Consider the following 280,000-nt stretch of genomic DNA (forward strand, 5'->3'; position numbering starts at 1 on the left):
GTGTGCATGGGTTGAATTGTGTGTGTCTCACGCCAAATGCGTGAGACTTGAGAGCCCTGGGTCACTGTCTTTAGTAGCACTGTCAGACCAGAGATGACCCTTTCTCGAAAGGAGAGAGGGGAAAGAGCTGTGAGGGCGGGGGGCGGGGGATTGTGGTAGAGAGAGGAGAGGGGGGGAGAGAGGAAAGCTGGGGAGTGAGAGAAGGAGGTCTGTAGAGCGTGGTGAGTGAGTTACGGGATGGTGAGGGTGTTCCTGCTCTCCTCAGCCGTGTGAATCTGCACTTTAGAGCCCCTTCACCCCCCACTGAAACACTCCCCCACCCCTGGGTGTCGGGGCGTGTACGCAGAGGACTTTATTGCGTTGGCCACCGCCCACGGGATCTAGGAGACGAGAAACAGCATAGCAGACAGAGGTCAGCCGGGGTCGCTGGCTGTGCCCTTAGACGGTGATGATGATGATGATGATGAAGTGTTGGAGGAACAGATTTAGAGGTCAGTACAGCCTGGAGGCTCCAGAGATTTTATGAGGTCCATCCCTAATGTCCTCAACCATGCTTGAACACAATCCATTTACCCCTGACTTTAGAGCCCTGTCTCTGTATTCACTGCCCAGCTTCCACCTGCTCCTGAATGACCTGTCTCTGTATTCGCCGTCTTACCCCTACCTGCTCCTTAATGACCTGTGTTAAGGACTCAGGAAAAGACCACCACGTTGTTCAGAGATTCGGACTGCACTTCTGCACTAGGTTCTGTAATTATGTGACAGTGGATGTTGTCATGTTGATTGTTTTTTTTCGCGAGTGGCTGAATGGTGCGTCACTTTAAATGTTGCTGCTACAAGGAACAGTGTGATAGCATTGTTCCCTTTCCTTTTAAAGAAGGATGGACCAGTGTACACTATGCTAAAGGTGATAGGAAGGAAAGCCTCGAAGCAGCTTTTCATCCCTTATCATGGCTGCCACTTAGAAACTTCTGGGTCATTTCAATGTCATTAAGAAACCCTCCAAGGCAAAAAGACTATTCGACCGGAGCCCTGGGCTGGGCTGCGTTCCATTGGTCGTAACGGGACAGCAAATCAGCAAGGCATGGTTTCACTCGGCACGCCCAAAAGGGGCAATGGGAAAAGGCCACATAGTAGCTGTGTTCGAAATCGTTCCCTATTCACTCACTCACTATTCCCTATATAGTGTTTATGAAATAGTGAACTATATAGGGAACGAACAAATGAGAATTCGGACACCACGCTGAACATTTCTAAATGTAATTTGCGTCAGTAAATACGCCCGCATCGCATTGTGGTATACGGGAGTAACATGTAGGGAACATCGTATGTTCACTCGAATTTTGGGTATTTTATTGTCCACTATATAGTGAATATAGTGAATGAAATTAACCACTGAGAATTCAAACACCACTACGAAATGGCAAGCACCCTATATAGTGCACAATATCGGTGATAGGGAACGATTTCGAACACAGTGTGGGGGAACAGTGGGCGTGGTTAGCGTAATCTGTAAGGGGGCTGAGAGGTGTGGCCCGTCTCACGATCAGACTCAGCTGCATGATCACAGTTTTTTTTTTTTTTTTTTTTTACTTACTACTTTTTTTAACTTATTACTACATGCTGTCTAATCAGGTGTGCTCTCTCATGCGGTACGGCTGGGTCCGAACACAAGTCTCCCAGCTCGCTTCCTGAGTTTTAGACTCAGCAAAGCGTTGTTTCTGTGTTCCTTTTGAATCCTGAGACAGCTGTTGTTTAATGTTTTGTTTGTTTGGTATTCAACAGCAAAATACAATATCATTTTAAAACCGGTGACTGGATTCTTCCTCGATGCCCAGTAGTAGCATTAAGATTGCTACATAAAGGGTATTAACTGTATCCACGTATTTAATTTAGACTACGACTTGATGGTGAGTGAAGGTTTAAAATATGTTAATAATTCAGTACTAATGCAGTGTATAACCCAGCTCTTGGGACCTGAGTGGACAGGTTCTCTTCCCCCCCCCCCCCCCCCCCAACCCATTTCCTAACCCTCTGCTGTCTAACAGCGTAATTAACCTGTCAGCACCCTCTGCTGCGACTGTTGGTGCGTACTTGTGCGCCTGTGTAACAATAAAGGTTTCTCCTTTATCGAGTTGGGCTTTGTCCTTGGTTGTTATGCGCTGTTGGATTTTGAAGTTGAAGAATTTTAAGCCTGTGTGTGTGTGTGTGTGTGTGTGTGTGTGTGTGTGTGTGTGTGTGTGTGTGTGTGTTGTGTGTCAGCTTGCATTTGTGTGTGTTTGTGTGTGTGAAGGGGGGTAGCCTAGTTCGTGAATAAAATAAATAAAAATAAATAAAAGAGAACTTTTTATTGGGATTCAGTAAATAGCTTCAGTCTAGCTTAATCGGAGGAGGAAGACTTTACAACGGCAGGATATTTCACTGCCGACCTACTAGCAGAAATCAGTATTGCCTCATGTCCTTGTTCTCTTGCCAGTTACATGTATAAGAGCGTTCTCCTCTGTGGTTTGGAAGTGTTGTATCGGCAGTGGAAGGTATAGAGCTATTGATTGGAGCAGAAACAGCAACAAAACACAACACAATAGTAATCAGGAGGACTGTGTGTCTGATGATAATGGCAGAGTGTAAACTTTGACAATGAAAATTACATTGATCCCAATAACAGAACGCAGGGCATTTAGCGATTTTTAGAAGGGTCTCCTGTATTTCACTTTTACATGGTGGTTGAAGCTATACCTTATAGCGATTGCAGGTTCGATTCCCACCTGCAGTCCTATACTAGGCCTACATGTTATTCTTCTCTCTTCAGTGTTGTGGCTGTAAAGGCATAGCGCCCGTTTATTTATTCATCAACAAAATGCTGCAGCACCACAACTCTTTCTGTAGCTGCTCCAATTCTTGTACGTTTCGATTGTCCTCATGCTCACTTGTGAGTAACCATGCTGAGTCCCTCTTTCTCTCTATACTCCCTCTTTTCTCTCTGTTTCTCAAGAGTCAAAATTAGACAAGCTTTATTGCCATGGAAATCGTACATTTACAATGAAATTCAAAACATACAAAACAATGGAAACTTAATGGGTAGGTTGACAGATATACAGTGAAAAAGAACTGTACTCAGACAGTAATTCATCAGCAAAGTGATAGCATTGTAATTACAGTTGTCAAAACTCTCTGTCTCTCTCTCTCTCTCTCTCTCTCTCCGGTGCAGGTGGGCGATCAGATCCTGGAGGTGAACGGGCGGGGCTTCGTGGCCATCTCCCACGACGAGGCGGTCCACATCCTGAAGACGTGCGTGCGTCTGCGCGTGCGGGTGCGTGCCGTCGGCCGCCTGCCGCACGCACGCACCGCTGTCGACCACACCCGCTGGATCAGCAACCCCGCCGCCGCCGCCGAGGGCACCGACGCCGTCGCCCTGACGACCGCCGCCATGGCAGCAGCAGCAGCAGCAGCAGCAGCAGCAGCCAATGCCGGCGGACGGAGCCCCGACGTCATCGCCGGCGCAGGCGGTCCCGGCGCCGCCCTGGTGGTCCGGTGAGAACTCATCAACTTTATTAGTATAGCCCCCAGCATACCTCAGTGACACAGTCTGTAACTTACCCCCCTGAAGCTGAGAACGCAGCGTCTCAATGTCACCGGGTTCATTCATGTTAATCTCCAGTCGTAAACAAAACAAAGCACCACAAGCCCGTCCCTGCTGCTCCACCAATCAGGGGTCAGTACACACCAACCTCTGAGAGAGGGAGGGTGCGTGTCGTCGCACATGTGTAGGTCCACGTCTGGCCAAGGAGGGAGTGCATATGTCTCTGCCACAGCGACATGGCTCTTACGTGCAGACGCAGTAGTGTCATTTGGCTTAACATTAGGCCTTCTAAAGAACCAGGACACCTCCTTGGAGGGAAGCAACCTTAAGAAGGAACGATGAATCCCTGACGGATCCCTGCTTCCAGGGATGGTGAGGAGTCTATAATGTTCATTAGGGTTGCGATAAAGTGACCATAATAATCCAACGGGGGGTTGTTTTGTATTTTTATGGTTTGATGCTTGTTCTGCCAAATTGTCAGTCCCGGAGAGGTATTTCACCCACAACCTTGCTTGATTCATTTGAGCATTAACTTGCACACGGACACCATCTGAGTGCATTAATCCTTAGCCAGTGTTGATACGCTAGGAAGATCTGGATTAGAGGCTGGAGTTATTCTTAACTGGATCATAAAGGTCCAGCGTTGCAGTAACAGATGGATCATAACACCCCGCTTTATCATGCTGATGAGGAGATAGAGACCTCTCTCTCTCTCTCTTTCTCTGTCTTTTCCTCTAAATCTCTCTTTCTCTCTCTCTTGCTTTCTCAATCCCTCTATCTATCTCTACCTCTCTATCTTGCCTTCTCTATCCCTTTCTCTCTCTCGCTACCTTTCTCGCTACCTCTCTCTCTCTCTCTCTCTCTCTCTCTCTCTTCCTACCTCTCTCTAACTCTCTGCCTCTCTTGCTTTCTCTATCCTTCTCTCTTTCCTTCTCTACTGCTCTTTCTATCTATACCTCTCTCTCTCTCTCCTTTTCTCTCCCTCTTTCCCCCTCTATCTTTCTCTCACCCTATCACCCATTCTCCTTACCTCTCTCATTCTCTCTCCCTCTTTCACTAGCTCACCCCCTCCCTCTATCTCTCTTTCTTGCCCCTCTCTCTCCTTCGATAAACCCTTCCCTGCCCAACCTCTCCGTTTGCCAGCTCTCGGTCTAAAGATATAATGAAGGAGGACCTCATTGAGGACAGTGCCAGGTATTCATTTCCTCTGCAGTGTCTTGGAAAGGATAGAATAAGGCCACTCAGCATAACAGTCCCGTCACCTCTCTTCTGCCCGAGGGATTCTAGAACTGCTTTGAACTTGCAACTCAGCATTCATGGTTAATGAATTTGGGGAACGTATGTAGCATATTGATTGTCAAGTTTGATTTTATCATTAATCGGTATCCCATTGTGATTGTACTTGCCCTTCACAGTTCCTGCATTATGAATACAATTCCAGCCGTAAGCCTTCATTTTGCTTTATGATTCTAAAACCGATGACTTTACACATGAATTAGTCACAGTACCCTGCGGATTATAGTGGGGGAAGCGATAGGAAAAGGAACCCAAGCCTGTGAATTTCTATTGGCATCTATGCCAGACCTGTCACTATGGGACCGGTTGCATGATGTCGCCAGACATAAATTTCCACCATTCAAAACCATTGCTATAGGTAGAATAGGTTAACTACATCCTGCAGACACAACACAAATTTCAGTCAATCAGAAATATACAAATATATTAGTAACATAATACTGATGGTAGCATGTTTCTTTTTTTCCCCCAGACCCACCTCGGCCCAAAGCACCACAGCACTAGCCAAGGTGAGACAGCACCCTGCACTCCTACATACTAAGACTGCGTTCCACCCCACTCCATCTTTTTGATGTTCATTTCCTCCTTTCGTCAGCCATTCATCTTCAAGAATTGACGGGGAGTTATATGGCCTGCCAGACGCTCCTCTTTCGAATGCATTTCTCTGAGCGATGAGCCGTACCTTGGTCCAAGTCAAACACACAAGATGTTTAACTTGAGCGAGGCATCGCTTGCCGTAATGTGATGGACATTTATCACACCAGAGAGATCGGAATAATAATAATAACAGAATAAACAACCTTGAAACAACCATGAAATACAAAATGAAGAGTCAGTTTGAAAAGAAGGACAGTAAGCAGTAAGCAGACAGGTCACGAACGTAACAAACAGACAAAAGAAGGAAGGGAAAATTCTGTAGATAGAATCCAAAGCAACATCCAGTGAATTCAGAAATAATCTATTAAGGAATGTAGCAGAGAGCAGTTCGACCGCTCTCGGGTCTCGAACCTGCCACCTCTCGAACTACGACACTACAGGCATGGGAGTCGAACACTCTCACCACTGAGCTAAAAGCCCAGGCTCCTAACTCAGCGGCTAGAAGCGTTCTTAAGGCTAGGGGTGTGAGGATTTACAAATGTATTAACGGCAGCTAGCCCAGCCCCAGGCTAGTTGGCATCCGTTACAGGAGCAGGTATGGGTTAGGGCATCATTCCTAGGGATACAGATACTATCGACTATTGGCGTTTGAACCCGAAAACCTTTTGGCTGGAAGTAGAACACCCTATAACAGGGCACTATCTGCCCAAAACAAGACTAAAACCTGAGGGGTATTCCATCAACCAGGCTAAGCGCAAAGCCGGGCTTATTTCGCTTAACCGGGCTTCTTTCAGCTAGAGTTGCGTTCCATGAACGTCACTTAAGGGAATCTCCGCTAAGTAACCATGGCAATTTATCCGACCAAACTAACCTGGATGGGAGCAGGTTAACTGTCAGGCTAACTTGAGTGGTGTTTCAGAGAAATCCATCTGTCAGCAACAATTGTACCATCAGAAGGTTCCGCCAAGCCTAGTCCACAATTTTGTCATAAATGTACATATATGAAGTAGGCCTACAAACAGCGTATATTATAGCGTATACAGCGTATATATTCAATGAATTGCTATCTATTGTTACTGTGGCTATTTTTTCAACACATTTTTACACAAATCTATGTATTATCGCGTAATCAGGAATCAGCGGCTGGGTGAATGGTTTAGCACTTGCCCTGTGATACGCGTGACCCGAGTTCACGAGTATTTCATAGTATTCTTGGCTTTGGTGTTGGCTTCATTTTGTAATTCCCTTTATTAATTTTTGTTAATTCCCTAATTAAGAATATTCAAAGAAATGGAAAATAAATGGCATGAAAAGTTCTTTGATTTCTCTAGTAATCCTTCCTATATTACTAATTGCGTGGGGATTGAACCCCGGACGACCGGGTGCAAGTCCGACACGTTAACTCGAGACTATTGCCCTGCTTGCAAATCCATGGTCAATATTTAATTAAAATATGTTACGCTTAATACTACTTATGCATTCAACAGATCACCAATTTTGCCAGGCAGCCTCCCTGTTTTTATTAATGGTTACGGTGTTCCCTTTTTGAGTTATTATATGCTTGTACTCCTAGACCTCCACAAGCAGCTTCTGTTCACCGCTGGAAAAGATCCCGCTCGGTCCTTTTCGGACATTTGATCCATGATTCGACATTCACGGTTATGGGCTGGTTACATATCTTGTGAACGCGCGCAATCCAGGATAGCGTTAGCCTGGCTTGAACTAAACTGAGCAAGGTGCGGCTGAACTGCGTTGATGTAACGGCTTAAGCCTCAAGTGGAAGTTGGCGCTAGTTCTAACCAGGCTTAATCAACTAAGCGCCGCTTTCGTTAGTGACTTTGATGGAATACCCCTCTGGACTAAGGTCCAAACATGTAACTAAACATCAGGAGTAAAGAGCTGATACTGTGAGCGCCCCCTTGAATCACCACAGAATGGTGATGTTCATGTGCTACTTCACATCAACAACAGAGATGTATTGGTGAAATGTGCCTTAGTACTTACAATCCAAACTTTCTATTCAGGGACCTGGATGCCAAGCATGCAGGTTTTCCATCTGTAAACAAACCATATTATCAGTGAACCTCGCAGCTAGCCTTGAAGCGGCTCTTTAGTCTCCGCAGGCGGTCTTTTTGTTAGCGTCTAGTACTCCTCCACTCCCAGCTGGCTGGCTGAGACTTCAGTGGGAGGAGAAGGCAGCTGTTTTAAACCTCTGCCTCCCTGTCTTATCGGATGCTCTGCACACCCTCCTCCCAGCCTTCTACCCACTCTGTTATAAGCACAGCGGCTCGAATGGGATGAATATTTTAATATCTAATAATGTTTACGTTTGCAACCTATAACACCCACTCTCTCTCTTATCCGGAGACTCCATTAACAACAGAGGAAGACTTAATTTGTCAATGCTAAGCAGCGCCGACCCACCTCAAAGTTTGGTGGCAAAGGGAGAGCTTTGAGTCTATGTGGGGTTAATTTCATTCCTGGTTGGGGGAAAATCGAGGGTTAACTATGGAGAAAGTGAAGGTTGTTGTTCTCTTTAACTCTTTCTTGGTGTATCAGCAGAGGAGCTGAAACAAACACAGGGGCTGAAACACAGTAGTGTAAAAACAGGGTTTCTGCTCCGGGTGACTGATGACCACCGAAATGCAAGAGGCCCAGAAGAAGTGTGTGTTCTTGGAAGTCAGCCTTAGAGGTTTTATGTGTTAGTGTGTGAAGTGTTGGTGTGTGTGTGTGTGTGTGTGTGTGTGTGTGTGTGTGTTTGTAGTGTTCGTCGATGCATGAGTATATAAGTGTGTGTGTGTGTACGTACACATGCGTTTGTGTGCAAGAGCGTGTACGTGAGTGAGCTGGGTACTCTGGAGTGGATCTCGGAGCTGACCGATTTCTGACAGGTTGGATTCACCCCAACCTACCCCTTCCAGTATGTGCAACATACTACAGACACACACACACACACACACACACACACACACACACACTAGCACACACACACACACACACACACACACACACACACACACACACTAGAGCACACACACACATTTGCTTTGGAAATAAGTGTTTGTTGAATTCCTATGTAATGGCGACCGATTTTAATTCAAAGAGATTTATGGAACATGCTTATTTTTCTATAGTAAAAGAACACCATGTTAAAGCAGCAATAAGTCACTTCAGACAAGCGCCTCCAATTAACATTTACCAGCAGATCTATAAGAACACAGCAGAGAATTACCTTGTTGTTCATCGATTTAGATTTATCAACGTTTCACGTTTCAAAATAAAATCACTAGCAAGAAAGAAAGAAAGGAAGGAATGGAGGGGTTGTGGATGAAGGGAGTGTCAAGTATTCTTGTCTTAATTTTCATTTGGCATTTGAAGAAATCATTTACAACGCCCCTATACGCCGCAGAATCTCCCTTTAAGGCTGGGAGCCAGCGGGAAAGACTCGGAAAACCTTTGAAGGAGCCTGAGTGGATCTTAAAATGTGTGTGAAGAGCACTCACTGTGTCACCCTCTGCTGATATGAAGTGGGGCTGGTGGGGACACAAACGTATTTTGCTGCCGGAACTTACAACAACGTGCGATTAATGAGATGTGATGAGATGACATGTTACTGCTCAAGTGTTTTTTAAGTTACTGTGAGGAATCATATGTGTAAACATATGCACAATAGAATACAGTGTATGCTGTATTTGCTGCTGTGGCACCCTGCTTACCTGCATGGAATCATAAAGTATTACCTTATCTTATTAATACAAAATAAATCTGTGCTCTGAAATAAAATACAAACTCAGAAACACATGCAATGCGCAAATAGGAAAAATGCATTCAAGAATTCCTGGTCAAAAATGAAAGGTCAAGTAAAGGTCAAATAAAGGTTGCGTCATGAGGAGGTTCACTGGAGTGTGGGTGGTGTTGATGGCCGGTTTAAGCAATGCACTCAATGCACAACAGGTGCGCAGCCTTGTGCTAGGCTGCACACCTTTTCCGCATTGAGTAATATGTGCGCACGTATTAAACCAGCCACACAGATCTCGGGAGATCTCCTACATTGCAGCATGGAACACCTGCTGTATGCATCGTTGTACTGTAAGCTCTGCAATGAACCCGTTTCCACATCTATACCCTGTGTCCTGGCTTCAGAGGAGCCAAGCAAGAGCCACCAAGGTGGCGTGTAGCAGATGACATTGCTACACTGGCCCCCAACCTGGGGCCTCTCTCAGCCAGGACACAGGGTCAAAACAGGGTGCAGAATTCCAATAAAACTGCAATACATTATTGCAATTCATGTGGGTCGCAGTGGATCTTATTTACCTCGCGGTCATCTTGGTTCCAACTTGGTTTGAAATTCAAGCTGGGTGTTGGGGGGAACTCAATGCGGAATTCCCCCCAGCTAACACTGAGGAGCAAGATGGTGAATAACAAAACAAGGAACGGACTGCATTTTAAAGAGAGCTTATGTGTGACTTTTACCCCGGGCGATGGCAACCAGAACTCCACCATCTCGTTAGGAAAACAGTTCGGGGGGAGAGGCGGGGTCCGGTTCAAGCCGAAACCCCCCGAGAGTCTCCTCAGCGTTACCGCAGCGAGTCCAATGTCGCAGTCTTCTGCCAGAAGCTCCGGAGCCGAAGGAGAAGGTCACTGCAGAGATTGGGGGGGGGTAAAGGGGGGTCGGGCAGGGGGAAGGCCAACCCACCGGACCGGGGAGGCTGCCTCTGCCTCCCGTTTGGCACGTGCGTCGAAGCCCAGATTGCTATTGGCCCCCCCCCCCCTTTCTCCTCTCCCACTTATGTCCTTAGAAGAATGCGCCTGGGTGGCTCCAAAAGTGCCCTGTCAGATTATATCACAGAGGAAATGGTTCTACTCTGGGAAGCAGAGTGCGTCTAAGCTCTGCGCGCAGAGAACCCCTGGTAAGTTGTAACGAGGGGTGACACTGCAGTTGGTCCAAAAGGGATGTGGTTTTTTTTTAGAAAGGAATTGCATTTTAACCTCATCCAATACCATTCATTCTATTGACTTTGAGGTTAATCAGCCCTTACATGGGATAAAGTTGTTGCTGTTGCTGTAGAAAATGGAATTTTCTAAAATAACTTGGCTTACGAAGGAACAAAACACTGGGACTGAATCATGAGAACAGCACTAAGCACAATATATATATTGTGTTTGATGCTGTTCTCGTGATTTTTCACAAATGGACAGGTGCATCTCAGCATATATATATATATAGATCAGCCTATCGGCCTCCCCGGTGGACTGTACCAACTGGTTGGTCCATGTATCCATCATACATCTGGGTGGATACACCCACATATGATATGGTTACATTTAAACATGACTTGTAACGATGAAGCAACATCACATCTGGTGGTTTCAAACCCTGCATCTTGGGCAGGTGTTCTCATCTCACAGAGAGAGGGCTGGACTTCCAATAGTGGCTTATCGATTGTTCTTTATTTCTTTCTTCTCATCTCCACATTCTACTCGCTCCTCGGACTGACGCATACAGCTCAGAGGAAGATATCAGGAATTGTATTTCAGTAGTAGGAGGGACCACAGATGAGCTGACCGGCTGTTATCCGGTAACACTCAGCAATCTCTGCCAGCCTAATGTCACATTGGAAAGGGTGAATTCAGCTCTGTCAACCCCCACGGACCAGCTTCTGGTCTCCATCTACAGCATTATGAAGTATTGATTTCTCAATGCGCCCAAATGGGGTCATGGGATTTGTAATTATTAAACCTCCATCTCCGTGTCCTCTTCTCTTGCTGATCTTCTGCCTGAGGATTCTTAACCTTTATTTCTGCACCTCTTGTGCTGCCTGGAGGAATGCTTATTTATGTATTTGTAGTCCCATTCATCACCAGTGTTTTATTCCATCATTACCGACTCCACCAATAGAGAGCATCATGCATTTACTGTATGTGTTGACATTTTCTCTCCAGCAGATGAGTTGTTTATTTGATTCCCACAATTCGCACAGCACTCCAATTGTTTGCACTTTTAGTTTTATATTTGGGCATTATGCTGGGAGCAGCTGAAAACCGGTTGAGCCAAAGGTAACAGAGTGTGAAATCCCAAGGGTTTGAAGTGGTGCCGTTCTTTTAGGACTTAAAACTTTTTCCTGTCAGACTATTGGAGAAATGGAAAGGCTTCCAAGCCATTTATTGTGAAAATATCGAGCAAGTGCGTGGAAGTAACTTGTGGCTTCACTTTTTTCCTTACCCAACTCTTCCTCTCCATTTTCCATTTTTTTCCCATCCTCCACCCATCCATCCTACCATCCATTCTTTGATCCATCCACCAATCCATCCTCAATCAATCCCTAAACCCATATTTACATCCACCCATCCATTCATCCATCCTCCTCCCACTCATCCATCCATCAATCAACCCATCCATTCCTTCACTCAACCCCCCCCACCCCCTGGTCCTCCCAGCCCTCAGCCGGTAGGGCTCTGGGTCCCCCGGGTCCCCAGGTGAGTCTGGAGCAGCAGGCCTACCTCCTCCTGACCGATCTGGAGAGACAGACCATGGCCTACTACCTCCAGGAGTACCACAATGGACACATAGGGGTGGAACCGCTCACCATGGCCCTGTTTGAGCTCTTCAACACTCACGCCAAGGTACGCTTACCCTAACGAAACAACCTCGAACCTAATACCTATATTTAACCATCTTTAACCTCATACCTACGGCTACACTTAACCATCTTTATCCTAATACCTACACTTATCCATCTAAATCCTAATACCTACCCTTAACCATCTCAATCCTAATACCTACACTTAACCATCTCATTCCTTATGCCTACACTTATCCATCTCTCTCATAATACCTACCATCTCTGACATCATACCTACACTTAACCATCTCTACACTAATACCTACACCTAACCATCTCTAACATTAACCATCTCCAACATAATACCTAAACTAACCACCTCTAATCTAATGCCTAAACAAACCATCCTCATTTATTGGAGTTGTCGGGGTGGTTGTACCTCTGCATGAATAGGATTGGACTTGGAAGTGAAAACTTCCCAGAAATTCTCAAAAACAATCCTGGACATTGGCTGGTCGGTCTTTGTGGGTTAATTGTTTCGATGGGCAGATTTTTATAAGGAAGCTGTTTGTTCCAGTTGTCCATGCTGTCGGAGGTGCGGTCGCTGGTGTCTCCCCAGGATCAGGAGGTCTACGACGGGCATGTATTGCGCCGCGAGCGGGAGGCTCACAGGGCCTGGCATGGAGGCCTTGGTTCTTTCCGTCCACAGGCCCACTATGGCCTTGCGACCAGTGACGGACATGTCCACTTCTCCAAGGTATGGGCCTTATTCCCTTGTTCCCCAAGCGGCCACATTTAGTTCACCCATCAAGCTAGCTTTTAGAACCCGGATGGCCACCACATGAATAGGAGAACAGTATTGATCGTTAACATAGTGTGTTCTGATTTATTCAAATTTACACTTCGTCATTTAGCAGCAGACTTGTTTATTCAAAGCGACTAACAAGGGAGGACCATCAAAGCATACAATCGTTACAGTGCTGCACAACCAAGTTTGAAAACAACTGGAGAGAGAGTGCAGAGTAGCTAAAGGAATTTTAATGAATTTCCGAAGTAACATTATCTTATCGTTTGGGGTTGGTCACATAAATAAATGAAGAAGTGATTTTAGTTTGTTTGCTGTTAAATGTTTCTTTCCTGAACTGGGTCTATATATGTTATATATAGCTGGTTTTGGATATTGTTTTTTGTCGTCTTTGAGCATAACAACATTAGAAGTAGTACATGAATAATCATGATTATTAATCTTTATGCCACTGTTTCATAACAATTGTAAGTGTAAATGTCAAGGGCTTAATTTGTTGATTATGCCTCACCAATGTTCCAAACACACACACAATCTCAGTGTGTGCGTCTCCTCACTGAAAGACAATCTCACATGATGTCCTAGGGAGGTTTGTCATGGCTTCTCTCAGAGCTCTTTATGATGTCTGACAGGGATCAAGTGACAAAAGAAGTTTCTAGCTGGCCAATTCTGTGTTTATTGTATCTTTTTTCTTCTGTGTGTGTGTGTTCCTCAAGTGTCTGCCTGTGCGTGTGTGTGCTGCTTTGGTTGGATTCTGCTGGCAGTACAGCTTGCCACAGTGCTTGTGTAATCGTCTGTAAGGACATCTTAATCATCGTGGTTGAAAAATAACCACTTTGGGTGAATAGCTAGTTGCAGTTAATTGGTAGTCACTTAGCGCCTCATTAGGAACCAATTGGAAGGGGTTAGCCCATGTTCCTCTTTTGTCTGGTTGATAGCTGGATTACAGACTGTGTACCCTGGATCTACTTAAAGGTCCCATGGCATGAAAATTTAACTTTATGAGTTTTCTAACATTAAGTTGAGTTCCCCTAGCCTCCCTATGGTCCCCCAGTAGCTAAAAATTGCGTTAGGTGTAAACCGAGAAGTAGGTATCTTGCTCTGCGTTTGAAAAAAGGATTGCTGAAACGCATCGATTTGGGAGCTGGCCCCATATGACATATGGGGCCATGTTACCTCCCCTTTCTCTGCTTGGCCCGCCCAGAGAATTTGGCCCGCCAATGAGACAATGAGCTAGGACTGGGCGAGCGCCACATGTGTGTGTGTGAATACACACACTGTAACGCAAGTGTTCTTTGTTATTTTGATAACCGTTCTGCTGTTGGTGTTATGGCGCATAACACACAACACAATTACGCAAACTTGCATAAAGCTCCCATTTGGTGAAAAGACTAGACTGCGTCGGGTTGGTTGAGAAGGAATTGGGAACCGCGACATGGAGGAGAAAAGGATTGTTGCCCAGGATTGTCCGTCGGAGCCCCGCTATAGCGGGCAGCGGGGCTGGGCGGGCAGCCCCGGGGGCGGGCAGCGGGGCTCAGACAAAGTCGTTTGAGACTCATAATATCATCCGGAGGTGCAAACAGCATTTGACCATGATAATATATATTATATTATATAGATATCTAAATATAATATGTCTCTAAAAACGGCATGTTTGTGGAGAGCTCATTGTGGGACTGGCTCGTAGTGGCTGTAACTCTGCATTAAGTCAGAATTTCTTGAACGTCTTCAAGTACTGTATTAGGGGCCCACTAACACCTATATTAAAGCATCCATAAAATAGCATGCCATGGGATCTTTAAAGCGGTCAAAACAAGTTATTTTAATTTTACGTATATGTAGCATTCAAAGCCTAACTAATCCCCAAGGGAAATTATGTTTGTACAAGGGATAATTTTCCCTGTTAAAACGTCAGTATAGCCTCTTCATCATAGCAATACTGTTTTATGTTCTTGGTCTGCTTCTCTTCCAGAGCGATCGCTCTGAGGGGGTCAAGATGGAACACAGTGAGGCAGCGTGTTTGATGGCCCTACAAGATGTGGTGCTGGTAGGGGCTTTGATTTGATCATTGATTTGATCAAATGTTTTTGAACGTATTTATTTTAAATGTATTTGAGCTTGTTTAAATGTGTTTGAAAGTATGGAGAAAAATAGATTGAAACTTGGTATTTGAAAGTATGTATGAAAAAGGTATTTGAAAGTATGTATTTCAAATGTATTTGAACGTATTTATTTCAAATGTGTTTGAAAGTATGTATTTTAAATGTGTTTGAACATGTTTGTTGCAGGAAGAGGTTCGGCCCTCGTCTGCCTCTCCTCCATGCCAGCACCAGTCCTCCATGGGCCACGCCCCCCAGCAGCGGGGCCACGCCCCCCAGGAGCGGGGCCACACCCCCCAGGAGCGGGGCCTCACCAGACGACCCTCTTCGCGTCCGACCCGGCCCGGCTCCGCCTCCAGCCTGCTGTTCAAGGGCCCCACGCGACTCCTCCACGACTGCCTCCAACGGTCCCTCAAGGCCCTTCCCTCCCACACCCCGGCCCCCGCCCCCGCCCCAGCCCCGGCCCCTGCCCCGGCCCCCGCGCCCCAGCAGTCTCCGTCAGTGACGGTGGAGGAGCCGTCCCACTGCGTCTGCCCTGGTCCTGGCCTGACCAGGCTCCAACCGGACCCCGCTCCCCAGGGGCCCCTCACGGCCCACACCCGACACAGCAACCCCCAGCTCCACCTCGCCTCAGAGCTGGACCAGCACCAGCTTCAGCACCTCTACCTCTATCACCACCACCCCCACGCCCACCACCACTTCCCCTACCCCTCGGCTCCCTACCAGGCAGGGCCCAACGCGGGGGTCCACACCTGCCCTGGGTTCCTGTACCGCCGGGACCCCTCCGGCTCTCCCACCATGGAGGCCACAGCCGCCACACCGAGATCCGCGTCCTACGAGCCGCTGTCCAACTCCTCTTCCTCCTGTGTCCTCCAGACCAGGTCGGCCTCCTCGTCCAAAACGGTGTCTCCGATGCCGTCCCCCCGCCCCTCGCCCCACCTCTCCCCCTGCCCGTCCCCTTGCCCCTCGGTGGTCATGGCCACGCCGCCGCCTTGCAGCCCGGTCCGGTCCTGCTCCCCGGCTCGCCTACAGCGGGGGGCCGCCGTCGACGCAAACCTGCTGTCAGCCGACTGCAGGCCCCAGCAGAGAGGTAGGTAACGGCTGGACCTTGTTCCCAGGCGTTCTCATCTTGCGATGAAGCTCCAGGACAAAGGGGGGTTTCATGTGTGCGTCATCGGCGATAGAGAGGACGGACTTCCGAGCATGCTTTCGGAGGGAGTGTTATCTGTTTCATTTTAGGCAAGGCAAGGCAACTTTATTTATATAGGATATAAAAAAATATTATATTATTAAAATATTATAATATAAATATTTCATACACGAGGCAGACTCAAAGTGCTTCACATAGAAACATTGTCATAACAAAAGAAAATAATAAAATAAAATAGATAAGTAAAAGAAAAAAAAGGAAAAGTTAAAACTTTTAACCTCGAGAGGGGTACTTCCGAGAGAGGGATATATGTTTCTGTTACAAGTTTCAGATACTGCTTGGAGGGTGGTTCTCTTTGTGGTTGAGACCACACAAATTTGTGCATATACTTTCACAGCCTGTAATGTCAATGTCCCAGTGGATGGATTCACATGAAGCCACACACAGTCTGTTCGTATTCAATGGACCTTACGGGCATTACTATGTAATTCTTTGAAAATGAACTATGAAATATCCACGGCTTCTAAGCCAGCAAATCTTCGGAGACCACATTTGCAACCAACTCCAAGATTGAGAAACACAACAGTTTAGTCCATAGACTTTAGGGTTTATTTGTGTTGATGCATCTGGTTTTGTATCGGTGTACTCTGTAGGCAATATCTGCTCTGTGCGTACGAACATTATACTTGTGTCGATACTTTTTTAATTGACTGTGAGTAACCTGACAGGACATCAACATGGTTGTCTGTTGATGGATCGCAGCTGATGTTATAGTTTGCTATAGAAAGTTATTGTACTGTTTGGGCAGTCCCTTGACAGTGAGCTGTTCTGGGCTCCAAGTCCTGTCCTGTTATTGCTTTGCGTGGTTGTATTGTAGTGTAGAATGGCAGTGAGCTGTCAAGGGATGACTGCATTGTCCCTCACAAGAATGTCGACGCAAGGCCATCCATGCGAGTCAATGGGGTCTGAGACGTTTCTGTTGCATGTAAAAGCAAGATTTATTGCGAATTAGTTTTATGCATAAATGTAGCATACTATCATTTAGGATTATGTCAGATAATACACTATACTTCAACAAGTATTACCAAACATTATGGTCGCCAGAGCATTTGTAATTGCAAGGATTCCAGATGGTTTGTTTTAGGATCCAACCCTGTTCAAACCTCCCCCCAGGCGCCACTCTGTCTCAGCTGTGGGACAGCGGGCAGACGCTGAGCGAGGACAGTGGCGTGGACATCGCGGAGGCCGGGGGGGTTAGTAAGGACGGGAGCCCCCGACCCTGTAAGAGCCAGCCGGGACCAGCGCCAGGGGAGAGAAACCAGGGAAACCAGGGACCCCCGGTCCACGGCCCCAGCTCCCTGAATGCCCCCACACAGGTGAGGCTGGAGGGGAGGGGAAACCTGACACTGACACACCCCATGGTGACGGCACAGGGGTCTTTAGAAAATAAATTGTTAAAATGAACCAAATGTTAGTGACGAAACCATCGCCTGGTTGGCAAGGCTTTTGTTCTGCAAGGTCTGATGGTGAATGAAGTCAAAAACCTTTGCTGTACTGCTGTACACAAGAAGGAAAGAGTGCGAAGCACACTTAAAATACGACTTTTAATATCTCTCAACGGGCAGATAAAGATACGTGTGGTTATGGAGCAGGTAGGAGTCATAGATTCAGCAACACAAACAAATGAACAAAAATAAATGAAGCGGCACCCTTCATTATAACAACAACAATTGATTTGAGGGCAACAAATTGTCACATGCGCCAGAGTCACATTGTGGGTAATTGCAGCATTCAGCCCAGCAGACCGCCGAGGGCTGACACACAACAGACATTTAGTCCCAATTAATATTTTCACTTCGTATTGTGTGAATTCAAAAGGGCATCTAATTACATCAGAGATGGGCCATGGGAGTTTTCACATAAGGTCGCTGTCTACACAATTTGCCTGCATTGTTGATGTTTTAAACCGTACAGCTGATATTCTGAGCACTGGTTCAGGTAAATATGAAAAGGGAATATGGAATATTATGATAGTGCCTAAAATATTGCATATATAAGGTTGAACATGTCTGGATTTTATATAGCTTTTTAGAGCAAATACATTTTTTGTGAATGACTGACTGTATGACCCAGAAACAATCAGACTAACTGACTGAATTACTAATTCTAACCGACGCTCTCTCTCTCTCTCTCTCTCTCTCTCTCTCTCTCTCTCTCTCTCTCTCTCTCTCTGCCCTTCCGGCTGCGGTCTGCAGAGTGGGTCGGTGGTCTCTCTGCTGGCCCCCTCCACCCTGGTGCGCGTGATGAAGAACACCAGCACCCTCGGAATCGCCATTGAGGGCGGAGCCAACACACGGCAACCGCTGCCACGCATCGTCACCATACAGGTGAGGGTCCGAGGAAACACTCTGAAGAATCTCTCTTAGCAGATGCTTGGGTACCACTCGGCTGGGAGCCAAACAACCCAACTACGCAAACACAAACATCCCCAAATAACACGACAAAAAAAGATTTATGCAGATATTTAGTAGATGCCTTTATAATGAGCAGGTACAGTTATGAGCATGCTCCTGAATCCTTTCATAATCCTTTCAGATTGAAATAATTGTTTGGTCCCTGCTTTAGCCATTAGGCTATGTCCCCAAAAATATATAAATACTCCCAGATATGTATTTTTTAAAATCTTCATTTCTAAACACCGAAACATTGCTACATTCACATTAAGAGTTATTATCATTATTATGTTCTGCGGGCCACTTAGCGGCTGATGGAGGTGGAGGCTGTTAACCGGGTGAGGAGAGGTGAGCTGCATGTGGGCAGCTGGAGGGAGGAGAGAGGTCAGACAGGCTGTCTCCGGGATGTTTTCCTCGGCCACCGCGGAAGGGAAGGGGGCGTAAGCGGAGGGCAGACACGGTCGGCTCGGAGGAGACGCGTCAGGCCGGGTCTGTTGACCAGCTGTCCACCTCCAGGAGGGCGGACGGCCGGGTCTGTTGACCAGCTGTCCACCTCCAGGAGGGTGGACGGCCGGAGCTGCAGGGCCTTTTGTTTTCCACCTCCTCCCTCCCCTCCTCCGTCTCTGGCTCTGCCTCTCTCCATCTATCTCTCTCAGGACACACACACACACACACACACGGATACACACACACACCGCTAAACACAGGGACACACATTCAGACTGGTGCACGGGCACTTATCAAACACTCTCGCACGCACACCCTCTCATCAACCTTAGTTCTGTTATTCTGTCTCTGTTATCTTCACTAGGCTTTTAACTCTTATCTCTTGTGTGTTCTCCTTCCTTCTGCTTCTTAAATATCTCAACATCTGTCCTTTCCACCATCTCACCCCCCCCCCCCCCCCCCCCACCTGATTCTCACCCTATACATCACCCCTTTCACTCCATCTTCCCTTTACCCCCTCCAGAAGGGAGGCTCCGCCCACAGCGGCGGCCAGCTGCGGGTGGGTCACGTGATCCTGGAGGTGAACGGCGTATCGATGCGTGGCCGCGAGCACCGGGACGCCGCGCGCGCCATCGCCGAGGCCTTCAAGACCAAAGACTCGGACCACCTGGACTTCCTGGTGGCAGAACCTGACGCCTAGCTGTCCATGCTCAAAGAAGAAAAGAAAAAAAAAACTAAAAACTAAAAAAATTACAAACATGAATCAATACCAATATTCGAGGGGGAAAAGGGTAACGGAGAGTTCAGTTTGCAGGTTGAAATTCACTGGATGAGTTTTTCTTCTGAGTTACGAGACTTGGATTGGTTGCACTTTCAACGTTTTTTTTTGCACAACCGTTTTAAAAAAGCGTTCACTACAGCAGGTTATCTGAGGAGGACAAGAGGGGAAACCGTCGATTCATGAGGCGGAAAAAGAATCAGTGCAGTGCGTCAACACGAATACCGGACCCTCATAGGTTTAGACAATACCAAGTTAAGGCATTTTACTTTCTAATGATTTCATTAGAACAAAAAACAAACTGTGTTGTCCTCAGCTTGCTCCACCCTTCTGGTCAGACTTTGAGTATAAAATGAACACTCCCAAGATCCAACAGAACTATGTTCAGAAATGATGTTAAGCATCTTAAACTGTAATCTAAAAGGAATATAATTATTGCCAAAACTTAAGCATGCTCATTGCTCCGCCTTAAACACCAAATGTATAATATGTATCCACCTTTTGGCAGAGAATTGCCAATTCTCAAAGAAAGAAAGAATACGATCATCAACCATTGGGTATCTGTTGGATTGCACCTTTCTTGCAATCATTGTAGAAACAAACTGTGAAGAAAATATTATTTTAAAACTACCTGTGATTAGTTGACTTGGGTTTTATCAATTATACATTTTGAAGAGCTGATTTGGAAATGGCCTTCAACAGAACCAACATAAGTTGACCCCACTCTGTCGATTCATTGTTTGTGGGCCTTCCGGGTAGTACACAGACGGACAGTCATCCTACCCACCAGGAAGGGACGGGAAGGAAATCAGGAAGGGTTTACATTTTATAACCTAACCAGTTCTGACGGAACAAGCTGTGCTTCTGCACAGAAAAACACTGAGTCATCAGTGCCCATGAGGTTTGACAAATCGGAGGACTCAAGCCATTGCTAAGAGCAACCACGCATGAACTCCTTGAGCGTGTCTGGGATTTGTAGTTCAGCAAACAGAACTGTTGACGTGCCAAAGTCATCCTATGCAGCTTCAACAATAAGGGGAAAGGAGATTCACAACACATACCCGTGACCGAAGAAACATATATTTAAAAATATTTATTTGCACTGGAAACATGTGATACGATAGAAGTCTATATTTTTGTCGCTATATTATCAACAGAGTATATTCAATCGATGGCTGAAGTGTTTGGTCGATCAGATTGGTGAATTGATCCACATGGTTTTGGAAGTATTGATGGACGTTGGATGCATGGACTGCAGAACAACAACAGAAACTAAACTAATACATGGAATAATGTAATCAATCAATATCCAATCACTATTGTAAAATGTGTAGATAGTTGAAAACCCGATCTAAATGCCATCTTTTGTAATGCTGGAATGGTATAGTATGATAAGAGTTCTCATATATATCCCTCTATATGATATAGTATCCTACAGAACCTTATGTGAATTCCATTGTATAGATTAGTTTCTCTCTCAAACAGTTTTTGCCGGTTTTAGAGAGTTGCTTGTATGCCATATGTACAAAAATATATAACAATAAAAAGCTGTCCTCCAACTCCATCCAGTCGCCCACACGGTCCAGATCAAAGCGGCAGGTAGAATACGCAGGTGAGCCTAGCGCCATGCTAATGTGCAGTGAGACTGATGAATCCGTGGGCAGGGAGGAGTGCACTGTTCCAGGGAAATACAGTCCGGTATTTTAGCTTCCACGTGGGTAGTGCTCTGCCACAGGGTGACAGGGAGAGAGAAGTGTGGGTGAAAATTCATCAGGAAATCCAAAAATAAAATGAGACTTGCTGAAACTTCCCCCCCTGTTCATGAATGTCATTTATCAATTTTACATATATTAAATCAATTAGTTTGTTTACATTTTGTGTTTTGGGAAGGTGTTTGGGAAGGCTATTTAGTTTCTTTATTTTACTTTATTGGTTGATTTAGTTTAACCCTATTGTATAAGGGGAAAGCACAGATGTCTCTAAGTTTTACTCTGAATGTGTTTTAATTGTGCTAGGATGGACTGGGACTGTACTAAAACAGTAATTAATTCATTCTTAATTCACATCTCTTCCAAGCTGAAATTAGACGATTACAATTAAGGTAGAGAATTTGGGATTAAATGTATAAATTGTTTAACGATAAACATATTTTATATTGTACATTCACTTTAATTTTAGGTCACTGTTACACAATGAAATAAATTGTTCTCCTTCAGCTACACTTATACAGTATACACACTACAACCCTACACTATAGACAGTGTTCTCAACCCTTTACGTTGTGTGTAGCAGTGGCTCTCCCTGTGGTTTCACAAGGGTATTACATCATTTTTACTTTCATGTATTCTCTCAGTGCCTTTTATTCCCCATTGATATTCTCAAAAAAATATCTATATCTAAATCCTTTGAATTCAGTAACCCACATGCAGAATCAGGACCACATTAGACAAAACAAGTGCTAGGGGACAAATAGTTAAAGACGCAATGTGCAAGATTGAGCCCCAACCAGGAGGGAGACTTTTAAAAATAAGAAAAAAAAAATAATAATAATAATACTAAGTGTTCTCGGGGTCCCCTAGCAGGAACATTAGTTCCAACTATAGCATTTATCTAAATGTGCTGATTTCTGAAACATGCTTTACGCCGCAAAGAGGGCAGACTTTCTCTGATTCCGCAGAAGGTTTCATTCATTCATTCGGTGATTGGCGCGCCGTGCACTCTCTAGTCTAGAAACGTTGGTGTCAACATTAAAAATGCAATGTTCCATTCATTCATTATCATTCAAACGCAGAGGCATTGACACGGCTATTGCTGTTGCTGGTCTAGATCGATTCCTGCCCATATTGTTGGGCAGGGGTATGATGGTGCGGGCAATGTAAGCGGGAAAGGCACGCATCGTTTCCCGCAGCAGTCTACATTCACTGCAGAAACCACGCTCTCAACTTGGTGATTGTGCACTCCACTAAGGTCAGGGATGTTCGTAACTGTAGACACGCCAATAAATAGTGAACTTCATCACAGCCTCACCGACTCGCCTACAGTGCTTTATGGCAAACAATCGCAACAAAAAACGCTTGCAGAAATTCTCTTGACACCCACTGGTCTCAGCATGATTCACCTACAGTATGTCTTCTGTCATTGATCAATACGAGGACATTTTAACCACGATGGTTGAATTAAAATCAGAGGGTGCAGCTCGAAAGCGACCTCCCACACAACAGCAATGGAATTTGATTTAAGCAATCTTACACGAGATGGCGTTCTTGTCATTATTGGTACGCGAAGCACAGCCGTAGGAACGAGGTGCTTGCGCCGAGTTCCGAAGTCCTGTGCTTCAAGTACCAATAATGACATAGCGCTCTACGAGTGCCCCTGGAGCCCTCGTTAGCTACGAGGGTTTTAACGACGTTCGTTACGCAACAATGCTTTCGGGAAACGGTGTGAAAACTCTACGATGCTCGTACGATGAACTTTACAAACCACGTAGGCTAACGATGCTTTCGGGAAACGGGGCCCAGGAGGGGGCGTGATGAGAGTATTGGGGGTGAATGGGAAACGGGGGAAAGAGTGAGAGGTCAGGAGAACGCGCGGGAGTTCGGGAATGGAGAGAAAGGAAAGACGCTAGATTGAGTAGCACATGTTTCTATAAAGGAGTCTTTCAGCTTAAGTTTGATGACATATCAGCTGTTGTGGTGTTGTGGTGCATGCATGTAAAGTTCAACTCGGACTTCACCAGTCGAACCAGATGAGTGAGCAGCAGCTAGTTAGCGCAACTAGCTAAAGAGTAGCCGGGTGGTTAACGCAGCCAGCGACGCTGCTACGTTACGACTGGATCTTCCTGGGGACAGCTAACCAGATAGTTTCTCCGACTACGAGGGTTTAGTTCGCCTTCCTCTGACCAAGAGGAAGCAGGCAGCAAGCCAAGGAGGAGTGTCGTTGTCTTTCCACGGATTTCGCGGACTTTCCATGAACTTTCGGGGTTTTCCCCCGGACATTACGGACGTCCCTTGCCATTCACCTGGTCGTGAGTAGGATCTTCTTTCGCTCGTAGGAGCGAAGAGGATTAAGCTTAATCGCCAGCCCTGCAACGGGGTGTTTGTTTTGGTTTCTTGTGTTTTCTTTTATTTAGATTATGCCGGCTTAGGTCAGTGCTGTTAGCACTTGTGTATAGCCTTTGTTGTGTGATCTAACTTATTCTAAAATAAGTAAACATTTAAATACGTACCTTTTTGTTTGTTTGCTTACGTGTAGTGTTGATATTATTGTGTATGTTTAATAGTGTTTATTCGTAATTAAGGGTGCTGTTTACATATTAATCAATTAATATAGGGAATCCAGACTATTATTATTAGTATACATGTTAGGCCTGAGCTGAAAGACATATCACAATATAACTTGATCATATTGATTGATATCGATAACTATTGATCATTTGATTGACCTAAAAAGACTAGGAATTACCATGCTGGATTCTGTTTAACACTTGATATGACCGTCCACTGTTCTTCATTGATAAATACTCCAATGTCGATACAACAATGAAAAACACTCAAATATTGTAAATAAGTATGGAACCGTGTTTGTGTAACAAACCCAGCTGCTAGATTCAGTGGTCCAGTCTCTTATCGATATAGATTGAACATGTTTTATATTGACATTGATCAAAAGTCTATCACGATATGATAATTTATTGTTTTATTGCCCAGGCCTAATACATGTTGGGTTAAATAACCTAGGGCCCTGCCCTCGCATGGCATCTTTAAACATATTTTTTTTAAATGATAAATGAAATCACTCCAGACACCTAAGAGCCAAGGGGATCCTATATTAATATGCTGCCTAATGTGTTGATGTTTTGAAACCATCTGAGATCACTTTAAGCTGAGTCGAAGAAAAGTTTTCTCCAAGAAAACTCATCCATCAGTTTAAACCCCTCAGACAACTTCAGAGAGCAACAAGGGAGCCATCAATGTAAGTAGTAACGGAAGCCACTTTAATAACTCAGAAGCCACTTTAATAACTCAACGTGTACATAATACAGGGAAGAACTTGTCCTCGGTTGGTCTCTCAGCATGGGTTTTATGTTGCATGTCATAGTCAATATACTTTAGTAATGACTTAGGCCTGATATAATCACACACACACACACACACACACACACACACACACACACACACACACACACACACACACACTGGTTTGTTTTTCTTGGACACAAAAAAAATCTTTCAAGGGAAAATTTAAGACATCTAAACAAGTTATATAAATAATTGTACGATGCACATGTACAAAGACAAAAAAATAACAAATACTCTGAGTAAAATACTACTACTATTAAGGTAAATTACACTATGGCATAATTTCCTTTATATTTCCATTTCCATTTGTATTTAGGGTTGCTTAATATTGGCATTTCGGACGTTGGATGTCACCTTATAGCATACATTTACACAATACGTCAAAGATGTCAAACACAAATCGACCATTAAATCGGCATTCTGTTAGAAAAGGAGAAAATGTATTGTCCAAGAATATTTGAGAAATACTTTGTAAAGAAGTCGCAGATCATAAATAAAAGTAATTTCATTTTTTATTTGAAAGCACTGTTTTATATTATTAAAATATCCTTAGCATTCATTCGCATTAGCTAAGATAAATTTCCCTGCCTGTTTTTTGTGTCACTTTGCAGTCTTACCCATTTATTCTAAAATGCATTCATTCTTTAAAAAAACGATGTAGGCCTTAATTAAATAATAATAAATACATCATCCATGCTACTGCAATGCAATATGCTCAATATTTAACACAAATTCAAACATTTCCAGTAAATTTAAAGTTAAAAAGTAAACAGCAGAGGAGAGGTCTACACAAACAAACACAAACTGAAAGTATCTCATTTGGTTTATATACTATAACTAGGTGACATATGAATGAAACGGGTTGTTTATGGATTTTCTTACAGTATTATGATGCTTTGAGCAACGTATGTCTGCAACATGTAAGGTTTATTTTGTTAGGGTTAGCGTTACAATGGGAGTCTTAGCTTTTCTTCTCTTCCTCTGTTTTGTCCAGGGTTTTCAGGGCGTTCAGAAAGCGGGGCGGGTTGATGATTCCAGTTGATCCTGAAGGTAAAAAAACGACAGGTGTAATGTGAGCTAAAGTTGCAGAGACAACGTCGACCTTATTTCACTGAGGCTTAGCGGTGAGCTGGGTGGGGAAACATTGAAGGATCTTTGGAAACCATGAAAACAACACGTATTATTTCTAGTGAGCATTCCGTTTGACATTTAGGATGCATTTTCATTGAGTTGTCAAGGTTAGGTCTTCAAAATGACTTAAAACTGAATCATGGTAAAGTCCAAATATGGCATCTGTTGTGTTGATGTGGACAATACCAGTCTTAGCTACAATAACAATGTACAATGTGATACATCAGATTCATGTCCCAACAAACACTATAACCACACAGATAAACAGAGGGAAAGTTGGATTGTTATACACAACAGATACACACACAGGGATTAAATATGCAAAAGATACACACAGGGATGCAACACATTTATACAAACGATATTCTCACAATGTTATACACAACAGACACAGGGATTAAATATGCAAAAGATACACACAGGGTTGTATGGAAGCCCATTCCCGCCAGTAAAAATATAAAAAAATAAACTCTTCCTTGATAAAAAATAAAATCCCCACTGTAAGTCATAATTATGAGATAAAAAGTCGAAATTATGAGTTACAAAGTTGAAATTATGAGAGTCACAATAATGAGATAAAAAGTCATTATGAGATACAAAATGCGTCATCATCACCGCTGGCATCCCGAACCATGAAAAAGACAAGCTATCCTGAATAAGGTAAGAATTACAGCTATGGTTACTTTTGTTAAAGTCTTTCAATAAGTACACTGTTATAACTAAACAAATTAGATCTCTGTTCATGTAGTCAAAGCTACACGAACAGAGATCTAATTTGTTTAGTTAATTTAAGCATGGTTGGAGATGCCAGCGATGATGGTGACGATGAAGGGACCTTTGAAAACAGCGCTACTGGAGCACATGCACACTTTATTTTCTATCTCATAATTATGACTTTTTATCTCATAATTTCACCTTTTTATCTCATAATTATGACTTAAAATGGGTATTTTATTTTTTTTATCAAGGAAGAGTTTTTTTTTTTTTTTACTGGCGGGAATGGGCTTCCATAGGGATGAAACACAAACATTTATAAAACGAGTGGCTTAAATCGAGCAATCTCATTGGTTCCCAACTGTTGCATAATGAGCGTATACACAGAGCTTATTTATATATAAAAGCAATAGCATAGTTCACTGAAGCCTAAAAATATGTTGATTGCTGGAGACGGTGGAAATGTTGTAAAGCAATAGGCACACGGTGAGTGAACTGCTCGATAGTAGGCTAAATTGCCGGCGAACAAAGCTACCGTCTCTAGCCTTCTCTGAAGGACGCTACAGTGTATTGCATAGCAACTGCCGCACACTTTGCAGGCAGCCAGGAGGGAACCGTTTTATAAAAGCAATAGATCACGACAGGCTGTGGAATGTTCTCATTATACCACAACTAAAATATACACACATTGTTATACACAACAGATACACACACAGGGATAAAATAAATATATACAACAGATATAAACACAGGGCTCGTGTGAAATATAGGGGAGCAGACAAAGATGATTAAATATAAAAAAGTATAAAAAAGTTAATTTTATTTTAAGTTTAGTTTAATTCATGGGGGGTTGCGGTAGGGAAAGGTGGATGTACAGTACGGGGGGTGGAGGAGGAAGAGGAGGAGGTGGTGGTGAATGAATCACAAACGGCGGTCTCCGTATTTACTTCCGTGACCTCATTCTGCAGGCGACTCAGCAGTGCCTTCTGCGCCCTCAGGAGGCGCGTTGGGGTCCATGAAGTCTGGGTGTTGTAGTTCTTTAAGGTACTTGGTGGGGGTGAGGATGTGGGTGGCGCCTAAAGTATCAGAGATAGTCGTCTTGTGTTGAACTCTCTCTCGTTCTCTTTCTCTCTCTCTCTCCCAGACGTTACACACAGCACAAAGCAAATGTCTCTGGACCGGGAGGTCTGCCAGAAGTAGTTTCTGGTGTTGGGGTGTGTATTAAGCTTTTTTTTAGTATGTGAGGCAAAGATATTGTATGTATGTATGTATGAATATATAGAGAGATACATTAAGTTGAAGGATACATATATACATAGGTAGATGGATGGGTAGATGGGGCTTGACATTTTAACATAAAATACATAATTTAATTTCCTGCCTGTGTACTGAGGATATACTGACTCATTTTCTCTCTCGCTGTCTCTCTCCAGTTACATACTTTTTCTCTGCTGAGGGACCACAGGGGGTTAATATGATTCAGAAGGGACATATATTAAGTTTAACAATGGATGAATCATCAGAAGAGAAAACAAGGTCCTCCTTTCTATACAAATACAAATAACTCACTTCAGTGCCAAACAATCTCTGGTACCTGATGCTATTGATATTAACTCTCTTGGTGTGGCAATGGTGAACCTTTTTTTTTCAGTGAAATATTATAAATGCAAAGATAGCTTGGGAAAGATATGAAAATAACAAGAAAACAAGTTATTCAAGCTGGAGACAGGAGACCGTAGTGACATGGTTGTTAGACTCCAAGCCAACATGTTCTTGATTCAACCCCCAATGTCTGCAGCCTTCCTGTAGGAATCCTTAAGCAAGAAGCCCCCTAACCCCTACCTGCTACTTCATTTCATGTATCTGTATTCACTGTCTAGCCCCTACCAGCTCCCTAATGATGTGTCTCTGTCAAACCCCTATCTGCTCTTTAATGACCCGTCTGTGTAATCACTGTCTAACCCCTACCTGCTCCTTAATGACCTGTCTCTGTATTCACTGTCTAACCCCTACCTGCTCCTTAATGACCAGTCTTCACTGTCTAACCCCTACCTGCTCCTTAATAACCCATCTGTATATTCTCTGTCTAACCCCTACCTGTTCCTTAATGACCTGTCTCTGTATTCTCTGTCTAACCCCTACCTGCTCCTTAATGACCCATCTGTGAATATGACCCACCTAATGACCCGTCTTCACTGTCTAACCCTTACGATATGGGGGGGGGGTCGGACTCACCGATGACGGCCTCCCACTTGCCGTTGGCCTGGGTGACCTCGTAGACGCAGCGCATCTCGCTGTAGGTCACGCCCCCGATGATGAACACCAGCACCCGGGGGCCTGTCTTGATCTCCGTGGGGCCCTTGTTCTTGTGCCAGTTGCCATAGCGAGCGCTGCTGTTGGTGGGTGAAGGGGGAAGACGTAATGAATGTGAAGGGCTCAACTGGTAGAGCATGGCACTAAACATTGCCAGGGTGAGGGGTTCCATTCCCACTGGGGCCGCCCATGTTCATAAGGTATGACCTCACTGTATTGTTAGGGGGCTTTCAGGCCAACAATTCAGTAGACTTGGACCGATTCAGGGGTGAAGTTGATGTTTTATATTTGTGTTTACGTTTTGTCTGGTGAGCGCACACACTGGACATTGTTAGGCGAACCAAACGTTGCAAACAAGAGCCTCGCGGTCGAGCTGGTTTCTTGTCTGCCTGACAGAAAATCCCACGGACACATTCTTATTGAATGTTGAATGATGTGTGTGTGTGTGAGTGTCTGTCTGTGTATCTATGTCAGTCTGTCAGTCTGTATATGTGTGTGTGTGTGTGTGTGTGTGTGTGTGTGTGTGTGTGTGTGTGTGTGTGTGTGTGTGTGTGTGTGTGTGTGTGTGTGTGTGTGTGTGTGTGCGAGTGTGTGTAAATCTATTTGGTGTGTATCCAAGTGTAGTCGACTTATGTAATATTTGTGGGAGAGAAGGAGGAGGTGGTGGTGGTGGTGATGAATCACAAACAGCGGTCTCCGTATTTACGTCCGTGACCTCATTCTGCGGGCGGCTCAGGAGGCGCGTTGGGGTCCATGAAGTCTGGGTGTTGTAGTTCTTTAAGGTACTTGGTGGGGGTGAGGATGTGGGTGGCGCCTAAAGTATCAGAGATAGTCGTCTGTGTTGATAGTCGTCTGTGTCTCTCTCTCTCGCTCTCTCTCTCCCAGACGTTACACACAGCACAAAGCGAATGTCTCTGGGCCGCAAGGTCTGCCAGAAGTAGTTTCTGGTGTTGGGGTGTGTATTAAGCTTTTTTTTAGTATGTGAGGCAAAGCATTGAGAAGATGTTGGATGTATGTATGAATATAGAGAGATACATTAAGTTGAAGGATAGATATATACATAGATAGATGGATGGGTAGATGGGGCTTGACATTTTAACATAAAATACATTATTTAATTTCCTGCCTGTGTACTGAGGATATACTGACTCATTCTCTCTCTCTCTCTCTCTCTCTCTCCAGTTACATACTGTTTCTCTGCTGAGGGACCACAGGGGGTTAATATGATTCAGAAGGGACATATATTAAGTTTAACAATGGATGAATCATCGGAAGAGAAAACAAGGTCCTCCTTTCTATACAAATAACTCACTTCAGTGCCCAAACAACCTCTCTGGTCCCTGGTGCTATTGATATTAACCCTCTTTGTGTGGCAATGGTGAACCTTTTTTTTTTTTCAGTGAAATATTATAAATGCAAAGATAGCTTGGGAAATATATTGAAAATAACAAGAAAACAAGTTATTCAAGCTGGAGACAGGAGACCGTAGTGACATGGTTGTTAGACTCCAAGCCAACATGTTCTCGGTTTAACCCCCAATGTCTGCAGCCTTCCTGTAGGAATCCTTAAGCAAGAAGCCACCTCACCCCTACCTGCTACTTAATTTCATGTATCTGTATTCACTGTCTAGCCCCTACCAGCTCCTAATGATGTGACTGCCAACTCTGCCTGAAGAGTCATGTGGAAGTTCCTCCACAGTCATGTGGAAGTTATGTTAAAGAACTAAGGGGCCTCTGAAGGTCTTAGTACCTGGAGGGAGCACTGGACTTGGAGGAGACCTGGCGCTGGGAGATGTATGGGAACAGCTTTGGGTCCAGTTTATCCTCTATGGCATCCTGCAGAGACACAGTGGAACTCAACAGGTGGTCCCAGGTTCTGGAGTTCAACCTCTGCATGTATAGACTACTACCGGTAATGCTACAGCGACTAGTTTTTACCTCAGGATTTACAGACTAATACTACAGTGACTAGTTTTACCTCAGTATTTACAGACTAATGCTACAGTGACTAGTTTTACCTCAGTATCTACAGATTAGCATGATGATTTATGATAGAGAATTAGGGACAGAGAGTTAGTGATAGAAAGTAGGGATAGAGTGTAATGGATAGATAGTTGAGAAAGAGTGATTGATATGTCGATAGGGATAAAGAGTTGGAACAGAGTTATGGATAGATCATTTAGACAGTGATGGATAAGCAGTTAGGGATAAAGAGTTTGGACAGAGAGTTAGAATAGATAGTTAAGATAGAGTTGGAACAGAGATTTATGGATAGATAATTGAGAAAGAGATTGAACATAGAGTTATGGATAGATACTTTTTATGCAGTAAGGGATAAAGAGTTTGGCCAGAGAGTTAGAATAGACAATTGAGACAGAGTGATCGATATGCAGTTAGGGCCAGAGAGTTGGCACAGTGAGTGATGAAAAGATAGTGGGGGTGCGACAGTTGGGACAGATATTTGTACCTCCATGATGTCCTTGATGAGCGGGGTCCAGCGGGACAGCTGGTACGTCTGCTCGCTGACCCTCTCCTTGCGGTCAGGTTTCTTGGTCTTCTTGGGGACTCCCTGAGAACAACAGCGTTCTACCTTATTCCACTGTGAGCTCCAGAGCATGCCGGTAAAATCGACTCCATGAAAGAGTTAAGTGTGTTAATTATGGCAGAGTGATGAATCTATATCATAACGTATCTTCCTTCAGTGGCTTTATATCGAAACACAGGATGAATGAATGGTCATGTGTGTTGTCATGAACGATATTGTGGAACACATTCTTGGGGGCGGGGCCTCACCTCAGCGATGATGGGCATGCCCAGGTGGGCCATGTTAGAGATGATGTCACTGTCTTCTGGGGGGATGTTGGCATGCTGGAGGAGCTTACACAGGTTCTCCTCACTGACACCTGATCACACACACACACACACACACACACACACACACACACACACACACACACACACACACACACACACACACACACACACACACACACACACACACACACACCCATGCTCAGTGCTGGAATGCGTTGAGATGCGTTGAGATTACAACTCTTTGTACTATTACTCTATGTAAAAAATTCATAAAGATAACATAAAAATAACACAGAAGAATTCCACAGAGAATGTCCTCATTAAACCTCGTGAGACAAAACGTGTGAACTGTATCCCAACTCTGTCACGATGGCACAGGAGTGCAGGTTCCTGGCTGCATGCGTCCACTGCTCACCGTTCTTGAGGAAGATGTAGAGCAGGATGATGCGGATCTTGTCCGAGACGGAGACGTTGGCGTCCAGCAGCACCGGCACAATGGCCCGCATGGGGTCTTTGATCTTCTCCCCCTCTGCGTCCGTCCCCATCGCCAGGTCCTGGGGAGACGGAATAATACACAGCCTCATCAACAACTTCATCATCATCGTCATTGTCGTCGTCATCATCATCGACACCACCACCACCATCATGATGATGATGGTGATAAATGCTTTATTGATCCCCAAGGAGAAATTCTAAATGATGGAATAATACTCATCACTACCAAGGTGGAAAAATACTCATCGTCATCTCCATCATCATCATCATTACCATCATCCTCACCTTCCCCATCAAGATGGAAAAAATACTCATCATCCCACCATCTTCATCATCATCATCATCATCATCATCATAGAGCCCTGAGATGTAAGCGTTTTATATTTCTGTGTCAGAGAGCTGCTTTGTTATGCTTTTTGACCCTCAGAAAGTCCATATGGCGTACAATAATCCCTTCCCTTCATCTGGCCCACATATTGTGCCATATTGAAACAGATTTTGTTACATAATGTTAATGTTTGTTAGAAGCTAAAGCTCTTTTCTTACTCTGAGAAATAGTATCCTTTTTAGGATTCTTTTGAGATTTAAGTTTTGATGACTTGATGACTTTAATGCTACATTTCTGTTCCATCTTTTTCAACAAATCAATTTCTTCAGAGATTCCTGCAGATATATTCACCCATGTCCAGACTATTGCAGTTCATGTCTTTAGAAGAAGAAACGAAAGACAGCAGCAGTCATAAATTAAATCCCAGACATTTTATCTTGCCAAGATTTTCCCTTTTTACATTTTTGTCTGTGTCTCACCGTAGCCCACCCCGCTGGCGGCAGTAATTCCTTACCTCAGCGACACAACGTCAAGCAGTGACTAATGATGACCATGGTGGCTCAGGTTTCAAAGCCCCCTAGCTGTCCTAAAATCGCTGTGTATCATGGCCTCAAGTGGCTTTTTTTTATTTTTAGAACAAAAAGGCTTTTTTTTATAAAAAGATGTATAAAAAAAAAGACTAAAATACTATGCCTAGTATGATTTCACATAATAAACACACAGCAACATAAAATGCCATCACTTATTGAAAACCAATCATAATTCTCCCACTAAGCAATACAGTTACTCAAAACAGCAAAATGGTTGCCAAGCAACATCACAGGCTAGCATACTTTGAGATCGGTGGCACATTCATTCTAAAAATGAATTGTTATGAGGTCACAGGAATGTGTTGAGATTGTATTTTACAATTGTCTCCAGCCAGTGACAATCAAGGACCAGAGTAGTCGAATAAATAATGCCTAGAGATACATATTCGACTACAGAGTAGTCGAATAAATAATCAAAATAATCACGATTCTACACAGCTTGTCCACTCCCCACATGTTCCTCACAGCTGGTCCACTCCCTACCTGTTCTACGCGACACAGCTTGTCCACGGTTCCTTGGTAGCGGTTCATGCAGTCTTCAGCCAGGTGCAGGTGAGTAGAGTACTGCAGTTCAGAGTACACACACACACACACACACACACACACACACACACACACACACACACACACACACACACACACACACACACACACACACACACACACACACACACACACACACACGCAGTGAGTACCAACAACACTGTATGTACCACGTGTGCCTATACATGTGCAAATATATATTGTCTATGGACGTATACACTCGCTATATTCTGAGGGAAAAAGGTTTATCTGGATGGTATATAAAATGAATAAAGCAAATAGAGCAGAGTGCAATATATATTTTTGTAAAGTAAAATAGAATAGAAAATATAAGAAATAGATAAGAATGAGTGGGTAGAACATTAAAGCGTAATATACCAGAATAGGGTTGAATAATAAGTGTAAAAAAAAAGAGTAAAGTGGGATAGATTAGAGTACAGTACAGTAGAGTGGGGCCCAACAGTAAAGTTGAAGAGATTAAAGTAGAGTAGGGTAGAATGGAACCAGACTCATAAAGTGCTTTATTGCCAAATACGATTTTCCATAAAAGGACTCTGTTGTGATGTATTGAGAATAGAATGGAATAGAATAGAATAGTAAAGTAGAGTAAAAGTATAAGAAATGGAATAAGAACCACGTTAAACAGGGTGTCACCTCCTCCTCCTTCTCCTCCTTACCTTGCTCAGCTCCTTCTGATACTGGGGCATCTTCTTCAGCATCTGGGACAGCTCCTTCATGGTGGTCTGGAGGAGAGGAGGAGGAGGAGACATGGTAAGCTGACCAGAAGACCAAACCAGGCCTAACGCCGGAAAAAGGCCTCATTGGATCACCCACAACCCATGGATTATTACGGCAGCGTTTCCCAGCTCAAAGCAGAACGCTCATTAAATGCGATGGTTGGCAGCTCTGATCGAGCTGAGGGGCAAGGCACGACCTCCACACCCCCCACCCGCCCGCCCACCACCACCCCCATTGTTCTCCCACCTTCTCTCCTGTGTTCAGCTTCTTGCTGGCCGAGAACTCCTTGAGAGAGCGAGTCACAGCCCTGTGGAGGGAGGGACAGGTAGATAATGAGCAAAGGATAATGAGGGAGGGATATGGGCGGACACGAGGTAGATAAATGAAGGAGACAGGAGGAGAGGGTGCGAGAGGAGAATAAATGAGAGAGACGAGAAGAGACTGGAGAATAAGGCAAGGAAGCTAGAGAATACAAATCAGTGAGCGGCAAGCGGATAAGGGTGTGTGTGTGTGTGTGTGTGTGTTACTCACGTGGAGACCTCTGCGATGTGTTTGTGTCTCAGACTCTGCCACAGGTCATCGTCCTCATCGAGCAGAACCTCCTTGGTTCTCACCTCCCCCATCCCACTGGTCTCATACCTGGGGAGAGAGAGGTTCACTTAGAGGGGAAAGAGAGAGACCGTCTCATTCCTAGGGAGAGAGAGCTACACTTAGAGGAGAGAGAGAGAGAGAGAGAGAGAGAGAGAGAGAGAGAGAGAGAGAGAGAGAGAGAGAGAGAGAGAGAGAGAGAGAGAGAGAGACCGAGAGAGAGACCGAGAGAGAGACCGAGAGAGAGACCATCTCATACCTGGGTATAGAGAGGTGATCTAACTATCGTAATCATCCATCCTGGCCTCACTAGAACTTCCTTTACCAATCACATTAGTCAGAATCCCTTCGTGGTGCCGGTTCTGCCTCAGAACATTCCCAGTGAACACGCTTGCCTCGAATGTAAACAATAGCAATACAGCCCTTTCTTTGCGATGAGACATTTCAAGTACTTGTATGACGATTCACTGTTATGTTGTCCAAAAATGTTGGTACTGACCAACACACATCTGAAAGTGTCTGTGTGAGGGTTAGTGTTTATCGTGTTCACTGTGTGTGTGTGTGTGTGTGTGTGTGTGTGTGTTTACGAGTAGACGTCGTTTTCAATGCCCAGCAGGTCGTAGCCCATGGCCTGCAGGGTGAGCTCGTGGAGGACGGGGGAGACGGGGTCAAACCCCCTGTCCAGGATCAACAGCTGGCTACGAGACTTGTCCGGACCCTGGACACACACACGCGCAGGCACACACACACACACACACATGCATGCACACACAGACAGACAGACACACACACACACACACAGGCACACAGACAGACAGACAGACACACACACACACGCAGGCCCACAGACAGACAGACACTGCTAGGTTATTCATTTATTTGTTGTCCCTTTGGTAAACATATTTCAAATGTCACAAAAGGCCATTTTTATCATGTGTATCTTTTTATAATTCAAACTGTGTGTTCAAGCTGTTACAGCTATAGAGTGTCCAGTGTACAAGGTCATCACACTAAGATGCAAACTCTATTTGTGGGGGGGGGGGGGGTGATGCATGGAAGTTAACGTGCGGTCTCTGTGTACCTCGCCCAGGGTGGGGTCATCTGCTTTGTATCCGTCCAGTTTATCCTGAAGCATCTGGGCTAGTGTAGCGCAGTCTTTATACTCCCTGTTAAGCACACAGTCTTTAAATATTTGTACGATATTTATATTTGACAGCTCTTATTGTGTAATAGCAACACCGGATTCAATGTACTATAAAAGCTTTTCTGACCGTAGCTGCTACATTACATTCTTCTGCCCAGGCAGTATTTAATCACCATAGTAACACATTTAGAAATGTCAAATGGTTGAAATAGGAGATGACCGAAAAGACAACCAAAACGTGTTATTTAGCAGTACTGATGGGAAAGTGAGAAGGAACACAACATTCAACACACAGCGCACTCACCACATGCAACACAACATGCAAACAAACAACACAGATACACACCCACATGCGCACACACACACACACACACACACACACCACATACAGTACAGATAACACACCCACACTTACACACATACATATAAAACCACACATACCACAAACACAAAACTCAACCCAATAACAGCACACAAAATAACAACAAACCACATACTACCAAAAAACGCACAGCATGCACACAACACGGAGCACAACACATGGATCCAGGTGGCTGTGTACCGGGACCTACCCTCGATAACGTATGCCCGGGTACTCCTTCAGCGTAGCGCACAGCGTCGCGATCTGCTCCGCACATCTCTCCAGCATGTTGTTCTTCACATCCGCCTTGTAGGGGCTGTAGAAGTCTTGGAACGCATCCACCCTGTCCAGAGAGTACACCTGCACACACATGCACATACAAGCGCACACATGCACATGCACGAGGACGCATGCACGAGCACACCCACCCACACATGGATGCACACCCACACCCAAAGTTAGTTTTTATTTGCATGCTTTCTGCACATACAGAATATGATTGACACATTTCTGCACACACACACACACACACACACAGAAGAGGGCATCTGTTGCGAAAGCCATCAAAACAAAACAATCCCCTTCATTATGACACCGTGAACCTGATTGGTAAAGCGAGTAAGAGCTACGCTTCAATTGCCCAATGAGGATTAGCGGATGGAGGCAGATCCGGAAGGCTACATCCCCCAACACCCCTCACTCGTTAGGGATTAAACAGACAGGGAAGTAGTTGAGGATTGGAGATGAGAAGATGATCAGGAATACTCAAGGCCCCTCCCTGCCTTAGCTCTGCTAAATTTAGTTTATTATGGTCTGTCACCATAATAAAACAATCACTGAGAAATAAGGATTTAGTACACACATGCACACATACAAAGAGTCAGACACACAGGAATTATATTCAATAACATTGAAACAAAGAATATAACTCCTGTTTCTTTGTACCGGCGGAGAGGGTGGTACGGTAGTCTAATGGGTTAAGTTAAGGTTGAAGGTGAGAGGGTTTGGGTGGTTGTGAGGGAGAAGGTTAGGGTGAAAGGGGTAAGGCTTAGGGTGAGGAAAGAGGGTGAGGATTAGGGAGAGGGTTAAGAGTTAGGGTCCGACTTGAGACTTGTAGGGTGAAGGGTTAACCAAACAGGAAGAAAAACATAACTCTGCCCCTTGAAGTTTTTGGTTCAGGCTTTGAGCCTTCTCCCACCGGGTGTTCTGCTATAGCATAATAGGACTGCTGGAGCCGAGATAAGTGTGATAAGGGTGACCTACCTGAGACTCGTAGGGAAGGAAGGAGACGTGGATCTCTGTCAAGGCCTTCATGGCCTTGGAGGCGCGGGATTTGGTCAGCAGGCCGAACAGCGTGTCTGGGATAGCTGTGGGGAGCCATGTGCCAGAGTTACTCAGAGATCAGAAGCACTGTTGATAACTTACAGCCTGGCATGTATGGGATGTTGAATGTAACATTTCTACTCAAAGTGTAAAGCTTTGGTGGATGAGTCACAGTTTGAACAAGCATTAAAATATATACTATTATACTTGACAAATGTTTAAATACGATTAAGCATGTTTCCCAAATTGTACTTAAGGTGGAGACCCTTAACAAATATTTTGGAGCAATCCTCCGATATCTCTACAAACTGTTCTCCTCTGTAAATGAAAAGTACGTTCCTGGAATATAAAAACAGTGAACTACATTTATACATGTTAAAGTACCAGCATTAATGCAACAATACATTTATAAAAGAGTCAAATATGAAACAATTTTATATAAAAAACCATTTCCCACTTGAAATCAACCTTTATGTATGTGTCTTAAGGTGGTGATGATGGCGTTAGGACGCCTGGTGACCTACTGTCGGTGAAGAAGACGTGGGCCGCTCTGTACTGCGGGTTCCTGGGGTCTCTGAAGTCTTCGATCAGAACATCTACTGACTGGGAGACACACAACACAGAGAGGTGAGTTCAGAACAGGAGTGATATCAACCGCCTGACCCCTGAGACTGTAATATACGCTCCATCTGAAACCTGAGACTGTAATATACGCTCCATCTGAAACCTGTCCTATGGAAGCATATATGTAGCCAAATTCAAATGAAAATGCAATTTGCAATTCAATAAGTCATTGCATTATGCAATTGACAATTCATTATGCAATTTAATAAAGTAATTTCAAAATACGTTATTCAAAGTGTATTTTAATATGTACAGTGACAATGAAATCCTCAATTCAATTTGAAAAAGTTATAAATAAAAATATAATTAACATTTTGTTTTTTGAGTGCCTTTATTCAAATGGAAAAGCTTTAGTGCCCCCGTGACTGCAATGCACTTCGCCACGCTCCGTGTGTTGCAAAATTCAAATGACATTTCAATCCGCAAAAAGCTCTGCAAAACGCTTGGTTTCGTCTATCAGCGAATCGCGTGTGGGTGGGACCTACGTCACTTGCTCGTAATTTCCTTGTTTTTGTTCGTATGTGTCAGAAACGGAGGAGATTGTCGCCACGCTCCGAAGTTTGGCAGATGATGTGCCAGACATCTTTTCACATCTCATTCTCACCTCATCTGTGGGAGTGATGAGGTAGATAGCCTCCATGCTGGGAAGAGGCTCGCGCTTTTTGGTGATGTCTTCTACGACTAGGGAGCACAAAAAGAGAGATAAACACTTTGTGATGTCTCCTACCACTAGGAAGGACAACAGATCAACACTATGTGATGTCTCCTACAACTAGGGAACACAACAAGAGAGATAAACACTTGCTGATGTCTCCTACGACTAGGAAGCCTCACAGATACACACTCTGTGATATATTCTATGAATAGGAAGCATAAGAGAGATTTCATCACCCTAAACCACGGGTGGATGGATTTTGAGATTAAATAAATTTAATTTAGTTGAATTGTTTTGTTTTTTGAATTTAATTTAACTTGATTGGAATAAAATAAGTGAACTGACCAGAACTGAATTGGAATGTGATCTGAACTGAATTTAACTGGGTAAGATGGGAAAATACTGGGTCAGTGGGGTACTTACTGGTGATGCCCTCGGACATGATGTCTGTCATCTTGCAGCAGGACGAGATCATCCTCATACTCAGCTTGTCCACCACCAACACCTACATCGTTAGCATGGAAACACCCCCACACACACCCCCATTGAATTAGGTTTGACCAATGCCACATGCATGCCTTTCGATCTATTAAGGACTGAGTATGAAGAGAGAGAGAATGGTGTGTACCTTCCATTTCCCCTTCTCTCTGGCCTTCCTGATCACCTCATTCATGATCTCTGCAGAGAAAAGGATAGACATGTAGTATTTTTTATTTTATTTTTAGTTACTGTATATTTTAACCATCCAAAGATTGATTTAGACAACACCTACAAACAGCATCGCAGTATGGCATCTGGTGGGGGATTTTATGATGACTAGTGGGAATTGAACCCCTAACCCTTGTGGTGATAATGCCTTGCTCTAGCAATTAAGCTACACAGGGAATATAACACCTAACCCTGGCACTGTGGATGCCTTGTGCTACCATTTTAGCTATACAGGGAATATAACCCTTATGCCTGGCAGTGTTTACTCCCTGATGTGTGTGTGCGTTTTTGCCTGTTTGTTAGGAGAGAGAGAGAGAGAGAGAGAGAGAGAGAGAGAGAGATGAGAGAGAGAGAGAGAGAGAGAGAGAGAGAGAGAGAGAGAGAGAGAGAGAGACGAGAGAGAGAGAGAGAGAGAGAGAGAGAGAGAGAGAGAGAGAGAGAGAGAGAGAGACCATAGCAATCACTGGCTATAATCTCTTCCCAATCCTCTTATCCATCTAGACGCTCCGTTATTCCAGATCTTTCTATGTAAGTCTATGGGACGTCCCACACACACACAGACCATCATACACACATATCCGATCACATACTAACACACATATACACCATCAAAAACAAATATCTGTAGTTGTGTGTGTTAATACAAACACACACAACTACATCACACACATATCTGATCACATACTAACATACATAGAACTACATACACACACGCACACACACACACACACACACACACACACACACACACACACACACACACACACACACACACACACACACTAGCACCCACATACATCTGATAACACACAGCAGGACATACACGTGGCCAGCATAAGCTCAGACTTTAGTGGTTACTAGCATAAAAAACATTGTGTCTTGTTGCACACTGAAGCCACACGAGATAGAAATAAGATAGAATAAGATATAAGATAGAAACTGAATACAGCAAGAAAAGCATATGGAGGCGGGATAACGGGGTGGATAGAGTTTGACTCCCAGCCGAAGGTACAATGTCCACATACCAGTAGCATCTACTTTGAATAAGATGCCCTGGCCCTGACGACATGTTTCTGAAATCAGTGTATTCAATAGATAATAAATGATAATAAAACGACAATCCATGGGCTTCCATCATGGAATAAGTGAATGGTTCTGTGGATCTCATTACTAGAGGATTAGGTGAGAGCTGGACAAAGACAGGACAGGACAGAGACAACGCCCCCGCCGGACATATTAGCTACATCCAGCCAGGCTTCAGGAGACAGACAATATCCATCAAGCACGTGCGCCACACAAGCTAGAATAATTTCGAATGCGTAGATATGCATATTATGGCTTAATTGCGAAATGTAACAATCTTCACAGTGACTGCCTTTAAATTATGAAATATACACACGTTGTTACTTTTTTGTGATTCACCACCACTGACAGCATCAACACCATCATTTACACCACCAGAACTAGCACCACCGTGACTTTGGAGGAGTAGGCCTATTGTAAAATGGCACAAACCAAATTGTGATCCATTTGTTCGATCTATACATGAACAGATTAATTTTTACCCTTGAACAAATATAGGGCACTCGAGTTGAAACGATATCTAGCAAGTTATCACTTGTTCCATCTGGCCGCCATATATAGGACATTGTGTGGGCTGGGGGTTTAGCCTGGTGGTCATCCACGGAATGTTTACAGTGTGCGTGACAATAGACTTAACAAGCGCCTGGTGCTAAGAACCGTTCTGATGCACAATAACGGTTCGTGCCAAATGAATGTTGAATAACATGAGTATCCTCAGAAATATAACAAGTAGCCTGTCAGTCAGTCCTTGTTGTTTAGTAGTCCGGTCGACTCCATAGAGTAGGCTAACACAGCGCTGTCGCACAAGAGGAACTGGAGTACTTTAATCCTCACAGACACAGATTAGCGCGTAAGGATTTACGCAGAACCAGGACTCCGCTCTCTGACACAAAACTACCTGTACTATGAAGAGAATAAAAGCTCAAAGGTGAATTGATCGAAACTATTCAAAGATCATATCCAAAAAAATCTGGAATTCTGGAGTGAAGCGATTTGGTAGGAGCGACCGTTAAGTGGAGGGTTGATGCGCGCCTTTTGCGCAATCTTTTGGGAAGAAACTACAGTCATTGAACAGCATTTCAAAGAGTAACGTAGGCCTTAGTGGTCAGATTTATTAGGTAGGATCAAATCAACCTAGAGTAAATGAAACATTTTCGCACTTACTGTCACAAACAAGTGCTTTAAGTCCGAGGGGTGCCATGGTGAAGCGTCTCTGCGCTCCGTGCTCTCCTAAATCCAACTCCGGCTTTGAACTGGTAGGGGGCGGGACCTACCTGAGGCCTGGCGGGAAATGCGTAAAGCGCGCAGATTTACGGACTCCTGTAAACCGCTTAGAAGCAAAAGCCTTCATGAAAGCGTTCAGTGACAGTCACTGTGGTTTTGATATAGTGACCAGATACTTGATCAAGTAAATTAGGCCATGTATCTGGTCACGTGGTCACTTTATGGAGATTAACAGGAAACTATGTTTCAGGTTAGTTTTCCCTTTTCAGTCGATAGCATGGTCGATAGTCATCTCTGACTGACACCCCCGTTATTTCCGAGGGGGTATTTAGGAATATTAAGGAATATAATATAATAGAAAGAAAGAGATACAAAAAATAAAAATAAAGTGACTGATTGGCTGCATTTATGCCTTTTGTCCACAGGAGGGCAGTAAAAACTGCATTATCCTATTATGATCATGATTGTATGAATAACGATCATTAGTGATACTTGTCATGAATAATTGTTCGATTTTTTTTTACCTGTTTGCTATCTCTTTACAGAATTTCCTGCGCATTCAAGGTGAAAACAAGAATCTTTAATATTCACTCAGTGTTTAAAGTAAACAACATTGTTTACAGAATGAAAAGGTAAGTGAAATGAGCACAATCATGTATAATGTGGGGTTCAATTGCAGTCTATTTTACAAGTGAACTTTGCAGGCAATTTTTAATAACAAAGGTAACGGTAATGACATTGTCTTGGAAATATCAAGCATAACTAAAATATACAATTGTATACAAATTATATAAACCCTGTTTAAATACGTAAATAGTAGTCAATTGAAAGGAATTTCTATACATTCTCCTTGGACCTAGAGATCCCTCCCGCCCTCTCTAATTTAAAAGGTGTTAAAGGTGCCATGACATTCCACCAGGTGTGGTGTGATTAGCCGTTACAAGCCGTTATGGAATTCTGCCCCATATGACATATGGGGCAGGAAGTGGGCGTGTCCACCTAGATGTGTGCTGGATAGATCAGTCTATCAGCCTACGCAGTGGACTATACCAAACATTGCTCATCTATCCGTCACACATCTAGGTGGACACGCATACCTGTGATGTGTTAAGGGGCTGATTTCCAAAACAGCTTGCAATGGCTAATCACACCACACCTGGTGGCATGTCATGGCACATTTAAGATAACTTGCATTTGCATTGCAACTGTAGCCACGAAGTCTGATACTGAGGCCAATCGACTGACTTCTTTGTTGTGTAGATTCCTTTTACTGTCTTGCAGCCATGTCCACTTCACCCATAGGGTATTGCAATTTAACTTGCTCTCTCCTCTGGCCAATCCTAAACTCTCCATGATGATCACATCCCCTCACCTTTGTACTAACCCATGATGTGAAAGTTTCCGATAAGAATCATGTACACCCATCGTCTCATTGAATGTATGCTTGGTAACTTTGATGCCTGTATCTTCCCATGATCAAGCTCTAAAATGAAATGAAATATTTGTCTGTCAGAAGTGTCTTAAAAATAAGTTATTCTTCATCACACAGACATCAATTAACAATAAAAACAAAGCGAATCAAAAGTTGGAAAACATCTTTAATGATGATGAAAAAAAACCTAAAAGCAGTCATTTCAATGAATACAGGATAGGTGTCAATCAAAGCTTCCCGTTGCCCCGTGTCAAAGCACACCATTGCCCATGTGCTTGAGCATGTGTATACGGAAATTGATTGGGTCGCTGTAGCTGGCGTTGCACTGCAGACACATGCAGGGCTTCTGTGTGAGTCCTCATGTGGGTCTTCAGGTTGGCGCTCTGTCCGAAGCTACCTGTAGGGCATCTCGCCGGTGTGAGTCCTCACATGGCGCTTCAGGTTGACACTATGTCCAAAGCGCTTCATGCATTGGTCGCACCTTCAGGGCTTCTTGCCAGTGTGAGTCCTCAACATGTGGTTCTTCAGGTTGCATTGATGTCTGTAGCGCTTCGTGCATTGGTCGCACCTGTAGGGCTTCTGGCCGTCGTGGGTGTGAGTCGTCATGTGGATCTTCAGAGAAGAGTTTCGAGTGAAGCGCTTTCCGCATTGGTCACACTTGTAGGGCTTCTCCCCGGAGTGAGTCCTCATGTGGATCGTCAGGTTGCATTGGTGTCTGAAGCGCTTCATGCATTGGTCACACCTGTAGGGCTTCTCCCCGGAGTGAGTCCTCATATGGATCTTCAGCTTGGAGCGCTGTCTGAAGCGCTTCGTGCATTGGTCACACTTGTAGGGCTTCTCCCCGGAGTGAGTCATCATGTGGCGCTTCAGGTTGAAGCTGTGTCCGAAGCTTGTCTTGCATTGGTCACACCTGTAGGGCTTCTCCCCGGTGTGAGTCCTCATGTGGCTCTTCAGCCAGGAGCTCCGAATGAAGCGTTTTCCGCATTGGTCACACTTGTAGAGCGTCTTCCCGGAGTGAGTCCTCATGTGGATCATCAGGTCGCGTGTCTGTCCGAAGCTATTCGTGCATTGGTCACACCTGTAGGGCTTCTCCTCGGTGTGAGTCATCATGTGGCACTTCAGGTCGGCGCTGCGTCTGAAGCACATCATGCATTGGTCGCACCCGTACGGCGTCTCATCGGTGTGGGTACGCATGTGGATGACCATCTTGGATTTGTTGGGAAAAATCTTGCCACACAAGACACAGGGCTGGCACCCAGTCAGCTCCTCACAGTGGACGAGACGCACGCTACAGTTAAGGATTTTGGCCCCGCTTTGGTCCACGGACAGTGAGTTCAAGGCCTCCGGTTCTGACGCGGTGAAGAGGGTGTCTTGGCCGTCCACCGCCAGTGGGCCCTCCCCTTTTCCGTAGACGCTCAGGATCCTCAGCTCCCCGTTGTGACTGGACATGTGGGCGGAGCCAGGGACGTCGACATGCAGACTCTCTGAGATGGCGACGCGCTGCGTGCTGCAGTCTCTAATGTCCTTGCCGTCTTCTGCAGAGAAGAAAAAGACAGAGAGAAAGTAATGGTATTAATTCGTATTTGCACAAAAGGGATACAGTATGTACTCTGTACACACTTGTGTATTGCAACTTCTATTTATGGATTATGCCTTTTGCTTGTCCCCCTTGGGTGGTCAAGGGTCAAAGGCTCAACCTGAAAAGGCACCTCTACCTCTCTGCCTTTTAAGGATGTGGGGAGGTCATAAAGACACAACCCAGGTCATCTGTTGATTCCTAGCACATATTTTACCAATACTGTAGTTACATCGGGAGTCAGAGCTGATCTTAGCATTCCTGACACCTGTCTGCCATGAAGAAGACGTAAATCATTCTACTAAAAAACTGTATAAGTAGTCCTCGTGTTTAGCAAGGCTCTGGTCATGATGCTTTTCCAAAGAGGACCTGGATTTTTAGCACAGGTAGAATCGAGTACATTCTCAGTTGATCCAGGTTGTTTGCTTGCATAGATGCAATGTGTATTACTAACCTACAGCGGGCATGCCTCCACCAATATCCTCTTCAACCTTGATTGAAATGGTGTCTGGGATTTGCTGCTTTCCACATAAAGAAGGAAACACACAATACATATTTAATTTATAAAGAAATAGTTGCAGAATAGAATAGAACAGAATAGTTGTCAATCCCCACTAACGACACATTAGCCATTTTTACACTGCCAAGCCTTTTCGGTCGCGGCTTGGCACAGCCTGCAATTTCACTGTCTTGCCTGTGTGAAACTGAGGGGGTAAAATCCCCCTTCGTCACAGAGTCGGCTTTCTTGGTTCACTGGTTCACAAGGCGGGGCTACGCACAGAGAGTACACCTCTTTACAATAATTTGCATAATCTGAATGTTTTTATTTTTCATGATTCAAGACACTCGCATGCAAGAATGAGTTCACATCTGAGTGTAGGCTACAAACGGGATTTACAAAAACCCTTAACGGGCATATTTGGCAGAGTAAAAACGTTTACTGAATCATAAAGGTGTGTGCTTTCTATAGGTGTGTGCTGGAGTTGTAACAGAGGAAGCCTCTCTTTTGGATGGTGAATGAGAAGATGATTTCCAACCTGCACACTCATCTCCTCACAGTGGACCAACCTCTCGCCGCGCTCCAGGCCCGTGGCCACGCTGTGGTCCGCAGACAGCGAGCTCAGGATCCTCAGCTCCCCGTTGTGACTGGACATGTGTGAGTAGCCAGGGGCGTCCATACGCAGACTCTCAGAGGTGACGCCGCCGCGCTGCGTGCAGCGATCTCCAAAGGCATCGCAGTGTTCTGCAGAGGGAGAAAAAAAACGGAATTACGGGCTGCCGGAGTTGCCGCTTTACCGCGCCAAGACGCGCGTTAACGCTGGAATGCGATATGCCGGCGGGCCAATTGCATTACATTAATTGGGGACATTACATTATAACAGGGTAAGTAAAAGTAATCAAGGTGGAAAGTTCATACCTTCACGTTTAAAGTGTGTGCCTACAGTATGTGTTTCCAGGTCGTCTGTCTGACAGGCAACATCCCTTGAGAGAAGCAGCTCAATGTAAGCACTTGATGTGCTGGCCTGTGTAGAAACAACAAGGTAAAATAAGTAGGCCTACTAAATGTTGTACTTGCACATCAAGCTCTGCAGAAATCTGCTAATAACCCATTGTTTTGAATCAGAAGTGAAGGGGAAAACATGAGTGGGCCTATGTATTTAGGAAAAGTTAACAAGCCATAATTATCTCCTCATCAGTAAAACGCTAGAACTGCGGTCACGTAGCTGTTAAAAGACAGTATTCGTTTGTAGTATGGTGAGCAGACATTGTTGAAGATTCGGGACATTCCCTTGGTATCCAAGCAATCGAGATCAGTGCCTGTACCCCCTTTGTTGAATTGTGCACATTCTCGTGTGATCCCCCTGGTTTGCAGAGGTGCACACTCAGTCAGAACGGTTATCCAAATAACAAAGAAGTGCAAATAACAACACTCGCGTTACAGTGTGTGCATTCACACACACACCTGATGCTAGTATAGAATTAGCTAGTACTTTACATTAGCGACAGTAACTGGGCTGTTGGCTGTAGAGCTAATGTTACAGCCAAATTATAAGGGTAACAAAAGGTAACCATATACAGTAAAGCAACACAATGATATAGCGTTGGTTGACTTACTTTACCGAGGTTTGTAGCTGAGCCACGGAGAGTTGGTACTGATCTAGACTTCATTTTCAGACGTTCAGCAAGTCCAGCTCTGTATTGGTCCAAATTGAGGAAGCAGTCGTCGGTGAAATGTTTGGCGCAGACTGTCGCATTTCCAGAGAAAATAAAATTAACCCACTGGTTCTTCAGAGGCTCGGATGAAGGAACTAAAAATAGACTTTTGTGTTCATTTGTACATCCAAACACTGAGCAACTGCCATGCTTCGATTGTTTGTAAGCCATGACGTCTCTCCAGGAAATATCTCTGTGGCGCTCACACGGTCGTAGCTTGTTCTTCTTCTTTTTATTAGGCAGACTTGACGCAGCTGTGGCGTATTGCTGCCCCCCACTGTTTGTTATTTCCCCCTAAACTTTATATCCTTACTCATATATCCTCCAATGATGTGAAGGTAGTCCATCAATTCCTTTGTTTTATCCACTGAATCCAGATTTAAAAGGGTGCGCATATTAAAAACTAATTCCCCAGCTGACCCAAGCCTCCGGTACAGAGTCCTCCTTTGCCTGGAATAGCGCCCACACTGGAGAAGTACATGCTTTGCAGTCTCTCTTTCTCCACACTCACATCTGCCATCTGGGTGTTTGCCAATCAGAGCCAGCCCACTCCTCAGCCCACAGTGTCCAAGCCTCAGTCTTGTGATTACTACATCATCTTTTCTTATGCACCTAAAAGTGCACCTATCTTTATTTACATTTTCCTGTACTGAAAAGTACACCCTTCCCTTCCTTTCCTTCTCCCAAGATTTTTGCCACCTTTCTTTTAGAGCCCTGTTTATTTTTTCCATGTACTCAGGTGCCCCATATTGCAAATGAATTTGCACTGTTTCCTCCTTCACAGCCTTCTTTGCCTCCTCATCCGCCTCCTCGTTCCCTTTCACACCCACATGAGCCGGCACCCAGAGAAACCCCACCTCTCTCCCTGCCATGTAAATTCTGAACACAGACTGTTGTATTTCCACAATTAGATCTGGTCTGGACTTGGATTTTCCTTCTTTTATTGAAATTAAAACTGCAGCTGAATCACTACATATTATTGAATACCCCTGTTTATTATCCTCCACCCATCGTAAGGCCCATAGGACTGCCACCATCTCTGCTGTGAATACTGACATGTGGTCTGAGATTCTATATCCTATTCTGTACCCGATTTCAGGAATGCTAATACCCACTGCTACTTTACCACTCTCATGCTCCTTTGACCCATCAGTGTAAATGAGTAGGTGGTCTCCCCATACTTGTTGCTGCCAGACTTCTATCTCTTTTACTACACCCTCTGACATCCTTGATTTGCTTATACTCATAAACTTTAGATCAACACTGGGATCTGGGATCATCCATGACGAAGCAACTGAGCGACACACTGGAGGACAAACACTAACATCCCCAATACCAATTTCCTGCGCCAGAGATTTAAGCTTTTCTGCAAAGTTAGATTTAGCTGTTCTTATTCCCATAAACTCCCAATGTTCTCTCAGTAGGTCTTTTGTAGGTAACACTTCACTTTGTCCTTTGAGCTTCATTAGGTACTTCAAGCCAAGTTTATGTCTTCTTAGTTCTAGCGGCATCTCACCCATTTCTATTAGCAATGCTGCTATTGGAGTTGTACAAAATGCTCCACAGCACACTCTTAAGGCTTTTGCTTGGACTATGTCTAATTTATTTAACACTGACACAGCTGCTGATCCATAAACCATACATCCATAATCAATTGCTGATCTTATCATTGCTCTGTAAATCATCATCATTGATTCTCTATCAGCCCCCCAGTCCGAACCAGCCACACACCTAAGAACATTAATTCTTTTCCCACACTTCAAAGCTACCATCTCAATATGTTTTTTCCCTGTCATTCTTTCGTCCAACCACATTCCTAGAAACTTAAAATACTTGACTTTCTCAAGATTGTTGTTGTACAATTGAATTGTCTGTGATGGCATCTTTTTCTTATTTCCAAACACCATCACGGTCGTAGCACCATGGGCGGTCGGGCCAAATTCTCTGGGCGGGGCAAAGCAGAGAAAGGGGAGGTAACCTTTCCCCGTATTCTTTTATTTTTCATTTTTTTTTTACATGTTAAAAATAATACTAACAAAAATAATGAGCAATAAAATGCAATAATTAAAATTAAAAAAACAAATGGGATCATCAGGATCCTAAGCAACAAATACATAACTCAAATAATAAAGGTCATGTTCAAAAGGGAGAGGAAGAAGTTGAAAACCTTTTTGGTCCTACCCCCCCTCCCCCCCCCCCTTATTTTTTTTATAATTATTCACAGAAAACAAATATTCAATTTTAATCAATCAGTGTCTATGATGTTCAGCTCGTAGGTTAAAACAAATCAAAGCTTTTGGACAAAACAAGAACAAAATATTTGAACAGATTAACCAAAACCAGCGAACTAGAAATAGCAAAACAGAAATTCACTGCTCCAGCTCATAACAATTGAATATTTTGTTTCTGAAGAATTTTTTTAGTTTTGATAAAGTGGTAGACCTACATTTTTTCAGCTCATTTGAAATTGTGTTCTTAGTTTAATAATGGATGGATTTGTTGGTTTTCTGTATATGGGTTAATGTATAATTCGTATTGCTCTTTTTTGCAGGATGAAGATTGGATGTGTTTGGATTTGTTTTGTATGTGTTCCCCCATATTACCCCAACACAGTAGGTCATGTAAGGAAGTATGAAGGAGCAGTCAAACGTATACAGAGACGTTTGATTCAGTAGGTCTTTGGTTTTATTCAGCATTGCTATTGATTTAGATATTTTGGCTTTAATATAATTTCTGAGTTTTCCAACTTAATTTGTTGTCTATTAATATTCCCATAAATTATATTTCAGATAGCCTACTCTTTCTAGTTATATGCCATTCATCATGAGTTTGTTTTCTGTGTTGGTTGGTCTATTCCCAAAAAATATAAATGTTGTTTTGCTTAAATTCTTATTTTTATCAAACCCGATCTTCATCCTGTTCAATTCCTTTGTGTACCATGCACAGGCCCGGTTCCAGAACAGAATGCCTTGGGGTGCATCTGAGATTATAGGGGGTGCACCAGTACTATAGTAAAACCAGCTACCCAGCTTCAGTTCAGACTTCGCTTTTTACACTACGCCTTTCTACCAGTAGATAGACAAGCACTTCTGGGTAGTTGTACTGACATGTTGGGACAAAAACATTTACTGTGCTTAAAAGATGGTATCACATCATGTCTTGTGATGTGGAGAACATTTCAGCTGCAACGTTAGCTTATTGATATCCAAGCTTTGGATATGAGAATGAATTAATAATGGTTAAATTAAATCAAATTTGAAAAGGCTCAAGAGGTTCACATACTTTCAAGCAGCACTGTAGCCTTGTGAGACCAAATAATTTAACAACATAAACATAAAACATAAAACATGCTCTGTATTTATATAAGTGAACCACTAAATGTCACAAAATAATTTTACATTATCATTCACAAGATAATGCTTGAAATATATCACTTCATGTCTAATACATCTAGATTATATGGAACCTTTTGAATTAAATTACAAAAAAATAGCTTTTCCCTGATATTCTAATATTATGAGATGCACCTTTATGTGAACCACTTAATGTCAATAAGTGCTTATTCTGCTGCCCAAAACTTTTAATGCTGACAGATAAAACCCAATTAGGAATGTTATTTTCACAAAAAGTAATCAGTAATACATAGTGCCTTTCTTAAAGTTCACAAGATTGTAAATAAATACAATCAAAACACAATTGGCAAATATGGGTTCTTATGAACAACACAGTGGCGCCGGCAAAGGCTGCGAGTCGGGCAGGATTGAGCTAGCGTTGCTAGTGCTAGTGTTCACAACGGTTATACTGTCTGATGTATTGGATTCTTTTGCGGTGTTCTTTTTTATTTTCGGATATCCATTGTAAATGCCTAATTGTTGCTGCCGAAGAAGTTTAATGTCACTGACGTGCGCGCCGCCGGACGGGGCGCAGTTCACGCGCACCTGTAATAATAATAATAACGTTCTTATCGGTTTAGTGAACAAAATAAATGCAGCAAACAACGGTATTTAATGGAACAATTCGTTTTGTGAGCAAGTGTTTTATTTTTTTAATCATATTTATAAAAAAAATAATAATAATTCACTCCCTCCTTTTTTCAATTGAGGGTGCAAACAATTTTTTGGGGGGTGCAATGCATGCTTATGCACCCCCGTAGAACCGGGCCTGACCATGCATCTGGAGAGACGGTGAAATCCGCGAGCTGCTGACCTTCATGGGAGAGAAGGTGATGCAGTCGCATTTAACGAAGAAGGTGAAAGATGGTGCAATCTAGGCCTACGAGAAAGTAGCAGATGAACTGTCCTTTATTGGAGAAATTTTCTCTTACATGTAATGATAATATGTAATTATTATCTTGAGGTAATGACGTATGGATGCATTCGCCGTTAATTAACGGCGCATAGGCCTCCCATTTTTGTTCGGCCGAAGGATGTTGGATAAAGTCAGTGTGTTTTTTTCTCATGTTTTCAAAATTCCAATTAGAGTAGGTTTTGTGTGTATGCTAACGTTGAACCATCACCACATATGGAGTTTCTTTTTTTATAATATAAGTTTAATTGAACATAATATAAGATAACATGACACAACGTTGTATTTTTATATAGTGTAGTAATATAATACAATATAATATAATAACATATTAAATAATGATAAAATACAATATAATATAGGATAATATAATATCATAATACCATAATATAATATATCACTGTATCTCACATCATGAAATAATATAATATTAGCCACTAGGGGTCGTCGTCGGCTCCTGCCTCTCGTGTGCCTCGGCAGAAACTCCACCTTTCCGGGAGTGACTCAAAGGGAGGAGGGTGTGTTTCAACCAGAACTCAAACTCAAAACAGCAGACAACTGAAGTTTGAAGCTCCTTCCCAAACTTTTCCAAACAATCCACTCCTTACTTACTCACTCCGCCTCCTACGGACTTTATTTCGCCACCGCCCGTACCAAGTCGTCACCTGGCGTTATGTTCTAGGGCTAGGCTAGGTCAGGGTGAGAGGGACACCTGGAGGTCTGACAGCTAGAGGAAGGAACTGAGAAGAGTTTTCCTGGGTTCTCTGAGACTGCTCCGCTTTTATTGGAATATTTTTTTTTTGGGGGGGGGGGGACGAGGGTGTGTTTTTTTCTTTCCTCGCTATGGGAGACGTCATATCGAGCCACTTGGATGAGGGCAAGCGGGAGATCATCACAGGTGAGTGGGGCATCACCTGTGCTACAGGCAGCTCACCTGGAGACTTTGGTTGCAACGAGATCGGTACCTTTTCGTTAAAAAAACCCGCTTTATCATGGTTGCACGTGTAGCCTGCTATCTCTTATTTTTTAATGGGTTCGTGTTTGCATTTTGCATTGCAAGGAAAAAATCATTACGTTTCAATGCTACACAACGTCATACAAAGCTGCAAGTAGACCTTAATCCTCCCCACTAAATGGAACTAATTAGGCTTATTGATGTATTGTCATCTGGACTATCAACGTTTTAACAATGACACACAACAGCCCTAGTGTCAATTGATATAATTGATCATGGTTGGCAATAAGCCATGGAACCGATCTCCACTTCCCCGACGTGGTCTATCGATCCTGTTGGTCTGTTTAGCTGAACAGTGGATTTTATGTATAGTGATAGGATATAGGATATATTGGTAAAAGCATTTTAAAACCTTAATTGCTGCTATTGCTTATACCGTTGCCAATTGCAAGCATGCTTCTTTCCGACACCTGAAACCCAACTGTGGGTACAATCTGATCCTAATGTTTAACATCCCGCCCCACATTTCCACATGTTGAGTAAAGAAGGCAATCGTCTGGGACTCTGGATCATTGTGTTTTAAACCCCGCCAGACAGAGACCGGGGTGAGGAGGGGAAGAGAGAGAGCGACGTGAGGCCAATAGAGCGTCGTAATTTATAAATTCCCCGAGCGGCCAATTCACAGCGAGACACATATCAAATGTGGAATCCGAGGAATGCATGGAAAAAGCACGCGTGGCCCTGGCCCATGGTAAGAGAGTATCCCTGCAGGTTTCTTCTCAGTTGGATGTGGGTAAGGAGCCTTAGCCCCGGGCCATCTCCCCAGCGACCAGTGAGAGTCCCAGAGACCGTCTTATCCCTGGAACAGCCTGGATTTAGAGCCAGGCCGAGCCCATTGACCCACAGCCCCCATACAGACCGAGACATTCTCACCCTTGGAGCCGATTGTCTACCGGGACTTGACAGGCGTGATAATCAACACAATGACAGATCCATATAATAGACATGCTCTCGATATGTTATCTGAGATTATATAATTGAAGGTTTCTGTGATTTGAGTGCGCAGACTTTGATTTTTTGCTTATCTCCTGCCATGTGAAGGACTTTCCCTTGATAAGAACAATAGGTGATGGTGGGGGACTGGCCGATGATGATAATGATGAATTAGCTTTTGTTCCCAGAGATGAGGTCACACATTACACCGGCCTGCTGCTGCCTTCTTGCATGAGGTCATCAGGTGCAGCCGGTTACTTGTAATAAGTCTGTCAGAGCTATGCAACCACCACTATGAACCCAGCCAGGCAGCAGGCAGCAGTCTAAATGGGAAACCACATTCTAGTGTGCACACACACACACACACACACACACACACACACACACACACACACACACACACACACACACACACACACACACACACACACACACACACACACACACACACACACACACACATAGTCTGTTCGTAAGATGCTTGAGGAAGAAAGGAGCATGGCATTTCAGGCTTTCACGTGAGTGATGGGAACATCTTCTGAACCTGTGAGTCAACAAGTGGAACTTCCTTTCGGGGGAAAGTTTTGGTCGGTCTTGCTTTGGTACGTAGTGAGGAGGGGCGGGGGGGGTGGCAGTAATCATTCTCATGTGTGATGACTAACTACCCGGCCCCTAGAAACCCCTTTCCCTCTCTGTCCATCTCTCAGTACTCTAGACGTTAGAGCGAGGTGTAGGTTCAGTGTCTGTCTGCAGTCACCTGGTGGAGCTCCCCCTGGCTGATAACTCTATCCATATAGATAGCCAACCCATGCAGCCCATAATGAACGGTGGCGGCGGTCAGGTGACGCCGTTGCTGTGGCGACGCAGGGCCACACGCCGGGGCATTCATTATGGCAGGGATAGAGATGGCCTAAGCAGGGCTACACTCACACACGCACGCAGTGCACCACACCACACATTCTTAATGCTGCTCAGTTTAGGGCTGGCCCCCCGAATAACCACAGAATATGCTATTTCACTTTGGTATTCACATTAGTTCCTTATTTGGGTGTTTCACATGCGATTGCTGAACAAGAAAGGCGAGTTAATGATAATGTCGTCTTAGTTTAGCTCTAGTTGAACTGAGGCACATTGAGAGTGTGAAACATGCTGACAGAGATGATGATATGATAAGAAAAATTTGTCCAACATGTGAATCTGGAACTGTCAATTTAAAATAAAAGCATTCTTATTATTGCATTATTCCGCCTTAAGTATTCACTTCATTCCAGATTTCTGGAACATTCCTAAACCTTGCTGTCTCTGTTCTGATTGGATGTGCTTTTCTTTAATATACTCCACTATAAATCATCTCTGCTGTCTACCACACAGACCAGATAAGCTTGTAAATGGTACTAAATAAGGGTAGGTGTCCCTTGTGGTTGGTTGTAAAAAGCACATATGATGAAATTCCTTAAATTGTCTGGACTTGTTCAAAAGTGCCTTGTCTATTGTTAAAGAAATTAGGAGGGGTCAGTGCTAGTCCTGACATGACCAGAGAGCTTAAAGCTTTTGGAGTTTGAAAAATGAATTAGAATCTTAAATATATAAAAATTATATGTTACGATTTTTAAAGATCCTTCAGCGGTTCTTCTTTTTGTTTTAACTAACCCTCATCTCTTGATTAATGTCTTAAATCCATGACAGACGTGCTCAAATCTGGGTGAATGGGACCATACACTTTATATCGCTTCATATTTGTTTTGACCAATCAGATGCTGGAGACTGGAAACAAACTTGGCCAGCAGTAGTGAACTGTAAAATTGTTTTCAAATCAACACTGTGTTGTCCGGTCGCTGTATAAATGCAATTTAAATCCCCTTCTGAAAGCCTCACCCATGCATTTTGCATGAAGGAGTTTTCCTCTGTAGAATAGCTCTATACTGAAACAGGTAACAAGGTGCAACCCCTGCCGCCTGCAGTTTTTGGTTTCTGGCACAGGCTCTATGACATAGAACTGCCGAAACCGAGACTGAACTAAGCCTAACCCTTCTCAAAAACAAGAAGCTATGTTCATGATAATGACCTCATGATCAGGCCTTGAGTACAGTGTTTCAATCTTCAAAAGGCTTTGTACAGATGGAGAAAGTCAAGGACAAAGTATTTAGTGTGTGTGACTTCATCCTCGGTCTCTTCTCCGTTCTCCCTGAGATGAACTGAAGGGATTAACCGCTGAGTCTTGTGGACGCTCACCTTCTGGAAGTTACATTTCATGATGTCATAGTCTGTACAAAGGCCATATGTGATGCCGGCAGCATATCAACATAAGAAATAGAAAATCTATATTCCAATTTTTTTCTTTATGCAATTTCATATTTTGCATGGTTTAACCTTCAGGCTAAAGGTCTGCCATTATTTTTTAAGTACATAGTGGGTGCAAAACGACTTGGTCAATACACTACTACGCCCTCTGTAGGACGGTACTATTATTGACATAACAGCGATGTTTTCCTTTTTTCTTTTATCAAAAACTTTCTCACATGAATCGATTATTGTGGTTGGGTGGTGTTGAGTGGTCAGGTTGCTGTTGGTGTTTGGGGGATGTTGGGGGTCAGAGTAATGTTGGGTTTCAGTGGTGTTGGGGGTCATGGTGGTTGGGTGGTGTTGGAGGTCAGGGTGTTGGGGGCCAGGGTGCTTTTTGTGGTGTTGGTCATCAGGATGGTGGTGTTGGTTTGGGGTCAGGTTTGCCAGAAAATGGGGGGTCCAAGTAGGGGTCAGGTTAGTTAAACCATTCTACCACCTGAGACATGACGTGCCAGTCAGACCACTTGGACCTGAAATAAAACAGGTTTTATTTCAGGTTATTTAACTTGGTTTCATCACAGGAGAAGTAAAGAACTGCATAATGACGTCAAACACCGCCCATTGTCATTTAATTTCCGATCATGAGATCAATCATGGTTCGAGTCAAAGGTTAGATGTTTGGTGACATTATCACGGCTTGACACACACATGCTCAGAACAAGACTTTAGTGTTCCTCTCTGTTTTCTCTCCTGTGTTCTCCACTGTGTTCTCATCTCCACTGTGTTCTCCACTGTGTTCTCATCTCCACTGTGTTTTCCACTGTGTTCTCCACTCCACTGTATTCTCCACTCTGTTCTCCACTCTGTTCTCCACTCTGTTCTCCACTGTGTTCTCATCTCCACTGTGTTCTCCACTCCACTGTATTTTCCACTGTGTTTTCCACTGTGTTCTCCACTCTGTTCTCCACTCTGTTCTCCACTCTGTTCTCCACTCTGTTCTCCATTCTGTTCTCCACTCTGTTCTCCACTGTGTGTTCTCCACTGTGTGTTCTTCACTGTGTGTTCTCCACTGTGTTCTCCACTCTGTTCTCTCTTGTTGTTCTCTACTAGAGACGGGAATATGCACGGACCTGCTGATAGGATTTTTATAACAATGTCTTGAGCGCCGATACGATTCTGTAAATTCTGTGATTCTGTTAAGAATCCTTTCTTCCCTGTTCTGGAGAGACCACCAGAGGAGAGACCATGGCCTTAATGGTAAGGACGGACACACAAGGGACCAAAAACACAGCTAAACATCACAAAATAACCACCCAATAAAAGTCATGCAAGACTGAGAGTTGTAGTGGGACTAATTAGTAAAATGGCCAAGGAAAGGGTTTGTCCAAACGAACGTCCCAAAGGGGTCATTAGTTTGGACCACTTGAAGACTTCAAAGATGGAGGTCAGGGCAGCCTGAGGGAACCAGGGTCTATCCGGGATAGATACGGTCAACAGTCAGCCCGTTGTATACTTTTAGATGTTGACGCGGACCGACGAGACTTACAGAAGCCCGTTGATATCGGAGGTCGTGGTCAGAGCCCGATGAGGAGAGCCCGACGCTGTGTGACTCATGTCTCGGTCCCACAGATACAGAGCATGTCATCGTCTGGTGTGCCTCCGAGACACGTCACTTCTGGAACACAAAGTGGTTTACCTTCCCCTTAACCCACAATCCTTTCTATTCTGGTCCTGTATTACGGCTGGCCCTCAGAAGAACTCTGGTTGTCCTGTATAATGACTGCTGTGTTGCTAGAGCATGACAGTATCACTTGAGCATGACAGTATCACAGTATCAGTATCACTTATAAGTGCCTTAAAAATTGCACTTATTATTCCTCTTAGCTGTATTGATTTTATCTTGTCTATCCACTCAGTCCTACGACCATCCCATAATATCCCTCTGTGAGAACCTGCCTGCAAGCGCATCTTGCTACATTACAGAGACCTGTTGCGGCGTGTTCTGATTTCCATGGTTCTTCTCACCATGCTATCTAAAGAGAAATAACAGTTAGTGATCCATGGTTACTGAAGTAAAGCAAACTAAGCTTACTAACTAATGTTTCATCTAAACAGGTGGTTTTATTCAAACCCCTTACCAGATTAAATGCAGATGTCTGCTCAATAAGCGGAGATGGGAAGCAATCAATCAATCCTCCCATCTATTAATGATCTTTTATTAATAGAAGAAGCGAGTTAAACATACTTAAAAAAATAAAAAATAGAAAAGGGATCATGTGATATTAAAGCATCAACTGAGTATTTGTTCTCAGGGAATTCAATGTCATCAGGCAAACCCAGGAAGACTAGATTTCACTTCAAAGTGGCTTTTTGGCAGTTTGTTGCGCAGCAGTTTATTTCAGGGATCACTTGGCAGTCTTCTTAGTATTGTATTAAGTTGCAGTGGTTTATGGGATTCTTTTATTAAAGATTCATTTCTATAAAATAGAATACATTATATGAAAATGGAGTCTTCGGTGAAGGGTCATTTTTCATCGTATTTCAATAAATAGTTTACAAACTTTTTTCTTCTTTAGATAAAAGTGTCTGCTAAATGACTAAACAGTATTGTCAATAGAAAGTATTGATTGTATTATGAGTAGTTGTGTTGACCGTGTTTGTGTGATGGGTAAATGTGTAACTGGATAACTTGACTCAAACTTATGTTTAAACAACCTGTTGCTCCATCCACCAAGATCTGGGGTGAAACACTAGTGTGCACAGTTTCTCCTTCATTTTTTCTCTCAGACTCCCCATGCCCAATGCCCCGCCCCCAGTTCCAGCACTAATGGTCGCATTCCTTAAGACTTCCTCTCCAAGGGGCCATCTGGCAAGAGAACACATTCTCCCTGGTTCTATAAGGACATGTAGCCTTACCTTCCACTGAAAATAGCATGTAGCACCCGCTTCTATAAGGACATGTTGCCTGACCCTACACTGAAAGTAGCATTTAGCACCAGGTTAAGGACATATAGTCTGGTGTACTTTCACGGAGTGTAGCAGTAGCATTCATACCTTGTATGTATCCTTAACCAACAACAAACACATTTTTTCCTTTTTACTAATATTATCATTAAGCATCATTATTTATATTGGGAATTTAAAATGGAAGAGATCTTTTTATTTCCGGTATTAATGTATCAGCAACAACTAATATGTAACATTTAGACTTCACAAATTCAATTTAATATTTCATGTTGTCATTTTATGGGGAATCACTGATCTAGATAGCGTGTTGTTATGACAAGTCGAAGATCCAAAGAGCAGGGAAGAGGTCTGCTGTTACCTTTTCTCATGAGTTTACAGCAAAGCCAACAAGACAAGTATGAAGCCCCTAATGTGCTGTTTGCTTTGACTCTGGTATCGTTTGGATGCAACTCTTGTGATACCACGATGTGTATTTGAGTGTGTCAGAGGTTTGGTTAGTGTTGAACTTCAACCCCCTCAGTACGTGGGAGTGTGAGGAGGTGATTGGCTGACCCTCTCAACTGTGACTCGTTGGATCGGAATTTCACGGCGGAATAATGTGTCGTTGTGGTTTCCTCTGTGGATCAATTAATCATCGCTGTGAGGTCTGGTCTTTCATGCATTGCCCAGGGTCTGTCTCCTCAACAAGCTCGTACTTCACGAGTAGTACTTTAGTACTACCCGGCTTAGCAACCTGTCACCAACTCAGGATCGCAGAACACGACTTCACCGAATCCTCTCCACCAGTCCCCAGAATGTTGCGCGTTTGCGAGTCTCACTTGATGCACGCCTTCCTGACCCCCACTGAAAAAGGATGCACCCACCCATCTCCTTATGTGGCGTCCAAAGCCCACAAGCAACGTGTCTTTACCCATGATGCCGAGCAGATGGGATCCAGCGCTGCATCGCTCCTCCTTCCTCTCCCGCCAATTGAAATTACAAACACGTGTTCCGCATATTTCCCACGGAAACCCCAGCTGGATCTCAGCAGACACATTTGAGCTCTTACATAGTTTAATCATGTTTTATCACAAATAATTGTTTATAAATGATTATGCTTGATTTGCAGTGACACCAGTGGGTTATCAGATTTATTACAACATGCCGATTTGTTCTGAAACTTGAGGAGAGTCACTACACAGTACACACAAATCCAACAACAACATATTAGGTGAAAGTAGTATTTGTAGTAAGTAACTCTTTCTGATTGGCTTGCACTGGTGCCATACAAACTCGTGGCATGTCGTAGCAACAATTTGATCAAGAAAGGAGCTATGGTTGACCCGTGCTTTGTATATATTTTTTATATATTTATAGACAAACAAAGCAAGACAACTTGCTTTGGTGTGCTTGGGGAAAGTAACTTTAAATGACTTTAGTTTGACTTTAGTGTTTCGTTCCATTTTTCATGGACTGTCATGTTGCAGTTGAGGTATTATTAGTGTAGTGCTGAAACCTTTTTCCCGACAGCTACTTAAACAAGAGAAATGTATGACCCCTTTCATAAGGTGAGGGCATTTGTTCACTCTCTCCTGGCCGTGCCGTCAGCACCGATAATGAGCTGTAAAACGTGTCAGGGCGTCCGCTGGGGAGGGGTTTCTGTTGCGCAGGTTTTAAAGGGTGTTCAATGAATAACGTCAGTTCTCACAAACAGGTGAGGGGGTGGGGTTGGGGTGGGGAGGGACAAAAAAGGTTCTAACAGAAGCGTGTGAAATTTCTCATTCAATAAGGGTTATGTTTGACTTTCCACCAGGAAACATTTTTCTACACCCAACAAAACTCAACTCCATCTAAGCTCAATGGATGTTTCCTTCTATAATGGTTCCCATGTGCTCAAACAATAAAGGCTTTGTGTTGTTTTTGAGTCAAATCTGAAACGCTTGCGAAACAACACTTTTGTCAGTGCTCAAGACAATGACTCACTTTCCAACCCAGTGTAGACGTATTTGCTCTGTTCATTTTGAGGACACTATAATCCAAATGGACCTGCGTGTCAACGTAATTCATGTGGAGCCGATCGGGCTCAGGGAATACTTCTCAAGGATCCACCCCAGTACCTTTCGGCGTTAAGTGGTCCACCCCTTAAACCGCTAGACCACTGGTTCTCAAACTTTTTCTACTAGTGCATCCCGATTCCCCACTAAGATATTTTTTTCAGATGAGTACCCCCTTCACCAGCAGAAAACATTTTTGGGAGGAAAAAGAAATAAAATGTACATAAATAATGAACATAAATAGAGAACCACTGTGCTAGACTATCCCCTCTCTTAGGCCATGACTAAACTGCAGCCTTGGTGTGTGTGTGTGTGTGTGTGTGTGGGTGTGTGTGTGTGTGTGTGTGTGTGTGTGTGTGTACCAGCTCTAACTGTGATCCTGTGGTGTGTGTGTTTCTGGGCCAGCCCGGACAGGGGAGGTGATGGGCCAGTTCGACGCTCTCTATGAACGGCAGTACGGCGTGGCGCTCTTCAACAAGGTGCGCTTCGACGTCGAGGGAGGAGGCGGTCCTCAGCCTCAGCTGCTCCACCGCAAGGTAAACACTACACTTTCTTCTTCTGGTCTGTCATGTGATCAGAGAGAACGTGAACCTAGACACTTTTACATATATCTCCAGCAGTAAGATAAGATTGACTTCATTGTCCCGAAGGTTAAGTCGGTTTGAACCGTGTCCACAGAATCAAATGGTCGACATTCCAGATAGCACAAAACAACAGAATGGAAAGTTTCTGTTGAATCTAATCTGACACTGTATTTTATCAACCCGTGGGTTCAAATGAATAGTTGGCTGTCATGACCAATGTTGACAGATCTCTTGTAACCCTTGAAACCCTGGGAAAGGCTATCGGGCCGTAGCTGAGTGGACTGTCTTCACTCCTAAACTGTTGTCTGAGAACTGAGCCTTAGTCTTTATTAATACCTCCTAAAAGCAGAATCCAACCTCGACCAAAAACAGACAAATTCCTGGCTTGGTCAATCCGAGATGGAGTAAAGCAGGATTCTTGTCAGCTACTGACATAATAGTTATAATTATACTAATTATTATTATTATTAGGATTATCATTATCATTGTAATTATAGGCAGTAACTGTTCAATTATATAGTGCCTTTCATGTTGAATCTGCAGCCAAAAGTGCTTTACAGAAGAAATAAAAGTAATAATTTCAAGTACCAAGTAATATCACTAACAGAAATAAACATATTACAGAATATCATGTATAACAAAGTAAAGGATGTCTGGCGAATATATATATATTTTTCACTTTGGTCTGAATTCCATTACTGGGAATCAGTGGGGTCTCCTTGAGACGGAATTTCAGAATTCCAATTGCGGCAATTGAACTGTTTTGCTGCAAAATATGTTTGCTGAGGTATGCGTGTGTTTCCGCTGCTCCCAATACTCCCAACGTTCCCAAACATATTTTCTGCAAAACGTATGCTACCCACCTTGGCCATTCTACCCTAGCCATTAGGATAACACCCCTCTGTGTTCTCTAGAGCGGCTGCCTGCTCCCATGGTTACAAATAACCCTAAAAAAGCACACCAGTGGGAGAAAAGGGCGAAAATACCTCTCTATTTACTTCTTCTTCTATTGGCTGTGTTTATGTGGTTCCAGGTTTTCCCCAGTTGGTTTTAAATCTGAAATGGTCCTGGTGGTATTCACAGCCCCTCTCCCCGTGTCGTAAAATGCTGCACCCAGTTCAGAGGAGCAACAGGGTGTTTATAATGATCAGCTTTTAAGAGGGGTGTAGGAACACAGCCCTGCCAGGTCACAGCTATGCTAGCAGGCTATCATGTGAGCAGCTAGTGTGGTTCTGGGATGTGGGTTCCCCACTGGTTCTGAATTGTTGTTATTTCCCGTTCTTTTTTTTCTCCATCTCTCTTTACTCTTTTCCGGCTCTGTATGTCTCTGACATGGATATATTTATTCTTTGTTTCTTCCAGTTTCTCTTAAAATGTCCTCAAACAGCCAGTCTTCTAGTGTGTAGAATATAAATCTTATATTTTCTAATTGTGAGTGTGTGTGTGTGTGTGTCTCTGTGCTTTTGCTTGTGCAGATTCCTCTGGAGAACCGGTGTATCTTCTCTGGGACGTTGTTCCAGTACCTGGAGGAGAACAGGAAGTGGAGGAACCGTTTCCTCTTCATCCCAGACTCCTACAGCATCAACTACTATGACAGCAAGGCGGTGAGCAAGCTCAACACCATGTGTTTTTAGTGTGCTCCATATGGGATCAACACTATGCGGGTTGTTTGACCACTTTTCGGCTGCCTGAGTGAAAAATTCCTGTTTGTGGTAAAATGTTTCCAAAGTCAGCCAATGAAGCAACCGCTATTTGCCAGCCTGCCCAACAGAGCCGTACGGTCTCAACAAAGTTATAGCTATTTGACATGCAATGGACCATATGCACCTAGCGGGCATATCGGTTGGTTGGGTGGGTAGTGGGTACGCATTCTTGAATCTTTGAAACCAGGACAGCTCGATGCTTTATTTTTAGTTCTGCATTCCGTTTTCCCAGCATTTAGAACGCATTCCCATTGAGTTGTCATGGTTTTCTCAAAGATTCTAGAAGGTTTACCAACCCAGCTAAGCAATATGCTCGCTAGGGGACAAAAGTCTAATGGTCAGAAAAGTACCATGTGTGGAGCTCTTTAGCCTGTCTCTAAGTGTGTGTGTCTCTTAGAGTGTCATAAATATGATTTCCCGTCCATATTTCAAATCCAACGCCATGAAGATGTAGAAGAGGCTTTTCTTTTAAAGATAAACTCTGAGAATTTAGGTTACTCAAAGACCCGCCAAACAGTTCTCCACTGGAAATCAGAGAGATGAGTGGAAATCTCCACTCATCTCTCTGTTCTTATTGGTCGACCTCCCCCCTCATCTCTCTCTGTTCTCATTGGCCGACCTCTCCCCTCATCTCTCTCTGTTCTCATTGGCCGACCTCTCCCCTCATCTCTCTCTGTTCTTATTGGCTGACCTCTCCCCTCATCTCTCTCTGTTCTCATTGGCTGACCTCTCCCCTCATCTCTCTCTGTTCTTATTGGCTGACCTCTCTCCTCATCTCTCTCTGTTCTTATTGGCTGACCTCTCCCCTCATCTCTCTCCATTCTGATTTGTTGCGCTGTGTCTCTGTTCTCTCCCAGTCCCACGACCGAGGCCTGCAACCCAAGGGCACCCTCAGCTGTGCGGGATACAAAGTGCTGACCTCCATGGAGCAGTACCTGGAACTGGTGGCCAACAGCCTACCAGGTGAGACCTGGGAAGTGGGGGGGGGGGGTTTGGGTGGGAAACGGCCTACATGCTGAGACCTTTGAGAGCAGGTGGACGAGAGGGGTGTCCCTGGGATGGAGAGGGGATGGGTTGGGGGGGGGCACTTCAGGTGTGCTTGAGTACAGTACGGTGGTGGTTAGTGAGGTCCCCCCTTCACTGTAAAGTGCTTTGGGTGACTTGAAAAGCGCTTTATAAATATTCATTCAAAGTTCATTTCATTTCATTTCAGTACCATGCAGGTCAACAAATAATGGAAGTGAATCTAGTGAGTACAAGGACACCAACTGCTCCAGTAGTTTCACATACAGTACTACCTGCAGCCCATGGAAGGAATCAGGAAGCGAGAAGGGGAAGATGGTTGGAAAGAGGTGATAGGGCTCAGAAGAAGCACGAGCTAAGAGAACGAAGAAGAGAAAGAGAGGGAAGACAGCAGAGGGAGGGATTACATAACATGTTGATGAAGATGTTTCTTTAAGGAAGTATGGGGAAGTGTGTGTGTGTGTGTGTGTGTGTGTGTGTGTGTGTGTGTGTGTGTGTGTGTGTGTGTGTGTGTGTGTGTGTGTGTGTGTGTGTGTGTGTGTGTGTGTGTGTGTGTGTGTGTGTGTGTGTGTTCGTTCCACAGAACAAGGGAAGACAGGGAGGTAGAGGAGGCGCTGTGGGGCCCTCCTCTGGGTGACAGCTCTTTTAAATGTCACGTCTAATCCTCTGAACACCATTTTGGAGTTCTCTCCGCCAGAGGCTATTTTATTCATCCTGACTTCAAGTGTATGTGTGTGTGTGAGTGCTGCACGGTATACCGATACTGTAGCCGTATCACAATACCCTGCCATTGAAACCTGTACAATACCCCATTTTTAAGTACCGGTACCGTAAGAATGAATGTGTCTTAATCTCCTATGAGTGGCTTCAGGGACAGTGTGTGTGTGTGCGCGCTTTAAAGTTTGTATCCACTCCCTGCTGGCATCGTGGGCATGTCATCAGTTATGTGTTTTTTTTAATCATATGCATGCTAGCTTACTTGCGAGAACAAGAGGCATTTCTGCAGGTTATTCTATAAACTGACGGCACGCAGTCTTTGTCTGAACGAAGGGCTCTGCTTACTTCTTTTACCGAAACATCCAGTGGAGGATATCTATAAAAAAACATTTACCACCGAACAATAAGACTGCGTCTGTTGCTTGCTATAATCCAAAGTAGTCCAGGGGGGTAAACTGATCATTAGCAACAGACTTAAAAATAGAAAATAGAAAAACACTATTTTGCGCCTGTGCCGACACGTCTGTGTGCTTGGGGCTCGACGTGGAGTCAGAGCACACTGTGCAGGTGTTCAATGTGTTTCTATTGCCATTTGGCTCCAGGCGTGAAGGCCAAGGTGGGGAGCGCTCCCTTCCTGAAGGTGGCGACGCAGTTCCCCCTGATCCTGTGGCATCCGTACGGGCGCCACCTCTACTTCTGCGTGGTGACGGAGAAGGAACAGGATAAGTGGCTCTCCGTCTTCCAGGACTGCGTACGACACGCCAACGATGGTGAGATCAAATGCAAATGCATTTTTATGTTTTCAAAGTGAATTTTAATTTAAAGCAGTGTGTAGGATTTAGTGGCATCCAGTGGTGACGTTGCAGAATGACTGACTACACCCCCACCCCCTCTCCCCTCACCCCTCCCTTTCCAATGACATCGAACAAGCTAAGGTGGCCTGTAAGGTGTAGGTACTTCCAAAATGATGTCATCGTCTATGATAGTGCAGTTAGCCAAGTGTCCAGTGCAGAGGTTCCATGATAGTTTATAAATAGTATTTAGTTATTCAGCCTGTAATACTTTCAGTCGTGGTTTACAAGTATGAAAGCATTCCTGAGATTCCATACTCTGTAGAGTCATTTGTTCATTCTGGGATATTGTAGAAATATTGCAACATGCAGCAGTGCAACATGGCATTTAAACAAAGAGAGAGGTATGGCTCGGCCAGCATTTATATCAGTTATAGGAGGTGCTTTTATTGATGACATTATATAAATCACTATTGATCAGCATTTACTACAGATTGTCCAGGTAAACTCTATGCTAGGAGCTAGTTGAAATGTTATGTGTTGCAACTTTAAGTTTGCTAAAAAATAAGAGCAAAATTACAAATTTGGATTTGAGCTCTTGAGTCATAGTCAGATCCTACATCAACAGTGACTTCATCTCTTTGCACAGGTTCCGGTTTGTTCAGCATGACTACAAAATACCCATTGTGCAATTTTTATGTCTTTAGATGAAAAACTTGTAAATCAGCAATGTAAGCCTACTGGGATTAAGTTGAGGTTGTGCAATTCTGTGAGGGCAAGAACTTACATGTCTGAAACATTTAAAAGTTCTATGAGGTGGTTGGAAGAATGGTGTAGAACTGTGTGTTTAACTTACTGACTGGCATTTTCTTTTATTGGTTGGGATGTTAAATCCAAAATGTGGTTTCGCTACAAATCAAGGTGACATTTGTTGCGATGATTCCAGTGTGTTGACTCAGCCCAAACTATCTGTCTATGTGGCTTTATGCTTCCCTTGGGAGGTTTGCTCCTTGTAGTTCCTCCTAAGCTGTTTAGGTTTCCATCATACTCCCTCCGTTATCCCTTACCTCAATCGCACACACATCTAGAGCTCTCTCCTATACATTACATACATTATAGTACAGTGAGTACACTGAATGCTCTCTTTATCTGTATCTCGGTGTCTTTCTTTCTCCTTTTTTCTATCTCTTTCTCCATCTCTCTGTTCTTTCTCGTGTGTGTGTGCTTGACCAAAGATGGTGAACAAGAGGAGACACCACCACACTCTCTCATCACCGCCACCTCCCCCTCTCTCTTCCAATTCCTCCTACTTCCTCCTCCACCGCCCCCACCTCCTCCCAATACCTTTACCAACACCGCCAACTACTCAAATACCACCTCTCCCACCTCCGCCTCCCCAGCCTCTTCCTCCTCCATTCCACCGTCACCCTTCCCGATTAAATGGCTTCTTTCCAAGTGTATCATAAGTCACCCAATCCGCGGGTGGGACAAGGCAGGGGGGAGGTAAGAGTGAAAAGGGAGGGCTACCTTTTCAACACATCACTTTTGTCTAGTCATTCGTGGTCAGTGATGGGCCATGATTTCTTCTGCTCTTGGAAACGCACTGCGATTGTCTTCTTGTAGTTGTAAGCAGTCATTGTCTGCTTTTAAATACACTGAAGCAAGCAGCAAGCAAAGCCCTGTAACTATGAGATAAGCATGACTTGTGTTAGTGGTACACACTAACCTTCTGTCATGCTAAGTTGCTTCCTGGTTATCTCTCAGCACACTCTCATCACTGTCCTGTGTAGTACATTGTTATGGTGCTTACCCTGAAGCTAAGCGCCGTACACACACAGACAGACAGACAGACAGACAGACAGACAGACAGACAGACAGACAGAGGTCCACCCTCTGGTGGAGTACTTTTCCCGTTGTTGAAAGATGTTTAAAGGACATTGAACCATGTTTAGGTGAATGCAGTACTTTTCCATAGTTTTGATAGTTGGTTTTCTCTGTACTGAAGTTGTTGTATATGTAATCATGTTCAACAGAACTGTTTGAGAATGCAGAACAGTTAAAAGGTGTGTGAGAGAAGCGGAGCCACGTTGTGACCAACCTGACATAATCACCATCTTTGTTCCCCACGCGGAGCTGGAACTCCAAGCTAGCACTGTTTACTCTGCAACAACAGAGGGCTTACTTAGTGGCTCTGGTGCCTCCTGAGAGTTTCCTTGCAGAACTGTACTCATGTCCTCCCTCCCTCCAAGCACGCAGAGGGACTTAAGGTTGAATCCCAGGTCTGCGTCTAGCGGGCGCCACACAGCTATCCCGTGGGTCTCTACGTCAGCAGCGTAGAGCCCACAAGAGACCTTTGCCATACGTTACGCGTGCCTCTCCATAATTTTGAACCCATGCGACAGGTAGATGGACGGTTGTATTTCCCTTCAACCGACTATGCTCAGAGTCACAGAACCATAAATGCAGGCACCGGCGAGACAAACAGTGTGCCTCCGGCGGCTCTTCAACACACGCTTGTGATGTACTGTAGACACGTCTATTTTTATGCATGGGTTATTTCATCTTTGCTTCTTTCAGAAAATAAACCTTACCGAACACATCACCTTTGTTTGCAGATATTCACTTGAAATGGTTACTAATGTGACACTACAAAGGACTTTTTTTTGCCAGGAATACAAACTGAATATCATTTAGGAATGTTAATGATGTAATGTATTAACATTTGAAATGATGCGTGTGTGTAAATACACGCTATGTCCTCATGTTCTAAATGGGTTTACCGGTGTTTAGAAACTTGTTTAGAAAGTCATTGGTAGGGCTGAACGATTTGGGGAAATAATCGAATTGCGAATATTTTGACCAATATTGCGATTGAGATTTAATATGCAATTTTTTAAATTTATTAAGTTCCTTATGTTCTGTATTATTCACACAAAAAAAGCAATAAATCATTCTTTAATATGACCAACACAACATTGGAAGCAGTCAACATATAAACTGCTCTTTCCTTTAGGCCTGGCCGATGTGAAAAATAAATATAATTATTACTGATCTCCAGTCAGTAACGGTAACAAATAACAAAAAATATATATACCGTAATTTATTTTTTTTCTTTTAAATTGCGTTCTATAACATCGCAATTTCGATTTGAATTTGATTAATCGTTCAGCCCCAGTCATTGGTTTGTAATGGAGCCAGCAGACCGTTACTCTGGGGCTCTTATTCCAAACCTTCAGACAGCTGTGGAGCAGTTGCTTCAGATATTTATACACATCTGCATCTGGAGACCAGAGAAGTAACATCTGGAATGACAATTGGCAACACATGATAAGAGGCAAAGCCTTCTATATACTAGGTTTTTCCAGAATCAGTTATGTCTTAATTGGTAGATCGGATAGTTGTGCAGTTAGGGTTTGAATCGGAGCTCAAAGGTTGTGGGTTTGAATCCCAGTCCACTGGGAGTCACTTTTTCTGTCTTTCTGCTGAAATCGTAAACAAAAAAAGAAATAAGTGTCATTAAAAGGTTTAGTGAGTGTTTTTGTCACCATACAGAATGTAAGAAATTCTCTAGCATTACTCAAAGTATGCGTGTCTCTGTGACACAGAGGGTGTGATTTCAAATGCCAGAGGTGTCTTTACGCCGGGAGCAGGTTGCCACATATCCGGCCTGTCATTCAGAAGATAAGCAGGGTGGCTGGCAGGTAGAAATGAGGTCCCCATGAAGGCGTGGTCGTCTCGTTCATTAAGGGGCACAATGTGACCCATTATGCAAACACTTGCTAGCACAGAGCTCTGGCCAGAGTTCACTATTGAGAAACAATTTCACAATCAAGTGATACATCAAGTGATTTCCAATTTTTGTTAATCATCACACACACTTATTCTGAGCCTCTGTTTTTGGGGCCAAAAGGGTGAAAAGAGGAAGTGATCCTTCTGTGGGAAGAACACACACACACACACACAACACAGCGTTTCATTGACCTTGCTAAAGTGTGGGAGAACCAAACAGCCGGCGTTGCCCGGGACAACGGTTCCTGTGTTTTGCCTGTCCCCACGTTGCATGTTTGGTTATTTCAGCATGTTATGATGTCGTGAGGTGTGCTTTGGGAGGGGCTGCTGGGAGTGTGAACAGTCTCGGGCACTGAAACACTCTCTGTGCTGTTTAAAGTTCAGGTGCTAAAGTCAGAGTTGGTCCCGATTGTGTTGCTAGAGGACAAACCTAAGGAAAATAGTATTCCGATCCAGAATACTTTTTAAAAAGTACTCAAGCACAAAGTACAGCAAGGCAAGACAACAAAAAATATACACACACAAACAGTACAGGATACATCAAAATGTACATGTGTACAACATAATGTAATGGCTAAAAACTGAAGTGGGTTTTTATTATTTTTACTTATAGAGAATTTGGTAGGACGCATACAAAATTCACCATATTACCTCTTTGTCTTTAACTCCAATGCGCAATCACTCAATCACTAACACATATATGGAAGGCCACACACACACACACACACACACACACACACACACACACACACACACACACACACACACACACACACACACACACACACACACACACACACACACACACACACACAGTGCTATCTTAAAGGGCTACGATTTCCTGTCTCTGGTCCATGACTGCCCTACTCAGAACACACACGCACACACGGCTCATACACTTCCTGGCTTTGTCATAGCTAGATTTCAACCCTCTCTACCTAATGTAGAGTCTGTTTAGCTTTCTGAGAGTTGTCTATTTGGAACTTGCAACTGAAAACACATTTGTATAAACATTACAATTGAAAAAGCCCCACAGAGCAAACTGTTGAAACATCCTCTTGTGTGTTTGACCTTGTTCTCTTTAACTAATCTTTACGTAAACGTTGTGCCCAAAACCTTCAGCGTGTTTGTACAGCAGACGCAGAGCAAACATCACGCTCATTTCATATGACGTGGTTATCCCTTATAGCGCTTTTAAGGAAGAACTTTTGAATCCACTTCCCCTAAAACCCACATCTATTGCTGTTTGTTGGCGTCTCCATGATAACCCGCTGAAAAACAAGTTTCCCTAAACCGGTGACTGTATGGAGTAGCACTGTATACCTAGTTACCTAGGCTAGTTGTATTCCATGGTTGTATTCCATAGCAACCTTCAACACAACAGGCATTCAGAGATTACATGTGCAGAAAAATGGATGTTCATTTAAATTCTTAAAAAAAACGGAAACTTAAAAGGTAACAAAGTTAATTCAAGAACAGAGTCGATGGATTAGTGATTTTGTGCAGTCCCACAGGATGTGTCATATGTTGGCAGTGTTATCCTTATAATCCTTAACAGAAAAAGCTTAATCTTTGCTCATGAAACCACAGCCCTGCTTATATTTCCTGCTGCTATTAATCATGTTGGCAGATGGAACTGCATGGTGGAACTGTGCCCTTTTTTATTGTGGAGTAACGCAACACATTTTTAGTTTTTACCAGGATTTATTCGCAGGGATCAATGGGTCAGACTGCTAGGGCGCTAAGCGCATAAGAGAAACACCCTTTAGTGACCCCATGTTTGATTCTGACCTGTGGTAAAACCAGCTTTCCTCATCTGTTTCAACCCTCTTTCCTTCTGTCGTGTCCCCCATGCCTTAACACATGAATAACTAATACGTCATTAATTAATAATAATGAGTGTTTGAGCAGGCAGAAACTGGGTCACATAATAAGGTGTAACGTTGTGTTTCTTCTCTCTTATCAGGTTTGTCAGAGGAGAGCAGGGTTCAGACTCCAGCCTTCACAGACTCTGTGCGTCTCTACCGGCAGGCCAAGGGCCAGTACGGTACCTGGGATATGATGTGTGGCGGGCACCCGCAGGTGAGCAGCTTGCCTGGTCCCACCGGAGGGTCGCCGGTTCGATTCCCCCTGTTCCTCCCAGCCAAGATTCCTGCATGCGTGCCGTGCATGCGTGTGTGGTTGTGTTCAAATATAAAAGAGACCAGGATATATGTAAAATGTTACTAGATTCCGTATTATAATATGGAATCTGACCACATTACTCGGAGGACTGATTTGTTTCCAAGGTATCCACTGGATTCATACCTTCACTTATTTATGCCCTGTGTGTCCTGAAGGGCAAACAGGGCTGCCTGGCATCAGCCGGGTAGTACCACAGCCACAAGGCACACACATTCCTTGGGCAGTGAAATGGAATGACTTCACATGACCATCTTTTAAAGTGTTGTTCTAAATGGCTTGAGTGAATAGGTTTGGAGAGGTCAGCTTTTGAGAATTATCCAGGGATTGGACACTGATTGAGCTAATATTTAGAAAGATTAAAGATAATTCTTCACTCACATGTTGGTAACCTTTTTTGGCTGACATGCAATCAAACTTTGAGATTTTTCAACATCCCTTTTTGTGGAAATGTTTATAAGTGTGACTGTGCGTAACTACACAGTCATGCAAGTGAGCACACTTGCGTGGCTTATATTGGCCTGGTCGGTTAAATTGGTTTGTTAGGCGCCTTTTCCACAGGGAGCTGTCACAGAACACGCACACATACACACACAGCCACACCTAGCTACACACACAGCCACACCTACCCCCGTACACACCTACAAACACACACCAAGCCACACCTTACTAACACACACACACACACACTGTTCAAATACAGACGTGTGTGTGTGTGTGTGTGTGTGTGTCGTGTGGATTGCCATGTACTGTATATGTGTAAATGCATGTTAATGTATGTTTAATACTACATATTTGTATGTTGACTTTGATTTGATCAACGTGTGTGTGTGTGTGTGTGCGTGTGCGTGCGTGCGTGCCTGCAGATCCTGTCCAACCTGGTGATGGAGGTCCTCCTCCCAGAGCTCAGGGACCTCATCTCCCCGCGCCTCAAAGGGAAGATGCACGAGAGGCAGCGCAACTGGATGCTGGTGAGGACAGCCAGGCCATAGTAGCAACCTGCTTCATAGTCACACACAAGTCTATGTGTGTGTGTGTGTATGGGAATTTGCAGGTTCTGACGTGTGTGTGTGTGTGTGTGTGTGTGTGTGTGTGTGTGTGTGTGTGTGTGTGTGTGTGTGTGTGTGTGTGTGTGTGTGTGTGTGTGTGTGTGTGTGTGTGTGTGTGTGTGTGTGCAGATCAGTGACGCGGTGTACAGCCTGGTGCAGCGACAGTGTGAGACCCAGTTCCGTGCGCTGGAGCAGCGGTGCGAGGCGGGGCGCTCCCTGCTGGAGGCCTCCATCCGCACAGACATGGACCAGATCATCACCTCCAAGGAGCACGTCACCAACAAGATCAGAGGTCAGCGCAACACCCGCAGCTCATGTTGCGCTGTGGCTAACACCACCCGGCCACCCGACCTAACTTAGCCCCGCAGCTAATTCAGCACGGTAGCAAATTGCAGCTAGTGCTGTGCTGCAGCTAGTGCAACGCAGTGTGGAACCAATTGTGCGCCTTGTCAATGTTATGTTTTCTGCTCTGAGTGGATATCCTTTTCTTTGAATCTCAATGTGTCTCTGTGTGTATTACCAAATGTTACCTCATCCAACCACAATGCCAGGTGTCTATCCTTTGTTCTGGTTGATGAAACTGGTCTTGCACATTCCAGTATTAGTTTCGGTTATGGACTTTTAATTTAGTTCGCCGGACATTTTGTGAGCATGATCAGAATGTGGTCCTTGAAAAACAACAATACTCCACAGTACACACCCAGCTTCAGAAACTATGCTGTTTCTAAAGCTTATAAACAAAGTTGGCCGGACATACCTCCTGTATGCTGCATGGTGAGTCATAGACATTTTATTGGTTAGTCTTATTTTTGATGTGCAAATAATGTGTTTTTATTGCGGTTCACATACAAACTTGCAATTTGCGACTCATCAAGCCATTGTGCAGGATATGAAATTCATCGTCTCATGTGTCAGAATCACAAAACCCACCACCCAGAAGCGCCAGCAATGCCAGTGTTCACGTAGAGGTTCACGTGGGAGACCCTGACCCCAGCTCCTCTACCCCTGTCCCCCCCCCCCAGGCGTGGTGCTGTCCAAGGCAGACAAGCTGCTGAAGGTGAGCATCCAGCCCTACATCAGCTCCATCCTGGAGGCCCTGATGGAGCCCACCAGCAGGGGCTTCTCGGAGGTCCGGGACGTCTTCTTCCGGGAGCTGGTGGACATGAGCAAGAACGCCGTCAACGAGGGCACCAAGGAGACGGTGGCAGAGGTGTGTGTGTGTGTGTGTGTGTGTGTGTGTGTGTGTGTGTGTGTGTGTGTGTGTGTGTGTGTGTGTGTGTGTGTGTGTGTGTGTGTGTGTGTGTGTGTGTGTGTGTGTGTGAAATCATTTAAGGCATAAGCCCTGAAGTGTCGCCACCCCGATGTGGTATGTTCTCACTTAACTGTGGTATGTACCACAGTTAACAACTATGATTTAGACATGAGTTACCTACCTTCAATAACGTTGTTGTTGTTGTTGTTTTTCATCGACTCAGTTTTTAGCATTGTCAAGGAAGCATCTGGTCGATAGTTGTATTTGTTAATGTTTGTTTTGTAGAACATTAATTGGACCGTTGCATTGGAAAGCCGATATTGAAATGTAATGCACACCGGTGGAACGTTATTGACCAAAGATAAAGTATTTCACAATACTGGGATATAAGGATCTAAAACCCATCAAGCTTCATGCTTATGTGTGTTCCTTCAGTTCTTCATCAAAATGGCTGGGAAACGTTAATGAATGGAAGACCCTCCACTGCCTGCGTTGCAAAAACTGTACCCAACGGAGAACCGTGACCCCAAAACTGTGATATATCCTTGTCACCAAGGAGAATAATTTCCACTCATGGTTTACCAAACACGATGTGCATGACTCATGGGTGATTTATAAGAGTTCCTGGTTACCAAGCTGGAGACATGAGTCACCTACGTACACAGACTACTAATATTGTAGTCTACAGTTGTCAGTATTGTTATGTTTCACATGCTGAGAACTGGTGACCCAAAGCAGAAATGGGCACTAGGAAAGGTTTGCTGGAGCCAGGACGGCTTGGTACCGATGCCTTTACAGTCAGCCGTTGGATCTAATGTCTAGATCCATCTCTATCCATCTCTCTTATCTTCATTATCCACCTCTTCTCTCGGCCGTCCAGCACATGGAGAAAATCTCCATGCTGGCATTCCACCCGGTGAAGATGCAGAGCTGCTATGAGAAGGTGGAGCAGCTCAGTCTGGACGGCCTGCAGCAGCGCTTTGACGTCTCCAGCCCCTCCGTGTTCGTCCAGAGAGCCCAGATCCTCATGAGAGAGGTGAGGAGATCCGGGGTGGACATGATGGCTTTTCAATGGGTGACGTTTTACTTTGGAGCAGCCACACAGCCGATGCTATTACACATTTAGTGAACAGTGCCCACTCTGGTGAGCTACTGCAATTACACAATGTGGTCACCGGGTTACCTACCTGAGGATCATTTCTGTTTCTGTTGACCAGTTTAATTAGCCTGGTCCTACCAGACTCTCGTGCTTCATTTCATTTGTAGTACTGAAGGGAAATGAAAAATGAGCGGAAGTACATAGGCGGGCGCTGCCAGGCTAATGTTTAGTGGGGTATTTTAACATCAGACACCAAGAAAAAAAAAAGATAGAACTTCAAACAAAGTTGTGTCTCTGTAACACAGTGTTCTTGTGGCTGTTAGGCTTTTTCAGACTTTATCCCAAATTAGTTTATTTAAAACTTTATTTTGGCAAGTTGGATCAAAGGAAACTTCCAGATTTGGAACTCATCCACGGTTTTCTGTGTCAATCTTTCTCAGGAAAACGCTTTCTCCCTAAAGTGCTACTTTGCATAATTGTCTGCCAAGTGCCTGACATTAGTTCTCAGTCTGACAGCTAAAAGCCTTAATGTGTTGCTAAAACGCCTTGCCACGACAACACTCTTTTTTGTACTTTTCCAGATGTTTAGCACCAAGGGCTCAGGCATTCTCTCTCTCTCTCTTGCTCACACACACACACACACACACACACACACACACACACACACACACACACACACACACACACACACACACACACACACACACACACACACACAGAGGAGTGTAACCATGGCTGGCCCCTTTCTATACAGAGTGGATCTTGTCTGTGGATGATCCAGATAGGGGGGTGGGCGTGCAGATTCAGGGTCACTCAGAGTTCATAAACAACGCATGAACAGGAAACTGCTCAAGGACAACGCTTGCCACCACTTCCTGTCAGGAGAACCAGCTGACAGCAGGACAAATTGTTTGTACCAGAACAAAATATTTTGCGTTGTGTTCCTGTATCAAGTGATAATGATCAATGTTCTGTTGAGGTGAAAAGTTTGTTTTCACTATTCACAATTATTTCAGAAAAGTATCATGTGGTCTGATTGTGACATTGGACCACCAAATATGGAAAATTATCAATCCAGACATTTTGGGGGAAGTAATTGGATAGTTTGTTTTCAAAATCATGAGAAGAAAAACTTTCTGCAGCACAACAGATGGTGTAGCAGCGCTCTCTTGTGGCTACGTGGATATATAGCAGCCACATCATCTACATAAGTGCTGCTTTTGTTCTGGGAAGTCATAGACATATTGATTTGAAGGCATATCAAGAACTACTTCAATCCAAGTATAAAGAACAGATCCATGCACACATGCACAACATAACAGAAGGATGCTTGGAAAATGTACATCACAAAATGACTGACCTAAATGATCTCCCCATGAATATATAGGGAGCAATATGTTGTGAATTTGAAGTGGTTGACACTGAATCAGAACATAATAATAATTTAAATTGTATAATTCTAAATAATGTTAGTACATGTGTTCTGGCATGCCTGCACTTAATCAGAATAGTATTTCATCCATAAGATCTTCAATATTCCCAGACGGGGAAAACAACACCTGAACAGGGACTTGAACCCTGGACCCTCAGATTAAAAGTCTGATGCTCTGCCGACTGAGCTATCCAGGCTCTGGATGCATGGGATTATGTGTGTGGGTCTGTGCGTGATCTGGTTAATTAACAATGTGTCTATCTCTCTCTGTACCCCTGCCCCCCCACCCTCTTTGTCTCCGTTGTGTGTGTGTGTGTCGGTCTGTCTCTGTCTTTGTCTCGCCAGCAAATGGATGATGCTGTGTACACATTTGAGCAGATTCTTCACCAGAGTCTGGAGTCTCAAGGTACAGAGGGTCTCTGTAAGACCATCCAGCGCTGCCAGGACCGTGTCATCAAGGTACTGAAGGACCCGCATGACCACCCCCTCAGTCATTACTTCATTCATTCATTTGTCAAATCATTCATTAATCAGTCGTTAATCAGTCCATTCATTCACTGTTTCTTTTTTAATGGATTATGAATTATTTCAGTCACAAATTAGTCATGTAATTAATGAATTCACTCATTGCTCACTTTTCTCTGTATTCTTTCTTCTGAACCCAACTTCTTTCTAATATCTGTAATCCGTGTGCTGCAAACCAAACATCTTCCTTACATCTGTGCATATCTGGTCTGTACCCTAAACATCTGTGTATATGTTCCCTGTTCTATACTATTCAACATCTGGACATATTGTGTGTGTGTGTGTGTTGTCCTGCAGAAGTTTGACTACGACAGCAGCACAGTGAGGAAGAGGTTCTTCAGAGAGGCTCTGCTCCAGATCTTCATCCCCTACATGTTGAAGCAGCTCACGCCATCCTGCTCCTCAGTAAGAACCCTCCTCCTCCTCCTCCTCCTCCTCCTCCTCCTCCTCCTCCTCCTCCTCCTCCTCCTCCTCCTCCTCCTCCTCCTCCTCCTTCTTCTCAGAGGAAGCAGCCAAAGAACCACATGAATCTTTTTTAGTTTGTCTCTCCGTCCATTTGTCCATTCCTTTGTGAGTATCTTAATTATTTCCTTTATGTGGTCAGTCTGTAGAGCTTTGGCACTGGTAGATCTAGACTGAGGGCCTCATCCTAAACACCACATGTCCTCACTACAGTGGATTCAAACCATGGCTATTTATGGTAGCTATTCAACAGTACCGGTGTGAAAAATTATAATAATAAATAAAAGAAAGAATATAGACAGAAACTACACCCACTGGATCATTGTACACTATTTTCATTGCCGACATCTCAGTATGTTCGGAGCCATGTGTCTATTTTAGTCCTCCATTATCTCGTCAGGTTATTTATAATGCTCTTTTCTGTGTCAGAATGAGGTCAGTGACATCATTGCAATGTAATGGGCCTACGGGTGCTGTAGTGGGACACACTACGCTACTAAAGTAGAGGAGGCAAAGAACCGCTTTCTCTAGAGATACCTGATTGTTTTTTTTAATAAGGCAGTATTACTGTGTTCTGGTGTTCCTTAAATAACTTGGGTAAGAGGTGGTATGGTTCAGAACGCTAACTTTAAACTCAAAACAACACAATCTGGGTTATTTTGGGTTATTTTAAATCAAGCCAATATTATTAAAATTGCATTCAAACATTAAAATATGCTGTAGCGACGATTTAAGAGCTGTACTTTGAGTGTAATTTGTTAGGCATGCCATAGCCATCCGTGAGCTGTTGATGAGTGAAATGCGCTGTAAGAATATCTGTTTGAGATGACTGCAGGCCTTTCAGGACATCACTTCCCTGATTGGTTCTGGGAATCCTCCTTGCCTTTCAATCAATAGTGTGCAAAATGCAACACTTGTCAATGGCGCGGTAACATAGGAAGGAAGGGAGCAGAGAGGTGGGGGGAGGCATTTTTTGGGTTGCTCTTGCTCTTCCACTCTTTCTTCTCTCTCTCTTTATTACAACTCTTGAAATTGACAAGAGTAGCACACAAATAAATATGAAATGGATGATCGTTCCTTCCAGGACCTGCCAGGCTTCCAGGAGCTGATCTTTGAGGACTTCACGCGCTTCATCCTGGTGGACAGCATCTTCGAGGAGGTGGTGCTGCACTCCGTCATGAAGGACATCATGACCGGTGAGTACCGCTTTACATACGCTCCACGACCCGGGCCGGTAAAAAGACACAATGTGGTCTTCACAAAGATGGGTGAAGTCTGGAGAACCTCTGCATCAGGACTATAGGAACTACTGCTATTATTCTCTCTGAAAGGTGTTGGAAACAGAATCAAAACAAAGAAAGGGAGAAAAATGAAGAATACCAGACCTGTGATCTTCTAAAAGGATTCAGGCGGTTTACACGACGTGAACTGCACATGTTTTATGTGCTAATAAACGATTGGTGGTACTTCACCTTTGGTTAAGTTAAAAGGTAAAAACATTGATTCAAGCTGTTTTTTTGTGTGACTAACGATTCAAGCTAATCACGCTAAGGTGTACGCATGTAAACATTCTGACGGCGATCATGTCAAAACAAACTCCTCTTTCTCTGGTCTTCCCCCACCACCCCCCTCTCCTACCACAGCTGTGAAGGACGCGGCCGTCCAGCGTAGACACAACCTGTACCGGGACAGCATCGTGCTGACCAGCAGTGACCCCAACCTGCACCTGCTGGGGGACAACCCCTCCATCGACTGGGCTGAGGAGTACGGGGCCCATGAGGGGGAGGGGGAGGCGGAGGCGGAGGCAGAGGGGGAGGCAGAGGGGGAGGCGGGCGGAGCGGACGCTGCCGACGGTGGAACGGACAGAACGGAGGCCCAGAAGAAGAGGAGGAGGATGAAGCAGGTGGTCTCTGTGATCCAGGTGGAGGGCTCGCCCACACTGGCCAACGCGTCGTGCCTGGACGTGCCGGGGGTGGACGGGATACCAGAGGAGGAGGAGGAAGAGGAGGAGGAGGGAGAAGATGAGGAACAGAAGGAGGAGGAGGAGGTGGAGGTGGTGGACGAGAAGAAGGATAAAGAGGGCGGGGTTCCTGCTGAGGTCCAGTCACCTAACAGCGGCTGCAACGGCACGGCCGGTGGTCCGGCGGATCCGGACAGCCCCCCTGCCGCTCTGACCAGCGGCTCCCCCTCCGAGGAGACCAGCATCGAGGAGGTCGTTCAGAAGGAGATGCCCTCTGCTGGGGGGGAGGAGCAGCCGTCTGCAGACCCCCCCCAGAGTGCAGCAGCAGCCCCCCTCACAGCAGGGAGCCCGGCGGTGGTGGAGGGGGAGGAGCCAGCTGAGGTCGCGCCAGCCGGCGCCGGCACCGCCGCCGCCACCGCACAGGAGCCGGCCGACGTCGAGATCGTCACGGAAACGGTCGAGACGGCGCCCGTAACCCAGGCGCCACAGGAGAGTTCTGAGGAGCCGCCGCCGCCTCCCCTGCCACAGATAACCGCCGGCGGCCCAGTGTGTGTCCAGGACACGCCCCCCTCAAGCCCCAAGCCAACGCCCCCCGAGGCCGCCCCCCCGGTGACGGACCCGGAGCCCGCGACCACCGACTCCCTCCCGCCGCTGCCGCCGCCAGCTGACAGCGAGGAGGCGGAGGCGGAGGAGGAGAAGGTGGCTCCTCCCCCTGAGCAACCGGACACGCCGACGCCGACGGCGGCAGCAGCGTCACCACCACCACCACCACCACCACCGCCGCCGCCGACCGGCGAGGAGGAGAAGGTGGCTCCTCCCCCCGAGCAACCGGACACACCGACGGCGGCGGAAGCAGCGTCACCACCACCACCTCCGCCACCGCCGACCGGCGAGGAGGAGAAGGGGGCAGCGCCTGAGTCGCCAAGGCAACAGCCAGCGATGGAACCCACGCGGCCCAGTGACTCTCAGAGTGCAGAGGAAGACTCTTCCGGACCCTGCAGCCAGTGAGCAAGGCCGCGGCCCCCAGCCTGAGGAGGAGTAAAAGGAGACGATGAAGATGAAGATAGATTTAGATTTTTTTTTTCCCAGCATTTTTCAGGGGGTTAAAAACAACTCCTACATGCACAGCTTTGGTTAATATGCACATGCACTACACCCACACATCTGCACTACACCAGCGGCCTTACTGAGAAATGCTCGAGCCATCTTATTTCTCCTTTTTATTTACTTTGCAAGATGAAGCACGCACGCAGGCACACACACACGCGCACACACACACACACACACACAGCACACACAGCACACACACACAGCACACACACACACAGCACACTCTTCCCTATGGAGGCCTGAGCTATGCGATGCTGTTTGATGGGTAGCAAAAGGCTTATTGTGAAGAAAATCACACCACGCAAGTGTTTACATGTATCCACGTGGTGGGAGCGTGCACGTGCTCTTGGGTTCTTTAGGGTGTGCAGGAAAAACGTCCAAAGAACCCTCCGATTTGTTTTAGATATTCTAGTTAGTTTGTAATTTCTTCTCTTGCCTCTCCTTCTGTTAACCTGTCCCACCCTCCTTCTGTTGGAGGAATGAGCTGGTGTTGGAACACACATAAATAATCATTCATTCTCGGTTTTACCGAACTGCTGACATCGATGAAAAGTTATCATCAAACCATTTCCCCTCCACACGCATGAATGACACTATTTTACCTGAGTTGACCCCTTATCGAAGAGATGCTGTATGATATGTATAAATCCCTGGACTGGAACTACAAATCTTTTTTAAAGTCTACCCCCCCCCACACACACACACACACACACACACACACACACACACTCTCCCCTACTCCTGGTTTATTTATTGTTTTCAAGTGTATTCGTCCTTTTTGCAAAGAATACTTTTTAGATTTGTTTTACGCTGAATTAGGAATTATGTGTTTATTATTGATAATAAATAATTATCGATTAAATATACCAGCATGACTGAATTTGTATTTGTTCTTGTTTGGTTCTTTGCAGGCTGTACTGTAGTCAACCGTAGGGATGACGGACCGTGTTCGATACATCTTGTTGTTCTGTCGCGCCACGACGAGTCATCTCAGTCTCCTTTGTATGTTCCTTATCCGGGTTTCTTCCTTTCCCTCTGGCTTTAGGATACTTTTTTTAATTTCTCCTACGTTTTTTGGAGGACATGGCTTTAAGAGAGATCTGTGAAGCCAGTTGACAGTGTAGTTGTCACAGAGGTTGATAACAGACATTTGACTTTACCTCTATCCCATGCAAAACAGATAGTTGATAGCAATATTACTATCAGAAGTTCCAGTGTTGCAGGTTGTAGTCGGCTATAGCCTACACTTATAGTAAAGTTAGGCCTATGCGTAGTTCCTGTATGGGATTCATATGATATTTCATGTTTTTGATTACATTTCTGAATCTTCAGATGTGGATTAAGGCTATTGCTATGTTTCTAATTTGGAAATGTGAAGAAGTACTACCTAAATCTTGTTTTATGTTGCATTCCATTCCATTGTTGGTGATACTTGTGAGTTATTCGTGAGGGAGTTCTTTATGAGGGACCACATTGGCAAAGATGACTTCGTAAGAACAACAGGAACACAGCAGGGATGGACACGCCCACAGCTCTCCTCTCTGCGTGGTGAAGATAAGACGTCGTGACGACACAGTGACGTTTCTCCTCTCATCCAGCCGGGCAACAGCGAACTGACACACACACACACACACACACGCGCACACACGCACACACGCACACACACACACACACACACACACACACACCGTGTGAACAGGAGCACCTCATCCTCAACCGAGCGTCCGAGCCTCATCATGAATCCTCCAAGAGCCTGCTTGTGCGCGTTGATGTAAAGACGTCTAAACGTAGGTTTTCATCCAGCGGCTTTTTTGAGGACGCTCTTGACTTATACATTTTTTCTTCACGGGGGGTACGCGGCGGAGGAATGGTCCCTGGTGTCCGTGCGTCGCTGCCATGGTAGGAGAGCTCTGCAGGATGCGGTCCTTCGGAGCCGTCCGGCCCGCACTCCTCTCCCGCCTCGCCGTGCTGGCAACGCTGATCCTGGCCAGCGACTGTCTGACGGGTAAGGGAACATGTGATATTAGATAGTTGGAAAGGGGATCTAGAGGGAGAGCAGTGGGCAAACTGGGACAAGTGAACATGTTAGACTTGATTCAGGGGTTACTGTTGAGACTATTTCTGTCGTCATTGTTTACAAAATGCGCACCAATAATGTGTCGGGGCTGAAACTGACTTTTTGTTGTGAACATGCCACTATTAAGTGTTGTTAATGTAAACATGCTGTCGTGGTGTCTTTATATAGCCACCCCCCTCCAACCCCCACCAAGACCATAACACCTGCCCTCCCGTGATATTTATGAATGGCCTCTTATAGTAGCCTGCCTTATTTGGCGCTGTTGCCCAGACATGTGATGTGTTATTAAAGTGGAATACTGTGATTATTATTCATCTAAAACGATTGATGTCAGATTTTGCCTTTCTTTATTGGCCTTCAATTGAGTAGGAGGTTATTGATTTGGTTTGATGGGTTTGAAAAACACTTGTTCTGCGTCATCGGTGGTTTGGTCTGTATAGGGTGGAGATGTTTTTTTATTATGTTTTGATGGCTAAATGAGATCACAAAACAGCTCAAGTATCTTGAACAATATCCTGCATCATTATCGTCATGAAACACTTTGTCAACAAAAAAGCATGAGTCAGTTTTTTTTATCCCGTTCAATGAATGACTCATGATCAATAATTCATCCGTGTATTTTGTCTATATGCCAATAGTTTTGCATAGGGTATGATGGATTTAGAATGTATGGGTACATTGAACCGTGTGAATCGCCAGCCAAATCCACCTTGATCCTGCTCCAGTATTCTGTCACAGGACAGTCTGCTGGTTGGGTGAGGTGCTGGGCTCCATCCCCAGTGTCCCCAGACTACCTGTAGCAATCCTTGAGCTGGCTGCCTTAACCCCACCTGCTCCTTCCAGGACATGTCTTAAATTCATTGTAAGTCACTTTGGATGAAGGCGCTAACTGATTAACCTTTTGCCATACTAACAGAAAGGAAGGGTATTCTCACCTGTTTTTACTTGTTGCAACTACAACATCTCTGGAACTCAAAGAAATAAAAGGAGCAGAGACTTGTTACATGAGCCAGCAAACCAGCTCTCAATGAACCAGCAAACTCCATTGGTTCAAGAATACTATTTCATTGTGGAGGTAGATGGTTGAAGTAGTAGCATTCCAGAAGCCCCTCTGCTGTTATCAGAGCTGGAGGACTGGAGTCTGGATGACCAGAACTTTCCGACACATTCCCCCTGTCAGCTCAAGAGCCCCTCTACTTCTACCTCCTCCTCCCCCTCTACTCCTCCCCCTCTTTTCCACACCCCTCCTCCCTTGTCCTCTCCCTCCTCTCGGCTCCTTCGCCTCTCTTCCGCCCCCCTCCTCCTCCCCCTCTCTTCCACACCCCATCTCCCCCTCACCTCCACCCTCTCCCATCCTTCTTATCTTCCCACTTCCTCCCCCTCCCCTCTACCCCCTCTCCTCCTTCCCCTCTTCCATGCCCCTCCTCCTCTCCCTCCTCCCGGCTCCTTCCCCTCTCTTCCTCTCCCCTACTCCCCCTCATCTCCGCCTCCTCTCCCACCCTTCTCATCTTCCCACTTCCTCCCCCTCTCTCCCCTCCCGCCCCTTCTCCTGCTCCTTGCTTCTCCCCCTCTCCTTGCATGTCACCCCTCCTCCCACCTCCTCCTCTCCCTATCATCAAACTATTTTGGGAGGAGAACAAAGCCACTCAACCACTTTCATATTTAAAAACAATACTCATCTTTCTTTTCCTAGTGGGAAAAATCAATTTAACAGACAGCCTAGTACCATACAGCACATTTTCTCTGCGAATATCTTCCAAATAAATGTGGTTATAAGCAATTAATCTTAAAATAGCTACTGTATGCAACTTGATGATTTATTTAGTGCCATTCATGGATCTTTACACACATCTTTACACAAGTAAGATTTGAAAAAAAAAAAGTCTGACAGAATGGCTTAACAATCTAAAAATGTAAACACATTGGAAAGTACTCAAGAAAGAAGAATGTATAGAATGAGAGGGAAGTGGAAACATTGTTATGGGGCTGTTGATTACTCTCTCTCTATATACGTATAGCTATATCTATATCTATATAATCAGCTGAAGAGATGGAGCAGGTTCATTAACTGAAGCCCAGTCCCTCATAATAATATCATCTAGAGAATGTCTGCCCTGTTATATCTGTTCCAGCTGAATTCAATCCCCAGCTGTGTGTGTGTGTGTGTGTGTGTGTGTGTGTGTGTGTGTGTGTGTGTGTGTGTGTGTGTGTGTGTGTGTGTGTGTGTGTGTGTGTGTGTGTGTGTGTGTGTGTGTGTGTGTGTGTGTGTCTTAAGCACCTCTCGCTCTCATTCACTCCTTTCTTCTCTCTGTCCTTCACTGATTACTCTCCAATGTGTGTGTGTGTGTGTGTGTCTTGCAGAGAAGATACATTTTGTGTGTGCCATAATACGTATTTGTATCTCAAGGTGTGTGTGGATCTGTGGACCAAGGCAGATTGCTGATTTGCGTGTCATAGCTTAACGTCTGCATTGAGAGATGGAACAGAATGTGGTTTATTGTCCCTGGTCGTGTGGAGGAGATTAGATCTTAGTCTAGTGAGTAGGTAAGATAAGAAAACATTATTGTCCATTTAATTTACTTAAAATAGACATTTGTCTTCAACAATCTGGCAAAACAGTAAAAAAAAACACAAATCACACAAAATCATAGAAAAGAAAGTACACTGCATAGAGCATGAAGTAGCGTGTGTTTAACCTTCCATCGACGGCTCTCCCTGAGCTCTGGGTCCTCAGGTTTTGTGTATGTGTGCATGCCTGCTTGCATGTGTGTACTGGCACACGAGTGTGCACAGGTGTTTGTGTGTGTGTCTTAGGTGTGTTAGGTGTCTGCATGTTCATGCGTGCATGCGTGTGCTTGCACAAGTGTGGGTGCTATGTGTGCTTGTGTGTGCACGTTTCTTTTGCATGTGTGCGCTTGTGTGTGCACGGTTTTGCCGTGTGCGCTTGTGTGTGTGTGTGTGTGTGTTTGTGTGAATGAGCTCTGTTCCAGGAGGCAGTAAAACAGGAGACCTGATTAAACTGCTGTTTGCGGGAAAGGGGCTGCTGTTGCCACGGGTTACGCCGACTACCTCTGCAAGAAGAGAAAAAGCCTCCCCTGCTATGCTACGGCTAATCACTGCAATATTAATCAATACAGAGACTATGGAAGAATGTTGCCACTGAACTGAAGCAGTCAATACACAATGACATTTCAGTTGCGGCGTTGCCAATGTATTCCTGGGGGATTTAGTGTCTAGCATTGACGGTAGCGGCTAGCCAGGGCCTAGCGGATGGCTTGGAATCTCGCCCTTGACGCTGCTGCTCTCAATGTTGAAACTATTCCACACAGACCCAGGTTTACCCTGACTTCTTGGCGCGCGTACGATCAGATCACAGCTTTATTGAACTAAAAGCAACCGCACCAAGTTAATGTCCAAACCCCAATAGGATTTTATGAGTTAAAAGCGCTGAACTCGCGTCTGTTGGACAGTGATATGAAACGCCTGCGATTAAAGTAGGCAGCACATGATGAGTGTCCGGCGATACGCTGGACACTCATCATGCGCTGCCTACTTTTAAAGGAAGGAGGAAGATGTGGGACGAGTCTCTTTCATTTCGCTAGTTCTTTGCTGCCCTGGCATCATGGTCATCCATCATTGTGTTATAGCGGCCCTGGTGGTGTGTGACTCCATCCCACACAGAACTGAACGCGGACATGTTTCACTGTGTTCTTTCATGTCAGGCATTTGTTATTTGAAGCTACTCCACACAGTGTTCTCAGGGCTAGGGTGTTTTGCTCCCAGCTCGAAAGGTACTGGGTTCGATAGCAAGTGTCTGCGATCAAACTTTTCATCAGAATCCTTGATCTCTCTGTGTCTATGTCTCTCTCTCTCTCTCTCTCTCTCTGTCACTCTCTCTCTGTCTCTGTCTCTCTCTCTCTCTCTCTGTCTAAGTCTATGTCTCTTTCTCTCTCTCTCTCTCTCTCTCTCTCTTTCTGTCTATGTCTCTCTCTCTCTATGGGATCAGTGTATCTGTGTGCCAGACAGGTCAACTGTTAAGCCACAGTCAGACGGGATGAGAGATGGGGATAGAGAGGGAAAGAGAGAGAGCTGGATTAGGTTAGCGTTAGAGTGTGCTCTATAAAGCTGCTGGTCTGGTGGTCTGCCATGTGTTGATGTATCAGGGGGGGTGCATGTTGCTGCGTGGTTCTGTTGGACCTGATGCCATACTGAACCCGGGTAACATGAGGACTTCAGGACCCTGGGGACGCCTCAGACAGCCACATACTGCTCCCTGAGATGAAAGAAGTGTCTCACACACACACACACACACACACGCACACACACTCACACTCACACTCACACTCTCCCTCCATCTCATGTGACGCCCCTGCCCTAACCTTTCCATCCTGATGGATGAAGACGGCACCAGCCACCCTCTGCTCAGCAGGTGGTTTGGTGTTAGAATAGAGAAGAACTGAATGTGTGAATTATATAACGCCTGCAGTAGTAGCAACAACAACTATATTTTGAAAATGAACAAAACTAATCACTGTGGCCAGTTTTAAGATAAGAGATAAGATGGAGGTAAGGAATATTAAGGTATTACAGCAACAAATCACACAAAATACGGAAGAAGACTCTTTAAACACAGGCCTAGGACACTTTAATTCAGAGACGCGTTGGATTTAGCCGCTTAGCATTTCCTGGCTGTCTGTTTAAATGTTTTAGTGCACAGGATTGTCTCTGACGTTGAAAGGTGCTTCATTAATAAATTACAATATTATTATTTAATTGGAAATACAAAAACCGTGGAAAACAAGGCAGCAGAACAAGAACATTACAATATATGTGTAAACTGTTAACAACTAGTATGGCTGAGGGGGACACACCTGGTTTCGTAGAGATCTCTAGCAGTTCTTAACTTAGGTTAGATGGTTAGAGAAAAAATGGAGGAAACATCTTTAAAGATAACTGATAGTATTCAGATAAAACAATGACGATGCAGAGTATAATAAGTGAACCTGAGCTCAGTCGAGGATGGAAAAACCAAACGCATGCAGATTGTTTTGTTTCTCAAGTGTTTGAGCTCCACCTTTTTAAAGGGGAAGCTTCTCCTGATTGGCTCTGGTGGGCTGACGCTGTCAGACTTATGCAATGGGTGTTGGTGGGAGAACTCCTACCATGGTTCAATTTGGTCTCCCTGGATACTGGTTTCCATGGGTACTATCTGCTCGTATGGACAGTGGTCTATGTACCAGGCCTGAGCCCTTTGGTATGTGTATGAGGTAGTTGTTTCAAGGAACCCTGAGTCTGTTCTGTGTGTCCACCTTTCAACTAACCTCTGGTTTCACAAAACCATGTCCACATAGGGTTATACAAAACAACTAGATAGGGGTAATAGCCTGAGTTCTTAGACTTGGTCATGGCATTATATTTTATAGTGATGGCCTGCAGGACAATATATTCCATTCTAGAGACAGCCACACCTCACTGGTCAGTTAGTCATCACAGAAGTGCAGATTCATCACTTTCATGGTTGCCAGCTCACTGGTACGCATCACTTCCTGTCCTCTAGTAGTGTAGTACATCCCAGTGTCATGTAACGGTAGAGAACACAGTGTACCTCAAACTAAGGGAGTGAAGGCGGACTCCTGTTTTTTTATGATTATATTTATCGGTGTTCCTCTGTGGACGGCCTAATGATAATTATATCGCCAATAAAGCATATATTAAAGTGTGTGTGTGTGTGTGTGTGTGTGTGTGTGTGTGTGTGTGTGCGGAAGACATTTACAGGAAATCTTCACAAGCTAGCTGCCGTTGTGGCATCTCAAAAGTCTACTGTGGAATTGAACAAAATATATTTATTTAGATTTATTGAGACCAAACATCCCTTTAGTTCAGAGAGATTTATTTCCACTTGCAGCAGAGATGGAGGTTATGAAATATTTGTTGTTTTTAATGTTTCATGTTCTTGACTCTGTCCGTCGGATGGCTTTGCGTTTCGGTGGCGCCATATCATCTTTGAAGTTTCTGATCAACAAACTCTCTTTGATTTTTATGCAGCTTTGCTGTTCAAGGAAAATTCTGGAGTAGGAGTTAAAGAATAATCAGAAAGCATTCTTAAAGCACAGATTTCTTATTCTTCATGTCAGTGCCATCTGTGAGAACATAGTCTTGATAATCTCTCACCAGTCAAGCCATCCAGCCAATGTTGAGAGTGCTCGGTTTACAGATTCTACCAGTAAACTCATTCATTATTGATGAACACATAAATTTAATCAATGTCTCCCAACACGGAATGCTGGATTGTCAGTTGACAAAAATGCTCCCTCAAATTATCGCACAAAACACTCCCAAACTGGGAGCGTCGATGAGGGCGTGTCTTATAAGATAAGATACGATTGGAAGATGGTCCTAGACAGGAAAGTTATACAATTGTAGAGTAAAAATCCAATCTTAATGGTACTATTCACATCTGTATGTTGTCGTGTACAAGAGTTACGCTAGAGACGTAGAACCTTGATGGAGCCAGCCTTGAGAGAGAGGGAGAGAGGGACATTTGTTTGTGGAAATGCAGATCACACGCGTTGCTAGGAAACAGACCAAACCAGGGAGAGGTGATGGTCTTTGTTGGAATGTCAGGGTTTCGGTTTCACTGTAAAATGGCAAACTGCAAATCTTTGTACAAATTAAATCAAAGTAATCTCTAACCCTTCTTCTTTTTGTCAACACAATCCACAGACAATTTTGACATCTGCAGTGCTGTCAGTTCCATAAAATTGTAAATGCCCTCCAGGTACTTTTATACTTTTTATTCCCTGACTGTTGGGGGAAGTTGTTGAGCAGCTGGACTTCCATACACACTGTGTTCTTGAGTTTAACTATCATCCCCCTGTTTGGAAACCAGCATAGAGACATTCACTGCTCCTGCAATCTCCATGTCAGGAAAGACGATTCCAAATAAAATGTCAGACCTTGTGTTTTGTTCATTTATTTTTGCTTCACCTCATTCCCCTCTAATGTAGAGAAATTCCATTCTAATTCTAATAAATATTACTACCGCTTTCACTCTACTGTAGTGTATCCATAGGAGGAAAGTGTGTGTGCTGGTTCAGGTCAAGTTAATCTTTAGGCCGAGCCCTTCATCAAGAAATACAGTATTCCCTGCCCGGACATTCATAATGCTAACCTGTAAGGGCCCTAGGAACTACCAAACATTTCCAAACCAGTAACATTTCAAATCATTAATATTTCATACCAGGACCATTCCGAAGAACCGACATTCTGAACAACCAACATTCCGAACAAGTACAATTCCAAACCAGTAACATTCCAAACCAATTGTTTTCTAATATTCAGTGCCAGTAAAATTCCAGAGAGAGCAGTAATATTCCATACTTGTAAAATTCCATACCAACAACTTCCCTTAACCCCTATCAAACATTAGGGGGTTCCACCTCTAAAGAATGGCTAGCCTCCAGCTGCTGCAACCCAATATAAAAGCAATATAAAAGAGCGATAGCCTAATTAAGCTAGACGCCCCCCCCCCCCCCCCCCAACATCCGTTCCTAACGAGTAGCGAGGGAATGGGTAAACAACGATCCAACCACTCCAACGACAGCCAATTTGGTGTACAGAAACGAAAAGCGGTTAGAATGGGCTGTGCTAATCTAATGGTCATAACTCAATATAGGGCCCTCTCACGCTCGGTGTTTCTCTCTCTCTCTTTGGTTCTCTCTCTCTCTCTTTCATTCTCTCTCTCTCTCTCTCTCTCTTTCGTTCTCTGTCTCTCTCTGTGTCTTCTCTGTGTCCCTCTGTCTCTGAAAGAATGTCAGGAACAAATGGGCCGTTTGAGGTGTGAGCACATGATATTGGTGTGGCCATGCGGTCAAGCTGCTGTGTTGACATTGACGGATGTCATCTCCTCCCTTTGACCACAATCCGAGCAACTTCGGTTAGCCCGGGTTACGCCTTTCCCCCTCTCTCTCTCTCTCCCACCCTCTCTCCTTCTCTCTCTCTCTCTCTGTGTTTGGTTAGACTCATCGTCCTCAGCTCTGCTCTAGTCTCATTTCCTTTATCACATTATAACCTTCCCAAACCCCCCCCCCCCCACTCCACCTGATGCTTCCGTACAGAAGCCTGAAGACCCCCAGCCATGCCCCGCCCAACTTTGTTCATTTGTGCGACGATGACTCACCAACCCCCTGGTGACGTCACGCTGTCTCCGGTTGCCATGACGACGTGCCCATAGCAACCCATTGTCTTGCATAGTTGAGATGAAGATGATGTCCAGACCTGGACTATTTCCCTCATTCGCCAGATGAGCGAGTACAATGTCAGACCATCACATAACCATGTCTTAACCACCACCTTACCTAACTGTGTCACAGCAACAAGCTCAACTCAGACTGGACTTTCCTCCATTCATCCATCCAACATCATTCACACCATTCAATTATTCCTGTTTATATTTGATTGGTGAAAAAAGATTGCATAATACCTAAAATATATAACATTAACCTGAAAACAGAATAATGCTAAGATACTGCTTTTACAGATTCTTTTGTCAGAAGTAGGTTTGGTTGAATAATAAAGTATACAACATACAAAGGCACGTGTAAGTCATAAAAGCATGGTAGCGATGGTGGAGTTCCAAGTGTAGTCTAGTGTGTGTGTGTGGTTATCGGTGTGTCTGTCCCAGCTGCTCCTCTGTCTGGGAGTGGGAGATTAGGGTCATCCCCGCCTTGACTCCATCACTCCCCGGCAGAACCTCTCTCTCTCTCTGACTGTCCATCCTCCTCTAGTCCACCTATTAATGACATACACTCTGCATACTATAGTAGTGTATAGAACACCAACCATATGTATATTAGCTCCATCTACTACTACTACTACTGCTACTACAACTTCTCCTGCTACTATTGCTGCTCTACTACAGCTGCAGCTACTACTACTACTACTACTACTACTACTAGTAGTCGACTACTAAAATACACTGCTACCGCTACTACTACTACTACTACTACTACTACTCCTACTACTACCTTGACTACTGCTGATGCTTCTGCTAATACTGATACTGCTACTACTACTAGTAGTAGCCTACTACCACTACTAATACTACTACTACTACTAGTACCTTTTAAAACGTTAACAATGGTTGTTGTTATTATGGGATGTTTATCGTACAGTATCTAAAGCAGGATAATGAAGTGGCTAGGGTGTTCAACGACCATCTAAAAGGTTCTGGGTTTGAGTCTCAATGTCTAAAGCCTTCCTGTAGGCATCCTCCAGTCCCCTCCAGTCACTCTGGATAAAGCGGCTGTTCAATGCTAAAGAAGTAAATCATAGTAAATCCAGATCAAATACGTTTTGGGAAGTGTTCCATTCTTGCGCGTAATGTAATTGATGTAACCTTTTTTTATGTAAAATTATGTAAAGTTAAAATTCTGTGTCAAGGGATACCTTTGTGTCTGCATGCCTGTGTGTGTGTGGTTTTTGTGTGTGTGTGTGTGTGTGTGTGTGTGCGGTGTTAAGATAACAATGTGTTTTGCATAATGAGTGATGGAAAGCTACGTTATTTTTTTCTCTTCATGCTGAGTCCAATGTTTTCGTGTCAGATACGACAACGTAATATGAAGAAGTGCATAGAATAGGCATCTCACGAGACCTTTTGTTTTCGGAAATGACTTCGGAACAGACCTTTAATCGTAGCATCATTAACTCAAACTTCTGCATTTGCTCAATTACCTTTTAACTAATCTCGGATCCAGCAGTCCTATGTTATATGCCTGGGGAAGGGAAATGCCCCATTGACCCATATTTGAGTTTGGTTACCTTCAGACTTAAGACATTAATCTCTATATTGTTTAATTGTGAGATCTTCCAACCACCGCTAGGGCCTATTAGACTGTCCTCATGTTTCTTCATTTATCTGACATACTGTGCATCTCTCCCCTCCCCCCAAGGCTCATGTCCCAGGAGTCTGGACTGTGCACGGGCCGGCCGTCACTTCTGTCCCCTGGGGGGAACGCAGTGTGGCCCCTGCCTGGGGCCCCTGGTGGAGGACTCCCATGGCCGCTGCGTGGTCAGGGGACGTAAGGCACACCACTATGGTAAGTGGTGCTAGGTAGCTGTTCGTCTGAATATTTCCTGTAAATTCTTGTATCTAGGGTCTAGGCTTTGGTGCCGTCACCGCGACAGATGGCACCTAACATCTGTAATACGAGTGTTCGCCTCTTGACTGTAGCAAGCTGTCCAAAGATGTTGATTTTCAAATGCATTTAATCACCTTTAAATGTCACAATCACACCGTAAAGATATTGAAAACATGATTTTATTTAAAAAAAAAAAGAATATTGGACTTTTTTTCAAATCAATAAATATTAATCTGAATCTTTGCGGTCAATTTATATATATCTATGAACATATGTGGTCTATATATTAGTACATATAGGATATGTATGCAGGTCAGAGGATACTACGCTCTGACAATCAAATGACCCACTAACAGCACACACACACACACACACACACACACTTTAATTTAATGACCCTCTACCAGCCCCTGTCATCAGCACACACTCACACAAACACACACACACTTTACCACATGCTCTCGCTGCCCTCCACCCACACATTCAGAGCAGCCCTGTGACTCAGTAAAGCTTTTCCCTATCCACCCACACACACCACACACACACATACATACATACACACACGTACACACACACACACACACACAACAGCACATTCATTCACTCAGAGTAATTCCATGAAATACTCTCTCCCTCTCGCATTCTCTCTCTCTCTCTCTCTCTCTCTCTCTCTCTCTCTCTCTCTCTCTCTCTCTCTCTCTCTCTCTCTCTCTCTCTCTCTCTCTCTCTCTCACACACACACACTATCACACACATTCATCCACCTACTCTAACACTGCGTCACTGTGTCAGCTCTTTCTGCTTGATGACATGTGACTAAAACTCACTCCACCCACTGGAATCATGCTCTCATTACCTCATCATCTCATCCTACCGTAGCCTCATGTGCACACTAGGGCTCTCAAAATTGCTCAAAAATTACGTTCGAATATTCCCTCACATATATTCGAACTATTCGAATATCTATATTTGCGCATTATGTCAATGACGCGCGTTACGTCAATAACATGACAAACTAATACAACGAGACATAACTACTTGTATAGGTAGTTTATTTAAGTTTAAACATATTTGACAACATATTACCTACACAAAAATAAGTAAATTAACTAATGGCCAAGACCGCAGACCTCGCTCTCTTTCTCTCTCTCTCTCGCTCCCCCTCACTCTCTCTGCGCATACTGGTTTAAATAAACAACAATAAACAAATGCTAAGTGCTGATCAAGAGTTTTGTGCAAGCAATTTAAGGTCCCGACTCTTGTCGCTTGACTCTTGTCTCTTGTCTTGTAGTGTTCTGGTCGCCCACTCGCAAAGCAGACAGCCGCGCCGCGGCTGCCGCGGGTGTGTGTTTTTCCACATTCGAATATAAATTTTCACCTTCGAATGTCTGAAAACTATGAAAACTATTCGAATATAAATTCGAATTTAGAATATTCGTTGACAGCCCTAGTGCACACCCTTTCATAATCTCATCCTCTCATAGCCTTCCTCATGCCATCATATCGTCATGTTCTCATTGCCCTCAGCCTCTCTGCCCTCTGCATTGCACCACTTAACAGGCAGCCAACCGTGGTTGGTTTTTAGTGACTATTTCCTGATGACTGCATTTACCATCTCGAACCACTAGAGGGTAACAGCCAGAACGCTGGGAGGGTTTATTTGAGGGTTAAGGAAGCCCGTTAAACTGTCTCAATTGAACTGTTGGTTGAGCTGAAAATAATGTATTATCTCAATAATAACGGAGATGTCGAGATATGAACGTGCCACCCTATGAATACAAAAAATGGTTATAAATCCAACTGAGGTTCAGCAAATTACATACTACTAATACATTTTTATTATTATTCTATTGTGATTATTTTTAGGACATATCTTCGCATCATCAAATCATCATCATTATCAATATCATACCTATGAATTGAACTTTCCTAATTTTAGAAACCTGTTGAAGTATGTATGATTGTAGCAAATAGGGCATGTCTTAGTTGTGTGTGTGTGTGTGTGTGTGTGTGTGTGTGTGTGTGTGTGTGTGTGTGTGTGTGTGTGTGTGTGTGTGTGTGTGTGTGTGTGTGTGTGTGTGTGTGTGTGTGTGTGTGTGTGTGTGTGTGTGTGTTTATGTGTTTATCTCCAGGTAAGAAGACTACATACCCTGAGCTAGACGAGGAGATAGATTTCCTGTCCACCATCGTCAGTGAACAGCGGGTAACCAAGTCCAGGAAGCCAGGTATCAACCAATCACATGCCAGCGTGAAGTTGCATATTAATGCAATACAGACATATAAATCGGTTAATTACTTTTGCAATTCTTGGAATATAGATGCACTTTTGTTATGTTGTGACTACAGATGTGTTATTGTAACATGACACAATATAAACATACAGTTTGTGAATATTGTTTATTGTTGTTCACAAATATTTGTTTAGAAGTGTGTCGTTCTGTTTTTTTCACAAAAAGTCTTTCACATTTGTTAATCTTTGTCCACAGTGAAAGAAAAAAACTCCAAAAAGACACACAAATGCATCAACAACAATCATTTATTTCATTATTTCTTGTCTCAGCGTCGACCCCGGCGCAGCAAGTGGCGGTTGTCAAGGAGACGCTGCCCCTGGTCGTACCCAGCGCCACCGACAGGCCAGTTGCAACTGCAGCACAGGCAGCCAATCAGAGCACAGCAGCCGCCCCCTCGGCCCCACTCCTGGCGTCCAATCACACGGCAGGTCTCTCCGGGGCTCCTGTGATCACCCCATACCTGCCCAATGACCACGTCTTTGTCGGTACGTCACTGTTCGCCGATATTCACTGATATTCACCGATATTCACCGCAGTATGTCTGTGTATCTTAGCAACTCCTATTTCCATGCTGTGTGAGAACTTAGCTTTTAACATTACCTGTTTTTAAAGTAATTTGGAACTCTTCCAATTGTTTACTCAAAGCTCCCATTTCTCAGAAGTTGGGAAATTCCAGCTCCCTCCTTTCTAAAAGGATTTATATTTAATTTTGTCTGAACCTCAAGACCCGCCAGCACAATTAGCCGCATGGCACTCGGCAACACAAGCAGTCACTTATTGACAATTAGCTCTGCCACGCCGCGTTAGCGTTCGTCAATGCCGTGCTATATGAGCCGCGGGCGGGTGCGGGAACCGATTGACTCCTGCTCTGTTGCCCGCCACTGCTCCACACAACTGGATCCTTCCAGACCACTCCTCTCCCTAGCTCCCGACGCTTTGAGCGCTCTCTGGGGCGCCTAGAGGGCCAGATCCAGGAGGTACCAGCTGTCTCTGAGACGCCTAGACCAGTGAGAGAGGGCCAGATCCAGGAGGTACCAGCTGTGTCTGAGGCTCCTAGACCAGTGAGAGAGGGCCAGATCCAGGAGGTACCAGCTGCCTCTGAGGCTCCTAGAGCAGTGAGAGAGGGCCAGATCCAGGAGGTACCAGCTGTCTCTGGGGCTCCTAGACCAGTGAGAGAGGGCCAGATCTAGGTGGTGGTTGGTGTCTGGTGGTTCTCCCCATCGGTCCTCTTGCTGGGCGATGTCGACCTTCGGTGCTGTGCAGTTGGTCCGTCATTCCTTCCCGGTCACCCTGGTCCTGTGTCTGTACTCAGTGCTCAGCAGCACCTTCATCGTGGTCGGGTCCCTGGTGCTGGTGGCCGCCGGAGTCTGCTGGGTCAGGTAGGAACCCTTTGTTTGGTTGTTTGTTTGTTTGTTTGTTTGTATCTATGAATGTCATTTGGTTATTATCATTAATATACATTATTATATCATTATTCTACTTCGTTTAAGAATGCTTGACTCTGATTGGCTGGGAGGAGGGCATTAACCCGGCAGGTTGCCTGCTGACTTGTCGGTTGTACTTGCTGCTGACTGAGCACAGCGTCATCAAATAGTAGATCAATACGCCGCTTGTATTTTTTTTCTATCACAGAAATTTCAAACATGAGGTCCATTGTAAAAATAAACCTTGTTTAAAAAAGTTTCTAAAATGTGTCGGAAATCTCAGTCGATACATAGTTTTGCAAGCAAGATTCAATGTAGCAACTACGTTATTAAACTAGTGATCAGATGCAGCCTTGTGTGGTTGCTATAGAAACTAATTAGCTACAGCTGAGCTAACGTTATTCACCGTAGTTCTAAAGGGGACTACTTTTTGAGGGAGATGAACTCAAACAGAGTATACATTTAATAAGCATGTAATACGAATAAGAAAAAGCATAATTACTAAAGTATTTGAATTGTTTTATTATGTTGGCAAGCAAGAAGTAGAATAAACAGGATAATCACCTCAAGGCAGGGCAATAAACAGTTTGATATGCCTGGCTCGTGGAAGCCATCCATAAGAGCCGGGCATATCAAACTGTTTATTGTCCTGCCCTTAGTTATTACACGGCTCTCCTCAATCTGTGGAATGCTCTGTTCACTTGCATGGGCCTTCCCGACTTCTGGTGGTGAAGTATTTTTCAATAATGACCGTTGTCAAGGAAAGTCGAGTGATTCACGTCTTTCGTATCACTCCGCAAGTAGTCCGGTAACTTATCAACCCCAGCGTACTCAACACTGATCAACACTACGAATGCTGGTAACAAATTGTAAATTGTAAAATTGTAAAAAGTTGTAAATTGTAAAAATACATACTGTGTGTATTTCCTGATAATGACGTTCTATACATTATCCCTTACTTATTATAGTGAATTAAATATGTAAATAGGCCCAGTGGTGTAGTCTAGTTTTTTGTAGTGGGTATACTGTGATTCCCTCCTAGCCTCTTCCACACCCGTCCTACCACCACCACACTCACTGTCGCATACAGTAGCCTACAACCACCATAAGTCATTGAGATTCTTCAACACTCGATATTGTCATCAGTTTCTAGGACATTAAACAGTCAAATTAAAATCACCATTAGGCACTAGCATCAAATAAACTATAAAGAATCAATAAATAATAAATGACGACGGGATACTTGAGTCTGTCCTGTGCAATAAAGTTTTAGAGTTTTAGAGACAAGAAAAAGAGTTGGTAATTTGTCAAACAATTACAACTCAATAAAATAAAATACCCTATATAAGAAACAATAAATGCGAAAATACTAAATAAAAACATGTAGGCTATGTTTCCCATACAAAAATACTTAAATAATAAATTAAGATAAATAAAACATATCAGCAACTGTTCTAAGATGTATTATTGTTATTGTTATTATCAATGACACTCTATGACACTTGGAATCCGCCACAAGCGTGGCTATCACAAAGCTAACCATTGCGGACGTCGCAGAGCACAACGTCAATATTTAAACTAGAAACACAATGTCAAGCTTAAACGTTTATTTCTTGTTCCACGTGCGCTAAAATTATTGATTGGAAATATGATTGTTCTAGCGCACTGACAGCGCACAGGTTGAATTTATGAATGAAAGTATGTACGTTCTGTGACAGAACTGTCATACTTTCATTCATAAAATTAACAGAATTTGTCATTGCGCATTTCTAAGTGGGCATACGGAAATGCTGGAGCTTTCTTAATGGGTATACAGCGTATACCTGCGTATCACGTAGACTACACCACTGAATAGGCCTATACTTGTATGTGTATATTTGTATGCATATTATGTTTATTTTCGGTTATCTTAAGTAGAGCAGTTGTGACAGTTTCCTACAGGATTCCTACAGGAAGTACTCTAAATGTGAATCAAGGTCAATCACATCAATCAGCGGTAGACTGCTGCTATGGATAACCATCCGTTGCTATGGATACTATTTAAAGCAATGGATACCACTTCCAAGCGATAAATAATGTTTAAGTCAATAAAAGCTTTTTTGGACAAATTATTGATTTCTCACCGAAGAAGCCATAAATAGGTGTGTAATACGCGGCCCTCCACCTTGTGACGGGGTCCTGCATCACTCTGCCAGGGGCCTATTTTGCGATATTGACTAGCTTGTTGTACAGTATCCTGACATGTTGTACTGTAACGTTGAGTTGGTGTCCACGCCTGTGAGTATGATACCAATGAAAGTCTATGCTACGTTTCCCTTGTTTACGGGGGACGTCATTGAGAGTTGGAAATTTAGGAGCAGGATGAGAGACCTAGAGGCCAATGTGTGTGTGCGTGTGCGTGTGTGTGTGCATGTGTGTGTGTGTGCGTGTGCGTGTGCGTGTGTGTGTGTGTGTGTGTGTTTCAGGTTAAAGAAGGGTGTAGGTCTGTCCCAGAAGGTGGAGTACCCAGCCTACGGACTGATGAGAGGTCACTCCTACGACAGCTCTGTGGTGAGTGTCATACGACTGCTTTATAGATGCACGTAACAGACACTGAATGTATGAAAAGAGTAGGTTGTTCAATTATAGACTCTTACTTACTCTTACGGTTTGCTTTGTTACTCTCACAAAGCAAACTGTATTTGTTTGTGTCTGCGTAAGCCGCGAATCACTCATGGATGTGTAATAAGTGAACGCTTAGCTTGGAGCTAAGGAGCTAACTTGGCTTGTTGTCTTGGAAACAGTCTAAAAGTTTCTGTTTCCATGACAACTTGCCACGGTAGCTCCTTAGCTCCTAGCTGAGCATCCTTGAGATAACTTCTTATTGTACATCCATGAGTTAAACACAGTGTGTGCAGACACAACGTTGCGCAGTTCCGCCTGTGATTGGTTTGCTTGTAAAAAAAAACCTCTGAAATTATGAAGAAATGTTGCATACGCTCTCTCCTCGTATTGGAAAATCTAACAAAAAAACCCTTGGGTATATTGGGTTTCCTTTTATGACATTTTATATTCATTTTGCTCCCCAGCCGGGGGACAAGAAGCTGGCGCACAGTGCCCAGATGTACCACTACCAGCACCAGAGACAACAGATGCTGTCCCTGGAGAAGTGAGTAGCAGCTTGGAGATGTTGGATTAGCATCAGTGCTAAGGGTCAGGTATCACCGTATTACAGTATACCTGGCCAGTGCTAATGTATCACATTGATGCTTATATATTCCTTTATTCTTTATTGGTTAATTACTTTATTCTCTCTCTCTCTGTCTCTCTCGCTCTGCCCCCCTCTTCCTCTCTTGCAGACATCGAGGCGAGCCAAAGATACCCGACTACGCAGCAACGTCGGACGAGGAGACAGAAGACGGGGATTTCACCGTCTACGAGTGTCCTGGTTTGGCTCCAGTGAGTTAACAACCATTACAGCTGTGCTTGCTTGTGTTGTACTAGAACAGATCTGGTTTGGTAGTCACAAGTGAACAACAATTTTGTTTGCAGACATAAGAGTAAAGTAAAGTAGCACTACTTATTCAACTTTTTATTTACGGCTCTTTCATATCTTATCTTAATGTACTTAATATTGTGTTAGCACCAGGAAAGCCTTTCATTGCCAAAAACCCTGTTACTGGGCGTATGATGAACACAAAACCTAAAAAAATAACTAAACACATTTTTTTTTTTTACCTTACTTTGTTCAATAACTGAATAATACAACTGGTATTGTGCTAGTGATTGCTATAAAAAATAAATTTTAAAGACATTTGTGTCGTTTTCATGCCAAAACAGTGGTTGAATTATTGCTAAGCAATCGATTTAACTAAATGGAAATGCCTACAAAATTATGGCATTCCAGAACGGTGGTCACAGAAAAACTGCAGTAAAAGCATATCCCTTACATATCCCTTCTCTTCTCTCTCCAGACAGGGGAGATGGAGGTGAAGAACCCGCTGTTTGACGATTCCACCCTCTACCTGCAGAGGTTCCCCCAATAGCCTGGACACACACACACACACACACACACACACACACACACACACACACACACACGAATATATGCAGACAAACGCACACGCAGACAGATACACACACACACACACACACTTATAAAATTTAAATTCCGTTACTTTACACACACACACACACACACACACACACACACACACACACAATCAGGTGCCCGTGAATCTTGGGATGATGTACAGGATGCAGGAACTTCAAGAAGGAGGAGGAAGTGTGTGATGGAAAGAGGAGAGCAGGGAAACAGGAAGTACATAGAAGAGTGCGATGGTTTAAGTGTCCTGCAGAAGAGACACGAGTCTGTTTGCTTCTGACTTTCCAGCTGTCCCTTCCGCCTCTCACACAACCAACCCGGCCTATCGGCGGTTCCCTACCTCTCTTCTCTGTGTCCACTGCTTCTGCCGTGTGCTATTCTTTATTTTCATATTGCTCTTTACTTCCTTCTATGATTCATTCTGACAAATATCACCATCCTAGCCATTTAGCAGGCGCTTTTATCCAGAGCGGCTTAAAATGAATTCAGTTGCAGGTCATTATGGAGCAGGGAGAGCATTTCTGGGCGTCATAGCTCAGGGATGCCTACAGGTTATTCTGCAGACATCAGGGTTTGATCCCGGTACCTTTCGGCTGGGAGTGGAACACCCCAGCCACTACACTATCCTACAAAAACACTCCTTACTGTATAATCACACAGGTTTTATTTATTTTTGAGACTTTATCACTTTAAGGTAGCAGACATGTTTTTATTAGCATAAGTATAATCAGGGAGTCGCAACAAGACGCTGAACTCTGGGACAGAATGGGCTTTCATTTTCTGTTTTATTCTCTGCTTGGAGTGTCGATCCAAGACTGCGTGTGCTTTGGGCTGCAGACACATGTGCGCATTCACCCACTGAGATTAGAGACGTTTCTGGGTCAAATCCTTCTAGTCGCAATCCTTTTTTAATTCTCCAATGCGCCTTTGGTTCGTGTTTTGAACATTGAATGGAAAATGTTACACGGCAACAGCAACACACCCCAGCATCGTAACGTGTAACCGTACGTTGCAATCGTAAGTTTTAATCGTACGTTTTTTGACACCGTATCGTCCTTTGCTCTTGTTCCTCTATGCATGATTTTGATGAAGCTGTGCTATGGCAAAAAAATAAAAATAAAAGTAAACAATGAATAAATATGCATTTCCTGTACAGTTCTCGGCAAGTTTACTGTGTGAACATGCTCACTATAAAACTCAATATAACTTGAATGATTTCGGAGTCCCTTTGAAACAGTTCTACCTAGCGCTCTGACCCGGTGCTGACCCCACCCTCCGCTCTCTCTCCTGGTGTGTGTTCCTCTGTGTGCCGCTGCTAACGTGGAAGAGGCCGATGTGTCGCTGGTCTAACTGTACCACACACACTTCGTCTAGATGTTTATTTACGTGAGAGCCCAAGCAACTACTGAATGGTTGTACTTTGTTGACCTTTTTGTGTTGTTCCTGTTGAATACACAGGGTTCCCAAACCAACCAGCTGTCTGCTAGGCTTTAGTTTGCAGGGGTTTGGAGACGATGGGGCTCTATGTTGTCATGCAGGAGATCGCCCAGTGAGTGTGTGCGGGGACGGCTGGTTTGACCTGTTGCCCATTGATTGCTCAACAGGTGTGCAGCCTCACTCACCCCCAGAGTCCAATCAGTCTGACTGGGGCCAGCTGACATTGCTGAAACCAGCCATCATCTGCACTGTAAATGTAGAATTGCATCCAGATGTGATGGTTAGATACGCTTACCAGCTGGTACAGTCCATCGGATAGGCTGGTAGGCTGATCTATCCCACATACATCAGGCTGGACACACCCACTATAGTGAGGTGACGAATGGATTGCTTTTGAAATGGCTTGTATGGCTGATAAACATCACATCAGTTTTGAAGGCCCTTAAATGTTACGCCAACCTTAACAAATCTTCAGATGTTTTAATGTTGTTATCTGGAGCAAATTGAACTTGTGAATATCTGCTATGGCTGGTGTATGGGAACCCTGTGTTGTGTTAGAAAGTGGCCTATTGTGGTTGACTCTCAGGAAAGCCACTTCCTGTGGCTCCTCTTAAAAAGTGGTGACACTCGACAGTTGTGAAGATACTGGACCACATTTTGTGAGTTTGCAGCCATCTTAATGTTAAGAAACCATTTTGTTTGCACCATTAACCACCAAGCTCATTCTGCACTAGCTCATCATAAATCATAAATCATCAGCAAGAATAAATAATGTATCCATTTTTTATTAATTCATACTAATTTATATGGCGGCCAACTCACAGGTGATATCTGGTAGCAACTGTTATACTCCCATTTAAAACGGGACTCTGACTGTATCACATTAGTTCCTTCACACTGAAGTTTTAAAACTACAGCTCTACAGTACTACTGGTCCAAACTACAGTTCCATGGTTAAAACTGGTTATACTGGTTACAACTACAGTACCAGTGGTAATAACTACTACTGACACTACCTTTCTCCTGGTCGGAACTACAGTTTTGTGAAGCACTACTTCTGGTTAAAACTACAGTTTTACTGGTTAAAGCTACAGTATTCATGGTTGAAACTATAGATTTTACAGCTTAATGTTTGCGATTTTTAAACCGATTTTTGTGGTATTGAAAATGGTTGAGCCTATGGAACAAACATATGTTTTGGTATCAATGGTTTAATCACACTTTTATGTTTTTATTCAGTGTTTTCTCAAAACCTCTGCTCTTTCGTTTTCTTCCGATAAGTCATTTTAAACCCGAAAACTGGCTTACTTTTGGCTCTCCTTCTGTGTGTCTTGTTGAAGAAAGCTTTATGTTGGCTAGACACCCTTGTTACATACTCATGTCTGTACAAGGGATGTACCACTCTTTAGATGGTTTGGCATGCATGTGGATATGCTGGCGCTGGGGAAAAAGTGAAATAAATCAATATTTATAGTATCTGAACTGAAACCTTGTCCATTGTGTCCCTCTGTTCACCAGTATAATCGATTTTATTGTTTTCCTTTCTGGGATCAATAAAATATAATAATAATAAAAAATAATAATAATCTTATCTAAGTTATATTTAGGTATTTGGCCTAGTAGGTAGCCTAGTAGGCAGTTATTTTTTTCCCTGTTTTTCCATTTTTTTTCCAGTTACAGGACATTTTAATATTTGGGGATTCATAGACCGTATAGGGCTTGTACATTGTTACATCACATCACATCCTGACGTATAGGAGTATAGGATTGTTATTGGTAGTAATTGTGTTTTGTTCAGTAATTACTCATTCAGTAATTGGTTTAGTAATTAATCAAGCAATCTTGTTGATTCTTTAATCTAAAAAAAAATTCATAATGGGGAGATATTGTTGTTTTTAAAACTGCCACAGTGTTTCGAATGGGAGACATGGCACAAGCCTAGATTATTCAAGATTTTACATTGCTACAACTCTCTTATCTGCAACCAAAAATCCCATGATTTATTCTAGTGTACAAGCCCTATACAATACTACATCAATAAGTCAGTGGACTGGTATCATTTCTGATAGTTCGACTCCATCAAGTTCAGGTCAAGAAAAGTTGACCACTTGCTACAAGTTGTTGTATTAAGGGGAACGGCATGGACCAGAATACCTGTTGTTTATTCTTTGTATGGTAAATTTCATCTAAAAATGTATGCACTGTTACGTGCAACTCAGTCTAGAGCCGATCAGATTCATCCACCTAATGACAATTACGAGGTCATTAGATTCAACCACCTAATGACAATTACGGAATCTCTGGCCATTTCGCCCTAAGTAGGCCTATTTAAAAGTTACAATTGTAATTTTTGTGAAGGATCATTTCCCCTGTTAACTTTATTACTGGTATGTACTGGATTTGTGAGAACACAAAGTCATTAGAAAATTGTCGTAGGCCTGCATCTAACAAGAATAATGATTCAAATAACCTCTGACAACAGTCAGTCAAGTAACTTTAATGTTTCACAGCAACGATTGCTCAGTAACAAAATATGTGCATAATTTCCTGCTCCTACTAAAAAAAGATAACAACATTTGAATTGTGATCACGCAGTGTGATCGAATGCATTCAGGGACTGATGCCGAGCAGTCTGTTTTTGTTGGGTTTTGCAACTCATCTCCCTTTATCTCTTCATCTCCATTTATCTCTTCATCTCCTGCAACTCCCTCCTCCTCTTAAGCGCAAGCAGGCACCACGTGGTTATTCGAAAAAACCTCAAGCATGACCTGAAAGTGTGCTAATCTCACAACCTAAGGCACTACCACTAGTATCTTTGACTCATAACAGGCATGTGGTTCTAATGTGTCAAGCTCTAACTGACTGTGTTCTCAGAAACCGGTCGCGTGTGGCTCGTGTCCCACCAGCGGCCCACCCACCCAGGCGTCCAGGTCATGGTACACCTTGTGCAGGGGCAGTCTCGGGTAGCGCACGCAGATCTGACACAGCCGCTCCCGCCAGTCGGTGTACGTCTTGATCTCGTGCGTCCGCCGCCAGCGGAAGTACTTCCCGTACTCCTCGCCGTCCGACGCCACGCTCCGCAGGTGGTCGGCCAGCGCCTCCACGCTGCCAAAGTCCTCCACGTGGATGAAGGAGCGGCGGGGGGCCAGGGCCTCGTAGGTGGCTCTGCTGGGGCCCAGCACCACGGGCACCGCCCCGGCCCCCAGCCCGTTCCTCCACAGCTTCTCGCTGATGTAGTCGATGGCGTTGGAGTTCTCCAGCGCCAGGTAGAAGTAGCAGCGGGCGATGGTGGGCAGCAGCTGCTCCGCCGGCAGGGGCCTCTGCACCCACAGGCCGTACACCTCCACGGGGACGCGCCGCCTCAGGCGCTGGTACACCTCCGCCCTGGCTTGGGTGGGCTTGTAGCGGCTAACCACCCAGCTGGCCAGGCAGGAGCGGTTCCGGGCGGGAAGGGGGCGTGTGGCGGAGTCGTCGTCCCGGCGACCCCCCACCGCCGACCGGGGTACGGTCCAGCCGTAGGGGATGGGGACATCGGCGTCACGCCGGTAGCTTACGGTGAGGTTGAAGAGGCCGTTGTACGGGCTGAGGTCTCCGTTGTTGACCGGCGGCTCCAAGGACATCCAGGCCCACCGCTGTGAGGGCGGGCGGGGGAGATGCAGGGGCAGGAAGGGGGAAGAGGAGGGGGGCGCCCAGCGGAGCTCGTGGTGGTGGAAGACCACCACGTCGGCGGTGGGGAAGGTGGAGCGGTCGTCGCTTAGGGAGCAGCCGGTGATGTTGTACATCTGGCGGCAGGGGTCGCCGTCCAGGGAGTAGGAGCGTCCGAAGGGCCAGGTCCAGAGCAGAATGCTGAGGTTCAGGGGTCTCGGGGGTGGGGGTGGGGCGGACTTCAGGCGGGGGGGGGTGGGGAAGAGGAGGCCCAGGTGGAGCAGGTAGGTGGAGAGGCTGAGCAGGGAGAAGAGGGTCAGCAGCTTGGAGACTGAGGTGTGCATTTGGAATGGGTTTGAGGGCCGCTTGTTCCAGAGATACAGAGGAGAGGTGAGGAGTTTAAAGCCTGCAGGGAAATCCAGGCTTGGTCAGAGAGGATGTCAGACTTTCCTCATTACTGCAGCAAATGAGGATGTGTAAAATATGACATGGTTATTTTATGTTACACTCATGGTTGAAGAGGAACAAAGGATATTGAAATTGCTGTGCAGCTAAAGCTGAAAAAAACTTATTTAGCTATAAATAAGCACTATAATAACAGTTGAAGTTGAGTTCAAGATCAATTGGACATGCTTTTCTTCCTCATTCAATCAAACTTGCAAACTGTATTTGCAGCCAATAACGCATGAGGAAAAATTGAAAAGATACTGAGATGAGGTATTTATATAATCCAATATATAATCAAGCTACACAATGAGTATAAATATAAGGGAACCATTTTCTATTTTGATGTTACATCTTAACGCAGTAAAACCATATAAATGGGTCATCCCTGTCTTGTTTCATAGATATAATAATGCATTTAGAACATGTACAAACTATATGTATCTATATGTACAAGTATCAGCCAATATTTAAAAATGTCTTGAAATTGTTATTCATTATTAATATCATTATTAGTAGTTGCTATCAGGCAGATGTACAAATGTATGCTTGACAAGTATAAGACTCACAGAATCTACATTCCTTGCAAACTAGAAGATCCATCAATTTTGTCAACAGAGGTTCATCTTCATCCCTTGTTACAAGTTCAGGTCTTTAAAACCTCCAATCTTACCTTTGTCCACAGTTGTTAATCTGGCTAGATCCACAGCATATAGTTCTGAGAGTCTGTTTGGAGAAGGTTTCCATCTCCCTCTCCCGCTCTCTCTCTCTCTCTCTCTCTCTCTCTCTCTCTCTCTCTCTCTCTCTCTCTCTCTCTCTCTCTCTCTATATATATATATATCTTACTTAATTTCTGTCTTTCTTTCTTTCTAAGTTGAGGGGAACTTGCCACACATTTTGAAATATATAATTTGCCACACACTGCCCCACCCTTTTTGCCCATATGCCCTGCTGGTTTCTTACACCCACGCACGCACGCACGCATGCACACACACACGCGCACACACACACACACACACACACACACACACACACACACACACACACACACACACACACTGCAACACTTATACCTGTAGGTGTGGCAGTGTAACATATTGGTTGAGGGTAGGAACGATTCTGACTGTTTTTAGTTCAAGTGTGAACGTTTTATAAACCACAAGCTGGTCTTCCTTCCTGTTTCGATGGCAGAGGAAGGAGCCCCGGCCCTGCCCAAGTGATGCCTACTAAAAACAACCACCCACGTTGACGGTTTGCTGTAAATCTCTTTGCTTTTGCTTGATTTCTTGTCGCGTTCGAGTTCCTTGTAAAGCTTGGTTGGCTGCTGCGCATCAAGAGGTTTCCAAGAAATGCAAAAGTTTCTATTAGTCAAATGTACTCGTCTCACCAGTAATTTCCGGTTTCTATTTTTGTTTTCAAAAACAAAAACACAACAAAGAAGCAAAAACATATTTTTTATTGAATATAATTTTATATAGCCTATAGCCTATATATATATATATATATATATATATATATATATATATACTTTTTCTGAACATTCAACATTATATTATTATCAATACTAATAATACTTATGTTACTAACAACAATTATAGAAACATATTTGCAGTCTAAACAGAAAGTGTGTAGTTTGCCTTTGTTAGTTTGTTTTTAATGACGAATCTAATTTCAGCAGGCAGAGCAGTATGCCCCAGGTCCACTAGGTGGCAGCAGTAGCGTTCTCTTACTACACTTCATATGTTTCATGTGTTTATGCAGTTCACTTTGGAATACATAGGCTAGTGAGTTCATCGGTTTTGCAGTAAGTTGGCCGTTGTAGGTCGTCGTAGGTACTGTCATAGGACTGGACTGCGGTTTATCAAAATAGGCTACATGATTGTATTTTATAGATTATCAGATAAATTGTGTCATCTATCCCATTTATTTAGTTATCTTCCTCACGTTCAAATAAAATGTCTGTTGTCAACCATTTACAAAAATGTGTAAGACATCCACTCCACACAGACAGACATAAATATTCAGATTAAGTTATGTTTTTTTTTTTTGTGCCTTAAAAATGCATTTAAAAAAATTTGGAAATTACATTTTAAGGTAGGCTATATTTACTATCCCTAAAAATTAGATCCAACGCATTATTATACTTTATTAAGCCAAAGACCGGGAGGTAAATAAGTGGGTCTCCTCCCACATTTCCCGCCCGACACTTGACATTCTCCTCCACACCGCCGTGGGCTCCAATCCCACCGCGTCCTGCGTGGACCTGAACCGCTCCTGAGGATTACGCCTCGGTTCATCTCCGAGCAGGATGACAGAGCACACACACCGTGCGGACAGCTGGCGGCAGGGCTTGGCATTGAACCGGCGACGCTACCGCGAGTCAGTCGCAAAAAACACTCGTCATCCCATCCCCTGAGTCCAGAATCCGGCAGAACCACAACATTAAAAAAAAACCGAGACCTGCGAGACGGTCGACTCGAGTGGGCGGGAGCTGCGGTTTTATAACCTGACGTGACGCCGGGATGCCACCGGAGAGGATTTCTTACATTTTATTTCAACTCGGGCGCAGGCCGTCGGTATCGTATCCATAAATAGGACGCTGAGACACCGAGTCACGAACATGGGGTTCCTCCACCAGCTCCATCTCCTCCTCTGGAAGAACATCTCATTGAAACGGAGAGGTCCGGTAGGTGAAGAACCCCATTGCATGTCCCGTGTGAAATGATGGGGGGGGGGGGGGGGGGGAAGGTGGGATAGGTGTGTGTGTGTTGTTTGGAAATGACTGCTCCCATGGTCGGGAATGACAACAGCACACCAGCTGGCGGACCGGCGTGTTTTTTTTGTTTTTTTTAACGGTCCGTGTAACATTTGGGACTGCTGCATTGCCTACAGGTTGCAGTGCGTTATTTCACCAATGCACATGTACTTAATAAAGCACATGCTGTGCTGTTTGATTGAGATGACAGAGCTCAAATGACGTCCACAAATGAGGATTTTTTTAAGAAGCTGGCGCGGGGACCCTGCTTTGTGCGCGCGTCAAACAGGTTGCTGGTGTGTGTGATCATCAGCAACTTCTGCAGCCTAACCATCCCGTGTTAAGGTCATCTTCATCTTTCTATCTTGGACGAAGATGATCTCATAAATTGGCAAGCTGTGGTGGTCGCACAAATCCGTTTTGTGCTGCGCCCACAAGTGTCGGAGCTGATTCATTGTGATATGATATCATTTTTTGGAGCTGATACTCAATATAAAGAACACAAACGACTTGAGAGGATTTCTGGAAGTTCAAAAGATATAGGTCTACTCAGTCTTCGGTAAACGGAGATCTGAGTGGCTTATGATTTATACTATCTTCAACATTACCTGAAGGACCAAGGAACCATAACTAGGTGCACCAGTGACAAGAAACCCCAACAGGTGTAGGATTCATTCATTTTCTTAGTGTCATATTTTGTCTTACTAACTTACCTTCATTGACAGCAAGGCTGGTGTGAGCTAAAGATCTATTTCCCAATGGAGAGAAGCCAGAACCATGCTTATTTTAGCTTACCATATATCCATAATTGTCCATAAATTGTATCAAATTCCACAGCGTCCCAGTCAGTACTTCTGCATCACAACTCAGTTAACACCACATTATCTCATTGCTGATAGTTATGGTATCAGCAATAGGATGGTATGGGTCAGGTATATATTTTAATATTTGTGGTGGGATAAGTTGTCACTTTCTACTCTCAAAAGTAAAACCGAGAAAACGGTACGGAAGTATGGAGGTACATTCACAAAATATTCCACTCAACTCTGTTAAGACTGTAGTTTCAGTTAAGTTAAAAAGTAAATCTGCTTTGGAATGCAGTGTAGTATCTCAATGTTCTCCCTTTGCTATTTAGGCCTATGACCTCGAGTGAAAACCGTTCTCTTGTACTTTCCATCCCAGAAGGTTGGTTCACTACCAGCTTAATGAAGAGTTGCATGTGGTGCATGTGGTTTCTCTTCCAGCATCTCAGCGTAGTCCCAGCAAAGGGTCTAGACGTAGAGTCCCCACAAAGAGGGTCAGTCCAGACATTGAGTCCAGACTCATAGCAGCGACGTAGAGGCCCAGCGAGGTAGAGTCCCAGTGAGGTAGAGGCCCAGCGAGGTAGAGGCCCATTGAGGTAGAGGCCCATTGAGGTAGAGGCCCAGCGAGGTAGAGACCCAGCGAGGTAGAGGCCCATTGAGGTAGAGGCCCAGCGAGGTAGAGGCCCAGCGAGGTAGAGGCCCATTGAGGTAGAGGCCCAGCGACGTAGAGACCCAGCGAGGTAGAGACCCAGCGAGGTAGAGACCCAGCGAGGTAGAGACTCCGCGAGGTAGAGGCCCAGCGAGGTAGAGACCCAGCAAGGTAGAGGCCCAGCAAGGTAGAGGCCCAGCGAGGTAGAGACCCTGACGTCCAACGACGTCTGTATATTCCTAAACTTAAACCTTTTACATATTAATCCTCCAGATGGTACGATGAAACCAACCTGCCAACAAACAACATGGTTGGCACACAGACACACACAGACACACATCACACACACACACACACACACACACACACACTTCATAATCATAAACATAAGAACAACCAGCCATTTTTTTTTTTTTTGCTTAGCTTGTGTGCATCACGTGATACCATAGCTGTTAACCCAGTTAGTAGGAACCTAGTTTTAAGACCAATGAATGAATAACTGTTTTATGTATTTTAAGATTCAACGGAGTGATTGGCTGTAGGGTCGTGTGTGTGTGTGTGTGTGTGTGTGTGTGTGTGTGTGTGTGTGTGTGTGTGTGTGTGTGTGTGTGTGTGTGTGTGTGTGTGTGTGTGTGTGTGTGTGTGTGTGTGTGTGTGTGTGTGTGTGTGTGTGTGTGCGTGCGTGCGTGCGCACGAACGCCTTGGGTATTTTTAACCTGTGTTCTTCTTTCTTTAAGGTCCACTATAAGTGCTAGGGTGGCTGGTATAAATAGCAACAGTCTGTATTCAGGTCCATCTCTGCTCAGGGTTGGGGGGGGGGGGGGGGGAAACTGCTTAGTCAGTCATGGTCTTTGCCAGCCTCAGCACCTATCAGCCCCCACCTTGGATGAAGATGTTCAGATGAAGACGTTTGAGTGAGAATCTGAATCTTACTTATCTGATGAATTTATTGTTATTATTAATATAGACATTCCTGAGCAAGATGTATAAGCCGTAATGGCTTCTGAATTCCCAGTACGTCGCTTTGGATAACGGCAGTAAACATAAATGGTAAATGCCCACTTTGTAAATAATATTACTCTTATTCAAAGAGCTTTATTTGGTTTCATTGGGTTCTATGCAGGCTTGTTGTTTAGTCAGAGAGACATTTGAATCTCTGTGGGATGATCATAAATTTAACAGGTACGCCTTTGTTGCATACTTCCTGGAAGGAGGAGACAGATATGGAAAGAGGGAGGGAGGGAGTGAAAGGAGAAAGAATTCTGTTTAGCATGTGTGGTTCAACTCCGACACTGTTCTTTGCATAACCAGCAAACTGTGTTGACTCTCTGTTGAAGATTATCTAATCAACATCATGATGTCACGCAGTAGCCTTGTTTGGCTCCCTCCTCTGTACACTCCCCCCTCTCTGCCTCCCTCACCTGAAGCCTGCTTTATTTTAACAGGCACATTTGGCTGGTGACAGGAATCATTTGGCTGGTCATATTGTGTCCCAGGTGATTCCTCATCAATGGCAAACTGTTCACTGCTTTTACATGAATAGCAACAAGCAGCAGTTGAGTCACGAGTGCAAACAAGTAACCTAGATACATGGAATAGTAAGAAGGTAGGCCGAAACGATAACAAACAAATAATTAAATAAAATGGACAATATATGATAATAAATATTTGTTTTATTTGTTTTATTTATTTACAATGCTTTGTTTTTTGTTGAGATGAAGATGACGTGATCTGTTGCTAAAATCTTCAAAGATGTGTTCCTCTTGTACACCTGCACTAGCTAGCTCTGTGTTGTAACAGTTGGTGGTCCCCACAGGCTCACTTTGCGTTTGCTGACCTGTTTCTTCACCTAATTGACTCCATATGCTCTCCCAAATGGTCATTGAAATGGTTAAGTTCTGAATAATAATAAGCCAACCCATTATCCACAGCCATTTGACAAAAGGTAAAGTCATTCAATCTCTACAGTGCTTGCGGATATGTCACTGTTTATAAGGGTCGGGAAGATGCTATTTATGCCATCATGCTTTAGTTAGTTAGTAACTTTTATTGTTAAATAATGTAATCTTGTTGTGGATTTTCCCTTGTTTGTTTTTCACTTTTTATTGCTTTTTAGCACCAATAGTGCAGTAAATAGCATTGGATTGATTGATTGATAACTAAACAGTCCCATCACTTCTCTTTATAGGTTCAGATCCCAAACCGCACAAGCCTACATATCCTGCCTTGTTTGGCTGCTAGCACCTGAAGAAAGTGAGAAAGTCCCAATGTCACAAGACACTAGCCCCGCAACGGCTACAGAGCAGAACAGCTGCTCGTCTAACCCAGATAGCTGTTACCTTCAGCCAGGCCTTGCCATCGGCTTACACTGGAAAAAAACACTGCCTGGTATCTATGACGACGAGGGCTAGAAGAGGAGAGAGTTTAAGAGAAAGAGTGGGTAAGGGAGAACTGAGAGGGTGGGGAGAGAGATGGGACGAGGGAGGGCAGGGAGGGCAAAGGAGGGAAAGGCAGAATTAACAGGAGGGCCAAGAGGCATATATATCCTATATGTTTTATCAGAGAGAAAAATGTGATGAATAAAAGATTTTCAGGAAGATTTGACAGGAGTAGAGAGTGAGGGAGCCAGGTATTGAAAGGGAGAAAGGGGACTCTGTAGAATAAAAATGAGTAAGTAGCAGGGTTAAATGAAATGCAGTAAATGCATCATGGAAATTTGTAAGGAGGAGAGGGGTGCAAAGGAATGGCTAACGGAGGGGAGTAGCGGTCAGCATACTTCAAAAGAAGTCCATTTTACTTCGGCTGCAGAGACTGCAGCAGTCCTTTGCAGAAAAACTTGTTTCATACTCAATGCGGTTTCATATGGTCACTGAACTTTCATTAGTTAAGATCAGAGGGATCTCCATGGAGTAGGGGAAATCAGATTAAAGTAAATCGTGCCTGCCTTGTTTTTCTGAGTAATCACACACAGAATGTTCGCATTGCCATAATCTGGGGAGATTTCAGGAAGTTACAAAAGCTTGGTGGTGCAGGAAGTGCTGCAAAAAAGAGTTTGGCGAGGTATGCATTGTTTGTTTTCTCCACAATCACATCATCGCCCCTTTTCATGTATTCTGAGCGCTCAGTCGGACAAAGGAGAGGAGACAGGGACAGCTAGTACAGTCAGAGAAAGATAACCCGGCACACACCAGGAGAGAGAAAAAGACATGCATCTTGAGCAGAAGTTTAACTGACGGCTGAATGAATTATAGATGTCACCTGCGATGTCTAATAGAGTAGCCTGGCCAGTAGCGAGCTCTAAGCTTTAAAACAGGGTGTTGGACAGCAGTTCCGGGCAGGGCATTTTGTATACGGATGTGGAAACCCGAGCCATTAGATGTTCAGTGGTGTCGAGGGCAGTGCTGCGCTTTACTAACCTTGAGCTAACAGATGGCTAATTCACAATGTTGTGCAGGTTTAGGGTGACCCTGTTAGCACAGAAGCTAATCACTGCTACAACATTAAGCAGACTCTGAACTAATCTATATGTTCATACCAAACAAATGTATGACATACGTTGCAGTCTAAATTAATCATGACAAAAAGGCAGGTTGTAAAATTTCTAAAAAATAAAAAAATTTCTAATATCGATATGTTTGAAATATTGTTATTGTCAAATAAATACTTTATTGTCAATATCAGAAGAGATAGTTTATGATGGGTTATTGATAATTGAAGGTTCTCAGGTGCTAAAATTCCTGAACATGAGTCTGAACAAGGCTGCTAGTCCGAACCCCGGCTCCTCCTCCTAGAGTGTTGAGGTGCCCCTGAGCAAGACACCTAACCCTAACTGCTCCTGATGAGATGGCTGTCCCCTTGAATGGTTGACTTCGCCATCGGTGTGTGAATGTTTGTATGAACGCTTTAGGTAAAAGCAAAATTCAAGTGACTATCGGGATTATTTTGCTTCCGCAACACTTTTGAGTCAGGTTGACATAAAAAGGTGAGTCTGGACTCAAAAAGGTTGACTTTCAACGCAGAAATGCATATGTTGAAACCTTAATGGTACCATCCTACAGCGAGCACTAAAGTGTATTTGCCAATAGTTGATTCGCATCAACGTCTGGTGAACTGTGTCCATTACCTCGACGGACCGGTAGAACCTTAACACTAACGTTATATCCATACGTTAAACCATGCAAAATTATACTGTATCCCAGTTTTTACAGAACCGCAATATTTATTGTCACTCAATAATAGTCGTAATATTGCCTCATGAGGTCAATGCCGATATACGTCTCTACACTTTTTTTTAACCAGTCAGTGCCAATCAACCGTTGTTTAGCTAATCAGCAAGGGGTTTATAGAAAGATTCCAAATTGTTTACATAGTGTTGCATCCTCAGCAACATCCCATAATGAAGCAATTCATTTACATTACTCTATCCGAACAAACATGGCTGCCCCTTTAGTCAGCATAACTCTTTGGGACAAGCTTCAACAAGAGGCAGCAGTTTGGCCTGCCAGAAGCTACTATCCATTGATTGAATGGGACCATAATAGCTTTAAGCAGCTGGTCTATGCCTTTCAATCTGTCCTGCTTATGACTTGAGAAGAAATATATTCATCATTTGTGTTTGATTTTGAGGAAAACTAAATTTTGACCCGTTTTTCCTGTCCATCTGTTTGTGTTCCAATTTTTACATTTTCATTTTTAAACACCTGTATTTACAAGTAATCCTTTTCCAAAATTACTTGAATACACTATTTGGGATTTGGCCAAAACATTTTTGATTATCAATTATATCAAGAATAGGTTTGAAAGTTACAAATCATAATGTTTCAGGTTAGATTTGCATGCACAGTGAACTACACTGTGACTTTAAACTGGCTGAAAAGCCTGTTTTAGTAGTAAATATGACCTCTGCACCTACACCTTACTGTGTGCTAACTGTTGATCTCTATTAATACTAAATAATTTGCTCTCCTGAACACTTGTGTGTGAGTTCACAGCCCTATTCAAATACGTTTTATTTTAAGCAAAAATAACAACAATTCAGGATTTACAATATTTAGCGATCCAGTCTCATATATCAGACAGATGAGTTCACCAACGACAAGTTTAACCAATACCATGTCGAGACTGCCTCATGAGAGAGAAAGACTTTATGAAACGTCCAGAGAGAGGGGATGGGAAGGCAGACCACAGTGTACCATTGAGACGCACACATGCTGACTTGCAACATCTGGCATGGGGTAAACATTTAAAATGACAACAAGAAGCAAATAAAGGTGAATTTGAACCCTGATATGAGTTGTTGCAGGATTTGTGGACCAATGCAGTTATCCCAGCAGGTTGGAGCAGTTTGGCTCCGTTGCTGTGTGTTCTTCCTATTGAATAATGAAGACAATGAAGTTCTGTAGGACTGTCCTCTCTGCCTTAGGGTCTGGCTGGAGGGAACCTGAAGCCATTGTCTGCCCACCACAAAACGGTCATTAATCATAATGAGCTCCTGATTATCCTCTACATCCTCATCCCCTCTCTCACGAGAAGTAATCAACCCTATTCTACCCTGTCCTCTCGTCTTCTTCCCTCCTTTCCTTTCCTCCTTTTCTCTCCTTTTATCCTCTCGTTCTCATTTATTCTACTCTACTCTTAAACATTCTGATGAAACCACTCTGATTACGCATGGCAATTCTCCTCATCTCTAAGTGTGTGTGTGTGTGTGTGTGTGTGTGTGTGTGTGTGTGTGTGTGTGTGTGTGTGTGTGTGTGTGTGTGTGTGTGTGTGTGTGTGTGTGTGTGTGTGTGTGTGTGTTCCCAATCTTGCAAACCATCGACTATCGCCTGACGCAATTTGTGTGTGTGTGTGTGTGTGTGTTGAAGGACAAACAAAATGCCATCCTCAATTTTGATTGAGGGAGGGAGAGAGAGAGAGGTCTCTGCTCTCCCTCTTCCATCACTACCAGTGGCTCCTTTGACGTGTCCATCTGCCCCAATAAAAACAAGTGTGTGTGTGTGTGTGTGTGTGTGTGTGTGTGTGTGTGTGTGTGTGTGTGTGTGTGTGTGTGTGTGTGTGTGTGTGTGTGTGTGTGTGTGTGTGTGTGTGTGTGTGTACGCACACATTTCAGTAGTAGTTAATAGAAAAGTTGACGTTGTTATAAATATCCATCTGTGCGAGGACAGTCGTCCTCGAAAATAATGGTTGCCTGGCAACAAGCGCCAACAATGCTTTTCCACTTCGGTCGAGCGTGTAACAGTGACGTTGAAATATTCTGGGCGTTTGTGTTGTTCCGTGCATATAAGCGGCGCGGGGGCCAGAAGCCGTAAGCGGTGGCATCAATCTGGACTCTGTGGGTCCGTTACAATGGAGTAGGTATTAGGTAGTATACCCGAGCTGAGCCTGAGATACTATGGAGAGGGAAAACTATACAACAGGCTGTTGGGGAAGGCTCTGTTGTACCCCCTGTATTCCTCTCCGACTGCTTTACGCACTAGAAATATTAAGAGGTTTCTTTCTAAAATATAGGAATGTTTGTTTTGATTAATTGAACATTATTATTTATTACATGTTTCACTGTCATTTAGTAGACTTACAGTGAATTCTTACCGGATCCATGTCATTAAGGAGCATGTAGAGGTTAGGGAATCTTGCTCAGAGATGCCTAAAAGTAGAGTGTTGATAGGCTTTCAAACTCACAACCTTTCGGCTTGTCGAACACCTGTTTCTTTGTTGGCGTTTTTCTGTTCTCTCTCTGCCTCCTTCTGCGTACCTTTTATCCCTCTTTCAGTCCATCTCGGTCACTCTCCCCCTTTCTCTCTCTAACTCCTCTTTCCCTCTCAGACTTTCTTTTTGTAGCTCTCTTTGTAACCCCTCTCTCCCTCTCCCTCTCTCGGCCACTCTCACCTTTTCATTCCAAAGAGAGGGAAGTGACTGTACTCGGGGAGGTCAAGAAACTAAACTATTTAGCAAGGGAGAGTGAAGGAGATAGGCAGTGAGCACGTAAACCTGTCCCATCATTTATATATTAAGGTGTTGCCCTAGATACAAGCGACAAAGTGGAACAGACTGCATTTGAGAGTGGTCACTGGGAGTTAAAAATAAAATAAAAAATCTCAAATGTATAAAGTAATCTTGGTTTTTATGCACACTGTTTATATCCAATTAGTGGTTGCGAACAGCTATGGAAGACCAGCTGTCAAGTTCAGTGTGTGTGTGTGTGTGTGTGTGTGTGTGTGTGTGTGTGTGTGTGTGTGTGTGTGTGTGTGTGTGTGTGTGTGTGTGTGTGTGTGTGTGTGTGTGTGTGTGCCATCTCCGAATTGCCGCGGTAACGTCGTAGATGACAGCTGATGATGTCACCAATGTTCCACAAGGACAACAACAACACTTTGTTTCTCTGTGTGTGTGTACATCCAAAAATACACCCTGGCCCGTTTCCCACCAAAACACTGCCTCGTGCTGGCTTCCATTGACAGGAAATGCATTACTCATTAATTAAGTTATTTACAGTCTGTCCCTTAAAAATAGCATCTGTTCTCCTTTAGAACCCACACAGACACCCCCCCCCCCCACCCCCACGATCTCTCTCTCACACACACACACACAGACAGACAGACAGACAGACAGACAGACAGACAGACAGACAGACAGACAGACAGACAGACAGACAGACAGACAGACAGACAGGTCTGTGTAGCACACATCTAGCCTACATTTACATACTGCAGCAGAAGCCTAATCTTGAGGCATGCAGGCTTGGATACATCAAGGCCCCAACAGGTTGTTCTATAAATAGCCGCTCCTTTTTGCTGATGCAGGCATTAGTTGAAATCTGTCGACTGTAAAATTAGGGCTCCGCCATAACATGAAAATATACGTCTTAGCAATTCAGCTGGAAATTTTGAAAAGCAGTTCTATTTTCTAATTTTACAGTGCAGGGATTTCCAGTGGTTCAGCCGTTCAACCGTTAATAGTGGAAAAAAAAACATGACACGCATTAGATGCATTATGTGTTGGCTTGCATAATTCCTAGTGAAGATAAGATGTATGTTGTCATCCAAATTTGGGAATTTAGTGATGTGATTGCACTAGGATGGTGGTAGAGCCAGCAGGCTATTAGCACTAGCATTGTGGTTGCCCTAGCTTGTTGGTATAACTAGCATTGTTTTTTAGCTCTTGTGTGGTGGTAGCTTGAGCATGGTGTTAGCATTAGCACAACTGCAGTTGATGTCCCAGATTCACAGTGTACCCCACACACACGCACACACATGCACACGCCGCACACACCGGCTAACCACAGCGCGCTATGCGGCATGGTGTCGACTCCGCATTAGGTACCAGGGGGGTGTGTCAGTCTGTGTATTTTTGTGTGTGTCTATGCGTCTGTGTCTCTTTAATGACTCCTCTGGCAAGGTTTTCTACACACACACACGCACACTTGCACACACACACACACACACACACACACCCCTGTGTAAGTAAATGCATGTTTACAATATAATACAGGTCAATATTCATATCTGCCCTATGTGTATCGTGGTTAGTTATTAATGTGGCATTTGCACATGTTATCATTGAATTGTTTGATTTACTCTCTTGCACTCTTTCTCTCTCAGTCCATGCACAGTGATCTTTTCCTGAATCCTTTCTCTGGAGATGTTGTTAATAATTAAACTGCTGATGAGTAGCAAGTCACTCGTCAATAATAGATCAGCTTCACAGGTCTAGCTACAGCCTTTCTTTTGCTTATGCCAAAGGAGCCTTTTTGATAAAAAAAAACTGTTTTACGATGTCACAACAATATCGACCGGGAAATGTCAAAAAATCACCCATGATTTATTTCCATTTACCCGGCATTTGCATGATAAAAGCAAAACTAACTAAATAAAATATAAATAAAACGGAATTCAAGTATCGATTTCTCAAAATATATCAACATATCTTTTTAATACCAGCAGTTTGCACTATTCATGTGCTATTTTCTAATTCTAATTTTAGGATTTATTTTTTAAATCTGTGTATTGTATCTATATATTTGACTTGACAGAAACAACCTGTAAGCACACCTGTTGCTAAGGCCCAAGCAATCTGTCCCCATGGCAACGTCCTCTACTACCAGGAAGCCAGGATTGTTGTCTCGTGTGAATGCTGTTTAAAGGTGTTGACGCGCCATCATTGTATTATAATCCAATTAGCTTTGCCAATGTCCAGTTCAGGAGACAGCAGGAAATGCATGTTGCGTTTTCATTTTTCTTTTCTCTCCAAGCTTTGAAGCTATTCGTGTTAATGATGATGATTATGTTAATATAAACCAAAACAATGCTACATGATATATAATAAATATATATAATGCTATTTATACTACAGGCTCTAGCAGAGAGCTGGGTATTCCAGGCATACTGTGGGCGCCTTAGGAATGAGGAACAAGTCACAGTATCTCTCCCATCTTCACAGGGTAATTGCGTTGTGTGAATACGTCCCTGGTCCGACTTCACTCCAGAGCGCCCTGCCCCCCCCATGTTGTTGCTAGGCGGCCTTATCGAGCTGTCCAAATAAAATGTAATTCACTGCTGGAGCTAACAATGCCCATCCCTTCACAACAGAATAGACAAGCGTAGAGCCCTTCGACTTTCATTTTAATGATTAACATGGGAGCAGTGGTGGTGCTGTGATGATTATCAGTTAACCATAGCTCCACCACAGGTGCGTGAATGCAACGCCAGAGAAACGTGGGGAGGGAGCAGAGAGGGAGGCTCGGAGTGTTCTTTTTTTGGCTGTTGATTATTTTCAAAATCTTGCCCTCTTCTGCTCTTTTCTGCTCTCTCTCTCTCTCTCTTTACAACTCTCAAATCGTACCTCCAGAAGCAGCTTTAAGCACACGGTGGTGCGATGTGTCAGCGGCGTCGCTATAATGATGACCAAGTGCTGACAGCACAGGCTAGCATCTGGTGAACGAGGTGGGTTTATGTAATACCAACACCGGTAGCCCACTAAACCACACTCCCTCAAAACGTCTGTTGACTTGTGTCGTTGCCAGGTAATACTCTCTGTACGGCTAAATTCAACAACATTTAGTCAAACACACCCCCTCCGTTTCCGCCCGCCTGTGTTTTTCCTTTTAGTTTTTTTTTTATTTATTCAACCTTTATTTATCCAGGTAGAACACAGATTCAAAATTGTATTTAGTTAAACCGCAAGGCCCGTCGGCCTAATGAAGTGTCCTCAAGGATTCATAACCACGTTGGATAGCTGTGGAAGTTAAATTCCTTAATCAAAATTCAATTCACTACAAGAAGCGCTAGTCATGAGAGCTGGGAATAAAACCACCTCCTATAATCATAATATCCACTCATCCGAGAAACAGGTGGACACCGGTGATTAGTACACATGGATAGACGGTGGCAATGATTTCACATTCCGATTACTTTAGTCATCCTGGGGGGAATTCAGTCCGTTTCCGTTGTTCAGCTCAAGATAATAGACCGCAGAATACATTTAAGTAAACAAATAGATATAGAAAGCACAAAAATCCTGTATGGCGATGAAACACAAACACAAACGCTAGCCTGTTGGTTCAGTGTGTTTTATGCATCATTATTGGAGGTTTACAAGTAAATTAAAAGGGTTGCATATTCCATTGTGACATACCATGACTTTTAATTGGCACTAGTGAGCACACATTCGTTCCTTATGCATGTCCCGAGTGACATGCTGTGGGTCTACTTGACGTATGTGTTTTGGTGTTGTGGTGAGGGGTGGTGTGGCGTTTGGAGGAGTGAACGTAGCGCGGTAAACAAGCAGCCATTGGTCTCGGGTGTCGCAGTGATGAGTCATGATTGATGAATAAACATGAACTGACGTTTGCGCGTGTGTCTTTAGGAAGTTTCGTGCTCTTTGAATTATTGTGTGTGTGTGTGTGTGTGTGTGTGTGTGTGTGTGTGTGTGTGTGTGTGTGTGTGTGTGTGTGTGTGTGTGTGTGTGTGTGTGTGTGTGTGTGTGTGTGTGTGTGGTCGCCTCATGCAAGCCCCCTTCATGGGATGGAAGGTCTCAAATGCCAGATTTGTCTGCCAAAATGTGTGTGTGTGTGTGTGTTTGTGTGTGTGTGTGTTTGTGTGCGAGTGTTGTTGTTGTTGTGGTACAACATAAAGTCCTGCTGTCTGTATGGTGCTTGTGTCATCGTGAGGGAGGCAGGAGGAGGTGGAGGGGGTCTTTGTGTATTGTCAGCGCTGTCAGTTTGAGAAAGGGTCCGTTTGTCTGTCAGACCTCGTGCCCTTGGGGGGGGAGGGGGGGGGGAGGAGTGGGCGCAGAGACTCAGTTTACATCACTCTTTTTGTACTCTCCTTCTGTCTCTTCTCACTCTTTATCTCCTATATGCCTCTCTCTCGTCTCCCTGTCCACGTGTATCTCTTTCTCTCTCATATGTCTCTCTCTTCTCCATTGGTCTGTCTCTCTTTTCTCTGTGTATATGTATGTACTCTGTTATTCTCATTATTCTTTTGGAATAAATTTTATACAAGTTGCTTAAAGAGCCTGATGCTGATGAGTCCATTGTGAGGGATAATTGGCTTTTTATGCTGAAATGTTCACTTTTAAAGAAAAATTGGTCCACGATATTTAGCCATTAGTGACTTGCTTTGTTAAAGTGCTAATTAAGCTGTCAATAAAACTGTAGTTTTTGAGACTTTTACACTCTTCTCTTTTATTATCTTCTTTTCTTTGCCGGCCCTCTCCACTCTTCTCTCCTCTTCTGTTCTCTCTTAGTAATTGGCTGACCATCTATTTGAGTGATTGGCTAATTGAGTACTTACTGAGATTATGTCTGATAGATTGTGTGTACACGCATGTGTCGTGTATTAAGCTAATTTGATTATTTTACTTGCAAATTTTAACCGCAAAAAGGATCCAAGTGTGATTGAATGAAGTCTGATGCTGGGTTTTTGGACACCTGTTGTGTATGAATGTTTGAATTCATGAGGTGAGTTTTTGATATTGATCCACGCTGGATGCCAACCGATGGTTGAACCTGTAAACCCAAGATTAGCATTTATTTATTCACTTTTCTTGGCAGGCAAAGCGTGAGGACAATACTGCATGTTTAGCACAATGGACCAGTTTAACTGATCAATACATTTAACAGATCAATACGTGACTCCTATGTGCTGTTGTACAGGCAGGGGACTTGTACTGTGTTTACTACACTTTACTGTCTATACTGTATACTGTCTGTGTATATACACTTATATGTGCTATACTATTACTTTTTACTATATATCATACTGTTTACTATACACAGTATAGAAAGTACTTTAATTGCAAGTCAAATCAGTACTAGCTTCATTGTCAACCATTAAGATCACATGATGTTAGCAATTTATTCAAAGCGATAAAGAGTTAATAACACATGTCACGTACATTATCACTACATCATCATCATCAGGGAGCAAAGAGTAGTAGGGCATCTTGATCAACAAGGCCTACAGGCAGACTATGAACACGGGGGGGATCATATCCAATACCCATTGGCACCCTGTCCACTCTACTATCCTGGCCCCCTCCAGGTCTGTAGGAGGCCATGGGACTGAACCCAGGCCCCTCCAAGATCAGCTCCAGAACAGGCTTAGTAACAGGGCAGGTTGACTCAAATAGACAACGCAGACTAACTGTTGTCCCATTTTGTTTCCCCATCTTTCTCACCTGGCAAACCTCCCTCCCTCCCTCCCTCCCTCCCTTCACCCTGCCTTTCTCATTTACCTTTACACCCTTCTTCCATCCACCCTTCCCTCCTTTCCTTCCTCCATCCCTCCTGCCCTCCCTCACTTCCTTTTGTTAATTTTACCCTCCCTCCCTCCCTCCCTCCCTCCCTCACTCCAGTGGGTGCTGGCATTTGAGATCTTCATCCCGTTGGTCCTCTTCTTCATCCTGCTGGGCCTGAGGCAGAAGAAACCCGCCATCCCCGTCAAGGAAGGTAGGTGGTCCTGACAGAAACTAAATAACCACACAGAGAATTCAAATGTCCTCCAGCAAAGACCATCCCCCACCGGGCCAGCCCCTCAGCTCCGCCGGAGACGGCAGCGTTGTGTTTTATGAGCAGTTCTTGGGCCTCAGAAAGGCCTCGATAATATCCAACTGACGGTTCTCAAAAGAGACCGGCTTCGTCCAAACTAAAAAAAGCTTAAATTCTCGAAAAAAATTCTTGCAAAAGCTACAGTGTCGACACACACCGCATATACTCAATGATTGATTTTCTGATGTTGTGAAATCGAATGTTATCAAATAAAAAGTCTAATTAAATTAAATATAAATAACTTTAAATGCAAGTTAAAGCGACTCTTTGAGGAATTTTCCAGGGAACGGTGGCGTCTGCGCTTCTTTTCTGTTTGATTATGCTAAACCGAATGCTACAGCGCTCCAGCCTATATAGGCCTTCCAGTACTGGGAGACATCAGCTCCTCGCGCTGAGCTGCTACAGTACACAGATATGCGGTTTTGCTAATCCACAGGCGTCGCTTTTTCATTTGTGTTTTTTTTTTTTGCTTTTCAATGTGGTCTGGCCTATGGTGTGTCCTTAGTTGCCTTTATTTTTCATGCGTAGTCCTCAGCTGATGTCTCTATTGATCCATTGTATTTTTGTTGCTGCTTGCTCTGAATGTTCTTTCATTGTTGCATTGAATTGCATCCAATTTATTTTGAAACTTTGTTTCTCTGAATTTGTTCTCTCCCAAACTCCTTGTCTTTCTTCCTGCTGATGTCCTTCTCATGTCTCCTCTCTGGGCCTCCTTTGGTCTGTGCATGATGCATGTTTCTCTGTGTCTTGGATACAACAGTGTGTAAGTTTGCCAAGTTACTTAAGCTTTTTTGTCCTTGCTTTTCTTCTGACATCCCGGCTGACTAACGTATTACCAAAATGTAATTATTGGCTCAGCTCACTGGGGATGTGTTGATCAAATTTTTCAAGGTGTGTGTGTGTGTGTGTGTGTGTGTGTGTGTGTGTGTGTGTGTGTGTGTGTGTGTGTGTGTGTGTGTGTGTGTGTGTGTGTGTGTGTGTGTGTGTGTGTGTGTGTGTGTGTTCCACTCTCCCAAAGTGTTGAAGGTCCCATACTAGTGGGGGAAATCAAAACCTTCTAAAGCCCTTGTAGATCCATGTAGTGTATACTACTTTCTTAGCTAGAAGGACCAGGCGATGATCCTACAAAGCACATTGGTGGAGTGGAAGGCACTGGAGACAATCTGGGAGCGGTTGGTTTAGAAAAACGTTAATCCTCCCCTTTTTCCTCATCTTTCACGAGTAATCACAGTGTATAACCCAGCACACAGCTATGTTTATGGGAGCATTGGAGTTTCTCATTATTTTAATGGAAATCCTAATGATTCGCTTAAATATGTTTGTGTTAAAATAACATTCATCATGAAAACCAATCAGAGTAAGATCTCTGTATGGGCGAAGCACTAAGCTTCTTAAATCATAACAAAAAAATATGTGCGCTCCTATCCTGTGTGTGCATGTATAGCTCTGGCTTTGTGTGTGTTATTCATTTTTAAAACTTTCTCAAGGTTTCTGATTGATCACAATGCCATGCATTCATCGTTCCCGTATTATGTTTCATAATACACTCCGATGCTCCTTGTTTGACGGAAAGACCAGCTACATCCCCAAAGCATATCACAGTCACATGGGTGTTCTGCTTGAAGGGTGCTCTGGGAAGCGGGTGATAACGAAATTAGACAGGGAAGCAACCTTTAACCAGTCAAGCACACTCAACCAAGACAAGCACATTACTTTAGAGACCCTTATTACCCATAAGCCTGTCTGCTTGCCTAGAGCAACGCCCAATGCACCAGACGACAGGGATAATGTATTCAGGTAGAATGAGATGAGGTTACATTCGAGCAAAGTAGTGCAGGTATTGGTTGGTTGCCAAGACAGGCTGAGGAAAATGGACATGTGTTCATTTTTATATGGTAAACATTTAGAGGCATCAATTTACATCTGGAGCATGGTGAATGTTTTGCCAGGGAAAGAGCTGAGGGCCCGGCCTTTATTTAACTCATATTGTTATGGGCTTCTCGCCTTTATGGACAGGAGAGTTCGGAGAGACACTAAAGTCACTAAAGTAAAGATTGCAGAACAGGGGGAATGACGTGGAGCATACGGCCGCAGGTTGGAAGGTGCTGCCTACATGGAGAGCGCGTCAGTGGCGGGGCCCCTGTCTTATAGGTACTGTAAGCGGATGTGCTAAACTCAGAATATGATAGATGGGGACAGCTAGAGTCAGCATTTCACTCCCAGATCCGGTTTCAGCATAAAATCTATTTAAGGGACGGGATGGCAGTTTGTTTTATCCTAAGTATCCTGTGGAAAATTGTTTTTTTTTGGTCAGAGTAGAGAGAAGAACACTGCAGTTTGTTGTTTGTATGGTAGTATGTGCGTTTATTAATAAATAAATGAAAGTCTGGTCTAGGTGTGATGGAGTAGAGATCAGTGGATAGAGTTACCTAGCGAGGACGGTGAACAGGGTAAACTTGTTCACCGTCCTCATGCATTCTTTATAAAACACGTGGTCACACGGACACATGCACAACAGGCACATCCTTGATCACACCTCCTCGCCTACTGAACAACTTCAAGTGTTTCAGTGTCTTTGTGTCACCCATTTAGTGAGAAATGACAGAAGGATAAGAGAGAACACTAGATCTCTCCCCATTCTCTGGACGGATAGATCCACCATCCACATCCCATAACCAAACCACTCTGGGTGGCTGATGGGCTTCTGAAAGAGGCTTGGTTGCCAGGGGAAATGTGGTCGTTAAGCAGCCAGAACCGGCCACCTGTACTTCCCGTTTACCTTCCATTTGTCGACAGCTGAGGAAAATATGAGGCCATTTTGTGCAACAGAAAGATGAAAGCAGGTCGTTATTACTGACATCTGGCCATCCGCTCTGTCTATTAGCTGATTCACCCGCCCTCTCACTCGCTCTCCCTCTCTCACTCGCTGGCTTCCACTCTCTATCACCCTCTCTCTATAGCTCTCTCTCTTGCTATTGCACTCTTTCTCTTTAATGGTTCTTCTCTTCCAACTCTTTCCCTTTCAACCCTTTCATCCATCCTGTGTGTGTGTGTGTGTGTGTGTAATGGAGTGAATAGCATCAATGACTAATGATTCCTGTTTTATAGAGGTATAGAGGTGCTCCGGCGAGCACCTCTATATCATATCGTATCTCTTTGTTCATCACCTAGAACCTAGCCATTTTATTTCCTATTTCTCTTTCTTGTTGACAACTTCTACCGTCACTGACCACCATCCTTTCCAACTCCTCTCAAACCATCCCTGACAATCTTCCACTTCCATGTCTGTCGGGTGGACATTTTTTTCAATCCCCTCCTTCTTCTTCTTAACCTTTAACCTTCAACCTTTAACCCCGTCCCGGGACCATGGCCAGCCTTCTACAGCGCCGCACCCCTCACCTCCGCGGGCATCATCCCCATCATGCAGTCGCTGTGCCCCGACGGGCAGAGGGACGCCTTCGGCTTCCTCCAGTACAGCAACTCCACGTGAGTTAACTGCACGGGTTAGTTAGGCCGTTAGTTAGTGTACCTGCATTACAACAACTCCAGGTGAGTTGACGGCATAGAGAGAGAGAGAGAGAGAGAGAGAGAGAGAGAGAGAGAGAGAGAGAGAGAGAGAGAGAGAGAGAGAGAGAGAGAGAGAGAGAGAGAGAGAGAGAGAGAGAGAGAGAGAGAGAGAGAGAGAGAGAGAGAGAGAGAGAGAGAGAGAGAGATGAATTAGGTGAGTTAGCAAGTGGACTGAGTTAGTAAATGACTGGTTGCAGAGTCACTCAGCTGTTGAGGGAGGTGAGTTAGTAAGTGTTGCTCTGTATTAATTTGAAACTGACCGCCTGTTGCAGAGTCACCCAGCTGTTGAGGGAGGTGAGTTGGTTAGTAAGTGTTGCTCTGTATTAATATCAAACTGACCGCCTGTTGCAGAGTCACCCAGCTGTTGGAGCGGATCAACGAGGTGGTGGAGCAGAACCAGCTCTTCAGCTCCCAGCGACCCGGTCTGGTCCAGGAGATGGAGGCCCTGCAGCAACACCTGGACAGCCTGAGGACCTCCCCCCCCGACCTGGACCGCAACCACACCCAAGGTGAGCTATCACCATGGTGACAACATTTTAACAACCACATTTTAACAAAAATAAAAAAGTTTTTCATCGGTCGTCATGAAAAACCGTAGTTTTTTAGCGGCCGTCATGGGTCTCTCTCTCCACATACATCAACAGGACAGTAAATACATCAAGATATGATTACAACATTTGAACAACCACGGTTACATTTAACAACCACACCCAAGGTGAGCCGACACCAACAACATGTTACAACATGTTACTGTGAACCACCACCAAACCCAAGGTCATCTCCCTCAGGGTCGTAGTCGTGGTTACATCTTAGCCCCTCCCCGCTGCTGTGTGTTTTGCCTCAAACCTTAGAGCCAAACCCTCTGGCCTGTAAAAACCAGCGCCCCTTCCATTCAGTTCTATAGGTATCATTAGTAACAGGTGTGTCGCATCAACGCCTAATCAGCAGGTGACGGGGTAACCAAATCAGCCAATCAGAGGTTATACATACAGTAGCATGTGTTTAGAGAGTCCCCTAATGCAATGTACGAGTGGTGTCGGGGTTTGGCTCTCCTTTTAAGACAGCATCTCCTGTTTGGCTGTGGCTGTTCAGGTCTTACGCCTGTTGCCCCTAGCAACTGGTCTGTCTAGATCTGTCTGGCACTGTCTCTTCTGTGATTCGGTTTAGTTGAATAGTTTTTTTTAATTTCATTTTAAGGCCTAGGTCTATGAGAGTCTGCGTTTGAGTCCAGCTCCGTAAATCTGATTTGCACACTACCTTTATTACATTCAATGAGTACCGATGTGTACAGTGATGTTGTGTATAAGGTGGAGGCTAAGCTGGAATGCATGTGCAATATACGATAGTTGGGAAGAAAGTATGGGAGGGAGGGAGGTAGAGAGAAATTGAGGGAGAAAGAGAGAGAGAGACAATCAGATGGATGAAGGAGAAAAGGACTTTCAATTTATTGATTAAACAATGAACATTTTACAGTCAATCCATTCTATTAAGATGAACGTATAATAACCGTGTGTGTGTGTGTCTGTGTCTGTGTGTCTGTGCGTTCCAGGCTTCACTCTGTCCAGTGTGTTGCGGAACCAGTCGGTGTTCCAGAGATTCCTGGTGAGGAACCTTTCGCTGCCCGAGGCTGCCGCCCACCTGCTGCTGACCACGCCCATCAGCCTCCAGGAGGTCAGCTGACGCACGCCTCATTCACTCCTGTCACCATCACTCTCTACCTCCACCTCAACACTCACTCCTCATTCACTCCCCTCACCATCACTCACTCTACCTCCACCTCCACTCACTCTACCTCCACCTCGGCACACATTCCTCATTCACTCCCCTCACCCTCTTTCTCTCTCCAAGATGAAATGTATTTTATTGATCCAAGGCAGCACATTCCACAGCAGCTAGTACAGGACCGAGAAATAAATTGAAAACATACATCTCACTACCTTCACCTCTAGCTCTCTATTTTGCTCTCTCACTCACTCACTTACTCACACCCTTTCTTCTTGCAGTCTGACACAAGGAGACTCCTCACTATAATCCAAACCATACAACCAACCTACACCCTACTGTAGACCAAACCCAACTGTAGAAAAACTTAATTTCTGTAGACCAAACCCTACTGTAGTCCAACACCCTACTGTAGACCGTTATGTTGAAATAAGATGAAATGGATGCCCTGCCTTCTCTAGATGGCCGTATTGTTGTTGGTGCTGGCAAGGAGCTCAGGGTTACACGCACACACGCGCACAAGCACACATTTTAAATTAGGATAATAGATCTTTAAGCTCATTCAGCTTTAATTCTTTATTATTACTTGGCTGTGGACCCCATATAATATCCATTCACACACACGCACAAGTATAAGAGTGTCTGTGTGTGTGTGTGTGTGTGTGTGTGTGTGTGTGTGTGTGTGTGTGTGTGTGTGTGTGTGTGTGTGTGTGTGTGTGTGTGTGTGTGTGTGTGTGTGTGTGTGTGTGTGTGTGTGTGTGTGTGTGGACAAAAATGCCGAAGCAGCCAAGCTCTCTATATCTCTCTGTCCCTATGCACTCCTCGGCAGGTCTACAGCCTTGTCTTTGGCTCACATCCCAGAGACACTCAGACCCAGGATCAGCCCCAGACCCAGGGCTCCAAACATAGTGGAAGCAAGGCCGGGGAGGGGGTCCTACACTTGGAGGTACTCTAAATGCACTCACTCAATCCAAGGAACTGACAGATTTTCACTGTCATAAATGAAATGCACACATAATTGCGCAGCTCAATCATGGCTGCCCACCTATCATTTATTGAGCTCAAAGCACCACCGATTTTTGCACAGACAAATTGTGATCCCTCTCTCCCTCGCTCTATCCTTCTCTCTACCTTTTCTCTCTCTACCTCTCTCTCTCTCTATCTCTCACTCTCGCTCTATCTGCCTCTCTCTCTTTGTTTCTGTACCACAGCAGAGGTTGCTGGGGGGTCTGCGGGGTCTAGACGGGGGTCTGCTCCACAAGGCCCTGAGGGACCCCTTGGGCGGGGCCCGTGATCGGCAGGCTCTGGTCAGGCTGCTGTCCGAGACACTGGGGCTGGTGGGCGGGGAGGCCCAGCGCTACGCTCCCCAGGAGCTCCAGCAGGTGGAGGTAGGAGCATGATCATCTCAGATCCAGCAGTCTTATGTCATGGCACGACTTCTGGGAAGAGCCGGCACAGAGCCTGAGCCGGGAACCAAGTACTGCAAGGGGTGGAGCTACGCCTTGGTTCTGGTTTTGTAACGGACATATTCTGCCACAGAGAAACTCATCGGTGCAAGTGGATGAAGATCTCCGAAGGGGATTTTAGGATGTGTATTTCTATTGTGGCCGGTCGACACGATGATTGATTTGAAACTTTTATAGAAACTTTTTCTTCTGCTGACTTCGCTGTTTGTCTAACACGCGCTTACAGATCCTCGCTTCGAGCAACACGATTGCTCAAAACAAATATGAAGCGAAAATAATGTGAAATGCCCAGTTCAACCAGATTTGAGCTTCAGATATTAATCTAACGTCTGACTTGTGAGACTACAGGCAGTATAGTGTCTACCTCTGCATGAGACAATTTTGATTTCAGAACCCTCCCGGCTTATCTATAATCAGGAAGTCTCTTTCCTGATTGGTTCAGGAATCCGTCTTGGAGAGAACCGTATGGTGGGAGGGGATGTTACTTTGGTGGTTAAGTTACAAAAATCGTACTCCCTTTCTCTCTCTCTGCAGCTCTCAAATCCTAATGACTCTAACTTCCCCAGGGCGTGATTCTCACTGGAGCCATTCTTGAAGTCCTGACATGCGGGGACGGGGGAGGAGGAGGAGGAGGAGGAGGAGGCGGAGGAGGCGGGAGCAGTGAGCTAGCCAGGCTCCTATTGGTCCCCGAAAGGAAGCGGTCGCTGCTGGCAGCCTATCGCAGCGTCCTCTGCGCCGGAGGGGCGGGGCAGAGGAAGGAGCGGTTTGGAGCACTGAGCCAAGTGCTGCGGGAGCAGCTGAAGACTCAGAGCGTGATTGACAAGGTAATGTTTCTGTGTGGGTGCTTTTGTGTGGCTTTCAATTGCAACTATCAACTCTCACTAAATATAAACTCTTCCAATAGTCTTATTCAACCAACTATACAAGAGGTTCATGATTGATAGGTCTTCTAGTAATTAATAATTATTGTAATACTCATAAAACGGAGGCAGAAACAAGGTTGAAGTAACACCCAGTATCCACCCAGCTCCACCTGTTCAACTCCTCCTCACCGCTCCCCCGCACGCGGCTGGCCTCCCTCCTCAAAGACCTGGCCTACGTGGAGCAGCTCCTCAAGGACGTGGCCCTCCTCTCCGGCCTCGCCCGCCTCCTGCCTCAAGGGGCCTGCGCGGGCCACGCCCCTCCACCAGGCCACGCCCCCGCCTCCAACGTCACAACCTGGCCGCCAAACTCCACCGCCTGGGGAGGCGAGAGCGGTCCTAACGCCACGGACATGCCCCGAGGCGACGGCGGAGAGGCAGAGGGAGACGGGAAGGAAGGGGATGGCAAGGGAGGAGAAGGGGGGCCGGGGAGAGGGAAGGAGAAGGAGGAGCCCCAGGAAAACCCCAGGTCTCAGTTCTCGGCCTTCGTGCAGCTGTGGGCCGGGCTGCAGCCCATCCTGTGTGGGAACAACAGGTGAGGAATGGCAAGGTTGGGAATGTATAAATCGACATGTGTCTGTGATACATCATTTCTGATCCCTATGGCTACCCGCTTTGTTGTTTCCAGCCTCCATTGTAAGTCGCTATCCATTAAAGTGTCTATTTCATGACATTTAATTAAACATCTTTTGGCTGTTTACTATTGCCGCTTTACCACCGACAGTACCAGCTCAACTTGCCACGACTTAGCGTGGCACGACTTGGTTTTGGGTCCATCTAAAAAAGTACCTCTTCAACGTGGGCGTGTCGTAGAAAATAACCTCTTCAACGTGGGTGGGCCGTCATTAAGGTTTAATCCCGGGAGACGGGATTCCTGGGAAATCTGATCAAGACTATTTCCTGATTCCCGGGAAAGGTTATGACGGGAAACGGGAAATAAAATAAAATTTAAAAACGCAATGACTACGCGTCTATTGTTGTCATACGGTAACGTTGATGGAGGCGAAGCTCGAGCCCTGGGAAAGGAACGACACAAAAACAAAACAGCGAAACGCTGATCCGTGTCCCCCTCGGGAGCGGGTCCGTGGACTCCAGCCACGCCGGGCACACACAACCACGCCGGATACACACAACCACGCCGGGCACACACAACCACGCCAGACACACACAACCATCTGCAGCCTAAGTCTAGCCCCGGGAAAGGAGCCCCGGGAAAGGAGCGACACACAAGCTGAAACACTGATCCGTGTCCCCCTCGGGAGCGGGTCCGTGGACTCCAGCCACGCCGGACACAATATATCTTCGAGTGATTATTCCCGTTTTCAGCCGCTGGCCAATCAGTGGCCAGCAGCCTGTTTACGCCACACAAAAGTATCAGCTCAGCTCGCTTGGAACCTCGACGGTGGTGCTACAAAAAAAAAGTACCAGGTACTTTTTTTGGCGATGGAAACGCAAAAAAAGGCGGGTCGAGTCGAGGCGAGTTGAGCTGGTACGGTGGAAAAGGGGCATATTTAGCAGATTATTTGAAGCCATAACAATGATTAATATACATGTCCCTAAGGAGCAGGTAGGACAATCTTGCTCTAGGTTACTGTAGAAATATAAACCAGTGCATTCCGGCTGGAAGTCAAACACGAGAGCCACAACACTTTCCTGGGCCACGGTCCAAATATCAATCATGCCCCTCTCTGATAAGCAGTTTATGTGCAGATCTGCTGAGACACATCTCAGAGGACACAGAGGATCAAGTTTCATGAAAGATTACTCCTGGAAACTCCATGTTGAAGAAGAAAGCCACACAGTGTTTTACCTCCACTGGTTGTGATGAGTAATGTGTAGTGCTTCTAGATTGTGCTCAATAGCAACATGGTTGTTTTGGAATAGTGGGGGTGGGGTTTCTGGACCAGTTTTCCTGGGTGTATTTCCACTCTGCTCTAACGAGGCATCATAAAGACGGGGAACAGAAGTGAGAGAAGTTGAGCCAAATGGACCATTAACATCCTCTCCTTCTCTATCCACCAGGATCATCGAGCCTGAGGCATTGAAGCAGGGGAACATGAGTTCTCTTGGCTTCACCAGCAAGGAACAGAGGAATCTAGGCTTACTGGTGCATTTGATGACTACAAATCCCAAGATCCTCTATTCCCCCATCGGTTCCCAGGTGGATAAAGTCATTCAGAAGGCAAGTACGAGCAGTATTGGGGGTGCAGATTTTAAGTGCCTCTCCTTGCAATGTTACTGTTTTCATCCACCACTCAGCCGTACCAACAGTGATCCCAAAATGTCAGAAGAATCTCTGATTTCGGTCCCTGTTCTCATTCTCACATGAGTCCATGCAGGAAATGTTCTGGAACATTTCTGCGATAGACTGCATGTGTGAAAAGTTGCTAGACAGGGGTCAGGAATAGCATTTGGAGCATATACACCTCGTTACACCTACAGTACATTTAAGCTTAGATCCTCTGTATGTGTGTAATACACGCCAGGCCAATGAGACGTTTGCGTTCGTGGGGAACGTGACGCACTACGCTCGGGTCTGGCTGAACATCTCTGCCCAGCTCCGGACCTTCCTGGAGGACGGACGTATGCACGACCACCTGGCCTGGCTACAACAGGTGACTCCTCCTACCCAGTTCAGAGCTAATCTATTTATAGAGCACATTCAGAAACAACCAGCATTTACCAAAGTGTGTTGTACAAATTCATGAAGTAGCTAACTGCAAAAAGAAGCTAACTCCTCCCACATGGTAACATCTCAGACATGGCAATTAGTCCTCCAACATGGTAACTCCTCCCACATGGTAACTCTTCCCACATGGTTCTGCTTCCAGGCATAGTAGCTGGATCATGATGTACCAGTGGCGGCTGCTGGTCTTTCAAAGAGGGGAAGCTTATTTTCGGCACTAAAAAAATAATGCACTAAAAAAAGCTGTTCTATGCAGCCCCATTGAAGTGGATGGACGCTGAGCTTCAACAGGCAAATGCACTGTGACGTTATGTATGAGAAGGAAATCGAGTCAGTCGACCTGCGATAAGCAGCTGATTCTGAACGAACGTGTCTTTGAGATGGACGTGTACTAACACATTTTTAGTCAATGAAATGTTAACACAACAGTATATATTTGACCATTTCATTTTTGAAATTTTAGGGGAAGCTGAGCTTCCCTTGCAGTCTTAGAGAAATCACCACTGTGATGTAATGTAAACACTGTGTTTAACTCAATTAGCACTATTTGCTTCACTACCAACTCACCTCCACCCTGTTACCACCTCCCGTGTCTCCCCAGCTGACCCAGGAGCTGCAGGGGAACCCAGAGCTGCTGAACTCTACAGACAGTGAGCTGATCCAGGGTCTGCTGGAGGGAAACTACACCCTCCCTAACACCACCACCCTCGTGGAGCAGCTGGACACCATCGACAACGCCGCCTGCGGCTGGACGCGCTTCATGTCCAAGGTCAGTCCCATCCATGGCCAGTCCGGTCGACGTTGTTTGTGTAGCTCTGAAAGCTGCTCTATAGGTGACAGTCCAGGGCCGCAAAGAGAGAGAGCAGAAAAGTGAGCACGATTTTGAAACTAAGGGCGCACTCACACTAGGCAAAGTTGCCCTGTACCGTACTCAAGTATGCTTGCCCCCCCCCCCCCCCCCCCCCCCCCTGTGCCACTGGCCTGTGCTTACACTATGCAATCTCAACTGGGCCTGACTGGGTCTAGTGTGAGCGCACCCTAGGTAAGCAAACAAAAAAGTCCCCTCCCGCTCGGCTGCCTCCCTGGTAATAAAGTCAATTGTATTTGTATATTCCTTAATCACAGTTACAGTCTCAAACCTCTTTTACCGGACATATTTATAATATTTGAATATACTGTATATATATTTTATTATTCATATTTGAATATATCATATTTATATTGATATTACAGAGGTGAAACTACAGCGCTTGACATTTCCCCAAATGCTTTGTCTCAGTCCGTACTCCTTAATAACTTTATTAACTATTCCCTCTGAGGTCAACGTGGTAATGAAGCAATAATGCTAACGACCGCTCCTTAATAGACCTGTACTGTGATCACTATACGGCTGGAGCCCACTCAACTTGACATTATCATTATTATAATAGAGAATCAGGGCATTATGGGTAGAGAGAAGTGGGAATTCTAATCAAGTAAGTGTAGCTGAACATTTAAAATGGCGTTGTTTAAGGTCAGCAATACTAACAGATTGAGTAAGTAGGCTAATGCTAATGCTAATGCCGACCACAAGCGTATCAGTGGTAGGGGGCGGGAGTGGACGCTGACAGCCCCCGGACATTCAAGGTCATCTCTCTCGCTCCTGCTCACTGTGAGCAGGGACTGATGCCAGTTAACTCTGTGGCCAGGGTGGGACTGAGCGGCGGAAGAGTGTCCTATTGATCCAGGAGACTAGCTGCCTGCTACGACAATGCCCACTCTGAGGATCCCAGGCAGCAGCTCAGCGCTGGGCTAAAAATAGCTGCTCTGGTCTTCAGGAGTCAATGTGTTTTTTTTTATTTTTACCTCCCATTTCCACTACACATACACGTGGACATCTTCACATGTATGTATTAACGTATGCATACGTGCACACACTCCCATACATACACACATACACATACACATTGCCACACACAAACATAAAAACATACACACATACACAAAAACATACACACACATTCCTGCAGGTGAGCGTGGACATCTTCAAAGGTTTCCCCGACGAGGACAGCATCGTGAACTACACCCTGAACCAGGCCTACCAGGACAACGTCTCTGTCTTCGCCAGTAAGTCTCATGACCTTTCATGGTCTTGTTGTCATCCTTTTGAGTTTTGCTTCCCCATTCCAATGAGATTTGAACCCCCCCCCCCACCCCCACCCCCTGCCGCTAGGTGTGATCTTCCAGACCAACAGGGACGGTTCCCTGCCCCCCCACGTTCTCTACAAGATCCGCCAGAACTCCAGCTTCACGGAGAAGACCAACGAGATCCGACGTGCCTACTGGCGACCCGGACCCAACACTGGCGGGAAGTTCTACTTCCTGTACGGCTTCGTCTGGATACAAGGTGGGTGGTGACCGCCCTCGGATGTTGAACAGGGTTCAATAAGATACGACTTTAGTGGATTCATCTCAGACTGGAAAGTCTTATGCCGCCACAGAGGGTTTTGTGCCATCACGGAGACCCAAAAGCGACTTATGAAACGTCTGTCTGCTAAATAGTAAACGGGTGTTTCCAAAGCAGCTTGCCGTGTGTTTTAAATGTATGTATTAAAGAAGCAGGGATTAGGGCGTCCCGCTCAAGGAAGCCAACTGCAGTGTATTGAGTTCAAACCAGAAACCTTTTGTCTGAAAGTCTAACATACATCTGTTCTGTTCTGTTCTTCCCCCCCCCTGGCTTTGAGAAGGTTATTCTTGTCCTTTACAGGTATTGGTGTTAGGGGCAGTTTCATAATGTTGAGCTATGAAGCCCTTAAACACTATAGTCATGTGAAAACAAACAGACCCAGATAGATAGTGTTCTTGATTTATATGTGGTAACAGATCTCATGAAACCCACCTGCACGTGCTCTGCTGATAAAAATAAATGCTGTGCGGTTGAGCGTGAGTTATTTGTTCAAGTCGACTGGCTGTTGTTTTAGATGCTCTCTGCAGGTGTTTTCAGGCCGGGGCCAATGAATCAAACGCCAACAATAATAACTCTGGCACACTAAGAAATCCTTTATGGCAAAGCTGAAACAACCTTCGTCACAAAGGCGTTGCTTAAGAGCCGCCTTAAAGGATTTCTCTGTTGGCGAACTGCTTAGCATCGTACTTCCTCAAGTTTCCAGCACCTGTGAGGAGAGTGATGCAGCTGTAGAGATGGCACTTTCTCGTCCGTGAAAGTCATCTTTTATTCAGGAAGGGAGGGGAGGGGAGGGAAGGGAAAGATGGAGGCAGGGAGGGAGGATGGAGGGGACAAATAAAATTGTGTCGATTTGCAGGATGACACGTCCTAACTGACGGCGAAGTATGACTAGTTAGAGAGGAGGCATCGTCAACGAGACTGATTTTTTTTTTTTTAAGTTAAATTTTCTTCGGCGTTTATGATCAGGGTGCGTTCTGTCATCTCTCTCCTCGAGTGATCGAGGAGGAGGGAGGAAGAGAAATGCCTTTCGTTGCAGTGTTTTGGCTTTGGCTTTGGGTGTTGACGGCTTACCATGTTTCTGCTGCTGCACGCATCCTGTCACATCAATATGACGACAGTAATAGATTGTGAATGTTCTCGGTCTCTCGCTCTCTCCCCCGTCTCCCTCTCTCCGGCTGCCTCCATCCCTTCAGCCCACAGATAATGGAGCGAGCCGTAGTAACCTTTGACCCCCTCTCAATTCGACCGCTTCCCCTATCAATATCACAAATGTAATAGATTGTGAATGTAAGCATGTTGTTTTCTCTCTCTCTTCGTCTCTTCTCTCTCGCCTCTCACCATCCCTCCATCTTAAACATGATGGATAGAGCCATACAACCTTTGACTTTGGGGTTATATATTTCACTCCCCCTATCGATCATAAAAGTAACAGATTGTAAATGTTCTCTCTCTTTCTTTCTTTTCTCTCTCTCTCTCTCTCTCTCTCTCTCTCTCTCTCTCTCTCTCTCTCTCTCTCTCTCTCTCTCTCTCTCAGACATGATGGAGAGAGCGATCATCAACACGTTTGTGGGTCATGACGTGGTGGAGCCGGGGAACTACGTCCAGATGTTCCCATACCCATGCTACACCCGCGACGAGTAAGAACCTCCATCCATTACACCTGTGGTGCTGAGTAGAGTGACTGTATTGTGAGTTTAGTTCTAGTTTTATCAGAGAAGAGTGAATGAATTGGGAATTTAGTTGTAGTTTATAAGTAGTTAATCACTGCGACTTTTATGTATGGTCACTGTTGTGTGTTGAACTTGTCTCCGTCTCTGCCACGCAGCCACTCTCTGTCTATCATGTATTGTCTTATATGTCCTGTTTGTGTGTCCTCTACTATGCCTGTCAGCTTTTAGGAATGGCCCCTCGGGGAGACATTTTTTTGAATTGGAATTCGATTGAATTGCAGCCTTTTAAGAGTAGGGTGACAGTATCGGGAGAAGCAGCATCTGTCACTCTCACTGTTGAGGTTGGGATGGACAAGGTCATGTCCGGACGCTGATGTTGGCGTGTACTTGTTTGTGTGTGTCTTGCAGTTTTCTGTTTGTCATCGAGCACATGATGCCTCTGTGCATGGTGATCTCCTGGGTGTACTCCGTCGCCATGATGATCCAACACATCGTCGCTGAGAAGGAGCACCGCCTCAAAGAGGTCAGATACACAGGGTCCTGTCCTGTCTGTCTGTCTGTCTGCCTCCTGAAATACACAGTGTCCACTGTCTGCCTCTCTGCCTGTCTGTCTGCTTCCTCAAAGAGGTCAGATACACAGGGTCCACTGTCTGTCTGTCTGTCTGTCTGCCACCTCAAAGAGGTCAGATACACAGGGTCCTGTCCTGTCTGTCTGTCTGCTTCCTCAAAGAGGTCAGATACACAGGGTCTGTCTGTCTGTCTGCCTGCCTGTCTGTCTCCTCAAAGAGGTCAGATACAAAGGGTCCTCTGTCTGTCTGTCTGTCTGTCTGCCTCCTCAAAGAGGTCAGATGTACATGGTCCTCTGTCTGTCTGTCTGTCCGCCTCCTGAAAGAGGTCAAATATACAGGTTCCTCTGTGTGTGTGCGTCTATCCATCTATCTGTCTGCCTCCTGAAAGAGGTCACATACACAAGGTCCTCTGTCTGCCTGTGTGCCTGGCTGACTGTTGCTTGTTCTACCTGCCTTTCTGTCTGGTGTGTGTGTGTCATTCTGTCCTGTGGTCGGTCTACGAGAGTTCAGAGACGCAGGGTCACCGGTACCCGTCTGTCAGCATCACCTGTCATCCTATCTGTCTGACTGGCACGAACATGACAGCGTCCTGTGTTCTGAGACTTCAACCTGTAGCACAGAAATGTCTCACTCCACTGCCTTCTCACGTTGCCCTCTTACGTTTTAATTTAGGTTTTTCTGTGTATAATATTTATGTTATTTATTTAGCCTATTGGTGTTTGCTGTTTAATATTCATTCTTTACCACTGTCATGGAGCCATTCTGCATATATGGATACATTCCTACAATTTTTTGCATCTTTAGTTTTTTAGTTACTTTATTGATTTACCGTAGTTGAAGTCGTCACATCTTCCTGAAGGGTATGAAGGTGATGAAGATGTAACAGTGGCTTAAAGGTCTTCTTATCTCCCTGAAGGTGATGAAGATGATGGGTCTGAACAACGCGGTGCACTGGGTGGCCTGGTTCATCACCGGCTTCGTCCAGCTGTCCATCTCTGTGACGGCGCTGACCGCCATCCTGAAGTACGGCCGCGTGCTTCTGCATAGCGACCCCTTCATCATCTGGCTCTTCCTCACCATCTACGCCGTGGCAACCATCATGTTCTGGTGAGCGCTTGGCCCCGCCCCCCATGCACCAAAGTAGGTGTGGTTAAGTCTTACACCCTGCGCATAATGCGGTTTGTTTGTCTGTACAACATCAACACAAAACTACAAATAGCTTGCTTTACATCAACTAAAAACCTTTTAAACCTTTATCTATCCAGGTTGATTAACAATTTAACGGATTTGATCTCTGAGTAATGGAGGATATAGTAGTGGTTAGGTGAATCCTAGCCCATTCTGGGTTCGATCCCCAATATCCTCAGTCTACCTGTAGGCATCCTAAAGCAAGATGGCCTAAGCCCTGGCCCCTTCCTACCTTCTGTCACAACAGAATCAAACCTAACAAAGTTGTGCCTTCAAAAAGAGGAAAGCCGATTGGACAAGAGGTGGTTCACATGTTAACCCTAGCGTGTGTGGGTAGAAACAGGTCGAATTCAGTTGCTAAGCGACGGAAGTGGCCTCCGTTTTGTCTGGCGCGAAGTCACAGCGGGCCACAGTAGAGCTCCAGCTGGTTGAAAAGATGTTGACTCCAGGAGTTTAGAGCTTACAGCGTTGTACGGTGTATTGTTTCTGGAAGCCCTTCTGGTGTGAAGCATTAACAAAGAGGGCTGTTTTGGTTTAAATAATAATGTATGTATGTATGTGTGTATGTATGGAGATATATATATATATATATATATATATATATATATATATATACACTGTATATAATAGTTAGTGATTCAACTTTTGGATACTATACTCAATATCCCCTGACAGTGTAACTAAACATGAGTTTAGATACATTGTTTAGATACCGTTTTTTTTTATGCTTGTTTGTCTGTTGTGTGGCGATTGATTTGTTGGTCTTCATTATCGGTCTCCCTGCCTGTCTCTGTCTCTCTGCCTGTCTCTGTCCCCCTGCCTGTCTGTCCGCCGGTAGTTTCCTGGTGTCTGTGATCTACTCCAAGGCTAAGCTGGCGTCTGCGTGCGGAGGCATCGTCTACTTCCTGAGCTACGTGCCCTACATGTACGTGGCCATCAGGGAGGAGGTGGCCCACGACAAGATCACCGCCTTTGAGAAGTGCATCGCAGTAAGGACGCCTTCAACCCCACGTCCCTAGCCCCCCCATCACCGCCTCCTTTACCTCTGCTGGCTATTTCTGCCTCATAATATTAAGGAACAGTAGTTATTAAATTTAAGTTTGATAGTTATTAAAAATACATAATTTAAAAATGCCAAAAGTAAGGAAAAACTAAAAACTAATAATAAAACAGTGGCCCTCTGTGCACCTGTAGCCATTTGTGGGTGTCAGGGTTTGTGTATATAATGGTTAAAATTCATGAACTTGAGCATGTTTGTAAGCTTTTTCATGTTGGTAGAAGGTGTTATTATTAAGCATTATTATGTATTGATCAAAACAACCATAGCATGACATATTGACAAATTGGGGAAAGATTGATTGATCACCATAGTTGCACCACTGGATCATCATTTCTGCTATAACATAGTAGAAATGCTTGATCAGAAGTTCTGCTATAAAAGTAGGACTGCTGGATCAGAAGTTCTGCTACAACATAGTAGGACTGCTGGATCAGAAGTTCTGCTACAACATAGTAGGACTGCTGGATCAGAAGTTCTGCTACAACATAGTAGGACTGCTGGATCAGAAGTTCTGCTACAACATAGTAGGACTGCTGGATCAGAAGCTCTGCTATAACATAGTAGGACTGCTGGATCCCAGGAAAATTCATGATTAACCTGATGAGTGCCTCTCTTCCCCTCCTCCCCTCTCCAGTCCCTGATGTCCACCACGGCGTTCGGCCTGGGATCCAAGTACTTTGCCCTGTATGAGGTGTCCGGGGTGGGCATCCAGTGGAAGACCATCCGCCAGTCCCCGGTGGAGGGGGATGACTTCAATCTAGGCCTTTCCATGATGATGCTCATCGTGGACGCCTGCCTCTATGGAGTGCTCACCTGGTACATTGAGGCTGTGCACCCAGGTATATAAAAAAACGGTATATTAAAAAATATATATAAAGGTATATAAAAAAACGAATGTTAGGGTTAGGGTTAGGGTTAGGGTTAGGGTTACCTTCTGTCACAACAGAATCAAACCTTCTTAAAGCCTTCTTAACGCTATGTAATTCGTAACCTCTACCTTAAGTTCTACCTTAACATCATTTGTGTTTCCCGAAACGTTCTTTGCTACAAATATCTTTCGTACGTCGTTAGTTGGTAAGGTTGGTCTGAAGCGCTCATAGAACCTTCTTAGCTCTACCGTAGTGATGTTGCTCCTGACGCTAGTCGCCGCCACTACAGTAACCTTTAGAAATCCCTGTTGCGCATGGAACTGCCACATTGGCAGTGTTGTGTTTCACCAATATACAGTACAGTACATATACGGTACGGCAGGCGAGGTCAGCTCGACTCGCTTCCAATAATTTCAAAAACTCGCAACTTCAAAAAATGATTGTATTTATTTTACAATTGTATTTTTTTTATTCAAAAATGGTGCAAGAAACCTTGTGCCCCCCCAGAGAGTGCCAGTGCCAGTGCTAGGTATACTACAGACACATTAGCTACTACCTACCCTGGTTGTCTTTCATTCCACCAGAATTAGCACCAGCGTCTGAGCCCACTCGATTTAGGAAAAGGTGGACGATTCCGCTTTCACTTCAGAATTCAGAATAGTTTCTTGTGTTACTTAGATACCATCATAAAAGTGAAGGGTTATGTGGCTGTCTAAAGTGCATATCTATTCATGTAGAATAAATCCATGGTGTGGTCATGGTCTCTCTCTGTAGGGATGTACGGACTGCCCCGCCCATGGTACTTCCCCCTGCAGAAGTCCTATTGGCTGGGCAGCGGGCGAGTGGAGACCTGGGATTGGCCGTGGTGTGGGGGCGGGGCCTCCAGGCTGAGTGTCATGGAAGAGGACCAGGCGTGTGCCATGGAGCACAGGAGGTCCGGTAAGGAGCCCGCTGACCAGAGCACACACTCCGCCAGAGCTACGGCTGCGTTCCAATCGTCATTCTACAGCGATTATGCTCGATCTCCCTCGCGTCCAAAATCGACAAATGTCCTTCTGGAAATGCTATAGAGTAATGATTTTCTAGAGAATGAGACTATATCGATTCTGCTGCCCCTCGTCTCCAAAATCTCCAGTATTACTCATACACATTAAGCCAGAGATTTCTCCTCAAGCGAGGATATACGTACATCAGTGTATCCTGCACAGAAGCTCTTTGAAAACGATACCACTACGTTGTTTAAAGACGCGTATTAAGGTTTAAGTTCTCGTCCTTACCAGCGTTTTGTATGACTAGTTAAGCCCGTTTGACTGCATTTACCAACAAAAGTGCTCTAAATTAATTTTGACTGAACTTTTTACCTCCCCCCCCCCCCCTTCATTCTCTCCCCTGTAACCTGTTGACCTGTGACCTCTGACCTGTGGCCCCTAGAGGAGCAGCGGGGCATCGAGGAGGAGCCCAGCCACCTGCCCGTGGTGGTGTGTATCGACAAGCTCACCAAGGTGTACAAGATGGGCAGCAAGCTGGCCCTGGACAAGCTGAGCCTCAACCTCCACGAGAACCACGTCATGTCCTTCCTGGGCCACAACGGAGCCGGCAAGACCACCACGATGTAAGGGGCAGAGACGTGTGTGTGTGTGTGTGTGTGTGTGTGTGTGTGTGTGTGTGTGTGTGTGTGTGTGTGTGTGTGTGTGTGTGTGTGTGTGTGTGTGTGTGTGTGTGTGTGTGTGTGTGTGTGTGTGTGTACTTAAAAAACACACACACACACACACACTGTTCCTCTGTGATACCTATTTCCTCCTTTTGATAGGTCCATCCTGACCGGCCTGTTCCCGCCCACCTCCGGCTCTGCCACCATATATGGTCACGACATCCGCACGGAGATGGAGCTGATTCGCCAGAACCTGGGCATGTGCCCGCAGCACAACGTCCTGTTCGACAAGCTGAGCGTAGAGGAGCACCTCTGGTTCTACTCCCGCCTCAAGGGCATGAAGGAGGAGGACATACGCAAGGAGATGGACAAGTAGGAGTTAAAAAGCACACCCAGACACACACACTAAAGGTGGATTTATACTACTCTGTAAAGTGCTGTAGAGAGCCTGTCGGAGACCTTCTCCATGGCTTTACGTGCGCATCCAGAGACGGACGGAGACGGACGGAGACGGCCAGGGCTGTGATTGGTCCACTAACACAGGCCTTCTCACTAAGGCCTGTGGCCTTCTCACTAACTATATGGGGCCAGGGACCCCTCATAGGGCAGAATTTTTTTTCCAGGACCCCCTCATAACCGCGACACAAATGTAATCACATAGGCTCTTATCTATTGTTTGTTTGTTTCTATTGTTTATTTTATTTTATCACATATTTTTTCACATATTTTTTATTATATATTATGGATTACGGATACAGAGTAGTATACTTTCACTTTAACACTCACGCACGCATGCACGCGCACACGCACGCACAAACACACAGTGGGCATGCATGTAGACAGGCACACATATGAACAAATATTCAAACACACTGTGTGTGTGTGTGTGTGTGTGTGTGTGTGTGTGTGTGTGTGTGTGTGTGTGTGTGTGTGTGTGTGTGTGTGCGTGTGCGCGCCCAGGATGATCCTGGACCTGGAGTTGTCCAACAAGCGCCACAGCCTGGTCCAGACGCTCTCTGGGGGGATGAAGAGGAAGCTGTCCGTCGCCATCGCCTTCGTGGGCGGGTCCCGCGCCGTCATCCTGGACGAACCCACCGCCGGCGTCGACCCCTACGCCCGCCGCGCCATCTGGGACCTCATCCTCAAGTACAAACAGGGTGCGTAGTCTGGGACCTGGTCCTCCAGTATAAACAGGGTGTGTAGTCTGGGACCTGGTCCTCCAGTACTAACAGGGTGTGTAGTCTGGGACCTGGTCCTCCAGTATAAACAGGGTGTGTAGTCTGGGACCTGGTCCTCCAGTATAAACAGGGTGTGTAGTCTGGGACCTGGTCCTCCAGTATAAACAGGGTGTGTAGTCTGGGACCTGGTCCTCCAGTATAAACAGGGTGTGTAGTCTGGGACCTGGTCCTCCAGTATAAACAGGGTGTGTAGTCTGGGACCTGGTCCTCCAGTATAAACAGGGTATGTAGTCTGGGACCTGGTCCTGAACCTGGGTCAATCTGATGTCCCAAAAGGAGCATCCTAGAGAATCATTTTGTGGCATCAGGTGGAACCAGGCAACATATTTACATTTAGTTATTCAGAAGGCGGGGAGTTTTTTATCCAAAGCGTTTTATTTTAGATACAGGTCATTCGGGAGCAGGTATGGCGCTAGGGGACCACCTGGCTCCAGGATGCCCAACAGGTTAGACTGTGGACATCGAGGTTTGAACCACCCTATCCCTGACCATGGTTCTGTGTTTGTGGGCGCCAGGGCGAACCATCCTGCTGTCCACGCACCACATGGACGAGGCCGACCTCCTCGGAGACCGCATCGCTATCATCTCCCACGGGAAGCTCAAGTGCTGCGGCTCGCCGCTCTTCCTCAAGAGCACGTACGGCGACGGATACAAGCTCACGCTGGTCAAGAAGCAGAGCGAGGGAACAGGTGTGTGTGTGTGTTTGGGGGGTGGATACGGACATACGTTTCTTTGAACATTTTACTTTTATGATCCATTTTTAATGAGGAGAACCGCTGTTATGAAGAGAACAACCATATTGATTAAGGTGTGTGACTAGCTAAGCCATGTGTTTCCAAATGTTTCCGCGTGAAACTAGTTTAACGGTGAACAGCTTTGACTGTCACACTTGTTCTCCCCTCCTCATCTTCGTCTTCATTCCACTGCTTTTCCCCTTTTCCCTTCTTTTATCATTCATCATCGTCTTTGTCATCTTCGTCATCTTCATCATCTTTTTCTTCATCTTCTTCTGCCTCTTGTTGGTCTTTGTCGTCTTGTCCTTCTTGTTGTTGTTCTTCTTCTCCTCCTTCCTCTTCTCCTCCTCCTCCTTCCTCCATCACTGTGACCTCCTGACCTGCCTTCCCATCTGCCTCCTCCACCCCCCCCCCCCCCCTCCACCCCCAGACCAGGGGCCTCCTCCCCAGCCGCCATCCCCTCTGTCCCCGTGCTCCGAGGCCCGCGTCACCCAGTTCATCCGCCAGTTCGTGGCGTCCTGCCAGCTGATGTCCAACTCCAACACGGAGCTGTCCTATGTGCTGCCGTCCGATGCCGTCAAGAAAGGCTGCTTTGAACGCCTCTTCCAGGTACGGGGACGGACGGTACCACCCCCTGCATACCACGGCCAGACATATCAAACTCACAGAAGCAGCGCGACGTTACTCTAACCCTACTACTAACAAATAAGCAGTCCACGTTCAGCTGAGTACTTGGCGGTAAGAGACGAAATGAGAAGATGACGGGAGTCTGAATATCGACCCCCGACCCGGTCCCAAGGTTGTAGGCCCAATGGGCAAGAATGTCATCTCCTCTGTGAGTTGCGGGCACAAATATATCATCATGTTAATGAGCTCAGCTTGGAATGCAGACTTTCTGTCCTCAGTGACTTGTACTACTACAACAGTTCTCGCCAAAATAATCAACCTTTTTTTATATATATATATATTAGGGATGGGTCAGAATATTAGATTATTCGATCATTCGTTCCTGAGGGTCAAAGCCGATTTTTAACATTTGGACCGTTAACATTTTTTATTATTGTTAATCATGTACAGAAAAACAATATACACAATACACAAGCATAAATATTAATATATATGCATATAACACAAACACTGATCACTGTTAAAGTTTGTTTTTTTGCGTTTAAGATATTAAGTGATTTCTTGCCGATCCATGGCTGCCTTTGTGAATGTCGGCACACATCGAATAATCGATTATTCGTTCATACCACCCATTGATTATTCAACCATGAAAATTTTGAGTTATTCACATCCCTAATATATATACATACAGCTGATATGTTAGGGATAATGAACAGCAAGCCGGTCATTATCGCAAGGTAAACCCTGACATGGTGATGCATGAATAACCCTGAAGGGCTTTATATCACGATAATGACAGGCTTGCCGTACATTATCCCACTTCATACATGTTAATAATATTTTTTATTATTGCTTATGCTAAAAAGTCATAGCAGCGGTCTGCCATTCAGAAATGACAGGCCACTGATTTCCATCGTCGACCATTCAGAATCAAGTATTCAACAAAGCTGTGTCATAAACAAGCATAATTCTACCCCTCTGGCAGGTGGGAATCAAACGTCTTAGAATATCAAGTATCATCAATATGTCAATGGATAATGCTAGTTCTACACAGAGTTCCGGTGAACTCTTGACTGCATTATAACCAGGAGGAGCCACTCAGCGGGGGGACAAGTGTGCAGTAAGTACCACCCAGGTTGTGTTGTAACCTGTGCGGTCCTGTCGCTCCCCTGCAGGCGCTGGAGCAGAGCCTGGACAGCCTGGCCCTGACCAGCTTCGGGGTGATGGACACCACCCTGGAGGAGGTGTTCCTCAAGGTGTCTGAGGAGGACCAGTCCCTGGAGAACAGCGACGCTGGTGAGACCACCCACCCCAAAGCTGTAGCAGACCACCACCTCACTATGTAGCAGACCACCTCACTATGTAGCAGACCACCACCTCACTATGTAGCAGGCCGCCACCTCACTATGTAGCAGACCACCTCACTATGTAGCAGGCCGCCACCTCACTATGTAGCAGACCACCTCACTATGTAGCAGACCACCACCTCACTATGTAGCAGGCCGCCACCTCACTATGTAGCAGACCACCTCACTATGTAGCAGGCCGCCACCTCACTATGTAGCAGACCACCTCACTATGTAGCAGGCCGTCACCTCACTATGTAGCAGACCACCACCTCACTATGTAGCAGGCCGCCACCTCACTATGTAGCAGGCCGCCACCTCACTATGTAGCAGGCCGTAACCTCACTATGTAGCAGGCCGTCACCTCACTATGTAGCAGACCACCACCTCACTATGTAGCAGACCACCTCACTATGTAGCAGACCACCACCTCACTATGTAGCAGACCACCACCTCACTATGTAGCAGACCACCACCTCACTATGTAGCAGGCCGCCACCTCACTATGTAGCAGACCACCACCTCACTATGTAGCAGACCACCTCACTATGTAGCAGGCCGCCACCTCACTATGTAGCAGACCACCTCACTATGTAGCAGGCCGTCACCTCACTATGTAGCAGACCACCACCTCACTATGTAGCAGGCCGCCACCTCACTATGTAGCAGACCACCACCTCACTATGTAGCAGGCCGTAACCTCACTATGTAGCAGGCCGTCACCTCACTATGTAGCAGACCACCTCACTATGTAGCAGGCCGCCACCTCACTATGTAGCAGACCACCTCACTATGTAGCAGGCCGTCACCTCACTATGTAGCAGACCACCACCTCACTATGTAGCAGGCCGCCACCTCACTATGTAGCAGACCACCTTACTATGTAGCAGACCACCACCTCACTATGTAGCAGACCACCTCACTATGTAGCAGACCACCACCAGTGTTGCCAGATTGGGCCAGATTTCCCAGCCAATGTGACAATCCTGGCTGCGCGCTGCAGCCAGGGTTGGCTGGGAAATCTGGCCCAATCTGGCAACAATGACCACTACCTCACTATGTAGCAGACCACCACCTCACTATGTAGCAGGCCGCCACCTCACTATGTAGCAGACCACCACCTCACTATGTAGCAGGCCGTAACCTCACTATGTAGCAGGCCGTCACCTCACTATGTAGCAGACCACCTCACTATGTAGCAGGCCGCCACCTCACTATGTAGCAGACCACCTCACTATGTAGCAGGCCGTCACCTCACTATGTAGCAGACCACCACCTCACTATGTAGCAGGCCGCCACCTCACTATGTAGCAGACCACCTTACTATGTAGCAGACCACCACCTCACTATGTAGCAGACCACCTCACTATGTAGCAGACCACCACCAGTGTTGCCAGATTGGGCCAGATTTCCCAGCCAATGTGACAATCCTGGCTGCGCGCTGCAGCCAGGGTTGGCTGGGAAATCTGGCCCAATCTGGCAACAATGACCACTACCTCACTATGTAGCAGACAACCACCTCACTATGTAGCACACCACCTCACTATGTAAAAGACCACCACCTCACTATGTAGCAGACCACCACCTCACTATGTAGCAGGACACCACCTCACTATGTACTAGATTCAAACTAATTTCTCCTACGGGGGATTAATAAAGTTGTATCGTATTCACATTCAGCCCAACTGTTGCACTGTGGCATTAATAACCCATCTGTCTTTTAAAATATTGTGAAATAACAATACATTACTAATTGTATGAATTTGATTCACCACTAAAGAACCAAGACGAAGTAGTCTCATTTATTTGTAAATGATTTGCCACTGAAGTTTTCAACCTGACTGAACTTTCAGGACAACGGTCAATTTCAAGTTTTATTATTTGACAGTAACAGTCTGAAAGGGCTTCACAGGCCCCACATCATTACGAATGGGCAGACGTACAACGGTGGCACAAAACAAACCACTAGAAGAGCATTTTTCTGGGTACTTTTTTTGTAGAGATGCTGCTCAGCCATTTTCTGTAGTTTATTGAGAATAATTGGTCCATAAAAAACTAAAATGAAACTTCATTATAGTCAGCCTTTTAAAAGGGTTTCATTTAAGCTGGAGTCTTCAAGTACCCCGCTTCGCTCAAAGATTAAATCGGTTTCTCTTGGTTTGTTTTCCGCATCTGAAGACATTAAGGACTCCCCCGGGGGCAGCTCCACGGGGAAGCCGGGGGTGGTCTCGGTAGAGGGGCCCGGGGGGCCGACGTCACCCCCGCCAGGCGGTGAGACGGGCCCCCCGGCGCCGGCAGGCGAGAGGCGGGAGGTGGAGCTGACCAACCTGGCGAACGGCTCCCGGATGAGCCCCAGCCAGGCCTCCCTTAGGTCCTCGTCCTCGTCAGTGGGCTCGGTGCGGGGGGACGAGGGGGGGCTGTACACGGACTTCTACGGAGACTACTGCCCCCTGTTTGATGAGCCCCGGGAAGGAGACTCAGCCGGCCTGAGAGGTGAGGGAGTGGGGGACGGGCGGGACGGGCGGGACGGGAGCGAGGGCCGTTGGGGAGAGAGCGTTAAAGGTGACACATTAGACCAGCAGGTGTGAGTGTGAGAAGAGGCAGATTTTCAAAACCGGCTTGTTAAGGCTTATCACACTCACACCTGGTGGTGTAACATGTCACCTTTAAGGGAGGGAGAGAGGGAGGGGGAGGGAGGGAGAGAGTGAGGGGGGGGAGGGGGGAGAGTGAGGGGGAGGGAGAGAGTGAGGGGGGGGAGGGGGAGAGTGAGGGAGACTTGTGATCACTGACTGTTGCTTTCAGATTCAGATTACTTTATTGATCCTGTGGGAAATTGTCAAAAAATGACTCTGCTGGTGATATTAGAGAACAGAAATATGTAATATTTAAGTAGAAACGCAAAAGTATGGAAACCGTAATACAAAAAATAAATAAAACTGCATATGTTTAAACATATATATGTCAAATAAAAAAAACAGGCACACTCACTGTGTCACACACACACACACACACACACACACACACACACACACACACACAGAAAATGGTGAAACCTATATTTCCGTAATACATAATGTATTTCTAAAAAAACCCTTCCCACCCCCCAGGGGACGCCAAGAGCCTGCTGTCCCCGGAGGAGGAGCTCTCCGAGGGGCAGGGCGGCGTGAAGCTGGAGGGCTGGTGGCTCCGGCTCCGCCAGTTCCACGGCCTCATCGTCAAGCGGTTCCACTGCGCCAAGAGGAACACCAAGGGCCTCTTCTCCCAGATCCTCCTGCCCGCCTTCTTCGTCTGCGTGGCCATGACCGTGGCGCTCTCCGTCCCCGCCATCGGTGGGTTCCGCAGGCAGCGACCGACCGCGTCTGGCAATGAGGCCGCCGCCGCCGCCGCCGCGCCATTGGTTGTGTTGATCATTATGTTTTAAATCCGCAAGGGAAAGCCAACCGTAATCTGGTTACTGAGATAATGAGGTTCCCCGACGGCCGTGTAAACACTGAAATGTCGTTATGTAAGCGGGTTTTCTTCCAGAGTTTAGGGCAGCTGCGGGAGGGTGAATTAATTCTGTGCTCGCATGCCTGTCGGTTTTATCTAGCTATCGTAACCTTAGTGTGTCATGTAAATGCGATAATAATATCACACTGGTATCTCCTTGTGTTTTCCAGGAGACCTGCCCCCTCTGATCCTCTCTCCGTCTCAGTATCATAACTACACTCAGCCCCGAGGGAACTTCATCCCCTACGCCAACGAGGACAGACCCCAGCACAGGTCAGGGTGGATTTTAGCTGTGTGTAGTTTATCTAGCTGGCCTGTTTATCCAAAGAGATTCCCAGTGAATCTTTAGACACAGTAGTCATTAGGTTAAATTTGATTATCCGGCGCAAGGATGTCCACAGGTACACATTAGACATTCGGGATCAAACCCAGAACATTTTAACTCAGTAACTGAGTCAAACCCTACCCACCATCTTATCATGACCACATAACCACTGTCTCTTCATGACACATTAACATTTGTTGATTAATTGACCAGTACATTAACAGTACATAGACATGTCATGAGAGATAAAGTAAAGCAGATGGAAAAAATCAGGCTTTCCTGTCTTTATAGAGACTTATCTTAGTAATCAAATAGCCGTCCTCAAATAGAAGGCACTCGCAGGGAGAGTTATGGTTGGGTAAGTGGATATGTTAGGAGGCTAGGAGGTGAAGTTATATATATGTTATATTTTAATTTGATGTGTTAAATATAGTTATTTGCATTCATTCTGTTAAATGTTTATCATGTTGCGTACATATCTTTGAAAAAACACATATAGGTGCTTCTTGACACAAATATGAATCACACACATTGGTTGTTGAATTCCGGGGGACGGTTGGGTTTCTTTCGTCCTATCAGGAGCAAGCTCTCCTCCGACGCCCCTCCCCAGAAGATCATCAACACGCTGCGACTGCTGTCGGGCGTGGGCGCCACCTGCGTCCTCAAGACGCCCCACAACAGCACCCTGGACAGCACCCTGGACCAGCTGGCCCAGACCCTCAACCCCAGCGCCAACGAGTCCAAGACCCTGGCGGCCCGCTACTTTGACTCCATGTGTCTGGACTCCTTCACGCAGGGGGTCCCGCTGTCCAACTTCGTCCCCCCGCCGCCCTCGCCGGCGCCCTCCGACGACCCGGACCCCCGCTTCGACGAGGACGGAGTGTGGAACTTCACCACCCCGCCGACGCCCACCACCGCCCACGGTAGGACCCGGCCAGACAGCGTTCTGCAATTAATCAAAGTTTGATCGTGATTTAGATTTTTTTTTTTTTTATAAAGTGGATTTATTTTATTCTTTAAAAGTTTTATAGAACAGCTGAACATTTTCTATTTGAACATTTTTTTAAGGGGCAATTTGAAAGATCTCAGTTACAAAGTGTTTTTTTGGAGAGAAATAATGAATAAATGCATCATGTTTTCAAACATTATTCAAACAAATAATTGTTTGAATAATCAGGATTTTAATAATGACCAAAATAATCGTGGTTATGATTTTTTCCAAAATCTGGCAGCCCCAGTTCCTAGAAGGTTTTCCCACAATCAACCTCCGGTGCTCAGATGTCATTGGAGTCAATTGTATTTGTGCAGCCCTTAATCCCAGGGACAGTCTCAAAGGGCTTTACGGGCCTTATTCTATGACACTGCCTAACCCCAGCCCTCTCAAGGGTAAGGAAAAACTCACTTAATTATCAAGGAGAACACCTTGTGTAGGAACGCAGAGTGGAGGATCCTTCCTTCTAGGGAAAAAGCATTTAGATTGCATTGACGCACAAATAACCAATAGGATTCAAGTCAGAAAAGTGCTAAAAAAGCCAACAATAATTGATAGTGTTCTGTTGATATTGGCTCAAGCAACAGTTGGTTGAAAATACGTAGATTTGATTACCACAACAATTTATTTCGATTTACTAAAAAAAGCAAACCTTTTCGATTTAGCGAGCTGTGAGTCACGTGTTATTATACATAGTGGGAGGAAATATCAATTACTAAAGTCAAATCTGGCCAATAGTCTATAACCCTGCATTGGATTACACAGCACAAGAAAACCGATTCAGATCAATGGCTGTCATAACTCATCTAAAGCTGGGAACACTGGAAGGCTTTTACAATCCTATCCAATCCTAACCGACTGTGGAAGACTGGGCGTAACGCATTTAACGACAAGCACTTAATTTCGACTGTTGTCGTTAACCAGCCCAAACTGATCACATTCAGATGGGTCCGGATTCTATCCCTTGCATATGAAATTTAAGACTGGAGCCGGTAAGGCTCTCTCTCTCTCTCGAACAGGAGGCTCCTGAACCCCTGCTCAGTAAGGAATAAACCACGGCGGGGGGTCCGGCTATTGGATAATAATGTTAGAACGGGGTGGTGATATGACTGAGGTGAGGCAGAGGTTGCTTCCCACCGACAAAGAACATTATTTTCCAATAAAAGGACACCTGTTGTGGTTTATTCCACTTATACTGTTACCCAAAAATCATCAGATATTAGTTACTTTGGTTTACTTTCATCTAAGACTTTGATGGCATTGACTTAATCAGCTGAAATTGTAATATTTTTCTGCGGCGCATTGAGCATGTTATTTTTGCATTGTCAAGGAATCCTCTTGGCTTGTAGTTAACAAGTCGCTCTGTATTACTCCTAGTTACTCCTAATATAAGATAATGTTTACCAGCTGTCCAAAAACCTTGATCAAAGTGTTAAACCTGACCTCCCATATCCCACATCCAGAGCCTGTGACATCTCCACCCACGCTGCCGCTCTCCATCCACGAGCCGGTGCGCTGCACCTGCTCCATGCAGGGCACGGGCTTCTCCTGCCCCAGTGGGGTGGGGGGCCGCCCCCCGCTCATGAAGGTGGTGACCGGGGACATCCTGGTGGACATCACGGGACGCAACGTGTCCGAGTACCTCCTCTTCACGTCGGACCGACTGCGCCTTCACAGGTGGGGCCTCCCCGCGGCATGGATCTCTTGTGCTCGTATAGTTACGTGTACGGAGTTCGTACTGATGACCTTGGATGTATTTCCAGCGTGATAACAGCCTAGAAACGGTGTGATTGAGATACTTCAAAGAATTGGTGCTTATTGTTGACTCTTTTAACTCTGAAAAGAGTTTTTGGATTGTAAATATATGTGTTGTGAATGTATGATGTCATCATCCACAGATATGGCGGGTTAACGGTGGGCAACATACAGAAATCCATCCCAGCATCCTTTGGGAGGAGGACGCCGCCCATGGTCCGGAAGATAGCAGTACGCAGATCAGCTCAGGTGAGAGGGTTAACAAGCAGCTCAGCTCAGGTGAGAGGGTTAACGAGCAGATCAGCTCAGGTGAGAGGGTTAACGAGCAGCTCAGCTCAGGTGAGAGGGTTAACGAGCAGTTCAGCTCAGGTGTGACAGCTACAGAGCTCAGGTGAGAGGGTTAACGAGCAGATCAGCTCAGGTGAGAGGGTTAACGAGCAGTTCAGCTCAGGTGTGACAGCTACAGAGCTCAGGTGAGAGGGTTAACGAGCAGATCAGCTCAGGTGAGAGGGTTAACGAGCAGTTCAGCTCAGGTGTGACAGCTACAGAGCTCAGGTGAGAGGGTTAACGAGCAGATCAGCTCAGGTGAGAGGGTTAAGCAGACCAAATGATCAACATCAGCGTTCCCCTCCCTCTTACCGCCCCTTCCCGTCCCCGTCTCCAGGTGTTGTACAACAACAAAGGCTACCACAGCATGCCCACGTACCTCAACGTCCTCAACAACGCCATCCTACGAGCCAACCTACCGCCGTCCAAAGGCAACCCTGCAGCCTACGGTAAGAATATAGGTTTCCCTGACTACATGACACCTTGCCCTTGATGCAACCATCCAAAACACTGACTGTGTGTGTGTGTGACTGTGTGTGTGTGTGTGTGTGTGTGTGTGTGTGTGTGTGTGTGTGTGTGTGTGTGTGTGTGTTTCTCTAGGAATAACACTGACCAACCATCCCATGAATCGTACCAGTGCCAGCCTCTCTCTGGACTACCTGTAGGTTACACCGCTTTAAATAATTGTTCTATTCTAGTTTGTGTCACAAAGTTGTACAGCCAGTCAGAGTGGGAAGAACACGTTTTTTTGAATTCTGAAAGACTAAGTGGGACAGGCTAATTCCTAAACCTTGAGACTTTCATGTTATACAATATCTTGTTAATAATGATCAGGCTGACATGAGTGTTTCTGTTAGGATCTGTTTTTGATATTATGAGTACAGGAAGCCGATAAGGAAACAAGGAAAAACAATATATATCTCTCTCTCTCTCTCTTCCCCTCATCGTAAACATCGTCGTCATGACCACCAGTCTGCAGGGCACTGACGTAGTGATCGCCATCTTCATCATTGTCGCGATGTCCTTCGTGCCTGCCAGCTTTGTGGTCTTCCTCGTGGCCGAGAAGTCCACCAAAGCCAAACACCTGCAGTTCGTCAGTGGCTGCAACCCCATCATCTACTGGCTGGCCAACTACATCTGGGACATGGTGAGGGGAAGGGGTGGGTGGGGGATGGAGAGAGGTACACCTACTGGCGGGTCAACTCCATCTGGGACATGGTGAGGGAGGGAGGGACGGACGGACGGACGGACGGAGGGACGGAGAGAGAGAGAGGGGTACTGGCGAGTAGATGCGAGTAGACTACTGGCGAGTTAATGTACCAAGAGAGAGAATTTATCTAGGGGAAAGTCATTTTAAAAATATATATATATATATGAATGACATTGACATTAAATGTCTTTCTCTGTTTCTCTTTCTTTCTGTCTCTCTCTCTCTGTGCTTTCTTTCCGTCTGTGTCTCGCTGCCAGATGAACTACCTGGTTCCGGCCACCTGCTGTGTGCTCATCCTGTTTGTGTTCGACCTGCCGGCCTACACCTCCCCCACCAACTTCCCTGCTGTCCTCGCTCTCTTCCTGCTCTACGGGTGAGTGAGAGGAGGGGACGTCTGCACATGTCGGACCCACCAGGAGCTTGGTGACATCCGTGTGGTGTATCTGAGCCAAGGGAGGGGGAAGAGGCCGCCCAGCTGACAGAGGACTCTGGGATAACACTTGGATGAATGGAGGAATTACTAAAAAATCTAAATATTATTGCTCAACGAAATAACAGTTTGAACGAATGGAGTACAAGTTACCACTACTACTTTATTGTCTTTTCCTGAAATGAATTGCCATTCTTCAGGTGGTCCGAAAAAATATTATATGAAAATATTCACAAGGTGAACAAAACAAGGATTTGCCATGATTTAAATTTCGGAAGGTAAATACAATTATTGCTACCACATTGATAAAAGTGGAAGATGGCCAAAACAAGACCAAAAAGAAGAATAAAAAATATGTTGATGAAACAGTGAATTCACCTGACTGCCCCATGTTGGACTGATCCAGGTGGTCCATCACACCCATCATGTACCCGGCCTCCTTCTGGTTTGAGGTTCCCAGCACGGCCTACGTCTTCCTCATCGTCATCAACCTCTTCATCGGCATCACGGCCACTGTCGCCACCTTCCTGCTGCAGCTCTTTGAGCACGACAAGGTCAGCATCTTGTACCATATTACAGAAGCTTTGATCCAAAAGGCCCTAACTGCCAGCGGGCTCCTTAATGACATATTTCAGAATTCACTGAAACGTTTCACATAAAAGCGCCAAAAAAAAACTAAGGGATTGCTGGATGTTTGGGATCGAAGCCAGTACCTTTCGGCTGGTTGTCAAAAAGCCTTGTTGCTGACTATACATTTATGGTTCCCATTTATTTCTTACTCAAAATGCTGAGGAGATTATCAGCATTTTCTGTCGTTTGTGTCTCCAAGGATGTGAATGTCAAGAGCGTCAACAGAGTCTACAGCTACCTAAACTCATGTTTCTTTATCTGTTGTTGTTGTCTGCCGGGACCTGAAGAGGGTCAACAGCTACCTAAAGTCATGTTTCCTCATCTGTTGTTGTTGTCTGCCAGGACCTGAAGATGGTCAACAGCTACCTAAAGTCATGTTTCCTCATCTGTTGTTGTTGTCTGCCAGGACCTGAAGAGGGTCAACAGCTACCTAAAGTCATGCTTCCTCATCTTCCCCAACTACAACCTGGGTCACGGTCTCATGGAGATGGCTTACAACGAGTACATCAACGAGTACTACGCCAAGATAGGTAAACGGGGATTGGAAACAATTGATTATAGTAACGTACAGTATGAATTATTGATGACGTCTTTTTAGGACACGTCGGCCAGCGAAATATTTGATTTAATATTAGAGCATGATCATGGGAAAGTATAGGCAGCAAAGTTACCAAAGATACATTCAGTGAGACAATGGGTGAACAAGATTCTTATAGGGAAACGTTTGCATTGTGGGTAGGGAATATACAGTTAACAAAGGTAAGTGGGAGTGACCATTCTGGAGCATTTAGGATTGGCGGGAGAGGCCAAGTTAATTTGCAATGCACTATGGGGTAAGTGGACATGTCTGCAAGTCTGAGAGACAGGGCTGCAATAGTTAAACAAATCTACACAACAAAGAAGTCAGTCGATTGGCCTGGCCTCAGTATCAGACTCCAGTGGCTCCAGTGGGAATGCAAATCTGAACTCCGAAGGTCCAAGGAGAATGTAAACAGTTCCTTTTAGATTGACTAGTAATTATATAAACAAGGTTAATGTAAGGTTTATAATAGGATAGGATTACCTGATAATAGTCTGTGCAAGGCAATTAGGGGATTTTTAAAGCTGGTATTTATTTTTTTATTAACTACAGACAAATTTTGCATAATGTTATATAAAGTTTTGTATATTATAACAAGGTTGAATATGTTTACTTCTCAGTTTCTATTTTCTATCAAAACATTATCCATAATGTTTTTTTTATATTAATTCATGAAGTTAACTTTAAAACAAACATAAGAGGCTTATCACGGATGGGTGATGAGCACTTCTCTGTGTAATTGCTTCTAGTCTAATCCGTGTCTCGTTATGCATCTCGTTAAACAAGTCGTTTAAAACCCTCTCGTTACGCCCTGTCTCCAGGTCAGTTTGACAAGATGAAGTCTCCGTTTGAGTGGGACATCGTGACACGGGGGCTGGTTGCCATGACGATCGAAGGCTTTGTGGGCTTCCTCATCACCATCCTGTGCCAGTACAACTTCCTGCGAAAACCTCCGTAAGTGTGTCATTAAGAAATGTTCACCAGGCGGCCATCTTGGTTTAAATATTTTTGGTCACAATTGCTTTAAAAATATTTATTGAGATCATCGCCAAAATTCCAAAATAGTAAATAGTAACTACATAGTAAGTTGGGTACAACATATACAGGAACAAATATGTTCTTGCACAGCAGGGTTAAGGGTTAAGCAAACGTTAAGTTATGACTCTGAATAGCTTTTCATTTTAAGCACCTAGGATAATGCCCCCACGTTATGGGCTTGATCCCTTTATCTTAAAGAGTCAATTTGTGTGTCTACTACTTCCTGGTATAGGCGGGTGCCAGTGAGCTGTCAGCCAATCGATGATGACGACGTAGACGTAGCATGTGAGAGGAGGCGGGTTCTGCGTGGAGACGCCGACAGTGACATGTTGAAAATCGAAAACCTCACAAAGGTGAGTTTTTCAGAACATTTCAGCAGAAACCGAAACTAAATATGTTTGTTGGCTAGTCTGTGTAGGATTTTTACATTTTAATTTAGAATAAATGTAGTGTTTTACTATGAAATATCATTTAATTGTAAAGCTCCATTCACTGTGCTTTGACCACTAGAGGGCAGCCCAAACCCTGTATAGCTCTACTGCTATCACACTGCAATTTACAATAGAGTAATATCTAATGACATACTACTCAACATATACATACCTAAAGCCACATCATTTAGCCACCTCATCGAAAGAATAGCACCCCCCACCCCCCCCCCCCCCCCCCCCCCTTCTCTAGGTGTACAAGTCCCGGAAGATGGGTCGCATCCTGGCGGTGGACCGGCTGTGTCTGGGGGTGCGGCCGGGGGAGTGCTTCGGTCTGCTGGGGGTCAACGGAGCGGGGAAAACCAGCACCTTCAAGATGCTGACCGGAGACGAGAGCACCACGGGGGGGGAGGCCTTCGTCAGCGGGAACAGGTGGGTGGGGAGAACGCTGGCTTCAGCGTGTCGCTCTGGACTCCGGAATGATTTGACCTTCAGGAATAGGAGCGAGGTTATTTGTTTGTGTCAAGTTGTATAGTTGTATTTGTTGCATTTTATTATTATTACTATTAGTTTTTTTTATTTAGTCACTTTTAGTTTTGGTTCACTTTAATTTCACTGCTTGCATCCCGTTCAAGTCTGTCATGACTTGAATTTGTGTGTGTGTGTGTGTGCGTGTGTGTGTGCGCGTGCAGTATCCTGAAGGAGCTGCTCCGGGTGCAGCAGACCATCGGGTACTGCCCCCAGTTCGACGCCCTGTTTGAGGACCTGACGGCCCGGGAGCACCTGGAGCTCTACACACGCCTCCGCGGCATCTCCTGGAAGGACCAGGACCGGGTCCGCCTCACTCACTCACTCAGGCCAACAGTCCCTCATTCACTCGTTGATTAAATCACTCTCACTTGCCTCTCATGAACACACTCACTTTCTCACTGAGGTACTCTTAGTAGAAGTCACTCTTAGAGCATTCACTCATTCACTCATACACTCCAGCATGTGTGCACACTCTCACTCACACTCACTCATTCATCATCAACTCACCTCAATCGTTTTGTCATTCTCTGACTGTGTGTGTGTGTGTGTGTGTGTGTGTGTCTCTCTCTCTCTCTCCACAGGTGGTCCAGTGGGCGCTAGATAAACTAGAACTTTCTCATTACGCAGACAAGCCGGCCGGAACCTACAGTGGTGGTAACAAACGCAAGCTGTCCACCGCCATCGCTCTGATTGGTTATCCCTCCCTCATCTTCCTGGTAGGGACCACACCCACTGTTCTCTGATTGGTTACCCCTCCCTCATTGTCCTGATAGGGACCACACTCACTGTGTTCTGATTGGTCAACCCTCCCTCATCCTCCTGGTAGGGACCAAGCCCAATTAAATCCGAAATCAATGAAGGCTAATGTCAAACTAGAAACTATGTAGAAATATATATATACAGTATTTATATATCTCTGACTGCCAATGCTCTTTAAACAAACTATAAAACTAAATATATAAAATATATATAGACTATACTAACTATATAATCAAAAAGTTTATATAATACATCTAAAATATTGCATTTTTTGGAGGCTACCAACATAGACCGTACATATGACTGTGTGACAACACGTTTAGCAGACAGCAGGCCAACACATAGCGCCGTATCAGCATCACTACTAGTGTGTGTGGTTCTGTCCCCGTGTGTCCTGCAGGACGAGCCCACCACCGGCATGGACCCCAAGGCCCGCCGCTTCCTCTGGAACCTCATCCTGGACATCATCAAGACGGGACGCTCGGTGGTGCTGACGTCACACAGGTGAGACCGGCGCTTGGAGCACGTGATGGACATTCCGGCTCGCACCATTTTGGGGTGTCTTTAAATACTTGATCTCTCTCTCTCTCTCTCTCTCTCTCTCTCTCTCTCTCTCTCTCTCTCTCTCTCTCTCTCTCTCTCTCTCTCTTCCCCCCCTCCCCTCCCTAGCATGGAGGAGTGTGAGGCTCTGTGCACCAGACTGGGCATCATGGTGAATGGCAGGTTCAAGTGTCTGGGCAGCATCCAGCACCTGAAGAACAGGTGAGACCACATGGGGGCGGGGCGTGTGTGGGGGGTGCCAGTGAAGAAGGGGCCAGTGTGGGCGGAGCCAACCTACCATATCTGTTAGACACTGAGCCTAGGCTGGGTGTTTATTCAGAATACTAGCAGACCTGTGGTGTTGTATCTTGTGTAGTAAAGTATATAAAATAAGAAGTAAGAAGTAAGTAGCACTTTATCGATACCTTAAGGCAGGGGTGTCAAACTCAAATATACAGTGGGCCAAATTTGAAATCTTGGACAAAGTCGCGGGCCAATTAGATTACATTACACATTGGGGACATTGCATTATAACAGGGTCCGTGGGTGGAATTGTTGACGGGGGTTGGTATGGAATTACGGCCTGGCGGAGTTGTTGACGGGGGGGTGGGGGGGTTGGTACGGGATTACGGGCTGCCGGAGTTGACACACCAGGGTTTATGCGCTAAGACGCACTTAACGCTGAAATGCAATATACTGGCGGGCAAGTTCAGATAGACATTAGATATTACCAGGGGGGCACTGTGGGCCGGATTAGGCCCCCACTTTGACAGCTATGCCTTAAGGTAAAAATATCAAAACAGTAATATATCAGTAAGTAATATCAATAACAGCACATGACCAATCCAGACCTCCTGAGTGGAATGAGCTTGAGACATACTGTTTGCTACTGTGTGTGTGTGTGTGTGTGTGTGTGTGTGTGTGTCAGGTTTGGGGACGGCTACATGATCACGGTGAGGACAAAGAGCAGCTCCAGTGTGAAGGAGGTGGTCCGCTTCTTCAACAGGAACTTCCCCGAGGCCGTCCTCAAGGTGAGGGGGTACACACGTGTTGACGTGTGTTTGTGTCCATATTGTCAAATGATGCACAATTTAGTTTGTTTGTGTGTTCAGCTACACTGATATAATCAAACCACACTCGGTACAGCTCACCTGGCCAAAATGCATACTACCACTAGACTGGGTACCCCCAGCACGTTCTGCCGGCGATTTGAATTCAATTTTGAGGAGAAGAGCAATACATTTCTTTCTGCTTCCGATAAGTTTTTGCGGGAGCCAATCACCAAGCTGGTTTCTCCCCCTGGCGCGCTATTGGCTGGTTTAACACAATGACGGCAGGGAAGAGACGGCAAGCAGTCATATGCATACAGAGTCAGTTGACCAACGGCCCCGTGATGAACGGCCCGTTGATCACGCCTCCTGTGCTGAAGAAAATGACAGCAGCCTCCCCAGACCAACGTGCAATCTACGATTTGAGCTTGGTCTGGCAATAGCCAGGCTATACTACCACTGCACTTTGTTTTCTTCATTTCCTATCTGGGGTTACTAAAGTACCTCGAAATCTGCTGTCACCCCAGGAGCGCCATCACACCAAGGTGCAGTTTCAGCTGCAGTCGGACCGCCTGTCCCTCGCCCAGGTGTTCAGCAAGATGGAGCAGGTGGTGGAGGTGCTGGGGATAGAGGACTACTCCGTCAGCCAGACCACCCTGGACAACGTGAGTCCTACACCAACTTTTACCATTTCGCCCCAATGTGACTTAAAAATAGGAAAAAGGAACTCCCTTTCTTTCTGTTGCTTGTTAGGTGTTTGTGAACTTTGCCAAGAAGCAGAGCGACAACCTGGATCAGCAGGAGAGCTCGCCCTCTGGTGGTGGACGGTCGCCACTGCAGTGCATCCTGAGCCTGCTGAGGGCCAGGCCAGCCACCACGGAGCTCAGCGCTCTGGTCAGCGAGGAGCCGGAGGAGATGGAGTCGGACGATGATGAGGGACTCATCAGCTTTGAGGAGGAGAGGGTGAGAAAAAACAGATACGGGGCCTTCTGTTCATCCTGTGGGCTCATTTCTCCTATCGCGCCCATATACTTCTGATGTCAACTTAGACAGAACCGAGGGGGAGAACTGGAGGGAGGGTGCACAGAGCCTGCACCGGATACACAAAACTGCATTGTTTCCTGTTTCGTTACTGTGAATTTCTACCCCAAAAAAATATTTGCGAGCGAATGTTCGTGTGTTCACTGTTAATAGCAAGCAACACACTCACAGATCCCCTCCTCAAGCAACATGGTTCATCTCAACAAGTATGAAGTGAAAGAAAGACAAACGTATTCATTCACGCAGATTTGTCCGCCCTCAGACTTTAGATATTAATCCAAAATCAGATTTGTGAGACGTCTACACTCTATAACGTGTGTGTGTGTGTGTGTGTGTGTGTGTGTGTGTGTGTGTGTGTGTGTGTGTGTGTGTGTGTGCGTGTGCGCGCACGTATACAGGTGCAGCTGTCCTTTAACACAGACACGCTCTGTTGAAACCAAGAGACGCCAGCCAGACAACGTAGAACTGTTAAAGACGGACCAAGGCAAGTACATCGACTATCACAACCCAGAAGATGGAGCATAATAATAATAATAATAACACACGCTCCTACGTGAAGAGGACCAAAACGGATGAGTGGCACGCCAGCCATCCCGCTAGCGCTACCGCGTCGCCGCGTCCCAGCGCTCAGCTGGGCGCTGGGACGAGGAAGTGTATTGAGATATTGATGAGGCCTCCCACGGACACGCGGAAACACAGTAACCACCCCAGAGTGGAGGGAGGGAGAGAGAGAGAGAGAGAGAGAGAGAGAGAGAGAGAGAGAGAGAGAGAGAGAGAGAGAGAGAGAGAGAGAGAGAGAGAGAGAGAGAGAGAGAGAGAGATGAGAGAGAGAGAGAGAGAGAGAGAGAGAGAGAGAGAGAGAGAGAGAGAGACCTTTAAGACACACAGTGTCAATGCTCGACCATGGAATGAAGATTGAAGATTGTTGTTGCGGAATGTTCCCAGATTTATTTTTTTAAGAATGTACAGTTAAAAAATAAAAAAATGTTTGATCGGTAGGCTTGACAACACACACACACACACACACACACACACACACACACACACACACACACACACACACACAGTGTGTTGGCTTAACTTCTGACAGTGAATTTAATTGTGTTGCCCGCCCCTACCCCGGGCCAAAGGGGACTCCTCTTCCTCCTCCTCCTCCTCCTCCTCCTACCAGGAGAGACCCCGTGCCCCCGCCTTGAGAGCATGCTGAGATGATAAAAGAGGTCGTCGTATCGTGATACAGTATATTTTTCTGTGGCTAGAAGAATGATTTATTTTGGAATATTGAAATGATAATCAGAAATACTGCCTGTGGACCTGACCTGCGTGTGGTTTTATTTGGCAGTTATCTAGAAGTTATGGCAGCAGTGTGCAAACAGGGAGTCAGGGTCGCTTGGGGAGCCAGTCCGTTTTGTTTTATTGTTTTATTGATGTTAAAACGCTCGAGGAAAATACGGGGACGCTTGGCTGCTTCCTGTCGGTTGAGGAAGTGAGATGACAGGCCTGTTGTGAAGAGTACCTCCATCGATGCATCTGTTGTGAAGGATCATTAAAACACGCGTTTCCATTTTGAACATCTAAACCAAATGCTCTTTTGATCTTTTTATTTATTTTATTTTTTTTACTTGTTGAGATTGAACAGATAAGTTCACATTTATGTCTACATTGAATCCTGCTCAAATGTAACAAGCGCTTTATTCTTAAGATGATCACTACCGTCACTGTGATACAGAGAACTGGGATCACACACACAACGCTTTAACCCGAACATCTATTAAAGGTAAAAGGTGTGTACTATACTTCATGAGAGGAATTTCAGTTCCAAAAGAGACATCTGTAATAATCACACCTTTCTATTTAACAAGCTGACTGTTTTCTTGGCATGTGGTTCAACTTTGGTGCGAGTGGCACCTTGGGTTGTATTACATCTTATCTGCTGTTGCACACGTTGTTTCACTACAAATTTCAGTCGATTTCTTGGTGATTATGGGATGTGTGTGTGCTTTTAATCGTCTCGTCTTCACACTGAGAAACTATTGACTGTTGTACTTCATTTATTTCCGTAGATTGTAACAGTTAAAACTTCAAATGTGTTTCTATAGGCTTATGCCCATGACACTGATTTGCATTTCGGTCAATCCAACCATCAATGTAAGTTATTTACATTTTTTTGACATTTTTTATTGGCTTTTGTCTGAAATATGTCAACATCACAACCTTCAACTTGCTCTTGTAAAACAGGAAAGATCGAAAACTGTTAGTTAGTAGTGGAGCACCATAAGTGAGTGCGAGAGCCGTTATGGAGTGAAGTATTTCAGAGACAGCCTACAACACCAGCAACTCATGGAGTAAGATGCCATCAGTGAAAAAAAAATTATCCTTGTGATATTGAGGCGTTAATTAACTTTGTGATAATATAAATATAAACTGTATGAATTTCTGAATGTCTGTAAACGTGATTTTTTTTTTTTTCCTGCAGTGAAGTATTATTTACTTTTAATTAAAAAGAGAAAATCAAAGTGAACATTTGAGCCTGTGTCTGATTATACTGTGGTTTCTGATCACTTCAGCAACCTGAAACGCTTCAGAAATGTTGCAATTAAATTTTTCATTATTTTTTTATTTAATTTGATATCATTTGGAAATTATATAAAATTATGGTATTTGAGTATGAATGGTATTCTGGGGTGTGATTTCCTCTCCTTCACTTGGGCTGCAGTATTAGTATTATACGTTTTTTTTGCATTCATCCGTTCAGAAAAACAAACCATTATGATTTATATATTTTCATAGAAAAATACTAATTCGGATCCCTGGCCATAAATATGAGTGGACAGGAGCTTGAGCGTGACAAATCATCAATGTGACAACTATTTTGTTTTCCCTTTGTGACTGTTATCCTAGCACTGTTATCCTTTCCTAGGTCCTCATGAATTCTCCTTCACATCTTTCCTTGACCTCCTTCGAGGTCAAGGAAAAGACGTTTCTCGGTGTAATTCGTATTAGAAACATAAAGACTGAAATTGTTTACATCTAAATGGCTTCGATACATGCTGAACACATTGGATTTAAAAAAAAATAGCATTTATTACATTTATTTCATTAAAAAAAATCATTTCATAGCTATTCCCTGATTGAAGCGATATTTGGTTATATTAAAAAACAAAGATTTCATGATTGTAGGCGGAAGGGTAAAAGCTGTATCAGACATCAGTGGGTTAAAAGCACATTCAAACTGTACATAACATATGTACGTGTTGGGCAGAAACACAAATTCCTTGTTCTCTTAAGATAAATATTCTTAAACACATTCAATTCAATCTTCTTCTGTGTCATCAAAGGCCACACCTGTTGCTTGGCACTTCCTAGAAAAACAAAGAACAGTCATTCATTTTTACTAGTTTTATGATCAATCTTTGAGAATTTGTTAAAGGCTCCCTATTGACCACCAGGTGTGATTGGTTGACTAGCCACTACAAGCCATTTTAAAATCTAACCCATTAGTGATATCACACGTGGGAGTGTTCCAGCCAGATGCATGAAAGATAGATCGGCCTACCAGTTGGTACAGTACAGGTTGTTCTATTCGTCATCATACATCTGGGTGGACACGCTCTTGCGTGATTTCACTATGAGGAAGATTTATCACTGGCTTGCTCCATGACACCTAGTGGTGAACTAGGGGCCTCTTCATTCAACTTCAGGGTTACTTTTTGGTTCCCGGGTTGATTAGGGAGTCCCCCGCCATGCGCTTTGACAACGGCACCGTTGGGCCCACCTTCCTCTGCGCCCGCGGACCGAACTCTGGCAGCATGAACAGAGAGAGTACTGAAAAATCCACCTCGAGTAGAGGAACTGTTACTTTGAAATGGTATTGAAGTAGAAGAAAAAGTACTGGTATAAAAATATAAAAAAGGGTTTTTATTCTTCTTCCCATTTTCCCAGCAGGAGCCTTTAAAATGTATTAATAAATGTATTTTAATGATTAATGAATGCCTTTGTAAATGTAGCATAGTAGATCATTTTACTAAATAATGTAAAATTGTCCAATGTTAAAAACACTATTAGACAAAAAGAGCTACTCAATTACAGTAGATTGAGGAGTTATTTTTTATACCCCTGAACACGACCACAGCCACCTTCACACTTCAGTACCACATGGCCTTGCAGGATCATGTGTTACAACATCTGCTGCCTCACCTGTATTATGCCTCTTGTATTGGGTCTTCCCAGGACTAACCGACTGGACCGCGGCTGGAGAGAGGGACAGTGAACACACACAGAGAAGTCACCTGACAAGAATGGGGGTCACAAGGAGGTCAAGTAGGAAGAGGTGAACAACACGGAGGAACGCTACCAATCTGGAGTAGAATTTCAGGGTGTTCACACAGAGACATCGGGCTTCCACCGTGAACACTGCACCTATGGCCCTCACCGTGGTATTAGTCATCCATTTAGTCATTTACTTTTTACTCATTTAGCTGAGAGCTTTTTCCGAAAGTGACGTGTGAATGCAGATGCATGCCATTAAGGAGCAGGGCATCTGTCTCGCTCAGGGTACTGAGAAGTACCTACAGGTCAGTAGGCATTCAGATAGTCCTGCTGAGGGAAAAAACCCACTACCTACCTATACAGCTGAGAGTCGAACCACTATGCAAACTTTTTTTGTTTACCTGTGATAGTATTGCAAACAATATTTAGGATCCACTGAAGCACAGGCGTTATATTACAATAATAGTTATTAGCGGTTTTGGCTGAAGATGAACCGTTTCTGAATTCTTATTTATAGGTGAAAATATGATACTGTATTCAAAAAATGTATTCAAATTTCTCATATCTTGGGCAGAGCCATTTTAAACAGAAATGCATGACCTGTCTGTACTATTGTGTTGCTGTGTTATATTATGCTTGTTCTACTAAGGTCATGTACTTCTGCCATTCTTGGCCAGGTCTCTCTTGTAAACAAGATTTTAAACACATCACCATCAACACCACCACCACCACCACCACTGTGCTCCTTATGACGAGCCCACACCTTGTTGTCTGCTAGCCTGGGAGAGGTGGGCGGCCATCCCAAACACCAGCTCCCTGACCTCTACCTGCGCCGGCAGGCGGTCCAGACGACCCAGTGGGAGGCTGAGGTCTGTGGGGCTGGAGTCCACCCGCAACACTGCCCCTCCGCTGGGCTGCAACAGCACCGCGGAGCAGCCTGTACCCAGCGCAGACCTGGGGAGGAGGACGGCGGACGGGTTAGTAAGCTGACATCATCTCTCATATACCTACAACTCCTCAGGATCTGAGAGACTGGGATAAAACAGACACAAAGTGTTATTGAACTGTAAGCCAAATTTAATTGAATCTATTCTTTAGCTTCAAATGTTGAACTCTGAAGTAATTGGGCTTGAAAAAGGCTAGCAGTAAAATAACCAAATTTAGGTCAGGATAGTCTAGTCAGGATAAGTGAAAAGCCAGGGGCAACCAAATAGACTCACAGCCCAAACCCTTATCCAACTACATTAAACACACATCTAAAACTTCACAATGGCCAGCCTAATAATAATCCCTCAACACTAACCAGTACATAGACCTAACCCAACTTAGCCATTTCAAACTATACATAAACTAATTACCAATACCTACAACTGCTGGATTCGAGAATACCTGTACCAAACCTCCAGGTTCAGCAGGGGTTCCCATCGGTGCCTTGCTAAACCACAGGGAAATCAGGACCTGGCTTTAAGAGGACATAAAAATGTTTAAGAGCTTACCTGATTTTCCTCATGTACTCATCTGTAGACTTCAGTAAAATCGTCTTCCTCTAAAATAAACAGATTGCACATTATAAGCAATAACATTCAACATCTTGAACCAGTCAAAAACATGCCCTCACTTCCACAGGGAGCACTTACAAACTGGATTAATAATTCTTCAGATACATCGATGCTCCATACATCTGTGGCATCTGTTACACTTGGAAACAAAACAATAATAGGCAAGGTTAGACGTAAACCAGTCCATCGACCGCTTGGCTTGTCCTATATGGTTGCTTACAAATAGCAAAGTGAAAACACTCACTAGATAGTATGCGTTTCGTTTTGTTTTTTTACATAGCACAGGAATTTATCTTTGGTAGTGTCTTCAAGCACCGTGTAGTATGACACTTGATTTCCTTCCATTGTGTTTATGTCAACGATCTGAATGAAAAGTCCCTGCGTTTACAAAGAAGCGTCGGAGCAGGAAGTGACGTAGGGGTAAACACACCGAGTATCCAATCAAATGAAAGAGAACAAGTCGAATATCAATAATTATTCCTTTTAAATCAGACTGAGATAACTCAAAAACGGCAAATAAAAGGCAAAATATTTATGAAATATAAAAATAGAATAATCCAACGAGAAAACGTCACGGATGTCGTGAGCTGTGGTTTGCGGAAGTGGTAGTTGATCAGCGCTGAGTGGATCACCACGTGACGTATTTCCATTTTCAGCTGGAGGATCCGAGTTTTGTAAACAATCGGCACCGTTGCTGCACTTTAGGTAGAGTGTTGCATCCTTAAACGCTTGACCTAAAACGTATTGTGGGGAAAAAAATACGTTTTATTGTGGTTGACAGTCATTGCATAATAATACACACAGTAAAACTAAATAACCAACACCACGTGGGTATTATGTTGTAGATATTGCAGTGGCAGCGGACAACATGTGGAGATGGCTTGCAAGTCGAAGACTCGCAACTTGCAGGTGTTCGACACCGAACTGAGCGCTGACGCAGTAGAATGGTGCCCCGTCCCGCTGTCCCACAACGTCCTGGCCTGCGGCACCTATCAGCTCAAGAAGGTCACAGAGCAGGTATGACCAAAGACTTTACTTTTGATTGTATATATAAATTGTATTTTATCAGGTTACTCAGGTCATTCATAAAACAGAGTTATTATTAATCCCCGACGTTGAAGTCTTACACATATTTATAAGACACCGAGAGAGATATACAAGAGACCTAGCCAAGACACCACCGTACCATATAGCACAATAAAATATTAAACACCATTAAACTCACAGTGGAAAATATTATTTTACACATTGAATCAAACAGAGAAGAAGAAAACAGACCATTGCCCTGCAGCTGTCTCAATCCCAGCTTTAAGCATTGATTTATATCGTATCGAGTATTAAGCGCCCTCAGTCTTCAGCTTTAAATCTCATGCCACGATGGGCCTGACAACTGGATGGCTTTCTGAGCAAGCTCGGTCCTGACTTCAGGGACAATGAAAACAATATGAACCATACTACATAAGTGCGTTACACTGTTAAAACTGTCCAAAAAGTGTGCATGCAATGTAATGAGGGAGAATGGTCTCGCAAAATAACAATGTGTCAGTGAGCTGACCTTCCAAGTCCTAATGTAGGCCAACCCTAGCACTTATTGAGAGTACAGTGAGGAGACGGTTTGCATCCTCAGTCCACAAAATAGTCAAAGTTGCTCTGTGTATGCTGCATTTCATAAAACATTTGCTTGTCTTGCACTGTTGTGGAAGCCTGAAAGTAAAGCATGGCATTCCCATTAGTGACTATCTGCTCCATGTTCTATTAATCCACCCATGAGGATAAACCCTGAACAGATTTTATGATTTTATACACAATCTACTTCTATCGAATTTAACTGGTTCTGTGATTGCATACGTGTCTCAATGTTAAATTTGTAAATAAAAAAAATAAAAATTGTGATCCCAGGCTGGAGCGGAGGATGTCCCTCACCAGAGGATCGGTCGCTTGTACCTGTTTGAATATCGACAGGAGGGGCCACTGACTCCGCCTCTCACCGAACTGCAGCGCATCGACACACCCGCCATTTTAGATCTGAAGTGGTAAAACAGAAAATCTATGTTTGTGTTAATATTAAGATACAAGGTTCTTTATTTATCCCAGATGGGAAATGTGTCACAGCCTTACTACAGGACATAATAAAAAGAGATACAAAATGAAGGAAAAAAAGTATGGGGTATAAAAAATGAAAGGGAAATTATTTTGGTCATAATTGCTCTGGTCAGAAAGAAAAATCTGTCTATCTATGTATACTATACTATAGCCAATGAGCAGATACAAAGTAAACAGGCGTATGTCGCATACATGTTCCCAGGTGCCATGTTGCAGTGTCAGATGCTCCTGTGCTGGGGATGGCTACAGCTAGCGGAGAGGTCCAGCTGTACACACTGACTGACGGGCCGGTGAGAGACAACTTCCAGTCCCACGTTAGCATCATTAGCATTATAATAATGGAGAACCGCTGTCTACCTGTGGATTTGGATGAAAGCCTTTGCTGTCTTTAAACTAATAGGAAATGTTTTAAAAGGTCAAGCATAGTGCAGTGTGGTTGCTCATATAATGTTTTTTGCACTTTTGATATCCCGTGAATCCTATTTATATCGGGGAAATTTTCTGGTTTCACTCTGTTTTCTGTATTGAGAAAAGTAAAATGTTTATAATTCAAATTAATTTAATGTCTTGAGTTGACTATTAATTTAGTGTGTGTGTGTGTGTGTGTGTGTGTGTGTGTGTGTGTGTGTGTGTGTGTGTGTGTGTGTGTGTGTGTGTGTGTGTGTGTGTGTGTGTGTGTGTGTGTGTGTGTGTGTGTGTTTGGCCCATGGACAGCAGGGTAGACGTCTGAAGGAGCAGACCAGTCAGTCAGTGGGAACAGAGTGCCTGGCTCTGTCTCTAGACTGGTCCACCGGGAGAGGAGAGAGGTAGAACACTCAAAACCATTTCTGATCTCTGAAACAGCTTAAAGGTCCCATGGCATGAAAATTTCACTTTATGAGGTTTTCTAACACCCCCACCCTCCACCTTGACCCGCCTCTAAAAAAACGGTTTGTGGAGAGCTCATTGTGTGACTGGCTCGTAGTGGCTGTAATTCTGCACCAAGGCTGAATTTCTTAAACGTCTTCAAGTACTGCATTAGGGGCCCACTAACAGCTATATAAAAGCATTCATAAAGTAGCATGCCATGGGATCTTTAATGTGGAATCTGTATAACCTTGGACAAGGGTGTGCATAGTGGTTAACACTTCTTTAATTCCATGAGGTTCTAGGAGTGTGTGAGGAGAAAGTGTGCATATGTACTGTGTGTGTTTGGAGAGGGGGTTGGGGGGCATGATGAAAGTGTGTGTGATGGGGTTCTGACTGGTCTGTCCCTCCACTCCACAGCAGTGACATGCGCGTGGCGTGTAGCGACTCCAACGGTTGTGTCAGCGTTCTCTCGCTGGCGGGGGCGGGGCTAGAGACCGCCGCCCAGTGGAAGGCTCACGACTTTGAGGCCTGGATCACAGCCTTCTCCTACTGGGACACCCAGCTGCTGTACTCCGGTAACCCCCCACCCACACCTGTTCACTTTAAGAAGTGGGGTCGGGTAGGCTAAGCCCCTACGGTCAGCTAACTGGAATTTAGATGTACATTTTGCATATGGTATATTTTATTTTATTATGTAAAATTGTCAATTACCAAATTTTTATTGTTGTTTTTTTCTGTGAGCTTCTATAATGCCGTTACTGCTCGGTGATGAATAAAGTACATATCTATCTATCTGTCTATCTATCTCTATCTATCTATCTATCTATCTAGTGGTTAGGGTGTTTGTCTCCCAGCTTAAAGGTACTGGATTCGAGCACCAATGTCGATGGAGAGGGAGGCTGAGAAAGGGCAATTAAGCCAATTCAGGAAAAACTACAAGATTCGGATGATAGGCATATTCACTAAATTGTGTGCGTGTGTCCGTGTCCGTGTCTGTGTCCCAGGTGGGGACGACAGCAAGCTGAAAGGCTGGGACCTCAGAACGGACTGCTCCTCTCCGACCTTCACCAGCAAGAGGTGAATCACCACCACTAGCTAGCTCACTAACTAGGGTTAGCCCCATGGAGAATACACCATGTTCTGACTCTTCAAAACTATGTTGGGTCATTTGATGTCTCTCTTCTGTTTCAGTTTAGAAGTCATAGAATAGGAATAAAGATACTTGAGATTTTTATAGTGTATATATTTTAAGCGATGGACAACAGGATCTAAAAACATAACATATCACAGAGGGGTGTATCCAATACACATCTACCAAATCTCTTGAAAATGTCAAAAAGTATATTCATATATTACATTTCTATACCAAAATGACATGACATTTACTCATTTGCTGATGCCTGATGCACATCTTGATAACCCTTAATAACATTGGAAGGAAATTATGTATTTCTGTCCATCAACTTAATTTCTGATCCTTTTCTTTACTACACCACCATATCTGCAGAAAGTCCTTGTATGTGCAAACTTACCTGGCCACAAAGCTCTTTCTGATTCTACTGAGTTATCGTTGTGTTGAAGGCACTCGATGGGTGTGTGCAGCATTCAGAGTAACCCACACCAGGAACACATCCTGGCCACTGGAAGGTAAGTATGCCACTGGGTTAACTGATAGCCACTAATGAGCTAGGCTAAAGCTCCACATATCAGTTAAGTCTTAACCTTGAAAGCATAGCTATTATATATTATACGTACATGCTCGGTCACATTGAGGCAATGTCGTTTGAAAATGAGTACCACTGCACACTGACCTCCTCCTCTTCTCCCCCCTCCGCCTCCTCCTCTCCTCCCCCCGCCTCCTCCTCCTCAGCTACGATGAGCAAGTGTTGCTGTGGGACGGCAGGAGCATGCGTCAGCCCCTCAGTGAGACGGCGGTGGGTGGGGGCGTGTGGCGTCTGAAGTGGCACCCCACCCAGCCCCACCTGCTGCTGGCCGCCTGCATGCACAACGACTTCCACATCCTAGACTGCCACAAGGCCCTCGGTACATCCACGGTGCTCCACACCTGCTGTGTTGTAACTTGTGCTTATGTTTAATCTTCCCTTTTAGCTTTTGCCTACTGCTTGCAAGTGTGTGAACCCATAATCGTGTTATTGTTTGAAATGTGGTCTAATGTCTTGTATGATCTTAAACATAGTAATATATGTAATTTTGTCACTGTTACTCAGAGAGATAAAACATCCTCCCTCATTCGTAAGTGAGGGTAGGAGACAGCATGACTACTTATCACCAACAATCCTGTAATGTAATGTACTACTCCTTCTTGTCCCACAGGGGGCGACGGCGGAGCAGAGTGTCCTACTCTCACCTCCTACATCCTGCACAACTCCCTGGCGTACGGAGCCGACTGGTCCCGCCTGACCCCCGACCAGCCCCCTCCGGGGTCCCCCGAGGGAAGCCCTCGTCCGCCAGAGACCTACCTGGCCAAAGGGGTGGGGCATCTGAGGATCCAGTATGAGTCGCCCACCGCCAGCTTTGACACCTCACTGGAGGACGACGCCGGACATTACATCCCGGAGGGCCTGGCGCCGGCGGCTCCACCACCACCCCCTCCAACGGCCTCGGGCACTACCCCCCCTCCCGTCTCTGCTCTGCTAGCCAGCTGCTCCTTCTACGACCACATGCTGCACCTCTGGCGATGGGACTACTCGACTGCTTGAGGGTCGCCCAGCTTTTGCTGTGGAAACCCTTTGTTTACATCACAACTAAAGCTACCACAGTACCCCACGAACCAAATATATCGTTAAAAATTTTAAATGACATGTTCTTGTTGGTATTTAGGCGAGACAGAAGATAAAAGGGAGGATGAAATGGATTGTAAGGGATTTAGTCTGAAAGTTGAAAGTCGCAACCTCACTAAGAATGCGGAAACATTTTTTCTTAAAAAGAAACGCATTTTAAAACCATTTCACAATAATTAGCTGGTGTGTATATCCTGGTTTAAAGTACATTCTGGATGGGTTTTCATTACACATACAATTCCTGAACCAAACTTTCATTCACGTATTTCTAGCTTTTCTCCACTAAAGTCGTTTTTATACCCAAGTACTTCATTCTATTGTTGCAATAAATGTTTTTTATGGTAATGAGTTTTGTATACGTGATTGTACAACACAAATGTAACCCGTCTGCAGCCTGCGGACGTTGAGACATTTTTAAAGGCAAACATGTAATACTCAAATCTGTTTAAAAAACAAAGAAATGTGTACACATACTCCCCTATGCCCTGACAACCGTAAGGGTAGCTCTCTCCTTGTGTATTGCTCTGAAGTTTGGTGATTCTAAGCCCAGGACCCGTTTAGCCAGCTGAATAACAGGAATGTAAAAGTCCTTTAGATCAACAGGAGACTGGTTAGTTTGAAAAGTTTTGAATGTCAAGAAAAGAAGCATTATGCTTCACTTGACAATCGTGTGTCTCGATGGCAAGATCTTACATATGTTATTATATCATAGTAGAGCACTTTGGTATAAAATGCTTCCATAGTCTCATATAAAAACACCAACAACAAACTAGTTCATGGAGTTCTTCTTTTGAGATCAATGATTCCTAATCACAGGTTGAGTGCTGCTTGCTGCTGGCATGTTTACATAAGAACGAATAATTTGCTGTTCTGTGACTTTTGCACTCAATTTATTTGGGTACACAAAGAATGACATTAGGTGGTCTACAACTTGAGAAAAAAAAAAGATCCTTAATACATCAATGAACAAAATGGACGCACAACTTAACGTACAGAGTTTTTAGGGAACAGCTTGAATAGCTTTGAATCCTGTGTGGGTTCCAACCCATACTTCTCCAACTGATCCATGCTGAAGCTGCCCTTCTCAAAGTCATTTTTAATCTGTGGCGCGACCACTTCTGCAAAGAGGCTTTCTGCCGTCAGGGGAGGCTCTGTTCCCCTGGGGGTGCGGTAGGACACGTAGGGCTTCAGCTTGAACCCTTCCAGGTTGGGCACCACGAACTCCGGGATCATGGCCTTCACAGCGACAAACTTGGAGCTGGACAGCCGGAGGCCAGTGGGCCGGGCGGTCCGGCCCTTGTTGTGCGTCCTGGCGCCCTTCTTGCTTGTGAACTCAGCCATCCGGTCAGCGCCTCTCATAAACCCCCTGGCCAGGGTCGATAGCACACCCATCTCGCCTAAGGGTGGGTCACCTTGTCTTAGAAGCGGACCCTGTTGAGGACAATGGGTTTGTTGAGTTGTAATACCTTAAAAAACACACAAAAAAACAAGGGTGAAATTTCCCATGTGTAGTTATAAACATAGTTTTTATGACTTACAAATTAAGAGGAAATGTGGTAAAATGACAAGAAACCACAATGTTCACTACCTTCCAGCAGGAAAGGTTAGTCTTGTTTTGACAGTGAATTTAGAAGTATTTTTAAGGCCATCTATCTACAATGAGTAGTAGGCTAGATTTGTTCAGCTCCAACTATATTCAGATTCCTCTAGAAAATAGAAAAAGATACACAATGGAAAATTAAATGAATGGGCCCTATGAAAGTACAAATCATACAAATGTAGATAGAGGCACATACATAAAACTAGCCAACAATCCGAACACAATGTAATCAAATACACTGAGTGAAAGACAATAGCACTGCAAACAAAGAGACTGTTGTAGTATTGGATGATAAGTCATGTGGAACAGATACAGCATAATAGATACCAGCCACCACTGCTACATTCATTCTACTTATATTGGATATTACTGGGTTATCGTGGCATGCTGTTTCACTTCTATTCGTAGAAACACCAAATGAAAGGGGTTACAACTGTCTTGAATTCAGAAAATGTGTAGAGCCAATACATAACAGTAAGAGTAAAACATACAGCATGTTAGCCAATGCTACATTGATTCTCCCCATATTGTACCCTTAAACGAAATCCAGCAGGCCTATTCTACTTGTATGTTTATTTACATAAAATTAAGGTCTACGACTTTGCATTTGAACAACATACAATATGATATTTAGTTTGAGAGAAAACAGCTAAATAAGACACACTCACCTTGAGCACGACTTGACAGCAGCTAACCCCGGAACAACAAAGACAAGGATTGGCTGAAATGTGCCCATGTGAGCCAATAGGATTGTTGCTTACTTATTGTAAACCATAGAGGGGGTTGTTCTGCAACAAAGCGTGCGTACTACACAACAACTTGGAGGCGCTTTTGCGTGTGTTGACACTATATCCCAAATGACTGGTTAAAAATACGACAGTGTCTTTTTTTAAAGACACATTGATTGTTTATCTATGCAACCAAGGCGTCGGACAAATCCGCCCACTTATTTCTAGCTGTCACTTGTTTCCAAGGACCTCTGCAGCGGACACGCAGTGACAGCGTGAAGTGTTATTTACGGTAACTTACAATTTATAACATAGATATAAGTGTGTACGTTAAGGCGGATTCAACTGCTATCGGGCATTGTGCTATGGATTTCGTTTATTTAAGTTAAATTATTTCCGAATAGGTTTGTTATAGCCAGTTTTCAAAAGAAAGATCCGATTCAGGGCGAGAGAATGTGACCCTCGCCCCTTTATTCTGTATGCGGGCGATGCCAATTGCTTAACAATTCTGCAAAGCAAACGTAACGCTGAGAACAACGGCACTGTTTCTCATGAATGGAGGTTGTAGCCCGTTGCCATGTCTCTGGCTCCTTGGGGAGCAGTGGAGTATTATTAGTGGAGTGTAGTGGAGTATTGTGGGGGGTCAACTAAACGGGGGTATCCCGTTACACACGGACTAAATGGGTTTTTGCAGGTCCACTAGTCGCAAGCGGTTTGTTTTCAAACAGCGTCTACTTGGCGGTGCGGCCTTGTTTTAATGTTAAGAAACATTTGCCGTAACTTCTCATATAGTGTCTTATTTTATTTTACAATTGAATATTCTTCTTAACTGTATTGATAATGCAACGTCATACTATATGTGCGTCATTTTTAATTCAAACCTCATTATTATTTGTTATGTTTTCACTAGAAGTGTGTATTGAGTCCTACATCCTCTTTTCCAGGCATGGAGGACAAGGATGAAGAGACCTGTAGTATATACCCGGTACGTTTGGTGGTCAAACTGTCAACAAAATGACCAGTGAACTGGACCTTTAAATAGAAAGTAATGTGGTTCAGCAAAGTTTTGACATGGTTATTATGTGTCCAATTTAAAGTTTATTCAATTCATTGTAATGTTCTCTATTACTTAAAATGATAAGTGCAGTTTAGTTGTTTAGGTCATTTGTTTTCCCCATTTTAAACTTCAGTAAAAAAGAAAAAAAGGGGGAAAAAGTAGTTTATTACATGGTCGTAAATAGATTTGATTGAAAAATAAACAGCTCAAAGCTCCCTTGTATGGTTTTGTATGTATTGTCCAGAGGAATCCCTCTTTTCCTTGTGTATTCTACTGTATCCTCTGTTGATGTTTCAGAGTCTTGTTCCCCTCGGGAATAAGATCAAGGCCCGGGTGCAGCAGTTTGCCGAGGACCAATCAGAGACCTCAATGGTAAAGTGTGATTTAAAGTGGTCCACTGCGTTTACCATAACCCAAACCCACTGACAGCAGCAGACTACTTAAGAACAAAGCTTGTCACCTCATACTGTTTATCTAAGTTGTTCTTAAAGGTCCCATATTATACCACCAGGTGTGAGTGTGACATTACAAGCCGTTTAGAAAATCTGCCTCTAGTGACATCACAGGCGGGTGTCCACCTAGATGTGTGCTGGATAGATCAGCCTACCTAGTGGACAGTAGCAAAGGCTTCTCATCTATCCGTCATACATCTTGGTGGACACACCCACTTGTGATGTTCCAAAACGACTTGTAATGGCTAATCACACTCACACCTGGTGGTATAATATGGGACCTTTAACGTTCTTAGGCCTGCGACCACATTTTTAGATCCATAAATTCTTGCCTACCCCCAACTTGCATCTCACCATTTGACTAATCAACATCAACATCCCTCCACACTAAGTCATTAGTAGTTGTTTGCTTGTTGGGACAAAGACATTGGGACATAAGTTGTTTTTTGTATTTGCATTTTCCTATGACCCAATATGCAAATCAGGCTAACCTAAAAGGGGTCTGGAAACGCAGGTCTGAAGGGACTCTATTAATGTGTCTTGTCTTTTCTAGTTGACTTTACGACATTAACTGAGTTTGAAGTGAACATGTTATATTGATTTTGTGTCATACTGCAGTTAATACTTGTAACATACTTAATTGAATGTATTCTGTATATTTATTTTTTTATCCAGTTGACAGTGTTAATAATCGGAGCATTGATGTTGGTCTCCCTCATCGTTGTGGTCGTGTTTCTTCTCTACAAGCGGTACAAGTTATCCAGTAAGTGCATCCTGTTCTGGGTTTCCCCTTTAGATTTTCAGTTGGAAAGCATATTTAAACAATGGGCTGCTCAACCATATTTTGAATACATCCGGAATTAGGGCTTTATGTATCAGAATGCTCACTCCCTCACTCACACTCTCTGTTCTTTGAAGCGCGCGCACACATACACACACACACACACACACACACACACACACACACACACACACACACACACACACACACACACACACACACACACACACACACACACACACACACATGATCCTGACTGTCTATAGGTGTAGGTTCTCCATGTTTCTGGCTATGTTTCAGGGGAGCAGGCCGGTCCACAGTACCGGTTCAGGAAGAGAGACAAGGTGTTGTTCTACGGCAGAAAGATCATGAGGAAGGTGTGTATACTCATTTACATTTACATTTAGGGCATTTAGCAGACTTACAATAAAGCGACTTACAATAAGTGTGTCTTTTAGTGTGAGGGTTACGCTGAGTATAGGCTTTGTACCTGGATATTATAACAATTTGTGTGATATTTCTCTGTAATAAGGAAAATCTCCCACTCCTAGGTCCAGACGCTGTCCTCCACCTCCTCCTCCAACCCCGCCTCCAACGCTGCGTCCCGCCAGCGGGTCAGGAAGCGGACCAAAGTCATGTCCATCGCACGCAAGTGAGTGTCCACCGGAGAATGTACAGAGACACACCACGCAAAGCTGGTCGTGATAGGAAGGGAGGAAGGAACGAACGAACGAACAAAACAACAGACTAGTCCAAAACCATTGCACCCATCGCACTTTCCACTTTTTTTGGTAATGCCTTTTGTATACTTATCGTGTTTGTATAAGTTAACACAAATGTCTGCAGACATTTTTAAAGGCAAACGTGCAATACTCACAAATGTGTTTAAAAAACAAAGACAAACACGTAGACATACTCCCCTTCTCTGTGACAACCGTAAGGGTAGCTCTCTCCTGGTTAATTGTGTGAAATTTCTTCGTTTCTGTATATACTATTCATTGTACGTATTGTATTGTCTCTGGGATTGTAGTACTTTGTGTATCCATTCTCTGCACTGCACATATCAGCACGTATTCCTTGTGTGTGTAAATGTACCTCGCTATAACAGTAAGCTCTTTCTAAGTCTGGCTCTGGTTCTGTGTGTAACCCCCCCCCCCATCCTGTCAGGATTCTGCGGATCCGGAAAGAGCCCCCCACCCTGCAGCCCAAGGAGCTGCCCCCCTCCCTGCTGGAGGCGGACCTGAACCAGTACGACGTGGAGACGTCCCACCTGCCCTCCGAGGTCCTCTACATGCTCAAGAACGTCCGGTGGGGTCACATTACATCGTGTGATACATACGAGTCATTTAGCAGCAGGCTCTTTTATCGAGGTGAACAAGTACAATCAAAGCATAGCGAACGATAAAGGTATTCCAAAAAACTGGGCAGAGCACATAGTTTCCATATGAATCAGAAACACAATGTAAATAAAATAACATCAGCATAATGGGTCGTCAAGGGAGCCCACATCACAAGAGCCAGTGTGTGTGTCTGCCTGTGTGTGTGTGTGTGTATCTGGGTTCTTGTGTTGCTATGTATTTGTGTGTTTCCGGGTTCCTGTGTATCAATGTGTGTGTGTGTGTGTGTGTGTGTGTGTGTGTGTGTGTGTCTATGTTCCCAGGGTGCTGGGTCACTTTGAGAAGCCCCTCTTCCTGGAGTTGTGTCGTCACATGGTGGTGGTCCCGCTGCAGCAGGGGGAGGCCCTGTTCCGCCCGGGGGACCTGGACGACAGCATCTACGTGGTCCAAGACGGACACCTGGAACTCTGCATCCACGAGAGCGTAAGCTGCACACCAGCGCACAAGCCGCACACCATCGCGCACACGTACATTCAAATTGAAATAATAGAAACTGTTTGCTTGGTTACTGTATTGAGATTTTGATCAAGAAGTTCCAAGATGGCGGCTTGGTGTGTGCTTTTGGAAATTTAGATCACATGATTAAAACCCTCCCGTGCATGTCCCAAACTGTTTAAAGTGGAGATTTCAGAACCCAGCGCAAAGGTTTGACAACAAATAAGGGGACAATGCACAGGATATAACTTCAGTTCACCATTTATTTAAGCTGAATAAGTAAATAAGAATGCCAGTATAAGATGTGTCAGTCTGTGGTGATGGGAGTGACTAGAAAGTAGCATGGATGGATGTTTGATATGAATGGCAAATCAAATCAACCTACTGGCTACCCAACAAGTAGAAAGTTGTAGAGTCCAAGCTCTAGAAACTGAAAGAGAGTCAGCGGCTTGCTTAACCTAACTAGCTGAGAAGCCACCGGCCAGCTGAAGCTCCAGTCACTTGGGCCCTTAAAGCCGTCATAATCGTTGTCGGGTTATGGGTTAAAAGGATGACATAATAATTGGTTATTTTTGTGCGACAAGCTCAGTGGCTCATCCCGCTAGTGCACTTAAAGACCGGGTAAACCAAATTCAGTATTTTTCTTCTTATCATATTAATTAGGCCTTAAATGTGTCCCTCAAAACATGTAAAAAATATTTTTCCCATTCATCATTTCCTTGAGGAGCTAGGCCTCAGAGAATGTTCTGTGTGCAGGTTTAAAATGGGCGGGTCTACATCGAGGACCGCGTTACGTAAAGCGGTCTTACTCACATAAACCCGCCCCCTGCTGCCCTCTAGGTATAAATACATTAACCGCGCACTAGCATTCTGTGGTTTCACCCGTCTATGGTTTTACCGCTCACGAGTCTGATTTGAATTGTCAGTTTGCAGCTAGCTTGCCCGTTGGACCTCTCCGGTGATGGGCGTGGTTTCCTGGCCTGCAGCGCACACGCCCCCACCGTCCTGAGCCAGGGATTACTGCTCATTTTTCATCAACTTTGAAGCATAATTTTATATACTTCGCGATTTTTTTAGTCCTTCAAATTTGGCAGGGTGGTTAATAATATATTTTCCTGTGGTATTATAAACTCAAAACCCATAATTATTTTTGGTTTACCCGGTCTTTAACATTAAGGTGATAATGTTCTTGTAGCAGCTGCAGGTTCCATCCTGACCTGCAGTCCTAATGCTACATCGTTCCCTCTCTCTTTCAACACACCCTCTGTCTGAACTCTCTTATCTGTATAATGCCATAAAATATATCTATATTAATGGGGTTGCTAGAACAAAATATTCTCTTAAAAATATATATATATATATTGTTATCACACACACACACACACACACACACACACACACACACATTTGATACACTTTATTTGATTCCACATTACTAGTCAAATTTCATCAGGAATGACATTTCTTTTTAATGGTCCAACACATTAATACAGATCAGCATATTGTTATGTATTATACAATTTCAGAGATACAAGAAACATCTAATTTCCAAGTAAACATGCTTCCTTTAATTGCTGAAATTGAAAACATTACTTTACTAACTGTTTGGCTCTTGATTTTGAATGCCCCCCAATGCAAAGTCCACGGGTCACCAACCTGTGCACGCACACACGCACGCACACCGGCCACTTTCCAGGACACATTTGAAACACTTATTTTGCACTTTTTACATTGGTATATCAACTTGCCACTGTATTCTGTTTAATTTCCTTTTAGTGTGACAATCTTGTGTAATGTGTCCTTTTATTTATACATTTTTTTAATAATAGTTTTGAAGTCATTAATTCATTTAATTAATTTTTTTATTATTATTATATAAAAAAAGGTATTCATAAATGTTTCTTTCATGGCATATATGGAGGGAGCTAGCTAGTCCAAATATCCATAATGGACACCAGTGGGAATTTTATATCTGTTTTTTTCTCTGTGTGTCGACCACGGAAAGCTGATCTGAAGTCACCAGAGGTCGCTGCAGTCTTGTGTTTAACAGCAGGTGCATTCTGTCACCGGACACCCACAAGTAGCTCGGGATTCAACTCCCTTTCTAGTAACTGTATTACTGGGTAATTGTTGAAAGTGTATACCAAATATAGAGGGGCAGGTGCTAACTTTTTAAATTAAAAGTAGTTGCAGTTGAAAACAGTAGTGTGGGGTGTGTTTTAAATTGTTGTTTAGTTCAGGAAAACAAACTATTTCTGACCATGTACGTTGTGTTTTATGTCTGGATGGTTAAATGTCTAATTTGTTTTGACCCTCCTGTGTTGCCGTAGGATGGGACAGAGGCGGTGGTGAAGGACGTGTTGCCAGGCGACAGCGTGCATAGCTTGTTGAGCATGCTGGACATTATCACTGTACGTGTCCCTCTATCCTCATTCTATCAAATACCGTATCTGTTATGTTGGTGATACAGAAGGTCAAAGTGTATATCAAGTGTACTTCAGCCAGTATATTGTGCATCTGTTTAAAGTATAGCAACATAGGCTTCAGCCAGTCTATTAGTCTGCACAGCATGGCTTTGATAAAATATAAATTAGATACAACATTGGTGTAAGGCATTCCTAGTGCTGCACCAGCAAGGTAAGACCAAAAACAACTGAGTAACCAAGTCTAATCAGAAAACAGTGTGAGTAGGTTTATTGATGTATTAATTTGTTTAACAGTGGAAGTCAAGTGCATAGTAGGACATGCAACAAAACAAAATATAATATAATAATATAATAATATAATATAATGACATAATAACATCGTTCCACTAATGCTCGATCACACATGAGAAGAGTATCTGGATCGTTGGATCAGTTCCACACAGGGGAGGCGGTTCCACACGCCAGATGTTGCCATCATTGATGTCAGTGTCACGGATTTATCATGTCCTCCATAATGAAACATCAGTGTTCATCCATCCATGTTGTCGTTGTTGTCGTCTCCTCCTTTGATTGCCAGGGTTACCCGGCCCCCTATAAGACAGTGTCGGCGCGAGCGGCGGCGTCCTCCACCGTCCTGCGGCTCCCCGCGACCGCGTTCCAGTCTGTGTTCGAGAAGTACCCCGAGACCCTGGTCCGGGTCATCCAGGTAACCATGGAGACTGCAAGAGTTTGTGAACGTGTGTGAGTTTGTGGCAGGTCGGGTGTAATGTTCGGACCTGTCTCCGTGTTGTCTGTAGATCATCATGGTGCGACTCCAGAGGGTCACCTTCCTGGCTCTCCACAACTACCTCGGCCTCACCACGGAGCTCTTCAACACGGTACCAGTCACCCTGACACATATCTCTACATGTCAATCACACAGTCTCCTCCTGGCCCCTCCCTCTACATCCCTAATATCTCCAAGTGTTAACAGACAGTCTTCCCCTGGCTAATCCCTCTACATATCTAATATCTCTACATGTCAATCACACAGTCTCCTCCTGGCTAATCCCTCTACATCTCTAATATCTCCAAGTGTTAACAGACAGTCTCCCCCTGGCTAATCCCTCTACATCTCTAATATCTCTACATTTTAAATGCTGTTTTCCCCTGGCTGGATTTATTTAGTTTCCTCTCAATTTGTCATGTAATCAATCCAGATCTGTCTAAATGTTTGAAGTAATAATGTAACTTCTATTCAGGATACATCGATATTAAATGTATTGTTTGATATGGATATTCATTAGCGACATTGGTCTCATGACCGAGACCGCAATAAAAAACGGAATATTTATTAGGGACCGAGCCAAAACCGGCAAGGTCCCTATTGTTATTGGGTCGATTATTATTTTTCACGACTTCGACTGCATTTTCCCCCCCCTGAACATATACGAAAACTAATTTTTATTTGGCACATTTATTGGGACTGCTGTAAAATGTGATATTCTATGCGTCAAATTCACATTGGCCCCAAGGTGGCGCTATACCAACTATACCAAAATTTTGACATTTACGCAAGCATATCTCGTCACCGGTTTGACCTACACTCATGAAACTTTTGTGAGACATGCATATTCTCATGATGACACATATTTGCAGATAGTAACTTATCACTTCCGGTAGCCAGATTTCCCGCCATTTTGAATTTTGTTAAAAACAGTAAATTGACCAAGGATCCCAGGTTTTTCGACTTTGACAAAAATCCTTTAGCACATATCATCTATGGCCCATTATCTTCAATCTGACGTAATGATTAGTCTGTACAATAAAGTTGAAAGTACCCATGAGCCATTGAGTTCTAAAAGAGGTGTGGTTTTAACCCCAAAAATTGTTCATTGCACATATCAACATCAAGTTGGACTCCTATGATGTTAACCCCTCTACATAAGTTGTTCAGAATCAAATTCTGAACAAGATAAAGTCAACATTTTTTCAAATGGGGCATGCCATCGAAATGGGCATGGCCTGTCACTAAAATAGCCACAGTTCATAGACGCAATGTTTGATTTGAGCAGAACCAACTTAGTGGTCGTTGGGGACCAAAGTTCCAACTGCTCAAGTAAAATGAAGTTCATTGGCAAAACAACATGGCCGCCAGAGGCTCAAAATCACTCTGCAAATTCACAGGGCACGTGTAGACTGGTGCCTGTAGCTCACATACCAAAAATCGTGTTTGTCATCTTTGTAGCGCCCCCTACAGGATCTTTAAAAAGCAACCTCTGCGCCACGTTTCACCAATATGTATGAAACTCGGTAGGCACGTACAACGTGCCAATACCTACAGAAAAGCCTCTTGGACCCATGCCCCAAAACCCACCGGAAGTCGGCTATTTTCATTTTTTCTTTTTCACTCTCGGCGGCAATTTTCACTTTTTCGCCTTGTATTTGAACAAACTCCTCCTAGGGAATTTATCTGATCTGCTTCAAAATTTGTCAGTACAGTCATAAGATGGAGCTGAACGAACGCTAAATTTGTGACTGTACGTTGAAGGGCGTGTCCGTGGCGTGCCGTCAAAGTTGCCCATTTTGAATGGAATTTTTTCACTTTTTCGCCTTGTATTTCAACAAACTCCTTCTAGGAAATTCATCTAATCTGCTTCTACACATTAGATCAATTCGCTAAAAATTAAAACTGCGCGCAGTGATGAACGGGACCTTGCACCGGCTTGCGGCTGCGTCGCGTGCCGTCGTAACATGTGCGCACATGTTACGACGGCACGTGACGTGGCCGCAAGCCGGAGCGAGGTCCCGTTCATCACTGCGCGCAGTTTTAATTATATTTTATTTTTTAATGCTCAAACAACTTTTACAGTTGTAAAAATGAATTCATAATTTATATTAATATAACATTAATATGAATATTTCCATGCCGTCTTTCGATATTTTACATATTGAGCCTGTGTGTGTCTCATTGTGCACTTTTGTGCGTGTGTGACACTGTGTGTGTGTGTGTATTACAGGAGAGCCAGGCTATCCCTCTGGTATCGGTGTCCCAGATCCTGGGTGAAGCCCACCCTAGAAGGCTCAGTCGCCAGACCTCGCAGTCCGAAGACCCCGCCGCCGATAAGACAGATGCAGGTGCACACACACCCTGGTTTATTATTTACTTTTTGTTCATGTACTATGCACCGGGAGTTCAACATGCATGGTTTGTATTGTAACACCATTCTTCATTATGCATTTACTGTTTATTCAAGTTTTGGCATGCATGTGTTACTATTTACTGTTAAGGCATTAGAAATATGCTTTTATCCAAAGTGAATTAAAGTGAACAAGTGAACATGACATACATGTCAGAAAGGAACAGGTAGGGCATGTAGGTTGAGAAAGCCTACAGGTTAGACTCTGGACATTCGGCATGAAACTCATTGAACCAGTACATTTTGGCTGGGAGAGAATGCCATAACCAAAACAAGAATCAAGATTAATAAAGTCATTTTTTAATACTTCTTCTGACTTTTATTGTATGCATGTATGTACGTTAGTATTAAAGATGGGGTAGGCAATTTAGTTTAGAACCATTTTTTGTCATATTTGTTGAAATTCAGTTTACATCCCAGCAGCAATCAATAAATTTAATGCTCTGTAAAACAGGATTTCTTCAGTTGGATACTCTTCAGTTGCTAGTAAATCTGCTAGTATCCAACAGATTTCTTCAGTTGGATACTAGCTTACTATAAGTGGTTTCTCCAAAATGCCTTTCATACCTTTAACAACTGTAACTTTGACTTATGCTCTAGGAGAAGCCAAGAGGGCCACCTTTGAGGTCAAATGCAGGAAGTCCAGATCGCTCTCCACACCGATGGCAGTTACAGGTAACAGAACATAGTTTGGCATGAATTCATTTTGTGGGACCCTAAATATTGTTCCATAGAACAATACAACCTGTTCATTGTATTCCCATAACAGATTATATGGTACCATCGGTTCTGTGTTGGAGAACCCTGTTCAGTGCTAATTGATTTCCGGTTTTCCTCCTTTTGGTCCTTGCAGTGGACATGACTACGGACCTGAACAGGGCGTTTGAGCGGGCACGTGTGCAAAAGGAGGAGGAGCCCTCAGTATCATCATCACCCCCGGCCCAGAAGGTGTGTGACCATGGGGTCTGTTGGGGAGGATGGGGGGGGGTCCTCAAACTGGGCTTCAGAAAGAACCTGGTGGGGGGCTAGACTCGAGGGATAGTTAGAATCTGGGTGGAAGAAGGGATTGACAGAAGCTGGTAGTCATGTGTTACGTTTCTCTCGTGCTGTTCTCTCGCTCTCCATTCCCTCTCTCTTTCTCGCTATTCCATCTCTCACTTTAAACCCCCCTCCCCCCTCTCTTTTTCCTTCTCTCTTTCTCTATTTCTATCGCTCTCTCTCCTCTCCTATTCTCTCTCTCTCTTTCTTTCTCTTTCTCTTTCTCTCTCTCTTTCTCCCGCTCCAACCCTCTCTCTCTCAATCTCTCTCTCTCTCTCTCTCTCTCTTGCTCACTCTCTCACTCTTTCACACTGTTCACACTTACCCTCCTCCCTCTCTTGTTCCTTGTCTCTTTCTGTATCGCTCTCTCTCCCCTCTCTCTCCAGTCTATCCTGAAGAAGAGTGTCACCATGCTTCACACTCCCTCAGCGGTGTACCACTACAGCGAGAGTGGAGGAAGCCCCACCTCCACCTCCACCTCCACCTCCACCCCCTTCAACCCCTCCACCAGCTCCTACACCTCCACCACCTCCCCCGCTCCCGGCCAGGTCCACCACAACAGGATCAATGCCATCTTCCAGGCTGCCAAGAAAGATCTGCTGAAGTCTATCCAGCTACAGGTACCATGGCAACCCCCCACTACACTTCCCAGCTACACTTGTTCTTTTGTTAACCTGATTTATGTATTATGTATATTATCCTACTTGATACATAATCCTATATGTGCTTTTAAATTTATTTTTATTATTCTTGATACTTTTGTATATTAAAAGTAAAAACATAAAACATGCGTCCACATGTGTTTTTACAAATGGATCATGCCTCTATCTTGCAATTCTTCAATACTGAAATTCTACTGATGATCCTATTATCGATATACGTCTCTCTTATGAGTCCTATTAGGTTTAGAACGTTTCTTCTCATCAGTGTGTGTGGGAGGTTTTGTGTGTGTGTTCCGCAGGAAATGCATGAAGTAATGTTCTATGTAGCAGGTCTGCATGGCCAGGTAAATCCTCTCTCCTGTCCCAGGACCCCAGTCTGCTGGAGGGCAGGGTGACCTTTCGCCAGGTGAAGGCTGGATGTTTGGTGGCCAGCCAGGGAGACCAGGTCAGCTCCCCCCCCACCCTCTCTTTACTACCATACATGCATTTATAACATTCATGTGTTCATAACCGATGGTTGGATAGAGAGTTAATGATGTACACGTCTGAAGTTAACAGACAGTGAGACATGAAGACCGCAGCCAGCCATTTCATGTGATGTCGTTGTGGAAAAAGGTGTCTTGAATTGAAAGAACCTGTCTAGCTCAACCGGAAGTGCAAGGCACTAACACTGCCAGGGTTAGGGGGTTGATTCCCACTGGGGCCCTAAGAACAGCTGAGCAAAGCTCATGGTATCGTGAGAGGCTTTGGATAAAAGCACCCATCAAATGTATTATAATTCAAAGTTTCTTCCTTAAAATACAACTACTACTTTTTGATTTAATCAAATATGTCATGCATATTTGCATATTGCTGGTGCACCTGAGTCTTGTTGCATAAGCAATGCTCATATTTAAACAATTGTTACTTGATTTTGACAGATTTCATGTCTCTCCCCCGCCATCCCCACACTCTCATCCCCTCTCCCTCCCTCTCCTCCCTCCCTCCCTCTCTCCAGGACGTGAGCGTGGCGTTTGTGGTCTCAGGTGTCCTCCACGTGTACCAGCGGATGATCGACCGGCAGGAGGACAGCCTGCTCTTCGTCACTCACCCCGGGGAGATGGTGGGCCACCTGGCCGTGCTCACCGGGGAACCCCTCATCTTCACCGTGCGCGCCCACCGCGACTGCACCTTCCTCTCCATCTCCAAGGCCCACTTCTACGAGTAGGCATCACACCTACATACACGTGACTCATGTGAACTCACTTCTAAAAGAATGCAGCCGGTCCAGGTGCACTCACAGAGCCATATATAAACACAACATTGTGAGCTATATGGTATAGAATAGCTGGATCCAAATTTAATTCAATTCAAATTTTTGAATTGAATTATATTTCCTATAAGATGTAGTAGACGGTAAGTACCCCAGATTGACTTAATATTAATGTTAAACCAAGCAAAACACATAATTCAGAGGAATCAAAGAAACAGCATCCCTCTCCCCTCTCTATTTGTGTAAAGCCAGACCGTTAATTAGCAGGGACTCGAACCGGCCCCCCTGGAAGATGGGGACTGTGCCTGCTGCTTTACCCTTAAAGCGCTGCTTTTGATCTGAGGCTTTGTTGTCCTCCCTCGCCAGGATCATGCGGGAGGACCCCAGGATGGTCCTGAACGTGGCCCACACGGTGGTGAAGAGGGTCTCTCCCTTCGTCCGCCAGATCGACTTTGCCCTCGACTGGATGGCCCTGGAGGCCGGCCGCGCCGTCTACAGGTGGGGATGGAACCTGCCTCACCTGGCAGTGTTGATGCCTTGCTCTGCCAGTAGAGCTACACAGGGACTCAAACCCCTAAACCTGGCAGTGTTGATGCCTTGCTCTGCCAGTTGAGCCAGCTTTTACCTTTGTCCATTGCATTAAAATACACACTTGGCAACTACGACATGTGTGATTAAACTAACAAAATTCGTACCTCCCCCCCCCCCCCCGCAGACAGAACGACCGGTCCGACAGCACCTTCATCGTGCTGAGTGGGCGTCTGCGCTCTGTCATCGCCAAGGACGACGGGAAGAAGGAGCTGGCGGGGGAGTACGGCCGCGGTGACCTCATCGGCGTGGTGGGCTAACCCTATTAACTAATACTAATAACCGTGTAAATAATATACACGTCAACAGGTGTCAGTCAGCTTTGTAATCAGTGAGTGGGTTGTCATCACTCGCAACCGAAACATTGTGACAGGGGATGTTTTAATTATTATTTTTTAATATATTTGTGGCTAAATTATTTTTGCACTGCATAACATTACTACATTACTAGAAGCCATGTGAATATAAACACAGACATTGTTGACATGCAAACATTACAGACCGTTGAGGTAGACCTTTTCAACAGTTTGCTGCTTGATTGATACTCAATGAGTGCAAATGTATTGATCCTATATATTATTGACCGTGGGTGTACTGTGTGTGTGGGGCGCCCCCAGGTGGAGGCTCTGACCCACATGGACCGGGCCACCACGGTGCACGCGGTGCGGGACTCTGAGCTGGCCAAGCTGCCCGAGGGGGCGCTGAACTCCATCAAGCGGCGCTACCCCCAGGTCGTCACGCGTCTCATCCACCTGCTGGGCCAGAAGATCCTGGGGAACATGCAGCAGGTCAACGCTCCTCTGGCAGGTATGTGTGTGTGTGTGTGTATGTGTATGTGCATGTGCCTGTGCCTGTGTGTGTCCCACCAGCTATTAAAGAAATGAAAAAGTTTATCTATGGGTCATCAGCTAATGTGTTCCCATACATTCGATTGAGTGGCTGTTCCCATGTTATTTCTCAAGGTTTACCTGGAGAATTTACTCATTCACTCCTAATGTATGCAGCCTAACCTTGCTCATTGATAACAATACAAATTAAAATAGTAATATTAGATAGTGCTAGTAGTAATACGAGTAAATAGTACTATAGATACTACTAGTTAGGGTTAGGGTTAGGGTTAGCTAACCCTAATATTAAGTATTCCAGACAAACAGCATTGTAGACGAACAGAGACCAATCAAAAGGATTCCTTTTGTTCTCCCAGCGCGTGGTCTGGGTCTCCACACCCCCACCAGTAAGTGGGACTCTGGGAACCCGGCCTCCAACCTCTCCACCGTCTCCATCCTGCCCGTCTCTGATGACGTCCCCCTCACCGCCTTCACCCTGGAGCTGAAGCACGCCCTCAGCGGCATCGGTACACACACACACACACACTCACACGTACACACACACACACACACACACACACACACACACACACACTAGCACACCCACAGGTAAATGCACACAGACAGACAGACAGACAGACAGACAGACAGACAGACACTAGACAACACCCTTACAAACACGACACATGTAAGTAAACACATGTTTACTTACAATGAGACCTTTTTAAAAGAAAGACAATGGGTGGGTTCCAAAACTATTTCCTACGTCCTTTTTCACTGGACTATTGAGGAGACGAGCGGTAGCAATAAGTAGTAAGCAGTACGTAGAACGATTATTGAAATTCACCATTTCTGTTGTTCTGTTTTTTTCTGTGTGTTTTTGGGGAGCAGGTCCAACTCTACTGCTGACCAGCGATTCCATCAAACAGTGCCTGGGCTCTGCTGCTCTGGACAGGTCAGACATGTGATAAAGTGATCAAATAGTAACCAAGTTCTGAGCGGTTTAGCAGAATGTATGCAGTATGTAGTACGAAGCCAAAGGAAACCTGTCAAATGTGGAGTAGCTACAAAAAGAACTACTGGACAGAGTGCAGAGTAGCTATACATTTGTTAAGGTGTTCGGACAATAAAATCTGTTAGGTTTATCTCATCCCTCCGAACGATGTACAACCAATCACATTAGAGGACAGCCACACGTCCATCATTGGTTGAGGAGTTTAGACATGTCCCACCCGCAAAACATTAACCATACAACCACACTCCCCCACACGGTAGCACACGTCCCACGGCCTACGGCTGACTGCTCTGATTGGTCTCCTCAGCGTGCATGAGTACCGCCTGTCCAGCTGGCTGGGGCAGCAGGAGGACATCCACCGCATCGTGTTGTACCAGTCGGACGCCCGCCTGACGCCCTGGACCCAGCGCTGCATCCGCCAGGCCGACTGCATCCTCATGGTGGGCCTGGGGGAGCAGGAGCCCGCCGTGGGCGAGGTGAGCAGCAGGGGGGCTCACTCACGTGCACATTGTTTCAGGGGCTATGGGGCTGTAGGTAAGATTAAAGAGATTAAAGAGTAATTCTTTAGGAAGGCCACAGCAATCCGTCAGCTGTCTGCGAGTGAAAAAATGGGAGAATATCCATAGTGGTTTGACTGTGTCTCCCTCTGGCTGGTTGTTCCTCCAGTTGGAGTGTATGTTGTTCTGATTGGCTGGTTGTTCCTCCGGTGGAGTGTCTTTTGTTCTGATTGGTTGGGTGTTCCTCCAGTTGGAGTGTATGTCTCTCTGGCTGGATGTTTCCTCCAGTCGGGTTCTGTGTTGTGTCTGATTTGATCTTTGTTCCTCCGGTTAGAGCATATGTTGTTCTGATTGGCTGTTTGTTCCTTCAGTTTGAGTGTGTGTTGCTCTGATTGGCTCAATGTTCGCCCAGTTGGAGCGTATGTTGGAGGGCAGTGCAGTGCGGGCCCAGAAGCAACTGGTTCTGCTCCACCGGGAGGACGGCCCCCCCCCACGGGGCACCGCTGAGTGGCTCAACATGCGCAGCTGGATCTGCAGACACCACCATCTGTCCTGCCCTCGCAGGGTCTTCAGCAAGAGGAGCCTGCCCAAACTGGTACACACACACACGCACACACACACTAACACAGACACAGACACAGACGCACACACACACACACACGTGTCGTTGCAGGGTCTTCAGCAAGAGGAGCCTGCCCAAACTGGTACACAAATACACACACACACACACACACACACACACACACACTGCAGTGTCTTCTATCTGCAGCCTCAAATGATTCTGAAACTGAAAACTTTAACATGAATTATCGTTCAAACCACAATATGCGTGTGTGGGTGTGTGTTTCAGAGGGAGATGTACCAGCGTGTGTTTGACAAGCCGCCTGACCGCCACTCAGATTTCTCCCGCCTGGCTCGCGGTCTGACGGGGAACAGCATCGCCGTTGTGCTGGGAGGGGGAGGGGCCAGGTACGACCACTCTGTCATCATCTCAGACTCTACGTCATCTCGTCTTGAATGACTCAATAACTTACAATATTACACAGCTTTACACATCTTTAACTCTGCGTCAATATAGTGAGGCTGAGAACAAAGATCAATATCAAAGCAAATTGGAGTGGCTGCAAAAAAAATTATACAAAAAGGGCTTTACAACTGGGTTAAAAAAAAACGATTGCAGAGCCATAGGAATCAGATATACAATCAATATATTTCACATTTTTCTTTATTGTAATTAGTGGTAGTGCAAACCCTTACAGTAAATTTCCCAGTGCCTTTCAAGTTCCACAACCTTTTCAAATTTGTTAAAGTGCCATAGCAATAATACAGCTCAACAAAGTGTGTTCTAGACTACTAGATATAGTTAATTACAAATCAGCCTAAGTACACAATAAAAAAAAAAAAATGCATCGCTTATATAGCCCTACATCACGTTCACCAATCTCACATTCAGCAGAGCTTAATTTTCATTATTGATGAATCAAACTATAAAATGTCATAAATAATGGCAGTTGGCCAGCAAAAGTTACTGGAGACCAAGGTGATGGCTCGACTTTCCCCATGTCTTACAAGAAGCCAAGAAAAATACTGTTTTGCTAATGAATTGGCATTTCTTTAACCGTGTCAGCTCTGGACTCGACTCCTCAGTTTCTGTACAACAAGGACATTTTTATGGTGGTGTGTTGTCTTGATAAGGATCTTACTTCCTGCCAGTCCCTGTTGACTTCCTGTCTGTATCCTTTGCTCTCCTTCTTCTCCTCATTGCTCCAGCGACACCTGGAGGTTTAGTCAGGTGGGTACCTCTCTCAAAGCCACGAGACCCCCCCCCCCCCGAGAGCTTTGATAGCCGTACTAGCCCCTAGCCAGTGCCCCTAGCACCCATGTCCAACCTGTCTTCTTATTCCTTGCACAGAATGTCAAATTATCAGACAATTTGACATCCTTATCTACAATAGAGAAGATAAAAGTTACTTTTGGATAGTTTAGTTTGTGAAGGGCAACGATAAAGCACACCACTGAGCGATTCCATTCCCGAACAACCCTCAAAATGAGAAATCTGGTAAATCGCAAACAAATTGTCGCTAAGCTAGCTAGCTTTTGCATTTGTGTTTTTCACAATCTTAAAGAAAAACCAAAGAACAATGGGTGGCCTCAATTGCAGTTGGTTCATTAAAAAACAATCATCTCTTATCAAACATAACTGGATAATCGGGCTAAAACAATGTAAGAACCATAAAAAAAATAGTTTTGCTGACCACAGTCAGAAGGGGGAAATCAGGCTAATTATCCTGTAGTGTGAACCCAGCATTAGTGTTGTCTTACAGGGTAGCCTAGGGCCATAGAAAGCCGATGGTACTAGTTTCCTGTGATATCTTCTCCTATTCAGTGTTCTTCCTGCCTATGGAAAGCCCTCTGAATAGATTTTGTAATTGTAGTGTTAATAATCTAGCCTTATGATGCTGAGCCATTCAGATTTAGAGAGAGCTTCGCCATTCCCAACCCATCTCCTTAATGTTTCTTTATTGTAGTACATAACTTTTAGTATAATAGAAGCTACAAGCTAGTGTATCAGGGACTCCAGTTCTCTCCTAGCAGAAACACACACATGTTTTTCCTTGTTATACTTCTCATATTTTACATTTCTCTTTCAAATAATTGTCTTTCAAAGTCCTTTTAAATACCTTTATAATAAGTTCCCTGCCAGACCACCAAACAAAAAGTAACATATTTGATTTGGTTGTCTACGGCCCTGAGAGAGGGCCCTTCTTCTGACCCCGGGCTGTGGTTGTTCCAGGGGCTGCTCCCAGGTGGGCATCCTGCGGGCGCTGACGGAGGCCGGCATCCCCATCGACCTGGTGGGCGGGACCTCCATCGGCTCCTTCATCGCGGCGCTGTACGCCGAGGAGAAGAGCTGCAGGCGCATGTGTGCCCGCGCGCGGGAGTTTGCCATGGTGGGTTGGTGTACAAGGGCCCGTATTATGCCACCAAACGTGATGATCAGTAGATCAGCCATTACTGACCATTTCAGGCTCTACACACTGATGACACATCACAGGGAGTAGTCCGTGTCCACACTGATGTATGTCCAATGTGGAGGCTGGTAGGTTGATCTATCTATCACGCCTCTGTCACTATAGGATAGGTTTTGACTTGTCACTCCTGGTGGAACAATAGTTTCCCTTTGACGTTTGAAATTAGTTTCTATCAAGGATTGAGGTGTGGGTGTCGTCCATGGATGTGATAAAGTGTTAGGTTCCATAGATGATCATCTCTGTGACTTTTTGAGGCATTAAAAATGTTTTTAGGATTGATGTCTAGGAGGATATATTTATAAAATATACTGTATATATACTGTATGTGTGTGTGTGTGTGTGTGTGTGTGTGTGTGTGTGTGTGTGTGTGTGTGTGTGTCCACTAGATGGCACCATTTAAGAATGGTATTCAAAGGACGGACCCGTTAATGTCGTTGTTGTTTGTTTCCAGGACATGACCTCTATCTTCAAGAAGGTCCTGGACCTGACCTACCCGGTGACCTCCATGTTCTCTGGAGCCTCCTTTAACTCTAGCATCAGCTCCGTCTTCAAGGGGAAACAGATCGAGGTAGGCTCCGAATCTCCCATAGAGTTAGGGTCCGAATCTGAGCTCGATGTAGGATATACAGTACATACATCAAATATATTGCAATTAACTGCCACGGGTATGCTTCAAATGTCTTGACTTGGTGTTGTATGTCAGGACCTTTGGATCCCCTACTTCAACATCACAACAGACATCACAGCGTCTTCCATGAGGGTGCACACTGACGGTCAGTGTTACCATAGTAACAGTATCTATAATGATAGTTATTACTTCCTGTTTACCGTTTCACTGCCAAGTGTATTTTAGAAACACAGGTTAGAAGGAGAATCGTATATATTTTTGTCTTTTTAACTCGCCAGTTGTCTCGTCAGTTTAATCAGTTGTTTTAAAGTTTAATGATTCAAGCTGAAGGCAAAACAAAAAGTTAGTTAGCCAGCTCAACTCTCACCCAACGACCACGTCTTAATGGGTTATTCCCTAAGAGGTTATCGTCGCTGTGGTTACCCTGCAGGTTGGCTTTGGAGGTACGTGAGGGCCAGCATGTCTCTGTCCGGCTACCTCCCGCCACTCTGCGACCCCAAAGACGGACATCTGCTGATGGACGGCGGATACATCAACAACCTGCCAGGTGAGTCCATCTTGTGAAGATCCACGTCGGGACTCAGAGATCTTTGCAGCGCTGCCCATATTTAAACGTACATGTCACGGTGACGTGTACAACAGGGGGCTGTATAGTGTATCTGACCGCAAATGTACATGAACCGATGGCCGGATCCTGTGTCGCTCAAATGGATGGAATCTACTGTACACGCATATCGTAAAGTACTTCAGGAACTGAGGGAGCTGAGAGTTAAAGATTGTTAACTAGAAAAGTGTCAAAGCGTAGTCACAGTTATGTGTATATGAAGACCATTAGTGTGTGTGTGTGTGTGTGTGTGTTTCGTGTCCCCAGCCGACGTTGCGCGGACGCTGGGTGCAAAGATTGTGATCGCCGTCGACGTGGGCAGCCAGGACGAGGATGACTTCACCAACTACGGGGACAGCCTCAACGGCTGGTGGTTGCTATGGAAACGTTTCAACCCGCTGAGCGCGAAGGTCAAGGTGATTGGTCAAACCTGGAAATGTGCATTTCTCAAACCCCAGATTGATGTCGGGCTTATTGTTGTGCTTCAAAGGCAAGAGCAATATTTATATGTCTATCAAAATACTATATCTAATGAATATATTCATATTATCTTAGTTATACAAGTTATAAAATTACTTTAAATGTTTCTATTTACATCAAAAAGTCGATTTTCCCGTACTCACATTTTCTTGCCATTAAAAGTAGCACAACAATGTGAATCAAGATGAACTTCATTAAATCCCCCAATGTATTTGATGGTGTCCCGTTGTATCGTACATCAGTGAATGTCTGTGCTGCCAGGTGCTGAACATGGCGGAGATCCAGACGCGACTGGCGTACGTGTGCTGCGTGCGGCAGCTGGAGCTGGTGAAGGACAGCGAGTACTGCGAGTACATCCGGCCGCCCATCGACCGCTACGGCACTCTGGAGTTTGGCAAGTTCGACGAGATCACGGTGAGCTCTTCGTCCCCATGGGGGACCGTCTTTGGCCGTCCACTCTCGGAGAACACCGCTAGCTGTCGCTGTTTAGCGGAAACCTCTAGCAAAAGTTGTTTTTATTGTGTTTTTTTTTTTTATTCGTTTTGGGAGAGAGTTTGTTATTTGAGTAGAATCCTGGAGTTCATGATACAAATAATAGTTAATAAAATATATAATATCCGACCATAAAATATAAGGTATTTGGCACTTGACTCAACTGCCGATGTTCTAGAAGGATTATAAAGTTGCTATATATCTATATATAGATATATGTTATAGATATATAGCATCACTTTAGCTAGTTAGAACTTTCTCTCGCTTACATGTCAGCACCCCGTCATGTTGTTGAATCGGAAAAACAATCAGGTCTCCAAACCCATTCCCCAGGACGTGGGCTACCAGCACGGCAAGACGGTGTTTGAGGTGTGGCAGCGGGGCGGGGTGGTGGACAGCATGCTGAAGGACCGCCACCAGGAGGAGTTCCACAAGACCAAGAGCGGGAACGTGAGTCAAAACCAGCCAACATTAAGCAATGGATTACATCCCCACAGCAGGGGGGGCGCCCCGGTGGCTCACCAGGTAGAGCGCGTACCATATAGGCTCAGTCCTGAACACAGCGGCCCGGGTTCGAATCCTGCCCGTGGTCCTTTGCTGCATGTCCTCCCCTCTATCCCCCCATACCTTCCTCTCTATCTCACTCTATAATAAAGCGTAGAAATATTAAAAAAAATCCCCACTCTGGATTTCTTTGATTAATCAGTCTCTAGGATTGACACTCTCCACATGGCCACTCTACTTGACATTCCCTCTTGCTCTATGGTTATGATCAAGCTTCATGTGAAAAAAAAGAAAAATAAATCCCCACTGCAGGATTTCTTTGATGCATGTGTGCCATAGCGCACATCACCATAGCGCAAGAGTGAATGTCAAGTAGAGTGGCCATGTGGAGAGTGTCGATCCTAGATGTATTCGTCCATTATTTACGCGGCACACTGTTCCCGGTCCCTTACACATCTAGCCAGCTCTCCGTGATGAAGCTGTGGCCCGTCCTCCCGGCTAGCAGGAGGGTTTCCCACCTCCTCCATCACGACACTCTCCACATTACGATTCTACTCTATTCACTCTAGCACCAGCGTTGTCTTACCATAAGGTGTGTTCAGTTTAGTTTCTACATCTTGAGGAATGAAAATCCTTTGAAAAGGGATTTGCTTCATACTTTCGCCCACACATGAATTAACTGGGGGTGCCAAAACGATGCTCTTTGAGGAGGTACGAGTGCTTTCCAATAGGACTGATCGTTCATGCTGCCGTCCCTCAGGTGGTCACGTGTCCCAACGCCTCCTTCACCGACCTGGCGGAGATCGTGTCCCGGATCGAACCGGTCAAGAGCACGCCGATAGAGGGTGGGTTGTCCAGAGAAATCCATTTCCATTGCTCTTCTATGGACGCCATTTATTTATTAGGGTTGTACATATACACTTCTAGAGAATCAATTTACAAATGTCTTTTTGTGGATCACAAGGCAAGTTTTACTTGTTTAACGTTAATGTTTAATGGTATTAATGAGAAAACATGAAGGTGGAACCACCAAATTGACGGTAAATAAAAAAATAAAAAAATATTAGATATCAGTAATCTACAATACGGTCAGTAATATTAACCCCTAGTTTGACATTTTACTTCTTCATTGACCTTTTAATTTCCACTTCTACTAAACAACTCATTGTGTACGTAGATGTATTCATACATTTTTCAACTGCATCCAATTTTCCTCCGTAACTAGTGAGAATCTTTCCTTACATAAAAAACCCCCCTATTAAATAACGGTCAGAAAACCAACACAAATTGCAATAAAATTTGCAATTGCAATAAAACCAATCAATTGCAATAAAACCAATACTGTATAAAGAAACCTGTCTCAAGAAGGACTCCTATCTGCTGGGGTTTTGTCTCCTCAGAGGAGTATTCAGACGACGGCCAGACGGACTACGAGGAGGAGGACGCAGCAGGAAGTGCCCTGTCGGACTACGAGATGTCCTACCTGGCCAGCGAGCTGACGGAGGAGGAGGAGACGGCCGACACCGCCGAGACGGTACGTCTTCAACCAATGAGGCGACAGAGTCACGCTAAAACCCCTCCCCCCCCCCCCCCACCGTCTTTCCCCTTTCAATTTGGATAAAGCGAATGACTAAATAGTTAATGATAAAACTGCTTTAAACATGTGTTTCATTTCTTCAGGATGAGGAAATCCAGATCAGACATCGACACCGACAGAAGGGCGAGGAGCGCGACGGTTGATGACCTTCATCCTCATCATCATCAACAAGACTACGACTCGTAGACCATGGCCTGGCCAGACAGCACACCTGTCCAGACAACCTGGCAATGCAAAGTTGTCATGGGTTTCTACAAGTACACTTTGTATCAGGTACTTATGCACTAGCATTCATGAAGAATGCCCGTTTGCACCATTTTGGCTCAGCCCAAGTATAGGAAGTATAGGGCAATAAGACAATAAGAATGTTGTTGGTGGTAATGGAGTTTTGGTCATTGTTTATTAATTAATCTTGAAATGTGTTGTCGTTATTGGGTGACATTGTTGTGTGTGACTGACACAGCGTCTTTCATGCGAGATTTGGAAAAAACAATGCTTTGATTAGCCTAGGTTACATTATAATTTCAATGGCAGAGTATCGCCAACAACAACTCTCATGATGGATTCTGATTTACAAGCCCTATTAGGGAAGATCCAAAATGGCTGCTGACCCATGTCAGTGACTCCGTTTGATTGACGAAGCTGTGAAATGTCATGAAGTATAGGTTATACAAGCATAAACACACTAACGGTATGTGTAAAACACTGTGACTAAATGGCCCTAACACGGTCATGCCAAGTTAACGAATGATTTACCGTAGCCATATCCTAATGCAGTAATAGAGTACATTATTACCTCATTAACAACAGAACGCCTGTGTGTGTGTGTGTGTGTGTGTGTGTGTGTGTGTGTGCGCTGTGTAAGCACTGAATGTATTACTGGCTAACTCATGTAATTTCTACTTAGGATAATGCTGGGCGACAGCCAATCAGTGCAACAGCAGGCCAATGTATTGCGAAGGTGACTAAATATTAGTTTATGTGACTGCAGGACATTATGAGGTCTCTAATAAGCTAATGGTGCCTTTATTTACTTTGATTGTATTTAGGCCTAGCATAGGCTTCTGTTTTAACTTACTTTTATCTTAAGTAACTATCAAATTGTTTTTAGCTATGATAAATTATGATACTGATGTATGAAGATATCTGAAGTAGATCGTTGATGAAATGGAATTTAATTTGAGGCTATTTGAATATTCGTGTGTTTTTAATAGTTTTTAAGCCATAATGTAACAAAGGGAGTATAAAGGGGAAAACAAAGGGCCTTTTAGGCTGCCTACTTAATGAGACTGACGGTTGTATTGTACATTAAGTTGCATTTCAAATAAAAACCTGCAAACAAGATATTTGATCTTCGTCATTTTGTTTATTTTTGGAAAGATCACTTCTTCTAGAACGCGTCAACACACACACACAGAACATCCAATAACACAGGCCCCCGGTGGAAAAAAAATAATTTTAAAGTGGATAAAATGTATTCATTGAAGACAACATTGAGGAAGCTGCGCATTCGCCTCCAACATGAAGGTAATTATAATGTACAGCTTGTTCAACTTTACTTTTAAACTAGCCACATATCCAACACTTTAAAGAGAACCAGACACGTTGTATGAATTTCAAGTGATTAGAGTCTTTAAAGTCTCAAGGCGACTGAAATCTCTAGGTATCTAGAAATTGCATTTCCTGCAGAAAATCTGTGTGAACGCTGACAGCTGAATGAAATGCGCAAAACATTGCTAAAAATGCGGAAATGTAAAATGAATTGAACTGAAGAATCTGAAAGGTCAAATATAACGCACTGCACTGCTGAACATTCTGAAAGGCCAAATATATTGCACTGCACGGCTGAAAGATCTGAAAGGTCAAATGTATTGTACTGCACTGCTGAAAGGTCAAATGATTTGCACTGCACTGCTGAAAGGTCAACTGTATTGCAGTGCACTGCTAAAACAACCCTGAAAGGAACAGAGCAAAATGGAGAAACAGCGACGCCTCGTGGCCAAACTGATCAGTGAACATAACGCTGTCAACTCTGCCATCGAAACCATGAACTAGGTGAAGAAGGTGAGCCACAAAGTGGACCCTACTATGTATTCCTTAACTATCATTCAGTTAGAGTAGGCATAATGGTCATTATTATATTATATCATAACATCATTGTATTTTGTGTATGACTTCGCAGAAATTGTGTTTGATATCTGTTTGTGTGTGAGTGATATGTCAATGTTTGTGAGACTGCACGTGGTGTGTGAGCGTGTGTGTAGCCATTCCATTATCAGAGTGGAATAATTACAATTTCCCTGCAGAGTTTGTATTATTACTGTATTCTATTGACTGTAGAATGCTAGCGTAGGGGTGACAGTGTAATTGAATCCACTTTAGTATTGACTTAGTTTATTCTTATACAACCATAGAGACTCATTAGTTCCAGGGAGGCTGGCTGACTCATTCTGAACTCCTCGCTAAAAAAAACCGAGGCGTGGGCAGATGGGGAGTCCTGATGACTGACTGCTCTAGTGGGCTTAGCTTAAAACGACTCCAAGACAAAGCGTTCGCATTCATTAATGAGGACTCCTCCGCAGAGCTCTGGGGAAGGTTTAACTCCGAGTTAACTGTAACAAGCTCTTCACTCGACGTCACTCTGTGCTGAGTATCAAATCATCAATTGCCAGAAATCCCAGAATGCACGGCGGGTCGGCGGCCGCCCAAAAAAGAAAATGGTTGAATATCTGCAAAATGAGTTGTAAAAACTTGTGATAATGAAGTTTCACACACACACACACACACACACACACACACACACACACACACACACACACACACACACACACACACACACACACACACACACACACACACACACACACACACACACACACATTTTCCTTTTAGATGCATTACAAACATGAAGGAGAAGGTAGGGGTTAGACATCTTGCTCAGGGATGCCTACAGGCAGACTGGTGATGCTGGGCTTCGAACACAGAACCTTTTGGCTAACTCACAACCATACCCACTTCCCTATCCTGCCAGTGTAGCCACATCTGGCCAGTGTGCAGTTGGCGAACATGTAGAATCGGAGTTGACAGAACTTCGGCTACAATTCTAGAGATGGATCTATCTATTCTATAGCTAGTTGGTGTTTGTTGGGGCAGTGTGCAAGCATGTGAACAGTGAGAAGGAAATCCCATGAGCAGCAATACCATCAGGAATCCATTTGAAGTTAAATGAAACATTAATCCCAATTCAGCCCCAATACATTTTCTGAATTGTTTGTTTATTGTAATGTGTGGGAAGACTGCAGAATAGCCAGGAATATTTCAATACAATTGGCGGCAGGTGTATTGGGATGTTGGAGATATACACCAGCTTACTTGTCGGCCATTAGCTGCCTGAACAATCCCATTTATAACTTTTCCCAGGACGTTGTTTTTATGAAGTCACACAGTGTTCGCGTAAAGCAGGCGTGAGCGGAGGACCAACATCCATTTATTACTTTAATTGCCTGGTGCCTGGTGTGCAGCCTCCCCACAAGTCTTAGGTTTATGGAACACGACTGCATTCAGTCGTGTCCACGCTCCCATTTTTTTTTTCTCTTCTTCTACCTCTTCATCCTCCTCCTCTGTCTGTTATTATTGTGTTTTAAGTATAAAGTCTATAAGTCTGGTTCAATATCACACTAACAAATGAGGAATATTATGACATAGATCTCTCCTCTTCTCTCCTTTCTTCTGTCCCTCCTCTCTCCCTCCTTTCTCTCCCTTCTCCCCCATCTCCCCCTCGCTCTCCCCTCTCTCCCCTCCCCTCTCTCGCCCCTCTCTAGCACCTCTTTCGTCCCTCTCATCTACCTCCTCTCACCCCCCTATCTCCTATCAATCCCCTCTCTCTCTCTGTGCCAGTCTAGCAGACCACTAGGGGGCAACTTCTTCAGCAGTCAGCCCAGATTGAGGAGCTGTTGGCGGGAGCGAAGCTCTGGCCCACCTGGAGCTGCGTGACGCACAGCTCAGATTCAGACCGGCTGTGATCAGGTACAGCAGCTCGCTTACCCCCGCCATCTGACAACCACCACCCCCTCAACTCACCCTTTCCCCACCTCAACACCCCATACCCACCAATACCCCTTGGTTACCCTAGTCTCACCGTAACCCCCCCACAGATGGTAGACAAGTAGACAAGCTTAAAACTAACCCTAGTTTTTGTTTTTCCGGCCCAGGCTCTGTCCGTCTGTGGATCCCCGATTATCTTGACACCAACACCCATACCCAACCTCACGCATCCACCACTATCCCCACATCAGCACCAGATACTCCCCTATCCTAACACCATCTCCACCACCACCATCAGCACCACCATCATCACCACCACCACCACCACCATCATCACCAACACCACCATCATCACCACCACCACCATCATCACCACCACCCCTTCCCCACCCTAGGTTAGGTGGAGGAGGGAGATCTTGATCTACATCGGTATGTGTCATCTGTCAGTTTCCAGAAGCTGCGAGGTTTCCGAAGGAAGAGGAAGAGTGTGTCAGCCAATGGAAGGACGAGCTGAGGGGGGCGGAGCTTGAGCTCAGCTGCCTGGAGCAGGGGGTCACCCAACTGCTTTGCCGGACCAGCTGCGTGCATGCACAGGTCACACACACACATGCATATACCGGTATGTTCACAATGCCTTACACTCTTCTTTTTAAGTGCTGTTGACATTTTTTTACTCATTCCGTCCTGCCCTCCATCCTCCACCTCAGTCCCCGAGGACGTCCCTGTGGATGGAATGGACAAACTGAGCCTCATCCACACCTGGAGCTCTGAGCTGCAGGGGAGCACTATGTCTGCAGAGAGAGACGAAGAAGACCAGGGTGTCCTCAACGTTCCTATTCGTTCCTATAGCAAATGCTTTTATCCAAAGTGATTTACCTTGAATTCAACTAAAGGTCATGAAGGAAGCTGAGGTTTCGTGGTTTGGTATCAACTTGGAGATGCCTACAAGCGGGGGATGAAACTCAGAACTCGCCTCCCTTGTGATTCTCTCCCTGTTTGCCTGACGGTGTGTTGATGTTCAGCTGGGGTCCCTCATGGAACAGATCTCCACCGGGAAGCGGAAGACCTACCAACCCAGCGCCAGCCCTGTCCAACATGGCTCCTCTGATGGTAGGCGAAGATCCACCACCAAACAAGCCTTCCACCTCCACTGGCTTGTCACAATGAAATTAATGGTAGAAAATAGAGATTGTTGTAGTAAAATATGAGTATGTTTATTACATGCAGGGCGAAATGACAACACTAGTTTAATATCATTTTCCCATTAAGTGATTAACTATTAAAGCGACCATTAAGGGATAAGCTGGTTATGGAATTTGGGTCAGTGTGGCAAAACCCAACCACCTGATGAGAGTGATACGTGATAGATAGGAACTCCCTGTCTGTTGATTTCCCGCAATGGATGAGGATCATGAAAGTTTCCCTTTAGGGAACCTTAGCCAGTCAAGGTTTATCAAGATTTTAGATCTCTCTTGGGGCTATGTGGATGGTCGGGGCGCTACTCTTCCTGTGGCGACCAGCAGCAGGTGTTGTTTGTTTGTCTGTCTGTTTGTCTGTCTGTGTTTTGTTTGTCAGATGTGCTGGAAAGTTTCCTGCTTTAATTAATTCATTTCGAATGAAAATGCACTAGATACGATTGTTCATTCAAGCAGTCGTCATGGAGATATATTACGCTGTCATCTTATGGACTTTATGGATTTACTACGTCCAAGATCTCTCTTGAGATCTAACATAAAATAAGTCTCCTCCTGATCATCGTAGGACTATCCTATGTTAACAAAGAATATCCTCTTTGTGTGTTTTTGAAGAGGAGGCTTAACAAAAGACTGTCTTTCGTTTTCTGTAAGCATGTGCACAGATTACAATGCAACACGATGGCATCTGACATCTGAGTTCTATTGTTCTGTTTATAGTTCAGTCTGTAGGTCTGGTATCAGATGATGTGATTCTTTCATGGTCCCCCTTTTCATCTTCCTCTCTCATCCTCCTCCTCCCTTTCTCCTCCTCCTCCCTCTCTCCTCCTCCTCCCACCAGACGTCTCCCCCCCCTCCCCAAGTCACGAGGATGCATGCTTGCCGTCGCAGGCAGACATCAAACACATGGAATCCAGTTTTGCAGCAACCAGTGAGCCCAAGAAGAAGGACCAGTAGACACTCAACGCACCCCAGCACAGAATAAAGACCAAAGCTAACCACGGTACTTCTGTTTCCTCCACCTCGGTTCAGGAGGATTACACACGATTGTCACGCAAATGCCAAGCCACCATCCATCTTGGTATCTGTTCACCATTAGAAGTACAATAACAATAACTGGTGGCTTGGTTACTTTAGACATATTTGATCAAGAACAGGGGAGGGAGGGGAATTAGATTGATTGATCGAGTGAAGGGGTGCGACCATCCATTACCCCAAATGCGGATCAATAATCCCTGTGCCCGACGGCCAATACATTAAACATTACTTCGCTCCTTTGTTGTTTTGCCAATTAAACTAAGAGCTTCTTATTGGAGGAATAATCGACACAGCCGTAGCTGTGAAAAAAAACAAAAAAAAAAACATTTGTTTAGTCTTTGTCCTTGAGTAGATGTTATCTATCATTGAATATAAATGACCATAAGTCTATTGGCCTTATAATAAGCTTTAAAATAAATGACCATTAGTCTATTGGCCTTATAATAAGCTTTAAGCCTACCTTTTAATAGACACTCACTTAATTTCACTGCACATAATGGGTCTAATTACTGTGCAGAATGGTAAAAGTAGTAAATAGTAAAATAGCAGATACTGTTCAATGGCTAAACAATGGATCCTGTTCTATCATGGGCTAAACGATACTAACCTGGGCTAAACAGTAGATCCTGTGCTAACCTGGGCTAAACAGTAGATCCTGTGCTAACCTGGGCTAAACAGTAGATCCTGTGCTAACCTGGGCTAAACAGTAGATCCTGTGCTAACCTGGGCTAAACAGTTGATCCTGTACTAACCTGGGCTAAACAGTAGATCCTGTGCTAACCTGGGCTAATGAGAGGCAGGTGTTGTGTTCAACCATTGGGTGGGAGCATTGTGCAGCCTATTGTGATTACAGGACAATACAATGCACTACAGTGTATTACAGTACATTACACTTACAGTATAGTACAGTAAAATATATTACAGTACGTTTAAATACAGTATAGTACAGTTAAATATACTACAGTACAATACAGTACAGTACAGCACAATATACAGCGCAGTTCAATACTACAGCATAGTACAATATACTACAAGACATTACAAAACAGTATACAGCACAGTACATTATACAGAAACACTACACTAGTTGTGTATTTTTTTGCTGTAGCATTTTGATTGTGAAATAAGTGGGATACTGCTGTCTTTTTATATCTATCTCTTCATATATCTTTCCGCTTCTTTCTTTCTTGTTTCCTTCCCTCCGTCCTTTCTCTCTCGTGCTCTCTCATTCTCTCTCTCTCACTCTATCAGCCAGAGAAAGAGAGTGAAAGAGAGAGGGACAGAGAGGGGAAGAGACAGAGAGAAGGAGAGACAGAGAGACAGAGAGACAGAAAGAGATCAGTCTCTTTGAGGGTGTCTCTCTCTCCCCTGTGACTCTATAAACATGCCAGCGTCATCCCCGAGAGCCATGTAGCGTTCGGCACCAGAGAAGCGTGTGTGTTAATGCAGCCTTGTTGGCTGATTAAAGAGCAGCTCATTAAAGAAGAGGAGACATGGCTCTAGTGAAGTGATATATTCCCCCAGTCTAGGAACTATGGGCGGGGGTGGGCGGGTTGATGGACCCGGCTCGGTCGTGTGGCTTGACGTCAGCTTCCATACACAACTGCTCCTCTGCAGGAATACCGGCCCGACAAACTGGGTCACTCACGCATGGTTATATATGGATCTATACATCCTATGTGTCCATATCCCTGCCCTTTGCTTGATTGACAATGCAGAAGTGTGCTTGCTTGATTATGTAGTCCCTCCAGGGAACTGACTCTGAAATTAAACATGTCTTCAGGCTCCAGTTTGCCAAGAAAATGGTACATTTGGATGATCTTTAGTACATGTAGAAGAGATGTGAAGGTTGATATTGCCAGAATATCTGTACATGTTTCTTATACACAATTCAATGAATATTATATTTGTTTCATTGTATTTAGTTTTTCGATTATAAACATTATGCAAGCACCACAAAACAGAAAAAAATGGTGTCAGGGTTAACAAGGAAAGAAAAAAAACAAAAATAAGCAATGACTATGAGACTATGAGATCTATCTGTCTCTCTCTATTTTTCTGTGCATCCGAATCTTCCGATCTTTGTGTTCTTCCCTCAGGGTGAATGTGCAGCTGGGTGGTGGGTGATGAAGTGTTGCAGGTGAACTTGTGGCAGCAGTGATCTGCTAAGAAGCCAAGAGCATTTGATTTTCCTTCTACAGTCCTGGAAGCTTAAACCTGAATCAGCTCCCTTTGGACCATTGCTTGTAGTTTGAGAGTGTGTGTGTCGTTGCAGGTGTGTGTGTGTGTGTGTGCGTGTGTGTGTGTGTGCGTGTGTGTGTGCGTGTCCAACTCTACATTGTAATATTTAGAGTGGTGTAATGTCCATAGCATACAGAGTATAATGTATGTAATGTGGCAGGGCTGTATTTCCACTTGCCTCGTATAGGACTCAAGTATATTTTGGCCAGGAAAATTCTAAAATATCTGTACCAACACGGCTGTGTGCTTTGGGCTTAACAAATCAAAACTCAATTCTTTAGAAGTTTACACAGCTCCCTTTCCCCAGCTGGGAACGGGAATGCAATGGTATAGTGGGATGGAGGAAGAACGGATTGGATCTATTTATGTTTCTTATTAAAAGCAGCCAACACACTCAGCACACAACCTGTGTAGAAACCGTGTCATTAACACAGTAGAGTCAGTAAACAGAGAAAACGCGGCTTCATGTCCACACTGCAGCAAGACCCTTAGAGACGGGACTGATGATGAGTGTGTTATGAAGAGGAGTGATGATCATGAGAGTGGAGTCGGTAAAGGCTCCACACATGCACGCATACACGTACCACCCATGCGTACACAGACACACAGACACGCTCTCACAGACACGCACACAGTGGAGCGTGAGTGAGTCATGTGATTCATTAGATGTTAAGGGCGGCCAGACTCAATAAATCTACCAGCAGAATACTAATATATGAGAGAGAGAGAGAGAGAGAGAGAGAGAGAGAGAGAGAGAGAGAGAGAGAGACCGAGAAACCGAGAAACCGAGAGAGAGAGAGAGAGAGAGAGAGAGATGTACTATCAGTTAATATTGTTGTCATGATTGGGTGTTGATAATTGTCACTTTATCTGTTGAGGCTGATTGGAAGAACATGAACTAAATAAGGCCTGTTAGAGCAGCTGTCAATGCTCTAACATTCATTTTGCTGCTCCTAATGATCTTTTTAAAATGTTTTACTCAAGAATTTTGAGCATGCTCCTTAGCTAACCCCATATCTAAAAAATATATTCCCTATGAGTCACTTTGGATAAAGCATCTGCTAAATGTAAATGGTTATTTGCATTCATTACACTGTTGATTATATATACATATTTATCATATCCATTTAGTGTGTTTGTCAAACTGTCAAACTCATATTTATTTCATAAAACTGTCACCTTTTGCCATAACTTCTTCAAATGATCCACTAACTCATTATGCTCCTCTTACTCTATTATTTCTGCATTCAATAAAACACTCTTGATGACATTCACACTTGCACTCCATTTGGTCTTATTTATTTATTTTTAATCTATAGTACTTGCTCTACTGGACTTGGCCTGGCAGTACTCATAAAGATTGTCATTCTGACGTGGTCATCCTCTTGGTTCTGCTGTGAGTGATTCTCTCTGTCCTGCGCCAACTCCTTCTGGTTTCACCTTCATCTGGGGGTATAGATGGAATCCCTTGTCAATGGACTGCACTAGGTTTGAGGAGGACTGGACTGGTCTCTAGATAAACTTAATAGACTGTGTCGGGTTCTAGATGGAATGGACTAGCGTCTATAGATGGATTGGGTGGGTTTCCTGATGGAGTGAAAATTATAACCCCACTGCATTTTCACTTTTTGTGCTTTAGCAAAAAGATCAACAGACTTTTCCATTTTAAATCTCATGAGTATTTCTAATAAAACGTGGATGAGTATTTTTTGAATCCGCAGATGTGTCCAACACTATGATGATCAGTTCAGACCTCTAGACAGCAGCGGCTGAATAAGGACCATCCCGAGTTATTTATTCAACATTGTCATAGACCTCTGAAGAATAAGCCGCCTCTGAGGCTCCGGTTCCCTCTGTCAAATGTCTATGGGATATAACGCTGAGTTTTTGGATTGTCTGTGCCGTTAAAGTAGTCAATGATTATTAATGCTACTTTAACAGCACCGAAAATCCAAAAACCCAGTCAAAACTAGATGAAAAAAGTGTAGTTCAAAACGTGATGCAACTTTTATTTATTCGCCACTTACAGAGTTTGTTATGTACGATCATTCAAAAACCCCATCTTATTTCCCATAGACATTTGACCAAGGGAACCGGGAGCCTCGGAGGCGGGACTTATTCTTCAGAGGTCTATTAAGCTGGTTTTGATGGACAGTGGTCCACTCAGGAGGACTCAAATGCAGATGGAGAGGCAGAGAAAGGTTATGTTGACATTAAGGTGACATATTATACCACCAGGTGTCACTGTGATTAGCCATTACAAGCCGTTTGGAAAAACTGCCTCTTCTGACATCACAAGTGGGCATGTCCACCTAGATGTACGTCTTGTAATGGCTAATCACACTAACAGCTGGTGGTATAATATGTCACTTTTTTGTCACTGTTTTAATGAAGTCTGGGAGGAGCCTAGTTTTGAGTCGCCTAAAGTTCAAATTTATTCAACTTTCACACTGACTTTTCGCCAATGCCTGACGCTAACCAATTACATTGAAATTCAACTTTGGGCAGACATATAATAAAAAAATGTATCAATGAATAAGTCATACATATACCAATATACTGCAAGGACAGGACAAAAAAGCACAAACCAAACCAAAAGAGTTAGTTTTCGGTTCAAAATATCTGACCTAATTAACTTGAGATTGTACCAGGTTCGCTCTACCTGGAGATCAGCTGCCAACAGTGATGCCATGCCTAGCCTAGCCTAGCCTAGCCTAGCCTAGCCTAGCCTAGCCTAGCCGAGTGCCTACACAGTCTTGAATACCCAAAAGAAAAGCACTGGACTGAGGGAAAAGACTTAGATTCAGGGCTGAGCAAATGAGAAACACCCAAGGGTAATGGGGAGCTAATTGGGCAGACAGTGAGCAGAGCTAGTGCAGAGTCAGCAGACACTGACATGACACTTTGACTGACGTGGCAACCTTATGCTAACAAGCTAACGCTAACAAGCTGCATGGTTTAGCGCTGCCGAAACGGAAAAAGGTTGAGCTGTCAAGGAATCATTATTTTTGTACGTTTCCTCCTAAGTAAGTGAAGTGTGTTTGGCACCAAACACACACAACGCAATTTACTTACACTATGTTTGAATTAATCAATTATAAGTAATAATAATTATTAATTATTAATTATTAATAATTATTGTACTGAGAGGCTGTAATGGATGTCTTCAAAGGTCTTCTATGAGAATATCAATTAGAGAATAATTTGCAGCTTTTGCAGATTTTTTGAGCACAAAAATCGCCCTGTTATGTGTTAGCACACATTTTAGCCAATCAGTGATAACAATTCTTCTTGCTTTTATTTGTAACAAAAGTCGGTAAGTTGTTCACACCTAAACATTCAACTTTATATAAATAAAGCTTTGTACACATTGTCAGAGATATGAGGCTCCTTCTCCTGCTCCATAATCTGTGGTTTTCCTCCAGACTGAGGAAGGGGGTGAGCCAAGACCCCCAGGTTAATGGGTCAGTGTACAGCTTGGAAGTGATGCAGGTCCCTGTGGATCTGGCACATCTCTTAACACACACACACACACACACACACACACACACACACACACACACACACACACACACACACACACACACACACACACACACACACACACACACACACACACGCGCACGCATGCACACGCACACATAACGATTCATCTGCTCAAAATATACGTTTTTTTCTGCTCTGTACAAAATTTCATAAATGGTACACAAGGGAGGAGCAGGTGTAATAGTAGACGTAGTACTATTAGCGGTACCTGAGCAGAAGTCGTTGTTGTGAGGTCAGGGAGTCGCCCCTCTGGCCTGGTAGTGAACGTGAGTTAACACTGGAGCTAAATCAATTAGCCTTGACCGGCTGCTTTCACAGACCTGCCACATCGATTGGAACAGCTCCATGCCTCAGCACGTCACACAGAGGGACGTACACACAGATGGTGTGTGCATGCATGTGTGTGAGAGGGAGTTTGTGTGTGCGAGTGTCTGAATGTTTGTGTGTATACTGTATGTGTGTGTATGTATGTGTGGGTGTGAGTCTGTGTGTGTGTGTGTGTATGTGGAAGTGTTTTGAGGTAAGTGTGACTGCGTGTGTGTATGTGTGGATTTGTCTGAAGGTTTGTGAGAATGTGTGTGTGCGTGAAGAAGTTTGTGTATGATGACTGAGTGTCTTGACGGGTTGCTGGGTGTTTCTGTCGATTTGTCCGGATGTTGCTGTGTGTGTATGTGTGTCTAGAAACAACAGACCAGCATTTTTCACAGCATGTGGTAATTTAATTGAGGATGCTCTTTAAGACACAAACAGGAAGAAAGCTACCAAGGACACAACCCAGCTGACCTCAATCCTAGACCCTTTCCTGAGTGTGTGTGTGTGTGTGTGTGTGTGTGTGTCTGTGTGTGTGCAGTATGTCTGTGCATAAGCAACAAGCGAGTGCTTGAATATCCAAAGCCACAGATTCAAGTGTTAATGAGCAGATCTCGTCTCCAGACATGTAGGAGGTAAAAGAAAGAAACACACAAGCATTGAGCCCCCCTCCAAACACACACCCTCGGCAATGACGCACAGATGTGACATCAGATGTGGGATCTGAGTGAAAATGAGAAGCTAAATTGAGTTGCCTCTGTCTCTCTCTCGCTCTCTCTCCCTGGTGGGCAGTCTGAAGCGGCCCGCACACAAGACAGCAGCCTGAGATACCGCACACAAAGACACACACACACATGCACACGCACACGTACACACATGTTGGCGATCGAGCGCGTTGGCGATCGAGAGACCTGAAATCCGCAAGGAGAGGTGGAGGAGGAGTCACAGGCCCGACGTAGGTCCGGAGCGAAATGACCGTTGACGGAAAGGATAATATGAGCTGTATCTGCCTTCCGGGGCAGGGTTATGTACGTGTGAGGGATGCATCATTAAGCATCACCATGGGAAGGTGGTGAGCGTGAAGTCGCTGGCGAACAAGATGGCCACACCAGCGGTCCTGGCAAAGAGTCAGTAGTAGCAGAGAGGGAGTATTGTGAGAGCAGTGTGTTGGAATGAGGAACTGCAGGGAGAGTAGCAAATCACTGAACATTTCAATCTAACAATATACTGTACTTCAGATTGACTCTGTACATACATAGCTATTTGCTGCTCTCATTCATCTCTGTGACCCTAATTGTTAACCTGTGGTATTTTGACATTGTACTTTTGGATATAAACCTCAATATTGACTTCTTATGTATAGACCTCTGAAGAATAAGTCCTGCCTCTGAGGCTCCAGCTCCCTCGGTCAAATATCTATGGGAAATAACATGGGCTTTTTGAATGATCGTACATAACAAAAAAGCTGCGTCACGTTTTGAACTACACGCTTGGGAGAGTCGTGACGTCCGAAGTCTGCTCAGATCCGCGTTAGCGTAATGCTTCTTCATAATAGTTAACTACTTTAACGGCACCGACAATCCAAAACTTCAGTGGAAACTAGATGGGAAAAGTGTGTAGTTCAAAACGTGAAGCAGCTTTTACTTCTTCGCCACCTACAGAGTTTGTTATGTATGATCATTCAAAAACCCCATGTTATTTCCCATAGACATTTGACTGAGGGAACCGGGAGCCTCGGAGGCGGGACTTATTCTTCAAGGTCTATGGCCCTTACTGTTAACTTCTACTTGTGGCATTGTATATTTTGGAATTGCACTGGTAACTAGTTTACATTTTAATTGACCGTTTCTTAATATGAATATTTTGCACTATATATTTGCGCCCTCCCTACTTTGTGATACAACTGATGGACAATTATTTCCCTTGGGATAAACTACATAATATCTTATCTTATCTAACAGACACGCTTTACCATAAGTATCACCACCACTGCAGCTCAAAAACATGTACTGTACAAACGTCGCTGGTCGAGCTGACCCAGTTAGCTAGCTTACAAACACAGTGAGAGAGGAGGTGGAGTAGAGATGAAGAGGAGGAGGAGGAGGTGGAGGAGTAGAGAGGAGGAGGATGAGGTGGAGGAAGAGAGAGGAGGAGGAGGAGTAGAGCGGAAGAGGAGAGAGGAGGTGGAGGAGTAGAGAGGCGGAGGAGGACGAGGACAAGTTGGAGGAGGAGGACGAGGTGGAGGAAGAGAGAGGAGGAGGAGGAGTAGAGTGGAAGAGGAGAGAGGAGGTGGGGAATAGAGAGGCGGAGGAGGAGGAGGACAAGGTGGAGGAGTAGGAGGAGGAGGAGTAGAGAGGAGGAGGAGGACAAGGTGAAGGAGTAGAGAGGAGGAGGAGGAGTCCCTGTGGAGCTCTCAGGTCTCTTTAACATTGAGTGAATAGATCAACATTAAGTGCTCCACCACCATGGTGAATTATTTAGAAAGAAGGAAGAGAGACGGATAGAGAGAGAAGGGGAATAAATGATAATAAAAGACCACAAACAGTGTCAAGGATTGTTTTTATGGCCTGTCCCATGGTGATTCTGTCTGGGATAATATGAGGAAGATTTACATACAAATACGCCAATCAGAGAGAGAGAGCGACCGGCGAAGGTTCATTCACATTATCATGCAAGGGACAGATTCATGCGTTATGCAGAGGAGAAATGATGGTGTAAAGCGTATTAGCTGGGTATGAATAGTCTCATGAGACCATCCTGATACTTGCGTTTTTGTTTCACAATATCAGTCTGGCCTTGGCTGGGCACCGATTTATTTCCAAATTTGGACCTTCGATCTTAAAAATACTGCAGCCAATCAACTGAAAGTGCGAAATTCTGTAAATCTTTATATTGTTATTCCGTCCATCTAGGATAAAACTGGTCTGATTGCTCCGTAGATTGCTACACTTTGTTTGTGCACTGACTTAATTTGTATAATTCAGCAGACTGCGGCACTCAGTGTTTGTCATGAACCGGAACTCCATCACCCTAGCGCTGATTGGTCCTGGCAATTCAGTGCTAGGGAGAAGACAGAATGTGATCTCAGAGATCGAGATGGTCTCTCGAGACGAAGGTATGGAAGCAAAACAAAGACATGAGAGCTACTTTTGGAACACAAACCTTTGGGAAACATTGGCCCGATTTCACAGAAAATGTTGGATGTGAGAGAGATACTATTGGCAGCTTCTGATGTAGCTGCCAATTTTTGCAATTCAACATTTGGATTCCCGATATAGTTAATTGTTGACCTAAATTTACCAGAACACTTAATTTGAAATAAGAGCTGTTGTAGGTACGATTTTAGAGAGGTAAACAGTAGAGCCTGACCGATGCTGTATTTTAGGAGCCGATGTCGATACCAATGTAGGGAGTAAAAAATAACAGATATTGATATATCGGCCGATATTTCAAATATTGATATATCTGCCGTTATTCAATATATATATATACATATTCATAAAACGACACCATTTCATATTGACGAATATCAGCAAACACATATGCCGTTACCACTATATCTGTGTCGGTCGGGCTCTAGTAAAGAGAAAGATCCAAAAAATGTCCCCTCACTATGAGCCATAGAGAAGTGTTGAATTTCACACACTTGTGATTGACAAATTGGCAAAATTAACAGTTGTATATATAAATCGCCTCATACAGGGGCAGGCACAGTCAACCAGAACAGATATTCACACAGTGCATTTCTTTCACTACTGAGTAAATGGCTATGCCATTACTAACAAATGACACTCAAATAGTCCCTTGGTATTACTTTAACCCCTTTAAATGCATCAACCCAAGTAATCAGGCCCATGTCTGGTTCCATTTACAAGTGTTTTCTTCTTTGCTCTAGAAGTACATCTACTGGTGTCTCACTTTATGAGGGACAGCACAGAATTTGAATGTTTGATGTTTTCAAAAGTGAAACCACTGCAGGACAGATGTTTTTCTTAAATCTGGCAGCAGGCTGTGTTTGATGTTAATCATACTGCATGTTGCATTGGACGGGGTAATGGCAGGGAACGTCACTACTTGGGATTTACCAAATAGTTTCAAGCGGCTCTTCCATCAGCGACAGTTGGAGCTCTCAGGTTGGAGCTCCTCTTGGCAACGAGTGGGGAGCAGTAGGTTCTCACAGACTACAGCTGGAGGAGGATGGAGAAAGAGGAGGCGGGGATAACATCAGGGTTACCTAGACTCCACACTGCTTATTTAAAGAGTTGAACCCTTCTGTCTCCCTGGGTTTATTTTGTTCGGCCCTAAATCCACCTCTTTCTTGTTCGCTCTCCCTTTTTTTGCTTTCTCAAGGCCTAAACTCAAGCCTAGAGCTGTAATGGAAGCTGAACTTTCCTGCGTCCTTGTCTTCACACCATATCCCACACGGACTCACTCATCTAGGCCATTTATATGGATAAGCTGAAAAAAGCAAAAAGCAAGACAAAAATGCCAGGCGGAGGAGGAATAAATAAACCCCTCACCGGAAAAACTTGCTCCGCTCCGCCATGCTGTTCAGCCCCAGATGTGGTGTGGAAGTGCTCATTGATTAACATGGGAGAGGATTGAAAAGTCCCTCTCACTTCCTCTCTCTCTCTCTCTCTCTCTCTCTCTCTCTCTCTTCCCCTCTCTCTCTCTCTCTCTTCCTCTCTCTCTTTCCCTCTCTCTCACCCTCTCTCTCTCTGGCAGTCACCCAGTGTGACCGTTCTGCTTCTGATTCCCCGCCCGTGAAATGGGGCCACTACCCGCAGGAACCACCCTTGACCTGAGCCCAGCCTGCTCCAGGTGAACCAGGGTTAAGGCCGGTGAGGAGGTGGAAGGAGAGGGGGGCAGGGCTCATCTCACCGCCAGCGGCACGCCATCTGTCCCATGGATGGATGATTGATGGCGTGGCGCTGGCAGTAAGGCACAGGTGGGATGGGGGGTCATCCCGCTGTGGCCGGCTCCTCGTGTGTGCTGCGTGGAAAGGTTCCCAGAGAGACACCGGGAATGAGCGTTGGCAAGAGAAGAAGGGGGTTAAGATGGTGGTGGTAGGGAAGAGGGATGTTGTTTGTTAGGGGTTGGCTGAATCCTGGTGGTTGGATGTTAAATGTCGGACGTTAGATGTTTGATTGATGAATGTTGGGTGCTAGATGTTTGATTGATGAATGTTCTGTGTTGAATATTTGGTGTTAGATATTTCATTGATGAATTTTGGTCCTTTGTTTGTTGGATGTATGATTCTTCTTTGTTGGGTGTTTGAATGTTGGTCATTTGATGGTTAAATGTTGGGTGTTAGATGTTAATTCTTGGATGTCTGAGGGGTTGAGTGAATGTCTTTTGTTGGATACTGCGTGTTGGATGTTATGATCCACAGTAAAAGCACTGTTTGGGGTACTCTGTTTACTTGCAACGCAGATGTTGCAGTTACGACCGTCAGAATATACATTAAGCTTGAGGCTGCGTTGAATCCATCATCCTCTCATGGTGGCCTCGAGGCTGTCATATTTTAATGTTCTTAGATCGATCCAAGAAAAATTAAAACGCATGTGACATCGTTATTCCAAGCTGTGGTGCAACCGTCGCGCTGGGTTCTGTGTTTGAAACGGTGAAGAAAAGTGTATGTGTTTATGTCCCATGCTGTCATCCATGTACCAACTTATCACCTCACCCCCCCCCCCCCCACACACACACACACACACACCTAGACACCTACAAACCACCACACACGCAATGCACAACTGTCACGCTTTGGTCATGCTTGCGACTTTCATGCTTTAATTACTGTATCTCTCTCTCCCTCTCTCTTTATCTATGGCTCTCTTCCGTAATGTAACGATGTTATAACAGTATTACATTGTGAAAAAGAGGAGGAGGAGGAAATGCTCTAGCCTGCAGATGCAGAAAGTAGGCACATCATGATCCAACTGAAACCAAGGTCGGTGCTCTCTTGCAGTCAAGTCAAACGCCCAAGAAATGACTGGTGTTTAAGCCAACAGAAATGGCTTATTTATTTTTATTTGGTCTTGTTTTTAATCTAGTTTTCAATCTTCATGCTACTATTTCAGTACAAAATGACGGTGTCCAGCGAACCAAAATCATTAGTTCCTCAATTTCACATCAAATCAAATAAACTCGGGACAGGGTAACCTGTCAAGGATACATTGTTATCTCCTTCTTGGTGATAGTTTGTTAAAACTTTCGTGCCAGCAAAAGCGGTTTGAATTTGCATATATAAGTCCGGAATGAACCACGACGCAGTGTCCCTTTATTGGATAATAATATACGTTACTATATGCTGTTGTGTGCCCGTGGGCCACACATTGACGCACCTAGCCCTAAGCTTCCCGATGCCCAATCAAGGTTAGGACATCCCCCTGCTAGCTTATTGAAGCAGCCTCCACGAAGAATAAAGCTGTAAGGACCCGCCCTTATCTCATCTGGTGTCTGGTTTATTGAGATAGCCCCCACGCAAGCTGCGAGAAACGGGAATATTTCTCTTAGATCTAGTTTACTTGTTTTGTTTATTGATATCTAGTTTGCTTGTATGGTTTATTGAAACACTGCCCGCACAGTCTTAACAGACTCACTTGTTGACTCTAATAGACATGCGAAGAAAGGAGCGTGTAGGCCTCTTATGAGAAACCCTAATGAGGATTTAGTATTTAGACTTTTCCAATGAATCGTACTTTTCTCTAAGATTGTGTAAAACGGTATTATATATTAGACTCTGTTAACATTTAACCTCTTTTTCTTGACCAATCTTTTCTTTATCATTGTGTAAACAAGTTTTTGAAATCTAAATAAAACTACCTTACTACGTGTTGTAGTAGGCGATTAAATCAGTTCCTCTGTGATTGATCCGGCTCCCCAGTAGGGGCCCAACCAACAGCCCGCAGCTCTCCCAGCCTTCGCACAATAGGTAAGTGGTGCATGACACAAACAGGGTTGATGGTGACTGGTCCAGAGAGTGAGGCAATATAAAGAGGTTCAGAATTGTTCCCCGCTTCGTGGCCCACAGGGACTGAAGTGGTAAGAGACACCCCAGAGTTCGCGTGTAGCCTAAATTTAGCTTAACCTTGTAGGGGCTTAAACGAGTGACCTGTGTTGGCCACATAGACCAGAGTCTTAGCCGAGCATCTCTAACACATACAAAGAGGGCCAGCACAGGTTAAGCCCCGGGGCCGAAGAGAAACCAGTATAAGGTACCCCCCCTCCTAGGCGACGGCTCAGGAGAGGTCTTCCCACCTAGTGCGACTCATGCTATAAAAACCCATTATAGGCGAAACACTCGACAATGCATATAATGCACCACAGCCCCCCGTTTCCTCATCTCTACCATATTGTTGGTGGCCTGGTACAGGGACAAGGGGTAGCAAAGCCCCTCTGGTCATGTCCTCCTCCTCCTCCTCCTCCAGATGTAGGGCACGATGATCTAGTGCTCTCCACTTGTTGCCAAGAGGGGCTCCAAGAGCTTTAACCTTGGCTAATGGAAGAGCACCCTAATTTACTTGGCAGGAGTTTAATGGGGCACAGCGTGCTTGACAGGGGCTTTGAAACGGTGCAGAACCTGTTTGCAGGTATTTATTTGATCGGCAGCAGACATATCGATAGACGGTAAACAGATGGGGAGCCGACGGATCTGTTTGTGATGGGAGAAGGTTGCCCGGGGGACAGATACAGAGAGCTTGTCTGGATGCCAGCTGCGTGTCTCAAAAACATGGTGTGAAAAACAGATGATCTGCATCTGTGTACAGTGGTTAATGCATATGCCTGCTTTTGTCAGTCTATTTGTCTGTTTGTGTGTGTGTGTGTGTGTGTGTGTGTGCTTGTGTGTGTGTGTTAACATCTTTGAGAGAAAGTGTAATCAGAAATACATAGCACACACCACAGAGAGAGCACGTTTGTTAGGGTGAGTGTGGTGGCTGTCGGGGTTGTGCTGATGGAGGTGGGGGTGGTGCCAGCGGGGGGGCTGGTGGCTGACGTTGATGGCTCGCTGGCCGGCAGACTCACTAGGAGGGACCTCCTGCGACCGCTCCACTCCTTTCCCCTCTCCTCTTATCACTCCTCCTCTCCTATCTCCTCTCATCACTCCTCCTCTCCCCTCTTCTCACGCAACTCCTCCCCTCCTACATCTCCTTCTCTACCCTTCTCCTCACTTGCATCCTCTTCGCCGCCTCCACCCTGACACCTCTCCTCCACTCCTCACTCAAATCCTGTTCCACTCATCTGCTCCTCATCTCGCCTCATCGTCTTCTCTTCCTCCACCTCTCCCCCTATTCCTATTCTCCCTATTTCCTCACTCCTCCTCGTCCCCGGTCCCTCTCCATGTCCCCCTCTGTCCCTCCTCCCCCACATCCTCCTCTCTCATCTTCCCCTCCTCTGCCCCTCCACTCCCCCCTACCCTTAAACATTCCTCCTCAATTCTCCTCCACGCTTCTTTACATCCCGACTTGCAGCCAATGGCCTTCTACTGATCTCATCTGGCTCCTCCCCCCAGCCCCCCCTTCCCCAAGTCATCTGCAGAGATCCATCCATCAGTGGACGCCAGCAGCCCTGGCTGACTTGGAAGGGATGAGGTGGTGGCGGAGGGGGTGGGGATGGCGTTAGTTGTGTGAGGATGTTGTGTGTATGTGCATGTTTGTGTAATGGTCACTTGTAAACTGTCCGACCCCCCCCCCCCCCCCCCCCCCCCCCAAGCAGAGTGGGAGGGTGTCTTTGAATAAGAGCTGTAGTGTAAAGAGCATTGCAAAGCACTGCAATATCCATCTCCTACCTCTGCTCTCTCTCCCATCAACCGCTTTATCCACTGACACGCCATCCGTTTTGTGTATGCAGTTTTTTGTATGCAATTTCGCATAGTACTACATACTGTCCTGACCTACTGTTTAGTATGCTAGTGTGCGATTCCGGACACAACCCTTGATAGTAGTTCCTCCTCCTCAACTGCCTTTTAGGAGGTAAAACGAACAGAACAGAAGGAGATAAAATGTAATGTCCCGGCTGTCCAGAGCACTAACTCTGTAAATCCCCTCCCCATTGTCTACTGCTGCTAAAACAAAAATATCAATCCCACCAGCCCATGGATTTTGAGACTTTTTCTTTTTTAATCACTGGCCTCCGTGGGAGTGTTTCCTTTTTTTACTGCCTAGCTAGTGTACCCCAGGTTTCTACGTGTCCGGCCCTAACTATCACTTTATCTATGCTCCCTGGACACCAGCAGAGAACAGAACCTGGTGGGCCTCAGCGCCTCCACCTGCTATTGGCTCTGCCCCCTGTGGGCTGCACCTGTTCAGTGTATGTATCTGATCTCACCCGCCTTTCCTCTTTCTCCTCCTCCTCCTCCCCCCATCGCATGGCACATCACTCAGCGTTAACGTGGTCTAAGCGACCTTGCATCGTTTCTAACCGTAATGCAGTGTGATGGGGAACCGATTACTGTGATTTCTTGCAATCATATTAATGATGTAATGAGAAATTTGAGGCTAACACATTTCTATATGATACTTAGAATTTCAATTGGGAGTTTATTGGCTGTGAATTCAACACAGACTGCACACTCTGCACAGTAGCATTGGGAATATCTGTCAGCAGCAGCTTTAATAGAATCCAACTTCACTTGCTGCTATCGCAAGCTCTCTGTACACTAGAGTCCTTGAAAATCTCAAATCACAGCACAGGCAATAACAAACACAGGTTCCTAGGTTCAAATGGTGGCTGTGAAAGTGGGGGGAAAAAATCATTGTGTAATCATTTCCAATGTGTAATAACAACGGATTCACACAATCTGAAGGACAGTGTTCTGACGGCACACCAGCTCAGTGTAGCAAAACAAACCACATGTTACGGAACATAGAGGACATAGACACGTCAAAACACACGTGAGTGCATCAAGTGCAGTGCACATTGTTCGGAAAGATAGCCGAAATCGAGAACGTGTAGCGGGTCGTTGACTCCACCGCTGTTGCGTTCACGGAGGTCGTTTACGTTGATGTGACATCTGCAGAGCTCCTGGAGGTGGTTGCTACATGTTTAGTGTGTCGTGTTAACGATGACTTGGGTTTTTTATAGTTCTGTCTCATCGTCCGTCATCGTCTGTCTCATCGTCCACACACACACACACACACACACACACACACACACACACACACACACACCTGAAGCCGGCATCTTCCATCTGCTTTCCAGCAGCAGATCGGCTTGTCGAGTCAGCACAGACTGTGTTGGCTGAGGGAGTGCATGTGTAATACTCGTGCACGCTCGCAGAATCCTCCCGTCTGCGCTGCTGAGCTTCATGTGCTGTCTGGCAGACCCACCCAGTGGTTGTATGCGTGTGTGTTTGTTTGTGTGTGTGTGTGTGTGTGTGTGTCTGTGTGTGTGTGTGTGTGTGTGTGTGTGTGTGTGTGTGTGTGTTTAGTGGACACGAGCGCATGGTAACGAAGATGCAATGCGTATACAACATGCAACGGGCACGTGTAAAGCGTAGGCGAGCAGTCACACTCACTGAGAACTGAACACAGATGGCTGATTAAATATTCATACCGCCAATTTGTTGGCACGTTTGTTCTGCTCCCTGCCACCCGGTGGGCGTCACGTGAGGTAGAAGAGAGGGATGGAGTTAAGAGAGAGGGTTAGGCAAGGGTGAGGGATAGAGGTGTTCAAAAGAATGCTAGTAGTAGGCTAGCAATTAAATGCCATCTGGTTGTATGATGTGTTTTATAAGACAATGTTCACCAAGACTTGTAGTGCTAATGACCAATTCAAGCCAATTCATCATTCTTTGATTTGGTAGTTGGTTCCAGAATCAAAAGTGAGTACTCACAGTGAAATGTGTAAAATGTGCAAAAGTTCCTTTCTGAGGTCAGGATTGGTTGAGCTTCGGTTGAGAACCTCCTCTCCTAAGCTTGTCTGCTAGCATCAATCGCTTGTTAGCCCTCTGCCAGCAAGTAACTCTTCTAGCATCATACCCTTTTTCCACCGACAGTACCAGCTCAACTCTCCTCGACTCGGCCCGCCTTATTTTGCATTTCGACCGCCAAGATGAGGTACCTGGTACCAGATACTTTTTCAGTCTCACCTCCGTCGAGGTTCCAAGAGAGCTGATCTAATACTTTTGTGTGACGTAAACAGGCTGCTGGCCACTGTTTGGCCACTGAGTGACGCCACTGGACGAATATTGATGAGCGCGACGTCCGAGCCCGACACCCGACATCCGGCATCTTTATATACTAGCATCAGCGTTCAGTGAACAATAGTGATTGATTATTGAACGTGGTGGGATCAGCGCAAGAACACGTCGTGGACCATGACAGAGGTGAAGACGCTCCTGAGCGTAACCCTGTCTGTTAATGTGTCGTTTATGGTTGCGTATGTGCCGCAGTTTCGCTCGTGTGTGCTATGACGACCCGCCCACGTTGAAGGGGTACTTTCTAGATGGAAACACGACGTGCCTGGAACCAAACCAAGTTGTGCCACGCTAGTCGTGGCGAGTTGAGCTGGTACTGTCTGTCGGTGGAAATGGGGCATATGTGCCTTGCACCTGTGTATCCGCATTCCTCTACTGGCCACGTCACTCTGCTAGCCTCACACCTGTGCAAGTGGTTGATGTGTTCTCTCTATCTATCTATCTATCTTACTATCTATCTATCTATCTTTAGCTGCCCACCTCAGTTAACCCTGTACCACCACTAAGCTACTAGCCTAGTTTGCTGTGTATCTTTGCTAAACCGCATTCCTTGATTAGCTAGCATCGATGAGGTTCCGGTCATAACCTGGTTCTCTTCCCTGGGCATTGGGCCATTTTACACCAAAGAGCTATCTATATTTCTCCTCATTAGTTTCTGCATTATTTATAGAGGTCTGGCTATCGTCCCGTTGATGGACTTTTGGACAATCTCTCTGTGAGTTCAGGCCTCGGTATCTGGTCCGTGATCTCTCTTCCGGAGAAGCTTGCCGAGGACGGTCTGTGTTGAAGCCCCTCAGCTGTGACTGGGGATATCGAGACTAACGTGGATTCTGTTTCTCTGTTTCCACCGATTCCAGCCTGGAAATAAATACAGAGAAAGCAGATCAAAAAGCGAGTTTGCTTGGTAGCAGATGTGTCATTCGTTGATTGATTGTTGTCATTCACCTTTCAGTCTTGGACCAAACATCATGCAATTAGTGGAAATGACTCACATCCCTCTCACGTAGGATTTACCTGACCAGCCAGTGTTTATATTTGTTTGAAAGGTTAACAATATCTATTATTAACGGATACAATAGCCAGTTAGTCTTGCAGCCTCCGTTGTGCACTGGGCCTCACCCCAGTAGGCCAACTATTTCTAGCTATGGTGAGTGAGTCATCTTCTATTTTACATCCTGACTGCTGTTGGCTGGAAACCTGAAGAAGAAGAAAACCACAATAAATGCTCTCTAAAAATAGACCTCAAGTTCCGCCTTCCAGGTCTGTACGCAAGGCTGGCCCTCCAACCAATAGGAACCCTGCACTGCCAACCCAGCCCCCCCCCCACCATGCCCCCCCCCCACCCACCCAGCCCATTTCCATACACATCCCAGCCCCCTCACTCTATATCAGGCTTTATCTGCTTTAATAAGGCAGGTGTGAGGCCTGTGATGGTGGAGTTCGAGGTACGATGATCGTCATAGCGTGCTATTTTTACCCGCTGGGTGCTATAGCTGGCTGGTGTATTTCTGGGGGGTTGCTGGCTCATGTCTACGGGGTCCCAAGGCGACGCCGCTAACGAGGTAGCGGTTGCTACGTGTGGCACGCTACGTGGCACCAGATGCTGTTGTGATGATGATCACCGTTTGTGTTATTAAAGTTGTGTGTGAATCATCGGCTCGCTTCGCCCAGGGCCATGGGTATTGTCGCTGTGTCTTTCCTCTCCTCCCCTCAGTGTCCTAGTATTACACTTAATCCAATTCATCTTTATCTCCACTGAGAAATATGGGTTGTTTTTGTGGATTCACAGAGAGAATCACATTTTGCCCTAAAACGGGGTGGATTGAAAATAGTGGATGGGAAATACGGAACAACACTGACACCTTGTACCAGATCCTTACCTACTGACTCGCCTTCCTATTCATTAAGCGATAATACACCGACAATATTTATTAATAATGTAAAATAACGCTTGACGTCACACACATGCTGATTCTCTCACCCACGCGACCCCTCGCGGCCCTCCCACCCTTGCATCTTTTGAATTTGTCGAGTGGGTGATTCCACTCTGTTTCATCTCGCCTCAAGTTTTTTTTTTTAATCAGGTTGATTTGTTTTTGATTTGCTTTCCCCCGCTTGATCTCTCCCTGGCCTGTGATCATTCAGATCAGAGTGACCGTACTGTCTATAGAAATACGCCACTCACACCGGATCCTATGGTAGAAGCAGAGAAATACGTTTGATAACAACAAAGGAAAAGAGTTTGGCATGTTACACGCATGGTATCACTTGGCACTCAAAACAAACCAGAATATCCAGTGAGTTTTTCCTCTGTGTATTTCATGTAAGATACCCAGTAAGACCTATGTGAATACAGTCACATACACATGTTACGGGACCTAGATGGCCTGGTTGATTAAACCAAATCTCTCCTAGCTTCAGTTAAACCTCAGTTTCCGATTTTGGTCGTCAAATCGCTACTCTGTACAGTCAAGTCATCACATTAAACCCGCCCCTTTTTAGATTATCCGTCGTGATTGGCCAGACCCCGACCAGGTCTGCTGAAAATCTGTCTGAATGGGAGGGGGGCCAGAGCAATATGCCAGCGCAAATAAAACACTATCTTACAGATTTGTCTGGTTCCCAGGCTGCCAAAGTGCCACTGCTATTATTAACGTGTGTGGCAAGGTGCTGATTTGTCTTTTTAAGTAAAAAGAACATTTGAGAACAGCAACAGAAATTCAAAATGACGTATCACTGATTCTGAGTGTGTATAAGTAGAACTGATGACTGAATCGACTGTGTGTGACTTAAGATGGTTACCCGGATCATTGGAGTAGATATTACAGTCATTGCCCACTTATACCTAAAGCTGCAAGGTCAAAGGTCAGGATGATCAGTATTTCTTAAAAGGGGGCTAGAGGGCGGGAGCTTATGTATGATCTTCTCTGATTGAATATAGATTTTCAATTGAGATTTCCCTCAAGTGTCTTTAAGCGACTGCCCTTTTATGATGATATGAGTATAGCGTTTATTGTTAGAACTCAAATTTGTGGGATTATTTGCTCTATTCTGAGTCAAAAACTCTCATTCATTGGAAAACAACGTTGTGGATTGTGCCTTTTATCCAATATTAGAACAGTAAACTATAATTAGGTATATTTGAAGATAATGGACATTTGTAGGTGGGTTTGATACCCTGCATAATAATGACCTACCCAGACTGCACCTGTCCAGTGTACTGTGCGCAGATGAGAGGGCACGCGGGGAAGGGGCAGGTAGTCCTTTTATGGCTCTCGTTTCCTTCCTTCCTGTCTGCTTGCTCCAGCCTGGAGGAGAGTGCGAGAGTAGTTGAGATGAGAGCAGCGAACTGCTGCCACCACCGCCACAGCGCTCGTACCCAAATCGCGCTTTTCTTGATCAAACAAATACTTTGAATCCCGACAAATCTAATTAATCCTACAATTGATGAGTCGATAAAAAAGAAGAAAAGAAAAGGAATTTATACGGAAATTCTCAATAGTGTTTACCATTTATTTCGTGCTTTTTATCGTTCTGCGAGGAGACAGTGGAATGGTTCGCGTTTTCTTCCGTGTCGTTTCCAGCTCAGCATGGGAACTGCGGTGTCCAAAAGGAAGAATATGAGGAATGACGCGATATCTTCTGTGGCCGCAAAAGTTAGGTGAGTACGTGGTCAGCCGGAGGTGCGCGTGTCAGGTGCGTCTCCGGGCGCAGTGTGGTCGGTGATTTATTTTGCGCTGTGCAAAAGTATATATATGTTCTTTATTATCGTTAGGAATAAGTTTGTGCTCTTTAAAATGTACTCAAACTACCATAGTCAACTTTACAACTTCACTCATAACTCGTTAATTGGAAACTAATTTAGCGCAGGTTGACTTGAAAATAGAAACAGAACGGATTAGTTCAGCCATTTCTGTTTGATTTAGGCTACTTCTTATATTTGCTTATACAATCTCTGGGGTTTAAACTGGTGTAGTGGTCATGAAGATCTCGCTTTGCGGTGACTCAGTCGGCCGTGTGGTTGAGACGGTCCGTGACTAACACGGCTGATATTTAACGTCTGACATGCCACTTGGAAGTTTTGGGCGCAAGTGTGTGATTATTCATGGCCCCAGTTGCCTTCACCACGCGAACTCTGTCACCGTTGTGCGCTTGTGGGCGAGTAGAGGACGGAGGGTGTAGCCTATGACCCTCTCCCACCCTCCTTCGCTCCTCCTCCTCTCCCACTCACTCGCCGCATCTTTCACTTCCAGCGGGCATTGGAATTATCTTTCCATCACACTCTCTCTCTCTCTCTCTCTCTCTCTCTCTCTCTCTCTCTCTCTCTCTCTCTCTCTCTCTCGCTCTCTCTCTCTCCCCAGTCATCACGTACGGCTCACTCCCACTCGTGTTAGTGCATATGCACTTTGTCACAGTGACCTTAGGCTATTAACACTTACAAGCAATCATGTGAGTTTTGTGTTCAAGTCCTATCTCTCTCCCATCGTTTGGGAGAGAGATATTCTCTCACTCTATTCGTCCCTCTCTTTCTTTCCCCCAAACTCTCTCTCACTCCCTCTCTCTCTCTCTCTCTCTCTCTCTCTCTCTCTCTCTCTCTCTCTCTCTCTCTCTCTCTCTCTCTCTCTCTCTCTCCTTCTGTCTCTATCCTCTCTCACTTCAAAAGGCTTTATTGGCATGGAAAACATACATTTACATTGCCACAGCACAAAAGTCAAATAACAACAAATAAAATAGTAGCACATAATCTAAACATAATTAACAATTTTATAAATCTCTCCCCAACTCTCTCTCTCTCTCCCCTCCCTTGCCCTCTCCCTTTTCCCCTCAAACTCGACACTATTAACAGAATCACTTTAATCGGATCATCTGTGACTAGAGTCTGCAGGAATGTGCCTGCTACCTGTCCACTCCAATTAGAGCGCACGGTGAAAGACGCTTGTAGGATAGAAGGTCAGCGTGCATGTGATGGTGCATGTGATGGTGCATGTGATGGTGCACGGGTGGTGGTGGGGAGTCAGGGCATCTTACTTGTATAATGGTGCTCCCACTTCCCTGTAATCACGAAGGCTAAAGATAAGCTGATTTCCAAAGTAGCATTGTGTATGCGTAACGTGTATGTCACCATGGTGTGTGTGTGTGTGTGTGTGTGTGTGTGAGATTGCATTTGGAAATTAGTTTCTCAGTGTAGTGTGTGTGTGTGTGTTGCAAGCATGTGCGAGAACATGTGTGCATTAGTGTGTGTGTGTGTGTGTGTATCTATCTATGTGCCTGTGTTTGTTCCCTCTTTGTCACAAGGAACAATGGGAAGAACCAGCTGAAGGGTTTGTTTAATCTCCTTTCTGTCATTTCCTCTCTGCTCTTCTTTCCTTTTCTCCATGCCTTATTCTCCTCCTGTTTGTCTTTGTCATATTTTACTCTTCCTCTCCTTTCCCTTCCTCCCCTCTCCTCTCCTTTCTGTTCTTATCCTTTTACTCTCTTCTCCTCTCTTCTCCTCTCCTCTCTGCTCCTCTCTGTTCTTCTCCTATTCTCCTCTCCTCTCTGCTCCTCTCTGTTCTTCTCCTTTTCCTATCTGCTCATCTCCCCTCTGTTCTTCTCCCTTTCCTCTCTTCTCCTCTCTGCTCCTCTCCTCTCCTGCAGAGCAGCCTGGAGAGCAGCCACACACACACACACACACACACACACACACACACACACACACACACACACACACACACACACACACACACACACACACACACACACACACACACACACACACACACACACACAGTATCAGCAGTATACTGAGTTTCGCATATTGCTTGTCCCATATGGTTGTTTTAAACAAACTCTGTGGAGTGGTGTCATTTTTCTAAACAACACAGAACAGAATCTTGGGTTTCTGCTTAAACCTTTTTCCGGATGAGTCTCTAATTTTTGGCCCCATTGCCTCATATGTCATTATAATATCATCATTATGAGTATAAATCGATTTTAGGACACATTAAGATAGGTCATTCTCATATCTGCCTAGAAATTCATTTCAATGAAAAAAACATTTAAATAAAAGTCTTAGTTCATCTGCCCTACAGATGTATGATGTATGATCTCAATCTTACAATGTGAGATATGAGATGAGGGATTAATGACTTGTCAAACACCATGCACCTGTAGACAGACAATAACCGACAATAGGTAACCGCATCCCAGCCCCTATCATCACACCAGCTGGGGTCTGCTGCGTGACCCCAACTTCAGGGAATGAATGTTCGTCATCCGACATTCGACCACGTACTACTGCTAAGCACTAAAATACTGTCTCCTGGTAGGTCTGACCCTTAAAATGCTCTCTCCTGGTTGGCTAAACCATAAAATACTGTCCCCTGGTTGGTTAAAGCCTAAAATACGGTCCCTTGGCTGAATCCTTTAATACTGTCTGGCTTGACCCTCAAATAATATCTTATAGTTGACTTTACCTTAAAATATGGTCTACCTTTGGGAGAATCTAAATCGAAATCCTTAAATCAGTCACTTTACCTGAAAGGCAGAGGTAGAGTGTGTAGAGTGGGTTAGTTAGAGTGTCGACGAGGTAGAGTGTCTGTTATGTAGAGTGTGTGTGTGTGTTATGTAAGTGTCCATAAGGTAGAGTGTGTGGTAGGTAGAGTGGGTACGGTTTTTTAATGTCTAATTGGAGTATTGTCTTACTCAGCTTTTTGGCCCTTAAAGTATAATTAAAGGCGTAGTGGTGGTCAGAGGCAGCGCATTATCATAATGTTCCGAGTTTAGATTCAAATTCAAGCAGCGCTGCAAGGTGGTGCATGATGGTTTCTTGATGGGAGGGAGAAGACCTGGGATCAGAATGAACTCAGTCTGCTTTGATTTGGTTTCATCTTGGATCAGGCAGTACTACTATGTTATAGCAGAACTTCTGAGGTGAGACGGCACAGAGCCTGGGCTAGAAACCAGAAACTGCATGGGGAGGAATTACGCCTTGATACCTGTTTAGGTACAAAGATATTCTGACGAAAAAAAAGTATTTGAGCGAGTAGATTAAGCTTTCAGAAGGGGATCTTTAATAACTGTATATCTACAGTGGCCGGTTCGCACAGTGTTAATTTGAAACCTTTACAGGCACTTTTTTAACTACTTGACTTTTTTAACTTACTAAAAGCAGAAGAAAGTGAAATTCATCTAGATTTGAGCTCATTTGCCATCTTGAGATAGACTTTAGATATTCATTTAAAGATTTGATTTGTAAGGCTTGGTTTGGTTGAATGATAAATAGCATTAATAAACGTATGAGTGTTATGCAGATTCTTAAAGCATTTTGCAACACAGAACGTGTGGCGGAAAGTGCTTTTACACAACAATTTACCATTAAATATGTATTAACCTCACTTCAGGAGAAAAGCATTAAAAATACTTTATGTGCAGTGGCAGAATAAGAGAGAGATAAATTAACACTGCAGTTACAGATCCCCACAGCAGTCTTCAGGAGGATGGCAGTGACGCATATTAATGTGTAACATCTTTCAATGTTATTCTGTCAACAGAACTAATGCAAGATGAATGTCTTCTTAATTGCTGCCTATAAACGGTTATCGGCAGCAATTCATTATATTCTATAAAATATGATGTAAAATAAATAATACTACCTACTCGTCTCAAGCCTTCTCAATGAAGTAGTCTAAGTTGGTATGTATTACTAACCTCCACACACACACACACACACACACACACACACACACACACACACACACACACACACACACACACACACACACACACACACACACACACACACACACACACACACCCATGCGTCTTATTTAACCCTGGGGGATTGTTGGTAATGGCTTCTCAGCCTCTGTTGTACAAAACAAGAGTCTCCTAATGAAGCCATCGGCCTTTTGACAAGCGGCCTTCCTACTGTGTGTGTGTGCAATGTGTCTGTGTGCGTGTGCAAGCGTGCATGTGACACACATAGAGGTTGAGAACATGCTGCATGTCAGATACACTGACTCTCTCTCTCTCTCTCTCTCTCTCTCTCTCTCTCTCTCTCTCTCTCTCTCCTTCTCTCTCCTCTCTCTCTCTCTCCTTCTCTCTCCTCTCTCTCACTCTCCTTCTCTCTCTCTCCTTCTCTCTCTCTCTCTTCTCTCTCTCTCTCTCTCTCTCTCTCTCTCTCTCTCTCTCTCTCTCTGCTATCCATTTCCCTCTCTTTCATATCTACTCAGCTCTACTATGCTGGTGTCCGGTCTACTCTGGTCTCCTCTCTGCTGTTCTACTCTACTCTTATCTTGTAACTTTCTACCTGTGGTGCTGAGGCAGGGCTTCAGATGGAGTCGGTGGTTGAGAGAAGATGGGAGAACTAAGACGAAGTAGTCCTCATCGCCCTGCATATACTAAGCGATGTGCGTCTCCCTAGCTGCCGAACCCGATCACATCTGGTCGTGTTCCCCGTTCTTGTTTCGTAACACAGAGTGTTGTGTAAGCAAGCCTTTTGGGTCTGATCTTTATTTTGGTCGTTCCTGTTTGTATTCCGAGCACCATCTTCAGGGGAGTGCTGGGTTTAGGTTCCCTGTAGAGGGAGAGTGGAGGGGGGGAGGGAGGGAGGAGAGCAGGAAGATGTGAAACAGCTTAGTGTTTACTCCCTCCCCGGACGATAACCTGATACTGTCAACTAGACCCCTTTAATCACAAGGAGGGATAGAGGGAGGATCAGGGGAGGAGAGGGGTGCAGGGGACAGGGGAAGGAGACCCAAAGGCGATCAAGTCGGAGGATGATAGAGGAAAGGGAGAACAATGGCGAGGTGGAGAGAGAGAGAAACAGAACAGTCCCAAAAAGTTAAAGCCTTATTGCTGCGAGGGGAAAAAAACGACGTATGCTTGCTCTTAAAATGGGTAATCACTTACGAGCACACAAATGATGTGCCCCTGTGCGGCACTATCTCAGCGGGTGGAGCAGGTCTTTTTGCAACCGGAAGGTTTGGCTGGTTCGAACCCCTGGCTCCTCCTAGTTACACTTTGAGGTGTGCTTGAACAAGACACACACAAGCTGGGTGTTGCCTTGCATGGTTGACAACGGCGTCTGTTTATGGATGTGTGTATGATGGTTGAATGTCTGGCACCCTTGTAAAGCACTTTGATTGAAGGCACTTTACAAATGAATCTCATCTATAAAGTGCCTTAAATCACTTTTCAGACATATAGAAGCCATGGTAACATGGCTGTCTGTTAGTCATGCCTCCTACACGTCAGAGGCTTAAGATCCCTGGCCTTGGCCACTTCTCTGGAATCTGTGGCCTTCTTCCCGCTTGTGTCACATGTCCTGCCTTTTGGAGAGCCACCTACTGCTGCTGACTACTTCTTAGTGGCTCTGTATTATACACACACACACACACAGACACAAAATAACATAACAAAATTCATGAACTTGCATGGACTCATCCACACACATCAACACACATGTATCAACCAAATGTAGACATGTATATGCAATCGTCCGTACAAACACAAAACGTGTGTATGTGTATGTGTGTTTGATGTGACTGTTAGTGTGTGTTTGTGTGCGTGAGTATGTGTGTTTCTGTGTTTAATGTGCCGTGTGTGTGTGTTCTGTGTGTGTATGTGCGTCCATCCCTCACATTGACGAGAACATGCTGGGTAAAGCTTTTAAATACACACAAAAACACACTGTACACTACACTCCACCTCACACTACAATATACTACACACACTACACAGAAAACACACGACACATCAGTACCCCCGGCCTCCGAGGGTTTAAGTGGGTGGGGTCGGGGGGTTTTGCCGTGGTCGTGGTTGAACGATGTCGGTGCCCTGTGTTTCTCTTACTTCCTGTTGTGATGTATTATTTATACATGTTTCAGGGTGCCAGTCAAGTGGTGCATAGAGTCAGAGAGCTCTGGAAGGTCACGGAACGGTTTGAAGCTCGTTCTGTGCCAGTCGACTGGGTTCTATGATGGAAATGGAATCATAAATTAAGCATTGTGTGTGTGTTTGTGCTATCTAAGTACCGGTTAGCCTATAAGGGGTAGACCCTTTTCATCTGGTTAGTTAGAACTGGTTGAAACTGATCAACTCTGGTTGAAGGCTTGTTTATTAGCAAGATAAGCCATAATCTGGTACAATGCATTTCTTCTCATTGAGACTAACTTAAAACCGGTTCGGGACTTGGTTGTGGACTGGTGAACGCCAGGAAGGGGGACACATAAGTCCAGATGAACAGAGAGCGCTGTGCTGAACAAATGAGCGGAACGCTGTGGTGGACTCCTCTGAACTCTAACAGACGATCCACATATGATATCTTTTATACATAATGTATACATCCTAATATATTACCAGATCTCCTCATGTTGCAGTACTTGGAGCGGACGGATGTAAACCCAGGCTCCAGCTCTCAGCCTGCAGCGCAGGGTCCCATGCCACGCGTCCCAGAGCCTTGTGCAGCCTGTGTTTAATTACTGCCATTGTCGTAGCGGCAGATCCAGGGATCCTGCGCTGTGTGTTTGTGTGTTTGTGTGTGTGTGTGTGTGTGTGTGTGTGTGTGTGTGTGTGTGTGTGACCTGAATCTTTCATTTTTTCGACAGGGCATGCGTCATACAGACGGTAAAGTGCAGCATAGCTCACAGTGATCAGTGATTCTAGTGCATGTATAATGAAATGCTCGTGCACATTCTGTGCGTGCAGAAGGCAGTGAATGCTTCACTGCCTTCAGATTTGTTGTGTATTTGTATTAACATGTGTGATATTCTAGCTACCGGTGTGTGTGTGTGTGTGTGACTGTGTGGGCATGCGTGTTTGTGTGTATGCATGCATATATTTCTGTCTGTGTGCATACTGTGAGTGCAAATTGTAATGTAATGTAAGTGCATGTGTGTCTGTGTGCAAGCTGTATGCACATTTCTGTATATGGGTGCGTGTGTGTGTCTGTCTGTCTGTCTGTCTGTCTGTCTGTCTGTCTGTCTGTCTGTGTGTGTGTGTGTGTGTGTGTGTGTGTGTGTGTGTATACATAACTGGTGCTCAATGCACTTCTAGCGTTCTGCATGCACATAGAGTATGCGGTTGTGCAGGAGGAGGAGGAGGAGGAGGAGGAGGATGAAGGGGAGGGGGAGCTGTGTGGGAGACAGTGGGCCCTGGCAGCACTACTAAACACCCTTCTTGTACAACTGTTGGCTTTCACTGTACGTCTCAGAGCCAGCCGAGCTGTGAGAACCGCCGATCGTAGAAATCCAAACATCTCTACTCAGAACCATCGCATGATGCAGTTTAACATGAGTAGCATGAGGTACATGCAGTTTAACATTAGTAGCATGAGGTACATGTAGTTTAATAACCTCAGCCTTGGCAGCATTTAGTTTGATATTAATAGTGGGATTATATATAATACTCTTAGCATGAGGTGCATTTAGCTTAATAACCTTAGGATGAGCAACATTTAGTTTATTGTTAGTTTCATATTGTTCATTTTAAGTTAAGCATGATGTCTTTAGTAAATCTCTGGACAAACCAGCCATAGTAAACTAGGTTTTACAGTCTGAGACTGCAGGTAGCCTGGTCGGCAGGTAAGACATCCATTATTTAGGCTGATTGGACAGGCTTATTACAGGCCTGTAAGAGCCACGGAAACAGGATATTTACTTTTTTTAGTATTTGAGTATTTGATTTATTGATTGCTTTGGGATGTGAAGAGGATTTCAACAAATATGACCAAAAAATGCTTCTAAAATAAATAACCCACCCTACCTTAGCTTAAGACACATTTAATAATCTATCATATTGACCAGATCAAAGAACAGACACCACTCATTCAGACGTCTGGCTTCAGATGTGAAGTGTCTCAAGGTTCAATCTGAAAAGCAATTATAGGTCTGTGTTCAGCTGCCTGCGTCTATGCAGACCTACTCTATGCGCATGATTGCTTTGTCTACATTTGGCTGTGTGTGTGAGTGTGTCTGTACCTGGTATGATGTGTGTGTGTGTGTGTGTGTGTGTGTGTGGTTGCATTTGCATTTGCACATGTTTACCTGTATGGCCGCTGTAATGTACTCAGCTGGGTTTAATGTGGCCACCCCCCCCCCACCCCATGAGAGAGAAGCATGTTTACTCGGAGGACGTCGGAGTTGACCGCCCCCCCCCCCCCCCCCCCTTCGCCCCTTAGCTCCTGGAGTGGGTCATTACACCCAGGGGGGGGGGAGGGAGGGGAGGGAGCAAGAGCGAGAGACTCGGTGAATCGGTTTGGAGTGTATATGCCTCCTGGCCTCTTGCCGTGAAATGGCCTCTCTCTATATAGTTTGACCTACTTGACTTGAGGGAAAAGCGAGGAGGAATCGACTGACGAGGGGTTACCTGAGCCCCAGGAGGTTAATGGTGACGTGTTAATACTCGCCATGCTTCCCCGACGCCTTCACCCACACGTCACGGGGGAGAGAGAGATAATGAGCCTCGGATGCGTGAAACCATCTTGTGCTTCATCTTCTTCCTCAAGATTCAAGTATTTCTTGAATCACTTTGCTCAGACAAGAGTTTTTATCTTGTTTTTACCCGCAAGCTCTTAAAACGTAATACTATTTTGTCTACGTCAAGAGTATAATGTTCTGTGTTTCTGAGGTCGAAGCTGTTCTGTGTGTATCAGAGGTCTAAGCTGTTCTGTGTTTCTGAGGTCTAAGCTGTTCTGTGTTTCTGAGGTCTAAGCTGTTCTGTGTATCAGAGGTTAACGCTGTTCTGTGTTTCTTGCAGAGCAGCACGAGCATTCGGAGATTACCTGCCCCACAATCACCAGGAGAATCACAACGGAGCAGGTGAATTCAGAATAATTTCCCTACTATCTGAAACGGAAAGCAGAGGCTCTCTGAAGCTATATGCAGCATATGTTTAATAATACGTGTGTGTGCGTGTGTGTGTGTGTGTGTGTGTGCAAGCTGTAGAGTTAGTGTATGTGTGTATATGTGCAAGCTGTAGTGTTAGTGTGTGTGTATGCGTGTGTGTGTGTGTGTGTGTGCGTGTGTGCGCTTTGGTGTTCTATTCAACACCTGTCCGGCTCCACAGCGCTGTTTGTCCTCTCTCATCGTCTGACAGATTGTCACAGATTGTCACCTACTTCCCCAGCTTCATAAAGACACCACAGATGCAGAATTTGAACACACTTTTTATGTTATGCCTGACAGAAAGGCATGCACAATAGCCATTTAATAGCACAATTTGGTAGGTTACTAACCCTAACCCTAAAAAGATCAAACTGTGTAATTATCTGCTTGGGTTGTGGCTGACGTATTGGCCTCTGCTAACATGCTCCATTCCCTTTTGGTCAGTCGGCAGGCTAGCTTGGCAGCTAACCATCGCTGCTTTCAAAGGTCGTTTTGTACACTTGTAATAAACACTTGTCGTCACGTCAATCACGGAAAGGGGGGATTATATTTTGTAATCCCTTTTGTTATCTGTTTCCCGAAAGAGAAAAAATTGTTACTTGTTCCTTATATTCTGCTGAAACCATTCCACATTCGGCTTCCACATTATATCACACACACACACACACACACACACACACACACACACACACACACACACACACACACTGTCTGCCTCTCTCTCATAATCGAAAAAAGGGCTTTTGGCTCACAAACATTTCCCGGGCTGCTGCCAGGACAGCCAGAGACTTAGATAGTGTTCCTCTCCATCAATATTTCACAATGCCTTCATATTTCCTATTCTCTTCTTGTTTCCTATTAGTCTTTTTTGTGTTTCGTTTCTTCATCCTCTTTTTGGTCGCTCTCCACTCACTCACTCTCTCTCTCTCTCTCTCTCTCTCTCTCTCTCTCTCTCCTCCCCCGCTCTCTCTCTGCAGATCATCTGTTGTCTGACACCTTCCTAGGCCACAACGTCAACGGCTCCAGCGACACCAGCCGTCTGCACACCCAGACTCTGCCACCACCGCCGGGCCCCTGTGTACCCGGAGCGAAGCCCACCACCAAGCCCCCCCTACTAACCATCGAGCCGCCCCGGGGACCCCTGTACCGCCCCGCTCCCCAGGACGAGCCCTCTCAGCCCAGCCAGGCCAGCACCCCTAAGCCCCTCGGCCCCCTAGACCCGTCCAAGCGGCGTCTCACACCGGAGCGCAGCCTCTCCACAGAGGAACCCCCGCCGGGCGCCAGCCTGACCTCAAAGCCCCCAAGGGTGTACACCATCTCCAAGGAGCCAGGAGGAGCAGGAGCAGGAGGCACAGGGGGGATGACACTGGGCGGGGCCCGCGGCAGCGAGGAGAGCCTGGAGCTGGACGTCCTGAGGAGCTCCAAGGAGGTGCACCACCACCACCATCCTCCTCCTCCAACTACTACTACTCCCCCCACCACCCAGGGCTCCTCCTCCCTCACCCAGCCACCCCCGGGCGCCTCCGTCGCGGCCGCCTCCCGGGGCCATCACCGCGGCAACCACCACCGCAGCGCCAGCAGCCACCACCACTCCCACAGCCACCAGGGCGGCGCTGGAGGGGGGCCGGCCCAGCCACAGCCCCTGCAGAGCTCCGGGAGCGCCCACAACATCCGCGACTGGCCGGGCAGGAGAGGGGGGTCTCGGGAGGACTGCCGGCCCGACTGCAGGCCCGACTGCGTGGCCTGCGCGCGGCCGCCGCACCGCAGCCAGCGCTCCCTGGACCTGGACACGTCGCCCCGGGACGGAGGGAAGCACCGCAAGAAGCTGGAGCGCATGTACAGCGAGGACAAGACGTCCACCGAGGACAGGGGTGAGAGGGGGGGAATTGATGTCTGGATAATGGATAAAATCCAGAAAGCGATGGGAGGGAGGGCTGATTAAGATGGATGGATGGATAGAACAGACGGATGGTGGAATAATACGGGGGGGGGTTAAATAGATGGGTGGATCAGATTGATTGAAGGTCTACCAAGTGGATGTGTTCACAAATGGATAAGGGGACAGATGTGTTGAAGGCTGTCGCTCTGACTGTCTGGTTGTTTGTGTTTTCCCTCCAGATGACACTTCTAACAGCTGGTTCCCCAAAGAGAACATGTTCAGCTTCCAGACGGCCAGCACTACCATGCAGGCGTGAGTATCGCAACGTTCAATGCCTCACATATACTGTATGCCCCAATACACTTGAAATGAAATCAACTGGCTCTAGAAAATCGAGTGTGTACTTTGGACTCATGTCATTTATTTGACTGGGCTGAACAACGAGCCAACTGCTTTCGGTTTTCAGAGACCGACATCAAAGCTGTAATGGTTAGTTCACCAAAGTGAAATAATAATGAAAGCGTGCCAATGCACTGGGCTACAGCGAGAAATGCACTGTGAATTACCTGAGAAATTAATTTAATTTGCTGTCAAATATCTCGCTGTGGGTAAACGATGGAGTGAGTGAGTTCATTATTCAATATAATAAAAGGGGCTTCAATGTACTTTCCTCATTGTATGAACATACAATGAGGGATAATAGATACAAGCAAACAAACGGTCATACATTGTATTGATAATAATAATTAATAATAATAATTGTATTAATGTAAAATAAATAAAATAACCTGAGTGCATACATTATGAGCATGGGAGCCCTCCAGTGGAATCAAACCCTCAAAGCTGGCGGTACTTAATGCCATGCTGTACCAGTTGAGCAACAAAGGACCACGTGTATAAATATACAGTATAGCATATTCACACACCCATACACACACACACACACACACACACACATGCACACACTCACACTCTCTTTGAACCCCGTCCCTGACTCTCTAATTACCTCCTTTTCCTTGAGCATTTGATTACAACCATTTGGTACATAGGTCTCTCTCTTCCTCTCTCTCACTCTTGCTCTCCCTCCCTCTCTCCCTCGCTCACTCTCTCGCCCTAGCTCTCTCACCCTCTCTCTCGCTCCACTCTCTGTAGCTCTTGCCCTCTCTCTCTCTCTCTCTCTCTCCTCCAACTCATCCCCTTCATCTCATCACACACTCCCCTATGCCTTCTCATGTGTCAGCACCTCCTTCACTCTCTCTCTCTCTGCCTCTTGGTTGCTCTCTCTCTGACTCTCTTCCTCTCTCTCTCGCCTTCCTCTCTCCTCCTTATCCGTCAATCTCTCCGCCCCCTCACCTGACCTGCCCTCTATAATTAACCATAACCCACCACCCTGAGCTCTCGCCTCCCCTCCCCCGCCACTTAACCAGTGTCTCTAGTCTGAGAGAGGAGGATGAGGAGGAGGAGGAGGAGGAGCCGCTCAGGAACATCTATCGAATGCCCACAGGCATCACCCCCACCACCTCCTCCACCCCCCCCCCACCCCACCCAGCGAAATGTGCGAGAGCGATCGCTATGAGGGTCAACCCCCCACTTTCACGCGATGACGTCATGTACTTTTCTTTTTGCGTTCCTTCTTTGCTGCTTCACAGAACCTACGTATTTTTTTCACTGAGGTCAGACTTTTCACTGAGGCGTGAAAGCCTGACCTCACATCGAATAGCTTTTGGTTTCTTTAAGACGGTGCTTGACGCATCGTGACATCATTGAGGTTGTCAGGTTTCCATTTGTCTTGACATGACTGAACTCAGTCGATACCAACAGGTTTTCTTTAACCCATCGAATACATGTCTCGGCTTCCAGGAAAAGATTGATTAGAATGTCGAAAATAACAGCGATTCAAGTTAATAGTCGCAATATCGCAAGAGTTACTGTGATACGAAACAGCTGCAGGATTAGTAGAAGTTCATGTCTGATGATGTGTTGATGGAATGCTGCTTCCCTGTTGAAATTTAATCAATCTGTTAATCCCCTGTCTACCCCTCTCTCTCTCCCTCTCTCTCTCCCTCTTGTTCTACCTCTTGTGGCAACGGATCCAATGCTGCAGAATATCGTGAGTAAAGTTTGTGTGAACACTTTGACCCACCCTCCGCTCACACCCAATCAAACCTTTTCTTTTTGCTTGTTGAGATATCTCTACCTATCTCTCTTTTAATACAGCTCTCTCTCTCTCACTCACTCACTCTCACTCTCTCTCTCTCACTCACTCATCACTCACTCACTCACTCTCTCTTCTAATTGGCTACCACACCTCTTTATGTGGTTTCACTTTTGACAACCTCTTTCCACCCTCCCTTCCCTCCTTGAGTGTTTGAAGTTATGGCTTCCTACCGCAGAACCCAAACCGCCAAACCCAGACACTTCTAATATACAGAATAAGAATAGTAGAGATAAAGAAAATGTAGACAATTTTGCTACTTTTATTATTATTATTATTATTATTAAGAGGTTGGTCCAATCGATCTTGTGGTGTGAGCATTCAGACGGGGCGTCCCCATGGAGGCCTGTGCTGTGGCCGTCTCTACCCACAGTTCTTTTGTACTTCTGTCTGAAATGACTTTTGTATGCCGACAGTGCAGCGCTACTATATACAGTAAAGCACCCATTGTAAACGTGATGCCTTATGTGCTCTTCTGACGCGCTAGTTCACAGCCCTTTAGAGGAACACAACGTAGAGTGTTATTGTATGGGAAGTGTGTACCCCTCTCTCTTTCTAAGTAAAAGCCATTAAGCCGGTGAATAGGTTCACTCTATTTTTTATACAGACGTGGCATAAAGAATAAGGTCCATTCGGGTATGTTTCTAAGTGCTAGGATGCTTCCAGAGAAAGGCCAGAGGCTGTTTCAGGTCCCGTCCACACGATGCCGGAGGTTTTTAAAAAGGAAGAGGTTTTGAAGAGGTCATGACAACAGAGGTTTTGGGGAGATTTTTAACACCGTCTTAGCCCTTACCGCTGCGTGTGGACAAGTGGAACCATCGCTTTTTGAAAACGATGATGACAATACGTTACACACAGGCTCGTGGTTATAGTCTGTGTTTTTCTGGGATTTTTGAGTAGAAAAGTTACACCACCGTCTACTTGCCTCGCATACTTGCTACACCGTTTTACCTCGTTCCGTTCCGTGTGAGAACGAGGATGGTTCTGAAGTGGACACAAAACTCTTTTGAAAATGCTATTTATATTCCCGAAACCAGTGTCAAAGAGTTCAGAAAATCTTTCAAATATGGTAAACCAAACAAACAATCAGAATTGTACAGTTACAATTTCAAGGATAAAAAATACTTATGTAAATATCCTATGTCCCACAAGTTACAGTTAAATCTACCAGCCCCCTATATTTGGCACTGTAAGCGTAACTTTGAAACACAATGATGCAAGAATCGAATCAAATAAAACCAAAACTCTTCACCCCAACATTAAACTCTCAGACTCAACCTCAGCCATAATCCCCCGTCCCCACCCACACGTGGAGAGCTCCTCTGATTAGCTGATGACAGCAAAGATAACAAGGTCGTCGTGCTGGTTTGAGAGGCCGGTGATTACCGCTGGATAACGAAGGGCCCCGGCCCCTCATGACAGATCCTCCAGTTCGCCTGACACCCTGTCGGGCCCCCTCAGGCCAACATGATGTGCACACGTGAATGGGATTGGCACACTGACTCACTGCAGATGGGCCCAAAGTCCTCAAAATGTACATTCATATACAAAATAGATTTTTTTCCCGACATTAAGTGGAGCCCATATCATTTTTCTACAGTCATTTTACAGTCATTTTTCTACAGCATTCAGTGGAAACTTACTAGAAGCATATTGACACCACATCTATAATACATGGGTTGTATAGGGCTACCTTTCTTCCTGAAACTCACTATTAATCTGACGCATGATACAGTCATTTCTCTTACTCAGGTGCACCACAGCTCATTATGTCAGAATCTGACTTTGTTAGAGGAAGAACATCGCCAACAAAAGCTTTGAGGGGGAGAATGAATCTGCAACAATGCATTTAAAGAGAGCAGATAACCAATGTCTCTCAAGCTCATGCCTGCATTGGTTGCAGACAGTTGACTGGGAACCGCCAATGATGTAATTTTACTAAACAGGAATGGAGTTCGCAATTTGCCAATTACTTAAATTGTCTAACTTTCCCATGTTTTTTTTGTTGTGAATGCAGGCTGTGATTTTTTGACAACATGCATATGAAGCAGTACACATAGAAGCAGTAGTATTAGAGTATTCACGCAGTACCCTGAGTCACTCTGCTCCTCCTTGCTGCACCTCCTTTGTTGCTGTGACATGCAGTAGTGTGTAGCTTCCACAGTGTCTCCTTGTAGTGCTTCTGTGTTTCTTGTGGCGTCTTACTATTCTATTTGCAATGCTTCTGTTGACCCCACACTAACACCAAGCACCCCAACCCCAACCTGTTCTCTCTGCACTTGCCCCTTAAGCCCTGCCACCCACCTCACCTCAAGTCCTGGTTCCAGAGCTTGACATTTACTGTTTAAACACGAGTTCAGAGTTATCTCTGTCCTACTGACGGCAGAAATGTAAGGGTTGGATATCCTGGTGGTACTCCACTATCGAAACTGTCTCACATCTCAAACAACTTGTTTTTATGTTTATTATACAGCGTTGATTTAGTAGCTAGTAACTCATAGTTAGCATTTAGAGTGCTCTCCACTGCCTTAACATTGAAAAGGTGTAGAAAACACTTTACAAGGCTATAAAAAGTGTGAGGCATTACGGTACTTTTGCTTGCTGACATTTACTCGCTGAAACATGTTGATTACGTGCAAGGCATTCAAACGTGCACCTTGCCAACTCCTCCTGCATTACAAGCAGGATGTTCATTCTATGTTCTTTTCTAAATAGGTAGAAATACTTTGACTATTTCAATAGCGATTTGAGTGGTTGAATCTGGATCAATATTGGTCATCTTTAGATCTTCTTAAAAAGAATTGTCTTTTCAACACGAATAGCAGTGAACAGCGCATTGTCGAATAGTTTAACATTTACCGGCATACACGTTATACAACACTAACCCTATGGAAAATGTCTCAAATTCATTTTTAGCAGACCATTAACCCCATGGACCTTGGTTGTTTACTTAGTCAGCTATGGTTCAGACATAACATTCTTGGCGTTTTTTTGGGGGTACCCTGCCACCCGCTTAACGTTGTCACGCATCCCGGCAGGGCGTTCCGGGGCATCGGCGAGAAAAAGAGGCGCAAAGGAGACCAAGAAACAGCTTCCCAGACAGAGAGGTACCGTTTCCTGGCCTTTCTGTCCCCTAGTGTCCCCTCCCGTAGTGTGGTCTGGTACTTTCGGGTCCTGTCCTGTATTGTCTGTCGCTGTCTGTCGCTGTACGGTACTGTCCCATCCCCTAACCCTGTCCCCTAGTTGCCCCCTGCTGCAGTACCATATCGTCCTGCAGTACCTTCTCCTACTGTCCGCTAGTATCCCCTTACGCCTCGTTCACACTACCTCCGTCAGTCGACGGATGGGCGAGGGCGTGTCTGACGTATGGGGGAGTAGTCTTTGTGGACTCAGCCTGCAACAGGGGCAACACTCTCCTTGTGCTCTCCTTGCACCAAGCGTTATAAAGCCGGCTTTTTCCTGCGTCTTCGTGCTTGTTGTTGTTATTGCTAAATGGATCCCGTAGATGCAAGGAGAGTGTTGCCCCTGTACGTGTACCACAGCAAATGCCCAATTCTTAAATCCATTAAATCCATTCTTAAATCCCCGCTGCCGGCCGGCTTTTTGTTCCACAGCGGGTTGTATCACAAAGACAATTTCATTGGACAGAGTCCAAGTAGCGGCACACTACTGTATTTGCATAATCATGATCTGATTGGCCGACGGACCCATCGCTTCCAGAAAAGTTTAACATTTCTCAAATTTTGACGCCAGCCACGGAGCCAACTTGACGGACGGACCCACAATGCATTTCGAGGGCGCCCCATGTAAAGTCAATGAGATGCGTCCGTTGACGGAGGTAGTGTGCAAGAGGCATTAGTGTGCACAACTGGTTTCTGCTGTCCCCTATGATCCACTACAGCAGGGGGTTCTGTAATGTCAGCATCTCGGGACCCAGAGACACTTTCAGTGGGACCCAAGCGCACACTCAGAAAACTCATTTTTAAATTTTTTTTCCATTTTTTTTTCCATTTTTTCAAAAACACTGAAAATTGGTCATCAACTGTTTTCGAATTGTTCTGTTCGTTGTCAGGCGGCGACCAACCTCCAACTTGTTAGTGACACATTTTGAGGTCCCGACCCGTAGCCTATGAAACGCTGCTCTGGGCTCCTCATGTCCACTTCTTTCTACTACTCTCAGGTGCTGTCCTGTACTGCCTAAGGCTGTCCCCTAGTGTCCCTCAGTCCAAGTAGTACTGTTTCAGTACTGTTTGGTACTTCTGATACTGTCGTGTACTGTCGTGTGTCGGCCGAGCTCTCTATAAAACCCTCATTGTTTAAAACTTCAATCACAAACACACACAGACACACATATACACACAAATACAAATACAAAGCTGTCAACGTGCAACATAGTGAATCATGCGCTGTAAGACATATAGTTTGATGACCTGAGAATTTCCCGCTCCTGATGAAAAAACTACTTAGAGAAGCGTGCTGCTGAATCCTGTGTGTGTGTGTGTGTGTGTGTGTGTGTGTTTCTTGCGTGTGTGTGTGATTGTGTGTGTGTCTGGGTTTCTTGCGTGTGAGTGTGATCGTGTGTGTCTGGGTTTCTTGCGTGTGAGTGTGATCGTGTGTGTGTCTGAGTTTCTTGAGTGTGAGTGATTGCGAGTGTATGTGCAAACACACACACATATGTACTCTTTCTCATCTCTCTTCCTCCTCGTCTTCCTCGTGCTGGATTAGTGGATCCGCCCAGCGGGTCCTGTATCAACCCCATGTGACTTCCACATCAGTGGCAGAATTAGGGCGCGCTACCTGTGTGCTATATGCAAAAAAGATTACCCGCACACACACACACACAAAGAAACTCACGCACACACAAACCACGCAGTAAAATGTGAGGCTGTGTTCTAGATGTTAGGTGGGTGCTGGTCTGAAGCTCACCTCTTGTAAACCAACACAGCCTGCAGTCCCCCACGTCCACTAGCTCTGTATCATCTCTCTCTCTCTCTCTCTCTCGCTCTCTTTGAGTCTATCCCTCTCTCTCTCTCTCTCTCTCTCTCTCTCTCTCTCTCTCTCTCCTATCTCCTCTCTCTCCCTCTATCCTATCTCTATCTCCTCTCTCTTTTCTCTCTCCAACACCTCTCTCTATCTCTGTCTTTCTATCTGTATCTTGCTCTCTTTAACTCACTTTCTACATCTTTTGCCCACCCTTTCTCCCATCTCCCATCTCCCAAACTTCCGCCCCCGTTATCTCTCTCTCTCCCTCTCATCTTTCTCTCTCCCCCCTCTCCCCCATCCCCCATATCTCTCTCTTTGTGAGTCATCTCTCTATTCCGGGCTCTGCCGTCACGTCTCAACCCAGGGTATTAAAATTAGCCGTTTTTAACCCGTTTCTAACCTGTTTTGATGCCTCGTCCAAGTCAACTTGAGGTAAAGCAATGTTAAAAATACTGAATTTGAATCATAGTAATGCAAATAATGACAAAAATAGAAGAATATACAAACATAATGAAACTATTTATGTTTTTACTAGTAAACGATTGACATTGTTGTGTGTGTGTGTGTGTGTAAGTGTACGTGCGCATGTGCATGTGTCCTTGCTGTTCGAATCGTTGTTACTTCGATAAAACTGAATTTATCGAATTTAGTGAGGAAAGACAAACTGACTTTGAGACATTTGAGAGGTTTATTGCTATCCAAAAATATTACTCTCTATCCCTCCCTCGCTGTGTGTGCATTGGTGTCCGTGTCTGAATCTAGATTGTGTCCAGACTACAGTTGTTAAATATGCAGGGCGATGTCTCCTGTGTAGAAAAACAAGTTTATATAATGCGGTTAATATTTTTACAGTATATATATACATATATTATCGACCGTAGCCTATCCATATACATTTTAACAACGTCTGCATTTCGCAGCTTAACGTACCCTTCCCATCTTGCCAGCAGCTGGGGAATTTTGTATTTATCGCTACTCAAATCAACTTGAAAAAAATCATTTTTGTTTGAGTTGGCTAAGCTAACCTTCTAGGACTGTTTTGTGTGTATCTTGGCTAAGCTAACCTTCTAGGACTGTTTTGTGTGTATCTTGGCTAAGCTAACCTTCTTGGTTTTGTGTGTTAACCTGTGTACCTGTGCTGGTCTATTTGCAGCAGTGTGTGTGTATCCAAGCTGTTCTATACTTCTACTGCTAAAACATACACAGTTTTGAGTACTTTCCAGGTGTAGGCTTCTTATTTTATAGTTGCTGATTGGCATATAGAGGCCATTTATGTATGCACAAAGTAAAAGGTATAATATAAAGTATGCCATGTATCTAGTGGTCTTTTAATATGAATGTCTCACAATAAGCGCTAGAGAGGGAGGAGACGAGGAGAAAATACATAGAAAGCCAAAAAGCAAGAGAGAGAAAGAGGGAGAATAGGAGATGTAGGAAAGCACAGTAAGCAGTCAGTAGGCTACAGTGACACACGGCCAAATTAATTTATAATTTCTAGTTTAATGTTTATATAATGAATAATATAATCCATTGTTATCCTATGAACTCTGAACAAATGATTGCATGTCATTAGCAATGCCATGGTCCTGGCTGAAATGAGAGCGAGAGATTGCGAGGGTGAGGTGGAGAGAGACAGAGTGAGAGAGAGAGAAAGAGCCAAAAAGAATGAGAGATGAAGAGGGGGAGAGATAAAGGGGGAGAGAGAAGAGAGACATAATACTGACCATTATTTAGTGTTGCTGCAGTGAGGTGAAGGGGTTTTTCATGGAATATGAGTTCAGAATGCCGCTGTGGTTAATCATTAGTTAGTCATTTTTGTCCAGCTCTGATGCATTTCAAACCACATGTGTGGTAAAGAACTTTTAATGCAATTTAACATAACTTCAAACACTACTGTCCCCTCATCCCTCACGCCCTCCCCCTCCACATCTAGCTGTTGAATATGCTTTTGACTCTCATATTATACACTCTCATATTGTTAATCTTGTTCTGTCTACCCTCTTTATCTCATTGGTGATCTCTGTCTCTCTACCCCCTCTCTCTCATTGTTAATCTCTGTCTCTCTACCCCCTCTCTCTCATTGTTAATCTCTGTCTCTCTACCCCCTCTCTCTCATTGTTAATCTCTGTCTCTCTACCTTCTCCAACTGTAGAAACTTCCGGAAGCACCTGAGGATGGTGGGAAGCCGTCGTGTGAAAGTCCAAAGTGGGTTTGTGTGTGTGTGCGTGCGTGCGTGCGTGTGTGTGTTTCTGCTTGTTAACTAGCATCAGCTGTGAGTTATTAGATTCATCACTTTAACTGTTCCTACTTTAGGTTCACATTGTGCAATTGTTTTTACAATGTGTAACGCGTGTGTCGGTTGAAATTAGGTCAACGGCCATTAAACATGTGTTTCTTTACATAAGAATCATGCGCGACATTGTGCTACACGTCACCATAGCAGGACGTAGCACGGGCTGCTGGAAACGCACACGGATGGTTGGAGCATGCTAACCTCGTGCACGTTTCACCCACCCCCCCCCACCCCCCCACCAGCCTTCGCAGAGCGCCGGGCCAAGAGCTTCAGCCGATCCTGGAGCGACCCCACCCCTGTCAAGCCAGACCCCCTGCACGACTCCAGAGACAGTGAGTGTGTGTGTGTGGCTGTGTGGGCGAAGACAGACACAGACACAGATCCATACACACACACACAGACACAGACACAGATCCATACACACAGACACATACAGACACGTACACAGACACGGACACAGACACAGACACAGACACAGACACAGACACATAGACATTTATGCACACATATACACATGCACTCATATACAAATATTATCATATACAGATCTAGAATGTGTAAACCCAAACACACACGTGTGTTTGGGTTTACACATTCTGGCTCCCTCCCACTCATGTCCCTCTCTCACCCTCCTCTCTGTGAGAGCCCAGGTGCACTGCTTTTGATTTCTCTCTCTCTCTCTCTCTCTCTCTCTCTCTCTCTCTCTCTCTCTCTCTCTCTCTCTCTCTCTCTCGCTCTCTCTTTCTCTCTCTCTCTCTGATCTAGTTTCCTTTCATCCCCTCCTGTATGATGTTTGCACGTCTGTAAGTGTCGTGCACGTTTAAAAACCTGTGTGTGTGTGTGTGACCAGGTGGGGACCTGCGTGAGTCTACAGGGACCCTTGATGAAGGGCTGAGTGAGGACGCTGACTGGGAGGAGGAGAGGGAGGCCGAGAGGGTGGCCTGCGAAGGAGATGACTTTATCCCGCCAAAAATCATGGTGAGCGCCCCTAGGGACTGCAAAACACACACACACACACACACACACACACACACACACACACACACACACACACACACACTCAGGACACACACACACACACACACACACACTCAGGACACACACATTCGGTCCCAACTTTTATTTTCAGTTATTGGTCCTTTATGGGGACATTTTATATCCTGGTATTCCAATCTCTGTTGTTTTCAGCGATGTCTGCATTTCCTGCAACTTAAGATCCAGCAGTCCGACAATGTTATGGCCGAATTTCTGATCCAGTGGTCCTGATACTACTAAACTTGATTTATCAAACGAGTGCTATAGCATTCCCACTTGATTTGAACCTAAAGACTGATTTGTGAGACTAGGTAAAGCCTAATCAGAAAATGATGCGTGACAAAGGAGAAGTCTGTAGGTGACCAGGTCTCCGACTGCTTCCTCTCCAGCTTGTCTCCTCCAAGGTGCCTAAGGCAGAGTACGTCCCCAACATCATCCGTCGGGAGGATCCGTCCGTCATCCCCATCCTCTACGTGAGTGGCCGACATCCTTTTTTGCTCCGCCCACACCAGATGTTTTGCACAATTGAAGTGATTCAAACGATTTGGCAAAAACGTTTGATAAATGTTTTTCATGGATCTGACATATGAAAGATCTGACATCTTTCACATCGAAAATCTATGACAAATAATTACAACGACAATACTACCATAGGTAATAGGTGTAGGTGATAACAGCAACCTTTCTTGAAATCTCCACAAAGAAAGTAATTAATTCAAAATATAAGGACATGAAGTGGTTTCCATTGATAATGAGGTCAAAAGGGGCATCACTTATGGCTGATCAGGAATCGATTGAATTATCTACATAAGTTTAGATTGCGATTAATGTGATTATTTGAATTAACCTTAATGTTTCATAGAGGCCAATAGAATAAATTAACCTTTCAGGAATAGATTAAATCAACAACAATCTTCAATACATTTAGACAGTGTTGTGCATGAACTAGTTCAAAATAACTAGTTAATTTTTCTATGAACTTTGAACTGAACGTAACATATTTTTAACTAAAGTACTTGAACTTGAACTAGTTCAAATTTTGTGACATTCTGAATTGACATGATTATTAAATAGAGTTACTGCCTTAGTTGTGATGAATGAAACAGGTGTACAAATAATATCCACAACAATTTGAGATTGTAGTGATGGGCAGCAGGATTCATTTAAAAGATAAGCATAGAATACATTTTTTCTTCAGTTTCTAAAAAATGAACAGTTTCTGTTAATGAACTGAACATGAACTTGTTCAAAACTGAATTGGTGAACTACGAACGTGAATTTATTCATTTTCTTTTGTATGAACTGAACTTTGAACTAGTTCATGTGAAGTATGAACTTTCAAAACACTGCATTTAGATACATGAATGTAATAAAAGTGTAATGTTCACTAGAGGCCAGTAGAATAACATCTTGTTTTATCTTGTAGGATCACGAACATGCTACGTTTGATGACATCATCGGTAAGAAGAACACTGCAGGCTCTCTTTGTTCACCGTCTTTTCTTCTCTTATTCCACCACCTCAGCTTTGAAATGGAAATTAATTTAGAGTGTAAATGTCGAGGAGACCCCCGAGTGAGGGTGATTATTCTAGAGGGAGATGACTCATCTTGTTTACAAGCATGTTTGTGTGTGGAAAAAGAGTTACACACCGACTGTTAGTAAGAGTAAGAGTTGAAGCTCCCATCGTGTGTGGGGATGTGTGTGCGTGTTCTTTTATAGTTATAGAAGAGTCGATCAATTGACCCATCGTCTCTCTCTCTCTCTCTCTTTCTCTCTCTCTCTCTCTCTCTCTCTCTCTTTCTCTCTCTCTCTCTCTGCCTCCCAGAGGAGATAGAGAAGAAACTAACGGCATACAGGAAGGGCTGTAAAATCTGGAACATGCTCATTTTCTGCCAGGTGAGTGAGTAGGTCCCCACTTTTTATTGAGGTTTATTGATGGTAATGTCCATAACAACGGGGTCACAGCCTTAAAAAGGTTGGGAACTATTGATTTAAACTGTAATAATACCATCCAGTCAAGTCGATTGTATTAGTTTAGCCCCTAATCACAGTTGCAGTCTGAATGGGCTTCACAGATCACATTTTACGATCCCCGCTCACCCTGAGCCCTCGAAGTAGCAAAGGAAAAACTCCCAAAATCCACAGGGAAGAAACCCTGAGAAGATATTGTATAAAGATATGAGTTGTACCACCAGTGGCGGATTTAGCAAATTGGGGGCCCAAGGCAAAGATATGTATGGGGCCCACCTCATCCGATCTTTAAAAGAGAACGGAGAAAAAAAATGTACCGACTCAATGGTGGATAGGCAGGTAAAGCTAATCTACGCGGAAGTAAAGGTTGGAGATGAGAAAAAAAATCTTCCCCTTTAAACCCTGCATACACTTCTTTACTCCAAAATGAAGATGGAAAGCAGAGAACACACAAAGTGTAGCAGTACACAAACTAATAGTCACGATGGAACCCAACAGAGAATAAGGTTTCAGATAACACCTGTCTTTGCCAAAATGCCAACACTGTTTATTATTATTTTTTTAAGATCAAATCAATATCAGTATAACAGCAAGACAAGTAGTTAGGGTAAACCCCCACAAACAGTCATATAGGCCTACTTAGCAAAACATCACAAACAGCCATATACTTAGCAAATATTGCCAAGAGGAATAATTGACTTTGTATGTGTGAGGTTGCAATTGGCATTGCACTTGAGATTGAACATTTCAATCAAACCTATATATATATATGAAAAAGAGAGCCGCTACAGCTAGCTGCTGCTGCTGTAGCGGCATGTTCAACGCTTTGGACGTTGTTGTCCCTGGCTGTATCCCCTACAATAGCCGTAAAAAAGTGTGTCATCTTTGGCAGCGTTGCCAAATACTTATCGGCGTCTTTTCGCTTTTTTCTTTTATTTGAGCCGCTTGGGTAACTTTATTTCCTAACCCTTTTCCTAACCCTTTATTTTATTTTTTCGCGTTTAGACTCGTCTTGCGTCTTGTTGGTTGGGGGCCCCCCTACTGGTTGGGGGCCTAAGGCAATTGCCTACTCTGCCTTAATGGTAGGTCTGCCACTGTGTACCATGACTGACTCAGTGTCCCTGTTGCCCGTCAGGGTGGACCTGGACACCTCTACCTGCTCAAGAACAAGGTGGCCACCTTCGCCAAGGTGGAGAAGGAGGATGACATGATCCAGTGAGCGTCACAGACATTCCAAACCCCCAAAAAACGACAAACATGGCCGAAACTTTCTCACAGTCATGTAGTGTTGACGACAATACTTTAATAATCAACAAAAAAAAGGGGGAAATCCGGGTTTCACAACAGAAGCCACAGGACATTAGGAGTAGAATTCAAGAGATTACGCTTGACACTAAAAGGACTATATATTTATATATACAGAAAATATGTCTAAACTATCTATCTAAGACTAGTTAAGAGTCAGGATGACGTAGTTCTTCTTAACTTCTGCAGGTTTCCAATCATAAGCCACAATGAAAAGACATTTGTATTACTGAGCCAGGTGATAAAGCAGCAGATGCACTTGTATATTTGTTTGTGCAACATTTTACTACAACACTAATCTTATCTTTAAGATGTTAATGTAAATAAATGTCAGTTAAGTCACTATCCATCGCCAATGACGTTATACAATGGTGATTGAGGCTATGGACCACAGATGAAAGCCCTTGCATTTGCATTTTATCTATCTATCTATCTATCTATCTAACTCTTCCATCTCACGACACACACTTTTACTTTGCCAACTCACATGGATGATTTTCTCACTTTCCCTCTTATAAATATCTGTGTCAACAGTGTAGGAATTAATCAAATATTACTCGCGCGAATGGTCTCTTCCCTTCCCATGACTCATTGTCTGTGTGTGTGTGTGTGTGTGTGTGTGTGTGTGTGTGTGTTGTGCTGTGTGTGTGTGTGTGTGTGTGTGTGTGTGTGTGTGTGTGTGTGTGTGTATGTGTGTGTGTGCGTGCGTGCATGCGTGTGCTGTGCTGTGCTGTGTGCATGTGTCTGTGCTGTGCTGTGCTGTGCTGTGTGTGCTTTGTGAACTGTGTGTGTGTGCAGGTTCTGGTTGAAGCTGAGTCGTCTGATGAGTAAGCTGAACCCCGACCCCAACCTGATCCACATCATGGGCTGCTACGTCCTGGGGAGCGCCAACGGAGAGAAGGTACACGTCCGCTCTGTCTCTAGAGCCGCTTTCCCACCGGAGCAAAACACCCACTAACACCCACTTACGTCTGGCCTTGGCCTTTAGTGGGAAAGGTTAACGATTGGCGTTCATCCCAAATGACTCTGCGGGCATCACGGGTATTGATGGCCGTGCCGGTCGGCTCCAGCTCTGATTGGCAGTGATGGAAACATGACTAACGGGTGGACACTCTCATTTACACCACCTTCATCCCAGCGCGGTGCTATGACTCCGTCGGTACCTTCTGCTGCGTTTTGTCATCTTAGCCACCACTGACTGCCCGTCTGCGTCCGAGCACAGCTCAAATTGTTCAGAATTACCAAGTTTGGAATAGAGACCCAATGTAGCAGGTATAAAATAGGTCACCGTTGTAAAGTTTTCACCAGCCTCCATGCCGCTTTCGACTTTTTACAGACCCTGTTTTTCTGCCGCGTTTGTGAGATCGAACATGAAAAAAGAAAGGCAAACTCGATTACTGGGCATAGGTAGGGAGTCAATCATGTATTATTTTCCCGCTCATTTTGAAAAGTGGCTATATCTCCATTGCTCTCTCTTTCCTTCTCACTCTTATTTGCTCTACCTCTCATGCCCACTCTCCCTCTCATTGTAAATCTGTGTTATTTTCTCTCTTATAAAGAAAGATGTAATTCTATAGATCCGATATTCTGATTCACTCTCTTTCCATGTGTGTCTGTAAGACTGCGGGCTCTTATACAACCTGGCAACACTAAATAACCCTTGACCGGTTTCTCTCAACTTGGGAACACAGGAATTGGTTTGGCAGAAGATCAGAAAAACCTAGATCCCTTATAAATAATAAATCATAAAACCCTGACAACCCTAACAAAGTAAACCCTGAAAAAGTGGTGTTGATGTTTGCTCAGGTGTACAGAAGACGTCACTGTGTGTGTGTGTGTGTGTGTGTGTGTGTGTGTGTGTGTGTGTGTGTGTGTGTGTGTGTGTGTGTGTGTGTGTGTGTGTGGTGCGTGCGTGCGTGTACTCCCTTGTGCTCAAACACACCTGCGCCCTAAAATCCCATCTATCCACCAAGTACCCCAGTGTCCCCAAAATAAGCCCGTCCACACTCCACTCAGACCCACTGAGTATCCAGTGTTGTCGTCAGTCTCTGTTGCTTGGCAACCAGTACCAGCCCCTGTTTTCCAACCAAGTCAAACCTTCACACTGGGGGTCATTGAGTTGCATAATACCAGGGAACACATAGTAGTCCACTTCTGCCATAATTCAGGGGCAGGACAGTCTAGTGGTCAGGATATGTAAGGGATAATCACCGAGAGGCAGGGCATATCAAACTGTTTATTGCCCTGCCTTGAGGTGATTATCCCGTTTATTCTACTTCTTGCTTGCCAACATAATGAAACAATTCAAATACTTTAATAATTATGCTTTTTCTTATTTGTATTGCATGCTTATTAAAAAAAAGTAGAAAAAAAAAAAGTGCCTGTTAGATTTCAGCTTATTTCTAAACTGTTCGTATAGTCTCTGCGTTGTGTATTTTTTCGTCGTAGTAGTAATTCTTGAAGTGGAAATCAAGGAAGCTTGACAGGTTGGATCAGAGGGTCGAATAGATGGTTTATTCCAGGATGTAATACAGCAAGATACAGACTTGTTGCTTGCTGGTTGAATAATCTATAGTGTAGGTGGGTGAGGAGCAGTCTCCTGACGTGCTCTTTGGCTGTCGATCCCTCTTCTTTCCGAACCAGAGGTTTGAGACGAGTATTATAGGAAAGACAACGTGAATAACAAAAGAACAGATGCAGTCTCTCCCTTGATAAGGTATATGGCCCTGGCTATGCCCCAGACGACCGGGTTGGTTCGTCCTCGTTGGGACATGACAAATGGAGGAATGTTGGAATTAACACCTGGTATCAGTTGGAGAGGCACTGGCCTGTTCATAGACTTAAGAAATGTGAAGACAGAGAGACACTAAAAAACACCAACAGTCTACATGCCCCTTTGCGCTCTCTCTTTCACACACACACACACACACACACACACACACGTGCGCGCGCAGGTAAGCCATTTTTTCGGCATGGGCTCAGGAGGTAGACCTGGTTATCTGTTTCAGTCCCGGCTCCTCCGGCTAAGAGTCAAGGTGTCCCTGACAGGACCCCTAAACCTCAATGCCACTGAGAAGCTGGCTGTTACCTTGCATAGTTGACACATCTGTCGCTGTATGAATGGGTGAATGTGAGGCCTAAAGCGTAATACTGTATAGGCGGCCACACAGGTCTGAACAGCGCTACACAGTCCATTTACCATTTACATATGCACACACCCACACACCATGCCCACACGATAAAAGAGTTTTTAATAGAAGGTCGCACATAAGCACACACACACACACACACTCAAAAACACACACACATAACACACACACACACACACACACACATACTCTACACTGTTCCTTATCGAGCAGACAGAAGTTCTACTCCTAAGCGCGTCAGATCACTCTCTCTCTCTCTCTCCCCCGCTCGCTCGCCCGGGGGAATCCAGCATTATGTGTGACCTCATCCTCTCCAAGACGACGGTGGAACAGAACGCACAGTGGCACGAAAACAAAGCGCTCACCAGCCGCATTACGCACATCGGCATAATCACATCTGTGTGTGTGTGTGTGTGTGTGTGGGTGTGTGTTGCACTGTACACACACGCACGCGCACACACGCACACACAGACACACACACACACACACACACACAAATCCCCCGCTTCCTCTTTCTTTCCCCAAACGCATTTGTGCCAAACACCTAAACACCCACACACACAGACACACACAAATCCACATAAATAGAGGTCTCTATGCCGTTTTTGTGTGCTCATTATTGCATGCATACACAATGAGTAAGAGCCTTTCTGCCCCCCCCCCCCCCCCCCCCTCACTGGGCATGCTCTGTTGGGTTTCCAGCTTTGTGTGAGCAAGTCTGTCTGTGGGGGTTTTTGTGTGGGGGTTTTTGTGGGTTCAGGTATATGTGTGTTTTGTGTGTGTGTGTGTGTGTGTGTGTGTGTGTATTCAGGAGTGTGTGAGTATGTGTTCAGAAGTGTGTGTGTGTGTGTCTGTTTAGGAGTGTTGGATTATGATAATGTATTCTCAGGTGTGTGTGTGTGTGTGTGTGTGTGTGTGTGTGTGTGTGTGTGTGTGTGTCTGTGTGAGTCATCACTATTAATAAGCAGCTCCACCACAGGACTCCCTGCCCGTCTGATAAACTGGACTCGCTTTTATCAGGCATCATGGCAGACTGGCGCCTCCTAAGAATACACATATACTGTATGTAGCAATTAATATATGAATAACCACTGATAACACCTCATATGTATAACACCCCATAACAATTCATTTATGAATAACCACTGATAACACCTCATATGTATAAGACAACATAGCAATTAATATTTTTAATAACCACTGATAACATTTCATATGTATATCATGCTCTCAATCATGCTCTCAATCCAATGTTTAATTAATTTTTACAGTTCTGTCTGGTTAAGGAACCAAATGTGGCTAATGGCATCACACACCAGTAGCCGTGTGATGCCCTGGGTTTGGGATGACATTTCCCGCCTGACTCCTACATTTACATTTACATTTCCTTCACATTCCAGATGAACAGGCCAGTGTTAAAAAGCAATTTGCAGTGGCAACTGGTTTTCCAAATGTAATCTCTGCAATCTTTTTTCTCGGCCCTTAAGCAATTATTTTACTTTCCCTTTGTATTATGGATAAAACAAACACTCATCATTCAATCCCAGGACAATTGCTATACGTATAAACAGAGAACCCCTTACCCTTGTGAAACTTACAGTTTGACCAACTTCTCTGCAAAAATCTCTGCAAACACAGATTTCCAACTTTCTAGTTTTTCCAATAATCTGTGCAGACACCTCTGCAGAGTTCTATGCATGGGCCTCCTTGCTCTGTGAAGCACATAGAGATGATGCAGCTTTTCTCTTCCATATTGTTTCGCTTACTTCACCAAACACCAGAGCAGCGTGTGAATCGTTGCGGCGATGAAAGCGAGCCTCGGTGACAGGCACTGGCGTTGTGTTGAGGTGGCGGTTCTCCGGGTGTCTGTCTCCGGGTGTCTGTCTGGCCGCAGTGTTCTCACCTCGCTAGCGAATCCCACGAGACATTCTGCTCATCAAAAAAACGAACAAAGAAACAAACCAAAACCCTCAACCGTTTTTTTTGTTGCTTTGACATCACTCAGATCCAGTCCCATTACAAGGGATGTTTGGTCATCTTAGGGTGGGGGGGGTTTAGAGTGGAGGGGTGGGGCCAGAGGGTGAAACGGTGAAACGGTGGATGAGAGAGAGAGAGAGAGAGAGAGAGAGAGAGAGAGAGAGAGAGAGAGAGAGAGAGAGAGAGAGAGAGAGACGTTGCGTGTAATGGGATGTGACAGGGCTTTGAGCCAGGAGAGCTTCCGAATGAACCAACACAAGGATGTCAACTTGTACATATTCCAAACCACACACACATACAGAGTAGCAGAGTTTTACCACGACACGAGTCACGGCATTCAGAAAACCTGATGCAGGTGTGTTTTATAATAATTATATAATTATATAATTACTGAACAAGACGAGTCCGTAGCTGAAGCATGTCTCAATGGAAAAAAGGCATTTAAAAAACATGAAATGCCCTCCCACGCCTGTTCACCGCCCTCCGAGTCACATGTCAAGCACGCGTAAACTCTGTTTGACGACACGACAGATCTTGATCAAAATGATCTTGGATGTTGGTGTGTAGATATGTTCTTAGAGTTCAGAAAGGTCACATGGTGTGGCAGTGAAATCTGCCACACGCCACTTAGGTTGCGGCCACACACTATTTAGACGGCTTTACAGTGCTCCGACAATGACCTGGAGGTGGATGATGTAAATGCCATTTGAGAGTTGGCAAGATGTTAAAAGCAAAGAAGGTGGTGAATGCTAACATTACTGTTTGTTTTCTCCAACAGCTGATTGAGAACCTGAAGACACTAATGAGGCCGTACTCAGTGGAGTTTAAATCGCCTCTAGAGCTGTCGGCTCAGGGTAAGAGAAATGCATGCACGTGTACACACACACACACACACACACACACACACACACATAAATGCATGCAAACACAATCTAAATGTGCAGTGACGTACTCAAATAAGCACAACACACAAAGTGGCAATCGCAAAGATTTCCGATTTATTCTTTGGCAGCACCTTTGGCAATAAGCAGTAATTGTTCTCATAGATCCCAGCCACCACACCCAGTTTGCAACATTCAAAATACTGCAATAGGCTCAATCCCCATGTGACCTCATTTGGCTATAGATGGTGACACGCACAGAAACACACTCATACAATGGGTGTATTGATTTTCCCTCTCTTTAGAGTAATTAAGGAAAAACCTACACGCACATTCTCACTTGCACACCCACACATACACTGTCCAACACTGTTCTATATGCATCTATTTTCTCCCTGACCGTCCCAATGTACTGTTCTTGCAGTATTTTTAATCATTAATGTGTTCCAGTGTATGTGTGGTGTGTGGTGTGTTTGTGGTGTGTATGTGTGTGTGTGGGTGTGTGTACGATAAAGGTGTGTGAACACATGTCAACTATGTGAGCTCTGAATACACCTCATCAGTCATGCTGTCAGTTGCGTATTGATGACACACTAATTATTTTCCAATTAAATTCTCATTACCTATGCTTGATGCATACTCCCACCCAGTTGATCCATAACAAACCAATAACACACCCTCTCTCTTATTCACACTCTCTCGCTCTCGCTCTCTCTCTCTCTCTCTCTCTCTCTTATATTGTCGTGACTTGCTGCCGTGCTGTGTGCTTGCTATTGTGCAGAATGTAAAAGCATTTCTCTATTGGTCTGCAGTCTCTAATCAACAGAACACCCCGTAGTAAAACACTTAGTTAGTAAAGCACATACTTGTATGTGTTTGTATGTATCATAATAAAATCCATCTCTAAAAAAAGGCATCAGATCAGCTGTCGCAAGGGATTGAACCTCTGGATCGGAGTGCAAATGATGTCGCTACTAAACACACTTTTGAATTGCTAATTTATCAACCTCCCCCCTTCCTGTTTCTTCCTGTCTTCGCCCCCCCTCTCGCCCTGCCTTTCTCCCCCTCCCTCTCCCTCCCTCCCTCCCTCCCTCTCTCTCCAGGTAAGGAGATGATAGAGATGTACTTCGACTTCCGTCTCTTCAGGTTGTGGAAGAGCCGTCAGCACTCCAAGATGCTCGACTATGATGACCTGCTGTGACCTCCAACTAGCCCCTCCCACCGGCCCCCCGGGGGCCCTGGTTGTACTTCCTGGCTGACCTCGTCACAGGCTGAGCTCCTCATTGGTTGGTTGAGAGATGGCCCCTCCCCCCTCCCAGCTGTAACTCCTCACGGAGGCTTGGTTGCCCCAGTAGGTGGCGCCGTAGCCGCCGGCGCCGCCGCAGTTGCTTTAGCCGTAGCGCGGCGCCGATTCCTTTTCTCGTTTTTAAATGAAGATTTAGATCGAGTCGACGCATGAGGAGCCTCTCTCTGGCCCACGCGTTCTCTCCAGTTTAGTTTTCTTTATTAACCGCTCTCTCTTCTGGTGCTCACATTCTCGCGAGGGACAGAGAAACGGACACTGGAAGGTGATGGACACCACGACGATCAACGTCAAAATGAGAGCTACCGTCAGAGAAAGAAAGAGAGAGAGAGAGGGCGAGAGAGAGAGTATGGAGACACTGGTGTAGGCTAAATTTGTCGCAGGGCACACGATAGACTTAGGGGTCTGTGTTTAGAGCTGCGTAGGTGAGCGGATAGGAGAGAAGCCATCGCTATGGTTGGCGACAGTGTACCGTAGTTTACCTTTACCTCTACCGGCGTCCTAGGTAGGAGGCGTCAACAAGTGTTTTTTATGTGTGTGTGTGTGTGTGTGTTTAAAAAGAACAAGACTTTTGAGAGCAAATCTTGCCGAAAAGTCCAGTGTCTATACGTATAATATCACATAATTATCTAATAATTGAAGTAGTATTATGATATATATTAGAAATATATAACTCTATAACTCTATAACTATCTATATATATATAGATATATATATATATATATATAGATATATATCATGGTAGATCAGGATTTCCTTTTATAAACTGATGGCTGTCGTTCTGGTGTTTCATACGAATCCTTATCTCAGGTCCATCATTAGGAATTGTAAACCATCGCGATGAACTGTTGACCTCCGCGTCAGGGGGACGGTTCCCCGCCCGGCCTCGCTAGACCGGGTTGTGTGAGATCAGGGATGACATCATCTCGCCATCGAACGCTGTTTTTTTGGCAGCAAGAGGACACGTTGTTGTGGCATTTTTGGAATTGTTTGGTACGAAGCACCAGAGTCCAACTCTAGCTGTGTAGCAGATGTGTGTCTGATGCTGTGTGTGTGTGTTTTTCTGTCTGTTTGTTTGTTTGTTTGGTAAGATTCACAGTAGTAGATGCCCGGGGTCAAGTCCAGTGGGGGGTTTTGTTCAAAGGGTCAGGCCTGTGTGTGTTTGTGTGTGTGTGCGTGTTTGTGCGTGTGTTGGATGACATGTGGGTGTACAGTTTTCCATTCGTCCTCTTGCCAGAGCGAGAAAGAAAGACACTGTTGTATCTGACTTTGAATCGTCCATTTATTGTCTGTTTTATTGTACTTGGCGTTTTATTTCCATTATTCAGAACGACAGACGACATTTGTGTGCTGTGTCATTGTTGGTTTTCTGAAGTCACCAGTTGGTGACTTGAAATACTTCACATAACAAATGTTTTCATAACGATAAATCTGCTACTTGATGTTCTTGTTATAGAAATCAAAATGAGAACAAGAAAGACATAAATAATCTGGTCCCAATACTGTCTTCATAAAAAAAAAATATATATTATATGTAATATATATATATATATATACAGTATATTGTGGGATTTTTCGAGGGGACTTGCAGAAAGACATGTTTTTTGTTAGATTAACATCACAAGGCGTGGAAATATACAGAGGCTATTATCTCTTATTTTTCCTCCAGACAAGACGCTCCTTCAACGCATCTCGGGTGGTCAAGCACCAGTCGAGCACCTCGGCTGTGTGTCATTCTCCCGTTGTTTTCACACTAAAAGCTCCCACCTCGGGTGATGGTGTGAGGAGGATTTCAAACAAAAACTCTGTTTTGTCCTGACGCTCAAAAACTCATGAAATCTATATGTGTATTGGAAGGACATTTCTGTGTACATTTTTGGAATTATAGATCCACCTTGTTGAAGAACTGAGTCATTGCTAACAAGGGCATCATCGCTAGCATCATCAGTGTGAAACTCTTGTCCATTATGGAAGGTGTTAGCCATGCCAAGACCTCTGCTTTATGAAACGCACCGTAGTGCTATTATGGGACTCTGGGTGTGTTATGAGTCAATAATAATAGAATACTTGACATTATTATTTAATGTTGTCCTTTCAAATGAAGATACAGCGAATAGACCACTGTACTTTTTTAAGCAGAAATGCTAACTGTATTAGCCATCCACAGAATCGCTTCTCACTTTGAGATTGCTGCTATACTTGTCTTTCTTGCTTCTTGCTATAAATCTTTACTAGTTACTCATTCATGCTTATGCGATATTCTCCATATTATATGACACATTATCTTTTCTGAAATCAACACAGTCCCTCTGTGCTGTTTTCTGTCCTATTCCTTTGGGTGCAGTGTGTTGACTGCAGTGACATTAATTTGTGATCATGTCTGCTGTCAGACATCAGAGCAGGCTTAGTCAAGTCCACTCTCCAAAGTGTTGGGACGATAGCCTGCGTGGACACACTAGATATGCCTTTTTACTGGCATTCAAACCTTCGTAGCTACTGTACTTTGTACTTTTGTGGTTTTCTAGAGGAGAAAGCATTAAATATATATTTACACATCACTCACTGTTAAAATCTTGTACTCTGTAGCAATACACAATGTGTAGGATCATACTGCACTGTTATTGAAAACTTCAACTTTGCCTCTTTTTTGCTTGGCGATGCAGTTTAGGTTTCGCCTGCAGTACCTCCTCAATCCAAACACTATTGATTTACTGTGCCATGACAGATAATGTGTTGTACGTATAATGTGTTCTGTCTCCGGTACGATACACATAATTATTTTATTGATCCCAGTGGAAACTATGTGTGTCACAGGATGTGTAAAGAAAATATCATCGTATATGGAGTAGAATAATATCATGTTATTGTGTTCTTCTTCTGCAGAGATGGTCAACTCAGGATTACCTGTGTATGAATATCCCTGTCAAATATTACAGAACATATCATAGTAACTTATTAAATAAGTAGTAGGCCTAATCATGTTTCATTGTCATTGTTTTTTGCTTCTGTGGGACATGTGGGATTGTGTTTAGAATGGACTCCCATGTCTTCACTACTAAGAACTAGGTTAGGTTTTTAGAAGCGGGCGATCTTAACTAATGTTTAAATGAGTCAAGTACAGTTGACTAATGTTTTAATTCTCGAAGGGGAAGCGTCAACAGACATCAATGTTTGTATGGCTATGGATTGTTTTCAGGGCTTTCAGCGCTTTTTTTTTTAATTTGTAAGAATGTGCATGGATTCATAAATGTTGCCATTATATGATATACTATTTATCTGTTGAACATGAATCTAATTAATTTGTTAGTTTAAAGTAAGCGTATTTGTTCAAATTGAAATTTGACAGACATGTTTCAGAATATATTTGTATTGGGTAGTGGGGGGGGCCCATAACAATTATTGCACTGGGGCCTTTAATGACCTACTTACGCCACTGTCAGCTTGCCACATCTTATGACGACGAAAAGCATTTAACATTGCCCTCCTTACTTCGAAAACAACTGTGGGCTAATCGGAAAACTAGGACAGCTTAAACCCAGTGTTTCAGCGCGCCGTCGCTTCTAGGGTGTGACTTTGGGTTGAGCTCAGTGCGCTCTGCTCGGTACGGTCGCGGTCACACTTCAAAGAGCTCTGCTCGGTTTCAACTTGGGCGCGTAGCGTGTTAGATTATGATATATTATTGAAAAAGTTAGCGTAATAGCGAATTGGCACAAACACGCTCAACAACATGCGTTGACATCGCTGTGTTTTCAATGTAGCCTACAAAGAAACCTTTCGTGGCACTCCCTCGACGCCGATGGCGACGCGGTATGCGGAGCCCCCGGGTGAGGCAGAAACGTCCACGGCACTGACATCCTGGTCTCCGTCAAACGAGCTGCCATGGTGATCTCTTGAGGGGCTGGTTCCTCCCGACTGGCCGGAGAGACGGAACGGAGATAGAGTAGAGATGCTAATTCTATAAAGAAAGTCTCATCCCCATATTCGGTGGAGGCAAAACGCAGAACTCCCCATCCCTCACAATCCACATTCTGACCTCAGTCATCTCCTCTGCAGCGACACACTGGCCCACCCCCTCACCCCTCCTCCCGCTGCTCCCATTTAACCGCCACCATTACCCGAATCAGGCAGTCCATTTGATCCAGCGACAATTTTTCTATGTAATGTAATTAACGGCGTTTCACAGAAGGCTCAATGAGGCGACGTAAAATCACTTTTTTTTTTTATCCATCTGTCAGTCTGGCCATCTGTCGGCTAGTTACGGAATCCCGGTTGATTGCTACCTTGTAACTTGTGCCCGGTCGGGGAGCACGGGGGTTGACGTGTTGGTGATTGATTGACATGGCTTTTGATTGGTGCGACATTCCCCCGCCGGGCTCTGATTGTATTTTTGGGGGAGCACAATCTGAAGGTAATGTGTCCGTTTCACTACAATTCAGTGTCAGACGTCCTCTGAGAGTTTTTGAAACAGCACATCGGAGGTATAGATTAATCTAGCTTTACCAGAGGTTTAAACTGTCCTAAATCGACTTTGTGTGAGTTAGCACTTAGCTTTATTGTAGCTCTGGTGATTGAATTGATAGTAGGCCTAACTGTGACAAAAATAGTGACAAAAAGTAATTGAGACTGATTAATTGACTTGAACTGAACTAATAAATACAAGAAAACGTACAACATTGTGTGTTCTCATTGTAGGCTACATCTATTTAAGAATAACCTCAAGAAGTAACCTTTGGGAATCAATGTTTTATTTTGTATTATCTTCCTATCGTAAACTTTACCCCGCGTTTCTAGCAGAAAACTTTTTTATTAATTTATTGTCCGTTGTCCAAAAAGAACCCCAACTTGAAAATGACGGTGAATATACGACAGCAAGTTATGGTTGGTCGGGCTTCTGACGCATTATTCCTTTTTTTTTCTCAAATTATTTTGGCTCCTAATTTACTTTTTTACATTTTCTTGTCCATGGCTTTTGTTAACGCTCTCACTGCTGCGCGCTACTTTTGTATTAATGTTTACGCACATTAACTCAATGAGTGCCAGTGTGGAACAGCATTCACTCCCCGAGTGACAGGCACACAGACCGATGCAGCGGCCCACCAGGATTTGTCCCGGTATGCCCGATGACCAGTACACCACTGGCCTTAACCTGTGTGGGTTAGTTAAAAACCATAGGGTAGGATGTTCGACACCCAGCCGAAAAGTACAGGTTTCAATCCCCAGTGTCGAATTCCTTTAGGTATCTTTGAGCAAGTCTGTAAGTCTGTGGATTAACAGTAAATAACAAAATGGTACCAAACACTTCTCGAATATGCATGAGGTTAGGTTCTGTTCTGTTGACCCAACCAGCCTCACTAAGCATCCGTCCCATCATCAGTTGCTACTCTGACTCACAGACAAAGAAAATATCTGCTTTAGCTTGAACTAGAATTAACAGTGTACAAGCACAACACACAGGTCGTATGTTTTGTTCAACATTCTTCTGGATTGTTTGACCACCTCGCCAAGACAAAGTGCTTGAGTGTTTTATTGAGTCAGGAAAATGAATAATTCAAACCACACTGTGGCTCTTAAAATACACCAGAACCCAAGAGGAAACGACTGAGGTAATCGGTTCCAGTGGATAAGACCAGAGATGCTGACTAATTTGGCGTGAAAACCAAGTGCAGCTTTGTTTTTGAAAATTAGCATGATGGCACGTATGGAACAGTGACCAGCCGTCCTGGCTCTCCGGGGACAGGCCCCCGTTTCTGGTGGCCTGTCCCCGGTTAGATCTGTCCCCGGTAATGTAACTGTTTTAAAAAAAGGATTAGAAAATGTATGAATGCGTTTTTAAATAGCAAATGTTCTTGTTTCCCTCATAAATATTCATTTAGAGACAGTTGGTATTTAGTCAAATTTCTGTCTGAGAGGCTGTGACGGGACCTCACTAAGCTGGGGTCTCTCTGGGGAATTTATACCATAAGCAGACATGGCCAATAATAAACAATAGACGATCAATATAAAGATATACCAATATAAATATTGGTCACCTTAATGTATGGCAACTCTGTCCATCAGAAGTGAAGTATTGTTGTCTGTAAGACTGAGAGAGGTTGACAGAACATGGTCACTGGTGTCTTCAACAGGGGATATTTTGGGCTTTTTTGGGAGTAATAGTCTGTTTTTTAAATTAGAAGCAGCTCATTAAAATCCACTCCGTCTGACGGTATCATTAAAGACCAATCCTTCGCTTAAAATGACTCGGAGCCAGGGCCCAGAGCCAGAACACTGACTCACTAGAGTTCACCAAGTGTGCTTTATCATAAGTTTGATACTATTTAAAGTAACTATTAACAGAGTAGCTTAATCCCAAGCTCATATTTATCTAGCCAGTAAATACCCCCTTTGGGCTTCTAAACTGATTATTTACCAGATTATTATAATAAGAAGTTGTGCTGATATTTCTCTGATTATCCCTCAAGATAATGATGGATAATGCCCCCAGCACTGACCTCCCTTCTGGTGTTCTTATGATATGACCTGGTTCCCTGTCTGCAGGTACAAACGATTAATGGTCTCCACCCCATAACGTAGGGTTACACTGTAACCCAGGTTCTCTGAGTGGAGAGACTGACTCTCCACTACATATTCCATATGTATGGGAACTGACCCCCACGGGGGCAGTAGACGTGGATACTCTTTAAGACACATTCACCTGTAGTGGCCACGCCCTGATTAGCAATCAGTGGGGTAACTTAAGCCCCACCCCAGCATGGCCACATTGATTAAATTTGATTGGAACGAATTTCGGAGCGGCTCTGGTGGAGAGTCAGTCTCTCCACTCAGAGAACCTGGGTTACAGTGTAACCCTACGTTCTCTATCGTGTTCGAGACTGACTCTCCACTACATATTCCATATGTATGGGAACGCTGTAAGACACACCGCGAGGAAATAAGCAGACCAGCTGCCCCTGCGGCAGCCCGAGGCAGTTTAACCTCAATGCATCAGAGCCTATAAGTGCTCCAAACTAACACTCGCCCAAGGATTCAACTTTACTCGTGGCCTAGGTGCAAGACGCTACCTAGGCCCAGCTGGCCCCGCCAGACGCTAAGGCCAGTCAACTAGACTCGTGGCCTAGGTGCAAGACGCTACCTAGGCCCAGCTGGCCCCGCCAGACGCTAAGGCCAGTCAACTAGACTCGTGGCCTAGGTGCAAGACGCTACCTAGGCCCAGCTGGCCCCGCCAGACGCTAAGGCCAGTCAACTAGACTCGTGGCCTAGGTGCAAGACGCTACCTAGGCCCAGTCGACCGGTACATAAAATTGTCATCTAGCCTGCAAATGCCAGGCTAGCTGAAAATGACCCGACATCACTCCCAACCAAGGCTATCCTTAGGGAGCCGAGGTCTCGGAGGCATAGTAGGTACCGTAAGTACCGCATGCACAGTACTACCGCGTAGAGCCCAGCACCCGCTCCGTGAATGGGGTATTGGCTGCCACATTCACGCAGTAAAACTTGGCAAAAGTGGAGGGGGTCGACCATGAGGCCGCCGTACAGATCTCTGATAGAGGGGCACCTCGCCACAAAGCCCATGAGGTAGCGAGGCTCCGTGTTGAGTGCGCCCGCACCCCTGTCGGGGCTGGCCTGCCCGCTTGTGCATACGCCTCTTGGATCGTGTCCACCACCCAATGGGAAAGCCTAGCCTTAGAGACTGGTTGCCCGAGGCAGTTGCGTCTATAACAGACGAAGAGCTGGTCTGTCAATCTGTGGTCTTCTGTCCGCCAAATGTACGTCTTCAAAGCCCTAACAGGGCACAATAAAGACTGCCCGCTCAACCCCGTCTCACCGCCCTGCAGAGGGTTGAAAGGGTGCAGTTCAAAGGACTGACTGGCTAGGGACCCTGACCAGACCTTAGGGTGGAAAGCAGGGTTCGGCCGCAGCACCACCCCAGCATCGTCAGGCAGGAAGCGGCAGCACTCCTCATGCACAGACAGGGCATGCAGCTCGCCTATCCTCTTAGCTGTCACGATTGCCAGCAAAAATGCCGTCTTTAGGGAAAGCCATTGCAGCCCCACAGTTTCCAGGGGCTCAAATGGCTCGTGCCGCAAGGCCGACAGCACCACCTCTAAATCCCAAGGGGGGGCTGGCGGTCTACCCCGCGAGGGATGAACCCTACGAGCCCCCTTAAGAAAATGGTTAATAAGGTCACAACAACCTTCTGTTAATTTCCGAGGCCCAACGCGGGCCGCCTTTATGGCTGCCACCATTCCCCTCAAAGTCGTAGGAGACTTGCCTGCCTCCAACATTTCCTGGAGGAGCTGGAGGATGTCCCGAGCCCCACAGGAGAGGGGATCCAACCGTCTCATATTGCACCACCCCCGGAACACTTCCCATCGGTACGCATATGCCGTCCTTGTCGATGGAGCCCGGGCTCCCTGCAAAGTATCAACCACCGACGGGGCCAATCCCATGGCTAGAAACTCGGCCCTCTCAGGGGCCAGGCCCAGAGCCTGAGTCCCTGGGGGAAGGGATGGAAGAGCGTCCCGAGGGCTTGAGACAGGAGGTCCCGCCGCACCGGGAGCTCCCACGGTTGCCCTTGAAGAAGGGGTGCAATTGCCGAGAACCACGTCATCTGGGGCCAATTGGGGGCCACCAGGATGAGGCTCACCTCCTCGACCTGGACTCTCTGCAGGAGCGGGTGTAGGAGGACGAAGGGAGGGAAGGCGTAGAGGAGGCCCTGCGGCCACTGATGTGCCATTGCATCTGTGCCCAGGGGGGGATCGTCCCTCCCCATGGAGAAGAAGAGAGGACAATGCGTTGTCTCTCTCGAAGCGAACAGATCGGCTACGGCGGTACCGAACCGGCTCCAGATTTCTTGCACCACCTGAGGGTGCAGCCTCCATTCTCCTGTGAGGGGTCCCCCTCTGGAGAGTCGATCCGCCGCCACGTTCGTCAGACCTGGCACATACATTGCCCTCAGGGACTTGAATCGGGGGTGCGCCCACTCCCACATTGTCCGTGCCAGTCTGCAAAGGCGAGGGGAGCCCAAGCCCCCCTGCCTGTTGACATACGCCGCAGCCACCGTGCTGTCTGTCCTCACCAGGACATGGCGGTTCCTCAACACTGACCGAAAGCGTAGAAGGGCCAGATTTATTGCTCTCAGTTCCAGGAGGTTGATGTGCTGCGTCAACCACGGTCCGTGCCAATGGCCACTGACGCCTACACCCTCGTGGACCGCTCCCCAGCCTGTCAGGGAGGCGTCGGAGGACACCACTTGGCGGCGCAGTACTGGCCCCAGTGTATTGCCCCTTGTCAGAGTGGCCGGTTGCTCCCACCAGCGGAGGGCCAATCGCAGTCTGCGTGTCACCGACACCATGGTCAGCAGGTCTCTCTGGACAAAGGCCTAGCCCCAGGAGGCAGCGCTGGACTGGCCGCATATTCAGGAGAGCCAAGGGCACGACATGCACTGTGGAAGCCATCAGCCCCAGAAGGCGGAGGCACAACCACCAGGGCACCTTGGCCCCCAGCCGAAACTGAGACAAGCAAGCCCTGAGGGCGACCTGTCTCACCGGCGTAAGGGACATCGTCCCTGCCCTGGCATCCAAACACATGCCCAGGAACTCTGTGGACTGTGACGGCTGGAGCTTGCTCTTCTTCCTGTTGAGGCGCAGGCCCAGGTGCTCTATATGCTGCAGGAGCCGAGCCACGCTGCTGCTGCACTGCCCCTCTGAGCGAGCACATACGAGCCAGTCGTCCAAATAATTCAGGATGCGGATGCCCTCCCGCCGCAGAGGTGCCAGGACTGCGTCCATGCACCTCGTAAACGTGCGGGGGGCTAGGGAAATGCCGAAAGGGAGGACACAGAATTCGAACGTTCTGCCGTTGAAGGCGAACCTGAGGTATCGTCTGTGTCCCTCCCATATTGGAATCTGAAAATAAGCGTCCTCCAGGTCGATTGTGGCAACCCAGTCGCCTTGGAGGATGGACTGACGGACCCTCGGTACCGTCAACATCTTGCAACGCAGGGGCCTCAAAAATGTGTTGAGTCCCCGCAAGTCCAAAATCGGTCTCAGCCTCCCATCCTTTTTGGGGATGAGAAAGTAACGGGAAAACACCCCAGCCTGCTGATTGGTCTGCGGCACCACTCTGATGGCTCTCTTCGCCAGCAGGGTGTTGATTTCCGCAGCCAGAATCCCTCTGTGCTGTGAGTCTGCCACCACTGTGAAGGTGACAGACCGTGTCCGTGGGGGAGCGTGCAGGAACTGCAGCCGATACCCCTGAGTCATGGTCGAAACCACCCAGGGGTCCGCCCCAATTGTCTCCCAGGATGTCCTCTGTCCCAGGAGCCGGCAAGAGGGGGCTGGGTCCCCCAAACTGTCAGGAGCGAGGCGGGGCCGCACGAGGCCCTCGGCCTCTGCCCCTCCCCCGCCCCATACGCCGGCCCCGTCCGGCCCTGCTCCGGCGTGCAGTGTCCAGCTGGACCCTCAGGTCATCTGGAGCTGCCTGCGTTGGTTGGGGGGCCGCAGCCCGAGGCATAGCCCGAGGTGCCCCGGAGACCCATCTACTGCGGTTGCTTTGGAGGACCCCCGACATCTCCCGAGCACACCTGCGGGCATCTCGGGCCTGCTCGAGCATTGCCGTTGCGCCTGGCCCAAACATTGCCGATGGTACCACCGGCAGCCTGAGCAAACAGCTTCGATCGTCTGTCTGTAGCTGCGACTGAGACAACCAGAGGTGGCGCCTTGCCACCCAAAGTGAGGCTAAAGCTCTACCAGCTGCCACCGCTTGCTCCTTCAAAGACTTTGCCAGGAGCGAAGACACCTGCTGTAGCTCAGCCACTAGATGGGGGGCGGGGGCTCCGCTCCCCAGCTGCCTGGTCAGATGGTTCTGATACAGGGCAAGGATAGCCCCTGTGTTAACCAGCTGACCCTGAATCGCCAAGACTCCATGTACTCTGGTGAGATTGGAATCCATAGCCCTTGTGTTCCTGCTTGGGCAACTTGGCTTCCCCAAAACTGACGAGGTGGGGGAGACTAAGGCCCCTAAGGCCTGGTCCATGGGAGGAGCCTGGCCACAGCCAATCCTCTCACGACCCTCCACACCTGCCAGCCGCCTAGTTAGCCCCGCCGTTTGGCCGGATGCTGCTGCGCAGTGTACGCTCTGGGTTCAAGAGGAAACGACCGGGCCCTGGCCTCCCTTACTCTGGCTGGCAGGATAAAGCAATTCATGCATGCTGCTGGGTCTTGACCGGCCATGCGTGCATGGTCCGACCCCAAGCAAGTCATGCATCGGTCATGGCCGTCCTCTACGGGCATTCTTACCCCACAGCCCAGACAAGTGTGGGCCCCTGGACTGGCCATGTTGTTTGCTTTATTATTTATTAAATGCTCTCACCCCCTGACAATGAGCTCGCCAACCTTTAGGCAACACTGCCCTCTTGCTGCCTGCTAGGGCGCAGTGCAGCTTGCCCAAATGTAGCACCAGCGCCCCTCCCCCACGCTGACGTTGCCTTCGTCAACGAGGAAGTCGAGACGGTAGACTACTACACGCTGGAATCACCTTTCTTTGTTTATGGTGTTCACAGCGAGGTCGGCTTCCCAACGTCGGCAATGGCCCCGCGGCCGACCCAAGTCTCCTCCGACGTGGTCGGATTTGAACAGAGGTATGGCCCGTCAGGTACCAAGCCGGTGGTTGCGATAACCGGCCAAGCGCTCCGCCGACTAGGTCAGCTTTGCACAGGGCTCGGCTTTTCGCTAGATGGAGGAAAAGAAAAATAGCTGGCGTGTCCTCCGCCGGGCAGATTTCAGCGCCACTATTATTCTTCCAGCTTTTAACGTGTGACCGGGACTCACGAAGCGTCCAGAGAGGAGCCTACTCCAGACCTACTCTCCTTCTTACCACAGTAAAGGCTCATTTATGCTCAACGTTAAATACGCATACGGATACGGACGGAGCCTTTCGTCCGTACTCTGCGTTCATTTCGTCCGTTTTTCGACCGTTTCCACAAAGCTTACGGATACGCACCAAACGGAGCAGTACCACCGGAAGCCGTGGGGGCGCTGTTGCCGTCACTACCCGATACGGAGCCTAGAGCCAGTGTGAGACAGAAGAAGAATTCTCCGTCCTCCAGCCGCGATGAATTTAACGGCCTTACCGACCACCGCCTCTTACAACGAGCCCGTTTTCTTCTTTTATTTATTATGTACATAATCAAGACCTCCTCCATAGTCGCCATGTTTGTTGTTTTCTTTTTACAGTCTATGGTTTGTTGTCATAAACTTTTGACTCTGCGCTGCCCCCTAGTGGATGTATTGGTTAACATCTATGCCAACGTAAAGGACGCATGGAAGTATGTGAGCAGTGACGGTAACAACGTTAGAAACGGACGCGTACAATTACGTCCGTACGTCGAGCATAAATGAGCCTTAAGTGGACCAAAGTCTACGTAGCCAACACACGTTTTGCTGATGCTTAACAACACGTCTGCTGCTCGTGGAAATCAAAAGATCAATGTGGCCATGCTGGGGTGGGGCTTAAGTTACCCCACTGATTGCTAATCAGGGCGTGGCCACTACAGGTGAATGTGTCTTAAAGAGTATCCACGTCTACTGCCCCCGTGGGGGTCAGTTCCCATACATATGGAATATGTAGTGGAGAGTCAGTCTCGAACACGATAGAGAACCTCATGTTCATCTGATCACCCAAGTTCACCTCAGGGAAATGTAGGTATGTTCATGTTATCGTACTTGACTTTTCTCACTCTGCTCTGCCCTCTGCTCCACTCTATCACATTGTATTCTGCTCTGCTCTACTAATCTATTCTACTATTACTCTACTCATTTAATCTGTACTTTTCGCTGTCCCACTCTACTCTTCTCTGATGATAGTAAGGGTAGTAAAGAAATAGTTAGGTTCGGGGTATTGATGGTAAGAGTTTGACGGGGTTCAGAACGTTCTTGATATTTCCCTAGTCACACACTCCTGCTGCTCTTCTTCCTCCTACGCGCCCCTCTCAAAACAAACCCTCAGACGAGACACCATGACAGAGTTAAATTTAGGCTTCTCTTCCGCAGATATAGAGCTCTGATCTCGTTGGCACAGGCTTTCAAATTTCTCCGCCAGCGTTCACGTGCTCCTTCCTGAAATGAAATTTTCATGCGTGGGGAACGTCACTCCGGACGTGATTTATGGTTCTGTCTGTCAGAGGCTTTCTGCTCCCAGCACTTTTCTCAGACTATCTACCATGACGATGAGGATGGTGATCAAGATACTAGGCACATATGTTGTGCTGATAGATAGTGGCTGGAGTACGGCTTTACCATGAATACCAATATGGTCAATTAGTGAAGATATGACTTATAGATAAATCGCCACGGTACAAGAGTAAAATTAGATACAAAATAATAATCGTATAATCTTTGGCTGTCTCCACTCTTTATCCACCTTTTGCTCTCTCACTCTCTCTTCTCTCTCTCTCTCTTTTGACATCACTATCTCTGTTCTCCCCTTCATCCCACAGCTCAGTATGTCTTCTCAGCCAATGTGAATTGACTGTGTATATGTGTTTGTGTGTGTGGCACTGTGTATATATATATATATATATATATATATTAGGCCTGGGTGATGGCTTAAAGACATATCACGATATAACTTGATCATATTGATCGATATCGATAACTATTGATCATTTTAATGACCTAAAAGACTAGGAATTACCATGCTGGATTTAAACACCTGTTTAACACTGAATATGACCTTCCACTGTTCTTCGTTGATAAATACTCCAATGTCGACACAACAATGAAAAACACAAAAATATTGTAAATAAGTATGGAACCGTGTTTGTGTAACAAACCTAGCTGCTAGATTCGGTGGTCGAGTCTCTTATCGATATATATATACATATATATATATATATAGTTTTGTTTATATATATAGTATATATAAATAGTATTTAGTATATATAAATATATATATATAGTATTGATATTGATCAAAAGTCTATCACAATATGATAATTTATTGTTTTATTGCCCAGGCCTAATATATATATATATATATATATATCTTTGTGACTCCCTATGTGTGTGTGTTAATGTAGGTCGTATGTATTTCCAATTGTGGACCTAAATAAACACACACACACAAACACACACACAGACATCGTTCATGTGTACTCAGTTTTTTCCAATATTTTCCTACTTTTGCAGGAAAGGTGTGCGTGTGCGTTGGTGTGGGTATGGCAGAATGGTGTAGATAGAATATGTGTAGATTAGTAGGTTTCTCTATTTGTTTTCCCTTCTGCAGTTCAATAAGAAAACAATTGGGTTACAATTATTGAAGAAGAAAAATAGACATGAGCCCTTTCTTGAATAAATAACAGGCTTCAGAATGGATCTCTAAAAGCTGTATGTGTTGTCTCAGCCCCAGGCTAAAAGACTGGGATGATCCCTTAAGGGAGTCAACGCCATGGGGTTGTAGTTATTGAGATGTCCCTGCTCTGTACTCCCTGCTGCTACTAGAGTATGCTCCACATTTTACTTTTCCCCTTGTTTTATCTTCTAGCACACAGCAGAAATACTCAAACCTGCACTGTATGGCCCACATGCATGAAGGGGTGTTGCCTGTGTGTGCTGTGTGCTTCTTCAGTGTAACTTTATTTATACATTTTTAATATGCTTGCACCCACGCACAGGCACATACACACACACACACACACCTACCTCCAGGTGCATAGACACACATACACACACATACTCATACCATGCTCCAGTGAGTAATTAGCATGGTGGCGGGTGTAGGTTGCTCTCCACTGAGCCTCCGTCTTAATTGATTTGGACAGGTGGGTGCAGGTGGGAGGCTTCTGTCTCTCTTGGTTGTTTAGTCGGGGGTTGCGAGGGCTGTGTTAATCACACCTGCCCAGGCGACGCCAGCAACAGTCCTCTCGAAGCCCCACCGAGGTGACAGGAGACTTGACATTGAGCCACCCCATGTCTGCTGACGTCTCCACACTCCCTTAGTCCCTGGATGCTCGACGTTATGCTGCAGCGTTCTTGATCCTGTCAATAACATCTGGAAAAACAAGACAAGCATAAAACAAAGCAGAAACTCACTTGAGATAGATCAAGTTACTTGAAAAGAATAGATAATAATGCGTTTAAAGAGTGCAGTTGTACCGTCGACTTCCACTCTGTGGTCCAAAAGTCTCAGAGTTATCCCTGTTTTTTATCTCCAAAACAACCTGTCTGGGATTAACAGAGTACATCTTATCATGGCTTATCCAGACTTCTTCTCCCGATATACAACATCTACCCCAACAAACAACATCTATTCTAGACTAAACACCCGGGACCTCTCGAACCTCCCGGCTAACCCTTCATTATAGACGATGGTAAACTCTGTGTGGAGCTGCGATTGCAAGTGAGCGCTCCGTGGTTGCGTAACGAGTCTGCGTAACGAGGTCTCAGAGTGTGTAATTGAGATGGAGTCCTGCAGCTGCGGCCAACAGCGTCTTCACACCTCTGATGGAGCCGCTTATCCGCATCATCAGCAAACTCCTAATCACACTGGGATCTGAGAGCTGCTGGACAGGATGTGGAGTGTTTGGAAGGAGTTGCATGTGGAAGGAGAGGGGTGGAGGGAGACGGTTGTAAGGCGGATAGGGTTGCAACCAGGGTGGAGAAGAGTTGTAGGGTGGAGGAGAGGGTTGTAGGTGTAGGAGAGGGCTTTTCGGGCGGAGGAAATGGTTACGGAGAATTTGAGGTTTGAAGGTTGGCTGAAGATTGGAGGGTGGCAGAGTGGTGTCAGATGGGTCGGGGATGCGGGAAAGGTGGCAGGGTCATCCCTTGCGTCTCCCGTGGCAACCAGCAGGTTTCACACTGGGCAGCAGACAGAAGTGCTGACACTAAGTGGATATATTTCTGACACGTCATCCTGTTGGAACATGCCTGTCCCCCGCTGGCCGGTCCCTGATGCCAGCCTACCACAGCTACCGCTATAGGAGGTCAGGATAGGATAGTGGGGAAAGACTATATAGTGTTCGACTCACAGTTGAACATTTCTGGGTTTTATCCCCCAATGTCCACAGTTTGTCTGCATGCATCCATGAGCAATTTGCCCGAACCCCGCACCTGCACCTTAATGACCTGTATCTGAGCTCACTGTAATTGGATTTTGGATGTCGGATGTTAGAATTTGGATCAAAGTGTGTGTTCTGTCAATAAACAGTAAACAGTGAGATCAGGAGGAAGGAGAGCAGAGGTATGGGATGTAATCCAGAAGGGGCTTTATGTGAAAGGTTACGGCGCGTTCAGGATGAGTCACTCGTCTGGGTTGATAGGTTACAGTCGTCTCTGTTATGTAACACGCCGGTGTAGACCCTGAACCCCGGACCGCCCGCACGGCCCACCCGCTTCAGGGTGACTCACTCGACCCCCCTGTCTGTTAAGATCAACCTTGTTGTCCTGAAGGAAAACAGGCGTGAACAAACGACTGTGTCTACCATACCGAACATTTAAAATTGTGGACACTAAACAACAACAACAACAACTAACAAAGAAACTTGTTATTTACAGAGTGATACAATTTAGATGATAGAAAGTTTGTTGGTTCAGCAGATCTGTTTACAAGTTTTCATAAAAGGTGCAGTAGGTAATATTTAAGAGCTATCCTTTTGTGTGTGAGTTTAAAATGCAATAATAATAATATCCGTAAGCTATTAGTGAAATGCTATGTGAGAATATCTGTTGTGACTGTTCTGATTGACTGCGCCTGCCTCTGTGGGAAAAGATTTAGATTTAGGACCGCTCCTTGTTAATTTCTGCCCAATCAGGGCATGTGTTCCCCGAGTTTGTTTCCATAGCCCTACCACCGGTGCATGATTGCAACACTACTCAATGACAGAGAAACTGAGGGAGGGAGCAAAAAGAGACTTTTTTAATTGGGTTGTTTATTTTCCAAAACTTTTCTGTTCTGTATCTTTATTTACAAATCTCCATCCTATCTACAGCAGCTTTCAGACTCTTACCGGCCGGGGGACTGCTCTGGGAATCTAAAGCCTCTACCTGAGGGCAGGAGATTGGTTAAGTGGAGAGAGGACATGTTTGAGATCCTAGATTTTCTGGGCCGTTCTGCTCAAATAAAGTCTGACGTTCATCGCTGATTTGTCATGATATGAACCATACTGGGAGAAGTTTACTGTGTTCATTCTTCACTCTCTTTCCCCTCTATGTCTCGCTGATAACACGGCTCCGCGCTCACGTGCAACAATACGCCGTAGCCGTAGCAACCAGACTATCAGACTGTCAGGACGAGTAAAAGGGAAGAGGCATTGCTCAAAGGCGGATATACACCAAGTCAGTACCCAACATTCAAAACCATTGTTCGGATTGGGTTTCAATCACATCATTGGAGCCCAAAGATAGGGGGTTCCAATGGACTGAGAATAATTTTGGACTTTATCAAATCTCATTGGATGTGTTTTCTTTGAAGTCCTATACCTCCCTCATCCTGTATATTTAATATAATCTTCACTCCTATCCAAAGTGAAATTTACAGGTAAAGATAATTAAGCAGCAGGTAGGGACTGCATCTTGCCCATGGATGCCTACAGATAGGCGGGGAATTGTACTCTTACACTTCGGCTGAGTCAAACACCCTTTCCACTACTACCTGCCAACCTAACGGTAAATAAAACATGTTGCATGCTTAGCATGCACCGTGCTCACCGCTCTCTTATTTGCTTTTTTTTTTTTTTCCAAAACCCATAATAAATATATAAGATGGCTGCTCAGTAATGGGGCTAACACACTAACTGTACACACTCCATCAGCAATCCATTTGAAGATATTCATCTTCGGGCCCACGCTACGAGCCGATTCATCAACGCCCTGCAGCAGCAATGTCTCCTTGGTCGACGACCTCTTCACGTTTCAAGAGCACATTATGGAACGCTACTACCATGTATGGTGAACTTGGCCCGTTGCACCTCCATTACAACGGCTGATCCATATAAAGTGGATCACTTTTCTTATCTTGTTGGGTTTGTTTCAGATGTCCAAGAAGATCATGTCCTGCTAGCCTCTTGGGTATTATGGTGTCCCTGAGGACCGCATGGCCGGGGCAGATATTTCATTAGTGGGTCAACTCCCTCTTTGTTGTCTTCTTGATCTATTTTCATGGCGTCTGTGCCAGCTGTGAGCTGCTTAGCTAAATAGGTTCCCTGGTTGTTAGCCGGTTATTAGTGGAGCCCCCGACCGAGAAGGAAGTCCAAAAATACTGTCCAAGTGGGCCGTTGCTGCTTAACGCTCTGGTCTCCTTTATCTTTCTGATAAGAATTCAAGGTTTTATAGAAATATTCTTCTTGTGGTAAAGCAGACCAACACAGAAGCATAGTGACACATTATCTCCTTTTTTTATTTGGGAGGTTTTTCACTCTCTCTCTCTCTCTCTCTCTCTCTCTCTCTCTCTCTCTCTCTCTCTCTCTCTCTCTCTCTCTCTCTCTCTCTCTCTCTCTCTCTCTCTCTCTCTCTTTCCTTGCCTCCCTATCTCCTCCTCTGTCCTCTAATATGGGGGAAGGGGGAGGAATGCCCTACATAGACAGGTTTCTGGGCAACGCCACAGCAGATAGGCACGACAAGACAACCGTCAGGATGGCAAGGTTTTGTTGTGGCATTACCTGCTCTTATCCCAAAAGCCAGGGATAGAAAAATGTTTACATACCATGGGGTTTATTCCCTTTGACACAAATAAGACAGATGAGTCTTTAAAAGGGTGGATTTGAGTCTAAATATTAGGATTTCAATGCACGTAGGTTTTCTTTAGTAGATACCCCAGACTTTTCTATCAGACACGTTTAGGCTATAATGTCCTGTAACGGGCCATACAAGCCTTTCTTATTTTGAATAGGATATCCAATATCTATTCATTTTTAGCACATAAGGATCTGGTAATCTTTCTTGATTAGTGAGTACTATTTTTCCTGTAATCTGTGTAGAAGGATGCTTCCAAATTATGTGTCGCCACCTGCCAACATACCAACCCTTCCCACTAGGATTATAATTGTTCATTTAAAGCTTTAACGATTATTAAAATCGTTAAAAAGATTGTCAAAAAGATTTAACGATGAGTTAAGTTGACTGTTTAAAAGTCACATTCAGGTTCAATAATGATAACTGAACCACAAAAGCCAAGTTCATAAATCATGTTTTTAGCAACTGAGTAATCTAACGAAAGCCTTGTTGCCTCTCTTAGAATTACAAGCGAGCCAATTCTGTAATTTATTTATGACAGAATTTAATAGAATTTATTTATGTCAAATTATAGTCTTCGAGTCAGTGATAATATAATGACACTGCAAACAAACATTACTCATGTAACATTAAATATGCAAATAGAAAGACAAACAAACACATTCACCTGAAATAGCAATTTATCATTATATCATCAGGCAAAATCTGACAAAATGCAGTACAACAACGAGAAACCCTACTATACTGCAGCAAACACACACACACACACGTGCACGCACACACACACACACACGTGTACACACACACACACACACACACAGAGAAACACACACCCTATTTTCACCCTATTTATTTATTTAGATAATCTTCTATCTGCTGTCACTGGGTTCCAACGCTTAAGTACGTATGTGGCCCATTGTAAACTTTCTCTTCGACATTCATGATCAGACCTTTCGTTGTCTGTACATCTCTCTCCCTCCCATCCATCCCACTACCATCTCTCTCTCCATCTCACATCCTTTGTTCTCTCCCCTCTCCATCTCTCCTCCTCTTTGTCCTACTATCCTCAGAGTCAATGCCCATGTCTTTGACTAGCTTCCATTGTGTTTGAGGTTTCATGGGGATTTGATTCTGATTGGTGATTGGTGATTGGTTTATAATTAGTCAGAGTACCTCCACCTTTACTGTGTTTAGTGAAAGGTTGTCTGTGAGTGGAGGCATCAAGAGGCATTTCACCCCTTGACTCTTACCAACTGAAGGCACTACCCATCTAAGATTTAATGTCCTTTATCAAACCCAGGTAAGAAATGTGAGTAAGTAAATAAGTCTATAATAGTGTTGGTAATAATAATAATAATAATAATAATAATAATAATACATTTTATTTGTAAAGCACTTTTCATAAAATAATCTCAAAGTGCTACAGAAACCGAAAAACAAAATAACAAAACACTAAGGGCAATAACACATTAAAATCCAGTGATAAAAAGTGCAAATTGAATTACGAAAAATCTAAGGACAACTTAAGAACGCCTGCCTGAACAAAAAAGTTTTAAGCCCTTTTTTAAAAGTGTCCACAGACTGGGGTTTTCGCAGATGTTCAGGGAGGGAGTTCCAGATGTGAGGGTCAGCGGAGCAGAAGACTCGGTCTCCCATGGTGCGAAGTCTTGTGCGGGGCTGATGGAGGAGGTTTGTGCTTTGGGACTGGAGGTTACGGGTGGACGAGTGAGGGGTAAGGAGGTCTTTGAGGTATTTCGGGGCGTTGCTGTAGATGCAAAGGTGGGTAATGAGGGCGATCTTGTATTGAATTATTGAGGTTATGGGGAGCCAGTGGAGGTTATAAAGAAGGGGGGTGATGTGGTCGTATTTGCAGCCACATCACCACATATTTGACTTCAGGCAGTGCAGTTCTGAATGAATTGAAGTTTCTGAAGGTGTTTATTGGGTATACCGATGAGCAGGCCGTTACAGTAATCAAGCCTGGAGGAGATTAAGGCATGGACAAGTTTCTCTGTGTCAGAGAAAGTGAGGAAGGGGCGGAGTTTATAAATGTTCTTGATATGGAAAAAGCAGGTTTTGTACAGATGTTTGATGTGGTTTGCAAAGGTCAGTTGTGGGTCCAGCTTCACACCGAGGTTGGTAACTGTGGTTGAGAGGGGGATGTCTTGACCGGAGAAAGAGATGGTGGTTATGGGTGATGACTGGACCTGATGAGGGGTGCCAATTTGTATGGCTTCAGTTTTAGAGCTGTTCAGCTGGAGGTAAGTCTGTACAATATTGAAGTAAGAACTGCATATGTGCTAGGCTAACATGCTTTGTTGTGTGTCAAAACACCAGAAAATAATTAGTGGCTTGGATGAGGAAAAGTCTGAGTCTGAGCAAGCAGATTGTTGTATCTGGAAATTGACTGTACTGTCCACAATGTTGGAAGACAAAGAGCTGTTTATAGCTAGTGCCTCAGCCTAGGTTACTTCAATGATCTGTGTGTGTGTGTGTGTGTGTGTGTGTGTGTGTGTGTGTGTGTGTGTGTGTGTGTGTGTGTGTGTGTGTGTGTGTGTGTGTGTGTGTGTGTGTGTGTGTGTGTGTGTGTGTGTGTGTGTGTGTCATGTGAATGCAGCCTGTGTTGGAACTAATGTGAGGTTTATATTTCCTACATGAGAGGG

General features: G+C 44.9%; 12 protein-coding genes and 1 non-coding gene across 17 annotated transcripts in view; 7 read left to right on the forward strand and 6 right to left on the reverse strand.

Annotated features, from left to right (window-relative positions):
- whrnb (whirlin b) overlaps window positions 1–19,690 on the forward strand; it is a gene marked incomplete at both ends in the record, with an annotated part of 37,137 nt that extends 17,447 nt beyond the window's left edge. The window contains 10 exons of the mRNA XM_084468164.1: window positions 3,209–3,531; window positions 4,724–4,774; window positions 5,349–5,385; window positions 11,912–12,097; window positions 12,614–12,793; window positions 14,814–14,888; window positions 15,130–16,030; window positions 17,264–17,466; window positions 18,346–18,477; window positions 19,514–19,690. Coding sequence (XP_084324290.1) covers window positions 3,209–3,531; window positions 4,724–4,774; window positions 5,349–5,385; window positions 11,912–12,097; window positions 12,614–12,793; window positions 14,814–14,888; window positions 15,130–16,030; window positions 17,264–17,466; window positions 18,346–18,477; window positions 19,514–19,690 — 2,265 coding nt within the window. The remainder of the gene's footprint in view (window positions 1–3,208; window positions 3,532–4,723; window positions 4,775–5,348; window positions 5,386–11,911; window positions 12,098–12,613; window positions 12,794–14,813; window positions 14,889–15,129; window positions 16,031–17,263; window positions 17,467–18,345; window positions 18,478–19,513) is intronic.
- A 7,958-nt stretch (window positions 19,691–27,648) lies between these two features.
- stxbp1b (syntaxin binding protein 1b) lies at window positions 27,649–42,227 on the reverse strand (the record flags this gene model as incomplete). Its single annotated transcript, XM_084468628.1, has 19 exons — window positions 42,162–42,227; window positions 39,835–39,884; window positions 39,630–39,711; window positions 39,156–39,232; window positions 38,452–38,530; window positions 37,868–37,971; window positions 36,816–36,964; window positions 36,181–36,265; window positions 35,687–35,817; window positions 35,043–35,150; window positions 34,758–34,818; window positions 34,451–34,516; window positions 33,714–33,794; window positions 32,233–32,371; window positions 31,797–31,906; window positions 31,471–31,572; window positions 30,754–30,839; window positions 28,927–29,081; window positions 27,649–27,767 (listed from the first exon to the last, which is right to left on the reverse strand). The coding sequence occupies exons 1-19, from the start codon at window positions 42,196–42,198 to the stop codon at window positions 27,649–27,651; spliced, it is 1,821 nt and encodes a 606-aa protein (XP_084324754.1). The 5' UTR covers window positions 42,199–42,227.
- Window positions 42,228–43,863: 1,636 nt separating this feature from the next.
- LOC311343177 (uncharacterized protein) lies at window positions 43,864–47,621 on the reverse strand. Its single transcript, XM_084468035.1, has 5 exons — window positions 47,345–47,621; window positions 46,647–46,752; window positions 46,267–46,472; window positions 45,684–45,747; window positions 43,864–45,188 (listed from the first exon to the last, which is right to left on the reverse strand). Exons 1-5 carry the CDS (start codon window positions 47,612–47,614, stop codon window positions 44,137–44,139), a joined length of 1,698 nt encoding a protein of 565 aa, XP_084324161.1. The 5' UTR covers window positions 47,615–47,621; the 3' UTR covers window positions 43,864–44,136.
- Window positions 47,622–52,299: 4,678 nt separating this feature from the next.
- Window positions 52,300–81,522, forward strand: niban2b (niban apoptosis regulator 2b). Its single transcript, XM_084468495.1, has 14 exons — window positions 52,300–52,646; window positions 61,385–61,515; window positions 63,039–63,167; window positions 64,124–64,229; window positions 65,609–65,776; window positions 71,553–71,668; window positions 72,634–72,738; window positions 72,946–73,108; window positions 73,839–74,026; window positions 74,949–75,104; window positions 76,945–77,058; window positions 77,422–77,529; window positions 78,671–78,782; window positions 79,230–81,522. Exons 1-14 carry the CDS (start codon window positions 52,592–52,594, stop codon window positions 80,552–80,554), a joined length of 2,976 nt encoding a protein of 991 aa, XP_084324621.1. The 5' UTR covers window positions 52,300–52,591; the 3' UTR covers window positions 80,555–81,522.
- AC3HAE_014456 (transfer RNA lysine (anticodon UUU)) lies at window positions 76,724–76,796 on the reverse strand. The gene has a single exon. It is a non-coding gene; the product is annotated as a tRNA-Lys (tRNA).
- Window positions 81,523–82,552: 1,030 nt separating the features above from the next.
- On the forward strand, window positions 82,553–100,662 carry npdc1b (neural proliferation, differentiation and control, 1b; the record flags this gene model as incomplete). Its single annotated transcript, XM_084468058.1, has 9 exons — window positions 82,553–82,661; window positions 92,684–92,830; window positions 95,005–95,097; window positions 95,433–95,648; window positions 96,476–96,542; window positions 99,053–99,137; window positions 99,656–99,735; window positions 99,926–100,025; window positions 100,541–100,662. The coding sequence occupies 9 exons, from the start codon at window positions 82,553–82,555 to the stop codon at window positions 100,610–100,612; spliced, it is 969 nt and encodes a 322-aa protein (XP_084324184.1). The 3' UTR covers window positions 100,613–100,662.
- A 4,316-nt stretch (window positions 100,663–104,978) lies between these two features.
- LOC311343290 (alpha-(1,3)-fucosyltransferase 7) lies at window positions 104,979–106,097 on the reverse strand (the record flags this gene model as incomplete). Its single annotated transcript, XM_084468165.1, has 1 exon — window positions 104,979–106,097. The coding sequence occupies one exon, from the start codon at window positions 106,095–106,097 to the stop codon at window positions 104,979–104,981; it is 1,119 nt and encodes a 372-aa protein (XP_084324291.1).
- A 2,370-nt stretch (window positions 106,098–108,467) lies between these two features.
- On the forward strand, window positions 108,468–163,046 carry abca2 (ATP-binding cassette, sub-family A (ABC1), member 2). The gene is made up of 49 exons (XM_084468697.1): window positions 108,468–108,883; window positions 123,254–123,347; window positions 126,821–126,932; window positions 127,365–127,522; window positions 128,563–128,684; window positions 129,565–129,681; window positions 129,947–130,123; window positions 130,768–131,025; window positions 131,229–131,656; window positions 133,144–133,303; window positions 133,608–133,736; window positions 134,409–134,576; window positions 135,817–135,913; window positions 136,020–136,193; window positions 137,788–137,890; window positions 138,332–138,446; window positions 139,409–139,599; window positions 140,519–140,669; window positions 141,375–141,579; window positions 142,384–142,548; window positions 143,041–143,221; window positions 143,420–143,632; window positions 144,221–144,417; window positions 145,014–145,187; window positions 145,663–145,841; window positions 147,035–147,155; window positions 149,384–149,698; window positions 150,313–150,534; window positions 150,865–150,967; window positions 151,599–151,942; window positions 153,474–153,687; window positions 153,909–154,014; window positions 154,430–154,541; window positions 154,693–154,753; window positions 155,065–155,239; window positions 155,560–155,675; window positions 156,139–156,286; window positions 156,769–156,892; window positions 157,764–157,896; window positions 158,213–158,333; window positions 158,662–158,840; window positions 159,101–159,242; window positions 159,521–159,655; window positions 160,099–160,202; window positions 160,368–160,460; window positions 161,167–161,269; window positions 161,815–161,952; window positions 162,041–162,250; window positions 162,727–163,046. Exons 1-49 carry the CDS (start codon window positions 108,818–108,820, stop codon window positions 162,760–162,762), a joined length of 7,689 nt encoding a protein of 2,562 aa, XP_084324823.1. The 5' UTR covers window positions 108,468–108,817; the 3' UTR covers window positions 162,763–163,046.
- Window positions 163,047–163,156: 110 nt separating this feature from the next.
- paxx (PAXX non-homologous end joining factor) lies at window positions 163,157–168,529 on the reverse strand. Its single transcript, XM_084468802.1, has 7 exons — window positions 168,401–168,529; window positions 168,235–168,295; window positions 168,094–168,143; window positions 167,361–167,551; window positions 166,526–166,579; window positions 166,036–166,129; window positions 163,157–165,690 (listed from the first exon to the last, which is right to left on the reverse strand). Exons 1-7 carry the CDS (start codon window positions 168,499–168,501, stop codon window positions 165,642–165,644), a joined length of 600 nt encoding a protein of 199 aa, XP_084324928.1. The 5' UTR covers window positions 168,502–168,529; the 3' UTR covers window positions 163,157–165,641.
- A 274-nt stretch (window positions 168,530–168,803) lies between these two features.
- Window positions 168,804–174,478, forward strand: dph7 (diphthamide biosynthesis 7). Of its 2 annotated transcripts, none has more exons than XM_084467642.1 (10): window positions 168,804–168,861; window positions 169,002–169,173; window positions 170,056–170,189; window positions 170,462–170,549; window positions 170,974–171,065; window positions 171,526–171,683; window positions 172,113–172,185; window positions 172,690–172,755; window positions 172,979–173,151; window positions 173,443–174,478. In XM_084467642.1, exons 2-10 carry the CDS (start codon window positions 169,033–169,035, stop codon window positions 173,826–173,828), a joined length of 1,311 nt encoding a protein of 436 aa, XP_084323768.1. In that variant the 5' UTR covers window positions 168,804–168,861; window positions 169,002–169,032; the 3' UTR covers window positions 173,829–174,478. The 2 variants fall into 2 exon arrangements, with proteins under 2 accessions (XP_084323768.1, XP_084323769.1); XM_084467643.1 differs by having other exon boundaries at window positions 170,977–171,065.
- Window positions 174,479–174,788: 310 nt separating this feature from the next.
- Window positions 174,789–176,265, reverse strand: mrpl41 (mitochondrial ribosomal protein L41). Of its 3 annotated transcripts, none has more exons than XM_084468809.1 (2): window positions 176,178–176,265; window positions 174,789–175,375 (listed from the first exon to the last, which is right to left on the reverse strand). In XM_084468809.1, exon 2 carries the CDS (start codon window positions 175,299–175,301, stop codon window positions 174,894–174,896), a length of 408 nt encoding a protein of 135 aa, XP_084324935.1. In that variant the 5' UTR covers window positions 175,302–175,375; window positions 176,178–176,265; the 3' UTR covers window positions 174,789–174,893. The 3 variants fall into 3 exon arrangements, with proteins under 3 accessions (XP_084324935.1, XP_084324937.1, XP_084324936.1); XM_084468811.1 differs by having other exon boundaries at window positions 174,789–175,340; window positions 176,178–176,203; XM_084468810.1 differs by lacking the exon at window positions 176,178–176,265 and adding an exon at window positions 175,498–175,592.
- A 58-nt stretch (window positions 176,266–176,323) lies between these two features.
- On the forward strand, window positions 176,324–200,511 carry pnpla7b (patatin-like phospholipase domain containing 7b). 2 transcript variants are annotated; one of them, XM_084468315.1, is made up of 35 exons: window positions 176,324–176,529; window positions 177,182–177,222; window positions 177,592–177,666; window positions 178,422–178,509; window positions 178,828–178,904; window positions 179,079–179,179; window positions 179,695–179,835; window positions 180,188–180,347; window positions 182,690–182,770; window positions 183,363–183,491; window positions 183,583–183,663; window positions 185,785–185,902; window positions 186,565–186,639; window positions 186,818–186,912; window positions 187,389–187,622; window positions 188,032–188,109; window positions 188,662–188,867; window positions 189,283–189,414; window positions 189,632–189,755; window positions 190,122–190,311; window positions 190,709–190,858; window positions 191,223–191,286; window positions 191,654–191,822; window positions 192,256–192,438; window positions 192,694–192,812; window positions 194,638–194,794; window positions 195,327–195,443; window positions 195,579–195,648; window positions 195,934–196,050; window positions 196,375–196,523; window positions 196,849–197,001; window positions 197,413–197,529; window positions 198,344–198,428; window positions 198,984–199,117; window positions 199,264–200,511. In XM_084468315.1, the coding sequence occupies exons 2-35, from the start codon at window positions 177,184–177,186 to the stop codon at window positions 199,321–199,323; spliced, it is 4,068 nt and encodes a 1,355-aa protein (XP_084324441.1). In that variant the 5' UTR covers window positions 176,324–176,529; window positions 177,182–177,183; the 3' UTR covers window positions 199,324–200,511. The 2 variants fall into 2 exon arrangements, with proteins under 2 accessions (XP_084324441.1, XP_084324440.1); XM_084468314.1 differs by lacking the exon at window positions 176,324–176,529 and adding an exon at window positions 176,820–176,978.
- Window positions 200,512–226,341: 25,830 nt separating this feature from the next.
- nsmfb (NMDA receptor synaptonuclear signaling and neuronal migration factor b) lies at window positions 226,342–258,507 on the forward strand (the record flags this gene model as incomplete). The annotated part of the gene is made up of 16 exons (XM_084468166.1): window positions 226,342–226,412; window positions 235,490–235,551; window positions 236,622–237,046; window positions 237,104–237,488; window positions 237,736–237,808; window positions 242,750–242,818; window positions 246,847–246,899; window positions 247,230–247,319; window positions 247,838–247,965; window positions 248,412–248,495; window positions 249,449–249,482; window positions 249,849–249,919; window positions 251,130–251,209; window positions 252,098–252,200; window positions 257,204–257,279; window positions 258,410–258,507. The coding sequence occupies 16 exons, from the start codon at window positions 226,342–226,344 to the stop codon at window positions 258,505–258,507; spliced, it is 1,902 nt and encodes a 633-aa protein (XP_084324292.1).
- Between the last annotated feature and the right edge of the window lie 21,493 nt (window positions 258,508–280,000).

Source organism: Micromesistius poutassou (genome assembly GCF_964030765.1).
Source record: "Micromesistius poutassou genome assembly, chromosome: 5".
NCBI classification, from domain to species: Eukaryota; Metazoa; Chordata; class Actinopteri; order Gadiformes; family Gadidae; genus Micromesistius; species Micromesistius poutassou.

Excerpts from the sequence above, each read along its gene's own strand:
- LOC311343177 (XM_084468035.1), bottom strand. The coding sequence starts at position 47,614 with ATGGCTTACAAACAATCGAAGCATGGCAGTTGCTCAGTGTTTGGATGT. Across the intron at positions 46,473-46,646 it reads CACACACTTTAAACGTGAAG|AACACTGCGATGCCTTTGGA; the intron begins GTATGAACTTTC and ends CTCCCTCTGCAG. Across the intron at positions 45,748-46,266 it reads GTGAGGAGATGAGTGTGCAG|CAAATCCCAGACACCATTTC; the intron begins GTTGGAAATCAT and ends TGTGGAAAGCAG.
- niban2b (XM_084468495.1), top strand. The coding sequence starts at position 52,592 with ATGGGAGACGTCATATCGAGCCACTTGGATGAGGGCAAGCGGGAGATC. Across the intron at positions 72,739-72,945 it reads GGCAGCGCAACTGGATGCTG|ATCAGTGACGCGGTGTACAG; the intron begins GTGAGGACAGCC and ends GTGTGTGTGCAG. Across the intron at positions 77,530-78,670 it reads TCACGCCATCCTGCTCCTCA|GACCTGCCAGGCTTCCAGGA; the intron begins GTAAGAACCCTC and ends CGTTCCTTCCAG.
- abca2 (XM_084468697.1), top strand. The coding sequence starts at position 108,818 with ATGGGGTTCCTCCACCAGCTCCATCTCCTCCTCTGGAAGAACATCTCA. Across the intron at positions 161,953-162,040 it reads GCCAGACCACCCTGGACAAC|GTGTTTGTGAACTTTGCCAA; the intron begins GTGAGTCCTACA and ends GTTGCTTGTTAG. Across the intron at positions 162,251-162,726 it reads TCAGCTTTGAGGAGGAGAGG|GTGCAGCTGTCCTTTAACAC; the intron begins GTGAGAAAAAAC and ends GCACGTATACAG.
- paxx (XM_084468802.1), bottom strand. The coding sequence starts at position 168,501 with ATGGAAGGAAATCAAGTGTCATACTACACGGTGCTTGAAGACACTACC. Across the intron at positions 167,552-168,093 it reads GAGTACATGAGGAAAATCAG|GTCTGCGCTGGGTACAGGCT; the intron begins GTAAGCTCTTAA and ends CCTCCTCCCCAG. Across the intron at positions 166,130-166,525 it reads ATACAAGAGGCATAATACAG|AGTTCGGTCCGCGGGCGCAG; the intron begins GTGAGGCAGCAG and ends TCATGCTGCCAG.
- dph7 (XM_084467642.1), top strand. The coding sequence starts at position 169,033 with ATGGCTTGCAAGTCGAAGACTCGCAACTTGCAGGTGTTCGACACCGAA. Across the intron at positions 170,190-170,461 it reads GCCATTTTAGATCTGAAGTG|GTGCCATGTTGCAGTGTCAG; the intron begins GTAAAACAGAAA and ends ACATGTTCCCAG. Across the intron at positions 172,186-172,689 it reads CCGACCTTCACCAGCAAGAG|GCACTCGATGGGTGTGTGCA; the intron begins GTGAATCACCAC and ends GTTGTGTTGAAG.
- mrpl41 (XM_084468809.1), bottom strand. The coding sequence starts at position 175,301 with ATGGGTGTGCTATCGACCCTGGCCAGGGGGTTTATGAGAGGCGCTGAC.
- pnpla7b (XM_084468314.1), top strand. The coding sequence starts at position 176,918 with ATGGGTTTTTGCAGGTCCACTAGTCGCAAGCGGTTTGTTTTCAAACAG. Across the intron at positions 176,979-177,181 it reads CAAACAGCGTCTACTTGGCG|GCATGGAGGACAAGGATGAA; the intron begins GTGCGGCCTTGT and ends CCTCTTTTCCAG. Across the intron at positions 191,287-191,653 it reads GGCTCTGCTGCTCTGGACAG|CGTGCATGAGTACCGCCTGT; the intron begins GTCAGACATGTG and ends TGGTCTCCTCAG.